General features: G+C 45.9%; 4 protein-coding genes across 6 annotated transcripts; 3 read left to right on the top strand and 1 right to left on the bottom strand.

The window, feature by feature from the left end:
- The first annotated feature begins 3,854 nt into the window (after nucleotides 1–3,854).
- On the top strand, nucleotides 3,855–4,958 carry LOC311209848 (uncharacterized protein C11orf96 homolog). The gene has a single exon (XM_084287384.1). The coding sequence runs from the start codon at nucleotides 4,193–4,195 to the stop codon at nucleotides 4,553–4,555; it is 363 nt and encodes a 120-aa protein (XP_084143510.1). The 5' UTR covers nucleotides 3,855–4,192; the 3' UTR covers nucleotides 4,556–4,958.
- A 43,670-nt stretch (nucleotides 4,959–48,628) lies between these two features.
- LOC311209499 (1-aminocyclopropane-1-carboxylate synthase-like protein 1) lies at nucleotides 48,629–63,879 on the top strand. Of its 3 annotated transcripts, none has more exons than XM_084286879.1 (15): nucleotides 48,629–49,365; nucleotides 50,533–51,140; nucleotides 52,549–52,608; nucleotides 55,359–55,429; nucleotides 55,987–56,056; nucleotides 57,176–57,242; nucleotides 57,710–57,807; nucleotides 58,391–58,468; nucleotides 59,426–59,526; nucleotides 60,233–60,322; nucleotides 61,357–61,402; nucleotides 61,552–61,693; nucleotides 62,262–62,404; nucleotides 62,788–62,941; nucleotides 63,159–63,879. In XM_084286879.1, exons 1-15 carry the CDS (start codon nucleotides 48,732–48,734, stop codon nucleotides 63,455–63,457), a joined length of 2,661 nt encoding a protein of 886 aa, XP_084143005.1. In that variant the 5' UTR covers nucleotides 48,629–48,731; the 3' UTR covers nucleotides 63,458–63,879. The 3 variants fall into 3 exon arrangements, with proteins under 3 accessions (XP_084143005.1, XP_084143007.1, XP_084143006.1); XM_084286881.1 differs by lacking the exon at nucleotides 63,159–63,879 and adding an exon at nucleotides 62,603–62,672 and having other exon boundaries at nucleotides 62,788–62,866; XM_084286880.1 differs by lacking the exon at nucleotides 63,159–63,879 and having other exon boundaries at nucleotides 62,603–62,917.
- A 5,403-nt stretch (nucleotides 63,880–69,282) lies between these two features.
- On the top strand, nucleotides 69,283–138,611 carry EXT2 (exostosin glycosyltransferase 2). The gene is made up of 14 exons (XM_084288273.1): nucleotides 69,283–69,294; nucleotides 69,507–70,102; nucleotides 70,263–70,352; nucleotides 74,302–74,418; nucleotides 77,601–77,796; nucleotides 81,150–81,289; nucleotides 82,087–82,180; nucleotides 100,332–100,463; nucleotides 109,238–109,427; nucleotides 121,281–121,447; nucleotides 128,714–128,857; nucleotides 129,420–129,548; nucleotides 130,727–130,809; nucleotides 135,923–138,611. Exons 2-14 carry the CDS (start codon nucleotides 69,564–69,566, stop codon nucleotides 136,059–136,061), a joined length of 2,160 nt encoding a protein of 719 aa, XP_084144399.1. The 5' UTR covers nucleotides 69,283–69,294; nucleotides 69,507–69,563; the 3' UTR covers nucleotides 136,062–138,611.
- Nucleotides 138,612–146,458: 7,847 nt separating this feature from the next.
- On the bottom strand, nucleotides 146,459–172,228 carry ALX4 (ALX homeobox 4; the record flags this gene model as incomplete). The annotated part of the gene is made up of 4 exons (XM_084287720.1): nucleotides 146,459–146,782; nucleotides 146,919–147,047; nucleotides 150,639–150,949; nucleotides 171,817–172,228. 4 exons carry the CDS (start codon nucleotides 172,226–172,228, stop codon nucleotides 146,459–146,461), a joined length of 1,176 nt encoding a protein of 391 aa, XP_084143846.1.
- Between the last annotated feature and the right edge of the window lie 43,631 nt (nucleotides 172,229–215,859).

Here is a 215,859-nt window from a genome sequence, read left to right as displayed (position 1 = left end):
TTGAAAGTATGTTTTCTCAGGGAAAAATATTTGTCAAGCTTTTCAATCTAAATCAGGGATGTGCTTTATGAATTGCAAGCACTGCTTAATTAGTGGCATCCCTGTAATTAGAGGTAGAAATAAGTGTACAGGTAAAGCCGTGGGAGGTCACAGCTGAACTTTGCTGTGGACTCGTGTACCAAAAGCAGCAGGGATATGCAGGTCTCTCTGTTTGCTAAAAGCACAGGCACTTTCTTTAAGCAGCTGATGTTTCTGCAATAACCGCTCGTCTGTTGTCTGAGCTGCATTCTTATCTTGTATCCTCGCAGCATCATGTCCTGATACGTCAGTAGCAGTGCTGGGAAAAGCTGCCATCCGTTCTGACGCCCGTCAGGCCAAACAAAGGAAATTTAATGCAGCAGTTTCCGTCAGGGAACATTTTGCAGCTCTTTTTGAAAACAAAGAGCTTTATTACCACATTTATTAGTGGTAGTGTGATGACAGCCAAATGCTGTTATCCTGTGACATTGCTACCGAGATGCTGGCTTCACTTCAGCTATCACTTTACAATTAAAATAATTAAAAGCAGAATAATACAATAGATTTCTGTAAGGAGCATTAATACATCCAAACGTTTTGGTCTGTACGCTGTCCAACTGCTAGAGAGCAGCTTTGTGGGATTTATTGTGGCTTGGAGCACATAAGCAGGCAAGACTGAAAGCGAGCTCTCTGAGGGGGTGGGATCTCCGAACACACTTTGTTAGCCGTGCTGCCCTTCCATCCAAGCTCCTCACACGAATTAACAAGTTTTTGCCATCATCTGCAGTCGTGCTGTGGGTGCATCCTCGCCCTGCGGCGCTGACTGCTGTGCCTGAGGGAATGGGCACGGCCCCCACTGGGTTTTGCTGTCCCAGTCATCGCCCCCAGCCCTGTCCTTCGCCCTTGTTGTTCCCCTGTCCCTCGCCCTTGTTGTTCCCCGTGTTGTTCTAGCCTTGGTGCTGCCCTTGGAGGGGCCGCGTTGCCCTCCCAGCCCCAGCAGCTGCCGGGTCCCCTGCACCCAGCCGCCCACACCGCCTTCAGCACTGCCCGCAGTGCCGGATTCATGTCCCTGATCTGTGACCACGCAGCTGAAGTGATTTGGCATTGCACGTAAGTCGGTTTTGTAAGCACACGTGTAACATAACGGAGGTGATGTGCTCAGATTTGGGGCAGCCAGCACTGCCTCGTGGCCCCGGGGAGTCCCCAGCCTGAGGGTGTGGGGCCGGCACTGAGGCGGCTGTGGCCAAGGAGGAGGTTTTTGGGACAGGCCGAGGAAAAGATGGTTGTGGGAGCTGTGAGGCTGTCTGTAGGAAGCCATGGATCGATGACCTAGCCAAATCTAATTTTCAAATGGCAAATTTGGCACTTTTTTTGTTAAAAGAAAAAATGTTACCAGGCTGCTGAAGTCCCAGCTAGAAACACTGGGAAGAAAGACAAAGGCTAAAAAAATGCATAAGGAAAGGGCGCATCTCGGACCCAGCAACGTGGGGAGCGTAGCCCTGGCAGGTAATGAGCCAAACAACTCCCTGCCCGCTGCTCTGCTCTGTTGTTGTATGGTCTACGGGAAGGAGTGATGGTTTTCCAGTTTCCATTAGGCCTTCTTGAGTAACCTGGGTTCCCCCATCAGGAAGGTACAAATTCGAGGTTAAATCATGCTTGTGCACAGCAAAAAGGGTAAGAAGATTTTTTTTTCTGCTTCCAGAAGTAGTTTGTATCAATTACCTGTTTATCCATTTTGTACTTTCATATTTGTGAGCTGGGATCTGTGAGGTTGCAGTTCTTGTCGTTGTTCTAAACCTGGTTGTTTCGGGATGTGAACTGAATGGGAGAAGAACCTGAACCCCTTCCCGTTACCTCACGTGAATTAATGCCAGGAGCAAGATCCCAAGGGCTGGTGCGTGCTGCCAGGCACAGCGTGCTGGCTCGCAGAACCCAAAGGAGGTGGATGTCGCCCTCTCTCCCGTCTTACTCTCTTTCCCCCTGTGTGGCACTCGCTGTGGTAGCCAGCAAGAGGAGTCACTAAAAGGCTGTGTCCTCTGTAATCGCATTGTCAAACGAGTGACCCCGTGCCATAAACTCATTTCCCTGATAGTGTTTCAGCCGTGTTAGCAGTTCCTTCTCTGAACCTGGCACTTGAGCGTCCCGAAGTTGGGCAGGGAGATATTTTACGTGAACCGTGTGGCACTTGACATGCTCCCAGCCTCGGGCACAGGTCCCTGCAGCCCTGGCTCACGATGTGACTTCAGCTCCGTGCTATGCAGGAAAGAAATCCCCTCGTATGATCCCCACGTCCGAGGGTTTCTGTAATCTATACGATGAGGTCACATTTCAATACTGGGAGCAACCTAGATTAAAGGCGTGATTTAAGCCCCTGGAATAAATATAGTTTTTTACATTAGCGCATTGCAGACCTGACTGGGGGGATTATGTCACAGGATATTTTTTTCTGAATTGTCTCAAACAAAAACTTAAGGTTTCCTGGTTATTGCCATGGTGATGTTGCTCCAACTCAGCGCCGAAATTTCCCAGAGCCTTTTATAGCCCTAATTGCGAGGGAATTCGGTGTTTGGCCTACCTGCAAAGGAAGCAGTTTGCCCTCACTGAACTTTTACCAAACTCGGTGGCTAGTTTGGGGATGCTCGTGTTGAATTTCAGGTAGTGAGTCAACCGGCCTTTTTTCTGCAGGGCCTTGGATCCTCTTATGCTAAGGCTGTTGCTAGAGCAGATTAAATTTACCTTGCTTCATGTGAATGTGAGATGCTTTCCTCGGCTGCCAGTTTGCTCCTGCAGGAGAGGCGAGTTCGGCCCCAGGAGTCCTCCAGGTCTCACCCCGCAGTTCCTGTCTGTGCTGAGGAAGCAGAGCTCGGTCCAGTGTGCTGCAGAGTCCAGTTCTCAGGAATAAAATCTGCTGCGAGTGGGTCCCTTGGAGAGAAAGTCCTCGTAATGCAGTCAGGGCTTCGGGGGGCTAAATTTAGCCATTAAAATCAACAGTCAAAAAAAAAAAAAAAAAAAAAAAAAAGCAGTCTTCTCCAAACGGGAATGATTCAGTTTGACCCGACAGAAAATTGTTCCCTTATTAAGTTAATTGCATCTCCCAATAAAAAGGCTTCAGACTGAGCCTGGCCCCGAAGCTGCTCCGGGGAGCCAAGGAGCTGCGAGGCTGCAGCCAGATGCTGTCTGCAGCCAAGCCCCTGAGCGATCCCTGAGCGCTGGCGACAAGCGGGGCAGCCAGCAGCCCCCCGAGGGTGCCGACCAACGCCGCCAGCCACCTTTCTCCCAGAGCAGCTCGTGTTGTTGTGGCTGGTTTGAGACGGGGCCGTGGTTATGGCTGTTTGCTGCATGGGGCCATCGGCCTCGTCCGGGGGAGCCCCGAGACGTCGGTGCTGCGTCGTACCGAAAGACAGAGCCGAGGTTTTGTGGTGGCTTCTGGACGAACCAGTTCAAGCTCTGCCTCCCTGTTCTGCTCTGTTTCACCCTAGCTCCTTTCCTACCCCTGCCGTGTGCTTTCCTCACGCTGCGGGGTTTTTCCAGCCCTGCGCCCCCCTTGGCACGCACCGGGGCATCTCCTGACCCCTCGGCGAAGCACGAACCGGAGTCACTCCGAATCAGGTACTTAACCCCGATCAAACCACGGCCGGGAGGGAGACGGGACCGACCCCAGCCCCTCACATGGGGCTGACCCGGCACCGGGGGTGGCAGCAGCTCGGGCCCGGCCCCGGCCGTGGGCAGGGGGGGCCGGGGGCGGAGCGGCGGAAGGCAAGCGGGCAGCGGGGGGGCCCCGCCGCCGTCTGAGCATGCTCGGGCGTGGGCAGCCCGGGCTATATAGGAGCCGTGCCGAGCCGTGCCGAGCCCAGCCGCTCTGCTTGGGGCAGGGGGGGACGGGAGAGGGGCTCCGCATCGCCCGGCTCGGCTCCGCACCGCTCCGATCCCATCCCACTGCCCGGCACCGCACCGCTCCCGGGGCACCGCTCGGCTCCCAGCACCCGGCTCGGCTCCGCTCCTCTTCTCTCCTCTCCTTTCCATCTCCTCGGCTCCCATCTCCCCGGCTCCTCGCCGCTTTTCCCCCCGCCGGGACCCGGCTCCCGGCACGGCCGAGGCAGCGCCCCCCGCCCCGCCGGCTCCGGCGGCGCCCCCCGGCCCGGCTCCGGCTCGGTGCCCCCCGGCGGAGGGCAGGATGGCCGCCAAGCCCTCCGAGCTGCTGGGCGTCTGCTCCAGCTACCAGGCGGTGATGCCGCACTTCGTCTGCGTGGCCGAGGAGTTTCCCCCTCCCGCCCGGCCGGCCCGAGCCCCCCGGGGCAAGCTGCGGCGGCCGCGGCAGTCGCGCTTCAAGACGCAGCCGGTGACTTTCGACGAGATCCAGGAGGTGGAGGAGGAAGGGGTGTCCCCCATGGAGGAGGAGAAGGCCAAGAAGTCCTTCCTGCAGTCCCTCGAGTGCCTGCGGCGCAGCACCCAGAACCTCAGCCTGCAGCGGGACCGCCTGGGCAGCTGCCGCCTGCGCAACAGCCTCGACTCCAGCGACTCGGACTCGGCCCTCTGAGGTTGGCACGGCTCTGCCCGGCTCGGCACGGCTCTGCCCGGCTCGGCACGGCTCGGTGGGACTGCTCCCGGCAGGGACCCGGCCGCAGGGAGGCTCGGCGGGGCGCCCGGCGGGCCGGGCTGTGCTCTGAGAAAGCGCTTCTTGTACCTGCGGCTCTGTTCGGCTGTACGAAACTCTCTCGTCTGAGACACACACACAGAAAAGAAAAAAAAAAAAAAAAGAAAAAAAAATCTTTTTCTATTCGTTAGGAGAAATACGAGCTGTTTTAGATGCATCGAGCTGCTGGACTTTATATTTATTTTTGCATTTAAACTGTTGACTGCGTTAATTTAATATGTTTCTACCTGAATGTCTGTTATTATTTCCATAAAAGAGTAATAAAATCCGATATATTTGCACAGTACCTACCGGGCTGTCCTTATTTCGGGGCCCTGCTGTCCTCTTCGGGCTCTCCTTGCCCCTCTGGACAGGGCTGCAGGCACTCGGAGGCTGCCGGCAGCCCGTGCAGAAGCAGCAGCGCTGTCCCCAGGGATGCTGCTCAGAGAGGTTTCGTGCTCTGTGCCGCCAGGTACACGCTGATGAGACAGGACACGAGCCAGGCTGATTTTAGACAACTTCATTTTCCTGTCAGAGATCTTTGTATTAAAGTAGCTTGATGTTTAAGGACTGTTTGGAAGTGCTTGTGCCCGAAAACGTTAGCACAGCGGGCAGGTGGAGTTTGTTCAGAGCTGCACGTGTGCTTTCTGCTCTCTTTCTCCTTTCCTATCTTTGCCATGTGGTTTCCTCACGCTACGGGGTTTTTCCAGCGTTTTTCTGCTCTCTGTGAGTTGCTGTTGTCCCTTCCAGCCCCCGAGCCGTGTGGTGCTGCAGCCGGAGCGAGCACAGGTCAGTTTGGCAGAGCAAAAGAGGGGATGGGACGGGCTCGTCTTGGAGCCGAAAAGCAGAGGCTTTCCTGTGTGGGGTGGGAGCAGAGTTACGTGCGGCTTCGGTGTGCGTGAGAGACCACGGTGTTTGTGCTGAGGAGTGCCTGAATCTCTCTGCAGGAGAAGCAAATCCCTGGACTGAGAATTTCTCTGTTCCCTTGTGCTGTTCCTGCGCTGACAGCCTGCTCCCAGGCACGTCCTCCCTCGGGGCACCCCTCGGGCAGCTCACACTTCCCCATTACCAGGGATTACCCCCTAGGGATTTGCAGACTCCAGCCAAAACTTCTGGGGGTAGACCCTTGGGGGGTGGGAGCTTTTCCTAAGCCTGTCCTTACAGCTGGCGAAGTGACCTGATGAACAGCATCGCGGGGGCTGTGAGGGCTGGCCCAGAGGCAGGAGGGGAAGGTGGTGGTGATGGGGTGCCCTCGGGGTGCATCTGCACCCACCGGAGTGCAGGTGTCCTCACCTCTGGGACAGCTGCGAGCTGGCAAACCAGGTGCTGTTGGAAGTACTCAGCTACCAGCGGCTGTGCTATGTCTTCATCAGTGAATTCTCCTAAAGCTGTTACAGTTCTGGGAGTTTGGGTTTCGCAAAAAGGTTTGAAACATCTCTGCGAACACTACAGCCGTCTGCCTAAATGTTGCGTAAGGCACACAGAGGGCTAATGAGCTCTGGGAGGTAGTACAGCATCCTCCCCGTACTGCAGGCTCGCTCTGCTTTTCAGTTGTGCTTTGCTTCCACCCCTGGTACAAGTCCCAGAGGTGCAGGCACTGCCTGGTCCCTTCAGGAGGCTGTGAGCATGCTGTCCTCTGCCCCCTCTCCGCCCCTGTCCAGCAGCTGGGCTTGCAGCACTGCCCTCTGCAACCATCAGCCACTGCCACCCTCCATCAGGCACAGGGGCCTCGGGCTCCAGCTTCCCGGGGGTGCCCGTGCTCACTTTTCTCTTTCAAGAGACACCCCCGAGCTGTGCTGGATGTTAACACAGAGGATAAAGAGGGTTCGAGAATCTGTGGTAGCGCAATATTTGAGAAAAAGCCATATCCCGTTGGAGAGGCTGGGTAAACAAGTTTCTCTTCAGCCGTTCTTTGTTAACATTTTTCTGCTCCCTCTCAAAGCGAGCGACACGCAAATGGGAGATGCCAGCGCTAAAGACAGGCTGTCTGTATCTTCCCAGCTGTTAGGAGCTAGGCAAAAGGGTGAAAACGCAGGGTGTTTCAGCTCTGTCCTGGAGAGCCCAGGTGGAACAGCAAACTTTGTTCCAGGTTTGAGTAGCTCTTTTGCTACTCATTTTGAAGGTTTCTCTTGCAATGTTTTTTAGCATCACGGATATCTGTCCTGTAAGGATTAAAAACCAAACAAAACCTACAACCAAACCTCATTAAATTCACTTCACCGAGGCTAATGACTGTATCAGAGGCTTTTGAGTCTGTCACCCACTACCCAGGCTTGAGACGTGGGCCGTACATTTCCCTTCAGCGGCTCATAGCTTAAAATCATCCAGCAGATGCTACTTGCGGTGATGCTCAGGGTGGCAGCGAGTAGGCACAAGCATCCTACGTCTGCAGGGAGGGGCTGGGAGCCAAAGCCTGGTGGAAAAGCAGGATGGGGCTCGGGGTGGAGGGGAGGCTGGGAAGAACAGGCAGGGCTGGAGGGAGCCCAGGGGACAAATCCTCTGATTCATAGGAAATCATAACACAGAAGTTGTTTTTTAATGTGACCCGATTTTATTCTCAGATTGCTGCACGTGCAAAGGAGCCTGTCCCGAGGAGCACCCAGCGGGGTGAGTAAAAGCTGATCTCTGGATGGGCCGAATGGTGCGGTGCCATCACTCCTGTGGCATCACGGAAGGGAAAGTATCCTCTCTGTGCACCTTACAGATCTCATTTCCTGTTTTGTTGGTGGTGGTGATTTGTTTGATTCTGTGAATCCACAAAAACCTTTTGGGAAAACATTCAGGCTGGAGAAGACCTCTGAGATCATCCAGTCCAACGTTTAGCCTAGTACTGACAAGCCCACCACCAAACCATGCTGTGAGTTCTACATCTACACCCTTCTTGAGGGCAAAATCACCAGGGATGGTGACAACCACTTCCCTGGGCAGCCTGTTCCAATACCACACTGCCCTTTCAGTAAAGACACTTCCCCTAATGCCCAACCTAGACCTCTCCTGGTTCAAATTGAGGCCATTTTATAATTATTTTATAATTATGTTGTAAACTGAGGAGGAAACTCTCCCGTGCCCAGTAAAGGCTCGTGCAAGGCCAGCTCACCTTCTCCTGGAGCAGGAGGTGGTTGCACAGTACAGTGGGGTCACCGCCTCAGCCCTGCAGCCAGCGAGCAGTTTGGGGTCTTTCACTTTCCACCTCTGTGGCTTAACGAGCTTCCTCTTAATTAATTTGCAAGCAGCATTGCATCGCATTGAACCGCATCACATCGCATTGCTGTGCCTGGGCAGCCCGGTCTGGAGGGAGTGCTGCTGTCCCATGAGCATAGAGGAAAGCACCTCCAGGTATTTAATTGGCAGAGCAATTAGTGTAACCGGTGCCAGGGGACAAGGGACCGTGCCTCCAAGCTGTGTAACCCGCAACTGTGGTGGCAGAGTCACGTAACTGCTCCTGGGGCACCGGCTTGAAGGCTATGGGACGTGTGAACTGGGTCATCGTGCACCCAGACGTAAATGTGCTGTAAATAGCAGGGGGTCAGCTCCCGATTTTGGCTGTGCTCGTGTGAGGCTGGCTTTGGTCCGGCCGTGCCAGGAACTCGTGCTATGTGCTGATGTTCCCCAGCACATGCAAGGACCAGCACGAAGCGTCCCAGCCCATGCTCCACAGCACCCAGTGCCCTCCTGGGCTTTGCACAGCCCTGCAGAGCCCTGACCTGGGGCTGGTGGCTGGGGGTGGGCAGTGGGGAGCTGAGGTCCCCACCAGAAGTCCCCACCAGAAGACTTGGCTTGCTTTGAAAGCCAGGCGAGGTCCGCTTGGGTCCGATTTCAAACAAAACCAGATCCGCCGCGATAATTTACGGCTCTGTCTCGAACAGGGATTCTTTGTTTGGTAGCATTTGCATCGAGGAGGCTGGAGTTATTTATTAGGAGCTGGTGAAAGGGAAGTCTTCTTCCTCGGCTTGATTTAAGACCCTGTTGTTGTGGAAGATTTTTTCCCTCTGCCTGTGAAGAAAATGACCTTTCTTGGGCAGGAGGGACGGGGCCTGGCGAAAAGGCAGGGAGGGAGGCAGAGAGGGAACACAGCCCGCCTGTGAAACAGCTCTTGGCTAGCATGGAGCTGCGTGAAGGATGTTTATGAGCTTGTTACTTTTCAGTCCCGGCTTCTGGCAAGTCTGTGTTTTCCCTTTGAGAAATATCTGGAGGTCCTGCCCTTGATCATTAAAGACCCATTTCAGGCTCTTTTCGCAGCAGCCTCCGATAGTTGAGGGAGCTCGGGCTCTGCTACCCCAGCCTCTTGGGGGAAAACCAGCGTTTCAGCTGCATACGGGCAGCACCAACGTGGCTGGCGTGTTTTGGCCAGGGACTTGTGTTTTGGCTGGGGACGTGTGCCAGGGGGTCCAGTGGGGCACCGGGTGACAGCACAGGGACCCGCACGGCTCCCCGGTGCTCTCAAAGGGGCAGAAACGTAGAAGGATGTGGCTCAGTGCCTTCGCTGGTGGTAGGCAGGGCAGGGCCACCGGGGATAGAGCTGCTGGAGCAGCACCGAGAGGCAGGAGGGGAAGGGAGAAGGGAATAACTCGAAAACAGGTAGCCTTGGTGTGAAGGGAGGCACGCAGCACTGCCTGCTTTCAGCCATCTTCCACCAGGAGCGCCCCTGAGGTCAGGCACCCCCGGGACCCAACCAAACGAGGTGAAATGCTGCCTGCTTATCCTCATTAAGAGATGGATCGATGTTTTTCTCTGACATATCTGTTTGTTTCCCAAAATAACCGCTAGGCTTATCAACCAGCTCCTCCTCTTCCCAGAAGACCGGCCCAAAATAACCAATCCACCACTTTTAGGGGTTTAGTTATGAGTTTTATGACCATGTCTATATGTGCATGTTTACTCCTGGCTGAAGAGTCCCCATGTATTTTTATTGTGCAGACAAGTGAACAGAGCAGGGAAATGGCAGGACTGCCCAGGTTTCTGCTTAGCTTTAGGTGCAGGATTAGCTTTAGGATTTCAGGCTGGCGAGGTTGATGAATGGTATTTAGACTTTGTCGGGCTTGCACGGGTTCTTCTCAGGGTCCCATCCCCAAGCTTAGGAACCAGAGCCTGGTGGCTCTCCTCTCCCTGCTTTGCAGGAACCTTCTGATGCTTCCACACTCAGAAAGGGCTTCTTCTGCCAGCACAGATGGGAGTCTGGACCTGGGAGGAAGGGGGCTTCACATGAAGGGACGCTCAAATTTCCTGGTTTTCTAGGGTGAAACTTCTTCCCTCTGTCCTCTACAGTAAAGAAGTAGCTTCAAAGATGAAAATTAAAAGGAAAAGAGTAAAAAAGGCTTGCAGATAGCCAGACTCTGGATATGAGGAGTCTATGATAAATTTAACCACCAGAAACACTTTTCAAAATGAATAAAAATAGCTTACATAGTTAAATAGTAGAATATTATTGGAAGTAAAATATATTCTGGGGAAAAAAAAAAAAAAAAGCATAAATCATGTCCAAAGAGGCAAAAATGGAGGCATCAAAAATGCTGGGATGCTAAATGTGAAATCATAATAAGACTGGGATGCTAAATGTGAAATCATAATAAGACATGCTTAAAAAAAGATTTTGAAGAATGGCTTGTAAAAGGCTAGAAACTTCTGATATGAACTTTTCCAAACACATAGAAAGAAAGAAGCTGACTAGAAAGTCTTTGGCTTTCCTTCTGAATGGGGATGCAAATGAACCCTCCAGGAGGAGAAGGTGGTATCAGGAAAACTAAGTGCCTTCCATAGGACACTATAACTCTGTATATTTGATTATACATTCAACACAAACTACTCTAAAGTAGCAGTTATTATTGGTAGTGAAAGAGATGCTGGAGTCATTGTGGACAGTTTCATGTCGGCTTGCTTCTCAGCAAGGATTAAGGGGTGGGGATGTTGAGCGTTATTAGGGAAGAAACCAAGAGCAAAACAACAATCCTAATCCGACAGCAATGTAAAACCGCAGTGCTCTGGTATCTCGAATTATCTGTGTAGGTCGAGTTATTTCCCAAAAAAGTATATCTAAAAGTATCTGCTGCAGGATGGAGATGCAATAGTGTAGGACCATCCAGTTCAGAAAATCCCATGAGAACAGGAGAGAGATGCAGGAGCTCATGAACACTTTGAGAGATCGATGAGGAACTTGTTAGTAATTTCTGACAATACAAGAGCTGAAGCACCATACGAGCTATCAGACAGCAGGTTTAGGACAAACAAGAAGAAATATTTTTATTGCACAATGAATAACAGAAGCACACAGTTCCCTGCCAAAGTATGCTGTGGATGTGGCCTGCTCAGAAAGCAGCCCGGCAGATTGCTCGGAGGAAGGTTTGTGTGGGTCTGCCATCCTGCAGTCCTGTGGGGATGGGGACAGGCTCCCCAGAAGCCTGGGGTGCTCCTGGGTGATGTGCAGGTTCACTACAAGGCAGTCTTTCTGTCTGTCTGTCCTGTCCATGCTGGGCAGAGCACTCATTGCATGAGTTTGTGTGTGTGCTGGCTGGTTCGGGTGCTTCTAAGAGACTGGAAATTCATCTTTACAAGCACAAGGCAGAGATTTCTCTCCTCATCCTCCCATGTCTGCGTCCCTATGGGTGCGTGCTTTATCTCCTGCCCTCTGCTTAATTCCTGCATAAACACACGAAGGCTGATCTTGAAGCGAGCATCAGCGCTGCCTCCAGAACACAGCTAAATAAAGCAGGAGAAGTCGGGTGCAGGCATATGAGTCCTTTCCAAATGTCATGTTGGTCCTGCTAGAGGAAATGGTTACAGGCCGGAGGGTTAGCTTCAGGGGGCACGGTTACAAAAATAAAGCGAGTGCCCAAACAAAAATAATTTGGCCAAATTTTGCAATGACTAAATAACTCCACTCAGTTAATGGAATTATACCGAGCGAGGGATAAATCACCACAGACTTTGGCTCTGGGTCCGTTGCTGGAACCCAGACAATAATAACAGGTAGACCGGGATTGTGCGTGAAAAGCCGGGATTGTGCTTTATTTCCCTGCTGTTACCAAATGTGCAGTGCCTATTTCTGCTGAGTACGTTTCAAGATCATGTAGAACGAGCGGGAAGCCCCTGACACGGAGCAATGCCCTCGCTGCCCACACAAACAAGCACACGCACGTCTGCAAGCTCTCAGCCGAGCCCCGTGGCCGGGCTGGACGCGGCCCGCAGGCTGTGGAGGGGTGCTGGTGTTGCTGGATGCCTTGGCCCCACCAGGGGCCCTCTTGCTCCAGGCTTTCCAGCCTCACCTGGACACGTGCCCTTGGTGTGGCTGAGTTATCCTCACACGTTGTTAGCTCTCCTGTCAGGACACCGGAGCTGCAGACACCGGAGCTGGAGGCCTCCAGCACACGCGAGGAGGGGGCTGCAGCCTGTGCAGGGGCCAGGGCCACGGGCCATGCTGGGACCAGGGCTGCTGCACACAGAAAGCTGCCTCTTTGGGTCGTGCTCCTGAAAATGAGGTTGAGATGATGTTTAGCTCGGCCTTCCCCAGGCTCGTTTTTGCTTGTGAAGATGTTGGTTGGTGTTCCCGGCTGAACAAAACCAGCAGAGCTCCCCACTGCAGCGCGCTCCACCGTCACACCCCGTCCTGCTCCTCCTTGCTGTCGTCCCGAAGTGAACAGCCTTCAGAGAGAGCCATAACTCTACTTAATGCTTGCACTGCCTGCCCCAGCCTTCCTTGCACTTACAAACCTGATTTACAGCACGCAGCCTGCTTGCCTCTGCGAGCCCAGCAGATTCACATTTTCCATTTTGCTATCTCTCCCTTGGCCTGATGCAAGCTCAAGTGGGACAGCGTGTCAGACCTGGCCTCCTCCTCAGCAGCTTGTCAAAACAAGTGTGATTTTCACCATCTCCCTCCGCTTGCTGGTAGAGCAGGTCCAAAAGCAGACCTCGCAGCTGTGTCCCGCTCACAGCAGCTGCCCAGCATCTGATGGGGTGGAAGCAGCACGTGGGCTGTCTGGGTGAGGGGCTACCAAGCTCCCAGCAGGGGCAAAGATCACGTTTTGAAATTTTGGGTTTATTTTGCCAGGAGGGGATCACTTCTGCCCCTTTTCCTGCCAAACTCCAGAAGCTGCCGCTGATTTCAGCCAGACACCGGCGGGCGAGCGCGAAGGCAGAGGGCCGGGAGGAGGCGCGTGGTGCCGCACATCAGCAGAGGCAGCTGCCGGAGGTGACCTTTTAAATTGCTCCCATAAAACCTGTTCAAGTGCCCCTGTCAGAGCCTTCAGACTTTTTATATGCTTTGCTAAGACCTTTTATTTAATGCTGTTATGCTAAGGAAGCGGTAGGGCCCCTTGTTGTGTGCAGGAGGACTAAGGATGACAGCGTGTGAGCAGGGGAGCCTGTGAGCGCTCCAGCACCATGACCCCCGTGTGCCCCATCCCTGCCTGCCCACAGGGATGCTGTAGCCTGGTCACCACCCAGGAGGAGCTCTGCCCTCTCTGTTGCTCACCTAGCACCGTCAGCACAGTCCCAGCTGCTCCCACCACACCATCTCTCTTCTGAGCACCTCCAGACCCAAAGCCCCATGTCCCAGTGGTGGCCCTGAAGCTGGGCGTGCTGCTGGGTGTGCTGTCCTCAAAGCTGAAAGCCATATTAAAAATAGCACAGACAGCCCTCAAATGAAGAGTTTGGTGTTGCTGTAAAGGTGTGTGGTGGGGTACTGGCTCTGCCCGGGGAGGATGAGGTGAGGGCAGGACCTCTGCCTGCTCCCAGAGCCTCTGGCACTGCACGGCCGTGAGCCCCAGCGTGCAGGTGGCTGCCAGCAGCCATCCTGGTCCTGGAGGGAGATTGGAGAGGTGAGTAAATGCCTTTACGGCTCTTGAGCTGGGAAGTAAAGAGCAGGAAACCCAAAGGCGTTGTTCTCAGCGTAATCACCCCATGGCTGCTCTGCTCCCCTCCTGAGGAACAAAATCAGAGCAGAATTACCGTGCGCTATTTTGGGATACTGACTGTCGGTGCTCAGATATTTAAAGCTGAAGGGGCCAAGTGAGGTAAGTGTTACTCGTCCCTCAAAAACCCGAGCATTTTGAGAAGTTTTTTTTTTGCTGGAGGGAGCACGATGGCATGATGTGTCCCATCAGGAAGGCTAGGGCAGGCAGAAAAAGCCGTCAGGTGGGAGAGCGGTGCATGTTAACCCCTTCCACGTGTCCCAGTGACCTGGCTGTGTTGTTCAGCTCCATTCCTGTGGCACCTGGCTGGGGTTTCTGCAGCAGTGGCAGCCCTGTGCCCACCCGTGTGGGGTGGCAGAAGCTTTTGGCATGGCCCCGGGCCATGTCACCTCTCAGGGTTGCTGTGGTCCAGGGAGAGCAGCTCTCTCTACCCCGGCACGAGCGGCAGGGCTGTGCCAGAGCTGCGCTGTGGGCGCGGGATGCTCCACTCTGGGCAGGCTGATTAGTCACGGCATGGCCTCGGAGAGCAGGATCCCAGAGAGAGGTGGGTCTGGGAGCTGTTGTCCAGTAATTAAGTTCATTATGCACTTTTTACGTAGCTATATTAATTTTATTTATGCATTTTTATACGTTGTCCTTTTAATTTTCATTATCCATTTTTCTGTTGAGGTTCCTGCTTAGGGCAAGCAGCAGAGTTAGTCATGCAGGATGATGAGTCTGTTGTACAGCTGGTGCTCACCCACCCCCAAGCCAGCAGTTCCTATCTTGAAGGCCTAAATCCAAAAAAAGGACCCTACTAGCCTGTAACTTACATTTAAACTTAAACTTAGAGATTCTCAGCTCTCCATGGCAGCCAAGCTTCTGGCTGTCTCAGAGGGGCTGGCCCAACCTCCTAGCTGTGAGAGCAGACAGTGGAAGTTTTACTCGTGGTTCTCAGCCTACGGAGAGCTGTGGCACGCAGCTTAGGGGCAACGTGATTTTGAGGAAAGGCACGGGTCTTTGAGGTTAGTGGTCCTGTTGACTTTTAAAAGCAGGGTGTAACAGGATCAGGCATGTGGCTGACTTCTGCACAGACGGCTCAGAGGCCAACTGAGAGGCCCCACTCCCCACTGACAGCTGAGCCACGACTTCCAGGCTGTAAGAAACACAAATTACGTGCCAAAAAAACAGTTTTGAGACTAAACAAAAAATGCGTTTTGGTTCCTTTTCCTTGTTTCCAGTTTCAGCCTGAATCCTCTTGAGTGCAAGTGGGTCAATAGTCTCAAGCACTTTCTGTACACAGGAGGACCAGAACCACAGGGCCACAGAAGAGTTGAAGCTGGCAGGGACCTCTGGTCCAGCTGGTCCAACCCCTGCCCAAGCAGGGCCACTCGGAGCAGGCTGCCCAGGGCCGTGTCCAGGCGGCTTTTGAAGATCCAAGGATGGAGACACCACAGCCTTTGGGCAACCCGTGCCTGTTCCCCGTCACCCGCACAGCACAGAAGTGCTGCCTGGTGTTTACCTGGAGCCTGCTGTGTTCCAGTTTGTGCCCAGTGCCTCTTGTCCTGTCCCTGGGCACCACTGGATAGAGCCTGGCTCCATCATTTTTGCCTCCTCCCTTCAGGTATTTACACACATTGAGGGGCCTCCTCTTTTCCAGGCTGAGCAGCCCCAGCTCTCATCCTCTCCTACAGGAGAGGTGCTCCCATCCCTTCATCATCTTGGTCGTCCTTACGTCAGGTTGCTTTCTGGTACACCCAGATCCCTCGTACTGGGGGCCCAGACCTGGACACAGTACTCCAGGTGTGGCCACACCAGTGCTGAGCTGAGCCGAAATATGTTTTCTGCTCAGAGTAGTTGCTGAGAGTCTTGTGCAAAGCCAGAGGAGAGGATTTAAGGACAGTGATGAATGCATTTTGAAATACGGTGATAAAATCCCAAGCCACACAGGGCTGGATGAAGTGCCAGTCTGCAGTGAGTGCTTTGAGGCAGCGGGACGAGAGGAAGGGGTTTGCTCTGGTGCAGCCCAGCTGCCAGCCGTGAGCCAGAAGTTGCTCCTGGGGTTTGTGCCCTGCTGCCAGGTCAGGACCACCTCGATGGGACTTTGTGCTGCCTCCTCTGCCCGTTTTGGGGCTGCCTGGCTGCTGCGCCGGGTGGTTTTGCCCTTTCAGCTCTGTCTCAGCATGGCAGGACGTCTTTGCCCATATGGTGCCTTGCAGCCAGCCAGCACACGTATAGACCTGGCTATATATAAACGAGCAGGGTCAGAGCTCTATTTATAGCCTCTCTCAGCACATTCCCCTTGCTGTGCATTTCTTGCCGCCGACTCCTCGCCCTGTCTCCTTGCCGCAGGAGCGCTCTGAGGTGAGACCTGCCAGCTGCACGGGGACATCTCTGCAGAAGGTCGGCCTCCTGCTTCTGCCAGGCTCTGTCCTCCGGTGACAGCAGCATCCCTTGGGGATGCTTTGCTCTGAAGGGCTCTGGGCTGGTGCCCTGCCCAGTCCCATGCTCGCGGTACCTCACGGCACAAGTCCCTGCCCCTACGTTTTTATTTTTTTTTAATGTCTTGGCTCCTGGAAGCCTCTGGTCTGGCAAGGACCTCTGCTTTTTGCTGTTATAACACTTTCCACGCTTCCTGTCTATGGGAAGAAAAAGCTTGGAAAAGGGATTTCAGCATTCTCTGTAGACTGGAAAAAGAGAGGGGAAATTCATCTACTATTACAAGCTAGTCATGACTTTCGAACAACCTCCTATCTGAGGGAGGCATTTGGGAGCACAGGGGCCCCACTGGAGGAGAGGCACCGTGGCTCTTTTCTCACGGTGATGGCTGCTGGTCTGAGGGCTGGGGGGAGCAGAGGGTGTGTGCCTGTTGAAGGTAAGGTGGGTATTTGTAGATGCCTTTTTTTTTTCTTTTTTTTTTTCCTAATGCATGATAATCTTGTCCTTGAGAAGCATTTCCTAGAAGCTCCATCATGAAAACTGTGCTACAATAGCAGTTCACTTTGTTTGCCTGTTGCTAGTGTTCTTATTTACCCAGCTCGTTTCTGTGCCATCTGCAATACCAGGTTTATTACTGCTGATGTGAAACCTCGGTGTCACATTCTTTGAGCCCAAGAATCAGGGGGAGCAGCAGCTGGTGCTGTCCCCCAGGGGCAGAAGACACGTAAAGAAATCACACAGCCCCAGTAGATTTGTACTTCTTCTTCTTTATACCAGGGTCATGGTGGGTGTCCAAGCAGGGAGTCTGGATGTGACACCTGCAGTTTGTCTGTGCTGTGATCCCCTGGACTTCGAGTACCCGTGTGGCAATATGGCACTTTAGCATGCACCTGCCTGTGCCCGTCCTTTAAAAAAAGAAGATTTCAAGTCAGAAGGCCCCTTTGGAGGGATTGCAGTACATCAGTCAGTGGAGCAAACAAGCACGAATTCCAGCACAGAGATCCACAAGCTGCAGATTTATGTCAGAAGGACTGTGCACAGGATCGTTTCAGAAAACATTTGTCAGAGGAAGGTGAGGATTATGATGGTGTGTGAAATGAACACACAAATATTACAAGTTCCTGACAGCAGCACATGATGCTTTCAAGGGAAAATATTCTACATTTCTTTGTGACTCATTAAATCCACAGGTACACGTTGTTAATGCCTTATTTGTAACACGAATCTCTTTTTGACCAATGCTTGTGTAAAGCAGAAATCTCACAGTGCAAAAATATAAGTACGTGGAGGTGCAAGGTATGGTGGGTCACAGGAGGCTGTGGTTATTAAGTGCTCCTAACCTTCAGTAACCTTCAGTGGTGTGGTTCCCCACAGCGAGCTGCTGCCTCCGAACCCACCTCCACACGAAGCAGACGAAGCAAGGAAGGGAAAGGGGACGAAGAGCTGGAGGAGCCTCAAGTCTGAATTTTGGCCAGGGCCTGTTTGCTGCTCCCATTGACAGTGCCCCAAGTGCTAATTATAGTCTCCTCCCTCTGCTTTGGTTAGGGCAAATGACAAAGTGGGGTGAAACCCAAAAATAAGCAGCCTTAGAATAGTTCTCTCCACCTCTTCCTGCTAATGGCATCGCTGAACATGACTGCTTGTTCCCCTTCAGACAAGCTCTCGGAGGTTATTTTAATCCATTTTTAGTTGCAAATAGCATTTATCAGAATAAGCATGGGCTGGTTGCCAGCTCCTTCAGATCTTTGACAGCCCAGAGGGGAAAGTCTGAAAAACAACTGACTGTGCTTTACTGCACGTTCCCCTGCCCAGGAGATTTTGGGGACATAATAAGGAAACATTCATCTGATGGAGCAGAGCCCAGGAAGCAGCGTGTTGCTTGCAGCCAGTGATTCCCCTGTCATCAACGCTTGTTCCCAGGAACCAGAGCTCTTGTTCCTGTCACCAGTGTTGTTGTTTTCAGATTCAATTTAGCAGTCATTAGGAGGCAAGAAGCAGGGCTGGGAAAAGGTTACAGAGCCACTCATTTCTGGGCCAGTGGTGAGAACGTGACCCTGGCTAGCTGTGCCCCAAAATCCTCGCTGACAGCCATCCCGTGGCCACTCGATGGTCTGCGGAGCCTTCACAATCTTTGCTGAGTTCACAGGCTGTTCAAAGCTGTGTTTTAGCAAATGCCCTATTGAACACTAATTGGCATTCCCAGGGAAGCACGTGTGGAGCAGGCCATGAAGATTAAATTCCCGCTTTCCCTGAAGCCATTTTGGTAATGGGAAGCATCTGGGCAACTTGCCCTACTGCTCGGTCTCAGGCTCTGGGGCTGCAATCTTTCACCAGTACAAAATTAAAGCATCTGAAGTATCGTATGCGTGGTGGCCTACTGCCTGATGTCCACGGACAGGAGGGGACAGGCAAAGGACAACAGCTGACAGGAGGATGGAGATAGCATGAGATATCCCGGTGCCCGATATGGGTTGATGAAGGAGAAATTAAGGAAAGTGTTGCCACATTTGTGATGTCTTGCTGTCCTTTGTCATTTGTTGGAGTGACTCTGAAGACCACTTGATCTGGTCTTAACCCGTTGATATCTCAGTCTTCAAGAGCAGGGCATCTGAAACTCAGATCAGGAGGGCAAGAGCAAGCTGTATGCAGAAAGTCTGCTGGCTGTGTGATATTTAAGGCAATTTTGGAGCCATGATCCTGGCTGAACAGCGTAGTAGTTAGAAATTCTTGACTATGCTGAGGGAAATTGTTGTACTCCACCAAGAACATGAAGGTAACGTTAATTCTTCTCTCTCAGCTGCCACCTGAGACCCAACTGCATGTTTTCCAACGTGCAAAACTCACCTGTTTTGCCAGTCAGGGTAAACACTTCAGGCTGATAGGGGAAATGACATCGTGCTGCTGAATTCTGCTTTCTTTGTGTCTTAAACAGGGTAAAGCCTGGCAGTAGCAGAACTGACCAGACCCGTTAACGTGTGGATGGAAACCAACCTGCAGGCAGCCAGTCGTCTCCCTGCGGTCCCTGGTTGTGAGGGAGGAAAGGACACCTGGCTGGAGGTGAGCAGCTGGCACATTTTTATTTATTACAAGTCCAAAGGCTGACCGGGACACATGCATGCCTTGTGTTGACCTCCATCGGTGTGCTGTCAGGGTCCTGTGACCTGGGCGTTTTATTGCCTGAAAAACACCAGTAATCGTGTCTCACCCGTTGTGTGACAACCCCCAACTCCAGCAGGGTGGTTGTGCTGTTCCGTGAGGCACTTTAAGACGTTTTCCTAAGGACCCAAGCAAAAGCTAAGCGTCAGCCTCACCTCCCAGCCCCTGTCAGCTCTGCTTCACTCCTTGTTTCCGCAGACACGTCTTTGGCTGTCGAGTGGGAAGCCTTCAGGCTTGGCCGCGGGAGGAGCATGGGCTGTCTCACAGCGGGGTGCTCCTGCCCAAATCCAATTCATTTAGCACGGAGCTGGAAGGGCTTTGCTCTGCCGAATGGCACCGCACTCGCTGTCCCTGCCTCTGCTCCCCCTGTTATTTCTAGACGCATCTTTAATTGAAAAGCTTGATCTGCATCCCACAAACAGCTCTGCCACGGTGCTGCAGCCCTGGGAGGGCAAGGCTGGTACTGCTTCCCCTCGCACATCCCCCAGCATGGACTGAGGGCAAGGGGGCATAGTGGGAACAGTGCCTGCAGCCCGTGGGGAGGCAGCTCCCTGCGCTGCCCTGGGGATGCTGCTGCATCTTCCTGACTCCTAAAAGCACCCCAATGCTTTTGGCCAGGGAATGAGCCTGTCTGCCTCACCCCACCCCAGCTGTGTGCTCGCACCTGTGTTTTCAGGGATGGGTGCTGCTTTCCACCCTGTGATAGGGACATGTGTGACACCGCACTTAAGTAATGCATTAAACGTTTGCAGTAGAAGGAGGTTTGTATCCTTGCACATCTGGAACTGATAGTGAGTGAATTAAAACCAAATAACACACGGGGAAACTTCGCACAGGCCAAACGAGAAGGGGATGAGCCTTGCCAGGGTTAACCCTTGGCTACAGCGTTTTCTGCAGGAGGAAAATGCTGAGAGGAGACCATGAGGAGGAAGCAGGAAGCGAGCAGGGGCTTAAGGAATCCAGGGAGAGAAAGGCCAAAAAGAGGGCAGGAGAGGGTGGAGGAAGAGTGCCAGGACTGGCACCCACAGGGATGAGGGAGAGCCATCACCTGAGCAGCCAGAGGAGTGATGGATGTGTGTTTGGGGCTGGGTATGGTGTTTGTTTTTTTTGCAAACACAAAGAATTGGTGTTGTTTTTGGACACTGTTACAAAACCAGGTGCAGAACTGCTCTTAAGAGGCTCACCTTGCAGTGTGGCAAGCACAGATCCCTCCTGGTTGTTTCCTGAAATTCCCTGGGCAGCAGGCAGCTCCCGGGGCAGTGCACATGTACTGGGGGTGGCAGCGCTGAGATGAGCAAGCAGAGGACTCCCTTTTGCCCTGAGCACTGGGATGTGCTGTCCCAGCCACAGGCACAGCGCAGAGGCTGGGGGCAAAGTTTGTTCTTTCCCCACCAGCCCCGAGCTGCTTCCCTGGGCATTTGCTTTCCCACCCCCCTCCTCCTTCCCCCTCTCCTAACAGGCACTTGGGCAGCACACTTTTCTGGATTGGCTTCAAGAGACCTTTTAAGGCTGCAGGGATTTGGCTTTATAGCTGCAATTTACTGGTAAAACTTGCCTGAATTATGCAGGCTTCTTACAGTGAAACAGGTTCAAGAGCCTCTATTTTTAGTCCATCTCAAAACAAGTGCAAGAATTACTGTCTGCTCCTCCCGATTTCCTCCGTGACCCTCTCCCTCACCACGATCACCAGCTTTCCACCCAGGTAGCCGCTCGGTGGCAGGACCTATGGCACTAAAATGGCACTATTTAGCCTCAAAGAGACCATAACCAGCTTCTGCATAGCCACACAGAGCTCATCAATTCTCCTCGTTTGTCACGAGGAGCTAATGAGCCATCTCCTCTTTGCACAGGGTGGCTGGAAGGCGCACAGGCTTTCAGAGGACGGTTGACCAGGAGAGCCAGAGGTGAGTGTAACCACATAACACACGGCTACCGAGGCACGTGTCCTGTTTGTGTAGGGCTCTGTTTGTTGCGTGATACCCTGAAGATATTTAAAACACAAATTCCTGGATGTGAAGAGCCGTACTTAAGCCGTTTGCAGTTGTAACAACAACTCCAGCTGACCTGAGGATACGTTAACCGTGGCAGAGTTCCTCGCCAAAAGGTGTTTATATAAAGCATGTACATGCTCTCCCTCTGTTTTATACACAAATTCACGTGGCCTCCATCCCAGGAAGCTTGTGAGCGAGGCTCAGCCCTGAAGGATGCTGACTGCAGAACCAGGCAATGGCTGGCAGGCCCCCAGGAGAGATGGTGCCTGAACCTGCCCTGCTGATTCCTACCTGTGCTGCCTCTCCTCATTTGACCCCAGCTCCAGCAGGTGGAAAATAACCCCCCTGGCACCCAGGAATGGTGGGCCAGGGTTCAGAGAGAGGAAGGAGAGGAGGAGGAGGTGATTGCCTCTGCAGCACAGACACAGGTGCTCCCCTCCCAGCCTCAACCCAGCTGCTGCCGCCTCTTAAAAGCTGTAGGAGACAAAGGCTCTGCTCCCACTAATTGCCCCCCTGTAAGCATCTGCGTGGAGAGAGGGGTTTGCAAGCTCTGCAACAGCCCTGAGAGGCGGTAAGTTTGTGCCTCCTGGCCAGTGCTGTGCTGCTTCCCTGAATCCTGGTCCTTCCTTCATGTGGCATCACCCTGGGGCATGGCAGCTGTCTAGGGGGGTTTTGGGGACCTGGAGGGCCTCTTGGACAGCACAGGTTGTGAGGTGGGGTGGGCTGTGGGGGGTCACTGCAGGACCTCTGCAACTGCAGAGGCTCCCAGGCCAGGAATGCTTGGCTTTGGCTGACAGGGCAGTGCCTGGTGGGCTCCTGGGGTCCCAAACTGTATTGTGGGGCATTCCCCCCTTCTGCTGGAACAGAGAGGTATAAGCCTGTGGCTCTGCATGGAGGAAGGTGCCACCTTTTCACCCACTTCCAGAGCCTACAGCCCTCAGCTGCCTTCTTTTGTGTGTTGGCCATATAAAACAGCGCTGAGCAGTTCACAGAGCTCCCATCCTGCAGCAATGCCCTGCTTCTGGCACCAGGGCAGTGCCGTGGAGGGGTAATTCAGCAGGGCTGGGTGTCCTGTGAGCCCTAACTGAGGCTGGGTAGCAGCCGTGTGAGCAGGAGGCTGCCAAAATGCTGCCAGCAGTAGCCCAAAGCCATGACCAAGGGGAGGGTGCCCCTGGCTGCTCCGATGGCTCTTCAGAGGGGTGCGAGCTCCCTGCAGACAACAGGCTCCTTGCAGCAGTGCGTGAGAGCGGGCTGGTGCAGCCTCCTCAGCCGATGGTCACCCCTCTGCTTCCCACAGAGCAGCATCCAGGCATCTGCCACTGCTTTTTGGCTGGAAATCTGCTCATCTGCAGGCTGAAATGAGAACCAGCTGGTGGTTGTTTGGGATTTATTTTAGAAAAAAAAAAAATCTTCTGCAAAGCGTTATTCTGTTTTGAGTTCCTGTTTCCTTTCCCATCTGTCTGAGGAGCCGGGTTTGTAAATCTCCCCCGTCTGCGTGTCCCCACTGATGGCACGGCTCCTCTGCCCTGTCCCAGCGGGGGCAGGCATGGGGGGCTCTCCCGCAGACCTTTTTTATTCATTGCCTGCTTTTGTTTTTGCCTGCTTATGGTTTGCCTCCTCCTGAGTTTTCTAGATCCTGAACGAACCCAGAAATCTCAAGGCAAAACACGTCTGAAACACCATCTGGTTTCACACCAGAACAGCGTGCTTCCCAGGGCTTGCTCTGCCTGCAGCTGGGAGTCAGCCCTGGCGCTGGCACAAAGCGGACACCACGGTGGCTGCTCTGGTGCTGCTCGGCACCCACAAAGCCTCTACAAAGATGGTACCACAGGGCCCAAATCCAGCTCCCCAGCACCGGGCAGGGCGTACCCAAAGGCTTTCAGCAGTCTGCACAGTGGTTTCTGTGTGTGATTTCGTGAGAAGACAAAACCATGACTTTCCTCATTAAAAGAGAGGTCAGTTGCACTAAAATAAGTATGGATTTACTTTGTTTTGGATGTATGATCAGTTTATGCAGAAAAGAAATTCTGCTCTGTGTCCCCTTTTTCATTTTCTACCAACGGTCTTTCTCTTCCCTTCAGTTGTTTGCGGCTGCACAAAGCGCTTTTTGGATTTTTCTCACTGGATTTTTCATCTTTTTTAAAGGAATCATGGTTTTTATAAATAAGATTTCACACTTTTTAACAATAACTTCTAATGATTCTGTAAACTTCTGTAGCCCAGCAGAATTTGCTCTGATGTCTTCCAGCAATTTCAGAGGTCTTCACCATTCTTCCTGGGTGCTTTTCATATTTTTAAGACCAGAGGGGACTTTATGATTATCTGTTCTGACAATGAATCTCACCCAATAATTTCTGCTTCAACGTTTCTTGAGTTAAAATGTATCTTTAAAAAAAGGCTGAGTCTTTAGTTCAAGACCTCAAATTATGGAAACTCTGTCGCATCTCTAGGTAAATTGTTCTAATGGCCTTTGTTAAATAGTGCACTCTGTATTTCATCTGAATTTGCTTAGCTTCTGTTTCCAACCACCGCATCAAATTAAATTCCTGTGTGTTTTTTTTTTTGTTTTTTTTTTTTTTTTTTTCCCTCTCTGCCTGATTAAAGAGCCCTAATATTAATCATTTCTTCTTGCACTGGTAATTGCGGACAGTGCTCAAGTCATCTTTTGACCTTCTGTTGGATAAACTTGGATTGACCTCTTTAAGTTTCTCACTAGAAATGTTTTCCAGATGCTGAATCGTTCTTGTAGCTCTTTTCTGAACCCTTTACAATTTCTGTTTTTTTGTTTTGTTTTGGTTTGTTTTTTTCTTACTGCTGACACAAAGCCTCACAGCGTTTCGATGTAATGCAGCAGTTCCTGCTGCTGTTTTGATAGCACAGTATGCCGAGGTAATACCTCCTCTCCACTATTATGGGATTGTACATCCAAGAATCACGTTTCTCCTAGCAAAAGTACCATGTTAGGGGGTCACATTTAACAGGCTGTGTACCGTGAAGTACCTTGGGGTAGAGTCAGGTCCGTAACCATCCCTTCCAAAGGTGCTGCTTTGCAAGATTCTGTGTCCTACTCTATGCCTATAACCATCGCCATCCTTTGTTACCATATGAATGGTCTGTGTTTGGGTTTGGGGATATTAAAAACCACATTGCAGAAATGAATTCATCATGCTGGAACCATCTTCTAGATGGGTCTGTACAGCTAAGCATGCTCCTTGTCTTTCCAAACCCACCAATTTTGTATCACTCTCAACAATACCTCTTCCCTATGAGCAGTACCAATTTCGTAGAATGCCCCACAAGGTAAACATTGATGTATTGATCTTCATCAAATAAACTCGAGATCTCACCAAATATGGGACCAAGTGTGTTGTAATCAGGCCTGGTTCCATTAAAAATCATGCATGTTTCCTGGGGAAAAGAGGGAATCTCTGTCTCTGGAGATGCTCAGAGCTGAACTGAATGAATCCCTGAGCAGCCCAATCTAATCAGACCTGTTTTGGGAAGGTGCTCGGATGTGATGACTTCCAGAGGTCTCTTCCAACCCAAATTATTCTGTAATTATGTAATTATGTGGCTAATTAGCTTTCTATTTTTAACACTTGTCACTGTCCTCTGTAGTCACCTTTCTGTATTTCACCCTGCTCCTGTGACAGGTTAACCGGGGTAGGCTCTGCAGGTTTAAATATTTCATTTATCAGCATCTGCTTGAAGGGCTCCATGTAAAAAGCACTTCATAATCAGATAATCCTGCCTGTGCCAAACACAAACCTGATACAAAGGATTTCTTTCTCCTGTGGGCTGGCAGTGCTGCTGAGGCTGCCTGCTGTGATGGGTTTTGTGGGGGACACGGCCCTGGGTGCCTGCAGGGATTTGCTGGGGGCTTCTCTTGTGGTCTGGCAACGTGGTCAGAGCCTGTGGCTGTGCTCCTGCAGGTGTCAGGAGCAGGACCACAGGGCTGGCAGTCTCCAGGAGAGGTCACTCCTGTCCCCAGCACCTACCAGAGCAGCTCCTGCTGGTCCCGTGCCTCTGCCGGGTGTTGGGGCCGTCGGGGAGGTCAGCTCTGCTGGCAGAGGGGCTATGTGGGTGCGACATGCATCTGTGGGTCTGGGGCCCAGCAGCTTCCCCTAAAGCTGGGACCTGACACCTGCCAGAAGGGCTGTCTGGGGGGAAAAGCACCGTGCAGCCCTTCAGCCACCTCTGCGTGGCTGCTGCGGCTTTGCCTGCCTTCCCCACGGTGGGTTAGGTTGTTTTGCATCTTTGAGGTTGAGTGGGTGGCTTGGAGGTTTCTGTACGCTCTGTTCTTTTGGTAGGCTTAGCTTAGTCTGTGTGTTTAACTGCAGGTTGTGCTTCACAAAAGGGACATTATTTTCAATGAATGGCATCATCCATTTCAATATCTGGTCCAGCGTTTACGCCAGAAAAATCTGATGAGATACAAGTTGACATCTTGTTTTCTTCATCTGGTTAGGGGAAGTCACGTTTTTTCAGAGAAATCTTTATTCTGAGATCTGAAAATGTATAAACAAGTAGAAACTTCCCCTGCTTTTCTTTGTCAGACTGTCAAAATGTTCCCAGGCCACCCTGGTTTGTGGTTTTCACTTGTTATTCCTTCTTTCGTATGACAACAGAGAGATGAGTTGACAGCCACTGGTGTCACAGGCAGGGAGTTGCTCTGGGGAGAGAAGCGCTCAGCTTTAAACAACTTGGCTGTGGTTTTGGTGAGGCTGTGTCGGTGACCCTGCCACATAGACGGTGACTTCTGCCCGAGGATATTCCTGCTGCTAGCAGGAACAAAACCACTGCCATAGCTGCTCTCTGGGACTGCTATTTGTGGCTGGAAGGTGTGCACGGGTTTCATCCAAAGGATATGGGCTACGCTCAGCCTTGGGAACTTGAGCACATACTGATTTATCCATCAAGTCAGCCTCCCTGCAATGGTACAAACAGTGTACAGCTTTCCAGGCACAGGGGTGTGGGCCCACACCTTTATTCTGCCCTCATTCATGCTTTAATTTCAGCACCGCAAGGTGTTGTTGCATCAGTAAGAGGGCAAGCCCCAGGCTGCTTTTCATTTTCTGCTCTTTGGAGCTAATTATCCAGGAGCTGGGGAAGTAATTGACCTAGGTGTAACCAGGCCCTACGGTTCAAATGCCCACGGGGAGAGGTGGAAGAGGTGCATTGCCACGCACCTTGTGGTGTGACACCCCCAGTGTCCTCTGGTGGCTGAGGTAGGAAGGAAGAGCTGTGGGGCTGCATTTGGGGGGAGGCACTGTGTGGTTTGTGGAGACCCTGTGGAGCCCTCAAAAGCACTCAGCGTGGTGCTCCCTGTGACTCTAACAGCAGGATTACGTGTGGAAGGGAATTAAAGCATGCAGACGTGAGGCCACCAGAAATGATCTGTAGGCTTCTCGGGGGGCTGTGCAGAGAGCCCGGCCTCGTGCTCGTGGGTATGGACAGCTACCAGGTAGGGGAACCTTAAAGGCTGCCCCCTGCTCCTTCAGGCCCACCATCGAGCAGCACTGACCTCCTGCAATGTCCCAAGGAGCCTCTTGGGCTTTGCTTTTTCCACACACGGAGACACCTCCGTTACAGGCTGGCAGCCTGCTGCGGCTCATGGCGTGCATCAGCCTGTTATTGTTGTGACACTGCTCATGTATTTCTTCCTCTCACCCACAGCCTTTCCAAGGGGAAGCTGTGATAATGACAGGACTTCTCGTTCTTTGTCACAGAAATCGGGTATAATTGCCCCATTTCAGCTGCTTTAAGAGGTGCAGCAAGGGAACAGGCTGGATTCTTTCTTCAGCCATCAGTCATCTGAAGCATTTGGTGGATGGCACATCAGGGCTGGGAAATGACTCAACTGTCTTTGTTAAAAGCAATCTCTGGGCTCAGGGAATAAAATCAGAGGGAGGGAGCCGGAGGGGGCGGAGAGGGGCCTCGGCAGCAGAGACAGGCTGCCTGCTCTCCCCTGAGCTGCCTCTGAATCATCCCTGCAGCCATAAAGCTGTTCACCAGCACAGCCTTGCACCCGTGTCCATGCTGCCAGGGAGCCTTTTCCCCTTGCACGGTCTGGCTGAAGCTGCACCTTGTCCTCAGCCAACACGGCGCGTATCTGGCATTGGCAGGGGAATCGCGGTGGCCTTCATGTGAGGGCCAGGAGTCTCTCCCTGCTCGCACACCGCTGAGCCACCTGGCCTGGCTTTTGTGGGTGCTGCCTCGTGCCCCTGTCACAACACAGGTAGCATCCAGCCAGAGATAATCCCCGCCACGGGCCCTTTCTCCTCCTGGCTGGGCTCGCAGAAACCTCATTGAGTTGGTCTTGCTTGGCTTGTGAGCCTTTGTGACAAAGTGCTGATGGCAAAACAGGCTGCTCCTCAGTGGGCGTAGCAGGGACTGGCTCTGTTTGTTTTTCCTGCTGCCAAGGCCTTGCTTATCTAACCTCCATTTCAGTCCTGTTCTGCGTGGAAATGTTTTTATTTATGCAGCTGGGACAGAGGCCCTTTCTCCTTTAACTCATCCGAGTTTGAACTCGTGGAAGAGAAAATCTCTCATGGCAGTCGTCTTCCTGCTGCCGAACAAAATGTGCCTGAAACGGGGCACACCGATGTGTGCAGGTAAAGCCTGCTCCTCCCCGTTCAGCAGCACACCGTGGCAGTGCTGTCAGTGCATCTGCATGTCCACTCGGACACATCTGGTGCAGCTAGCACAGGCCGTGCTGGTCCCAGAATCGCCCCCAGGTCGGTGAGCTCCAGAGGCTGCAAGCCTGACACAATCCAACAATCCCTGCTCCAAAGAGAGCTCAGAGGTGTCAGTGTCACCGCATCTGGAGGACAAGATCTCCCTGGTGTGACCTCAGGCTTGGTCTGGAGGCCATCTCCTGAGGTGCCACGTGCCCGGGCATGGCTTTCAGGCTGCTCTGCAATCAGGCCAGGGGCTGTCGGTGAGGGGCAGGTCGTGGAGCAGGCTGTGCTCGTAGCTGCTCTCGTGCCATGGGAAGATGCAGCCCTGGATCTGGGAGGCCCTACCACATCGTCCTGCTGCTCCTGCCTGTACTCTGAGTACCAGCACCCCCGACTGCCAGCAGTGGTTTAGCAATGACTGCTGTGACAGCAGGGGCCTGACTGCGTTTGCCCATTGACGTGACCCCTTTGATCGTGGGAACCACAGAGCCTGTTTTATTTCCAAGCGAGCAGAGAATTCGGTCATTGCTGAGCACATTGTGCCTCGTAGGATGCCTTCTGCAGCTGAGAGCTCCATGGCCCTGGTACTGCGGCTGCACCAGGCACTGTGCGTTCCTGGACAGAGCTGTAAAAGGAGGCAGAAATGAGGCTTCTTACGCACTGCTTCCTTTTATAGCCTCTCAGTGCACTGGTTTGTGTTTTTGTTTAAATACTCCAGGCTCCGGGCTTTGCTTTGTTCAGCACAATCTGTTCAACACAAAGGAAAATAAGTCGTTAGTGGTTAATTGGAACGTGTTTGTCTTAGCTGTCCTGTGTTTTTATGGACTGTCCAGGTGCTTTTTTTCCAAAATAAAGCTGCTCTCTGTGGCTCCCCGCTGAAAAGCACCTACCTATGCTAGGTCATGGCTCCACAGTAATTAATGAAGAGCTGCAGAGCTGGCCGGTGCTGTCTGTGTGCTGTGGCAGTGCGTTCCTAAACACTGTGACAAATCGGTTAAGGAAGCACGCGTGCACAATTTGCTGCAGCTGATGCTGCTGGTGACAGAATTAGGCTGTCCATCTGCATGCTCAAAGGATCTGCATTGATGGCATCCTAATGACAGTTCTCATGTAGTCTGTATGAAGAGAAATTATAATTTGGGGAGCGAGCAGAATTGAATAGAGCTTGTTAGGGATGTTTCAGCAAAGATGATGCAGCCAGAAAATGTGTATGTTGTGAAGCAGAAATGGTTCATGGAAATATGTAGTTTGGCTAACTTTTAACGTCAGTCTTCTGCTGGGCAACTCGTCAGTTGTATCATGCATGTGACCTGGGTGCTGCACAGAAACACAGCTTCCAAGGCTTGCCCCTGAGTTCCTGTCCTGTGGTCCTGGCATCTTCTGGCTGGCTGAGCGGGGACTTCTCTTGTCCCGTGGAAGCTGGAAGCTTGGCTCCCAAGTGGAGTTGATGGGACTCTTAAGAAATTTCCCTGTTGCTCACTCCCAAATAAATTTGCTGTCCCTATTCAGTGCTGCACAGCTGTAATATCGGGGGGAAAAAATGGTAATTGTGTTCAACAGCTACTGACATCCTGAGCTTCCTCTTATATTTTAGAAACACCACATTTGCATCAGTGTTCCTGAAATCAAATTTCACAGATTTTCTTTTTCATAGGAAACTTGCAAAACTTTCTTATGCCTACTGGGAATTGCATTTCAAGCTACTGGAAACCTACGGAAGGGAATTCCATTGTTTAGCTAGGCTGAGGTCAGACTCCCATCCCCTCGGTGCTGAGGTTTTGAGCAGCTGTGGCTGGAGCTGCTGGGACAACCACTCTGCTCCTAGATAGCAGTGGCTGCTATTGAAGAATAAATGGCAGTGCAATCTGAGCCTTGCTTCCACGTAGGCCCAGGGGGCGCGTTCAGGGGAGACTAAGTGCAGAACAAGCTTGACCATTTCTAAAACACTATGTAAAGAGAAAGAAAATTGTTTTATGGGCTCTGATAAGATATTGCTATGTTCTGTCTCTTCAGAAAGAATCTCAAAAGGGACAGAAAGCGTTAGTACTTTCTACATGCGGGAGATTTTACTTCCTTGAGAATTTGGTCACAGGTCTATTGAGTGCTTAAAAAAAAAAAACAACCACCCAAAAGAACCCAGACCTCTAGGAGTTTGTCTATTGCCTAAAGAGATCCAATGACACAGTTTTGTTTATTCTTTATCCTATTATGGAATAAAATCAAACCTGAACTATCATGACTCTAAAGCCAGGGCATGCCTCCCACCTTCATGTCCAAGTTTCTTCACAGGATATTGCAATTATACAACTGTGGGTTGCTTTGTTTTTCTGTGCTACAGTTTTGTTGCCCATACGTAAACAGAGAGCGAGATCTGGATGAGGTGAATTCCAAGAACCGCAATCCTGTAAGAGAGATGCAAAACTCGCCCACAGCCATCAGTATTTACCTTCTAGATCAAATCGCAGGCAGCTGGGAGGAGAGTGCTAAGGATTAAAGTCCTGGCCTGGGGAAGGGTTCAAGCCGGTTGCTCTGCCACTGGTTTTATGTGCTTGTCATGCAGTCGGTTCTTGGGTTGAAAGTGCAAGAAATCCACCTGTTTTCCTGCTTATACGGCTGGCAAGGCTTTTTCTGTGGCTGTGCAAGAAATGATGGACTGGTTGGTCAAGGCTGGAAATAACGTGTTCTGCTTTGGCCATCCTGCTGCCTGCTGGGCTTTGCACCTGGGTTTTGTGGGGAAGCATTCATTGCCAAAACCTGCGGTATTTGTTTGCTTGAAATGCTTGATTGGTTCGGGTAAAAATAATCTGGTTTAGGTAAAAATATTGTTTCAGCCATTATGACTGAAGTGCATACTGACTTATTCATGGTTGTCTCTGTAATAAAATGTTTCAGGTTTAGGTTGGAACCCTAAGAAGAACTGGCTGACAGTGAATGTGTCCTGCTGGAGGGCTCTGCTTTGCCTCAAAGGGCTCCTTAGGTCAGGGTAGATGTGGCTCCACAGCCAGTTTCTCAGGGGATTGTCTCCTTTTCCTTGGGAATCCAGCTATTTCTTCTGATTCCCTAGGCTTTTATAGAAAATGCCCCCGGGAAGGGAAATTATTTGTTTCCCACCTAGTAAAACCTTTCACTTACTCTGAAGCCAAACGTTTTCAGTCTGCCATAAATTCCAAAACACTTCCATCTCCGAGGGACTCACAAAAACATTTGCATTTTTATTTCCCCCTCCCCTATTCCGTGAGGGAACAAAACGAATTAATCACCCCCTTGGCCCACCTCCTTGCCTGCTGTGGGCGAGGTGAGTAGAGCTTCTCCCCAGGGAAAACAACCGGAGAGGTAAGCAGCAGGCAGGGTGAGGGCTGTCCTCCAGCGAGGGGTGAGCCTGGCCACGTCACCTGGCCTCTGTGAGCACCAAGTTAAACATAAGTTGAACAATACCAAGGATTGCAGCTCCTGCTGCCGTGGCCATCGCCTTCCTGCAGGCACTGCAGGTGTCCAAGGAAGGGCATGGCGAAGCCCTGGCCTCGGTTGCCCTCCTCCTCCCATGGCTGCTGCCTCTGGCTCTCCTGTTTCCCTGCATCCGTGATGAGTGTGTGTTGCAGGCATGCTCTCACCTCCGCTGCGAATGTCAAACCTGTGCTTTTACTCATCTGTCCTTTCTCCCCTCAGCTGTTATTCAGCCCGTGATAAAGCTTCTCTCCTCCTCGTGATGGATAGATGAGGAGGAAGGAGGAACAAGCTGTCTTCTAACAGGCGAGGCACACAAAGCTGCAGCCGCGATTGCAGTTACCAGGCGCATAAAAGGCATAATTTCTTTGCCAGCATACAGTTTCCATCCAGGGACAATGGCTCTGCAAAAGCCTGCTGGCAGGCGCCCCAGCCAGAGACATCTGCGTGGCACATCCTTACGGGGTGTAGGGAGGAGGGGACGACGCGTCTCTGCTCTGCAATTAAAGCTCTCATTTTGTCATTTTCATTCCCTTCTTGTGGAAGCTGGCGAAGTGCTTTACTCGTTCCCGTCTCCCACCCCCATGGCAGGGCTGTGTGGTGTTTGTGTGCTCCCTCCCCTGCCGGAGGGACTGCTGCTGTCCCCGTGTTGCTGGTGGGCTGGGTGACTGCCACCCTGCCTGCCTGCCTTCAGGTGGCACGGGTCTTGCCCAGCCAACGCTTCTGGGACACCTGTGCCTCCAGACCTACTCGGAGGTCTGAAGGTAGGTAGGTAGTTGCAAAGGCTTCCCTGTGTTTGTTTTCTGTGGGTTCAGTAGGGCTTTCTCCATGTATTAATTGATTAATTACCGTACTGATGAATACTCTCCTCCAACTTGCATGATTCAACACCTCCACGCTGTAACCCCTGCCCTTCCCAGCTCTCCTCCTCCTCTGCCTCGTGCCACCAGGGCAGTCCGAAGCCCAAACCTTTGGGCAGGTGGAGTTTGCTGCTGCTCAGCTCTCTGGGCACACGTGTGGGCTGATTTCTGGATGTGACTGCTCCAGTGGGATTCGCAGCTCAGCAGATTTCACAGAGATCAAAACCTAGGGAGACCCTGGAAAGAAGTCTAACTGATAAACTCGCCTATCTCGTTGCACTGATGTGCTGCAGGTTTTCTCCGTGCTTCCCTGCGATGGTGTTGCACATCCTTTTTCCCAATGTGTTTGCACACAGAGATCATCTGCAGGCAGCACTGTGCTCCTCGGCGTCCTGAACGAGGAGTCACCCGGCAGAGTGAGTCACTGCTGCAATTTGACGTGGTTTAATCTGAACTTTCAGGGCCTGATTTCGTTATTGTTGCTTACATTGAGTGCTTTCTTCCTGGATGCTGAAATCAGCAGGATTTCTTGTGTTGTTTGGTTAAAAGATTTAAAAAAAAAAAAAAAAAAAAATCACGGGTTATTGTAGGTCAGGATGCAATTACAGGAGTGAAGTGCAGGAAGAAGTGCTGGACAGGTAAACAGAGATGATGGTGAAAGATGCCTCCACGCAACCTTTCCTCTGTCACATGTGCTTCCACGTTTCTGGAGTGCTCGAGCAGCTCAGGGACTCCGTGCTGGGGGGGCTGCTGGGACTGTGGCATCTCTTGTGGAAACACACGGGGTTTTGGAGGGCAGGGAGTTGGGTGCAGCGCTGTTCTATACTTTTCTTTTCCCCATAGACCCTCGCTCACGGATAACTTCACCAGACCATCAGAGCAGAAAAAGCTGCTAGGTCTTTGAAGCTTCCCAAGCACCTGATGCCCCTTCCTCACACACCACAAAGCAGGTCTGTGGTATTGCCCCTTTTCCCTCCTGTCCCTTCTGCTAAAGCAAACCCAGGCTCTCTGCAGGATTTCTTAGCATCTTGGCCAGTCTAACTTGAAAAAATACTCTTGTATTGAAACTTTCAGAATTACTGAAATTGTGTGATTTTTCTTAGGTCCTTTCTTTCTTTCTTTCTTTTTTTTTTTTTTTTCTTTCTTTCTAGCTAGGTCCTTTTCACATGGATATATATAAAAAAAAATCTTCTGCTTATTTTTGCCATATTTGCAGGGTTACAAGCACGTCTGCTTTGTGTCTCAGCCAAGTGGCAGAGACAGCTCAGCTCTAGCTCAGAGCTCTCTCTTGTGTATTTGTTCTCTTCTCTGGATTCCCACTTCGGCAGCGTCTTCCTGGTGATGTGCTACCCATAACTGAGTGGTAGTATCCCAGAGGATATCACCCACAGACCTTAACCAGGAGGATTATCCCTTCTCTCCTCCAGGACATGATGTTTTTTGTCAGGATTGTGCTCCTCCTGCAATAACGTAGATCCAGCTTTCCCGGGAGTAGCTGAGGAAGGCTTTAACCGGACAGATCTAGGGCAAGAGACCCCTGGGGACAGCAAACTGGGTCCTGAACCCCTGCTGCACTTGCACCAGAGGACTGGCAAGGCAGGTTGGCTACTGTGTTCCCCAGCAAGCTCTGTCCTACTTCCCTTCTTTCCTTTATCCCTTTTCCCTTTTCCTTTTCTCAGGGCAAAAGCAGTTTGGTCCCTTTTTCTTGAGTAACTTTTTTTTTTTTTTTTTTAATTCTGTTCAATCTTCCCACGCTGCAGAGATTTTTTTTCCCATGCTGGCTGGGATGTCACTCGATTCAGAGACCTTTCTTTCCCTGTCGCCCCTGGAAGTTTGGGTGAAAACTATAGCATATGCAAAAATATTTTGAGAAATATTTTGAAAACCTCATGAGTGATTACCAGAGGCTTCAATGTTAATTTTTTTCAAAGCAATTAGATAATAGAGTAGGTCAATAACATGCCTGTCCCATTTTATTTTATTTTTTTATTTTCCACTTCAGTTATGTCCTATTTCTGTTGCTTTTAATCCTCATAATAGCCAATCCTTTGGGATTAAGCATGAAACCCTTTGAAACTGGTGAACTCGGAAGGCTTGGGGTAGCTTCTCTCTGCTGGCTTTACCCATCTGTGTAGTCTGTGTGAATATTCTCTCTCCGTAACCCCCAGGATCCATCAGGTGGTTGTTTGCAGAAGAGATGTTGAGCTTAAAGCCTGCACCTCAGCTTGCTGGGTTGTTCAAGTGGCCCATGCACATCTTCTCAGCTGCTTACGAGCACGGATCGACATTTGCTGTGAAGAAGCAACCCCTGGGTGGTGTCCAGAGTGGAGGAGAAATGAAGGAGAACAGAAGTTAGGAGAGGTCAGGCCGTAAGGAAGGGACTGGAGGAGGGAGAAATGTTCTCACCCCGTCCATCCCAAAGCAGAAGACGGGTGAGTGCCTCCAGGTCACCAGGCCTCCAGGTGCTCCGAGCGGAGGTGCCTGGGGCTGTGGCAGGTCCCCTGGGGACAGCAGCTGCCACTGCTTTGGCTCCCTGGGGCCTCCCAGCTGGAAAAGTCTCACGAGCTACCCAGGCTCCAGCTGCTCTCTGTTTGCACTGTGATAGGCTCTGCAGGGCCTCACGAACCCGATGAAATTTGGGGTCTCTGCAGAGCAAACAGGCCCTGTGCTGTGGTGTGAGCGTGGTGCCGCTGCTCCCCTTCAGCCCTGCCCACAAGGGGGCTTTGGGCAGGTTCCCCTCTCTCCTTCTGAGCAAGGCAAGGGACCAAGATCAAAGCACAGATTGGTCTGACAAAGTCTGTGAACCTGAGCAGAGCTGCCTTTTGCTGCAGTTTGTGAGGAAACCCCAAAGCAGCAGGGATTCAGCTTTTCCCAGGCTCTGTGCCTCTTAGCTCATGAGTTAAAAGCAGCCTGATCTGGCTGGGTTTCATTGCTGCAGACACAGCAGTCTGTGCAGGAGGACACAAAGTGTAAAACAGGCTTTTACACCCTTGTACTCCCAACACGCAAACGTGAGAGGCGGCCAGGCCTCAGAAAGGCCGGCAACTTGGATGGGAGTTGCAGGGAATTTGCGGAGGGAATTGCAATGGAGGTGGGCTTGTACAGGGGCCAAAAGCGGTCCTGCTGCAACCCCGCCAACGTCGGCTCCCCACGCCTCTTTCGCTCTCCGATCCCCATCTGTATTTCCTTCTGAGCTCACTGTGAGTTTCCATGATTCCTGGTTCCCAGAATGCATCCCCGCCAGAGCTCTGTGATGGCTCTGTTAAGCACACGCGTCCCAGGTTGGCTCCTGCTCCCCAGACGCACTCATCTGGCTAATTACCCCCTTCACTGGGGCTGGTTCATTGCGAGCGCAGAAATCTGCTCCTTACAATTTGTTCTATTCTTGTAAACCCCAATGTTGTTGAATAACAATGAACAGAGAAAGCCTTTTGTTGACTCAAATTCGGCAGCGAATAGCAGCAGCCCCTCTGATGGACCTGGCGTGTGAGCCACCAGTGCAGCATCTCACAGACATTCCCACTTTCTGGAAGAAATATGGCTACAGTGATGTTTTAGTTTCAGAGGAAAGAAGTTAAAGCTGCAATTCCCCGAAAGAACATAACATGTTGACTCAAAGGTCATGAAGGCAGTGTTACCTGAGGACACCTGTGAAAAGAAAACAGGTCCTTTTGCTTCTGGCATCTCCCTGATGACTGCTGCTTGAGGACATAGCTATCAAGTCCTCACCAGGTGCTGTTTTGTGGCAGATCTTAATCGTGTTCTTAGGAGACCTGTTCCGCCCAGAAACCACTACCCCAGCTGCCGTCTCTTGACCACATCGGAAAGAAAAGTGAAGTTTGACAGAGAGGTGGAGTTAATTCCCTTCTGATCTGTGGATGACAGGTTGCACCCTCTTCCACTTGCCTTAAGCATGCTGGTTTAAACACAGGTAACTTTACTTCTAAAGTAAATCTAATAGCTCTGGGCCTTCTCTTGGTAGGTCTCTGTTAGGTCTCTTCTCTGCTCTGTGAGAAGCAAAGTGACTCTAACTGGAAACATTTCCTGTGGTTAGTTGTAGACAGGATCTGTGAATCCAGAACCAGACAATGCTGGGGAAAAGACCAGCTAGATGTAGTCACACAGAACTGAGAGAATTCCTGCAAGTGGAATTTCCCATAAAAGGCAACACTTTTACCTGCCTGTTCTCATTTGTCTTCCTGACGGGTTTGAGATTGGGCTGGTATGAACAGCTTTTCCACGTTCTCTTCTCTGTATCATTTTCTCCTCTTCTTCCCTATCTCTAATATTTGTGTTTGAGTTAAAGCTGGACACAGCAGGAGAGATATTTGGGTTCCCCCTTCCTCCTCCCCTTTGATCTCTCATCTCCTATTTATGTCTGTAAATGTTTTGTTTTATTTGATGTACATTTGCCAGAGAAATGCTGGGCCCAGCTCCAGGCAGGCTCATTTCCCTCTTCCATCTTGAGACATTCCAGAGCTGAACAGCATGAGATTGCACAGCTAAATATTTAGGAGAAAGCAATGAAGCTGTGTCACCAAAAACCTCAGTGTATTCCTCGGAACAGAATAAGGTTACTTAGCATGTGCCAACGAAAGTCTTGGAGCGGATGTGGGAAGGCCTATACTTAAACCATGAACAGTTGTGATCAATGCATCATACCAGAGGTATGGTGCCACCATACTCAGCTCATTTCTAACCCCAGACCACGGGAATATCACTCCATGATGGTGATTTCCCAAGCCAGCAGGGTCCCAGGCCCCTCTTAGCACCATAGAGCAACTCTTTTCACTGAAGAACAGCTTCTTTATTTCTCTGACACGTTCTTCTTTCAATTTTTCAGTGCTTTCTATGATCTTGGGGAGAAGTCACAGCAAAGCACACTTCGCTCAGAGCACAGGCACTGCGGTGCTCACCCTTATTGAGCGAAATTTCTCCTACTTCTATAAGCTCTAAGTGTGGCACCAGTGACTTTGTCTGCCGAGGTTTCAGGTGTTTCTAAACCTCTCTCTAAAGCTCACCCAGAGGCTTGCTGAGCGTTACCACAACCTGCAGGAGTGGTGATCTTCAGCGGAGAGCTGGGAGCAGTAACATCTGACACTGCTGCGTATCGTTTTGGCAGAGGCTGTGAACCAGAGCACAAATCCTGAAGAAGTTGCCAGAGGTTTGGGGTAGCCTCTGAAGCCTGTTTATACGCAAATATATATTCCCACTGGATTAGAAGGAGGAAAGGGTGAGAGTGAAGCCAACAGCTTGACTGAATGCAAGTGGGAAAGAGAGCGGGCCTGCTCTGGGTTGCCAAATCTGGATTTTTGTTTCAGCCTTGTGATTGTTGTCACTCTTCTTAATGCCCTAGCTCCATGAAAATATCAGTGCTTACTTATTTACATGCAGTTAGTGCCTTCCTAGCTCTGGTGTTTGTAGTGTGAAGGTAGAAGTGGGGTGAGTCTGAAATCATCTTGATTAATAGCATCCTGGGGGAAAAAAAATATTATTTCTCAGAAAGTAGAAGTTTAAAGCGAGTCTCCTAGAAAAGAGGAGGTCAGGATGACTGTTTCTGAACATTTTCTAACTCAATATACTGATAATAAAATCATTGGTGGAAATCAGGCTGGTTTTAATTTCTGGTTTTATTAATCAGAATGGGGGATACACAGACCTCAGGGAATTACTTATTTTTGTGTGAATTAATATCCACGTTTTTCTTTTAACAGAGCAGCTGATGGAGAAAAAAGTCTATGAAAGCTGTAAGTAAAACTTGTTTCCCTCATCCCTTCATGCAAATTGTTCTGTCAATAACTATGGTTGGGTTGGGACCAGAGGTGAGACCTTGACCGTGTACCCATTGGATCACCTGTGCTTTTTCCCCAGCATCACTTGAGGAGCACCTGGTGTGTTCTCCACGTGGGACAGGCACATGGCTTGGACCTGACTTTGGGAGGGATGCAGCAGTGATTTCTCCCTCTCCCCCAGGGGCTTGGAGCACAAGCGAGTGCCTGGTCAGACAGCACGGCTGGGGGAGACTCCAGCTCGGTGCAGGAGGTTTTCCACCCCAGTGCCTTCTGCTCCTGGAGACATGTAAGTGATAGATGACACTGCCTCCTGGGTACCCAGTGACTCCTGCCGTTCATTCAGCAAAGCCCCTGCCTGAAAGGTTGGTGATGCAAATGAGGTTTGGAGTGGTTTAAAACTGGCTGCTGCTAATTAAAGCAGATTCCTGCTAGCTTAAACAGAGCCTGGTGCTTCCTGAAAACGGTGTCCTTCTGTCTGCAAGGAGGTTCAAAGTATGCTAACGATGAGAGCTGTCTTGGAAATCTGTGCTGTCTATCTGAACATAATTATACTCAGATTTCTCTCTTTTTGCATGGTTGAATTTAGCGAACTTTAAGGCATTTCATGGAGGTAGAGCGAGTAAAATCCCATCCATCAGACTGAAGCAGCATGGGCATGGCAAAACACGCTCCCATGTATGCCGCCTCTGCTTGCCAAAATGCTTTTTTGCTTCCAACTGGAAAAAGCCAGGTTTCCTTGTGGGACAAACAGTCTGTTTCAGTCACAACCTCTGGGCCAACAACAGTCTTAATGGTTTTTCTGTGCAGTATTCATCATTTCTAAATAGCTGGCTTCAAATGTAACTAATTTCCTTCACAAAAGTTACAGTAATCTTGGTCACTTCTGAACCAGAGCAGTTCCAGCCAAACTGAAACATGGGAAAACAGAGGAAAGGAAGATGGTGTAACACACACATTTCAAAGGGAAAGTCTGCATGAGTAATTCCTGTATTGATAATTACCCTATTCAGGCTGATGCAATGTACTCAAAACTGCAGAGGAGAAGGGATGAAGGGACGTGAACTGGGTCTGACCAGCAAGGTATCATTTCAAGTACTGACTTAAATTTGGGCTAAATTAAAGCAAGGTCTCTTAAGGGTGGGGAAGATACTCTTGGCATGTACAGGACAGACTGAAAGGCCGTGAAGCTGGGAATGTGATGTGAAAACTTGTTTTTCAGCCTCTAACAGGACTGCAGGTCAGACCTTGTTTCCTCTTTCCCACCCATCCCTGATTTATGAAGGATGGAGGCTGCTGTGACTGCCTTAGTTGCAGACACCTGCCTTAGGTTCAAGCCAAGCAGCTCACCTCTTCAGCACAGGTGATCTGTTTCCTCGCCTGGGTCAGCAAAGTGGTGGTCATCCTGGCTAAATCCCAGTGCTCTGGGTGGGGGATTTGGGTAGAGCTGGCCTCTGTTCTGTTTCTGCTGAGCAACTGCCATGGCACAAAAGCAGCCCCCCTTTCTGAAGCCTTGCTGAAATGAAGAAGACTGAAATGGAGACTGCAGGATGTTCTTTCACATCTCTTGCAGTCACCCAACAGCCCCGAGCTATGCAGCCATGGCAGGGCAGCAGGGGAAGGTTTCCACTTGCTGCTGTGCATGACACATCCCTCCTGGCTGTATATGGGGCATGAGGACCCTGACTCACTGGCACTACACATAAATATTGCTTTACAAAATCACTTACAAAAACAGAGCAGATTCTTTTGCTGCCATGTAACGTGTTTGAAAAATAATGTCAATGTGTCAGCAGTGGAGACTGACTTTCAGCAGACTTGAAAGTCCCTGCAAAGGGGCCTCAACTTGCCGAAGGTTAATTAGCACTGGAAAGAGGGCTCTCAAGTATTGCTTCAAGCTCTGGGATGAGAATTTGCCTTGGACAGTCTCAGGTTAGGAGGAGATATCTGTATAAACCCTCTACTCTTTGCAAATCTGAACTGAGGGGGTGGCAAGCAGAGTTTGCACTGGAATTCCTCAAGGCACCGACATCTGATTGCTGTTGACATCTGGACCGGAGTACAGCTCAACAGTCTTTCACTTGAAAATCTAGAAATATTTTCTTAAATGTTTTTAGAACCTTTTGTGAAGTTCTTCAGAATGAATCACTGCCTAAGAACAGCTCAGTAAACACCATCCAGTTAAAATGACTGAACACAGTACAGTTTGAACTGAGATGGAGTTCTTACAGAAAAGGTTTGCCAAAAAACTCAAAACAAACTCTGTTCTTTTACTTAATACAATAAAACCCCTGTCAGCCTGAGAGAAATCAGATTTTCAGAAATTTCTAACAATAGCCATAATTTCTGAATGTTTTCTGCCACCCCAGGAGGCCTGTGCTCAATGATTGATAACCCGTACACATGCTGCTCTTTTAGTATGGCAAGGCACGTGATCCTAGCCAAGGGCACAAGGACACGTCCCCTGATTGGGAAAAGCCTGCAGGGGGGGGGGTGTGATTCTCCCACATGCTTTTCTGGGAGCTCCTTGATGCAATCTGAGTCTAATGAACACACCTGACAAAGTAAACAATTATGAAAAAGAGCACTTCCTCAGCCTTTTTGCCAGAGTTATAACAGGAGCTGTGCCTAGGATTCTATGAGAAAGTCTGACTGACTGACTGACAGACAACCTATTCCTATTTCTGCTAGCAGAGTCCACAGGTAAGAGCAAAATGTCAGTATCTTACTCCAGTGTTCTGTTTCAGCTGTAAGGTATGGGGAAATATTTTTGTTCGCTTTAGAAAACAAGCCTGTCTCATTTCTGGAGTACCCTAGTTCTGGGTAACAGATGCTGCTGCAGCTGGGGCGCTGAACTTGGACAAGACAGCTAGCATCTTTTGTTGGCACTTCTTTGCACACATTATTTTTGACCTGTAGCAAGTCATTGAATTCGTTTGTGCCTCTTTTTCTGAGATGTTGACTGAGAGCAAGCTGCATGACTGGGTTGTAAGGTTATAGTCATAAGCACTCATGAAGCATTTGCAAGTAGAAATCAAGACTGGGATGGCCAGCAGCTAGGTACTTAAGAGTTATTTTTTTTTCCTCATCCAACTTTTTGGGACTGAACCAGTGCAGAGGGATGACTGTTAGTCAGCTCACCATAACTTGGCTGCTAGGGAAGAACATCCTGACTAGTTGGAGGAGCTTGCCTGCAGGATTAAACCAGCTCAGGGCCATTAAAAATGAGCTTTGTGGCAACCTCCTGGGTGGGTCTGCAGCACTGTATTGAAATATCTTTGCTTGCTAATCAGTGGGTGATGCTTCTGAGCTGCCCAGGTGAAGGTGAGGAGCGAGAAGAAACAGTGAGGTCTGGCAAAGGTGATTAAGTCAGACCCAGCGTTGCATGGACGTGGCTGCTCTGCTTTGAGGAACGGGTTGGCTTGGGAGCAGCAGTGGAGAGAACAACCTTTTAAAGACTGGAGCTTGCTTAGTTACTTTGTGTTCACTGAACTGGTGAAGCCCATTGTTTCAGGAACTGGCTGAGATGGTTATAGAAGTGTTAGAAATTGTTTCTAAGATACCAAGAAAAATGGATGAGATTTCAAAACACAGGAAAAGGGTGCACATAGTGGTGGTTTTCAGAGAAAAGAGAGAGAGAGAGGTGAAAGGAACTGGATGGGAGTCAACCTAGCTCCTGGAAAAAGTGGAACAAATAATCTCTGCATAAGCATCTCAAAGATAACAAGGCGATAAGTTGCAGACATACAGGACTGTCAGGAAGAAATCCTGTCAGAGCAGCCTGCCCTCTTTTTTTCTGGCAGAATAACCAACCAGGGGAAAAAAGTGGAGATGTCCTATATTCCCAGTACAGTAAGGTTATCCACCCTCATTCACCTGATGCTCATAAGCCAGCTATGGATATACATCCCAGGTGAAACTGGTGGAATATGGGTGCACAGTCTCATGGAAAAGCCTATTTGCAGAACAATCCTTGGGGTCCTGCACCAGATGAGAAGGGAGCAGGGAGGGGGCTGCAGGGGTCCCTCCTGGAGCAGTCAGTCTTGCTGTTAATGGCTTCGTAAGTGTAGCAGAGATGATGCTCATCAAACCTGCTGGCAGCATCATGCCAGGAGGCATGCAAACATGTGAGAGAACAGGATCAGAAGTCAAAGTGGTCTTCAGAAGCTGTGGAACCAAAGTGAAAAATATTCGGTATGGACAGGTAAAAAATAGGGATGAATAATCCACTGTAAAAATACGAGTTTGGGAACGGCTTGCAAGGTAGGGAAGGTTTTAGTGGTTATAATGGATGACAAAATGAATGTGTTTCAAATGTCATGCGACTGTTCAGAGACCAACATTATCCTAGGACTGACAGGCATGAGTATAGCCTCTGAAGCAGCCTCTTTTCTCTGATTAGTACTGGTGTGGCTTTGTCTGGAGTATTATGCCTAACTGCAGATACAGGATTTCCCAGAAGCTGTAGATTGGTTTAAGAGAGCTGAGAGAAGAAAAACAAAACTAATTATAAATCTAGGGACTATATTATATTATTTTTTGTGTGTTTTCTGAGAAGACTGCATGCTAACCTCTCAGCTTGCTGCAAAAGAAAGAAGACAAACATTTTCTCACGTTGGTGGTAGATAGGACAAGAAATCTACTGAAAACATTGTAGCAGGGGACATACATTAGGAAACTTCTCTCATGCCAAGTATAATAAAGCACTGAGTAGGTTGCTTAGGGAGGCTGGGGATTCTTTAGCTGGAGATACAAAAACTTTATATTTTTCAGGAACTGTGTAAAGGTATTGCTACCATAGGCAGAGAAGTAATTAACAAAAGTGCACAACAGAGAGCCCAGACAGTACAGTCGCAAAAACCAGACAGACATTTGGGCAAAGAGGTTTCTTTCTCAGTCTTGAGATGTTGGTAACCTGGCTTTGGAGTGGTCTTGGCTGTGTCACTGCTGGTCCGTGCCAGGCGAAGGGCAGAAGCAGGAGATGCTGCTCAAGGAAAAAAAGAAGAAAAGAGGTGCTTGGCAGCCCTTTTGGAAACAAAGATAGCAGAAGGACCTACATGCTTTTATTGACTGTTTCTCCTTAATTTTACTTTCCAAATACCAATGACAGGTTGCAAATCTGTCAGGACAGGAGGATCCTCTCCCATCATGTAATATAAGTGCTACTCTCTTTAGAGAGGTTTCAGGTCCTAGTTCTGTGTTCCATGTGGAGAACTGGGAGGGTTTACAGTCGTGAGAGAACTGACTTCTATCCCGACCAGTTCTGTGTTTCTTTCCATGACCAGTTTTTTTCATTCACACACTGCTCTAAAGGGAATACAGGCTTTTAGCAGCACTGCCAAATATCTACTTAATGGTATCAGATACTGATGCTATTCTAACTTCTAGTCGTGTCTCCTTTCCAGAGAGTGATCAATCCAGTGTGGTTATTTGAATTTAAATGATAGGCTAGCAAAAACTTTATGCTTGCTTGGAAATTTTCTTCAGGCAGCTCAAACACCTCCCTGTCAGTCACTCCCTTGCACAGCCAACCTTGCACTGATTTCCCCAACCTCTTCTTGAAAATTTTGCATTAATATCATGTTTAAAAATTGCGGTTTCTTTTCTGGGCCACCCCAAGTTCAGACAAACGTGTTTTAGCTGGATGAGCATTGTGCAGCCTGGGGCAGCTGGTGTGATGCAGTTCAGCCAGGCCGATGTAGTCTCACGGCATCTCAGGCTGTTTCCTGAGTGTTCTGGTAGTTACACAAGGACAATCAATGTTCCTGGGAAACAAAGAGCAATTAGAGACTTTTTAAGGGCAACGTCTCTGAAGCTCTTGCACAAGATGGGGAGAATTGAGAGCAGAAAGGTCTCCAGCTCTCACTGATTGACTGCAAGGAGGAGCTTTGAGACAAACAAACAGGAGGACTGTATTTGTTGTCAGTTACTAAGGATAGACAGCTCTGACAACATGTGAGGGGAACATACCCTTTTGAGGGCTGCCCTTGGTTCAGGAAGGAGGATCTGAGCTCAGCCAAGCTGGATGGGTACATGGTTGCTGCTCTGTAGCTCTCCCTGTTCAAGGTAAGCAGTGGCAGGAGTTTTGTGGCCTCAGTCTCTGACACAAAGCTACCCATAAATGCTAGCATCTTGTGTTGCTCTCAGGCCTGGCAGAGCAGAAAAGAAGGTCAGGATGAGGAGGATGATCTGTTGTCAGTGCAGGGAGGCTGGACTGGGCTAGAATAGCTGTGGGGCCCCTGCAAGCTGGGGCTGAGCTGCACTGGCAGAGCCCTGTGAAAAACAGGAACACCGATGGCAGTGGGTGCTGCAGGCCAGCATTACAGCCACGTGGGAAAGGCTTCGTGATGAACTTGGTTTCCCACTCTATAAAAATATTTAATTTCCCCTGCAATTGCAAAAATCTTTGCTGCTGGCACTTCTGACCCCCTGGATGGGAAAGCCTCGGCGTGGATGAACAGGTCTTGCTGTGGTCGTGCTACAGGAAACACAACCCCACTTACAGCTCATGTAGCTATTTCAGGCAAAAGCTATGTAAACTGCTCACTATTATAAATGAAAATACTGAAGAATTCTCACCCATGGTTTAATCTAGAAATCTAATCCTGTCAGGGCAAACAGGAAGATTGCTGTGTCTATATTTAACGTCAGATGAGGGCCAGTTAGCCAGCTCCTTTCCTTGCCTTTGGTTTTTCTCTTTTAAGGCAAATGATGACAGAACCTGAATATGCATTGCTTAAAGCTGGAGGGACAAAAAACGTGCAGAAACTGAACGGAGCAGTGCAGCCAGCCAAAGAGAGGGAGATGGGCTGATACTTGGATTTGTTGCGTCATTGCCTTTGGACTTTTATCTCTCGTTGACTTCATGCAATTTTGTTGTGAGCATGTCCCGATTTTGTAGAGCTATATAGCAACACATACATCCCTGCAGGTCGTCGCTCTGTTCCCTAAGAGGTTTGTTACCATTTTAGTACTTCTTTCAGGATAACCCTGTCAGAAAGCATGACTTTCTGTGACAAGAACTGTAAGCTTGTCCTACCAAGCTGGGATTTCTGCAGGCTTCAGCTGTGGGCCTTGAGGCCCGCAGTCAGCTGAGGGGCTCCTGGCTTGGTGTCTGCAGGTCCTGGCCTGACCATGTTGTTCTCTGGCAGCAGAGAGTGAGAAAACATTTGCATGTCTTCTTGCAAGGAACTCACAGTACAGACCAGATTCAGCCTGAGAAGAAGCGGTGGCCAAAAAGGAAAGAAACTAAACAAATAAAAATGCACGACAGGCTAATGTAAACAGTGTGTCAAGAGGGAAGCAGCTCTGAGTGCTCTTATTCCAGCAAGAGTCAGTGTTTGCACTTTTCTTCCACTCTCTTCATCGTGGTTTTCCCCGTGGTCCTCTTTGAGTGTCGGTGGCCATGAAGAAGCTGCAAGCAGGCCGCACAGCCTGTCCCTGCCTCACAGTCAGGCATCTTGGGGCTTATGGCTCTGGGAAGGGCAGTGCCAGATTTCTGCGTGTAGGGGAGCAGGAAGGGAGGCCTTTAACCAGCTCTACAATGAGATAAAAATGTACGTGTGAATCTGCAGGTGATGAGTGCCACAAGGTGCTTTCCAAGCCTGTGCTGAAGGATGCACAGGATGTACAGCACCACAAGAACTTTCTCGACACGTAGTATGAAGAGAGTCAATGTCATACGGAGAGGTAAATTTCTTTGCCTTGATGGGCACATCGAGTTTGATTTCTTGTCTGGGGCGTTGGCCACTTATTTCACTTTGAAGAAGAAAACATGGATCCTGTCACTCCCTAGTTAACTGTTGTGTGCTCTTTGGCTTATCCAAAGTGCAATCCACTCCTGTTCTGAAATTTGTCACCATTTCTGCTGTAGAAGAGACCTTCAGTTAGTCACAACCTACAGAAAGGGTGTTATGATAGAGGAACCTACATGAATCCAGGTGTATATACATAATTGGTCCCTCTTCCTTTTAATCCTGCAGTTGCCAGAAGTAGGTTTGGTCCCAGGAATTGGAATCCATTCCTTTACTTCGTTCCCTCTAACATATGAAGTTGGACACTCAGATTCACTTTATCTCTGTTTGTTATTAGTCACGGGGTCAGCCAGTACTTAAGATACACCCCCAGACCCACCACCGCTTCCTGCCCCAGGGAATCCCATTAACGAGCTGCATGGGGTGAGTAAGCAGGCCTGACTCTGACCTAAGCAACTTGCACAGAAAGATGGAAAAACACCATTCCTCTGCTCTTTGTGTGGCTGATGCACTGAGCGTGAGGGTGGACAGTGCCCAGCAGTTCCCACAGCTGCCTCTGCCTGCAGCTGGGCACGTCCCGTGCTTCTGCCCAGAACTTCTCAGGAGTGGCAGCGTGCTGTTTAATCAGCTCCAAAATTCACCCCAACCCTTCCAAAAAGTCAGTCTTAGGGAATCTACATGATTAATCATGAAATGGCTATTTTTATTTCTTTTCCTTGTCCGGCTCTGCTTTATGGAAGGTTTCTGAAGACTGCCTTACTGCCCTCTGGGGGCTTTACTGCAAAGTACCTTAACTAACCCTTTGGGGATGTGCTAAGAGCACAAGTCCCTCCAAAATTTTGGCTTCCCTTCTCATGTCCTTGTGCTGACCCTTCTTATTAAAGTGGTCAACAAACTGTACAAGGCCAAGTGCAGCCCTGCTCTGGCTGCCAATGCAATAAGAAGCCTACAAATAAGGTATCCGTAAAGGTTTTGTGAGTCTTGCTTGTGCTAAAAGTCAGTGAGATATAAACCCATCTCCAAAAACCGGGATGAGATGGAGGAATTAGTGATGAATTAGAGATGCCCTAATGGTCGCCATGAGGTCCAATGTCGTTTTTGGTTTCCATGCTTTATTTCAGTGACGCTTTGTGACTTGTCAGGGGCTGGGCTGAGGGTTTTTGCAGGGGGATTGTGTGGCTAATCGATATTACTATTAAGTTTTAAGCACCAAAAATATTTGTGCCGCTGGGCAGAGCCGGGACAGCCCAATAAATCCTCGCCGGGGCTGCAGCACCCTCTGCAGGGCTGCGGGGCCGGCAGCAGCACCCCGAGCCTCCCTCGGCTCCAGCCCCCGAAGGGAGGGACCCTTTAGTGGGAATATCACCTTTAGTGGGAATATCACCTTTATTTAATGTGAATACCACCTTTATTTAGTGGGACCCGGTGTTCTGGGGTGTGCAGGGCAAATGTTGGTGCCTAAGGTTTAGCTGGCCGCCGGCTGTTTGCGTGAAGGGCTTGGAGACCCGGAGCAAAACTGGGAAACTCAGCACTGTTTTTGAGGGGGGAATTTTCAGGATTGTGTATTATGGCTTTCTAGACAAGGAGCTGAGGGTCAGGGGAGGTTTGCCCAGGCTCTGCAGCACTCTGGTGTTATCTGCTGGGATGAGATGGAGGCAGGAAGGCTTTGGGAAGGAGGGCGCCGTGCGGCAGCGCTCGGTTTGCACGCTACAGGAGAAAGAGAAAGGCAGTGAGGGATTTCTGCCAGCCGAGCCTTCCACCTCGCATGGCAGAGATGGAAACAAGTGAGCCGTGAGCGAGAAAATAGCTCAGCATTTGTTATTGCCGATTTATGCGATGATTGAGGGCTCCATGCCTTGTGGTGCTGGGATGCTGAAGCCGCAGCTCCTGCGGCCAGGGCTAAGCGGGGAGTTTATGGGGTGTGCAATGGCCCCGGGGTGCTGCGGGCTCTCGGGCGGCTTTGAGGAGCTTTTTGAGGAGCTTTTGAAGGAGCCTGCTCCGTGCTGCCTCTGGTCTGTGTCTATCTGGTGTTAAACTTATGTCATGGATGGCCCTATTCATTGCTACCCCACTCTTGGTGTGCTCCAGCAAGCAGGGAGGGCAGGCGTCTTTGTGTAATGGAGCCAGCACACGGGTGCCTTTGCCTTGAAAAACCCTAGGAAAGGGGAAAAAAAAAAATAATAAAAATCTTAGGGAGCCACACAGAGGTGTGGAAGCAGAAAAACTGAGGAAATCCCAACTGTGATCTGAGCAGAAGTTGCTAGGCAAGGCAGTACCGCTTGAAAAGTTTTTTTTTGTTTGTTTGTTTTGTTTTTTTGCTTTTTTTTTTTTTCTCCCCGTAAAGGCACTTTTCACAGAATTCGCCAACACGGCCCCGAAGCCGGGCATTTTCGCCCCCTTTTCGCCCAGCTTTCGCGGCGGGGGGCCCCCTCCCTTCCCCTCCCGTCCCCTCCCCTCGCCGTGCTCCGTGCCGAGCCGAGCCGAGCCGTGCCTGGCACCGCCGGGCGGGGACCGGGCGAGGCGGGGCCGGGCGGGGCGGCTCTGGCACGGCTCGGCACGGCTCGGGCTGCCGCCAGCCTGACCCATCGCAGCCTAGACGAGCCGAGCCGAGCCGTGCCGAGCAAAGGGAAGGCTGAAGGGAGGCTCTGCGGCTTCCCTCTTGTCCCGGCACGGCACGGGAGCGCGGCGAGCGGCTGGCACGGGCTAAAATTATCCCGGAATAAGGGCTGCACGCATGTGCTGTCACCCCGGATGTGAACATGCCGGCACGGCTCCCCGCTAGCTCGCTCCGCCCGGCTCTAGCGGAGGGGCCGAGCCGTGCCGAGCCGTGCCCGGCCGGGACAGGGGCGCCGGCGGCCGCGCCTCGCCCGTGAGGGGCCGGGGCCGGGGCCGGGGGGGGGGGACGCGGAGCCCCCGGGCGGCCGTGAGGGACGGGGGGCGAGGGGCTCCTGCGGCCGGGGGGGCGGCCCCGGCCCCCCCCGGAGCCCCTCGGGCCGTGGGCTCGGGGGGCCGGGTGCCGGGGTGGGCAGGCTCGGAGCCCCCCGTCCCCGCTCGCCCCCGCGTGCCGCGGTCGGCGGTCGGGATGGATTTTCGGGGGAAGAAGTACGAGCGGGGCAGCAACTGGTCGGACCCCGAGGTGGTGGAGCTGCTGCAGCTGTGGGCCGACGAGGCGGTGCAGGTGGAGCTGGAGAGCTGCCTGCGCAACCAGCACGTCTTCAACCGCATCGCCGAGGTGCTGCGGGAGAAGGGCATCCACCGCACGGGCGACCAGTGCCGCGAGAAGATCAAGAAGATGAAGCTGGAGTACCGGCGGCTGAAGGACAACGCCAAGGCCCCGCGGGGCGGCCGCGGCTGGAAGTTCTTCGACGTGATGGACCGCGTGCTCAACAGCCGCCCCGCGCTGCCCTACGCGCTGGGCGGCGGCGTGATGGCCCAGCAGGTGCTGCAGGGCGCCATGGTGGAGAGCTACCACCACCGCCACCGCCGCCACCAGTTCGCCTTCGGGCACGCGCAGCACCCCGAACTGATGGAGATCAAATGTGAGGAGGTGAACTCTGATGAGCACTGCTTGACCCCCGAGCCCCCAGCCGCCTTGGCTTACCAGCAGGGCTCCCCTGAAGAAGGTGAGATGGAGAGAGCCTTCTTGGAGAGGGCCCAGGACGACTCTCCCATCTCCAGGGTGGAGGTTCCCATTGAAACCAGTGTTTCACCTTCAGGTAGGGATGGCCTTTTACATTCCAGCATAAGGTTGCTGCCTCGTTTCCCAGAAAGAGATTTTTTTTTTTTTTTTTTTCTGGTGCGGAGATGGACACCTGGTTTGGTTTTCTTTTTATGCACTGGCGTTTGGATCCAATAAGGATTCCACGTCCCAAAAAGCTTTAAAGTAGAAGGCTGGTATCCGCATTAATAGTCTTGTGGCAATTCCCGAAACGTGTTTTGCTGCAGGTAAAAAAAACACTCTACAATTACCATGCTAGGCTAAATACTGTGTATGAAATCCAAAGGACTGTCGCATCCGCTATAAACTGGGATAGGCATTCGTGCTGGATTTCTGCATATAATGCTGACAGTGCGTACATTATTCAAAAAAAATAATAAAAAATTGCATGCTTTTTGGTGTCAATTGAACGTGACCAGGGCTGTCTGCAGTCCTCATGCTGAATTGTATCAGGAGACCCTCTTCTGCCCTTGCGACACAGCAAACCTGCAGGTGAAACTCTCCTTGCGCTCTGGTTAAATGTTTTCCCTATCTAATCTTTTAGACCACTCAGCAGTGAAGAATGCTTGGGGATAATCATTGCCCGGCTTTCTAATCTGTTAATTAGGACTTGGAAAGAAGACGTGTTTGGAAGTCACTGGTAGAAACAGCTTATGTGTGTAAAGGAGACGAGAGTTGGGCGTGCAACAGACGTTACTTGGCTGCCGTGGAAGGTGGAGTCTGGAAATCACAGAGATTTCCAGCCGGCCTCGGACAGGTTGATGGAAGAACACAGCGTGCTTGGGAGGAAGAGAGGTGGTGATCAGCGTGAGCCTTATTTCCGAGATCAGGAAGAAACGCTGTGTCCTCACCGTGGTGCTTGCGTAGGCAGCCAAGGGCAGCGCTGTCGGAAGGGGTTGACTCATGAAGGTCAATTCAGAGAGCAAACGGGGAGCCAGGCCAGGGGCTGGCAGCGAAATGGGGAGCCCAGCATGTGAAGTTTAAAAAAAAATAAAAATACCACCAAACTAGCATACTCCCAGGATGTACCTGGCTGATTTTACTTTGTTTTTCCTTTATTTAGTCTGGTGTTTTCTAGGAGGGGCAGTGGAAGGTTGCAAAATGCGTCCGCACCGTTTCACTTGCTGCACGTTTCATTTTTCTTCCTACTTTCAAATATTCGCAGGTTTCAGTGAGTCCAACATGGCCAGCTCGTCACGGATGCAGAACGTGGTTCCCCGGCCTGGCTTCTCCGCCTTGCATCGCCTGAGGAAGAAGCGGAAAGGCCAGCGGGTGAAGGACCCTCTCGACGACCTCCTGCTGAAGACCCTGACGTCTCAGCGGGCCATGGAGGAGCGCTTCTTGCAGATGGAGGAGCGCCGATTTCAGCGAGACCTGGACGTGGAGGAGCGCCGGATGCAGCTGGAGCAGCGGCGCTTCGAGCTGGAGCGGGAGCACGAGTACCGCATGTTCAACGTCTTCGCCCAGATGCTCAGCATCCTGAAGCAGAGCCACAGCGGCTCCTCCTCTTCCATCACCATGCCTCGGGGCTTGGACTTCAACCAGGCGCTGTCCGAAATGACCGGCCTCGGAGGAGGTGACCTGCAAGAGCTGCGGGCTCGATCGCAGGCCGAGAGGAGCGTTGACATGCACGGCTTCTGCCACCCCGGTGACTTCCAGAGGAGCCCCTACCTCTCCGCTCGGGGCAACGTCGTCAACATTTTCCGGGGCTCCACCGAGGAGGGGTACAAAGCTTATCATGCTGACAAGTACGATGAAGACAAGAACCCCAATGTGAGTGCGAGTCTCCGAGTGTTTTCCTGGCTCACGCAGACGTGGTGGGCCAAGCTGTTTGTTCTGGGACGTGAAATAAAAAGTAACTATGCCCATCACTCCCACGTCAAAGGTGAACGTTGTGTTCAGCACAGGTTTGCATGCCCAGGTTTTCCTGTCGGGAGCCAGCCAGTGGCAGTAACAGACCTTCAAAGGCGAAAGAAACCTGCAGGAACATGCTGTTCCTCTTTTTTATCTCACCACCCCTGCTTCCCACTGAGGACAGTCACCGATTATTGCTGGTGATGGGTGGTGGACGAGATAAAACCACAGAGCAGTAGACATTTAAAACAAAAAACCTCAGAACTTTCCCTGCCCGTTTAAGCTGTGCTGCTCGGTTGTAAGTAGCTCGTCACACACCCCCTTGTGGCACAGAGGCTGAATGTTAATAATTGGTATTGAATAAGTAACAAGTGTAGTGATTATAAATAATGATTTATCCGTGGGTTACTTTTAAAGAGATCCTGCATTCAGATACTGAACTACTTGAAATTTTTTGAATGTTTTGTTCTGAGCCCTGACTTGAGTCACACACAGTGTTGGGAGTTGAAAACTAGATTTTTAAGACACAAAAACACAATCAATTTTTTGATAGAGGTGTGTTATGAGGCAGAAACTCTCACTTCTACCAACTCTTCTACTAGCTTCTACTAACAATGTAAGTAGTAGATTTTTAAAGAAATGCCTAAAATTGGGCTTGTATTTTAGAAACATCATAAATGTACAATTGTTTAGGTTGCCTGTGGTATTTTTTTTAATTTATTTATCCAACCTCTTCCAGTAGTGAAAATGTGCTAGTAGACTTGAGCTCTTCAGCATCTAATATATAATATAAAATAAGCAGGGCCAAATCCTAGACCTGGAACTGCAGGACTGTCTCTCCACAGGGGAAAATGTAATGACTGTGTTTAGGTGGTTATTTGAAAAAAACAGTGGAGTGGAATGGTAACAACTAATAAATGAGTTATTTTAGATAAAGAAATATATCAAAAACATTTCTTCAAGCTGCTGCAGAAGTGTAAACCTCAGTTTCCCCAGAATCGTTTTAGATGTGTTTGCAGTTAGATGCATAACGATGAGGGAATTGAAGAATAAGTTAAACGTGTCTTGTGAAGAAGTACAAATTGTTAGTAGCTATTCATTTTCACAAAGTTTATTGCCTAAGAAGCTAAGTGCCTGAGATATGTATGTAAACACTCAAACATACGTATACATCTCCAGTTCCATATTACATTCTATATTTCAGTGAACTGTGTTTTGACTTCCTTGATAAGCTCTTTGAGGGCACATCAGTGAAGTGACAGCGAAGGTGGTGGTATGTACATGTTTTTTTTTGTGTCCCTAAATGATAAATTCTTTTCTTTTCTAGGGTATAATTAATTTTGGCACCAGTGAGAATAAACTCTGCTTTGACCTGATGTCTAAACGGGTAAGTTCTATTCCAAAAAGAAAAGCAAATGTGCTGTGTAGTTCCTCCTCAGTGTCTCTACTTTCCTAGTATTATTGCTGCCGTTCAGGGTTCTCTAGTTAACTTTCTCCTTGTGTATTTCTTATGGTTGGAAGTCACTTTTGAATCCAGCTCTTTGTACACTTACTTATGTTATTTTAGCAGGAGGATAGGAACAGGGATATTTTTCTGTTCCTTTTCATAGTGTGTTTGTGGGAATGTACTTGGCTCATTCAAATACTTAAGACTCAGTACTTAAATGAAAATAAGATGAATTTTATTTTCTCCCACTGACCATATTTCATTTAATACAGAGGTCTCAGAACTAGTTTTGATCTCTCTTTAATTTCGAGGGTCTTCATAGCCTGGGACAGAGGAAGTTGGCTCTGTCCGTTGTAAAGTTTCACAGTTTGGACTCCTAGTTCTGAACTTCCCTAAAATTTGAGAGGGTGGCAGCAGTGAATGGGACATCTTGTGAAACCTCTTGAAATCATAGTGGATCGGCTGCTTGTCAGACGCTTTGTTCAATTGCATGAAACAAATGACATGAATCAGGAATAAACAACAAAAAAGACAAAAGAAAGTGACAGACCTGTGCCTTAAAGGAATGTTTCTTGATTTCCATTAAAATTACTGACCAGATTCAGCCTCCAAGGTGGAAAGGCTGCACTTTTCCTAGCTGAAGCTGCCTGTGGGGAGGGAAGGTGGCTGGGGTTCTGGCAGTCAGTCTCTGCGCTTTGAAGCTCACTGTTACTCCCGTTCCACCAATTCCCACCCTCAAAATGTTCCTTGTTTTATTCCTGCCTGCCACACCACTGACTCGGGGATGCTACCCCACCACTCGGCCTTCCAGCTAAAAGAACAGGTAAGGCAGAGCTGCTGCCTGGCGGCTGTGCACACAGGAGGTGCCCTCTGGGCTGTGTAGGTTGTACCTCCCTTCGTTCACTGTCCTTCCCCTACACTAACACGGCGTCTGCAGCAAGTAGTGCAGAGGGAGACAGCAATCAGCTGCATCTTCATTAGCCTTATCGTGAGAATAAGCTGTAGTGTGATGAGCCATCGTGCAAGTGGCGACAAGTAGGACAGTGTTATTGTTTCCAGCTTCTTCGTCACAGCCCAGAGTTACAGCAGGGCTTCACTGAATGCTGTGCCAGCTGGGATTGCAGGGAAAAATAATTTGTTGCTATTGGGGAAAATAAATACTGTTCCCACTGAATAAAGCAGCATATCAGATTTCTGTCTTCAACGTTTGACCCTTAAATTGGATAATTAATATTCTGTGGCTTGAGATCTCAGACAATCTTAATTTTAGATGGCCCATCTGATTTCCTTAGCCCTTAAAGCATTATCTTTAAGGGTTCTCCTCTTTATTATTGCATAGCCCTTTTTGGCCAAGTTTGCTGATACGTTTTATGTTGCATTCTCTAGACAAGTTTAGGAGAGAGATCTAAGGAGACATAGTTCTGTGCTACATAGGCTTCGAGAACATCTGCAGATGAATAAAGGAACTTTATTCCCCAAATGTCAGGTTGTAATTCTGCATGGGATGAGGACAGTGTCTTTAAACTGTCCAGTTTCCAGAGCTTGGCACAAGTTATTAAAACACCAATACAGAATGTTGTGGTTTTGTTATTCTGTGGTAGACATTCATACTGCATGTTAAATTTCCTTCCTCTTTTGCACCATCACTTACTTGTTGTGTCCACACTCCCCTGTGTTTGTTAGTATTAACTCATAGATTGGTTGCCATCAAATGTTTGGAAGTTACCTTGCACATAACATTTGTTTATCCCCTTTTTGTTCGTGTCAAATGTCCTTTTCCTTCTGCCCTGATCACCGCTGCACTTCCCCTTGCAACTTCATAGAACTGGATTTTGTGAAACCCTGATAATGACAACCTTGAAAATATTTAGATAAAAGCAGTGTGCTTATTTTATCTAAATATAAACATTAAAAAGGGCTCTAGAGCTCGCCCACAGTTCAGGTGAATCTGACTTTGAGAACAGAATAAGCTCCTAATAAAGGACAGAGTACCTGCCCTAGGGAAGACATTCAAGAAGATAATTTTATTTTTCGCTTGTCTTTTGAAGGCTCCTGTTACATTCTAATGCTTACAAGGACTTATCAGGATTGTAGGTCTGAAGTAACTTGGAACTGAGATATAAATGAAAGGTAGAATTCATTAAAAATTAATATGTTGAAAGTTTAAAAAAATAATAATAAAAGAAAACACGTATCAGATTGTGATTTTAAATCCTGTCCGTCTCTTTCCGACGATATAGACCTGAGCTTTCATGATGGTAGAGCTTCCACAATTGGTACTTAATTGCCAGCTGAAAGCCGCTGTTCTGATAACGTGGCAAAGCACTCCTTGGGACACTTGATTGCTTCATTTGTTCAGAAGGTCTTTGGCAGGCTTCTTTTTTTATGGGCATCACTTGTATTGCCTGTTTGGCATCCCTTCTGTAGATCTCTGGGCAGAGAAGCTTTGGCTGCAATCATTTAGCAAAGACCTTCCATAAACTGCAGTTATCACTGGTCAGCTTGCTGATTGTTGCCTCTCCCAGCTGCATTAATTCTGGTGGTCAGTGGCTTTCTCAATCCAGTTTTAAGGCTGTTGAAGTTTTGTGTGTATGTGTCTATGCAGGTATGTGCCTGCACGTGGATCTATCTATTTCCATGTTTCTGGTTTCCGTGACTGTGCTTTTAATGCCTCTTTCTGTTGCTCACAGCTGACGCAGACCGATATGAACCTCATGGAGCCTCCACTGCTTCAGTATCCTGACTGGAAGGGACATATGTTGTAAGTCTTCCCATGCCTGTAATGCTTTGCTTTTTGAGTACTTGTCTGATAAACAAAGGGGATGAGTACACCACTTCTGCTACACATTAGTTAAAACTTTTCTAGGTCACTTAATCATCTTTTTCTTTTCAAAAGTGTAAATTAGTCACCCAGCTAGTTAAAAACCCAGTTAAAAATCCAGTTAAAAATCCTTTTATGTAAGAGAAGATGCTGATTTTCTAAAGCCAATGCAGTTTTAACAACACGGTATACATTAACAGATCAGGTAACTCCAAAAAGTTCCTTGAGACATCATGAACACTGGGGACTTGAATCCTTCAGCTCTGTTCTCAGTTAAAGCTCTTCAGAAATGTATGCCTAGCTGTAGCCATTATCCGTGACACCTTTGCCATGTGTAACAGTCGTGTCTGTGGCACGGGCCTGAGCTATCCTGTTTTCTAGCTATCTGCATCAGACTTTACTGTGCCCTGGCTTTATTTTCCTGAGATGCGGACCTGGGGAAGCCCAGCCTCTTGGAGAATAAGCTGAATCAATATTTGCTTTTGTGTCTTTCTCAGTTTACGGGAGGAAGTGGCTCGGTTTTTGACCTATTACTGCAAGGCCCCTGCACCTCTTAAGGCAGAAAATGTGGGTAACCCACTTTCCATTGGTGTCTATTCTAATGTATTGCCATTTGTTGTCAAACAATTTCATCTTATTTTTTTTAAACAAGTGATTTTGTAAGATGACAGCCTTTTATCATGTAAATGAGGTTGAATCATAGCCATTTTAGTAGCTTTTGATGAACACTTTAGCCAAAACACTTCAGTTCTGCTGTTCATTTGCCTTATTCTTTACTTTTGTGTGCCAACTTTTCATGCCATTGCTTTCAATGTGGCTTTGTGCTTTTATCTCTGTATTCAGCTCTGGGACCTATGGTGCTTGTGTCCCTCAGGGACAAAGAGTGCCCATTGTTTCAGCTGGGTTTATTTTTTACCATTTTGCTGCTACACCTCAGGACAAAATCTGTCGTTAAGCCAAGAGTAGTTTTACCTGGCAAGAGCAAACTTTTTCAGGCTTTGCAGGACTTGCTGACCTACGAGGGATGCAGGCTGGGCTCGGTGCATGCATCAGTCCTGTTTTTGCTGGGTTGTAAAGGCAGCAGGAGCAGCCACTGCTGCTCTGGCTACTGTAGTTCAAGCAGAGGCCCCTACTTCACATACGCTGAAGTTGTGACTGATCAATTTGCTGATCATTGCCCCTCCAAGGCAGCAGATTCTACCTGATTCTTGGATTGAACTCAAGGGACCTTAAGTCTTCTAGACATCAAGGGATGTTGGTCTTCTAGAAGCAGGAGTCAAAATTGCCCCGTATAAGATGACAATTTCCACTGTTGCACAAATTTGGCAGGAGGCAGGAGCTGCTGTTACCACAAAGAGAACATAATGCGAATTAGCTGGTGACAAGGACTTTGCCTTTCTAAAGCTTCAGAACTATTTTTTTTCCCCCCAACATAAAACCTGCTATTTCTAAATACTATATTGCATATTACAATCAAGAAAGGCACCTGGACGAAGCGTCATGAAACAGAGTACAGGATTAAAGTTATTTCTGGTAGAAGTGGGAATTCAGCAGGAAAATTGTGGGAACATCCGTGCTAGAGGATTAGGGAGCAAATATATTTTGTTGATACTATTAGAAATCATTTTTTGTGGTGGTATCTTTCTATGGACTGCTTTATCACTAACCTGTCTCTTTCTTCTCTAGGTGATTGTTCTGAATGGTTGTGGCTCTTTGTTTTCTGCGTTAGCTACAGTCCTTTGTGATCCAGGAGGTAAGTGGATTGCCGGGAGATGTTTTCAATGTTTGTTTTTCTTGGGAAATAATGAGTTACTCAGTTTAAATATTGTTTGATAGAAGCAAGGTTCTAGAACTGCAAGGTTCTTGTTTCCTGCAGCATTGTGCTGTGAAATTCATCACCTTCACACTCTGCAGATCTCTGGTGCTCACACTCTGTGTTTCACCCTGTCTGCCTTCACTGTTTTGGGGTGTTCTGTTTAGCCCACTAAATGTGGGCTATGCTCAAGCTTACAAGGGCTACTGAGGATGGATGTACAGTGTCCTAGTTCTTGCAGAAGACCGAAGAATTAATACAGAAAGAAAGTAGAGAAAAAGGCAGTAACATTAAAATGTTTCCAGAGGGCATAAGTGTAGAAAAGCTTTCATGCTTAGCTGAAATATGCTAGAAGAGAGAGAAGGACTGGGGCCTGTGGCTGACAAATTTTGTTGTCTTGGTTCCAGAGGCTGTTCTGATTGCTACTCCTTTTTATGGTGGTATCACCCGGAGCGTCTTTCTGTATGGTAATGTGAAGCTGGTGTACGCCTATTTAGATAGTAAGGTAAGAATTGAGAGGAGGGAATACATGTATCAACCTCTGCAGTCAAAAAATAATTGGCACAGGAAAGTGTCAAGCTCTGGGGACCTGAGGACAAGGCTAGGCAGCAGCCTGTGGGTGTTTTCCCATTTATTGTTGGGAAACTCGACGTGTAGTTTCCCAGAAACTTGTTTGAGGGCATAAATCTGGATTCCAGTCTTCTCCTTTTCTTGCACGTTACTTCCCATAAACATTCAGTAATGGCTGTTGAGGGGGGAAGATGGCCATTTTGAACCTTAGAGACAGAAGTAGGTGCTGTCCCACTAGAGATGGTCTGGGGTCGAAGAGCACATGGAGATTTGGCATTGCTTTAGTTATTAAGAATGGCCAGAGAATTCTGTGCCTGTGGCCTGTCTATGATGAACGTTTCTTTGATTTTATTTATTTATGCTTTCTGTAGTATAAAGAGGTAAGAGTGGATACTCTTTATTGTTGGTCATTATTGTTGGGCTTTCATTTTGTTTTGGGGACGTTTCTCAGGGGAATGGCTCAAGGAGACTCTGTTGAAATAATTTGGCCTTTTTTGTATCTTTGCGATGTCTTTCAGATTACTGGAACAAGCACTCGGCCTTTTCAGCTTACAGTGGAAAAACTGGAAAAAGCCTTGCAGGATGCCCGTGCAGAGGTGAGTGTAGCTGAGCTGCTTATTATCGGTCTACAAGTATTCAAATTCTTTGTATTAAGTCAGCAGTATGTTTGAAATGGCTGGTCCCAGAAATGGCCTGAAGACCAAAACAATTTCAGAACCTAGCGCCTGGCTTTCTCACGGTCCTTACAGAAAGGCTGAGATCAGGCTTCTTGCAAATCCTGTTTGCACTTGTGGCAGAGTACTGAGCCTCACTTGCACGAGGAATCCCACCACGTCATATGTACCTGGGCATGCGCTACAATGTAGGGACTACCCAGAGTTTCTCCTTTGGGAAAGCCAGCTGAGTTCCCCCAAAAACTACTGCTATACTCAGTAGTGCAGCAGAATCAAGCAAGATGATGAAGAATATTTGCAGGAGGGGCAAATTTAGAAGGTAAATGCAGATTGTTTTTGAATATTTAGTCTGTAGGTTTTGAAATTGTCCTAAACCCAATGCAGGTTTAGCTGCATCTTTACATCGTTACTGGCTCTGACATCTCCAGCCGCATGTGCTCTAAATGTGAGCAATTTGCATCCACGTAGCTCAAATTCCTCTCTTTCTTGCCTCATTCATGGGCAAACTTCAGTAATCTGTTCCTTCCTGATTGCTGATACAGCTGAGACACAATTCTCCTCCACACTGAGAATGTGTGAGAGCATCTTTGTTATAAATTGGCTTACCAGATGGCAGCAATCATAGCAGAACTCCTCCTTCTCAAAATCGTAGACTGATTCTATAGTGTTTTCCCCAGTTCCCTTTGCAAGTGCTGTAATTATAAAAATATCTTAATTTGTGGCTAAAAGATGTCTCTTACAAATCTAACTTTTGAGGTGAAATTGTCATGGGGGAAGCTGAAGGAGAGTTTTGTGTCGCATTCAGTGCTCCAGTGGAGGAACCGAAAATCTGTCCTGTGATGAATGCTCTCTTACTACTGCATTTTTTGTGTTCTGCAGGGCATCACTGTAAGGGCCTTAATTCTACTGAATCCCCAAAATCCCCTTGGGGACATCTATTCCTTGTCAGAATTACGGGATTACCTGGAATTTGCTAAAAGGTATGTCAGTTTGGAGGCCTGAGGTATCCTGAGTCAGATACAACTTTCAGAGTCTGTCGGACTACTTGCTGTCTCCTAATTTATGTGTGAATATTTTCTCAGTCGGGCATAAAGCCTGTTCTTCACACAGCACACAGCAGGCTTAAGAGAGGAGAGAGGGCTGGCGGGGAGAAGGGAGCGTGGACCTTCCAGTCATCAGGAGTGGGAAGGAAACTTGTGTCAAGGAATAAAAGCTTTATTTCGCTGCTGTGCTGTGTGTCTTTGGTAGGAATCTGAGTTCCTTTCCTCCCAGTTTTTCTGTATCTACAGAGAAAAACGTACAGAAATATTAATAAATATTTAAATATGGCTGCCCAGCTTCCTTGCTGATGCTCTCTGAAATGTGGTCAATCCTGAGTGGGTGGTAATACATCGTACTCTAGAAGGGTGGTACCTGCAGCAGTTCATTTTCACAAGTGCATTGGAAATGACTGATTTTTCTTTCTCATTGTATGGTTGCAGTGTGTAACAATTAGCTGGATATAACTCAAAGCAATTCAGCGTACACGTAACAGACCTTCCAAGCTGTTGAAAAGTGCTTCTGTGCTACAAAATTTGGTGTCCCTCTTCTTTGCATAAAGCCAGTCTTTGCAGAATCCAGAATTTCTCTTTGCTTCTAAGCTCAGAAGCAGCATTTTTTTGTAACTTCCATTTTGTCCTTTTGCAGACATGAATTGCATGTGATAGTAGATGAGATCTACATGCTGTCAGTTTTTGATGAATCAGCCACGTTTCACAGTGTCCTGGGCATGGACAGGTAAAATCAGCTCCTACTTCCCTGGCCATCTTCCAGTGACAATTCAACATGATGCCTTGCTGAGAACTTGTGACTGGAAGTTAAGTCATGAGCTAGCAAATTCTGAATCTGCGATACACTGTTTGTTTTTGTTATTATTATTGTAATTTCTGAATGGCAAATGCATTTTTTTTCAAGTGCAAGGAAAAATCTAGCAAGGAAAAAATACTCATTTTCTGCTGTGATACCCTTTCCAGCGTGTGCTTTGGTACTTGCTTGTGCCAGTCCCCCCAGAATGGCAATGAATGTTTCATTTCTTGAGAGTGAGGCTTTTCTTTCCCGTTTAAGCATTTCTGCCTCTTTCCCATGTTTCTGTTGATGCTATAAAGACCTTCTGTTGCTGTTTACTTTCTGTTTTTTCATACAGTAGTCACGGATCACAGTGTCACTACAGATTTGAGAATGGGTTTTATTAGGTATTAATTTAATGATACAAAATGTTTTGCAAAACTCATATTTGAATATATTTATTATAATCGTTTTTTCTTTCTGGTTTTCACCAGTGGTGCTATCTTTCTTTTTGTGCTCATTTGCAAAGAAATAAAATTATACTTGGCTGTTTTCTCAGCATTGCTGAGCTTGGACGTACAGCATTGCAAAGGAAGAACCTCCTTCTGCAAAGTATTGTGGTTTGAAAGAAATAAGGAAAGAAAATTGCTTTAAATTCTTAGAAATTGAAATCAATAGAAATTGATTGGTAGCATTAAATGTACAAGCTATATACATGCAGAAAACTTGTGGTGTGTGAAGTACAGCACTTGCTGGAAGTATCAATATATCTGAAATACCTAAAAATCTCATCTAAAATTAGTTCCTGGGAGTTCCTTGCTTCCGAAGTTAGGTCAGATCGGGATTTTCCTGCCTGCCTGCTGTTCCGTGCTGCGCTGCCTGTCACTGTGTAATGCTGCCTCTCTGTTTTCACATTGCTGCACTGGTGACCCAAAAGCTTCAGCACCTATGACACTAACTGCCCATCTGCATCCTTCTACATACAGATTGCCTGATCCACAGAGGACCCATGTGATGTGGGGAATAAGCAAGGTGAGTGCTGGTTGCCACCGTGCCGTGGCTTCCTCAGCGCTGTGGTTGGCTTGCTGTCCTCAGGTTCCTTATGCAAGAAAGAACAAGGCAATGGTTGTAGGATCCCAACCTTCCTGTGCAATAAAGTAGTCTCTCTGTGTCTTCTGCAGGATTTTGCTGTCTCTGGGATTCGCTTTGGTACTTTGTACACAGAGAACCAAGATGTCGCTAACGCGGTGGCTTCTTTGTGCTACTTCCACGGGGTCTGTGGAACTGTCCAGCACAAGGTTGCGCAGCTGCTTAGAGACAGAGGTGAGTCAGCAGCTTGATGTGGGATCCTCTGCTGGCTGTGTGTCTTGGTACCTTGTGGGATTCTGCCCCCTTACTCTCCCAGATGGTCTCTGTGTGTGCAGTTGGCAGCCTTCCCTGATCCTGAAGCTGCCTGCGTAAGCCATGGCTGACAGGTCCACAGCAGAGCAACATCTCTGCAGAGCTCCCCAGCAGCAGAGTTAGAGGAGCAGCTCTGAAGAAGCTAAGTGTGTAGAAGTAGCTAGTGTTGCGCAGCACCAGCTGAGCAGAGGCAAAAGAGTACAACCTCATGGGAAGAGGGGAATGGAACTGGGATTTCTAGCTTTACCCTGCTTGGAGTGCTAACAGTCCATAGCTGTAAAAGCCATGACTGTAGGGAAATTGTGAAAAAGGTACACACAGACATGAAATTGCTAAATAGTTCCTGCCCCCGTTTCTGTTCTTTGAGGAAACAAAAAAAGGAGTCGAAAGGTGAAATGTAAAAAGGCTTTGTGAGTATTTTAGAAACCTTAACAGATCTGAATTCTTAGGCAGTTTGTAATAATTTTTTTCTTCTTCTCCCTTTGGTTAGACTGGATCAACCAGGTGTACCTGAGGGCCAACCATGCCCGCCTAAAAGCTGCCCATACGTACGTGACAGATGAGCTGAAGACACTTGGGGTTCCTTTTCTCAACCGCAACGCAGGCTTCTTTGTCTGGATTGATTTCCGAAAGGTTGGTAGGCCTAGGAAAGGATGCTTCTCCTGGGACAAGGGCAGGCACACGGTGCAGCTGCGTCCAGGGGAAAGTTCAATATTGCGATAGGCATTTTGGTAAAACCCCATCTGATGTCTGGTGAGCAGAGGGAGGGACTGCCTCGTATTTCTGTGTGTGCTTTTCCTTTCGTCTGTCTGTGCATTTCCCTCCTTGCAGGAATCTTACTGCTCTCAAGCCACTTTCCTCCCCATTTCTTCCTTTTTATCACAACTGCTGTACTTCAGAGGTAAAAGGTGTCTCCCCTGGCCTTTTTAGACCTCATGGGAATCACAAATTCATGAGGATCTCAGTGAGTTAGCCTATATGTGACTAACCTCTGGCCCTTCTGGTGACTCTCCCAGTACCTTAGGACAGGAACATTTGAGGAGGAGATGTTGCTCTGGAGGCGTTTTCTCGATAACAAGGTCCTCCTGTCCTGCGGCAAAGCCTTTGAGTGCAGTGAGCCTGGATGGTTCCGCATCATCTTTGCTGACAAGACCCACCGACTACAGCTGGGTGAGTGATGTCTTCCCTTCTTCCTCCCGCCGGAGTTCCTGCAGCACTGTTCCCTCCTCTCCTTAATCCTAAACTATCCTATTATTATTATCCTTGTCTTCTCCATGCTTCCTTCCTTTCCTTCCATTCTCCAAATTTTTCTGGATCCAACTGGGATTTGGAGACCCTTGTGGCTTAAACTAATCCACCAATGTTTCCCCTCCTTACGCCTCTGCAGGTATGCAGCGGATCCGCAAGGTTTTGGAAGAGCGAGAGCAGGAGATCCTGGCTGAGGAAAAGGAGCAGCCTTGTCAGTCAGACCAGGATGGCAAAGCAGATAGCACAGATGAAGTCATTTTTGTCTCCCGCCACCAGGAACCTACCTGTTCTGGTAGCTCCAACCTCGGTGACCTCATTGGCCTCCTGCAGCAGCAGATGCGTTCATCTGACTGGCTCCAGAAAAACACGGCAGAGCAGTTTGCACAGGAAAAGCCAGAAATCTACGACGTGTTCAGCAAACTGGTGGGGAAACAGTAGGGGTCAGCGTGCCTTCAGGGGTGTTCCTGAGCACCGAGTGACTGGCCCTGGGCCCCTAACAGCTCAGCATTGACTTCCAGCAAATAATATATTTTCTGTATAGCAAGAAAATCACTTTGTAAAACCCCTCCTCTACCCCCTGTTGGAGATCTCTGATTTGTATTATATAGGTGCTTTCCTCGGATTGGGGTGAGGGTAAGGAATGATGGGGGTCTTGTTCACCTGCTGCCCCTCGTCCTGCTGCATCACTGTATTTTGTATTTCATTTCTAATGAACATGCTCTTAACTCTCTTAGAAGGTCTTGTGGAGTCTTTTTTATGCTTCGTATTTCACTCTGTCTGGGAAGACGGAGACATGACATTGTTAACATGTGTGAAGTTTGCCTTTTCCTAAATGAGCCCAGACATAATTAATTTTTTTCAGTGCCAGAAGATGACTGCTTTCACAAAGAAATGTTTTTGGGAGATAGAACATGGTGTCAGCCCAAAGGTAGCCTCAGCTAAGATCAAATAAGCGTGCATACGTGGGGCTCTTAGAACATGATCATTTAGTTTGAGTTCTGTAAAAGCTTTTCATTTTGAGTTGTTTCCCATTCTGTTCTCAGATCAGACAGTATCTAACCCCCTTGGTTGGTGAAATGCCTCTTTTTGTTTCTGTCCTTCTTGTGTAAATAAAAAGCACCTATTGGCCTTTTTTAATGCCATTTTCAAAGACATTGAAGTGCACCTTTCTCCTCTTGTAATTTGTTGGCAGTGCCAAGTTACATCTTGGTAGCATTATGGAATCTGTTTAAGTTATGAGTTAGAGAGGTGAAAGATAAAATTCGGAGTAAATCCTGTGATATCAAAGCAGTTTGAGCTTGCTGATCACAGCTGAAGAGCAAAGGCATGTGTGCATATCATAACTTGAATCACCACGGCAAAGGGAGCAAATAATGACTGCAGATGAACTTTGGTGAGTTGTGGAGCTGTGGGGAACTGCGGGGACGATGAGGAGCAGAGTGACCAGCTGCTGAGGAGAAGGTCGAGCTGCTGCTAGAAGGAACGGGTCCGTCTCAGACACCATGGTGTGGAGGCAAGGGTGGTGAGATGATTGGTGAGATGAGTGCAAGGGACAGATAGAAACATCATATTTGCTTAGTAGTTTATTATTTTTCCATGCACAGTATTTCTAAAGACATTCTGAGGTTGCTGTAATTTTGCATGTGCTCTTGATTGTCCACAAAGAAAGCTATAGCACGAGACAGGTGAGGTTGTTGTAATTTTGCATGTGCTCTCGATTGTCCACAAAGAAAGCTATAGCACGAGACAGGTGTTCTTATGAGAGTGGGAGGTAAAATGTGCAGCCAATATACAAATGGACTTACTGGCTTGCTCCTCTTATTTATGTACCCCGAGGAGTATCTGCAACAAAAATTTAGGGAGAAAGCTCTTTGAAATGAAGAACAAAGTAAGGCTGTATAGACAGTACTTAAAACTGTATTTTAGGGGATTCTTATAGCAATTTCAAGCCATTAATTGTTCCTACTTTCGTTTGGATGTTCTAGTCATTTCTACAGCTGGAGCATGTTACTATACAACATTCACATGGTTGTAGATGTTTACTGTTCAGAAAGCATGGGTTTGGCACTGTCTGTGTGGAAGTGGCCAGTTAAATATGCCTCTCCCTAGGAAAGAGGCTGCAGTATATTTTCAAAATGCCCATAGCTAATATAATGTGGTCCAAGGTCACTTCCATCTGAGTTTATGGTGACTAAAAATAGCAGGGGAGATGCACATTTTTTTTCCATGTGTTTTCAGGTTTAGCACCTGAGGAGCTCTCCGCTGAGGCAGCTTAGCTTCATCAGGGCTAAAAAACAAACGAACAAAAACCTGGAAATGAGGGAAGAGAGAAATGTGGTATCATGGGCCTGCTATTGGAACAGTCAGCCTTCATTTTGACTGTACAAAACCTGCAAGCCTTGAAAATGGCCTTCTCTGGATGAAAAAGAATTGTTGAACATTAAGAAATTCCTGAGGCTGAGCTCAGTGGAGCCACGGTGGGGGCTTTCTGTGCCAGAGCCCCCCGGGCACGCTGTCCTCCCCAGGCTGTGCCTGTGTCAGTGTTTTGTTCCCTCTGCTGCCTCCGTGTCAGATGTTCTCTGTGCACACTATTGCTCATCATCATCATTAATGTGCCTTTTTTTTTTTTTTCCCTTCATGGCAAATCCGTACATGAGGAAAAAAAAAAAAAAAGATGCAGAAATGAGTAAGGTCTGAGTGCCCCCTGCATTTCTTTTTCCAGTCTGGCAGGCAACAGGCAAACAGAACAGTATCTGAAATGATGAAGCTGGTCAGAGATATTTTACAAAAATGCTGTGTTTTTACAAAAATATAAGAATGGCCATCAAGTTGTGTATAACACTGCTTTTGTTGCTTATGTCCACTTTATGTCCACTGTAGTTAAACAATGATAAAATCCACTTTGCTTGTAATTTTTGTTTTCAGATTATGATTCATTTGAGTACAGAAAGGATGCTAGATCTTTTTTTCCAGTCTTGTTTTTTTTTTTTTTTTTTTTTTTTTTTTTTTTTTTTTTAATTCCTCTCTCTATCCCAGGGGCACGTTCGGAGTTTTTCAGTTAGAAGAGGTAATTTCCTATATAGCACAGCTTTCTGTCATAGAAACTGCCCTAGTCTATATTTCAGGTCCAACCTTCGTGTGCCCATGTTTGTGGGAGGGGAAGATCAGTAAATCTCCGTATTATTAACCTGTGTTACACTGCGGCTAAGTGAACAGCATGGGTTGGGCCCAGTCCAGACACATATTTATGAGGAATCATGCATACTTAAGGAACAGATCTGAGAAGATGGGTGTTCCTGGCAAATACTGAGGGAAAATATTAACTAAATAATCCTCTACTGTAACTGAAGAAGGACTGCTGCTGGAATGTACTGCATGATAGATTTTTTTTTTTTTTTAAATATATTTTTTTCAGATTTAAAAAAAAACGCTAATACCTTAAATGTTCTTTCTCTATTAGAGTGCTGACGACAGAGCAGTCAGCAGAGCCAAGGGTTGCGTGCTCCCCTCGTCCCCAACCACCCAGTTTTTCAAAATGTGGGTTTTTTGAGGGGTCAAATTATTATATATATATATATATATATATATATATATATTTTTTTTTTTTTTTTTTTTTTTTTTTTTTCAATTACTTGGTTAGGGAATTCCTCTGCTCTCTTGCTGTCAGCAGGATTATGTTTAATTGGAGAGAGGGTCAGACTAATGGCTGGATAAAAAACCTTCATGGAGAAAGCCATGTGAATCCCCCCTAAACACATCTACATCTAAAATATCAGGCATGCAAAAAACCATAGCCATTTTTGCACTTCTGAGCACATGTGCAGCCATTTTAGTGAGACAGGCTCACTAAGAGAGGATCACTGTTGTTTTTTTCTCTGAAGCAAATCAGATTACATCATGAAGAACACAAGGTAACCTGCAAGGATATATGCGAAAATACACGTATTCTGATTGAGAAAATCAGAGGGGCAAGGTACATTCATTCTTCACTCCAATTTCTGCTTTATTTATTACCAGCTTACATAAAGCACTGGCAACTGACCAGTGACAAATGTACGTTAGTCAGAGATGGTTATAAATACTCTGCTTTTTGTCCTCAGCTTGCCGGGATCAGTTATTTTTAGTAACGAGCCAGTCGACCTTATCAAAGCGGAGAATCAGAAATAGTCTGGAAAAACACCGCGAGGAAATGCTGTTTTTAGCAGCTCCGTCCCCTCGCCGCTGCTGGCCAGCGAGGTGTGAGCGTGCTGCCTACGCGCCGCAGGGAGCACTCGCTTGGCGAAACACGACTGCCTCTGCACAGTGTGACGGCTGGGGGCTGTGGGGACAGGGAGAGGCACCGAGAGCATCTCAGTCTGTGTCCCTCCATCACCTTAGGGTTTCTTCGCAGGGAACGCTTGCTCAACTGCATCTCCTCACAGCTCACGTCCTTCCACAGGAGCCATAGCAGCAGATACTTACGTTTCTTTCTCCTTTCGGTTTGGGAAGGCAGTAAAGTTGTCCTCAAGTTATGAGGTCAGGCATTGTGCTTGCTGCCCAGTGCCACGGACCACGGTGCAGCACCACTGGAGGTGTGTGATGGCTTGAGAGGCTGCAGCTGGGCAGGTAGCTGCTGGATGCAGCTTATTGCTCAGCCTAGCTGTAAACTCAGTGACATAAATGAGGATATTGTTTAGTTAGATGCAAGGCAGTGCTGTATCTGGTACAATATCTTGCTTTCTCTTACACCAGAGCCAAACTGCTTCGTTCAGTCCAGTACCTGGATTAATGGCAGCAGCCATTAGCTAATGCTTCAGAAGTAAAATACGAGCTATGATTTTTACTTATGCTATGCCATGGGCTGAAAATAAGGTGGAAAAGATGTCTGCAAGTCGTTTGTTTTCCCTTTCCTATTAGCCTTTTATTATTATTATTTTAATTATTTATTATAAAGGAGTTTTGAGGATGTGCTGCTTCCAGCACTGGCTGCATCAGGTACCCCACAACCTCACCTGCAGCTGCTCTGCATGCATGCAGACCCAGCACAGCAGGGCTCTGTGGTTGTTCCTCTCTGTTCTGTGCACCGATCGTCCCAGCAGAAAATACACGATGGTGCTGCATGCGACAGCAGGCGAATGTATGGCGTGCTGGCAGGGCACTTAACAACAAATTCCCAGGTGACCTCAAAAGGGTCGAATAAGGCAAGACACGAAGGGCGAAGCGAAGTGAGGTAAAATATGCGATCTCCCTTGTACGTTTATAAAAATGGATAGCCTGTTACCCAGATGCTGATGAATATTTTTACAAGCTATAAATGGCAACCTGCAGTCCAAAAATAGCGCTGTGCTGCAGACTTGTCTGGCTCAGCAGCATCACCGGAATACCAATAGGCTCCCTGATGTGGTTTCAGGGAAATCTCTATCAAAACAGACTACCTCCTCCATTTTTTCTTGCTGTTTGGAAATAATAGAGCTGATGCCACTTGCATTTCTTTAATTTTAAGCTCTTAAAAAAATCGCACTGCCTTCCAAATTTTCCTGCAGTGATGGAGCTGCCAGCGGGACTCCTTCCATGTCCCAGCCCCAGCCACTGTGCTATGGGGCTGGGGAGGCAAGGAGGTGCCAGCAGGTGCTGTGTGGGCTGGATGTGGCACGGTGTGTGGGTGTGTGGGTGTCCGTCCTTGTCACATGCCTGGGCCACAGCAGGCACTGTGTGCAGGGACACCCGCTGCTGTTTTAAGCTGGGTTGAAAGCCAGAGCGAGCTTTTGCTGGGGGTGAGGGGGAAGGCAGGAGGTGGCTGCCAGGGCTGGTGACACAGGGGCTGGTGTGGGGATGGGACATGAATGTGTGTTCAGCTGTGTACTATGTGGTGATTGTGTGGCATGTCGACACCTGCTTTATTTTGGAGTGAAGCCGGTGCAGAGGTGGAGTTCTGTGCCGTGAATTCACCCTGCTGCCAGCAGGCACCCCCTGCGGACAGCTGGGGAAAGGTTTCACTGAATCACCGAGCCATTAAAGTTGGGAAAACCTCCGAGATCCCCCACACCAACCCCTCAGCAGCTCCCTCAGCCGCTCCCCACAGGGGCCGTGCCGAGGCGCGGCGCCCTCCGGCCGCCTGAGGGCGGCCTCGCAGCGGCTCCGCCGCCCGTCACCGAGCGGCTGCGGGGGGGGGGGCCGCACGCGTGCGCAGCCGGGGCCGGGCCGCGGCGGAGGGCGAGGGGCGGGCGGGCGGCGGGAGGCAGCGGGGACACCCCGCGGGGCGCCGGGCGCTGGGACCCGAGCGAGGGCGGGCGGAGGTGAGCGGGGACCGGGATTTAGGGTCGGGGAAGGGGTGTGGGGGCTGCTGGAGCCCGGGTGGAAGTCCCAGTGCAGTCAGCGGTTGGTATCGTTTGGTCTTGTTGCGGGGGGGTTGTGGGTGTGTGGAGGGGTTTGGGTGTCAGCCTGCTGAGGCAGAGAGCCTGTGGGTTGTTAATTGAGTTTAATAATAATAATTATGCGTCTTTTCCAGGGCTCAGCCTTCAGCTCCTTGCTTTCTGCCTCGCAGAGACCAGAGGTGGCCGGTTCCATGATGTGCGCGTCGGCCAAGTACAACACGCGGGGTCCAGCCCTCATCCCGAGGATGAAGACCAAGCACCGCGTCTACTACATCACGCTCTTCTCCATCGTGCTGCTGGGCCTGATTGCCACGGGCATGTTCCAGTTCTGGCCCCACTCCATCGAGTCGTCCAGCGACTGGGCTGTGGAAAAGCGCAGCGTCCACGACGTGCCCGTGGTCAAGCTCCCCGCCGACAGCCCCATTCCCGAGCGGGGGGACCTCAGCTGCCGCATGCACACCTGCTTTGACGTCTACCGCTGTGGCTTCAACCCCAAAAACAAAATCAAGGTCTACATCTACTCGCTGAAGAAGTACGTGGATGAGTACGGGGCGTCGGTGAGCAACACCATTTCCAGGGAGTACAACGAGCTGCTGACGGCCATCTCCGACAGCGAGTTCTACACGGACGATGTCAACCGGGCCTGCCTCTTCGTGCCCTCCATAGACGTCCTCAATCAGAACACGCTGCGCATCAAGGAGACGGCTCAGGCTTTGGCACAGTTGTCCAGGTACTTACAGAAGCTCCACTGCGGGGATCTGAAGACCCCAAGTGGAAAAAATTAAGGTTAATGGTGGATGGGAGTCAGTGCCGGAGCTAGATTTTGACAGAGCTTATCGTTTGTAGAGAGCACCTCTCTAATTATTGTCTGTTTTTTCTTTTTGCTGTAGGTGGGATCGAGGCACAAATCACTTGCTCTTCAATATGCTGCCCGGAGGGCCACCAGATTACAACACTGCACTAGATGTTCCCAGGGATAGGTATGTGTTTTGCTGTATTTGAATGCATAGATCTGAGTTTAAGTGCCATTGGAGAGGCAGCAGGCCCAGGAGTGCAGCTGATAGCAAAGGATGTACACCTTAGCCTTTACAAAACTGGAGCGTGGCTTCATCTACTCTCAAAAAAGGGAAGTAGACAAGTCCCTGTCTCATATAGGACAAGTTTTTCCTGCTGACAGATATCCTACAGCTCACTCTGTTCTTAATTTTACAAGGGATGTGATCTGTGGCATTCGTTTGTCTTACCTGTTGGGCTTGCTGTAGGAATGAAGAATTTTCAATTTAGACTTGTATCTTGTGTTACCAACCTGAAGTCTTTACAGAATGTCTCATTTGATGCAAATTAGAAGTCCTTAGTTTGGAAGATGCTATTGAATACGATTCTACTGCGCTCGTGTACGTGTTTAGTAGTGCTGAGGTGGATCCAATGTACCCAGTCCCTCTCTTTGAAGATCAGGGTTAACTTTCTTCTGCTGAATGTTTTGTCAACAAAATATTGCCTGAGATACAAGAGAGCTGCGAAGAATGTTGCATGCGTAGTGTATCTTGATTTCTGTGCACCAAAGGCATTGTAAAACATCGTTCTTCACTGCCAGAACAGAACATGTTTTTTTCTGGACATGTTCAAAGAGCCTGTTTATTCTTCCTAATTACGTCACAGATTGTGTAGTAATGCTTTAGTTTTTGACTGTATGAAATGTTAGATGGATGGGTGTTATCCTGAAGAGGGCAGTCAAGCATTGTTCTTTTTGTAACCAAACCTGTTGATCTGTTAATACATACCTGTTGTCTTAAGATTTGTATTTCTTAACAAGAATTTTTTTATTTGACAGTGTTCTGTTTAACGGAATGGACTGTTTTGGGAGTGGATAAAAAATATCAAACCCTTTTTTGGCAAACAGCAGTTGTCAGAACTTGCTGAACTGTTTTGCCCTGCGGCTGCACAATCACCAGCCGTAATACAGTGGAGAGGCAATGACAGTGAGTGCGTGGGACTGAGGAAAGGTGGAAACTCATTTCTGTAGGCAGCCAACAATTAGGCTGTACTAAGTGAAGTACAGATTCTGGTCACCGGAGCAAAGAGGCCTGAGTGCTGCAGTGTGTGGTTACAGTACGATTTTGGAGTCCTCTGGAGGTTGTAGTTCATAGCTAACAGAAGAAGTGAACCAGGTATGCTTTCTTCAGCTGAGTACGTCCACACTTTAAGTGCCCATTTTTTGTGGATGTCTGGTGAAATACACAGGTAATGTTTGAAGTTTCACAGTAGTGGATCTCGGATACGATAGAATCATGTCCTGCTGATTTGCTGCAGAATATTAATCCAGGTAAAGTAAGACCTTTTGCACAGAGGGAATTCAGTTCTATAGTGTTTTTACACCTGTGAAAGACCTTAGATAAGTTAGCTCACTGAGTGGTTGTTTGTTTATTAAGTCTTTAAATCTGATTTCCAGGAGACAGTGTAAAAGTGCTTTACTCCAATTATTTTGAAGATAGAAGTCTGCCCTGGGGGCATGGAGGCTATGTTGTTGGTACTAGCTGCCATAACATATGTAATGTTCTGCCGTAAACCTTATAAGATAAGCTCTTTGTTGTTTGTTAATAAGTGCTATTGAATGTGGTACAACAGTGTGGATGAAGGGATTTCTTTCGCTAAGCTACTCTGTAGCTGTAGGATTCAACATATGGACTAAGATACTTCTTTCTGCCTCGATTGATGAATTGGTTTCAGTGACTTGTGAGATTTGGCAGAAAACTGATGGTGATGGCAGCTGGACAGAAACACTGAGAGTGCAGAGCAGTCGGGGCACTTCCTGGAGAGAAAGAAGGATCAATACCCGAGCAGTAGTGAAAAGTTGCTTGGGAGCAGGCTTACTCCTCGTTGGTCAGTGCGATTTAAAGATTACTCATCTTGAGTACGTTAGGAGTTAATATCTCTCTTCCCTTAGTGCCCCATACAACGAAAATCTGCGAGGAGTTATTGAAATGGTGTTGGTTCCCGGTGGGTTTGTGTAAGTAATGGTCTGCACGACACACACCTGCTTTCTCAAGGCTGATGAGGTGCTGTCATGTTTTCACCGGATCCAATTAAAACAATCTGGTTGTAGTTTCCCAATTAGGGGGTTATAAAAAGAGGAGAGGGATATAAAGTGTAAGAACAGCAACACCCAAGCCAGCTTTTTTTTTTTTTCTTCCTCCCTGCTTGTAGTTGAACTGATGTGGATAACCCTGGAACACGCAACTTCAGGGGTGAGATCCAGTCATGAGAGCATTGTACACGTAACGTGCACATGCCCCCACCAAAGGGGGAGAGGCACTGGAAAGGAACCCCAAATAAGCACTTAGAGCATAAACTCTCACTCGGCACATGCTTGATTTATCATCCCTGTTCTCAGGTTGATTTCTGCTCCTACAAACAGTTTGTGCTCTGACTGGAAAGTAATAGAGCAAGTTGTTTTGGTTTTGTAGTTGTCATCGAACTGAATCGCATCTCTAATCCAATCCTGCAATTTCCAAAGAGCTTTTTAAATGACATTTAGCACTGCCTGCTTGACTGCTTGGGTGGAGTCACGTTGATGCCCCAAATGTGCTGGTGATGTTGGGATGCTGAACAACTGTGCTGCAGTTCAGGGCAGGAAGTGAAGTATCCTGCGGCACATCTGAGGGGAGTTAAAGCAGGCAAAACATACTGGCGTTTAACCAGGGTGTCATGTTCCAAGGGGAAGAAACAATCAGTCTTGGATGACAATTAAGTAGAGTAATAATCTGTTATACAACAGCAAGGGAAAAACTGCTCTAAACACTATACTGAGGAATTAATTCAGTGGTAACTGAAAAGTAGAGTATCACCTAATGGGTTGTCAGCACGTCATCTGGCCTCATTTTGACTTGCTTCACTAAAGAAGCTGAATCTGAGCTTCTTTAGGAAACAGGATGATGTGTTTGTTGTGCCACCTGCTCACTGAGGATGAAAAGGTAACTACAAAGCTGATGTCCTCTACTGGCTTATTTCAAAGAAGCTAGGTTTGGGACAGGAGATAACACATGCTTCTTCTAGGACTGTGGATGATGCATTGGTTTATTCTGTTCACATTCTCTTCTGTTTTTTAAAGCTCATTACTTCTGTGTAATAAAAGGTTGTCCTGTCTAGGAGAAGCCACCATCAGGTTTGTCCCATTGGGAGATTGAAATATGTCTTAATTTATCTATCCTTGCTTTCTAGGATCCATTCCCCTGCTTTCTAGCACAGCAACCCAAGCTGCCCCTACTCTTGGAGATCAGTTTTGGAGCATATCAAACTCGCGTTGCATTGTGTTCTACTTATAGCATTTTTTTTTGTGTGTAATATAGAAACAAAATAAGCTTTACTAGTTAGTGTGATCACCCTGAAAATACAGTACAAACAAATGGTATTTGCCTGAGAACTCCTGAGTTGTTACAGGCTCCAAAAACGCTGTATTATTTTATCTGGACTTGTACCTGGAATAGAGCTGCTCTAACACTTTGAGCTGTGCTACATGCTGTTTTAGGGTAGACGTTAAGAAATATGTTAACTAGTGCAAATAATTAAGAATGTATTTCCTTAAGTTAAAGTTGACTTGGTATGCGTAAGCTTGCAGAAATGCAGGATGGTCATAAGGACTGCAATAGATTCCATTTCCCTATAATAATGCAAGAACAGTTCCTTCCTCAGTGATCATATGCAATTGTAAACATTCCCTTGATGACTGAATCCCACCTGGCAGTAAGCCCAGTTCAGGAAAACCAAAGTGAACGTAAAAACTGCAGGGAAAATGCCACTGACAGAAGCTGAGGGAAAAAACTGTTATCTCAGATGCATCTTTTTGATGTTCTGGTAACGATGATCAGTAAATACTGCTCTGAGTTGGGATGATCTACATGCTCTGTTTGTGGTCTTTCCTGTCTTTTTCAGGGCTCTGCTAGCTGGTGGAGGCTTCTCCACGTGGACTTACCGGCAAGGCTACGATGTCAGTATTCCTGTTTACAGCCCGCTGTCTGGGGAAGTGGATCTGCCAGAAAGAGGACCAGGGTAAAGCAATCCCGAGTAGTTGGGCAAAATATATTCAATATTGTGTTTAATGTGGATGCTGATAAAATGTGAATATAGTGTTTTAGGAGACCCACTCCAGAAACTGAGGTGTGAAAGATGATGGAGTGGCAATGTTTCTTGTGGCATTAGGTTCAATATGTCTAATATATCAAGTCAGCTCACTGGAACTAAATAGAAAATATATATTTATATATATATATATTTAAACGTTTAGTTTGAGCAAGGCAGTAATTCAAAGTAATATAGATTCCCTAATAAATGATCTCTTCAGATAACCGATTTTACGATGCTTAAAAGCAAAGTAAGGGCAAGAGATGACTATAGCAATGGTAAAAGCAGCAGGCTATACCTCCATTGGGACTTTAAAGAGGTAAAGGGATCATGGGGAGCAGCATGTGTGCCTCAGATAGTGCAAACTTCCAATACGTAACAGGAGAATGGGAGCAAGGATGTGATATTTACCTCTGTGTGTCTTACTGATACATTATTTCTAAATCAGTGTAGATGTTTTTGTAGTTCTGAAGTCCTTTGAAAATGACATGGTAGAAGAGGTACTAGGAGAAGCCTGGAAATAGAGCTCTGAAGAGAGGAAGTTCTTGCAGAAAGAATCTTAAGGAGGCTCGTGTGGTTAGCTTATGAAGCAGAAGAATGAGAGCTGACTTGTTTAGGTGAATAGTTATATCCAGAGATTTTAATACTGATGTTTTATTTATTTATTTATTTTACAAAGTACTGGAGTAAGACATACAAACGAAGAAATCACCATGATACTGTATTTGGAAGTAAAGCAAGACAAGTGGGACATGAAGCACTAATTTTATCAGAGAATGTAATTAGCCATTTAAAATGAGCTACTCTGGGAAATAGCGGCTTCTCTTATCCATTCGTGTCTTCAGAACAAGAACAGGAAGAAGTCTGGAAAACATCTTAATTGATTATGAAAGGCTGCTCTTTCTGTATTTCATAAGCCTTTAATTACGCAGCTGAAAACATTTCACTGTCTTACCTGTGCTGTGCTTTAAAAGATGAGCAGACTGAGGCAGTGGCAGTAGAGACGCTCACTGATTGTGAAGATCAGGTTTGGAGGTGCGGAAGCTTTAGGTCCTTTCTTCTAACATCATTCGTTAGAGAATATGAATGATTAGAGTTGAAAACTGTGATTTGAAAGGGTGCTGCTAGTTACAGACCAAAAAAATTGTTGTACTTTGGCTCCTTGTCTTCTCCTCTGGTAAGAGCAGCGTTCCTGCTGTTGCTCTGTGCTGCTCCAAGTAAGGGACAGACATGCACAGCAGTGGTTTGCTTCAGTCACACATTTCATGATCCTGATTATGATACTCCTGGACCTGGCTGGTACAGGGGCATCTGTTTGAATCCCAGTCGATTCTTCATATATCCCTCGTATTATTTAAACACAGAGTGAGGGCATGCTTTGTATTTCTGCCTGGAAAGCATGAACATGATGATAGGCTTCAGCGTGTGTAGAATCTGCTGTAAAGAGAGATTTGGTCATCCTGTTCCTGTCCATGTAGTCAGCTAAATGCTGCAGGATATCGTGTTCCGTGGATGTGTGTAGGTTCCGTGTTCTCAAAGGCACTCAATTTTTTTGTGAGGAGCAAACTGTAGTCTCCAGAGTACCATCTAGTGGCCAGTTAGCATTAACGAATTGAAACGTGAAAGTTTGTTTGCTTTACGCAGGAAGGGTGTGACAAGGGAGCAGTGCTTGGAGTTCAGGCTTGATTGGAGTAAATGATTACTTTCCATTACACTAAAGCTTTATTTCCTGGTAGCTGCCCTGTGCTTTTTTTTTTTTTTTTTTTTTGTAACAAGATTCGATCACTACATTTGGATGTCATACGTTGACGACAGTTTAAAGGCAAAATTTGGTTTTAAACATATAAACAATCCTGTACAATTCTTAGCTGGTTGTTTTTTTATCACTCGTGTAGCAGTATTTCCTTTTTTTAAGGCAAATCTGTTCTTGTTCCTCTTACAGAGAACAGCTGAGGATTTTTGATTCATTCTCCGTTTTAGTTGAGTGGTTTAGATTATTTTACTTGCAACTCTGCTAGTAATGTGTATTCTAGAAAGCTTTTGGTAGCAAGATGGTAGCAGTTGGAGACTTAGAAAAATAGAGTGTTTAAAAAAATAGTGTGTAAATCTTATCTGTTAATTGGATCAACTAAAGTGACCAGCAGGAAAATAAGTAATAGAGGTGAGAAGAGCAGTGGGAGAGGTCTGACTTTATAAAGTGTGTGTTTGTGTGTGTTCCCAAAGCTGTAAATTAAAAATAGTATCACGTGGAGCAGAATTGGAATCCTAAGTGCAGGCCTCCTATTTCCTGTGTTCTTTTGGCTGAGTTGAGGGCAGGCTCTCACTGCGTGTTCCCTTGAATGGGAAGCAGTGGAGTAGTCTAACTTATTTTATCTGTTAAAAAAAAAAAAAATCAAAGTCAGTGAGTATGTTTATAAGGCGTGCTCTATTTCATCATTAACAAAACTCACTTGTTAAAGCTGTGAGCATCTAATTTGACTATGCATATTTCTAGGACATGGTAGGAGTTGAGAGTGAGCAGGCTACGGAGCCGCCTTCTTTGTCCTGGAGGTGTTGCCTTCAGGGTGCCCTAAAGGGACAGAGCTGAATCACAGCTAATGAGATGAGCTTGTCCTGTTGTTACTGACACCATATCAAGGTAAAATATGCGCAGGGTAGCTGAGGTGACAGTTTGGCATCTTTTTTCCATTGAAATCGATGAGAAAATATATGGGAGAAGAAACTAGTACCAGCATTCAGTGTCTACTTTGTAACAGTACACAAGCACCAAATAATAGAAAGAACAGCAGTAAGCTGTTTTATATATAGCCAAATAATGTTTATTTCAGTTTATAAAATACGTTATAAACCAAGTGCTGATTTTAATATAATAAGCACTCTTCCCACATATATTTTATTTGGGGGTGTAAATAGTGCTGAGCCACTTAATATCCAAAATTTGATTATCTCGCACCATTACACTTCTCACTCTTGTCTGAAAATATGCTCTTAGTACTGCGTCCACATTCAGCAGAATGAGATTGACTTTTCCAGGGCGGAAAGCAATGTGTTGTAGAGCATCTTGGAAGTGAACTTGCGGTGCTGCCAAGTAACCTCTCTGTGTTTTTCAGTCCCCGCAGGTATTTCATTCTGTCATCTCAGATGGCTCTGCACCCAGAGTACCGGTCTGAGTTGGAGGCTCTTCAGGCTGAGAACGGGGAATCAGTGTTAGTCTTAGACAAATGCACAAATCTGTCTGACGGGGTCCCTGCTGTTCGCAAACGCTGTCACAACAATCAAATCTTTGATTATCCTCAAGTGCTTCAGGTAAGGCTGTCTCTCCTGCAATCTTCTCTTCTCCTTGGTGCCTGTCTTGGCTGTGGAGCTGTTGCTGTTTAGTACTGATAGGAAACTTCTTGTATTTTACTTAACTTGCTATGGTGACTGTGTTTTGAAAATGCACAGTTCATTACGTTAGCTTGGATGCTATATCCTAACTTTGTTATTTATCCCAAACTTTATTTTTAAGAGGGCTGAGAATTGTGTACTCAAACTTATATAGAGGCTACTCTGCAGCCTGAAAAAACTGCTTATATATAACATCTTTGTGGGGTTGATTGTGGTGGTCTTCTAGTACCACATGATGTAAACTTAAAAAGTGATATGGAGATACCACCAAATCCAGCTGCAATGAGGGGTGAAACTTTGGAAGGTCAGACACAATTGGGGTTTCTTTAAAACTGGGGTAGAACTTCAGAATCTACGCTCTCCAGAATAACTGGCAAAATGAGCTTCAGCAGGCATGAATTTGGAATTGATATCTAAATTCTGACAGTTCAGGCCTTGTTAGATGGCGTTTAGGACAGAAGCCTGCTTTGTCATTTGGAGGTGGATGAAAATGAGCTTTACAGAGTTTATGTAGAGATTTAATTTGGGGGAGGAAATGGCGTTACGTTTAACAAGAGTTGGTTGGGTTATATCTTTTTGTTTGCAACTTAGTAGTTAAACACTAGAAAATGCTCTCTGTAGATACAACAGGCTGAGCTGGAAGACTTGTCAGCATGCAGCTATGAAAACATCTAGGTGAAATGTGTTTGATGGCCGTGGCCCAACTTCCAGAGGCCTTTTGATGTGTCAGTGAAGATAAAACCAGATAGCGTTCTCAGACCCCTGGGTCTCCTGGCAGCTCGCTGACGGAGAGGTGCTCTGGCATGCGGCGTGGTGAAGTGAGTTATGCCACAGGCCACTGTGCTCCGTCTGTGGCCACCAGCACATAATCGTCTTTGAACTTCAACAAATAATGGTAAAATAACAAACAGGCTGAAGAAAGGGAAAGTTTCCACCCCTCCTGTTATGTTTTGGAGGAAATATGTTTAAAATTCCTCGGGGAGGAGGGGGAGAGGGAGGCGCGGGTGACCGTGAGCCCGAAGCCTGCAGCCAGGAGGGGGGTGAAGAGTCTGTTTGCTTTATTTCTTTCAATACAGGCTGGATTGCTCAAGGATAGCAAATCGGGGATCTATATCTCTATCTTGCTATGTATTATTTTATAACTCTGAAGGGAGCTGGCACATGCCGAGATTGTTAAAATACTTTCCTTTGCAGAGCCCTGCATCTCCCTTTGGAATGTCTGGCTGATAACGGTGGTGATGTGAGGAGAAGTATTTATAGTAACCTTTGTCTAGACAGGAAAAATGGTTATCTGGGCAGATGAGCATGTGTGTCCACATCTGGGCTTTTCTTTTTTTTTTTTCTCCCCCTCTCCGAGACCTTACTGGGGTCTATTCCACCTGCTCCTCCGCGGTCTAGTGAGTGAATGGTTAAAATGTGTGCTCTTTCGCTCTGCTCCTTCCATTCCCCCCAAGCCTTCTTTTCCTGTCTGGTGGTGGGGGAAGGGGGGGAGCCTGAGGACTGATCACAGTTCATCCTTTCCAGCACTGCCTTTACAGATTTCCTACTAGACAGGCTCTTGGGCTTCTGGGCTGCTAATGCTTCCTGCTTGCAGTCTTCTCTTGGATGAGATTTTCATACTAATCACTGCTATGTAGATACGAACACAGGTCCCACGATTGCACTAGGAAACAAGTGAAGAGCCAGCAAACCCTGTTGTATTTCCTCGTTCCATTTTGATGTTTTGCTGCCCTGCTGTGCCTCCTGGCTCCTTTTCCTCAGGCAACAGAATGCAAGCCGAAAAGATGTTTTCTTATCTGTGGGAGCCCCTGTATCAACTTCATAATTTTTCTTTCTTAGACTTGGGAATAACACTGACTTGGGCTTTTTCTTTGTTTGTGCAGCTAAACTCTGCAAGCATGTTTGTTTTGAATCTGTAGCGAGGTTCCTCAGTGACAGTAAGAACTAAAGTCCCTATTTGCAGGATGAGCGTTTAAACTCGTGTGTTTGTTGTGGATGTGAATAAATGGATAACACTCATTTTTTTTTAGCAGTTTTTTATATCATCAAAGTTTCCTTTAGCCATCTTCCTCCTGTTGTTAGCATTTCAGAATAGGTAGTCTTGATGAAATTGGTCTTTCCTTGTAGATCATGTTCTCGAGATAAGTAATCATACATTTATTTATTCCTTGGAAGTGTACTGCCCAAGACAGGACAGGCTGCTCTGTCTGGGGTCTTAACGTTGCTGAGTAGAGCGAGTGAGTACTGCTGGTCTCTTAGGTTGTGCTTCTGTCTACATTCTAATAGCACTTCTGGGTGGGGTGGTTCATTTTTGCAACATTGATGTTGTTGCATGTGAATATCCTTCATTTTCCTGGCCTTTTGTATGAAATAACCTTTTCTGCAGAGTGTGAAACATAGCTCATTACTTCCTGCTTTATATTTGTGTGGTTGGTGATTCTTATCTAAATATTGAACCCTACATACCAGTATTTTTAGTCAATTTCTCCATATGGTGTCAAACTCTAATCTTGTTACCAGGATTAGTAACAAAAATATAAGTATTTTCACGTCTAGTAAGTATGGTCTTACTTCTGCTGCTCACTTAACCTAAGGGAGGCATTAAGTCTAGATCTAGGAGAGATTTTTTGGAACTCTTTGATCCATCACTCCGTTTTACCTGTGAACCAGTGCTAAGTGCTTTATATTTAGAGTTTTGTAACTGTAATTTATGTAATTAGAAAGCTTATGAGGGCTTTAGCAAGCCTATGATTTCTGAATTTGCTTGTGAAAATATTATCAAAGATTATGTCAAGCGCCTTTTAAAGTTGAGATATGAAACCTGTAACTTCTCTGCTGTCCATAGAGCTGGATTGCCCTATAATGGAAAGAAATTGGTTTGGCTTTGTGCAGTGTGTAGTCAATAACTTCATATTGGCTGTTGCTCATCTTGTTATGCCAAACTCGGAAAATGTTGCTTTTCTCCCTGAATTTTCTCAGTTAGAATTCTAAATTAGGCCACTATGACAAAGCATAGAATAGTCCTATTAGCTGATTTCTTAACTCTACGCTTGGTATTTATAAGTCACTAGTAGATAAAGATCTGTAATTATTTTGAATTTGCTGATAACTCAGAATATGTTAATAGTACAGAGCAAGCCTGTTTTCCTTTTGACTTGTTTTTAAAAAGTTTTTTTACTCCTTTTTTTACAAGGCAGGAGTGCATAATACATACCTACACATGTAATACAGCTATAAAATTTCTTTATTTTTTATTTATCATTTGTTGACAGGAAGCTACATTCTGTGTCGTTCTCCGTGGAGCCCGCCTGGGTCAGGCTGTGCTAAGTGACGTTCTTCAAGCTGGCTGTGTCCCGGTCATCATTGCTGACTCCTACATTTTACCTTTCTCTGAGGTTTTGGACTGGAAGAGGTCTGTACGCTAATTATTGTACATCCAACACGTGCATAAGAGATATCCAGATTACATTCAGTGATTTGAGTGGAATCACTATAATAAGTCAAATGTACTGGCAGGGTACAGTGAACAGAATACTTGGTAAGACAGATGTCCTTGATGTGTTTATGCATCAAAAACAGGAGTGGAAAACAAAGGAGGTAGAGATGACTGAGCTTTTGGTTATCCTGTAGCCAGTGATACCTGTTCTAAAACAGACTTCTGTTGTCTTCCGCTTGCGCTGTGTGATGACGGATCTGCATTCAGATCCCCAAGTATGTGCCAAAAAGGGAATCATATAAACACTGAATTTATTATATTGTATCAGAATTCCTAGGTTAGTTTGAAACTGAAAAGTATAATTATTTTGCAGCTGAGCATACTGTGAGTTTAGATTTTTTTGCCATGCATAAACAATGCCCAGTTATGTTATCTTAGAGTAATACATACAAAAATTACTAATTTTTATGCCTATATGCTATCACTTGTCACTCCAAGAGATCTAAGATATCAGCAAGTCAGTGGCAGTCTGGGAATGGGAATTCAGGAAGTTTGAGTCCGTCCTTTACACATTCAGTCATTTGTCTCCACTGCTCAGTCGGTAAAATAATTAACTACACAAAATAATTAACTACACTGAGAGGAGACTGCTTATTTCTGCTAACATCTTCTGAGCACATCATATTGGAATAGGACAAGGTTCTGGGTTGACCTTTTTTAACATGGAACTTCTGTTTTCTCACCTTACTGTTGTCCTGGTTGTTTGCTTATAGGGCCTCTGTTGTCATCCCTGAAGAAAAGATGCCAGAAATGTACAGTATTCTGCAAAGTGTTCCCCAGCGACAGATTGAAGAGATGCAAAGACAGGTAAAATAATGTACTGTATTTAAATTATCCTTTATTTGCAGGTCATGTGGGTTCATATGCCTACATTGCAGTGGAATTTGTTAGAATGCAGTATCAGTCATACTTCCATGCTAGTATTTTGATTAGTCTATCTTCTCCTTTCTTTATGTTTAGCATATGCATTCACCATTACTTTCCAATATTTTATCTTTAACCATCAGTGGTACAGCTAAATCTGTTAAACAGCAGCTGTTGAGCAGTACTACATTACCCTTTAGGTCAGGAAGTTAAGAATACTGCATATGATTGCAATTGCAGAATACTTGAGTTGGCAGGGTTCAGTTATTCAGAATGGAATTTCTCCAACCCCTCTATTTTAACTTACATGCTATTGTGAAACGTATTATAGGATCCTTAGCATCCACAGTGATCAAAGGCTCCCCATCCAGATCTGAAATGTGAAATTGAGGTTTTGACCCCCTGCTTTTTCATGTAAAGATCATATTGTATTTGCCATGAGTGGAGACTACTGGTTCCTACCAAGGTAGTCAAACTTTGCTTTCATGAGCTTTTTTCTTGCATCCACTCTGCTTTCTTAATGCACACAGCGATGGAAACTCTTGCTGAAGGCAAGTTTACTGCCTGCTCTTACATATTAACATGTTTCTGGTGAAATTGCAGAGCATATTTGTTTTCTTCTTTCTACACGGTAGCTGAATTGATTGATATCTGAAAGAAAAAGTTTGAGTCTATCCCAAGAGAAACTTTGGCTTGTTGATAAATTTTAATCCCTCAAAATGTGAGGGAAACATGAATTGAAAAATGTTTTAAATATTTTAGCTAAGTTGATGATTCCTCAGAGAGGGAGATCTTACTTATTTTGCAATTGGAAGAGCCAAGATCATAAATCGTCCAAACTTGTGAACAAAGTCTGTTTGGTTGGGTAGAGTCAAAAGGAAGTATTATGTAGTTAACTCCAGTTGATGCTGATTCCTGTTTGTAACAGCAGCAAGGCTTTGCTGCTGTGGGCAAAGCCATCATAGATTGCTTTAATTCAAGAGCTCATGCTTACAGCACTAGCTGAACAGATCAGCACTGATAGCAGTGTGAAGAGATTTGTTGCCTAATTACATGTAGGGCAGGATTCACGTTATTCCATGCTGTTGAACCATGTTTTATTTGGTGGTTGGACTGTATGGATGACATTTTTGGGCCAGAGATGAATGAAGATGTTAGCATATATTATAAATTTATAACCAGGATCTGTAATCCTTCTCATCTTTTTGTACCGAACATATATTGTTATAAGGTAGGGAGATATTGTTAATGTTTTTCCTGATGAGGAACCCAGGCATAGAGAAATTAAGTGCTAAATACATAATGAAAAAGTAAACTATCTGAGCTCAGGTGACTTGTGGAGGTGTGTAGGATTTCTGTGGTGAGGTTTCTCCAATGGTTGTGAAGATACTTCTGAAATTTCTTTGCACAACCTCAGTGACGAAGTCATCTTTTGTGTGGTACTTGTAAAAAGTAACCCAAGCCATGGTTTCTACAGCACTCTAGTTCAATTATTTCTACCTAGACAGTGCTAAAATCTGCATTGTGTTTAATAATGCTGGATATGTGTGGATAAAATAGGCTCTCAAAGGTAGCAGTACGTATCTTTCATGCCTGAATTATTTTGTCAGCTTCACTTTGCTGCAAATATCACAGTAGCCATCAGAGGTCTCCTTTCTCTTTAGTCCCTACACACAAATGATATATTTTGGAAGGGCCCAGTGGCAGCACCAAATTGCCATGGGCAATAGCAGAAGGAGAAATAGCTTCACTGTTACAATGCCTAGAAACATAATTTTGCTTGATTTTTCTTATTTTTCACTGACATGAATGTAGATATACTAACACGAGGATGTTAAGTGTAGTAAAGCTTTAGAACTGACATTGATAGTCTGTTGAAGTGTGCAGTGATTTTCTTGTTCATTTTACTAATATTATAAAATAATCATTTAGGGTAGTGTTCTTCTACAGAGGAAGTGCTTTACATCATGGACAGCTTAAATAGTGATTTTAAAGTATGAAATGAGGAAACCACACTGGTTTGTGTATTTTTGCTTTTACTTTTCCCCTTTACATTTACAATGTATTTCTTGGATACTTTGCAATAAAACAACCCTAAGTCAGATGATCTGTAAGCTATGTTATAGGTAACTCTCTACAAAATTAAGCTAAAATAGAAAATATTTAAATACATAGAATGCAGTTTTAGTCTGTGTCTGGTGAGAATTTTTGGATTATAGATGGTTTGCAGTAGTCATTGGGTCCAAAGCATCACTGAACACGTTGGAAACACCAATTCTATTGACTGGAGGTGAGAATCATCTCTTTCTAAAGCTCTGTCTCACACATTGTTTTGTTGTTAATATAGTTTTGTCTTTTGGTGGTGAGAATACTGGAATGAAGTTATAAGGTCTGTCTTTCTCTTGTCTTCCTGAATTTATTTCTGTCTGCATATTGAGGATACTTGAACGTGTTATCCATATGTTTCGTGTACTGTCAGCTGTATTTACAAGGTGGAGTCCAAGTGTAAGCATCTGTGAAATTCCCTTGCTGTTACACGGTTCTGTGTCCTAGAAATCTCATATGGTGAAAAACTACTTACTGACATTGTGCTGACTACCAATAACTTGATTGCTTTTCCTTATTGATAAATGTGCAGTAATATTCCACCTGTGCTACAGATTTGTTTCCTTCCTCCTCCTCAGTCTCACAGTCGGGAGCAGTTACATGCTTTACTTTCTTTCAATTTGAATGTTTCTGGAAAAAAAAATCTTAGGACTTTTTGGCTGGCCAAAATTTCCTCCCATGTTTTTTTCAGTGTCTTGGCTTATTGACAACGTACAATGATAAATGAATAAAGATTCACAATATAAAGCTGAAGTGATGCTAGGAGAAGAGAGAATTTCAAGTTGGAATGCATCTTCTGAGGAGGCTGGTGCTCATGGTAGTTGCTCAAAAGCAAAGTGAATTTGTGATGAGCATTCAATTTAGTTTCTTAGGAAGGAACTACTGAAGTGAAACTCATCTGATACGTGTTTGTGGAATAAAACTGCAAGCGAACTGGAGAGATTTATGCGTGCTTTCAGATGTGATCAGTAGCAGGCATTAATACATTTTATACATTTTATTCTGCCTAGCCATGGTAGAGCAACAAAACTTCAAAATACTGTTTTTGCTAGTAACTCATGTTTCTTGGTAATACTTAAACCACTTCAAGAGCTAATAACAGTTTATATGCAACAGTTTGATTTTTTTTTTTGTCAAGTGGAAGAAAGTTGACTAAAACTGGCCTTGTAGCCTTTTTTTTTTTCTGACAATTCTATTTTTTTTTTTTTTTTACTAAGAATTGTTCTTGCCTAGATTGAAACAAATTCATTTAGATAACAAAAATCATGTTGTTTCTTCTATTTATATTGTGAAATGCCTGGAGTTTGCTCTAACAGTTACAAAAAAGGTGGTCAATATCTGATATTAAAATGAAGAAAAAGTGACCTTTGCAAAGAGCTTTGACTAAAATTGATGCAAAAACTGTTTTACACCACCGCACAGTTTCCTTTACAGGTGGGTTGTGTTTAGGTTTTAATTTAAAAACTTGGTTTTATATCCACATGAATTACTAGAATTCCATTAAGGGAAACCATATATTTTTGATAAAGACTTGTGAAATATGCTTTGCTTTTACCTGCCGATTAACATATTTTCTCAGTAAATTAAGAAATCAATTGACATGAGTATGGCTGAGACCATCCTCTCTTTAGCCAAACAGAACAAATCCTTGCTCTAAATTTGTCCTGGTTTTTAGTAGGATGAAGCATACTTTCATCATAAATATCAGACTCTGGATGTTATAATCATTGTGGTAGGGAAGTCTTGCTATCTGACTGCTTTGGTTTCAGTGGCTCTCTTGATAATGAAGTAGTTGTTATTCGTATGTGGAAAACCTCATAATTAAAAAAACACCTTTGTATTAATTTGCCAGGTCTCTTAGTTGATTAGGTACTACTTGTGCAGTATTTTATTGCATTTGATTCTCTGGAGATGACATGTCAATGTTTATGTGTATACAAAGATTTTTTTTCCCAAGTTGACGTAGATTGTCTGCTTTTAGGAAGTGAACTTCTATCTATGCTTAATTTCTGTTTTGTTTCTAGAAGCACTTTTAGTCATAGAACTGCTGAAGAAAAGAGGATCTTAAAGAGAAGTACTACACTTACAATATAGAAGAAATTGTATTTGAAAAGATTTTCTGAGATTTAATACACTGGTCATAAGCATCACACACTGCTGTCATGAGAAGGGTAAAATACAGGTGCCTTATATTGCTGGTTCAGCCTATAATTTCCTATTTCCTATACTACAGCTTTATTTTGCCTAGTTTTGTAAGACAGTATGTGGTATGAGCTGAGAAAGAGGGGCATTAGTACTTAGTCATGTGAGCAGAGTCTAGCGTGTGGGAAATCTGAATGAATTCCTACTGCCCTGCAATTATACCTGATCGTTGAGATCTCTAGGGATGAGCTATATTAATGTATACTTTTATTAATCAAGCTTGCAGAACTTCTTGCCCTCAACGATTCCTGGTTCAGTTTCCTGCCTTTCCTCACAAACAGAATAGTTATTCAATGCTGTGCTCATACCCTGGCCTATGCTGTTGTGAAAAATTGTTATGTATTTTCAGTATTACATGCAAGGACCATGCCTGTGAGAACTGGAGGCTGGCATGTTGTAGTTCTTAAAATCTCCCATGTATTGATCATCAAAAAAGCCTCTGCTAGTTGAGCTGACAAAGTTAATAGCCGCCTTATGCATCTTTGGGCCTGCTGTCTTGTCTGTTCTGTACAGTAAGGTTGTCATTCTCATTTTCTTTGAAGCTTCCTTGAACCATCCCCCTCTCACAAATAGTTCCATATGGAGTCTGAAACACTGGCAGAAGTGCCCAGAGGCAAGTTGATAAGTAGTTCAGCTGCACGGCTACTAACCCAGCAGACTTGATGCTATATCCTTATGCTTCGTTTTCTCTGCACCACAAACCAGCACCTAGTTAGTAGCAAAGTTCTAGAAGTGGAGGGGCAAGAAGTAGAAGTAAATGTAGTACATATATGTGATGAAGAGGGAGATCAGATTTTTTTATTTTTTTGCTCCTGAAGAAGAAGAGTGAAATAGGGGAAGAAAAAAGGCAAAAGAAAACATTGCTACAAACATTGCTAGTATCTTCTTATCCCGTGTCTTGTATAGTTTCCCTTCCAACTAAGTTTTTTCTAGTGTTTTGCTTTTAGTCTGTTAATCTATAGAAACATACTTCTGTAGTTGATACAGAAATGTATGCTTTGACTTGCTTGACAGTTTTCTACAACTTAAATTTTAGCTTCTGTGCCTTTTTCCCCTTCTTTTTTTTTTTTTTGTGAGCTGAATCTATTTGAAAATATGGACATATTGTAAATGTTTTTCCTCACTAATTTTCAGCATACTTGGAAGTCCCCTAACAGAGAGAGGCTCATTAAGGCATAGAATCAGAATGTGAAAGTGATCAAGAGATGGGAATGAAAGAGCTATTCCTTCATTTATTTAGGCATTCTTTTTCACAGAATGGATTTTAGGTAAGGAGATTGATTTTCACAAGAAGGCTTAGCGTATGAACCTGTTCCTTTTTGACTATATAACACTTTCCACCTTCCAAAAATAAAACTTTTCAATTAGTATCTAGTCTGTAAGACAGGATGGCTTCGTGTGTTCTCTTTGAGCTGCCATGAGCAGTTAATGAAAAGACAAGTTCCGTGGTCAGTCGCGGTCAAAAGCAGTAATATAAAGAATTTTTAGAAAAGAAGTAGAGAACAAAATAGAGACCACTACACTGCTGTGCAAGTCTGTTGTGTATCTGCACTGTTAATACAATCCATAGTTACAGTTCTCTAATCGTAAAGATAATATAGTAGGGAAAGGGTGATGAGAGATTTCATGAGAGGAGTGATTAAGCAGCCTAAGACTCTTCATCTTGAAAATGAATGACTGGGGATAAGATAAGGAGCTGGAATATAATACAGCACTACAAAACAAGATCATGAGTAAAATGAATGGACATGGCTATACGCTGTCTGGTACGATTTCATTTGATGTGCTCTAGGACTTCATTGTTGGGAATCTGTTCTATAAAAACATAAAAGGAAATGACCTTGTCACAGAACTTAAATTTAGTCTGTGGGACTCACTGCTTTAGGATTTTGTGAGTGAAGGGTTTGAATCTGCTTAAAGGGCGAATGAGGAAATCCAGGGAAGGAAGATCTGTCAGAGATGAATGAAAAGGTATGCCCTCTGGCTTAGGAAGTTCCTGAGTTGCAAACTTATGGGAGCTAGAGCATATTTTAGAGACGTGGTGGCTTGTGCTTGTGATGTCTGTGTGTAGGAGTTCCTAAGGTGTTTGCTGTGGGCTGTTGTCAGAATATAGGAGCAGCTGGGTGCGTTGCAGTCTTGGTGACTTGGGACTCGGATTTGCAGAAGACCTTGATAGTATGATGCCTTGTGGAATAGCCTTGGCAGATTTTCAAATATATCTCGACTTCAATGAATGCCAGACAATTCAGTGAGAGAATTTTTATTATGATGTATAGCTTCCTTCTTTGTGTGAATCTGTAATTCAGATTCCTGAAGCCCCACAAAGTGTTTTCCTCAAATAGCGACAATGTGGCATTCCTGATTTTGTTACCGAAAGCTTTATTTGGTCACAGCCTCTTGTCTTTTCAGACTGGATAGACAATCGAAAGCTTAAAAAATATACAAATCCAGTTTGAAAATGTGCAACAACAACAAAAAAAAGTGGATAGTAAAATGTGTGTTTTGCAGTGTTTGTTCCCACAGTCAGAGTACCTGGACAAGCTGTTAGGTTTTTTCTAGTGCACGTCCCATGTGCCTCAGCCCTGACCTGAAGGAAAGTTCAGGCTCCAGGTCAAACGGAGCTGAAGACACATGCATAAATCAATGACTTGTTTTAGTGCCACGTTAAGACAACATGAGTGGCTGGCTTTTCTGACCCCTCCTCCCTCTCATTTAATGTGCTTCTTTGGCTCTTCTTTAAAGAGGGCTCTGCAGAGTAATTTCAGCTCTTATCAGCTTGCTGACAGCTATATGAGCCTCTCTGCTGGCTCCAGGCAAGGAGTGCAGGCGTGTGAAACTTCCCATTCCTCAAGCGAAACGGTCCTGGATGGAGTTAAGGCAAATGGATGGTGGGTGGTGCGGCTCACCTAAAGGAGGTGGGATTTAGTTCTTGTTAATCAATTAAGCAGAGCTTCATTTCAGTGTCTGGACGCTGGATGCTCTTTGGGTACAGTTAGATTTTACAACTCCCTTTCAGTGAGAATACTCAACTTCCAGCTGCAGCTGGAATACTCAACTTCCAGTCTTCCCCTGACAGGGGACAGCTTCTGTCTCGGGGTGCTTTGGACTCATCATTATCAAATTTAAACGAACTTTCATCTGTCTACCATTTGTAGCATTTTAAGGAGTGCGATCGGAGAGGCTAACCCTGCTTTAATCCTCCCAGAGTGCTTCAATGGAGCTCTGGGTCCCCCATAAATGTCAGGCCTGGACAATTTGCCGTCTTATCAGATGCACTGAAGTTAGCTGCAGCTCTCTCACCCTTCCCCCAGAGGAAAGATTTGTTGCTGCAAACAGCAGAGGAAAGAGAAAACTTTTTCCTGGCTTATTGCCAGGGTCACCAGGGGAGTTGTAGAATCCTTGGCATTTGTATATGAGGCTTTCATTGCTCCTCCTCTCCTCCTCTTTGTTGTGGCGAGTATTCTTATCCTAGATTTTTTTTTTTCCTATTGTCTCTCCAGCCATTGCTTTCCTGACTGAAGAAGGCTGTTTTTATGCTTGCTGCATTATAGGGTGGTCTTCATGGCATCTCTGAGCAAGGGCTCACAAAACTGAGAGCAATCAGCACCCCATTGAGTCATTTTTTGGGGGATGCAGTTGTGCTGCCTTAGTATCCAGGTTTGCAGCTTCTGAACCCGAAAAGGTTAAACTTGAACTGTAGGAGGGAAATTGTGTTATTTTAAGACTTTTTAAAATCAATCTGTATGTTGTTGTAAAGTGAACTTCTGGTGCTTATCCCTTGCAGATTGCTATACACAGCTTGAATATGCTACAGATAAACCCACATGATCCAAAAATTGGAAAAGCATGAACTTCTTTTAAAAGAATACTTGAGAATCTTCATGTCATGCCCGTGAAGCAGCTAGCTGCAGATAAATGGATGATCAAACCTCTCTCCTGGTGTTCCACGAATTCTCCATTGCTCTCTGTTCTCCCTCTGCTGCTGCTTAGTCTGTAAACATCAAATTTATTTGTCAAATTTACTTGTTCCGCTTACCCCTTCCTTCATTATTGGAACTGTTACAACATTAGCAGTTATCCATAAGCACACTGCATTTCTGCAGGAATTGCATTTGAGTGTGTTGTAGTAAATACAGCTTTGTCTTGGATCCATTTTTCCGGTGAGTGGATAGAGATATAACTTCTCCAAGGCCAAATCACAGTATTAATAATGCAGTTTAAAAGTCCTGGATCCTGTTTAATAACTAAATCAAACGTATCTTGCAACACGGTAGGGATGTTTGGCTTTAAGTTACAAAGACTTTACGTGTTCAGTAGAAACAGCCTGATGCTGGATAATCTTTGGATGCCTTTCCTTTAGTCTTCCTAAGTTGTGCAGAGATATCTAACAATTTCTTAGATGCTTGTGTGTAGGAAAACTCTATCTTTGTTAGGACTGGACATGCGGGCTGTGCTAGGAATATGCTCTAATGCCCTTTGGCTCACAAGCAGTGTAGCTTGTGTTTTTGGGTTAGTTTCTTCCCCTTGTTCGATTATTGTTAAACTTAAGGAATAGTTTCCTGCAACTGGACTCAGCGGGGTAATGCATTCTTGTCCTGCAGGGCCCACAGAATACTTTGTCTCTGTGTCTTCCTCACACAGCATGGTCTACCACAAAGTGCTTCCCAACGCTGTAGCAAACAAAAGCAAAAAATATCAATGGTCCCTGTTGAGTTATGGGGAAAAACTCTTTCCCAATTCTGAATTTGGTGATTATTCATGCCTGAGCATGAATATAACAGCCATTAACCAACTGTCTGGGGCACTTCAGTAAGCTAGCAGCACCAAACCCAGGCTTTGCATTCTTCCTTTCACCACTTGTTTGTTTCTAGTCTGTTGTTACCTGTGTTTAGTAATCAGTGCTTCGGGGAATCCGCTGGGAATCGAGCTGCCTCTACTGTAGAGGCCGTGTTACATGAGTATCAAGGGGAGAGGAAAAACAACTCCTTCCTGACATTCTTAATTGTTCAGGTGAAGCAAAAGATCAAACCAGAATAAATATGCAAACACAGGTCAGTGCTGTACTTTTTTTTTTTTTTTTTTTTTTTGAGATAGCAGCGACTTCTCTGAGAAGACTTTTCTTTGATTACTTCTATTTTTGCAAAACCTGGCTTCATGCAGTAAAGAACACTCCTGTATAGCACACTATTTCGGATGTATTTCAAGAAGAAATAAGACATCAAGTAGAGTTATTTATAAATCATTTTGTCCATGTAAAATTATTTTCAATGCTGTTCCTTTGCAGTGTGACCATCTCACAATGTGAACACAACTGGCAATTATTAATGACCTTACCTATTTAATCAGACAGTCACACAGCCATACACAGCTCAAGTAATGAGGGATGAGATGCGTTTCCATAATATGAGCTAATGTCACTTGTTTTTAAGATGTGGAGGAAAAAAAGCAGCACCATGTTCTAAACCAAATTTGTACTGTAGATACGGAGGAGAAAACCACGGCTGCCAGTCCTTCAGCTTTTGTCTTCACAGGTATTGAAGTAATGCCTGTGGATAAAAATTGTCCAATGTTGAGCACTGCATATGGGTAGAGTATGTATATGTTTATGCTTATTTAAAATAGAACTATATAGCTTACAGGAAGCACGAAAACATGTCTTCATCAAAAGGACAAGTTTGTCCTGGTACAGAGCTTAAGCTCCGAAATGAGGTATGTGCTGATTTTTGAATGCTATAATATGGTGGTAACCCTACCTAGATTTTTTTTTTCTTGCTTCAAAAAGCTGTCCTTTCATGTGTGTGATTGGCATTGGGCTTGCTTTGTGTTTAACTTCTCTAATCAAGGGAATTTAAGCTTCTATTCTCCCAGCATTAGTACAGCAGTCATGGGAAATCTCAAACAAGACAGATCTTGTTGCAGCAGTTGACACAAATAAAAGCAGTTGTGCTTTTATTTATTTATTTTTGATGCTGGATGCTGATTAAAAGTTTCCAAGCATCCTTTAGCCATGTTATAAAGCCAACCAGCAGAGAGCAGGGCAGCTGCTGAGGAGGGGAGATGCTAGTGGACAGAGGACAAGATCGCAGTGGGAAGCATCAGTGTGTGTAACTCAGAAAGCTGGGAAAGGTGTAAACAGATCTTCAATTTATCTGTAGAGTGGGCTCTCCAAACACTGTTTTATTGGCCAGTGGCTCCTGCTTTACTAACCTCTAACCTCTGCAATACTCAGAGGTGCTGCCCACCAGCCAGCCTTGTCTTTGAACCCCCCTTGGCTCCTGCCACCTCAAAGGCTCGCAGTCAGATTCCTGTGTTTTGCTTGGGACCTCACCCCTCAGCAGGATGCCTGCAGCAGGGAAAACTGATCTACCCTGAGAACATAGACATATTTGAAGGCAATACCCTTGGGACTAGAAACCTATTGCTTTCAGTTTCAGGAGCTGTCCATCATTTGTCAAGAAATGTGGCTAAAACCTGCCCCCAGCCCCCAGCTCGTGGTCATGTTGTAGTTGAACATCCTCCACCATTGCACACACATATTTGTTTTCCATTCTTTTCTGGACCACTGTTGAATCAATGATAGCATAACCCCAGCTTATCATTGGTTTGGTTTCATGCAGTTAATGGGGATTGTGCAAAGGCCAAACTATTGCAAAAAGGATGATGCGCACCCAAGTCGTTGTGACTGCTCCTCAGGTTGGGTCCGCCTGCTCCTTCACAGTCATAGCCTGATGAAATTGGAGTGCTCAGGAACAAACTCCTGGAAACGAGGGGAAAGAACAGGCTATTTATTTTTGTCTTTGTCATTATCAATGATGGTTATGAAGATATGGCTGTCTGGAAGCCAGATGAGAATTTGTGTTACTCTCAGCTGTGTTTTTTTGTGGTGCCAACATATGGATTTGCCTGCAAATAGCAGGACAGAGCTGAATGTTCTTTGGGAGCAAAGGGAATGCAGGAAATAGTGGCCATTTCTGCATGACAGTTTCGAAGCTCTATGTGCTCTGTGAAACTACACTTGTTTCATTCTGCTCCTTTCTTTACTGACTGTCTTCATGCTTTGCAGCAGTATTCACAGCTGAGAAGGGGCAGGTTCTGTGCTGCTCCTAGCGTTGGTATCTATTTGTTGGCTCTGTAACTGAGATATATTTTGGCAATGGATTTGGAGGGTGCCAGCACGCTAAGTCAGGTTTCCTGACTGATGCAGCATTGCCTTCTGCAGCAGAGTTGTCATGTTGACGTACTCCTTAACCAAAGAAGCAAGTTTGAGCTCCAGAAATCTGCTGGAAATCACCAGTGTTTAGTGGTGTATCTGTTCAGGTCTTGTGTTCTTGCTATCGTAAAAACAGAGTAACTATTTCTAGGATCAAAAGTAGTGCAAATCTCTTCTAGGAGGTCAGGATAATGTAGGATTTCAAAACAATATAAAACATTACCATGTCATTCTAATAAAAATAGCTACTTTGTGTATTTGAGCAGGATATTAAGCAGTGCAGGTTATTGTTTGTAACAAGATGACAACCTTAAAAAAATACTCAAGCTACAAATTATCTGAGAGTATGGAAGAAAGACTTAAATTTTTAACTTAATATCTGTTCTTGCACTAACATTTTCCTTTACCCTGAGCTCTGGTATGAGTCAGCATTTGCCAGGCAGTGTACAGCAATAAAACCGAGAGCCAGCAGAAGTGAGTTACTCCCAAGTGGCTGGTATCTGAAGGGTAAGACTAGCATTTTGAACTCTGACCTCTGTTCCTTTTATGAATTGGCAGCTTCAAAAGAAAAAGAGCAAAAAATGGATAGTGGAAAGGCTTATTTTCTGCTCTTTGTTTTGTATCTGAGGTAGGCAAATATGCTTGTTTAATGACTGAAATTACTATAGCGGACTATATTAACATTCACCTTCTGTTTTACTTCTTGAAGAACTATTTTTTGGAGATTGCATTATGATAGATAAACAGCACCACAAAATGTCCATCTAGAATCTGTTTTGTAAAGCGTAGGACTGTAATAATCTAAATACTTTGCTTGCTCAGCCTGGAGAAATGTCTTCTAGTAAAGAAATATTTCTCCATATGCCAGTCATATAGATTCTTTGAGTTAAAGCCCCCAAAATTTTTAATTGACCTATTTACTTGGGAATCAAGTGTTCAAGACAGAAGACTAGAAAGTTCCCTTCATGGAATGTTTTTCCTCTTGATCTAAACATTACAGAAAGTATTCATTTCCTTTCACTTTCAGACTTATCTAGAGAGCTTACTTCTAGTTTTATAACTGAGTAGTTATACTGGCACCCCAAAAGAGAGCAGGCTTTTCAGAGTGTGACTTTATTTTTTTCCCATAGCCTGAGACATATATATTATGTTTGACAAGTGTATTCTACGTTCCTGTTTTTGCTCATTTGAAATCTTTGTGCCCTTCTGGAAAAATGAGAGCCCTCAGGGCTTTGAGGGGAGTATCCTGGCCCAAAGCTGGTCACTTACTCTGTCCTCCTCTGATGCTCCCTTACTAAGAGGAGCACAGATTGTTCAGGAGGTATTTGAAATCACCATCGCTCTCACTTTCTCTCTGAAGTACCCCATTTTTTCCTCACTGATCAGCAAGAAAAGAGGGAGCCAGCCAACCTTAGATATGTTGAATTTGATTGTGTGGTATTGCTCCCAAGGGTCCGAAATCAAACAAGCACTTTTTTAAAAAATCCAAATTTTTATCACTTTATAGAAACAAACTGCCATCTTGTTCTTAATTGTATAAAGTCTTCTGAGGGTTTTTCATAAGCCTGCTAAGAAAGCAAAGATGGCCCTGTTTTTAGCTGACCCAGCTGCTATCAGTTTTGCTGAAGAACTGCATGCTAAAAGTGATGGATATGATCAGCAAGAAGGTTGTTGGGATAGGGAACCAGCTGCAGACACGTTACATTGCTCCAGAAGGAGGAGTCAAATTATAAATTTTTGGCAGAAAAAATGTGTGAATTTGGTGTTTTTGGGTTTTCCATCTAAACTGAAGATTTGTTTTGGAAAATTATGTATAAAATGTTTGTTCTTCCAAAAGATGAACTTATGTTCCCTCTTCAGTCCCATTTTACCTTAAGGGGATAGACTGGAGGGGAAGAGAGCTCAAGTTTGCTATCTGATTATTATATTTCATCAGTTATCCTCGTATGTATCTTTAGCGTGGAGTAAATACATGATAATTCAGTTTATCTTGAACCTCAGTAGCCTGCCTAATCTTACTGCGCAACAGAAAGGTTATAGGGTGAATGTGACTGATTATAATAGCTTACTTAATGGACAATAACTTGTTAGATCTCAGTAACTAGGAAAGCATTTGATTATACTGCAGTATCTTGTGTAACTTGGGAGCCTGAAGGTCTTTGTGGATGACCTTCCATGACTAGAGCTGGTATGTATACACAGCAGAGCTAGGTCGTGCTCTTCTCCTCAGCCAGACTTCCCTAACTCGATTGATCAGGGAGTAAGAAATCAGAAACACTGAGAGCCATTGAAAAGGGAAAACACTGAAGTAGTCACCTCAGCCAGTGCGAAAATGGTTACCTTTCGAGGCCTCATAAATCTTTTCAAGGCATTTTGGAAACACTGAAGTCCTGCCGTGGGGCAAGATCTTACAGCATCATGGCGCCTGACCCAGAAGCTGAGAGAAATGATGGTTTATGGACAATTAACTTTTACTGCTCTTCTGCGAATCTTGTCTTTTCCCTTTTGCTAACTTGACAAACTCTCACCAAATTGTGGGGTGGTGAAAAGACAGGAGACTAGAAAGTTCCCTTCATGGAATATTTTTCCTCTTGATCTAAACGTTACAGAAAGCATTCCTTTCCTTGCCTCATGCCTAGTGTTTTTCTTTTCACAAACTAATCACAAGATTTACATTGATCTGTCTTGAGCTCTGTGCTGGAGCACCATTAGTGGCATTAACACTAGAACCTATAAACATTATATGAATGGACTCTGTAACCTGATGCTATGCTGGCTTATAAAGAGATGCTAGGCCCCCGAGTGTATTTATTTCTAAGGAAAATAACACCTTACCTAAATAAATGTTACTTTTTGTGAGTAGGCTACCCTTCTGCTGCGTACTGTTGCCTGTTACAGCTATGAAAATAGCTGCAAATGCTTCTGTCCCATGCTCTTGCCAGGTAAGCCATACACCCAGAACAAAATCCAGTAGGTGAACATGTGTTCATCTGTGCTGTTTTGGCAGTTGTACAAACTACACGTTTGATCTCTGGTTATAATTTAGATTGCCTGTGACCAAAGCAATACTTGGGTGTACACACATTTAGCATTCGCTACAAATCTGTGGTCCACACCGTGTGTGTTTCCTCAGAAAATTCCGAAGTCTAATCAAGCAGGCTTCTAGAGTACTAGAAATGAATTTCAGTTCAAGTTGAAAGGAATGGTATCCTGACCATATCTTAATCGTAGCCCTTGTATAATTAATGCTGTGTGGAAGACAAGATCTATAAATGTGGATCATTTATTTCAAGGTCCTCTAAGCCTTTCAGGTCAGCTCTTATTAGTATGTTGTAATTGCAATCTCTTACAACCATTACCTAGTGTATTAAAGCTACTCTTGAGCTACATAACCATTGGTCTCCTAAATTCACAGATAAGGGAAAGAGAAATGGATAGCTTGGAAAAAATTACACAAGAATACTAAAAGTTGGCATAAGAGTCAGGAATATATCTCGGGGCTGGTTTTCTTGTTTTTCTCTCCTGTATCCCTGTATGTGTTCATGGGATTTTTATTCCCCCTAGGTATTCGTTACATTCCAACATAAGCTTTTCAACCACACCAAGTAGAGCAGAAAATACATTTCAAATGGAATTGACACACATCTTCCCAATAGAAAACTTTCCCAAAATGTTTAGCAACTCACCATGCTGAGTAGCGGAGACTAGCAAACCATGTTAATCAGTTCTGCTTTATAAAAGCAAACAAGGTGGGGAGGAAGTAATGAGACCCTGAAACATCTGTTTGGAGACTTAGAATCCCCTTAGAAGGTTTTGAGTTCTGTCTTAAAGAAACACAACTCCAAAAAATTACAACCAACTGTGGGAACATTTTCTAGCTCCTTACAAAAAACTAATTATATAAATATTAGTCTATAAAAAGTAAATTCCCCCTGCCCTCCTCTACACTTCTGCTTCTGGTATAAAGGTGTAGTTTTGCCTGACGTTGCAAACCTTCTTTCAGCAAAGAGATGCTAGATCAGATCCATCCCAGTTTTACTGAAGGAGGAAAAAGAGTTGATTGGTACCAAGGTAGTCGGTTACAATTATTACAACACAAATAATCTTAGAATTAGAACAGGTTAAGAAAGCGGTCATTTAGCAAGAATGAAATACGCAGTCCCATGCTACTCAATTCCTATTTAAAGTTATCTGTTAAAAGGCTACATAAAATTATTTCTTTTTCCCAGTTACTGCTGCATATAGCAGTGATTATCTCAAACTGACGTCCAATATGACAATGAAATTTGGAGTCTGTGTTCTTACTCTTGTTCAGTTAGGACACCTGAATAGAGAGGTGGTTCATTTTGCTGCTCTGGTCACTTCTAATTCTTAATCTACTTCTGTTTTTCTTTTCCAGTCACTTGCTGCTGAATTCTGGATAATACATTTTTCTTAAGAAAAGGGACAAGGAAAAAAGAATATATCTTTTCTTAGAACATGGTGTTTATTTAGTGCCTTTTGGGTATTTTAGGAAGTCAGACAATATTTATTCTTACCTGTTCATGTAATTCTTCTGCTTTTACAGTTGGGCATAATATTTGTTTTGTACTATGTTCTTGGTAATACTCTTTCAGACTGTTATCCAGCTGTTAAGTCCACCAGGGAGAGGGCTATGGAGAGAGAGAAGTGATTCTGTTCTAGAGTGAAATTGCTTTGCATTTTCTCTGGATGACAGGCTTCAGAGAAGTGTAATATTTTGGACACACTCATCTGTCTCCTTAATAAAATATTGAACTATTCTGTACCAGTAAGTCTTATGTTATTGTTTTCTCACGATAAAAATAGTGCTCCAGAGAGCACTTTTGTTAGTTTTTTTAATTGGAACGTGATTTTTTTTTTTCTTTCTTCTTCAATATTTAACAAAACTATTCTGAAGAACAGGTTTTAGAGACTATCCACGGAGCAGGGTTTTGGGGCCAGTGTTTTGGCAATGGATTCTCAGTTCTGAATCCCACAGCTTATACTCAGAGTAACATACAGGGTAACAAATGCATGATTTTGTGCAAGTTTGCACATGAATTTGCATTTTCCCTTTTTCCCTGTTCCTTTCCTTTACATTGTGCTTTAGCTGAGGAACACTACAGCGCGCAGTATCCAAGTAGGAATCACTCCATCTTCTGTGAAAAAGCTGTTAACTGCATTTGGAGATACACTAGCAACTTAACGTTACAGCTAAAGAAAAATTAGTTTTTGTTCGTCTGAAAGTCTGTATCTCCAAAAGCTACAGTGTTCCTTCAGTAACTTAATATTCTAAATAACGTTAGTTATTATTCTCATAACACATAGCTAAAAGGGGTCATTCTGTAGATACTTTTTGCTGTTTAAAAACTACATAACAAAAATAAAATAATGTTTGTCCAAATTTGTGATGTTTTCTTCAGTTGCATTCTGGTGTGAGAGCTTCTAAGCTTAGGAAAAAAAGTTCTTCTGTTTTACCACCAAGATACAAACACATACTCTTACAGTTCATACTGAACCACGAGGAGATTTTAAATTAAATTACCTTCTGGACACTTCAGGTGCTGGAGTTCCCTCAAGAAAAAGCAGGTTGAAAAAATTTACATTTTTTGGCCAAAACACTTGAACTATATTTATTGGCATAATATGTTTCCTTATGAGTTGGATGAAATCCTACAGGATCATTTGATGATTCTAGGTATTTTTAAAAAATGTTTTTATATCTAACAGGATATCAGATAACTCAGCATTTTCATTTCCAACTCCCTGTTTTTCTTCCAGCATTTCTGTCTTACATAGAAACCAGGGTGAGATTAAAACTTGCCATACAGGACCTGAGATTGACTTGTCTGTGAAGTTCAGTGTACCTCTGCACAAGAAAATCACAGGCTTTGTTTCAGCATTGTTTTACACTTCCCATGTTGCAAATTAGACCCGATGAATGCTTTTTAACTAATTCGTATATGCATGTATGTACTTTTATGTAAAAATCTTAATATTAACTTGTATAAATAACAGTGTTGAGGTTTTTCTTGACAGACTTGGAAGTTACTAGTTTGATAGAGTTTAGGAGTACTAAAATTCTCTAGTTGATCGGCTGTCTCTAACATTGATGTTAAAAAATGACTTAAGTTCCATGTTTTAGGCTGCATGCCCTCTAATGAAGCTTCCTAGCTGCACTGTGGATCCCTCTGCCTTGGAAAAACAGTACAATGGTAACTTCTGTTCTGTGGTCAAACTGCTTTTGACATTTCTGAAGAGCAAAAATAATGATAAAAGTATGGAAGGAACTGATTTCTTTAAGTATCTGCAAGGTTTTTCCATTCTACTTAGTCACTTGCGAACTAATGCTGCTGCTTCACTTTATGGGCTGTAAGTCATCTTTTTCTTGAGAGCGGGACGGAGTTTGAAGTCTTCTGGCTCTATGAAAATATTCTTGTTACAAAAAACATGCCTCCTGATTTAATTTCCACCTGACTTGTAGAGTGCATTGAACAGATTGTATAAGTCAAGACAAAACCGATTATTAAGCACTGCATCTGTTCAATGTGAAAGTGAATTTTGTTCTCTTTACAGGCAAGGTGGTTCTGGGAAGCATACTTCCGATCAATGAAAGCAATCGCTCTTGCTACTCTTCAGATTATCAATGATAGAATTTACCCATATGCTGCCATTTCTTACGAAGATTGGAATGATCCCCCAGCTGTGGTAAGTAAATTCGTTTGATTCACTCATAAAACAAATTGCTTTTTTTTTTCCTTGTATAAAAGGTATGTGGTATGAAACTTGGTAATAATTCTGTGTGTTTGTGTGTGTGTTTGTGCATGCATTGTGTTGGTAACTTGCGCAGATGAAGTTAATATATTTTATGACAGCTGGCAAAATACCTAGCAGTTCATTTTATGTCCTGGCTGTGAAATGCAAACTTCTAACTTCTGCTATTGCATGCTCCAAATTGCTTGCTCATTTATATATTTATTTATTTTTCATGCGTGCATCCACACATTTATTTCTGTTGAATTTAGTATGAGTTTAGTGCTCTTAAAAATTAATTACTGCAATGGAAATGGTGGAAATACTGAAGATGTTAATCTGCAAGGGTCTTTAATGTAATTCTGCTGAAATAGCTAATCAGTCCTATGCCTGCAATTTCCTCCATGTTACTTCTACGTTTCTCTACTGCAGAAACTGATGATCAGAGTTTTGCTGGGTTGTTTTTTCTTTCCCTTAAAGAAATGTTTCACCAGTTAAACCTGCCTCTGTTAAGAAAAAAAAATGCTGGAGAATTAATTAACCTTGTGCACCAGGCAGCTGGTTCTGATTTTTTTACTATATAAAAGCCTGCAGATGATTTTCACTCATAATCAGTTAATTTTCTCTGTGTCAAAATATAAAAAATAGTTTTGTTTTACTAATAAAAGCAAACTTGTTAACTGTCTCACTTTATGATGGGTTAGAGAGAGTCTCTCTGGAAGCTGGGCAGGAGTGCTAGGGAGGAGCGTGCTTGACTTTGAACTCCTCAGACTGACAGAGTGTGAACAGTTGCTACAAGGGGTGAGAAGCTCATGGCTGTGTTTCAGAGGACAAATTTCTGTTGTTTAACCAAAGGCATTGGTCTACTGTTGTCATTGTCTAGAGAGGAAGTGTAACACGTGTATTTAAGGAACAAAGCAAGCTGCAGAAGTATGTATTCTACAATTAGGGGGTCAGGGCATCTTAACACCTTTAGATTATGCTAGCAAATCAAGCATCTTGAGCATCTGGAAGCACCTAGTAAAATGAAGAAAATGTCCTTAAAGGGGCTCTAAAGGGAATTAAAAAAACACTATTTATGGTTCTCTCCTGTAATGGAAACTCATCAGTTTCTGGGGAAGCAATTCTTACTGCGAGCAACAAGCAGGCTTCTCTTTTTTTTTTTTTTTTTTTTTTTAATATATATTCTTGGAAAAAAATATTTATACTAGTTTTTCAACCTAGAGGTTTTCAGGCAGGTTTATTGCCACTGACTGAGCAACATGTCAAACAGAGCACTGAAGCTGTGCTGGAACACATAGCAGCTGTGCCACGCTAGGGCAGCACGAGGAGTAAACAGGAATGTTGTATCGATGTGCAACTGCTAAGAGAAGTTAGCAGGCTGACTGCAATTAGACAGGCTGGAATCTGTCCAGGATGTTGGAGTTAACACCTCGTATCATGACTCTCTCGTGCCACGAATGGTCAGTTCCTTGGTGGTTTTATGTCTCGGTTGAAAGAATTTGATGTTTACCCTAGTCTATGGATATTGCTTAATATGTGCATGAATTCATTTCTTGCTTTAGTGTGGAACAGAAACATCATAAAAAAGCTCCTTTATGGGCTGTATAAGCTCCATATTAGCCAGCAATACAGAGTGCCTGTGACCTCTTCTCACAGGGTCAGTTAAAGAAAATAGAATTCAGATCGGGAAGTGTTCAAGAGCAGTTAAATTTGTAGAACAGAAGTACACAATTCTGTGATATCTTTAACTACAGCTTTTAATAGCTACTCTGAGCATGCATGAAAAGTTCATCCCATCAAGCTCTTTCTTCTTATTTTTTAACTATCTAATTCTGCTGGGCTTTGAACAGTGTTCTTTCCTTGGAAGTGAATTACTGGAGCCTTCTCCAACTTACCTTTTAGATTATTTTTTCCCTGGATATATTATATATTATCTCTTTGAGGTGAGAGCACATTACAGTTGTGATCTATAGGGGGCCATATTCTCCAGGACTCAGCTAATATCTAGCTAAAGACAATTTAGAAGGGGATGATATATACCGTACCTGCTAAGTCATGGGGTTCTTTTAAAAAGATTTTTAAAAAAATAGTGGTATTTGTCAGAATTCTGCCTGTTGCAAAATAAATGTTTCTTACCTAAGTTTGTGCCTAACGTGCACTCATAGCACTGTTACGATTGCTAGTTAGTTGAAAAATGATAGCTGGAAAGCAGGTACACGTGTGTATTTGAGGTAGCAGAAGATGCCAAGTGTATTCTTGAACTCTGATAAGACAAAGTAACTAAAGGTGACTTGAATGTGTTCCTCATTTGCAGCAGAACTGCTGTATTAGTCTCTAACTAAACTCCAATACTGAAGCATTTAAAGAAAATTATTTCAGATTGGCCTGAGGGCCAGGACCCAGGTAACTGTTGAAGTGGAGCACCTGTGAGTTAACATTAATGCCACAGTGAGATGTGTGAGTAACTCAGCAGCATAAATTCTCGTGTTACTGGCCAGAACGGGACCTCCAGAACTTGTCGTATGCATTCTCCCATGGAACTAGGCTGGCTCAGCATCCAGTTCCTCCGTCTCTCCTTGCTGTTTGCTGTGCCGTTGTGGATGGTAAGGATCAAATGCAGTGCTCGTCCGTATGCTCTTGTTCCCATTACACAGCTCAGATAGGAACAGAGAGCAGAAAGAGTACGTAAAAGTCGTAGTCAGGTTAGCAGAAGGTGCAGAGAGCGCAATAACCGTTTTAATTGAAGAAGCTTACTGCAGTGTTTTTTGGCATTAGTTTGGCTTACATTGGCTCATACCATCAGTGAGACTGTTGCCTGGGTATCTTCACCACAGCGTGGGCACAGCAGCAGTGCATCAGGATGTTTTTCCAGCAGGAGGGGGTGTAAGGTACATGGAAGATAAATGCATATGCAGTTAATTCCATACTTAATACATTATTTGATTCAAACATTTGTACGTGTTTGTATCATTTGACTGGAGGCTGTTGGCCTTTTCCAAAGGAAAAAATGTAGCGTAGGTAATTTGCTGGTAGTGCTGATATGTAACTTTCAATAAAAATGTCCTTTGTTTCCCCCTTTTAATGGGAAGGGGACAAATGATGTTTTGGGGGCCTCAAATTCATTCCTAGGCTACTTGACTCCCTTGTTGTCTCAGTTAGTCTTTGGCTGCCAGCATGTGAATTCAATGCCTTTTGGATTTGTTGGTCCAGCCACTATCCGTGAGGTAGAGGCAGTCATGTTCAAGAAAGCCAGAAAATGATGACTTGGATGGTGTGCAGTCTGCTTGTTACCAGTTTGGGCTGCAGTAGAGTTAAGGACCTTGATCTGTCACCTTAGTTAAGTATTTAGTTATGCTTTAATAGAGGAAAATCACTTTCTCACTTGCAGTTGATTGTGATTATTTAAATTCTCCTTTTACTTTGCCTGGTATCTTCCTAACATATATGGGTTGCTGAAAAATGCGGATGTTTTCTTTTTTCCGTTTTTTCTTTAATTGTTTTTGTTGAAATTCTTTTAAGCCTGTTCCTAACTTAGACCTGTAAAACATTAGGATTTGTTTGCCAGTAGCTGCATTTGAGTTTTGACCTTGGGAGATAGAAGCTGTACTTTAATAACCACTTGAGAATATGACTATGCTGAGCAATAAGCATACCAGATGTTGTTTCTCCCAGTGAGGCGTCGTTTGGTTTAAACTAAAATGAATAGCCAAATTAACAGTGCAAAAAGTGCCATTCAAACGGTGATGCCTAAGCTACATGTTCATTCGTGGGCTTCGTCCAATTACCAGACAATTGACACTTGTTAAATGATTAAACTGATTTTAAGGCCTTTGACTAATTTTTTTACACCTCATGGTCCCCAGATTATGCCAATTGTTATAGTTGCACTTCCATCCTCTTATCACTCGTCATCCTCAGAACATTAACCAATCATTAATATACTTTTTTTTTTTTTTTTTAATTTTACCTGTAAATGAAAACAAGTTAACACTCTTTTTGGCAATGCACATCTGGATTTTTTTTCCACTGAACGATACTATATCTGTTCCTGCTCTATTTCCAGCTACCTTGTGTGATAGTTTGAGTCAGCTGGGTGAAATTTTGCTTTATTTACCATGTTAGAAGATACATATTCTTTCTTCAAATAAATAAATTTCAGTTTAATTATATGCTTTTTGCAGTGTTGATGTTACAGACAAATAGACTGTACCACAGATATTTAGTTATAAATATTGATTGTTTAAAATTATTATTATTATTATTTATTTATTTATTTTTATTATTATTATTTGGAAACATGATTGGACAGTTGATTCTTTAACTTACCTGCCTTATGGAAACCTTAAATATGAACTTTATTCTAGCTAATTCTGTTATCACTGAAAATCGCTTCCTTTGGCATATTACTAAAAATAAGAGTTGAAGAGGTAAACCTGAAATTGAGTTTTCCTATCAAAAAATATATTCAATCTGTGTTCAGTCTATAGATGCCAGAAGGGCTGGCTAAATCTAAGCAGCTAAAGAAAAAAAAAAAAAAAAAGCTGAATAACAGTGTTTTAGTTGCATGATACATTTTGGCAATCAAAATCTGTGATATCAGATTTCATTACTCAAGTAGGAATTCCTGCGTGCCTTTATGGCTTACATGTTGTTGAGGAAGTTTTATAATCTTGACCAGAATGTGAAATGTTGACCTCTGCAACTTGACTTGTGATTCTGCGGAGTGTGAGTGCTGTGGTTGGCTCCGGAGAAGGAGAGGGGGTTAATTCCTTTGGTTCTGCCCTATGACCACTTGAGGATGGGAAGCACGATGAAATACTTTCTCAAAGTATTCAATAAAAACTTATCACGAATAATTGGAGCAAAATAGAATAAATCAAGGCGTTTTTGGTCTGATAATTCATGATTGAAACCACATTGAGGTTAGGATTGATACTCTGAACTACCCAGCTGAAAAAGCCTTACCCACAGAGGCAGGGATGCATCTTTGCTTTGCTTTATGAATTTATGAATGCTTTTTTGATGTATGGATGAGCTGCTTAGCTGCTGCATTAAGTTCAGCACTGTTGGCCTTACCTCTGTGGTTTTAATTGAGAATTGTTGTCATTCAAACTGAGCGGTTTCACTGCAGTTGGTTATAACAAGCACTAAGACTGGTTGTTGAACATAAAATACATAGGGAGGAAAACCCTCCGCCTTGTTCGTGGGAACAGTGGGATTTTATTCTAAAGTGCTTTTGCTGAATTTTCCCACTAAATGATAGCTTGGGGAGTTCTTGACTCTTTTGTGTAATATGGAACAGCATCATACAGCCTTGTTTTCGTAGAGATCATTTTGTGTTGCAGTTTGTAATCTGGCTGCTGTGTGTTTCTTCGAGTCTCTTTTGGTGACACCCAGAGTACACTCAAATATGAAATTTGTGTCCTGAGAACAGCCTGTTTAAAACTTCTCAGCTAACTTGAAACTGAAGGCTCCACATCAAGTCCAACCCTAAGCATCTCACCCGAGAATTCAAATCCCTTAATATTGTATCCTCAATGCATTGACTTCTCCTAAAATAGAATAAAGTTGTTATTAATGACCGAGAGGGAGAACAACTTTTAATGATTCTACAGTAAAGGTAAGTGCTTATTTCTAAGGGCATTATTACACACGCACAATTGTGGAAAGCATGCGTGACAGCGGCAGTAGTCTGAATCCTTCCCTATACACATACCCATTCCTGAAATCTCCTCTCTCCCCAGCTTCATGCCACCTGTGAGTTCTTGCTGTCATTCAGGTCCCACTACTTTGTCTTTTCGTGTGATCTGCAAGAGTTGTCAGACATCTGAGACTGCAAGATTTAAGTGACACGAGAGATTATTCCTAGGAAATGGGCATTTGAAGTTGATCCTTTTTGCCCATAAAAATAATTCACAGCAAGCAACCTATTAATCCTAGATTAATTATCCTGGTTCCTGTAATAATATTAGCTGGGAGGGCAAGGCTGAAGGATTGTCTTATTGATAGCTGAATGTCAGCACTTTGTCAGGGAGGGGTGATGGATGATCAGTCCACTGTTGCTGCTTGCTCCTCTTTCTGAGAGTGAAAGTTGCTGTGAATTCCATCACGAATGTTAATAAAGATGGGGCTGGAGCAAATGTTCCTTCAGCACTTGGTTTCTTGAGCAATGACTGGGAGAACCCATCCCTGTATCGTTCCCCATTTCATGCTTTGCTGCCATAATGGAGATTTAATTAGGGTGTTGTTGAATTAATCGCCTGTATGGCTTGCTTTTCCGAAGGAGAAATCTGGAAGACTTCAGTAAATTATGGAGGCTTGAATTTGCCCGATTTCCTGCAGAAAGTGGGGTCAATAGGTCTCAGACTGTAGACACACTCTTGAGGCAGGCAGCAGGGGGTTGGCTCTTAATGGCACTTGAGAGATGCTTAATTGCCTTTTTGAAATGTTGTTCTCAAATGAGAGGCTTGGTTCTCCCGTCCATTAGTGTGGGTCCACAGGCTTTTCCCTCCCTCTGTCATCCTTTAGTAGATGCAGGAGCAAAAACACCTTAAAAGTTGTCTTATTTTTCCTAAGTTATAACCAGCAAGGCCGGTTATAACTTTTTATAGACGCATATGCATGTGCTCACAGTCATGCATCTGCGTTTTTTCTGTGGGTACCTAAAATCACCTTAAAATGATATAAAGATAATCCTTTTCCAGGGATATCTAGCAAGTTAGGAAATGCTGTGGCCAGAGAAGAAGTTGCTAAATAAACTAAACTTCAGGGAGGGGCTATTAATTTAGGTGGCAATACTTGCCCATAAGTCATGAGTACAGAATTGCCTATAGATTATTTTGCCGGTTACTATTACTTGCAGGACAGAAACATCAGATTTTCTCGGCAGCCTGCTGGGTATGAAATTAAATCTTTGCTACAAGTATTAATGAAAAGAGTTTTCTGGAAGTTGTTTTAAAGAGCTTCTCAACGTTACAAGGATCATTTGGGTAACAGCAGTCTTGGGGTGGGGTTTGTGTGGAAATGAGTCTGTAAAGCTTTAATGGGGTGGATTGTGCCCTGTTAACGCTTAGGGTGTGATTTGCTGTAGGAATTACTGAAGCTGGAACAAAATCAGAGGGCTGACCTCTTCTGCCACCAGTTGTCTTGTAAAAATTAGCAAAAGTGTGTACATAAACCTTAATTTTAGAAATTGTAATAATCTGAAAGCAGATTTGTATCCATCCATAAAGTAATGGATGTATATTTTCTGAATTACTGAGCGTAGTCCTCCTCTATCACAGGTAGCCATGTCCTTTTCATGAACTGAAGTTCCGTGGTGTGCTATTACTATTATTATGTTACCCTGTTACTCCTGGTGGGTAAAAGCTGTGTGTTTTCCATTGGGAACCTCTATGACAGTTTATATCAAATGCTACTTGTACCAGGCCTGATAAAGGACACGTGTAGCTGGAGACCAGCCTGTCTTTCCAGCTATTTTGGGAAGTCTAATAAAAGACATTACTCCTGCTGCCAGATTCTTGCCTGGAACATATCGTTAGAGCATCACGGATAAAACAGTGTGCTAACGTTGTGCTTAAATTTAATCACATTTACCCCCATGTCAGTGTTGATGTGCTTGTAGAAGGCGATAATATTCACCTATTTTTTTCTCCTTTGCCAAACTGGTAAAAAAAATAGTATGATTTCTTTTAGGCTATCTGTTCTCCTTGTCCTAGTAGTTACAAAACAAGACTTCTTGCAAAACAGCATCGCTGAGTTTTGGCTTTCCCATCTCGGCTTTTCACCTCGTCCCAAAAGGTCTTGTTTTTCCTTTTGCTTCTCTGTCTGACCCTTGGTATCTGCTTGGAATGTCAGCTGGGATGGAAAGGCTGGGACCAAAACACCTTTGATTCCTGTCGAGTGATCCCTTCACTGCTTCCTCCTCGTCGCTGTCGGTTCCAAGCAGGGTTGGCACACGCAGTGAGAATTTAGCTGTCTGCCTTGCCTCCTGCCAGTTGAGCTGGCCTCTTATGCTGGCAGTGTATTGAAACAAGGCCTTTAAAGTCTTAAAAGGGATGCCCTAGTTAAAATTCAGGAGGGGTAGATAACTCTCTGAAATTCATCTTTGCATCTCGTGCTTTTTTTTTTTTAACACAATATTTTTTCTCACTCCATTGAACAAATGCAGTTTTGTGGGAGCTAGTATGTTATTCCTCGGAGTGCCTGCTTTTTTTTTTTTTTTTTTTTTTTTTTTTGCTCGGATGCCCATTTTATGACAGGTTTATGGTTTTTGCTATTCTGATGTTTTTAATATTTTTTCATTTCTGAAGTTGTAATACTGATAAAGTTCGTTTGTTCGCTAAGTCCTGTCTGTAAACATAAATGTATTGAAATAGTAATTAGTGAATGAAAACTGAGTTATGGTAGCTGAGCTCAAAATTCACTGTAACTTTCCTTCTCCACAAATCTGTTTGCCTACTCCAATTTATTTTTTCTCTGAAAATCCTTTTACATGTATCGTTACAGCCAGGTAAAACTAAAAATTGAATTAATAGATTGGAATGAAAATTATGAAAAAAATATGGAAGTTACGGAAAAAATTGCTGAAATTAGAGAATCATTCTGCCTGATCTGAGCACATTCCAAATATGATGGTTAAATCCTGTCTACATGAATTACTCCTTGCCATAATAATTCCTCTGTACTGTAATAATTCCCTTTATTTGAATTGTTTTCTTTCACAGAAATGGAGCAGTGTGAGCAACCCGCTCTTCCTTCCGCTGATTCCACCACAGTCCCAAGGATTCACAGCTATCGTTCTGACCTACGACCGGGTGGAGAGCCTTTTCCGAGTCATCACTGAGGTGTCCAAAGTGCCTAGTCTGTCCAAATTGTTAGTTGTCTGGAACAATCAGAACAAGAATCCACCAGAAGGTAAGACCTCATGGTAGGTGTGATGGAAGAGGGTGAACCTGGGGTAGCGTGTCTACTTGCACCAGTTTACAAAATAACCTGTATTCTGGTTGATTAATGTGTCTTCAAAAAATATTTCATAGCTTCTTTCAAAATAACGAATTAGGATTTTTGTGGCAATGTTTTTGAAAGTGAAATGAGAGGCCAAAGTAGATGAAAAGAAAAAAAAAAAAAAAAACAACACATGAATGGTTCTGCACAAACTTTAGGATCAAAGGTAACATACAGGAGTTGCAGAAACATTGTCTGCCCTTCACCGTATTTTGGGGAGTGGTATGGAGGGAGACCTTTTTTTTTGTTTTGACCTTGCTTGGGTTTATTTTTCTGTAGACACTTTGTCATTGCTGTAACTTTTATTCTGCTGGGATGTTTTCTGGGGCAAACACAGTTCAGAGCAGCAAAGTAGTATGAGTGTTTGAGACTATAAAATGAGTGAGTAGTTTGACTGATTAAATGAAAACTTGAGATGTTTTGGGTATCTAAAGAAAAGTTACTACATCACCAGGATATATTGTGAAAACACTAAGGCTAGACAAATAAAGCAAGCCATACATACCTTTATTTAAATGTTTTGGTTCCCAACACATATTCTACTATGTTCTTTACATGAGTGAGTCTGAAGAGTTCAGGATGTGTTAAGTTTTTGAATTCATGGTTATTGTAAAGTGAGAGCATATTCAGAGACCTTTCCCCAAATGATTTATATCTGAAGACTTTTTTTGAAGATTTGGCTTCAGAAGCATGTTAATTGCTCATGCGTGGACTTGGTGATATAAATCTGAATTGTTTAATCTTCAGTATCCAAGGTGTGCTTCATTGCCATGAGTATTTGCTGGCCTGGTATGCTGCTGTACTGTATTAACAAAGTGGTTTTAGTTCAGATGTAACTTCAAGTAGCAAAACTTCCTTTATAAGCTTGTCCACACTGCAGTGTACATGTGGAAGTGTAGTTTTGCTGTTATGTATGGCAGTGAGGATTGATCTGCTCTACCTCCACCAGTCTGTCAACAACAGCAGAGGGGTTACATATGTTCTTGCCCTAGGCCTTGACTCAGGCATTCTGCTTCACTTGCTGTGCCTCCTTCAGGTGAGGACTTCAAGCTTTATTGTCCCAGGTCTGTGATCCTCCAGATTCTCTCCTGTCATATATTAACCCTTGTGCCAGGACCTCCATCTCAGGTTGCCCAGACCTCACATCTTGCTGCCTGTTTTCAAGTCCCAGATCCTAATCCTGTGTTTCTCTGTCCTCTTCCATGTAATACCATGACTCTGTGTGCCATCAGCTCCCATTTTTCCTGATACTATAGTATAGTTCCTGAGACTATAGATATAACAGGAAATAAACTCATTTACAACTGCATGTCATATGTATGTATTGGTCATTCTCATCGGAAAATGTTTTTGTCTGAGAAGCAATGTTTCCTTCTAGGACTGTGTATTCAAAAATGCTAAATTTGGTGATACAGAGCGTTGTGTATTCGTCTATCTTCTGTATCAAATCATGCTTGTGGTTAGGACTCCTCGCTTTGTAGCTCAGCTTCAGCTGCTGCTGTTTTCCACTCTTCGAAGTTAGCTATTTGGCACAGCAGTAAGATGCAGTGCAAAAATTAATCCCTTGCCATTTGTCTCAATTTACCATCTTCTGACAGCTTCTCGGGAGCCAAGCTATTACAACTATTCACTTGGCTCATTTGCCATTTTGGCAACTTGTTGCAGTTCAAAGCAGAGTAGCTTTATTGTTTGCTTTGAAAAGTGTTCAGTAATACTGCTGCGCTAAACACCTCAAATTCAGTGGTTTATGAAATGTTTGCAGTCTTTTGAAGTGAGAAGTGTTGCATATAAATTGATGATACTGGAATTTTTGCAGTAAGAAGTTTGTCTGAAAGCAAAAACGCTTAGTGTAACGTTCATTCAGTTATGTAAGCTGTGAGGACATGTATCCTCTGAATGCAGGTGGACTTGACCCAAAGGGATTGCTTCCATGTTTTCCTTTGAGTGGAGGAAAAAAAAAAAAGTTGAAGCAAATAAAACATTGCATAACTTTTCTGTTAAATCATTCATATTAATTTTGTATTTAAAAGTTCTTGAATATTAATGTTTTATTTTTTTCTGCCTCATTTACTGAGAAGACAAACTAGTGTCAGAAAAAAAAAAATGCTGTTGTCTGTAGAGTTTCAAACCCTTCTCTCAAGTGTTTTGAGAGCATAGTTAAATGCCCAGGCACTTTTGCCCTTACATTAGACTAAGCATTGCAATGAAGTAAATAACTATTTGTTTCCAGCGTTCCTCGTCTCTTTATTGCTGTTATAACCATTGTAATCTCTTGGGCCATGGCCAAAGAGAGGTCAGTTTGATTAAATTAACTTGTTTTATTTCAGATCCATGCAGGGCATTCCACTTGGCTCTTCAGCCAGTCTCTCCTTCGGTCTGTCTATTAGCGATCCTAATCTGTGGACTTCAAAGCTTCTGCTGTTTATAGCCTGTTAAAGCCAGGAAGTTTCTGATGGATTAGGGCAAGGAATGAGTTTGAAGTTTGTAATGTGCACCACTGTCACTGATAAAGTCAAGTTTATTACCCTACAGTAGTATCTGCACTTTTATGGCTATTTTCTTTTAATTGGTTGTAGCAAAGCTGAGGCGCTTGACCTCCTCGAGCATCAAGTGCTATGTTTCCTGGGTGTTTCCATATACAGGACACATTTCTGTATAGAAACAGGTCTTGGCTTTTGTCATTGCAAAAATGTGGTTTTGTTTGGTGGGTGTAAGTGGGAGGGCTGGGTGGAGGGCATCGAAGTTGTCTTCCATACTGATTATGCACACTAAATTGAGAATTGGATTTGGGCCTCCTGAGGTGGAGCTGGCATAGTGCTGCATGAATGTGACATGAGAATAGTACCATAATTGAAAATGACACCAATTACACCTGATGCTGTTATCGGAGAAGTGTTTATTGTAAACAGAGAGAATGAGAAGCCAGTTGATGTAATCTTTTTGGATTTCAGAAAGGTTTCAGTACCATTTCTCACAGTATTCTTCTGGACAAGATGTCCAGCATATGGATAGATAAAAAACATGATACAATGGGGGAACAGTTGGCTGATGGGTTGGGCTCAAAGGGTTATAGAAAATGGGGCTATATCAGGCTGGCAGCCAGTTGCTGGTGGGGTTCAGCAGGGCTCCATTTTAGGGCCAGTTCTCCTCACTATTTGCATAAATGACTTGAATATGGGACCAGAAGGCGTTTCGAGTAAGTTGGCAGATGATATTAAATTGGGACGAGATATTGACTCCCTCAAGAGTAGAGATGCCTTGCTTGCGGAGAGACCTTGATGAATTAGAGGGCTATCAACAATATGAAGTTTAACAAGAGCAAGTGGCCGTGCCTGAGAAGGGGCATTGCTGGCTGTACGTACAGACTGGGGGACAAGAGGCTGAGAGCAGCCCCGCAGAAAGGGACCTGGGGGCTCTGGTTGATAGCAAGCCAAGTATGAGCCAGCAGTGTGCCCTGGGGTGCATCAGGATGAGAAAGCTGCAGCAGAGGAATGTAAGAGAAACACAGAAGTCTCATGCAGACATTTCAAAGTTTTCAGAGAGCTTATGGTAAAAACGTTGGATCTGGTGTGCAACAGCAGAGAGGAAATATGTATGATAATGACTTTAATCTGGAACGTCAACACTTTGCAGAATCATTTTGCTGATCTTAAGCATTCTGTAAATGTAGGGGATGCGATCTCTGCGTCTTTGTCTGAGTTTTCCATTTATACTCAGCCATATGGGGCATGCAAGAAGCTTGTCAACCCAGCCGTAACGTCAGCAGGCCCATGACTACATGTATAGTATTAATAAAAAGGTTAAAAGCTTTGAAATACTATAGGAAAAAATATTTTTTTCTCACTCGCTCTGCATCCAATAAAATAAACATTGTGGTCCAACTGTCTGCTGCTGGGAATATTTGCGTAGACAGGATGTTTTTTTATTTTCTCTGTTCAGCCAAATACTTTTGCCCTTTCATTTAAATTTGTCTAAATTGCTAGTTCTGAAGTTCAAGAAAACAGTCTGTGATAGTAATTTCCACTAACATTTCATCATGTGTGTTTTAGTTGAAGAAATCATCTTGTCTACCACATACATGGTATAAAAACACTTAAGTCCGTTACTTTTAGTAAATGTGCAATGTGTAAGGAATCACATGTGATAGTTTGATTCCTTTTTAGGTTCAGTTTTATGAAAAAAAAAATTGATTTAAAAAAACTGTGTAGTATTTTCTCCGTAGTTCTTTAAGCAGTGTTTCCTGGAGCTAAATTGCTGATAATTTCAGAATAAGGTACAGATTGCTAGGTTTATAGATATTACTGCAACAACCACATTTTTGTTTGTTTAATACTATTAATTGACCACATTGATATAAAACATTGAGGATAATGAACCTGGGTGTCCTCTGGGTTACTGTGTGTTAAGAAAAAAAGCTTTCAGTGGCAGATTTTTTTTTCCTACTTTACTGGCACTGGTAAGAATGTTTTGTTGAACTACTTTTCAAGTTTTGAATTAATTTGGTTTCTTCACAATGTGCTTACTGCCATTTTCCTTGATAGCTAGAGAGCTGATTGAAGACTGTTTCAGTCTTCCATGAATCATCTAATGTTACTTCTGAAGGAAGTCTACAAATCTAGTTTAACACACCCAGCTGAGGCTCTAAATCATGTCCTATAAACCAGTAATCTGTTTCCTTATATCTAGGAGGAATTCCAATATTACAATATTTTTACAATATTGTATTTTACAATATTACAATAGACCTGTACAAAAATTGCAGTGCAGGTAGAAAACTTTTTTGGACAGATAGTTTTAAGTGTAAGCAGGTCAAATACCCGAACAGACTTCTTCAGTAATTTCAGCCATTACTGAAGGAGTGCTAGTAATAAATGCTAAACATGCTTGATGTTGCTTTTTCTGACAAATTTTTGAAACTTCAGATATGAGCTGAGTTCTGTCTTTCAGTCAAAGACTACAGAAAGTCCTCATTAGGCTTTCATCATGCACTTCCATTAGTTGAATTCATACAGGCTGCTATAGGCTGATTAGAATGAGTATCAACTCATCAGGTAGGAGTTGAGCATCTGAGCAATTACAGATACATACAAAGAGGCATGTTTAGTGATTTTTATTTTTTTTTAATTCATCTTAGTCTACTTTGCACACCTTTTGGAAAAGTTTTTCCTTTTTGCACTTCCAAGTAGACTTCTGAGGAGTTGTGGAAAATCGGAGCTGAATAAGAGCACTGGTGCCACGTAATCAGCAGCCGTGAGATTCCCCTAGTTTTTCTTACTGAGAAAGTAGAATAGAATAAGCATATTTGTATGAACATGTTTGTGTGAGTAGCTTCATGTGAGTCATCAAAATGCCATTAGTGTACCAGTGAGTGGATCTTTTTTTAAATTTAATTTATCGTATTGCCCTTAATATGCAAACATTCAGCTTTTGCCATCAGGAGTATACATCATATTTCCAGCTCCTCCTCATTATCCTTATCTGCTGCTTCCAACTCTAAATTCAATAAACCATCTGCATTCAAATACCACTTTCTATTTTTGAACTTGTTACTAAGAATGGGTGTCCCAAGGTTATTGTTTGGCTCTGCACAGCAGCTGTATTGATTCTCTCTTTCCCAATGTTGAATGCTGAAACTAGAAATGGATGATGAATAATTAGAGCAAGTAATTTCCTATAAAAACACACTTCTGTTTGTGGACAAGTTAGAAAATAATGCTTCTACTGCTGGAGGACCCTTTCAGATGTTTGTAATTTACCAGTTTCTCAGAAGTGAGTGATCAGTGAATGATGCTATATAACAAAATGATGATGCTGTTTCTGACAAAAAGAGGTAATATGCTCCACAGAAATATCACTCTGCTATTTTTAATTCTCTCTCTCATGTATTGATTAACAGTTCCCTCATACCTGAGAAGCAGGTATGGATTTGAAAGCAAGAATTCATTATTATATATAACCATTTTGCAAGCTTGTGTTACTTATATTTTGGTACAAACATCTGATGCCAACCAAGATAGAAAGCCTAGGGATTTATGGGGTATGGAGATGGAAACTTTTTTAGGCAGGGGAAGGGGAGTCCTTCAGATTATAACAAAATTGCCTCTCATGACTATCATCCCTTCTCTTCATTATGACTTTCATTTAATTCACTGAGAGTTGTAGCTGAGAAATACATATTTAGAAGATTTTTATCTTTTTGCCATTCTCCTATTTGAAATGCTCAGTTATTAATGAAATGTAATTGCAACACTTTTTTTTCTTTTTTTTTTTTTCTTTTTTTTTTTTTTCTTTTCTTGGGATAGAGGATGTTAGCACTGATTTTAATCCTGAAGTTCATGGAAATCATCTTGAAATCATGCTTGAAAAATTTGCTGTGAGATGTGGAGTTGCAGGACTTAATGGCAGGATTGTGGGCTGGCCAGAAGTGCAGACATGTATGTGGTTGTTACAGACTGTAAGCCCATTAGAAATGGAAGCCGCATTTGGGAAAGTTTGGAAACTGCTGATTTTGTTTTTAGAAGACCACATACTGTTTTCTGTGGTAGCTTCTGCAATCAGTGGATCAGTAGTCCTGAACAGCAAAGTGTCAAGAATGCCTGGAGTCTTGTTGCCAAAGAGCAAGTGTATGTATTATCCAAACGCTAGCTAGTCTCTCGTAATTATTTCAGTATGATACAACAGGAAGGGCCTGTCTTTCTCCTCAGGCTCCATGCATAGATAGAGACTTTGTATACTTCAGGGAGCTCTGTTTTAATATTTTACCTTGGTCTTCTGCTGCATCACAGAAAGCCCTCACCAAGTTTAAAAGAAGTGATTCCTAGCGCAAACATGCGTATTGACTTCTGTATGCTTCAAGGTCCTCATGACATCTTGTTAGACTTCATCTGCCTTGTCCATCACTTCTTATCTTGGGCTTCTTTTGCCCTTGTCATACTTTGTTAAATGATGCAAATGCCCCTTTACTGTAAGAATTAAGGCATGGGCTTTTGCCTTGGTTATAATAAAGTCTACTAAAATGAGGATTACCTCCATATATGTTTTGCCAGTGCTCAGGCTTCTCAGAACATTATTTTCCCTAGCAGTATATGAAAACTCAGAGTGTGATATTAGATAAGTGGCAGAACTTGTCTTAGACTTCTCTTTATGCCTCGTTCCTCCTATGTGTAGAAAGGAAAAGTGCTGTCTTCTTTTGTCTTTAGAATATATATTTTTTTATTTTAAAGGACAATTTTAAGGAAGGACAATGTTAACCTTCCTGATGGATTCTGAGACTTTGGATTCTGAAGTAGTTGTTGTCTTTGATTGTGTACTTCTGTTGGAGTCTTGTAGCAGAGCTAATTTTGAACCAGCAATGTTTAGGATCTCTGAATGGAGTCTGCTGTCCTCTGTGACGGTCATTTTTGCTCAGGTCGTCAGTCTGGTGGCAACCCAAGTTAGTTTGTGTCATTATGTCTTTCACGTGCTCCCCTCTCTGTCGGTAAAGCAACGCTTAGCGTCCGAGGCAGTAAGTAGGCTTAGTCTGCAGTATGCAAAATGAAAGAAGGGGTAACTGATAGCCCAATACATTATTCAGAGTGTCTCCAAAACGCTTATTTTCCATTCATTTCTTTAACATAAGTCCAAACTCTAACAGTTTGTATTACGTTTCTCAAAGCACAAATATTTTAGAGTAACTTATCTCTTTTTGAGAATTGGTCATTTTGAGAGACTTTCCAAGACCTTAGTAAATCATGTGGGTTTAACAGGATTTGCTGACATCTGAGATGCATGCCAATTATGATTAGATTACACCTTCATTTTTCATACACTTTTCATTACTTTTTCTTCTGTTACCATAATTTAATGCAAGTGGCATGTCTGTAAGTAAACCATCAAATGGTTGATTTTTTTTAAGAGCTAGAAGTTTAAAGTGTCTTTGTTTGATTGATTTTATTCTGAATTATTATTTCACAATCCTAGTGGCTTTTCGGTTTTAATTTTTGTTTTATGGTATTATTGTACTGAAATAAAATTTTTGTTGCCATATTGTTCTCATTTTTCATACATATAGCAGGCAAAAGTCAAAGAAAAGCCCAAATAAAAAAGTACTTAGCATGTATAAATTATAAAGTTTGTTGATATTTATAAATGCAAATTTACAAGTACATACATACTTATGGCAATTTTCCTTGCCTCAAACACTTGTGACAGTGGAATCTCTTGGGGATCCAGCAGGCTACTTAAAATTCTTTTATACCAATGCACAGCTTATAATTGGGTAATTCTAGACAATTAGCCCAAGGTCTTTAAGTAGCTTGCAAATGTTAAACAATCTGCAGCCTTTGGAGGCTGTGATGTATGTCCCCGTGGAGTGGCTGTAACTGTCTTACAAATACGGTGCTTGCATGTTGTATGGTAAACCAGTGAGAAAGCAATGAGTAGGCTTGATAGTACAAATTTGCAGTGAACTGTTCTCTCATCCAGTGTTACTGCCTCCTGAGGTTAGGATGACTAATAAGATGGAAATCTTGGAGTTAATTCAGTATTGTCTTACTGGAGTTGTCATTTCAGGTTATGGCTGAGGCAGGGAATTTCAAAGCCCTTGCATTTGATTAGCAATGTGGAGAATAAAACGCACTCATTTCATTATAATTAGAATCCCTGGCTCTTCAACATTTTTGTTTTGGCCCCTGGTGACTTGCTGTGTCCCCCCAGCTGCTGGCTGACTTCCATTGGAGACCATCAGTAGCATGATTTAATCCTTCAGACTGACTACTGATTGTTATTACAGGCCACTTCAGTGATGTAGCGTCACATCACTTGGGGTGATGCCTCTTGCTTTCTGCTAGAAGGAGAAGAAGTGAGTAAAATTGAACAAGAATCTGCATACATGTCAAATACAAGCCATGGTCTACAGGACCACCCAGATAAAGGTAGATTTTATAGTCACTTTTTTAGTCTCACAGGAATAACCTCAGGGTAGGAAACTAAATAAAAATATTGCCAGTAAATATCGGTTTATTTCTTCTCCTTTCTTTTGGCCACCCATGTATGCCAATCCTTCTTTCTAAACTAAAGCTCCAAGAAAAATTGCCCTTTGAAGACTTCTGGTGTGGTTTGGAAAGAGGATTTTGTTTTCCCAGTGAAGTAGTGCTTGGGCTCTGGTATCTGTAAGGAGCATGTAGCTCTGTGTTTTATTTAAGAGCATTATTTGAGCTGTTAAATCTGAGAGGCCCAGTGGCAATGAGGATGTGGACACTTGCTCCTGGGAGCAAGTTTTACTTGTATGTGTTGGATTGAGGCAGCTTTTGTTCTTCTCTAGTGCTAATTCTGTCTTCCTAGTTACAGTGGAAAGAGGGTAGAACTGTTTTTAAAGGAGATCTGATTCTGAATTATTATGGAATGAGAAGTGTGTGTGCGTAATTGTATCACCTTGCAACTCATTTACGTATGGTTTTGCCTGAACTCCAGCATTCTTCAGATCCTTCTGCTGAGAACGCTTCCAGAAGCTGACCTTTTGTTTGTTTACAAACTAAAAGCATTTCCTAGGGTTAGAGTTTCCCTTATTTCGGCCTTTTATGGGCACTCATGTTGCCTTCTTCCTTTCGATCTTAAAACACAGAAGCAAGGGTCTTGTTTCCCTGTGCTGTTTTCTGAATTTCTGTATTAATCCTCATGTCCTAGGAATTTACGTTCAAGCTTTCTATTCTCATCCTGACAATGGCCAACGATCTCCGTAGTGTTTGGGGCAGAAGGGACAGTAAGATCATCTGGGTTGACCTGCAGTCATCAGTCACCACATTACTTTTCAACCCAGTGACTTCGACTTAGCTTGAGCGCATTTTCTATAAAAATACCTAGCCTTGTTCAAAGGCAAGATGTACAGAATCAGCTACTGTCTTCTTCCAGAGGTTAACCCCTGTTACTATTAAAGACGACAACTACATTATCTATACTATGAATTTTTGTTCTTGCTTCTATTAAGCTAAGCAGGTTGATCAAGTTCCACCATAACGCGTTCTCCTTCCCTCAGGTAACTTACATGGTTCTTTCTGCTATCGTTTCCAGTCTTCTGACCGGCTTTGGAACAAACAAAAAGCACCACAAACAGTATTTTGTCATCTATCTGACTGTCTGCGTACAAAAAAATTGTCCTCCACTTCCTTCCCAACATTTCTTACTGTTTACCCATCTACGTACTGAAGACCTACATCAATCTATTTTGCTGAAGCAGCATGCAGAGAGACAATGTCTACTCTGACCTCTTAATTTTTGTCAGTAGCTGCTTTTGAGAAAAAGTTGCCTTTCCTGCTGTTTAATGCTCTGTCGGTCTGCTTTTTGTTCAAATGTACCTAAGTTCACTAAACAGTCCGGAATGCTCTGTATGACCTTGTTGTCCACACTATTTTTCATGTCTCCAAGCTTTATATTTATTTCAGATCACTTTATATTTATTTCAATGGCCTCAGACTTTGTGTCAGTTCTTACACACTATGCTTATACATTTCCATTTGATACAGAGAGCAACTTACAAAATGTCTTAGTAGTCACTTTGTAGTTGATTTAGTGTATTTTCTCTTTTTTTCTTTTTACATATCATTCTGTCAGCCCCTTCATTTCACCAGTGTAAGAAACTTGTCTTAATTTTGTGTGCTGTCTACAACCTTGCCGTTTAGAATGCATACTCATCTTACAATGCTCTCTTTTCTTTCAAGCTCTTGTTAAAATAAATGTTTACTGTGAAAGCTGGAAGAAATCAACACACCACATTTGTAGTTTAATAAATAGACAAGCATCAACTACACCTTGATGATTTAGTGCTTTAAAGATGCATCAAACTGTAATAATGTCTGCTGTTTTGTGCTGGAAAGTGGTTAAAAGTGCATGCAGAATTAATGTTTAATGTACAGTTCTTAGTTCTGCTGTGTTAGTTTTAGCTTGGTGCTTCAAAGCTTAAGCCTCCGGTTATGCTTTTGTAGGAATAGAATATGACTTTCAAAATTTTCAGTGTGTAAAAGCTTGCGGAAACTGTTAATGCACCACTTAAAGTGCTACATTTTAAACACAGCAAGAAATGAAAATGTAACCTCATTCGAGACTGAATTGGGTCCTATTTTCTATCTACAGTTTCTTGTTACTAATTAGAGCATCATTTGATTTGAGATTTTGCATTGTTCTGTACTCTAGTGCTTTGTTCTACTTGTAAAGAGGGTGTAAGGTATGACTGGAATCCTTTTGCATTTATGCAGATTAATGTATTACTGTCACTCAGGACTTTGAAGGTGAAAGAAATGATTCAAATATACTCACACAGAATCTACTCCTTAATTATTAATGGCCAATTGTGAAGTGATTAACAATTTAGGTATATCTAGGTCATTAATTGTTAAAATAAACTTTGTTTTTTTTTTTCTCAGCAATTAATAGAGTTGCCATTATTTTCAAATTCTTTATGACCGTAGACTTGCAGTCATCATGTATTTCATCAAATTCTTTTAAATTGCTTTGAGTCCTAAATCAGAACAGTATCACTGATCCTTGTTGTGTGGTTATCCCAGCCTGCAGTTTCGGGCAGGCTAATCCCCTGTATAGTTTATCTGTGAAGCTCTCTATAGAGAGCAAAAGACAAAAATATAACTGAACTTCTCTGCCTCTTGTCTTCACATTTGCTTTGAGTGAATGGAAATCAGGTTATATTGTAAAAAGAAGCTAAGGTCAAAGTGCAGACTTTTTCAGAAGCAAAGTAACATATTGAATTAAATTTCTTTGAATATTCTGCTCTAGATTCCCTCTGGCCAAAGATTCGTGTTCCACTGAAAGTTGTTAGGACTGCAGAAAACAAACTTAGTAACCGCTTCTTCCCCTATGACGAAATTGAAACAGAAGCAGTGTTGGCTATTGATGATGATATCATTATGCTAACCTCAGATGAACTTCAGTTTGGCTACGAGGTAAGAGAACAGCCTTTTTTCCCCTCTTACACAATTTGACATTGTATGTGTATTTGAAATGGAGGAAGCACTGTGCAGTCTGCTGATTATTTTGCATCTCTGTTTATTGTGGCAGTTCAATGCTTTCCAAAGTATTTTTACAGATTGTCATTACTTTATAGAAAACACTGCTAGCTAACAGAAAGCTTTCCATAACTGGCAGAGTGATGCCAAGAGACTCCAGAAAATGTTGTGTAGATGTGTAATGGAAACAGTCTGGAGCCTGTGAATAGGATTAATTTGATCAGTTTCAAAAAGGTTTCCAAGCATGACAACTCAATTGCTATACAATTTAGTATTTCAGATATTTCTGCAATTAATCCCCTCATTAAGCGGGGATTACAAGGATTGCAGTTCCATATCTTTGCATGCTCTTCATCTGATCGGACTGGTTGCTATGATGTGTTCTCTTCAAGTAAAATTGTTTGTTTAGATGTCCCACTATTAATCTGTTAGCATTCATGCACCTTAGAATAAAAAAAAAGAAACATAACAAATGTTAATTGGTCTCTTAGCCTGTAGAACAATGTTTTCCCTGTTGGCGGGGGCATATTGCCATCAGATTCTTCCTGTACAGATTGATGGACAAGACAAGTTTTAGAGATTAAATGCTGGGAACAGAGGAGGCCTCCTGAGGACATGCCAAAGTAAGGTGGGGTGCAGTGAAAAGAGGAACTGAAGAATGTCAGAGAGGGGACACATGTATCATATGCTTTAAATGGCAAAGCTTCAACAGCTGCTGTTGTAATGAGGGTATCAACAAAAAGAAAGCTTGTCCAAATCAGTTACCCATGGCAGTACAAAGAGGTGAAGGTCTTTATAGGCGTTTTTGAGTTGTTTGTCCAAAAGCGCACTTAAAGCCACTGTTGTTTTCCTTCCAAAACTTTGGCTTGAGTGAGTTAATTTTGTCTTCCATTTGTATCTGAGTATATGACGCAGTCCATAACCTGACATTACTGTTCTGTGAGTGTATTTAAGACAAACATATGCTCTATGTGTAAATAAATCAGAAACTTTACAAAATGTAAGAGTAGATGTAAGAAAGGTGTGAATCATTTATTCACATCTGTACCTGCAATATCAATGACAAAACAACACTAGGCTGCTTACACAAGAGCTAGAAAATAAGACTGTTATCTAAATTGAGTGAAATAACAAAAATCACTATTCAAAAGTCCAGAAAGCAAACTAAATATGATAGTTGTATCATTTTTAATACTCAAGTGCAGTTGCTAACACAAGATGATGTTTTTTGAAAGATTTTGGAAGTATTTATTTAGTCTGAATACATAAGTGGTAAAATAAGTCTTTCTTCCTCTGAAGTCAAAGAGACTCTTAGCAAGCAACAAATTTTTGGCCTCAAGAAGTTGCATGTGGTAATGTAGGTATACTGATGCCATAACGAAGATGTTAAGTACTGGAGACAGAGGTTTAATCTATCGTGTATCTCTAGAAAGGAAATACTTGCCTTGCCAGGTTAAGAGTAACAGGTTAGTACATGGAATGTGAACAACAGTGAAGAGAAGACAACCAAAGGAAGGTGATTTTTTTTTTTTTTTTGTGGCCACGTATGCCTCTTTTCTATACCATGGTGACTACACTGAGTGCTTTAAGCACTATGTTACAGCAGCAGAGCAATGAAATGTTGGCAGTTCTGCAAGCCAACTTTTGTCTGCGTTGGTGCTTCTAACTACTGGTTTTGAGGGTGAGCTGATGTGATGAAAAATAGTAAATCCATAATGTGCATGCTGTGTAAATTCTGGCTCCATTTCCAGTTAGATTTTCATAGAGCTGGCTCAAGTAAATCTAAGTGACTGTGTAAGTAGTTCCAAATGAATCTCTGCTACTGGGAAAGCAGGCGTGGAGGGCTTCGAAGCAGAGGCTCGAACTGCAGCGCTGCAGTTGGGTGTCAGATCTGTCAGCCAGCAGTTGTGAGAATAGAGCTGCAAAGCTCGTGTGTCTGAGGCATTAACTTAAACACCCATGGCTGAGAGCATCTGTAACGTCATGTATATTGAGACGAGTTGCCCAGGAAAGCGTTATCCTCTTGGAAAAAGCTGAGGCCAGGTGGTGGTTGTGCTGCCTGGTTTGTCGGCCCTCTGTGGACCGCATGTGCTGGTGGCAGGGGCTGCCCGAGTAACAGCCCTTATATGCAGTGTGTGTGTGTAACCATTTGGACTTGGGATTGTTTTGTCTGGAAGACTGAAACTTACGGCTTTTGCAGTTCTTTGTGACTATAAATCCTACTCGTTTTTAATTCTGAGAATCCAGCTTAGCACACAGCCGCCTAGATGGAAAACTAAAATGCCTTACTGAGCAGATAGTTGAGACAGACCCATGGGTCGTTTGAACCCTTATATTCTCGGATTGCTTTTTTTTTTTTTTTTAAAACTTGTAAAATAAATGAGTAAGAATGTCTTTGAATACAGAAGCACAGCGAATTATTTTATAAATATACATTTTTCCTCTTAAGGAGGGTGAGTGATGTAGTTCCTACTCTCTGGCACAGAAATCAGGGGTTGAAGATTGATCTTTCCTGTCCCTGAGTGTCTGTGACTTGCTTGACAGGCCTGAGCTGGCTCCCAGATGTTTAAATTGTCCTCAGCCTGTGATAATTTATTTATCTGTTTATGTGTGTTACCAGAAAAGTATCTCTCAAACTCTTGACTCATTTGCAGGGGAATCCAGAGGGAACAGTAGCAGAATATAATGTTACTAGAAAGTTTTTATTTTAAAAGTACGTCTGCTTCTGCTTTGGTCATAAGAAGGGTTGGAAACGTGACATTCGGTAATTTTCTTTTCTCCTCCTGACATCCTTGAGACTTTACATTTAAACATGTGGCAAAATCTCCTCTGTCACAGACTTGTCTGAATGTATAGAGCAAGCCTAAAAAAAAACTGAAAACTTTGATCTCAGTACACTTTCAGCCATAAAAAATTATAGTAACACTCAAAGTGTCAGACGTTTTTTACTTGTTAAAAGTGAGCTATTATGGTACAGTGATTTATTGCGTTGCGTAAATCTATTGGAGCAAGCAGAAAAATAGTCCCTGTGTGCTGCTGCATTAAGGTAGCATAAGAATGCCTGTGACATTCTGACTTACGAAAAAAAAAAAAGACTATTTCTGTAAATTACATGGTGAAATCACAGGTATGACTTGAGGCCCTGGAAATAAACTGCTAGGGCTAGACAACTTTTCCCACTTACCAATCATTGTTGTTCACAGAGGGAATATCAGAGAGCAAGGAAAGGAGCGAGTATTTAGAATATCATAATCTTAAAAAATTAAAGCAGAACCATTGGCTGCTTCCAAAGAGTTTGGTGTTTGAATGAGAAACTGAGGGCATGCATTCTTGTATTCCCACCTCTGAGGCTCTGCTGGCAGGGCAGATTGCTAGCATTTCTATCAATCTGAAAAGCGGGGATAACTCCAAGTATGAAGTTCATGAAGATTTCTTATAAAGTACTCACACAGCACTTTGTCCTTACAAAGTATTACGGCAGTATTAAAAATAATCCAAATTTGGATCATTGCTCAGAGTTGTGCGTTCTTTGTTTGTAGGCAGAATAGTTTGGTGCCTTGCTAAGTTTATTTTTTCTGTTGGAAACTTCTCGCCTACTGCTAGTGGATGGTGGTCTCAGAGCTCAGTTTTTCAGTGCTTCATTGCTGTGGCATTCTTTAAAAGTTTTTTTTTTTGTTGTTGTTGTTTTTTTTAAAAATAGAAAAATACAATAACACCTCTCTGATGAATCATGTATTTACTCGACTAAGCTAAGATCATCGTAAAACTTTGCCTTCTTTAGAACAATTTTTGCATGCCCATTTTGACTATTAAAAATGTATTTTTTGGATTCCCTTATAAGAGGGGTAATATACCGAAATAAGATATCCATGGGTAACTGTTGGCCACATTCAAATATCTTTAAATTGAAAAGTTATTTTACAGATTATGTGCATGTGAAACATCACTTATTTTTTAATAAACTTTATGCTTACATTCTGCTTTTTTTAATAATAGCATAAGCTATCCCTTTGAGGACTGAGGGAGATCTGAGAGTGAAAGGGGCTCTGGGAAGAGAGAAGAAATGCTGATTGATTGTATTTTCTTTAATTTGTAGAAGATGGTCAGTGTTTCATTCTTATGATATTGCCATTGTAGCTTTGGAAACACTGGTTGTTTTTCAGTTTATACAACTAGAATATTTTTAAATTTCAATTAGCTCCTGAAGTTGCATGTAACCACTAATATAATATAATACATTTTATGCATAAGTGTTGGAGTATATTCTGGAGAATGAAGCACTTTTCCTTCCTTTTGGCTACATGTAGCTCTTTGTAGCTGTTTTGATGGTATAGAGAAATAGAGCAGAATAGTTCTGGTTAGGAAGTAGAGAGACTTGTAGGCAAGTGAGGGTGAAGGCTATTTTAGCTAGGCTGAATTTCCATGTCTCTTGGGGAATTTGACTTGAAAATAAAAATCATCATTTTCTCTTGGTGTCTTTCAAAAGATTTTTAGTAAAGCTGCCGAGTCAGAGCTTTTATCTGATTTTTCATCTGGGAGATCGTTTGTCCAAAAATATTTATATTCAGTGTTGTCTAGCAGAGTCATTGGAATAGCGTTGTCTGCAAAGAAGCATACCTCCTCTTCACTTGGCAATATGTTTTTCCCTGGATGTGTCCCTTAGCAGTATTAACTCAGGCCATCCTTCTTTAGTCTGTGAAAGCTAATAAGATCACTGTCTAAGATGGAATGTATTCCTAACAGACTAATAAATTACAGGCAGCCATCAAACAAGAAAATGGACTGTAGTACAAAACAGAGAGTAGTATAAAAATCATTACCACAATTTCTATTCTGAAAGCTTCCTTATAAGCAGTAGCTGTACATAATAATTTTGGCACAAAACATTTGTATGGATTTGGGCAATGAGCTGGATGCAGCTATTTGGAGCCTTTCCCGGAGTTACCATTGAATGAGCTAGTGATGAACGGTAAGAAGAAGCCAAGCTTTTCCTCTGACTTCGATAGCATTACTTTTAAAAGGAATCTTTGTTTAATACAACTAAGTTATTTTTTAGATGCAGCAAACTGACAATTTTCAGAGGCCAGAGTCAGGGTAGTGTTGAGCTTTACCGTGATACAAAGAAATCTGCATTGGTAACATGCATTAGAGTTGGCTTTTATTTTGTTTGGACTCTTTAAGATGACACTGACAGCAAAAAGTAGAAAGAATATGAAGCTGCCGATGAGTGTTGGGAAGGCACTGAGGTCCCTTGGGAAGCAGTAGCTGAGCTTAATCTTTCCTTCAGCTGCGTTTAATATGCGTGTTGTTCTCTTTACAAGAATTCTTAGCCCAGTATGGTACAGATCCGAACTGCTCTGTCAAATTCTTTGCTGAGCCTCAGTAGCTCAGGTGCTGCTGCATTCCAACAGCTGGGAATTGGGAATTTTGAGAGTCAAATATAAATATATATAAAATCATTACTTTTCGAGTCCCAGAAAGTGAGGAATCGAATTTTGGGAGTGGCTATGCCTCTGTCCTTTTGTTCTTTATTAGTGTTTTTAACATCGTGTCAAAATAGGTATCTGAATTCTCTCACTAGCTTGTCTTGAAAACAATTGTGTTTTTTTTTAATAATTAGTTGGTGACACCAGTTTGTAACACATCCAATGGATCCTATTTCTTGAGCTCCAAATCATCTTTGCTTTCAAGAGCCCTCTGCTAGATGGTTGTCCTGTCTATATACTATCCAAGTACCTGTACCTTAGAACTGTCTAGAAAGATTGATTTCTGGATAAAGTACAAGTCAGAGAGTCAGAAGATCTGGTTCCCATTCTTGTTTCCTGTCTGATTTTTGGCAGGCTTCCTCATCTGTACGTTTGAAATAATAACTGCTCTCATCATGGGATTTTGAAGCTATGTTAACTGACAGCAATAAAATGTGTTGAGATGGATAGATGAAAAAAGGTATATCGTAATGCAAAATCACAGAAATGTAGATAGAGAAGCAGTAAATTAATGCTGATTGTTTTATCGTACTACTTTGGCCATATACTTGCATAGAGTCCTTATAACCCAGGCCTCCCACCTGAAACGTGCTGGCACCTGGAAGGTGCCCTAAGCAAACTGCTGGCAAAGTGAGGTTTGCTGTATTGTGGAATTACAGATAACACTTTCTATACTGTAAATTCAGCTGTAGGGTTCCTTTGTTTTTGTTCAGGGAAGAAAAGGTTTGCTTGGAAATTGCCCCTTGGGGATTTTTTGCTGTTGTTGATCATGCATGCACGATGAAATTTGGGTATGTGTTGGAACTCTTGTGACTTAACATTGTGTGTTAGAGAGTCAAGACTTAGTTTTCCAACAAATCTAGCAGTTACTTGAATCAAAATAAAGGATAAATTCTGAATTTTCAAGTAGAATAGATAAATACTAACTTCATTATTGATCAGTTAAAGGCATATGGTGTATTTAGCAAGCAAATAGCATCCAGACACCTTTTAATAATTATAATCCTTTCTCTATTTTTTCCTAATGCAAAAATTGTCCATTATTTAATGTGGCCAGCAGTGTGGAGAACTGAGGTTGCGTTAATGATGCCCTTCTCCTTGTTCTTGTCTACTGTGTTTGATCCTGTAGTCAGCTACAAAATAATGTATGGAGTGACAAGGATGGTATCTTGATTGCATCCAGCTGTCTGGAACAAGTCAAGGGCAAAGAGGCCTTCCATGTAGCAGCAGATCCATACAAGCACCCACTAAAGAATACCAGAAATATTAAAATATAAGCCTGTTTTAAGCCTATTTCTATCAAAAGAAGCAGGTTGGTTAGGTCCGAAGCCAGCTGTGAAAGTAGTTAGGTTGTAGCCATATAGTTAACATCAGAAGTTGCATTTTAATCGTGCTTTGTTTTAATTAGCGTTAAAATCTTCTTGAATAGCCAGTTGTATTTCTCCACAAGAAGGAAGTTAGCATGGCTTAGTGGCTGTTTACTCTGGAATGTGGCATCCTTGAGCTGTAGGGTCCTTCCAAAGCTAACTTTTTTTTTTTTTTTTTCATACTTCTTCAAGACAGCCACTGATTTCAGAAATTAGGACTCAATGAAGATTGAAATGGTCTTTGCCCCACTGTATTTCTGCCTTCCCATAGCAGAGGTTGCATCTGCACATTCGTGTTTGCTTGGAGTGCAAGCCTGGTTAGCACAATGTCATGTCTTCGTTCTCTTCAGGTTTGGCGTGAGTTCCCGGACAGGTTGGTTGGATATCCAGGTCGCCTGCATCTTTGGGACCATGAGATGAACAAATGGAAATACGAATCAGAATGGACCAATGAAGTCTCAATGGTGCTCACTGGGGCTGCATTTTATCACAAGGTATCTGTAATAGACAACTTGTAGTATACGACTAGTATACATTATGAACGACTCTCTTCAGGAGCTTTATGTGTTTTTGTCATTCTGTGAGTGTTTTGTGGTGCCATAATTTTCTACAACAATCTGAGAACTAACTGCAAACTTTCCCTAAGCTTCTTTCTCTTTCTGTTGCTGTGGAAACAAGCAAAATAACTTACCTTCAGGAACTTACAGAAGAACTCTTGTCAGTTTGCATGACCACAAAGTACATAGTGTGTTTTGCAATTAATGTGGCTATGGAGCTAGGCATTTAGGAAACAAACAAACAAAACCCACAACAATTGTAAAGAGATCCATGTGCTGGTCAGGAATGGAATAATTTTGCACTTAAGCACCCAAAAATGATTCTCTTGTCAGCTAGAGCAGACCATCTGAAGGCAGTGTCAGTTGGCCTGTAATCCGTCCTTAGCTGCCTGCTGTTCAGTGACTGAAACATTTAAAAGTCTTAAAATTACTGTATCTGTATTTAAAAATTATCTGTATCTGTATTTAAAAATTCTCTTCTTCTCCATCTGTCATGCAGTATTTCAACTATCTTTACACATACAAAATGCCTGGAGACATCAAGAATTGGGTGGATGCTCATATGAACTGTGAAGATATTGCCATGAATTTCCTAGTGGCAAATGTCACCGGCAAATCAGTCATTAAGGTAGGACTTCTCTGCAGTTTAGCTTTATAAAGTTTAAAAACACTTGCGTGTTCACGTAAATTCAGTAGTCTTGAATATATTATTTAATCTTTTCTCTTCTCTCATGTACCTCTGGTATGGTGTCTCATTCTTCCATAGTAGCAAATCCCTTTTATAGTAAAACTTCTGTGCTAACTAGGAACACAGAATTTTTTTATGCCATTTGCTTCTGGTGGTTATTTTAAACAACTAGATGAAGTATGAAGAAGGTAATTTAAATGATAGCCACACCAACATACATGTATTTTAACTATTTGAGATGACTTAAGGAAAGAAATAGCCAACTGTCTACAGCTCTCTCTGTCGTGGACTGGCAACAGCTGATTTATAGGAATGTTAATTGCAAGAATGTTAATTGCAAGATCAGCTTTAAATGAACTTTTTATCCCTGAATTAATTTCCTGACATGTTTCGACACGTTTTCAAGTCTGGACATTCACTCTGTACATTCATTTCAAAATGTGTCAACTTGGAATGAGATTTAGAGGCCACCAGGCGTTACTTCAATTAGCAGGGTCCACTTTCCCATCTGTCCATCATCATTTACTGGGACTGGTGGCTGCACTTCCTAAAAAAGTCTTTAGAAGATAAAGTGTGTGTTTTTGCTGAAAAAGGTTTTGAGCTGTACGAGGGCACAGGCAGAGTAATTTGGCACCTCTGTGCGATTCGGAGAGCCTTGCAGAGTTTGCCAGTCAGCTATTAACTGGAGTGAGCAAAAGAGCGCCTGTTGGATTAACGTTACGGTGAAGTATGGGAAGCTATATTTCATCGCTGTTATGGCTGCAAGAACAAATGGTGTTTATACAGGGACCTTGGCAGTGAGAAAACAGTCATTAAACAGGAATTAAGGAGCTTGTCATCGCCACTTCTTTTCAGTTACAGAAGGAAAAACCCCTCCAAGCCGTTTTTATTGGGCCCCTGTGAATTTTGCAGTCAGCCGGGCCAGATGGAGCTGAATGGAGGAATGAAGTGGCTTTTTTTTTTTTTTTTTTTTTTTAAACAGCCCCCCCACCCCCCCCTTGGTGAGACAGCTCAGTTTACACTGCAGGCATGTTCAGAGGTATTGTGCTGCTCTCTGTGCAAGGAGATTAATGTCCCTTCTGTTGATATTTGATGGTATCTGGCGTGCCTTTGTGCAGGTGACCCCACGAAAGAAGTTCAAATGTCCAGAATGCACAGCAATCGATGGGTTATCACTGGACCAGACACACATGGTAGAAAGGTGAGTGACCACCCTTTATTTCTCTGATTGCCTTTTTCTGAGTGCTAGAATTTTATTCTGTGTCTCATTAAATTAGGATCAAAATGTTCACTTAAATATAAATGCTCATAAAATAAAATGCTTATTATTTTTTTTTAATGCTCTTGAATAAAAATGCTCATTTAAACATAAGTGATTATATTTCTCTAAAATAGTAATTTTGAAAGAATGTCTCATGGATTTGATCATTTAATCAACATAAGTCATTCCCACAAAGGATGATGTGACAACAAAAAGTGGACTACTACAAGAAAGGACTTGAGGAGGGTACCATTTTTAGCAGATTTTGCTGTAAAGCTTATAGGATGTTTGTGAAATTCAGGTGGTTGGCATTATTTTCAATACTGCCACATTTCTGTTCCATGATGGAACTTCAGCTGTAATGAATATGAGATTTATTTATTTTTTAGTCCAGACGGTTGTTAGCTTACCAAAAACTGATTGACTAATAAGGATATTAATAATGCTAGTTGAATGGATGTTTGTACATTGTCATTCTGAATCACTTTGTTTCCATTACTAAAGGGCATTTGCCTGCACAATTGCTTGTGGCACTTCCTAATAATGGCAGCAATACTTTTATGAGAAATTAATTTTGAAATGAAGTATGTATTTGCAAAGAAAGAGTTCAGTGAAATACTGAAAGTCGGTTAACCAGAAGTGTTTCATTCCCTGCTTTACAGTTTAATGGCTTGCTAACATTGACCAAGCACTCAGCTTCCTTCTTCCTTGGCTTCTGAATACATAAAGTGAAGGAAAGTTTGTTCGCTTTCATAAAGCTGTTGGAAACCCTTGTTTGAGAACCCTGAAAATAAGTGTACATAGTAATTATTGGTTGAAATTAACCTAGAACCAATAAAGGCATTTCCCCTTAGGCTTCTTTAGGCTGTAGCATCTCCCCTGCAATCTATGGGAAAAATCATTTGCAGCCATAGAATTGATGGGGTAGGTAAGCAAAGGTAGCTTCCATAGTGCTGTAATGTACCAGCAGAAGAGGTGACGAAGTAAAAACAAACCTGCTGTGCATTTAAAATAGACTGGTTTAATTCTGAACTGAGAGAAATAACATGGATATCTTACCAATTAACGTAGTTATGTCTTACCAATGAGCTTTTTTTTCTCTCCATCTCTGCAGTACTCAGCAAATTTAAAGTGTTGTATTTATCTCCTGGCCTTTTGCTACAAAAAGGATATTTATGTATTGAAATTTTGTCCAGGGGCTTATTTGTAAGAAGAGTATATATAGCTCTATCTGATGTGTAGACACATTAAACAATACACACAAATACATGGTTTGTCAGGTTGATTTTTTAACTGAGCATCATGCCAGGCATTGAAGAGCATAACCACCAAGGTCAGTGACAAAGTGTTTGAACTGGATGTATAATGAGGCTAGATTAAAAAAAATAATAATAAAAAAAATAAGTTGGATGTAAAAATGTACCCCATGAAGATGGTAAAAATTTCTCTGCAGAAAACTTCTTAAGGAAGGGGCTGGAAGCTCTGTAGATCTTAAATGTTAGCTGAAGGAAGCCCAGGAGGATATTGTTTATCTAGCAATTCAGCACTGGCTTACAGGATGGGCTCCCTGAACCCAGTCGAGCTTTCCGATGATCGTAGTAGTAGCATTACAACACCACGTAGGAATTTCAGTCACGAACTAGGTTCTCATTAAGGTTAGCACTGTAAAAACAGAAGATGAAAAAGTGGTCTTTGCTCCAGAGTGCATTATGATGCGGGGTAAAGGTCATGCTTCCGTGTCTCCAGCAATTCTCGTATCCTCGAAGTAAAATATCATTGACAGTTTATTGAGAACACGTTTAAACTGTTGCTTTGCTTCTCCTCTGCAGTTTCTAACAGTGGACATAACTGAGGTGCAAGAAATGCTAGGTAGACTGTGAATCCACGTACTTTTTTGTATCCAGCCAAAGCTGTAAATACTGCAGTGGAGTCTGGGTGCAGGAGCTAAATCTGTGGGCATATACAAGTCAGGTGTTTTCAGGCTTCATTTTGAAGATTGATAATATAAAACCTTCTCATCCCTCTTGTGTTAATTATCTACCACTCAACTATTATCTACCTTCAGCATTTTGACACTCAGCAGAGACAACGGTGGAAAGGTGGTGCAGTGGTATGGTTGAATTGTGTCTCTTATTTTAAGGGATTTTTTTTTTTTTTTGACCAGTAGTGAAGATATTTACAGCCAGTCATGGGAAAGCCAACCCTGCTATTTGTCCTGCTGTGCAATTTTTCCGAGATAAATAAAAGACTTAAGCCCTCAGGGTTATCGAGCTCCATCATTAAAATACATTAACTAAAGGAAGCTTTGAACCAAGAATCCCCTTCTTGCCCTGGGTTAGCCTTTACATCAGGTCTCAGAAAAATAACTTTAGAAGGATCTCATAATCCATGTATTTACAGGTGTTGTTTAAGTAGCAACAAGTTTTCTGCCTTTAGCAACTTTGCATCTGGCTCTCAAAAAAATTGAGAACTTTATAAGATGCAGCCTAGAGGGCAGCTGTCTATACAGTAAATGTGGCAAGAGGCTGAGCTGCTTCTGCAGCTACACTAACACAGCGTCTTATTTAGGACATGTAAATAAATAGTTGTTGAAGTCAAAATAGGAAGACTTTCCCTTAAGAGGCAAACTGGCCGGGTAACGGTTGACCAGAGGCTGTAGGTGCAGAGTTACCCTCCCCAAAAATATTTGAAGGGAGAGGAAGCTGCTTGAGAGACCTTAACAAGAACAAGGCTGATCCAGTCTGTCATGGGCAACAGGGCTCCCAGTTTCCCAGTTCACACCATCTTAATTCCTTGTTGAGCACAACCGTGTATTGTTAGCAAAGCAAGGAAAAGATGAATAATTTGGGGAAGCAAAGATGCCTCTCTCGGTATGAATTTGCAAAATATCAGCACAACAAAGACAAATACCTACCCTTCTTATATGATGATATGTTTTCTTTTCTTGGCGTCCTACCTCTGCATGTTTAATGTGCTGGATGGCCCTTCTGTTTTATGTGGTCCAGAAGTGGCAAATGCTTTGGCATTTGAGTGATTTAGTTCAGTGCAGGAAATGAAATTTTTGGAAAGGGGCAGCTTTCCTTCGAACACACTTTGTGGTTTATCTGTGACATTTCTTTCATCCAAAAAGCTGCTTCTGATATTTGAATTTGACGTTTCCTGAGGACCAGCTTTTCCAATTCAGCCAGAATGCTTAGAACGTGCTTTTTTTCCATTTTTTTAACATTATTTCTTTAACAGCAAAGTGGTTTGTTGATGGTTGAAGGTACTGTACTGGTATGCTTGAATGGTTTTACCACCAGAATACTTTTAGCTGTAGAGGGATCCCGTCTTGATATTTTCTCCTGAGACCTCGCCTTTGGTTTAGCAGTGCAGCCTGTGGAGGGAGGAGGTCAGTTGTCTCCTCTCTCCATCCAGCTTTGCCTTTTGCTCTGAGGTGCCGCTGGGTTCGGGCAGCAGGCTGAGACAACGAATTCATTTCGCGCAGGCAGCCCAGCAGCTGTGACATTACAATGCCTTTCAGTCATTACTGGCAGAGGCAGGATTTGAAGCAGTGGAGGAGAAGCCAAATCTTTGTGTTTACCTCCATTAAATATTTTATTCAAATATCGCCCATGAAGTCAATTTCTGACTCCCTTCTCAGGCCAGGAAAGGGCTTGAAATATGACCATTATAGCTTGAAACAGCTAGGTAGGGATGTGCCATTCTACAGCTTGGGCTCTGTGTTTTTCAGTCATTTACTCCAGTTAAGCAGGGAGCCATAGGATGCTGAGAGGCTGAGGAATTAATTTTGAAAACCAGTTTTGCTGTCCCATCTACTTCAAACGAGTGTTCGGGCCAGCGTTGAGCAGTCCCCATCACAAAACTGTCACACTCGGTTGCTGTGATTGACTGGCTCTGCTCAGGAAAATTATCCTGGAGCCGCAGTGACCCCCTAACCCTTCGAAGGGGTCGGGGAGGGAGTGCAGTGGTTGTGGGGCGAGAGACCTGCTCCGGGACCGCCTGCAGCACAGCAGCCTCTCTAGCCGAGTCAAAGCACTCGTCTCTGTTTTGTTTTCTCTTTTAGTTTCTAAACAGTGGAAGAAACGTGACCCTTTTTCTTGTACCTGTCTCTGGTGTGTTACATCTAAGAGACTGTCATCATGATTCTCGGTGTCTGAAAGCTTTAAGAGCTGCATTATGAAGTAGGGAGTGATTGTGAGCTGAGTGCTGGCCAGGGTGAGATTAGGCACGTTCTGCTTGCCTTGCTTCCACAGGTAGCATGTCTTTCAGTGAAAGAGTTAAAGGAGCACTGGAAGGTTAAACATCTGCTTGCTTACTTCTTGGAGCACACGGCTGCTCCCTTCCACAGCACTGCTGACACCCGGGATTATTAAAACTGAAAGAATCGTCAGCGGTCTCATCTTTATGCTAATGGGAGGCCTTACTGCCCAGTATCTCATGATTTAGACAAAATAAGCTAGTTGGTTTTGTTTTATAGTTTTTTATTCAGCTTCACCTTTAAGTTAGAGTATAATCAGTGCTACCTATACATTAAGGCATGATTATTTTTGTGGGAAAAGGCAGAGCTTCTGAAGAGGTGTAGGGGAAAAAAAAAAAAAAAAGAGACTTTTTGTAGAACTTCACTTTCACAAAGGCTTGCATTTTGCAGAGCTGTGGTTATGAGCCAAACTGACCCAAGAGCGGCCCTTTAAGAGACATGTTGGCAGTTAATCTGTTCTGGTTTACAGCATGTACATCGCTCTAAGAATGACTGGAATTCTAGGGGGAGGGAGAGGAGCAGCTTTGACCTCCGTGTGCACATGTGCTGCTGCCGGCATCCCCTTGCTCTTCTCCGTGATTAAACGGATAAATCAAAGAACACCAGCTCCTTTTCAGTTCTCTCTGCAATGAGGCTCTCTTTTTTATTGAGTAGTAGCCAGCATGGCTGAAATACCTCCAAGCACACGAGGGGAGGTTACTGCGTTGTTTTCCTACCAGTTGTGTTGGTGTGGGAGCTGGTAGCCAGCCTGGTTGTTGTGGTTCTTAATCACGCTGCTTTCCCTCTCACCAGATCTGAATGCATCAATAAGTTTGCCTCTGTCTTCGGGACCATGCCCCTGAAAGTGGTGGAGCACCGAGCCGACCCCGTCCTGTACAAAGATGACTTTCCTGAGAAACTGAAGAGCTTTCCCAATATCGGCAGCTTGTAACGGCAGCTGTGACACAAACCTGAGTGCTGAAAACACCGGTGGAAAAGGTGCTAAGAGGAACATGAGGCCCTGAAGAAAAAAAAAAAAAAAACAAAAACGCTAGGGTGGGTTACACCCACGGGAAACAGGAACTAATGTTGTATTTTAGTATATTGTCTTACCTTTATATTGCACAAAGGTGGAATGGAAAGCTGAACAACTGACTCTCTGTTGCTCACAGAGGATTGATTATATTCATGCGTCCTACCAGAAATGTCAGACACTTCTCCCCAAAGGAGGCTGTGCGCCTGGGAGAATAAGACTGAATATTGCTCTCTGTGGCATGAGCGACCTCTTCTATCGAATGTGCTGCAGTCCTCTGATTCTCTAAGCATCCATACATTTGAAACAACTGCCTGGATTGTGTAGGTGCTCTCTTTCAGGAGGAGCTTATTTCCTGGGTTATTGGTGGGCCTGCAACTTTTGAGCTTAATTGTAGGCTTAATTGAATACCAAACCTGTTTTTCTGCATAGTGGGACAAATATTAATTTTTTAATACAAAATCTGTGTTTATCACGTGGTTTAAAGGGCAAACCATTTTGTGTTACTTATTTTTTATGTGAATTGAGACAGACGGCAGCTGGGAGGATGGTCTTCTTAATGCAGAGAGACCTGCAGGATGCAGCTCCAAATGCTGCAGCCCTTCTCTCCGCGTAAATCTCAGGTTTTCTGCTGCGTCCATGCAAGAGACCAGGACTGTGTTAAAGCGAGTATTTCACAGAGAAGTATCTTTCATGTTTGCTTTTCATTAGCAAAACAGAACAGCCAGGTAACAACTCTACATCATAGCCATACATTGGAACGGCAGCTGTGAAGGCAAGTTTTAACATCTGAATCCTCTTCAGCAAGCAGCGTGTTGTAGTACTGACTTGTAAAAACCTTCAATTTACAGAAACTCCCAGTTAAAGCTTTGATGTGCAGGGATATGTGTACACACAAGACACTAACACACACTTGCAAACTCCTGTAAATTACTGTTGGAAAAACTGCTGGGTCTTAGCTTGTGATTTAGCTAAGGAACCCATTGCTACGGACTGCCACTGAAACATGCTGCTTAGGAAAGCTTTTGGAGAAGCTTTACATTTCTGAAAAGCATTGGAATTGTTTCTCAATACTGAAATTAACCTGAATTAGAAAATTAAATGCAGCAATAACAGAAATAAAATTGCTTGGACCATTACCTCTTGTCCTTTGATATTAAAGATGATTCCACGTTGGGCTGAGAAAAGAATCTCTTTTTCAGCTCCACTGATAAAACGTCTGTTACCAGATAAGGGTGATTTGGCTGTCTTTTGAAACCTCCCTTGCTGCCAGTTACAGGGATATCCTCCTCGATGGGCTGTTTTTCTGCTCTGCTATGAGCAGCCTTATTCCTCAGATTTTGCCAAACCCCAAACAATAGGACAAGTGTTAGGCATCACAGTTCACCCCCTCTCCTAAGCTGGATAGGCAGCAATGACAGAAACCAAATGAAAGTCAGGCTAGAAACAGGAAACATCTGCTCCTATTTGTCTCACCCCCACTAAGACTTATCTTACTGCCCAACGCAGTGGATGTGCTGTGAATGAAAATCATATTGGAACAATAGCTCTGAGGGGATGCTTCACTTCATAACTCCCCTGGGATGTGCCTGTAAACTGTATCGTCCAAAACTCTGGGAACGTTTAATTACTAGTAAATGCTTTTCACTGTAGTCTTTGTTTCATTCCGAATTTGCTGTGGGAGGGGGTGTAAGGGAGCTAGGAGGACAGCTTTTGCAGTGACAAAAACTGCTTCAGCACAGTGGGTGTGACAAGATCGAGGAAGGTTTGTTGCTTGCTATTTCTCCTTTGCAGTATCATTTGTTCATTCACGTGAATCTTCCAAATCTTTCTGTTGCTTTATGCCCTGGTGCTTGGGCATCAAGAGAAGCTCAGCACATTTATTCTATGAAAGTGTAGCGGTCACTTGAATTTTAGCCTTTCTTTTGGGGCTGATATATTTTGGCAATATAACTGAGCCGTAGCATCTTCCTTACACAAAGTTGTGAAGCTGCTCTGATTTCTTGCTTTTTTCTCAGTAAAGCCAGAAATCCACATTTTGCCTGGCATCTTAAAAGACTTGGAGGATTTCAAATGGTTGGTGGATTATTTTCAGGTGGGGACAGCCTAACCAGCCCTCCTAAACCGGTCTATGGTCTCCAGTCAGTAAAAGGCACCAGGTCCTTGTGTCTGCATCCCGGAGTATCTGAGTGGGTTCCCCTTCCTCAAAATGCCAAGTGACCAGTATCAGTCGTGTTTTACCTTTTAGCACTTTACTTTCATAGCCCTGTCTCACTTACATGGTAATTTTTCTCTGTGCCATAGAGAAAAATGGGCAGTTGACTGGTTTAAAAATAAATAAATAAATAAAATAAAATGGCCTGCTTCCCCACTACATTTATATTTGTTTTGGTTTTGTTGGTTCAAAATCTGTAAAGGTAAGATGTATCTGTATGACTGATTTGGAATGGTTTTGTTGTCAGTCGCTAAATTAAGACCATTGTTAACTTTTCATTGTATATATGTTATCAAAAGAGTTTAACATTGGTATATTAAAAGGTAAATCCAAGGATCATTTGTTGTATTTCACTTTCTGAGCTGCGCTGGTATATGGAAAAGCATCAGGAAAGACAACTGCATTTACAAGGAGAATTGCAATGACAGGCTGTTTTGCTACATAAATCTCTGTTAAACTCAAATATCCACAATGTACTTCAGCAAGACCTGTCCATATTTTGTCTTGCCTACTCATTCTTCCCTACACTGAAAGCTCCATAACAAGTGTCTGGCACCTTGCGTACTTACCACAGGTAGAGAGAGCATCTTTGCATCAGGAAAGATCTCAAAAGGGTTAATTTGTACTACAGAGATCTCCTGTCCATCCCTTTCATGTGGAAGCTACTGCCACAACTCTTCAGCACAACACGGGAAAGAAACTGAAACTGACAGTGCTGATGAGAAAGTGGATTTTAAATGCCTTACTGAGAGAGAAGACAGAGCAAGTATGATTATTTTCATCACTCTTAAAGAGTTGCAAGTTTAATTTTTGCTAAGACTGCTGCAAAGTATGTTTATAAACTAATATATAGCTCCAAATGTGCCGTACAGGGAGTTCTTGCAATCATGGAGAGTTTCTTCCACATACTTAAAGCAAAAAAATATTTTGCAAAGTCATCTTAGATGACTACTATAAACTGAGCTGGCCCACTTGCTAACTTCAGGCTGTTCTGGAACAGTTGAGCACAATAAAAACTAGAGAAATGTTCCACCTATATTGACTTTTAAAAAAATTTTAGGACCCAAAACTTTGTTCCTGTCAAAACCAACCAGAAACCTTGAACGCAGAGTTTGGATCTTTCTGTAGCACCTGAAAGGTATCCAATTAGCAGGTGGGCACTTCCACCCTCCTGAAAAAAAAATATATATATATTTATGTTTATATATATATAGAGAGAGAGAGAGAGAGAGCATTTGTTCAGCAGAACAATCATCTGGAACGCTTTTGCTTTGCTGTTGAGTTGTGGATCTGTTGTTTGTGTGTCGTGCTGTGTGATCAAATATATGTAGGATAGCCTAACTTCTTTTTCTGACGCTTGCCACTGCTGTGCCTGAGCAGGGCAACAAACTGAGCACCCCAGTCGTCCTGCTTGGATAAGACCAGCATCGTACCTGTTGCTGCAGATGAGCAAATGGAGAGGAGCTGTGTGGGTGAAAACAGGATTGAACAGCAGCATCCTAAGCCCGTGTTTTGGCAGAACAGCCACGCTTTGGAGTCTTGGGTAGCTCAGTACCAGGGCAGAGGACTGCTGGCCTTGACTTTCAGTGCCGGCGTGCTGCAGCCTGTCCTGGCTTGAAGCCATTTAGAGACATTCCTGGTGCACTCTGTGTAATTTCAGCCTGATGGAAATGGCTGTAATGCAGTCCCACCTCTGCTGATCTTCAGGATTGCCCTGTCTGCAGCTTCTTGTGGTCGCTTTGAAAGCGAGTTATGTTTCCCATTAAAGGATAACAGCGACAATTGATGCAATTAAGTGGAGTGGCATGGAGCTCGCAGCACGCAGGGAGTTTTCCGACTGAAAGCAGGCAGCACGGCTCAAAGGTATTCCCTGCAAGGTTGCCTGTTTGCTGTCTTCATTTGTCTGGAAAAGGATCCAGTAATTCTTCTTCAGATTTCCTTTCCTCATGCTAAACGCCTGCTTACTTGCATCAGTAGGAAATGTTCCTGTCCAGCCGAGAGCGACAGCTCTGCAATAGCTGGGAGCCAAGATCAATGCGACTTGGCCGTGGTCTCGTGAGGTCTCTGAACTTGGATCAGGGCTCGGTGCTAGGTTGTCTGAGTGGGGAAGGAGAGGATGAGGTGGGCAGGAGGAGGACGAAGGTCATATAAAGAGAACTAACAGAAAGTGGGCCTGATTGTGAAGTGCTGCTTATGGGCATCCACCCTCCCAGTGTGACCATCTCCCATCAGCAGGAGCAGAGTACCTACCAGCATTACCTTTGGTAAGATACCCAAGGGCTTCAGGGCCAAACGCTGTTTCTTACCTGATGGCCTGGCCGCCTGAAAATGTATCAGGCCTTCTTTTGTGAAACCTGCCTTCGGAAGAGAGGGCCAAGTCCCAGCTGCCTGCTAGGCACAGGCAGTGCTGGGTGCCTCTGGCTGAGGGCCGGTGGGGAACAATCCCCCATTTGCCACACTTCATACAAAGGCAGGCGGGGGAGAAGGCTGGGAGCAGAAAGCGCTGTAAAATGAGATCCAGGAATTCGGCAGGGCCGCAGCAAAAGGAGCAGATCGCTAACTCGGAGCATCTGTCCCTGCCCCGCGAGTAAGTTACGAACTGAAAAGCAGGAGAAAGTGGAAGATCCTTTCACAAATAATAAACACTTGTTTGTCTCAGATTAAATGCAACACCTTTACATGTGGCCTCCATCTGGCCGTAAGCAGATGCACCTTGCGTGGCTGTTACCTTTCTTGCCAGCAAGAAGATTACTGTACATCCATCTGCTTAAAGGTTAATAACCTGCCTTTAAAAAGAGGAAGAAAAAAAAGGCAAATCTGTTTAGTTTACAGGAGGAAAAAATTGTTTTTCATTAAAACTGCCTGAACTTTGCCCTGCCTGCAGGTCGCATTTGCCAGCGGAGAAGGAAGATGTTAACCTAGGTGCTGTAGGCACATCTCCCAGTGAGAAACGTTTCCGTCTGCTCTAAACAACTCCTGTAATACTGATGGGAAAGCGTAGCTGTGACAGAAGTGGCACGTTTCTCATCTGGGTCCTGCTGCTAGCTGGAGTTTAGAGAGAGGCTGTTCAGCTCTTTGGCAATGCTCGGGCCAGGAGCGATTTCTGATGTAAACCCATACCACCGGGATGTTACCGACGCTGGCTTCAGGCTCTCAATAGTCAGAGCTTTGCCAACATCTGGAGAATCTGGCTCCGAGTGCTTGGAGAGGGAAGGAATTTTTCTTCTGCAAGTGAGAGGAATGGATAAGCTCGCAACAGCACCTGCATTCTCCTTTTCTCTGCGAGATGGAAAACAGCCACGCTGCAGCTGAAGCGAGCTGGTGCTGCCGGCCAAGCCACGGGAAGGTGAGGGACACGGGGAGGGAAAGGACGTGCACAGGGAGCCCTGGGGTTCAGCCAAGCCCTCGCCTTGGCGTTGGGGGAAGCAAAACCCAAAGGGCTCAGCCCCACGGCCCCGCGTGTCCCCGTGCTGGCTGCGGGGCTGCTGGCCGTCTCTGTAGGGGCAGAGGCAGCGGGCCCGTGAGCTGCCACCTGTTGTTAATCTACCCCCGGCTAATCCATTCTGCACTGTGTCAGCAGTTCAAAAGGGCACTGTTAGTATTTTTTGCCAACTTCAATTAACGTGAGATTTTGGAGGCCCCTCTGATCGCATTTCATCTGTCATGAGTCAGGAACAAAACAGACAGATCCCAGTTGAGAGCGGAGAAGAGAAGGAGTTTATTGCAAACCAAAACAACAACAACAGTGTTTGTATCTCCTCAGCCAGGGGGCCTTGGAAGCGGGGGCTTTCCCAGCAATTTCACTGCTTTAAAAAAAAAAAAAAAAAAAAGGAAAAAATAAAAATTGGTGCCCAGAAATTCCAGCCCTCACCCCCCCCCCAAAAAAAAAAAAAGCTGCTGCAAGTGCAATAACTTACTTTGAAAAAACATGGAAAGGACCAAGCTGCAAGGCTGTTTCTTCTTTTTTTTTTAATATTCCACTGTAATTAACTGGTGATACATGGCTGCATAGGCATTAACATCGCATGGCACAAACCTCACAATGGCAACAGTTTTAATGATTTTTTTTATTCTTTTTTTTCCTGAACTTTTTCAACCTTTTTTATTTTTTTAATATGTTCTACCCCAGGCCTTTAAGCTAAAGAAAAAAAAAAAAAAAGTTTGCGTTTATACAAGGTTACAATATTTTACAACGAAAAACAATAATATTGATTGAGGTTTGTTTTCTTCCTTTCTCCCAGTCTCTCTTTCAAACACTGCACACCTAAACCGATATATTATTACACATTGAAAACTGTCCTTCAAAATCAGTAGTACAAAAGTCCTAGCTCTACCTACCTACCTAGCTATGTGGGGGAGCGGGGCGTCGCGTTACCAGCAAGGAGCGAGCAGGGAGCCAGGCTGCGCCCTGCCTCCTCCCAGGACCCTTCCCCGAGCCGAAAAGGGCTGGGGACGACTTCCAGCTCGATTCGGCCCCCGTTCCCATTTGGGTTTAATTTCTAATTTGGTCTGTTTGCTTTTTGCTGTGTCAGTCAGAGCAGCAAAATAAACACGGGGCTCTGCATCTGCCTGATTATTTTTCAAACCCTTTTTTTTTTCTTTTTTTTTTCTTTTTTTCCAGGAAACTACCTTTTTGGCTTTGTTTGTTTAGAGAGTGTTTTACGACACGCTGCCGAGCCTGGGTGTGCTCCGTGGAGCAGGGGAACCGGCCTCCCCTCCCCAAAACACCCTCACCACCAGAGGAACCCCTCGCCTCCCCGTGTGCAGGGGACACTACGTGTCCAGCAGCTCTGCTGTGTCACAAGTGCTGGTGGCCTTGCCACGCTACCTGTGCCTTGGGCCAGATGTGCCCCAGTACAGATGAGAGCAGCACTGGGCCATGCTGGTGGTGGGAAATGTCCCCGGGGGGACGGCCCGGCCACTGCCTTGCCCCACCGCTCTTGGACTCGTGGTGACAGCAGCCCTCGGAGCTGGGGCACTGCGGCACCCAGCACCCTGCCTGGGCAGCAGGAGGTGTTTGGGGAAGCAAAGGGCTTTGTGGGGATGGGGATTGGGGTAGAGGGAGCTATGGCAAACTAAATGATGCTCTGGGTGCTTGGCAGCTGGCAGCACCTGGCTGGGAACCCGCGGTGCTCTCCCCACTTGCCTACTCCTCGTCTCCAACCTCTAGGACATCCCTTGCATTTCTAAACCCAGGCAGCCCCCTCGCAGGGAGACTGCTGCGTGGCTGGGGCCACTCAGAAGAGTGCTTTGCTACCTCTGTAAGGCTGGAGAGGGTGCCCAGACAGGAGCCTGGTCCAGGCTGCAGGCACTGCACCCGCAGAGGATGCCACCACGGGGCGGCCGGGGACTTGTGGGGCATTTTGGTGGTGGCTGGGGACGAAGCTCGCAGCTTCCAAGGCATTTAAATCCAAGCCAGGGGACTGTGTGTGGACAGGAGTAAAATACTAAATAAGAAATAAATAGAGAAGAAAGTCATAAATAGAGTCGAAAGGCATTAAAATAATAATAATAAAAAAGGCATCATCGTGGTAGCTTGGAGATTGCAAGAACAGCACTGACCCTGTGACCCTTAGGAAATGCAGTAGCCGCAGGCTGGCTAGGTTAAGATACATACATATATATATATATAAGTATATATATATATATTTATACAGCTTTTCTTGTTAATTTAACAGCTATATTAAAAAAAAAAATTAAAAAAAAAAAAACTTTTAAATTAATTAAAAAATGTGTGTAAATACAGATGCACGCAGCTCAAAAACTGCTGCCCGAGGCTTTTGCTGCTCGAGCCGCCCGGGCTGACCCGTGGGCAGAGGGGGGCCGTGCTGGCACGCCGGGCAGTGGTGCTCCCTGCTCCTGGAGCACCCTGCCAAGCTCAGGGCTGGGCACAGGTGGCAGTGCTCAGGATAGATGGAAGACAATGTGGTTTTTAAGGTAAGAAAGCAGGGGTTCTGTTAAGGCCAGCAGTGCTGCCAGGAGGCTGCCCTCTCCAAGGAGACAAGGGATGCAGCACTCTGTCCCGTGAGCTGCTACAGGTGAAATGCTGGCCCTGCGAAGCCGAGGAAGAAGAAATACCCCCAGACTTCAGCAGAGAGTGCAGCTAAGCCCTGGGATAGCCACGGGTCTCCAGCAGGGCAGCCATCAGTACCCGTGGGTCCTGCAGCATCCGTGCCCACCCAACCTGCTGCGTGCTCCTCGGCTCCGCTGCTCCTCCAGGGGCTGAGCACTGCGGTGGAAAATACACCACAGGAAAGGGTTCTTTTCTAACACAAGGAGGTCTGGGGTGTCCGTGGATGGAAGGAGAAAGTTGGTACACAATGCAGTTTCTAAACTGTAGTGGTGCCAGTGCATGCAGGAGAAAAGAGATTTCGGCAGCGATCCCATGCGATCAGCATCATTTTTAGCACCTGAAACACTTTTTTAGCCTGATTACTTAGCTGAATGTTTAGGCTGGGACATAAGTCTTGTTTGCTTCTGATGGGAAAAGCCCAGGTCATAGGCGTAGTCTGCTTAACTTCGTGGTGGTTCCTGGTGAGTACCAAGCCAGGCATCTCTTAGCATTTTTAGAGAGAAAAGAAACAGCACTGCCGGACTTTTTGTATTCCAATAAATACGTGTTACATTTGATCTAGCACTGCTGTATCATTTATGTGGTGTACAACAACGCCTAGGCACTGTAGAAATATTTTTATATGGTATGCAGTTAACCTGAGCCCTGACATTTGGTTGTAGCATATTTGGAGCCCTTTCCAGGACCACTAAGTACCCCTGGACACAGAGCCACGAGATCCCCCAGTACCGAGCACAGGGAGGGAGGACAAGGGGACAAATGTCAGTATGGGAGCAAAACCCTACAGTTCCTTTGCTGATTAAGCTCAGGCTCTGAGTGCACAGCCATACGGTGTGGGTGCTGCTGTCTGGGTGACATTCAGCGAGGCAAATTATTCCTGGCACTGCGAGACCACTGGGCAGCTGGGGAACAATTTAGCCTTGCAAAGGAGACCTTGCTTAACTGGTGGGAGCACTCGGGGAGAAAACCGAGGGCGGGATAGCGGGAGGGATGGTGGCTGGGACAAACTGGGCGAGCTGCGGTGTCTCCCCACGGGCTGGTGCTGGGGCCCTGGGTGTGGGGGCAATGGGAAGGGCGGCTGTCACACGTGGCTGGCCCCGGGACTGGGTGGACAAGGATTTTGATGCCCTCACTGCCCTGTGTACTGCTGCTTGAGCTGTTCCTCAGTGGGGTCTCTGGGGACCTGATGTCGCTGCCAGAGGGCGGCGGTTCCTGACCCAGTAAAAGCCAGGGGAAAGGTTTTGCTGCCCCACCGTGCACCACAATGGCCACGACCATCACAGAGCAAACCCCGGGTGCCCGTGGGGGTGTCACCTTCTGCAGGGCCGCCGGCGGTGCCAGGCAGCTGTCACCTCCTGGGCACTTCTCCTGCTGGGTGGCCAGAGAGCCGGCAAGGACTGGTGGTGTGGTGGCACCGTGCCTGCTGGCAGGGGGCATCCCCTTCACGTGCCTCCATGGCTCCTCGCTAGCCCTTGGTGTTCTCCCAGCCCTGTTCGGCTGTGGGAAGTCGTGGCTCCCGCGAGGAGGACGGGAGCAGCCTGAGAAGTGTCTCTTTGCTGGTGCCAGAGCCCCGTCCTGTCCCCTGCCCGGGGCAGACAAGATCTGAGCCTCGCTGCTGGCAGATCAGGAGGGGAAGGGGTGTGTGTGTGGGGCGGGATGGGGCAAGCCGCTGGGGATGCCGGCGGGCTCTTGCTCTCCAGAAAGGCAGAGAAAGGAGCGGGGAGAAGAGGCGCCCAGGTTCCTGGGGAGGTGGCGGTGGCAGGGGACACCCCCAGACTGGGTGGCGGCGGGCGCGGTGCCCCCCACCTTTCCCCAGCCTGACCGCCGGGAGCTGCCCGTGTCCGTGCTGGGAACACGCCACTTACGTTCACACACACGTCCTTTATACACCTAGGGTAGCTAAAAGTGCTGCGTTCACATCCCCGAGGAGGCAAGGGCGGGCTGGAGGAGTCCCGGCGGGCGGCTCGGCTCTGTCCGGCTGTCCCCGCCGGCTCTGGCGGTGTCCCGAGGCGCTGGGCCGCAGCCCTGTCATGTCGCCCAGGAGATCGCGGCGCTGTGCTCCTTCGCCTTCATCCGCAGGGCAGCAATGCTGGAGGTCTTGCGGTCGGGCTCGCTGTTCAGCTCGTAGCCATTGAGGCCGGGGCCGATGCCGGCCGTGCCGAAGAGGCCGCCCACGTGCGTCTGGCCCACGTGGCCGCCGGCGCCGGAGACGCCGAGGAAGTCGGAGACGCCGCCGGCCGCGTGGGGATGAGCGTGGGGGGACATGCAGGAGGGCACCGGCTCGCAGGGGACGACGCAGGCGGGCACGGGGGAGGCGGCGCCGTTGTTGCCGATCCAGGAGGGGTTCTGGATCTGCGGGGAGGGGAGGAAAGGAGCGTCAGGGCCTGGGGACAGAGCGCCGCGTGTCCCCCGGGTGAGCGAAGTGTGGCTTGGAGCAGAGCAGCGATGGACAGATGGACAGAGGGAGCAGGGTAGGGCACGCACTCACCTGGGCGTAGTTCTCAGCGCGGGTGAGCAGGGGCAGCTCGTAGGCGGTGGAGAAGTGGGTCCGGACCTGCTGCATCTGGCCAAACCGCTCCCGCTTGCGCCATTTCGCTCGCCGGTTCTGGAACCACACCTGGGTGAGAGGGGGACATGGGGCTATGAGCAAGGGGACACCCGGAGCTTCCCCGGCAGGGCTGGGACTGTCCTGTGCTCCAGCCTGGGAGCACCCAGGCAAAATTTGGAGCCCAGCTTTGGACACTGGGTCCTGGCTGGTGCCACCAATGGCTCCTCCATCCCGCAGCCTGCTTTTCCCCACGTCTGGCTGCTGCCAGCAGTGCTCACGGTGCCAGCCAGTCCCAGACAAGAAGTGCAAATTCATCTGGGTGTGCTGGTGCCAGGCTGGAACTGGCAGTGCTGGGGCTTTCCCCAGGCTCAGCCCTGGCTGTGACGATGCCGTCGGCTAAGACCTTGTATTTCCCACTGAGCTCTCTATCTTGCTTTTCTTAATATTTTTTTTATTTTATTTTATTATTATTTTTTTAAAGGTGCAGCATCCCTTCTCTTCTTGGCGCTGGAAAATGACAAGTGCACTTCTACAGCGTTTCATGTGCCCTGCTTTGCACCTAATTTGCTTTGTGGGGTTTGTAGCTCTCTGCTTCGCGGTGCTGCTCAGATGCCTTCGAGGCAGCAGAAAGACCAAAACGCTGTTTCTGCTCTTATTTTTACTGGCTTGACATCAGTGTGGATTATTGCACTGTTGTCAGCAGCATTGCTCCTGATTTGCATCAGCATAAGAGAGATCAGAGCCTGGCCCAGTGTCTTCAAAGCCTCTTGAAGCCTGTGAGTCAGGGAAACACATCAATCACGCGCTGCTTTGAAGGCACTGAGCGATGCGTGCGATCACCAGGGGCTGGGTTGTGCAGGTCACGCCAGCGCATGAAAGGAGCGGTCCGGGAGCTTCTGCTTCCAGTTTTGCACGGTGACCGGGGGGCAGAGGGGGGCCCTGCGAGCCGCAGCTCAGCGTGGTGATGCCAGTGCTCAGCCAGGGCTTCACGGGCTGCTGCAGAAACGGGAGCCCCTTTTGGGATGCCCCTGTCCTCAGAGGGCAGTGGGGCAAGCCAGAAACTTGTCTGGGAAGAAATCAGCACAAGGATTAGTGCTACATGAGGCTTTCTTATGGCACAACTTCCATCCTACGAGGATTTCCAGAGGGTGCAGTGAAACCAGCAGAAGGCTCCCAGCATCATCCCACGCCGCGCATGAGAAGCGTCCGACTGGAGCAGGCCGGGTGCCCCAGGCGTCCGTCTGCTTTTCTTCTCCCTCCTCTTGGCACGGCCACTCCAGCCCAGCTGCAGGCCAGTCCCAGGGCTGGCCGGGCTCACGCTGCTTTGATCTGCAGATTCAAAGCCCGCGGTGCTGACCCGGCTCCGCGCGGGGCGGCGGAGGCCCCGCTGTGCTCAGAGGGGCGCGGAGCAGGTAGGGAGCTGCCGGGCGCCGTGCCGGGGCACACATATGCCGGGCACATGCCGCCGTCCCTGCCTGGCGAGCCGCTCACCTGCACTGCCCTGCATCCCCCCGGCCCCTGCCTTTTTGCCTTGGGTGTTCTGGTGGTGGCAGAGCAAAGTGGCCTAAGCTGGCAGGCCCAAGCATCTTCGGTGGAGGTGCTGGTGGCTGTGGCACTGAGAGGTGGTGCTTCGAGGGAAACGGTGAGCAGGGCAGTGGGTGATGCACAGACATCCACTGAGACCTAGAGATGTGTTCCTGGCTCCCTCGCTCTCAGAAGACACCTGCTTTTTTTTTTTAAAGGACATCTGAAGGAGCAACAAGTGTGCATTTTCTGTTACCTTCAGCTGAGGTGCCACCTGTGTGGGATGTGCCCATTGAGGTTGTGGCACGTGGGGCAGCCAGGCAGGGATTCTCATTTTGGGGACTGTGGGCTTTCCCCCCGCTGACGATTAGGGCGGCAGCGCAGGCGAATGGCGTGGATCTGACTCCTGCAGACAGGGCTTTGATAAGCGCCGATGTACCAAATCGGCCCTATAAAAACCTACAGAACTAAGAATGTTTCATGTCTCCATAAACAGGTGGCCATATGCTGGTGCCTACATCCATATGCATGCGCCTCCGACGTGCTGCGGGGGGCAGTGGGGCTGGGGAGGGCGTGAAACAAATTTCACAGCTCCTGCCCCCTGTCCCCCTGCCCTTGTCCCCCACTGCCCCGCTGGCAAGGTACAGGTGAGGGTGCTGAGGCCTCAGCACCCCTGGCCATCGCTGGGGACCACTCAGGGGCTGCACCATCACTTCGGTCCTTCCCCAGGATGAAAACAAGCTCCCCTCCCTCCTGGCTGCTCGCCCCCTTGCAGAGCCATCTCTCCCCATCCCTGCTTCCTCCTCCCTCCGCTGGGTCTGTCTGTCTGTCTGTCTGTCTGTCTGCCTCCAGGACCGTCCCCCTGCTGACGGCCAGGCCGTCTCCCCTCTTCCTGGAGATGGCCACCAGCCCTTTGCAAGAACAGAGCCAGAATTCATCCTTGAGCGCTGAAACTGGACACCATTTTATCAGTGGCCTGGAATGGGAAATTGGAGCCTGGGATGAGAGAATTGAATAACTTGAGCTTGTTTTCATTTCATGTTTAATTTCCTGCAGGCTTAGCTCAGTCTTTCCGCTCCTTCCACCAGCCTCCCAGGGTTTTATGGGGGAAAAGGGATCAAGATATATTACTTCTTGCTTTGCTTTGCTTTTTTTTTTCTTTTCTTTTTTTTCTTTTTTCTTTTTTTTTTTTCCAAGGCAGTGATTTCACTACAGCCAAGTTTGACATTTCCCTCTCACTTTCAAACCCCTGCCGCATCACAGGGGCACCGCTGACAAGATTTCATTAAGAGACCCAGCAATCATAAGGCCGGCTCTGAAGGGGGCTGGATGAGGGGTTGGGTTCCCTGGCTGTGAAGCCTCATGCCATGCCATGCCATGCCATGCCATGCCATGCCATCCCACCCCATCCCATCCCATCCCTCCCCTACCCAGGGCTCTGAAGCTGATGCTGGTGAGGGACAGCGCTGCCTGGACACAGAAGGACGCCCACAAGGCTTCCTCATGCCTTCCCCTTTCCTTTGCCAGCCTCAGCCATCCTTGTCTCCCTGCCCTGGCTTAACCACCACCAAGAAAAGCTGTGGCAGCCCTGGCTGGACTCGAAAAGCTCAGGCTGCCAAGCAGGAGCCCTTACTGGGTCTCTGCAGCCCAAAACATTGAAAAGGAGGAGAAAGACACAGGATAAGTGCACTATGTGGGAGCTACGTGAAAGCAATGCCCACTGCACACCTCTGCAGGTTGGTTTCAGCATCCTAGCAGCAGCATGCATAGCAGGGGTCTCTCCTGGGGGCAGAGAGGGCAGGCAGGATGCCACCACCCCATTCACACGTGGCATGGCCATGCTGTGCCCGCTGCTGGCACGCACACTGCTCCGGGCATTGCCAGCTGCTATTTCACCACTTCTGATGGACAAACCCAGAGCTGCCACTTCCCTGCCTGGGCTCTGTGCCTGATCTTGCCCATAACTCCTGAGGGAGACCAGGCTGGGCGAGGAGGACAGCCTGCTCTGGCTCAGCTCGGTCCTTACAGTAGGAGTTGGTATCCCGTGCTGTCACCCCATGCCCTTGTGATGTGTCCCCGGGAAATGCAGGGCTGCACCCAGCAGCCGAAGTAAATAGCTGACTGCATCCCCGTTACCTGCACTCGAGCCTCGGTGAGGTCTGTCCTCATGGCTAGCTGCTCCCTGGCATAGACGTCTGGGTAGTGGGTCTTCTGGAAGACCTTCTCCAGCTCCTCCAGCTGGTAGCTGGTGAAGGTGGTGCGGTTCCTCCGCTTTTTGCCCTTGTTGCTCTCCGAGTCCGCCTTGTCCATGGGGCTGGGGAGGTCCGTGCTGGCCCTGTCCTGGGGGACTTTCACCCCGGCCTCCTTCACGCTGAGGTAGCTGCTGTCCATGCCCGAAGGGTCGGCGCTCGGCTGCAAGTCGGCCTCGCCCAAGCCACTCTCTTTACCTGTTTGGGGGAGGGAGAGAGAAAGAAGGAGATGGGCGTAAATCTTATGGTCAGTTGTTTGGTTCAACCAGGAGCTTCTACAGCTCAACAGGCCTTTAAGAGAGACAGCCAGGTGGTGACAGTCAGGAGGAACAGGGAAAACAGGAGCCTTTTTTTTTTCTTTTACATTTATTTCACATTAGTCTATTTTCAAATGCTCTAAGTCCAGGATCAGCCTTTCTAAGAAACAGCCCCACCATCTAATGATAGCCCGACAGGGAACTTTCCCTTGGGAGTCTTCTGTGCTGTCATCTCCAAGGTCATTCATGCTAACCCGGACATCTTTGCCAATATCTTTGGAAATCCCCGTTTTTTCCAGCACTCATCCCCAGTTATGACATTGGGGATAAATAATTCATTATTTACATGTAGTTTTGCTGAACAGCTCTGTCACAGCTTTACAAAGGAGTGGATCTAAGAGGAGGGTTGTGTGCCCGTGCCTTCGCCCCATCCTCACTCTCACAGCTGAAAGGCTGCATCGAGGCAATTTGACAGAAAGGGGAAGGATGAAACGTGGCCGTCACTCAGGCACAAGGGCAGGGAGGCACAAAGTTAAACATGGGAGGATAAGATATGAAGGATTTGAGAAAGAAATTGCCTAGTTAGTGCAGAGGAGTCCCGGCCAGGGCTCAGACTGACACTAGAGATGAGGAGGGCGATATTTGCCACTACTACTCCACTGTGTTTTCAGAAGTACTTGTGCTTTCTAACCCTGGTCTCTCAGACTTTTGAGGAGCTCAAGCAAGCCTTATCCCGTCTATCTCAACTCTCTGCATTGGTCCCTAGGAGGTTTTGTCACAATTTATGCACCCTGGGCACTGGGACCTGGGTAAGTCACCTGCTACGGCAATGAAATTTATTATTTTACACAGCAATCGTAAGACAATCATAAGACAGCTCCAGAAAGTCTGTAGCAACTGCCTATGAGAGACAACAGAGATGGAGTAATAAAGTATTCCATTAAATTTTCCCTGTTCTCCTTTCCTTTCCTTTCCTTTCCTTTCCTTTCCTTTCCTTTCCTTTCCTTTCCTTTCCTTTCCTTTCCTTTCCTTTCCTTTCCTTTCCTTTCCTTTCCTTTCCTTTCCTTTCCTTTCCTTTCCTTTCCTTTCCTTTCCTTTCCTTTCCTTTCCTTTCCTTTCCTTTCCTTTCCTTTTCCTTTTCCTTTTCCTTTTCCTTTTCTTCTTTTTTCTTTTTTTCCTTTTCCTTTTCCTTTTCCTTTTCCTTTTCCTTTTCCTTTTCCTTTTCCTTTTCCTTTTCCCTTTCCTTTTCCTTTTTTCCTTTTCCTTTTTTTCCTTTTTCTTTCCCTTTCCCTTTCCCTTTCCCATTCCCTTTTCTTTTCCCTTTTCCTATCCAGCCTCCTACCACACCATGAGCTCTGTGTGTAGAAAATCACAGGAGGAAAATCATCTCAAAAAAAAGGGGGGAAAAAAACAACACAGGTCCACGGAAGGCCCCTGGGAGATCCTGCCCAAATCCCAGCCAGACTCAGCAGGCAGCAGGGCAGCACCTCGTCCTTGAGGTGGTCATGGCAGAGCTGCAAACCACCTTCCACATGTACCTGTGTGCACAGCAAAGCTCTGGGCCTGCTCTGCTCTGCACTGGGATGAAGGAGGAGGCCACGAGCATGGATGGTGGCACAGGGCGGGGATGGTGTGCATCCACCCTCGGCTGAGCGTCCCGAGGAGTAAGGCTCATTCCCCAGGAACGGGATCCCTGACCTCCAAACAGTCATGCTAAACGCTGAAGTGAAACAAATTGCATACATCTGCATATGGATATGCCCAGACTTCCTGTAACTGGAGATGGCCTCAAAGTTTCAATGCAAAGTTTGGGGTGTCTGTTTCCAATCAAACCTGGAGAGACCTTGAGTTACATATTGTGAAGAGCTCCATGACAAGGAGGTAATGTGAGCATCGTTACACCCTTACGAGCCCGACCGGGCTGCTTGGTGCCTCCTTCGCTGCTGACGGCCGCTTCCTTCTCCCTCGTGGTGGTGGAAGGAGGACATTTGCTGGCTGCTCACCTCTGCCGTCTGCCAGACCTCTGGCACTGCTGAGCCCTTCCCAAGTCACCCCACAGCAGGTGCCAATGGGCAGGGACAGCTTGGGGCAGCTGGGCACGTGGGTCCCCAGCATGGGGCTGCTCTGCCACGGCTCCTTTTTGGATCCTTGCAAGAGGGGAAATGCCTTTCTGGTGCCACCACATCTGTGCTGGGAACCACAGGGAGGACAGCTGAGAAACCCAGACCATGCTGATCACTTGGGTGCTGTGGTGGACAGGTGCCCGCCGAGGTGGCTGGGCAGCACCCCACTGTCCTGCAGGGACTGGGCTTTCAACCACATCATCACCACATTCAGACTCAGCGTGTATCTAAAGGGTGCTGTCTTGGGAGGGTGAGGATGTAAACCCTTCTCTGTGTACGGCCCTATCCGTGAAATTTAATTTAGAGTGAATTCAGCTTGGCGCATCCACATGGCAGGGGAGAGTGGGACGTTTCGAGTACACAAAGCAGCATCAGGCTCAGCTTGGCACAACATCTTTGCACAACACATGCCGTGACTCCTGCAAGCCGAGGCCGATCCCGTGCCGGCAGCCCCGTGCTCTGCGAGGATGCACGAGAGCTGCGTGGCCAGCATGAGACCCACAGGCACAGGGCTGCTTCCCGCTGTGCTGCCTTGGCAGCCTCTTTTTCCATGCCTAAATACCAACACTGAAGCTTTCCCTAGGTATGGCTTGGACAGCGTTCACCGCAGTTCTTACCAAGGAGGACTTGCACCACCCGTCCCGCCAGCACACCTCCAGGACCTGGCCAGCCGCAGTAACCCTACCCAGCCCTTGGATCGTGCTTGAACACATGCTGAAGCTATTATGCTTTTCCCCCGAGTTGTCTGTTGCAGCCTTCTGCCTCCTGTCTGTCATTGCAGTCTAGAAGGCAGCACAGGGCCATCATTTGAAAAAATAAAAAAATTAAAAAAAAAAAATCCACATTTTGGGTTACATAGGATAAAAAGGAGCGGCTGGATTTTAGACATAAGGAGGAATTAATCTTTAGGTTTATTCCCACTCAGGGACTGAGCACTCTTGTGGTCTGCAGATAGAAAGAAGAGTTAAAGATGGAGAGAAGACCCAGGACTTTGCGGCTGACTCTGGCATTGCTGATTTTATTAGCAATGATCAGATAATTAATCAAACCTTCTCGCTTGGGCCCAGGCGTAACAGTGAGCAACATTCATCTCTTCAATGCAAGAGGTATAAGGCTATGTAAGAAACCATTGTTCTGGCAGCTGCAGCCAGCCTTGCTGCTCAGTGGAAACTGCTTGGAGCATCTCCATTTCCCCTCTGGATGAGGATGAACACAGATCCTTGTGACCAGCCTGCCCGCAGTTCCCTTGAGCTTGCCCGAAACAGAGGTGATCCCTGTATGCGAGTCCATTTATCCCCGCCGAGGAGCTCATTTGGTTGATCCTGCAGAACCTGACGGGAGGCTGGAACGTACTCTGGCAGCTCTTCTGCTGGTGGCACGGCACGCACTGGCTCCCCTTGTGTCAAGGAGACCACTGGGTGAACGCAGACGTGTGCATGGCCACCATCCATCTCCGCTGACCCGACCAAAGCTGCTGGAGCTGCTGCTCTGCTGCCTCCTGAGGCTCCACAGCCTGCATGCATCATGACATGCTGCTGGAGGATAAAACCCGCAGATCCAAAAGCTGTGAAATGCCTGGCGACCTCGAGGACATAGTGACAGAGACAGCAAATTGCCACAGAAAAGCCGACTTGTAGAAGGAAGGGTGGGAGAGAAGGCCACTTCTTACTGCGATGCTCCTGACTGCAGAGCAGGAGCAACGCTAAAGCAGAAAGGCTTCTAACCCACTTCCTATTCCTGAAAGGCAGTTTTGGGACAGTGTCGAAAGCGCCACACAGCTCAGATGGGTCTGCATCCTCCTGGTGGCCACGCAGCCAACATGTGACTTCAGCCCCAGGCTCTGTCTGCACCCTGCATGCCTCAGGGATGCTTCCCGGGGAGACAAAACTGCCTCAGCCCTGGCTGTGCTTGGGTCCCCTTGGCTGGCTGCCTGCCTGATGCTGTGTAAATCACTGCGAGGACTTGGGGACAGACAGCCTGATAAACATCAGCCCTAACGCTGCTGAGGAGTTTACATCACGCCAGTCCTTGGGAATGCTTGTGTGTGTGTTATTTGTTTGTGGAAGTTGCTGTTCCTTTCGCTTTTATTTTTTTTTTTTTAATTTCCCCCTACAAACATCTGCTTTTGAGGGCGTGCATTGCTTTATTCTCTGATTAGCTGAATTCACACAGCCTGTGGCTACTTGGGGAGAGCTCAGCATCAACTACAAATGCACTGTATGCTGCTCACTCCCCTTTCATGCTATTTAAAGGACACTAACAAAACTGGCTTTTATATAAACAAATCAGTTCTGCAGGCTCTGAATGGAAGCTGTGGCGAGAGCAAAAAGGCACAGCTTATACCTCAAATCCTTCTTCATGTGGCACGTTCATCTGAACACCAGGAAAGAGCTGACCAGCAAATTCTGAAGGCACAAAAAAGCCTCTGCCATAACTGCAGCTCACCTCCTGGCTGCCAGAAAGCAGCACAGAAAAAGAGCAAGAACAGAAAAATGCCCAGCCATTGCCTCCACAGGGAGCAAATGAAGCTGCTTGGTTGGGTGCCACAGCTCCTCACCACCGAAGGTGAGCAGAGATTACTGTTTATGCCAAGTATTGTGGAGCTGGAGGTCTCGCCTCTCCCTGATGGACCCGTGAATTTCATAGTGACCTGGCTCTCTCCTCTCTGACACCTGACAGTCCTCAGCAGCTGCAGTGGTAACGCAGTGCTCTGGGGATGTGCTCTGCCACGCACACAGGACGTTTTTTCAGGTGGCAGCAGCGGGAGGTGACAGTCACCCCCGTGTGGCTCAGTGGAAGCCAGACCCCAGTAGGTCCCACAGAGGTAGCTCCACGCTTTGGATGCTGATGGTCTTCATTGTGCAGGGCCACGTGCAAAGTCCTGCTTGAAGGTCTCACAGCCAAAGTGGGTCAGCTATTGCATTTTGAAGCGTATTTTTAGATTTTTTAAAACTTTTATTGCCCACTGTGGGCAATAAATGTCTGGGAAATAATTGTGCTACATCCTACTTGCCTCTCCAACCAAAACAAAAGCCACCTAGCCTGCATCTCGGGTCTGGCTACGGCATGGTTTAAGGTGATTCACCCCATCAGGTGTGCCTGCACCTGCCTGGACAGCTCTCACGTCATCACCCACTCCATCAGTCTGTGCCTTTGTGTCCTTCTGTCTGTCTGCTTTGTGAAAGTGACCCTGCAGCGGTGGCAGCCACGCACTGCTGAAGCTCAGCTGCCTCCCAGAGGTGGCCTCCAGTTGCCTGTTTGGTGCTGCTGTGACCGACACCACGTGGCAGAGCCCAGGGGCAGGAGATGAGCTCCTCTCCGTCACGAGCTGAGCAAGATCTGAGCTGTGTCTGCACCAGGGAGTCCCAGTTCAGGACAGACTCCAGCAGCTTGCAGGCACCCTCTGGAGAGGCTGCTTTTCCTTGTGTTCCCCATTTGTGCATCTGAGCACCCCGCTGGGGATGAGCTGAGGCCCCTGAGCCTGGGCAAGATGCTGGGGCAGGACAGCCCTGGCTCCCCCTGAGCATGGTGTGTCACTGGGGGACTCGGGTGCTGACGCTTTCACTTGGAAATTGGGAAGCAGGAGTGATGGGAAAGCTGAAATCAAAACAGAAAACACCCAAAGCTGGCTGAACCTCACCAAACCGCAGAAAGGGTTGAGCTTAAACGTTGGGCCAAAGTGTGAGCCAGGCTCTTTAGCAAAACAGTTCTGCCGTTCTTCAGCTTTATACAGCTGATTAGTAAAGAAAGGCACAGACGAGGGAAGAAAAACATTCAGCCTTTACCAAGTGTGCCTGTTCTTGGAAGCACGGCTAGGACTTATTTCCATTCTGATTGCACATCGCAAAACTCGGGGCCAGCCAGGTCTGGGAACTGCTAATGTTGCTGCGAGCACCAGGCTTTTGTAAGCAGTCCAGGAAGAAATTAGGATTCTGGCTACCAAACCCACCGGTTCAGAGTCAGCGGGGCTGGGAGGCGGGCGGGCATCTGCTCGGCTGGCAGAGAGGAACAGGGCAGCAAAATCACAACCTGAAGTGAAAAGCAGCGTGTAACCAGAACGGGAACGTGCTGACCAAGGACGAAGACAAAATAACAGCAAGGCTGGCAGCAGCAGGCTGGTCGCCTCCAGAGCTCTCCTCACCTGCTGCCAAACACCTCCTGGCTGGGGGCTCAGGGGATGGGGACGGTGCTGCAGGCACCCCCTGCAGGCTGGGGGGTGGCCCCGGTCATAAAGGAAATAAAGGAAAACCCATCGATGTCTGACCTGCCTGGAAACTCCAATTGCTCCTTACACAGTCTAAACAAATATTTGGTTAAATTACTCTGAAAGTCACGGTCTTTTTATATGCATCCCAAAAGAGTGTCATAAAACATCTACAAAAAGGACTCCATTAACCTCTGCTGCCCGGCGCTAGAGGAACATATTTCAGCTCCGGTTGAAGTGAAGTTTAATAAACCCTTGGCCTCTGCAGGATCCCTCCAGCCGCTCCTCCCCTGCCCCAGCCTGGCGCCGGGCTCTCCGTGCCATATTGGCATTCACCACTGAGAGCTTGTGCCACGGCCGAGGCACATCGGCGATGCTCCAGCAGTGCAGTTTGGGGTTTTGGGGTAGAGGAGAGAAGGGGAAGGATGGTTGAAACTCCCCCGTTTCTCCTCTGCTTCCTTCACAGTTCAAGTGCAATGCCTTCTCATCCATATATATGTATACATATGTGTGTGCAGCTCTGTAATCTCTTTGCAATGAAGCTTTGCCAGCTGATCAAGGAGTAGAAACAACACTGCATGACTTGGCCAATGGCTCCCAGGAGACCCTTGTGCAAAAGCCCAAGCACTTGGCTCGCAAAGGAAAGGGATGAAAATGATTTACAGAAGCAGCGAGGCAAAGGTTTATTGATAATGAGGCACTCAGAGGAAATGGGATGAATGTGCCTGAGATTCCTTTGGTAAATGAATAATGAAATAGTATTTGCAGCCGGCAACTGACATTTTTCATTTTCAGTTGAGAATAGCAAGACGCAGGGCAAATGACAGTTATTAAGGAAAAAAATCCATTAGGTAATGCTGAACAAGGAAAGCCTCAACAAAAGTGAGCTCTCACTTGTGAAAGGGGAGCCGCCAATTGCTCAGAGGGTAAACTGCTCATGTCAAGGCATTCAGAACACTGCGTGCCCCAGGCCCCGGGAGGGGGGATTTCATTTCACTTGAGGACTACTTCACGTCTTTAATTGTCACCAGGAAAAAAAAAAATAATAAAAAGAGGTTTGCATGAGCCAAGAGAATTGTTGGGCAGGGGACAGCTTTTGTCTGGGGCTGGTAAAAGCAAGCAAATCAGAGCAGAAGCTCTGCTCCACCCAGTGAACAGCTCTGTGCTTTCTCCTCATCGTCCAGCCTGTGGAGGCAACTCTTACTGCACGGCACCCACACCCTGCCCAGCAATGCCACAGAGTCACAGAAAAGCCGAATTTGCTGTGCATTTAGGTGTGAAAATCAAAGCTGCCACTACTGAGCAAGTGAGAGCAACGGCTCCTTCAAGCTTGTTCTTGGACTGTTTTTCAGAGGAAAGGCAGGAAGCACATTTCCTACCCAAAACCCAGCTCCACAACAAGTTTGACACTCGCTACACAGCACTGAGCACCAGAACTTTTGAAAAAAGACATTGTCAGATTTTTCTGACAGAGGAAAAACAAAAATGTGCTTGGTTTTAGCTACGTTTTTGGAAACAGCTTAATTGGTTCAGATGAACTTAAAAACAAAAACACACAACAAAATAACAACAACTGTTCTACTACTATTATAAAAACAGCCACAGGCAAACAACAGCTATGGGAGTTTTTTAGCCCAAATTGTGAAGTTTTGATTAAGTTAGAAGCAACTGGAGGCAGGATTTTGGTAGGAAGTGTCAGACAGTAGACACAAACAAGAGGGACTCTGGTAACACACTTCTGAATGGAGAACAAAAAGTCATGAATCTCAAAAACAGTGAAACTCCTGGAGCACCGCTAATTCTCAGCAGAAGCGGGTGATTACGTGAAAGACGATGACCATGAAAAATCAGCCTAAATTAAAAACGGTACTCACATCAGTGGTGCTCGTGCCCACTTCTGTGTTTGTTTCCAGTTAACATTCCAGGGTAGGATCATACTGACATGAGTGACTGCAAATGTCAAGTAAACATTAGCAAATATTTACAGAAATTGTTTTTAGGAAGTCGTGAAAAGGAGAACTTGCCCCAGAAACCTATTTCTGCCAGGGATGCTCGCACAGTCAGGGGCAGGAAGGACTCCATGTGTCCACCATGTACCTACCTTCAGCTCAGCAGGGCAGATCACCTTTTGGCTTCCTGACCCTTGTACACATCGACATGCACGTGCAAAGAGCTGACCAAAGATGACTCACAAGCACCATCCTGAGCACAGCCCTACATACTGGGTGGACTGGGATTCCCTCAGTTTCCAGCAGGACCAACTGGCCTCTGCTTCCCAGAGCATCCTCGGCTCTCTGGCTGGGCGAGGAGCTGATGTCTGCAAGGAGAGCTGCTGGGGTTGCAGGGGGTTGCTTTCTCCTTCCCTCCCCTCTCAAACCCAGCTTCCCACACAACGTCTCCTTGGCTATCTGACCGGACTTTTTCATCATAATTTTGCAGCATTCATAAGCAACAAGCACGCCTGTACAGGAACGTGTGATTGCTGCAGCTACTGATTTTGTTCATAAGCCTTGCATACACACAGTCAGACACAAATAGGGGTTCTCCAAACTACAAAATTCCTGCAGTGACTACACTTATGAGGCTGCAGATTGCAACAAACCAGGGCTTTTTAGAGCCAAGGCTTTAGTGGAAATAGTGGAAACCCTCTGTCTCAAAGAAGGGGTCAGCGAGCCCCTTCGCTGGGCCTGCCAGCACCCGGGGGCTTGTCTGGGTCTGGGGACACGTGAGCGGAGGTAGCTCACATCCTCTCTTTTCCAAAGTGAAGATGCAGCTTTCTGAATCGGCTCACGTCAAACCCCACAGGCACTTCTAACAGCAGATGAAGCTGCGTCTTATACACAGGGATCACACAAGTGCTGTGCAGTACAATTCGCTCAGACTGCAGGACATACCGAAATAAATAACCCTCCCCTGTAATAACTCCCATGTAAAATAACTAACAGCTGAGAGAGATAACGTGCATGAGGGTAATTTGTCAGGAACATGATTTGAGCTAAACTGTAAAGAAAACCTCAGTGCTCCATCATTTCTCATCAGCAAAGGGGCTAGGATATTCGGGTACTATGGTAGGAAGCTCTACAGATGATCACCAGCTGGGGACATTGGGAATCCAGCATCTTTTCTACTTATTTAATGGCCCTTGCCCCCGGGAGACTGCTGTGCCAGCAGAGCAGCGGCTGGAGCAGGGCTGATGCCCAGGGAAGGGGTGGCCTGGCACAGATGCGCAGGGATGAAGAGCATCAGAGAGATCAGTTTAACTGTTTACATACTTGTGCCACATTTTCCTGCTGGGCCATTTTCATAGGGCCAATTTCAGATGCCGTGAGATGCTGTTGTGGGCCTTTAGCTGCAGCTAAAGCAGTGCAGCTTCCTCTGGAGCCCCTGAGAGGGAGATCTCAGCAAAGCTTTTGGTCTTAGTGAAATCTGTGAGCTGAACAGGGCCATTCCCTGTTTTCCCCAAGCAGGGAAATTATTTCTGTCAGACTCAACACTCATGGTTGTGTTCTCACTGTCGGGGCCCCTCTGGTCCCTCATCCTGGGCTGGGAGCCCACTCGCCTCTCACGCACTGGCGCGTGTGCATGGTCACTGCGACGCACCGTGCCTTATCTGCCTCGGGCTCCTCATCCCTCCATCTCCACAGGATGTGGGATCAGCCAGGTTTCCACATGTGAGCCTACCTCAGAGAGCATGCATTTTGCCTCAGGCCACACTCGCAGTTGTTTTTCTCAAGAAAAGTCTGACCCACTCCACATGGAGACTCTTGCAGCGTCCCAATAGACCCAACTGGTGCGTAACAAATGGCCCGAGTTCAGGAACTGCTCCCGGGAGCCTGCTGTGGCTCCTGCCTGATGCCTGAAGAGAAGAGCTGGAGTCAGACTGTGCTTTCCCCTTGTACTTTTCTAAAAGTCGCTAAAATAAACAGAAGAGACCAAGGGCTGGATTAGCCCCGGTCCTTTTGTCATTCTCCTGTAAGGTATCTGGGGGATCCACTCCCAGGTTTCTGGTGCTGTGCAAGATGCACTGAGGTACCTAAACCTTTAGGAGCAGCACCAGGAGACCAGATGGTACAAAAAGGGACATCTACACCAGCACGAGACACTTGCAGATGGCCCAGTACCTCTCCCAGCACCATCCAAGCTTTCCCTGCTCTTCCAGCTGGAGAAAGCTGGGCAGCTCCTATTGCATTTATTAGCATCTGACAAACCTGCCGAAATACTTTGGCCTCAAAGCCTTTGCCATGCTGCATGTTCCTTGTGTCTAGGCCCCCAAATATGGTGAAAAATTCATGCCTTAGAAGCTCAGTTGCTATCATAGCCTCTTGGTTCCTTTTTGGGTAAGATTCAGGTCATTTTCTAAAGAAATCCATAGCTACCAGCAAATATTGTCTGGCACGGTCCATCTCAGGCAAAGGCCCAACAACATCAGCAGCAATGAATGGCAGTGAGGTCCCCAGGAGACAGTGCTCAGTAGGGTTTCTCCCCATCTTTGGGGACCCACTTTTGAAATGTAGCCCACACAAGAAATGCATCACATTTCCTGTAGTAATTCTCCACCCTCTGTCTGCATTTTCCTCAAAACCAGTTCTCTCTTGCCCTGACTAAGAAAGAACGCAACCTCAAGATGCTCAATGGTTTTGACATCATAGCAAAACCTCAGAAACTCATATTTTTTTAGTATTTCTGGTATAATGGACTCCTATGAATACTCATCACCCATTGTTTTATTTCCCCATTTCCTATACAATATTTCGCCTTTAAATTCCAGCTTTCCCACCATGACCAGAGAGCTTTTCCCCTGCTACTCTGAAGGGAATCTACACTCCGAAGCAGACGTTTGCCAAATGACTCGTCTTTCCATCATGCTCTGTGTTGAGACCAGGAGCCTTTCTGAGGTATGCTGTTAGCTACTTGAACCCTGCTCTTGTACATGTGCATCTACTGGCTGAGGCAGAACCATTTTCATTTCTGCAGACTGTGAAAGAAAGGAGAAAATAAGCACAAAGAAAGGAGAAAGGAAGGAGAAAATAAGGATGGGAGAAAGGAAGGAGAAAATAAGGATGCTGCACGTTTGCATGCAATGCCAGGACCACGAGCTTACCTCCACACTAAACAGCTGGGTGGAAGTATCTAGGGACTGAATCGCTACAGGATCACACATATACATCACTAGCAAGTTTTGCAGCATCGAGTCAGCCTGTGGTCAAGTTCCCTTTGGTTTCGTGTCAGCACCGTGCCTGTTCCCAGCTGTGTACAGCAGAAACTGCCTCAGCTCTGAGGCCACTCAGCCACCCTCCTCCAGCAGCTTTCCCCTCTCACAAGAAGCACTTTGCAAGCCCACAGATAAGACCCTGACAGTAGGGTTGGTGCCATGAGGGCTGTGAATGCCAGGAGACCAGCCGGCTGCTCTCTTTCCTCACTCTTGGGACTTCCCCAGAGAGGTTCACCGCGTGCAGGGATGTTCTCAGCTGTCACAGAGGGACAGACACGCAGCTCCTGCTCTGTTCAACTCTCGAGTGTACACTGGCATTGGGAGACCCATGTGATCGTTTGCTATGGACTTGTCCTAACATGAAAGCCATTTTCACCTCCAGATATCCATGGTGGAAACCAAAATGAACCTAGTACAGCACATCCCAGATATTATCTATTAATGGCAAGGCACAAGCATCCTTTGATTAACATAATTTCCCATATTACACAGCACAGCCTTTCTTCTAACCAGGACAAGAAATGAGGTCCAGGAGCTGGCTGCAAGCTCAAAGAGACAGCTCAGGGACCTGCCTGAGGGAAGCACTACAAACATTGCCCAAACCTTCTTCTTTCACATGAGCCACATCTGTAAGGGTTGAAAGGCCCTGGTGCTCACTGACCAGGCACCAGCCTCAGCAATCTGCACACAAAGCCTTGCTGAGATCACTCCTGATCCCAGAGGCTCAGTCTCCTGCTGGCATTTCTCCTCCATGAGGCCATTTTCCCCAGTCGCTGCCTCCCCTCTCACCCTGCTCTGGTTTGGGTTCCCCTGTTGTCTACGGCTAGTTTCAATTAATTACTGCATAACCTCAACGAGCACCTGTGATGCCTGTACATTGCACGGACATGCAGTGACCTCTCTCTTGCTACAGCACCATGGATCCCTCCCTCTGAAGTGACCACTGCCAAATGGAGACAAGTGGGACGTTCAACCAAGAGCACCACTTTTTGCCAGCAAGGTCAAGGAAACGAGGATTTTCCCCAGAATCAGCCACACAAGCACCCTTCCCAAAAGCAAGTTATTTAAAGGCTACAGAGAGGAGAGGATTGCTCTGAACACCAACTTAATATCTCCCCCTGGGCACCACAAAGCCTTGCTGCAGCCTTAACACCAGCATCACCCTGCTTACCACGTGCAGCTCCAAACAGCCCTGCTTCCTGAGCTGAGTATGGGCCTTTCAGCAGGTCTGTACGAGGCTCTGTCCTGACTAGCTGTGTATTTATGGCAAGCCTCTCTGTGGACATCTCCCCTCCCCACCAGAGCCACTCTTAGCCCAGCCGCAGTACTCGCGTTTGATGTTGTAGCCAATCCCCCGTTGCTCTCTGCCCTGCAAAATCTCCTTTTTCTAACAGCTTGAAGTGGTATGAGCTGGGTGAAAATACTCTTCTCTCTAGCACAGGACTCTGTAAGACTTAAAGCATCCAGCTTCCCTCTCTTCCAGTAGCAGCTTTCTGACTCCCGCTGAAGGGCTGAAACGCAGTATTTAAGTTTCTGGCCTCCTCTTACTCCGCAATCTGCCTAAACGTCTAGCAATTGGTCCATCGGCTATTTATCTTGGAAGTCCTCACTGGCATCTGGAGACGTGAGGAACACCAAATGTCTGCAGGTCCTCTGCCAATTTAGGTGGGTCTCTTCTTCCTCTTGCCTCCTAGCATTTGGCTGTGTCCTGTCTAGCTCAGACTGATATCTGGCTCCAATCTGCTTACGAAGGTTGAGACCAAATCTTGATAAGCCAGGTTATGTCTATAACAGAGTGCTTCTCAGCTCTCAGGTATGGGTCCTTGCCACAGCTGTGCTCCTGACTGCTCCAGGCTGAGGTCTGGGCATGCACCATCCCAGGGGAGGCTGGAGGAGAACCACGCGGTGCTCCAAAAGGTCTCGTGGCATCCTGACCCAGACACCAGCACCACAGTCCAGGCCACGACACATCTCCCTGCCCCAGGGTTCGGCCTCAGCCTCTCCTCGCGGATAAGAGCCGCAGAGCTGGGCTCCACCTGGCTCCTCTTCCCTGTGGGAATGGACGTGTGCTGGCCTCCCTGGGGGTCCTTTCTCAAGTGTCATTGCTGGGGCTGGAAAAAAACGATGCTTGCCTGTGTTATGGAGCACACGTGCTGCAAACAGACAGTCCTATGTGTGACCAAGTCTTGTGTGACTGCCCCGACAGCCTTGGACCAACTCCACACCCAGCAGGCTGGTACCCTGGTGATCCTTTGGTTTGCTTTTTGAGATGGTTTTCTATTCTTTCAGAAACCCTTGTTGTGGCTCAGGCATCCTACTAAGTTTCAGGCTGAACAACACCTTCCTGTTTCCCCTGATTTGTGACAACATCTTCTGTCCTGAGGTTCCCAGCACGTCAAGACCCCTCAGACCCCTCTGGGCACCATCCTTGCAGAGAGCCATTTCCAGGTTGCTTTTGACCACTTCTGAGGAAAGTCCCCGCATTGCCCTTCACTTACTGAAGCGTACAACTTTGTTTGATTTTCATTTTTGGGTGAATTCCTTTCACTTTCTAGTGCTTCTGAGGAGCTTAGCTGTCTGTAAGCACCGTTGTTATCTGATCCTTCTTGCACCAGGAGAATATGCAGCTCCCTGCTTCCCTCTTTGGAAACTGAACCCTACCCTTGACACCAGCATGAATGCTCCTGACCAAAGCAGACAGTATCTGAGGCCCCGAGGAGGCAGTTTCCACTGCAGGGAGGAACTGGTGAGGTACTTCTTTAACGCAGTGGTGTTTGCACACAAAGCCCTATCTATCTCCCTGAACACAACAGCAATCGACAGCAAGTCATTTCTAGACTTGATATTACAAGTTTCTTTGATTTTCCCCAGGCAGATGCCTGCCCAAATTGTTTGTTCTGTCTCTTCCCCAGGTTCCTCATTTCCCATTGAATAGCTCCTCTGACTGGCCTTGACTTGCTATTGACTTCCCCTATTTGTTTTTGCAGCGGTTTTGGTTACGATTCCTCTGCCCCACATGCACACATATATCTCACCACCAAACCCGTGTGGAAGATTTGCACTGAGTTTGGTTGTGCCTACTTAGCTCAGGGCCTGTGCAGCCCTGCCAGTGGCTCATGCCTCACGTGGTGCCTCCAGTTGCTTCGTCTCTCTCTCCCTCCCTCAGCCACATCCCTGCTTTTCAGACTTTACAGAAAAAGGCAGTTGCTATCTTTAAACAAGCACTAAGGTTTCATGCTACCTCAGCATACAGTGTGCTTATCAGTGACTGAAACAGCTTACCTTTCAGGCTGCATCACCTGCTGGAGAACTCACTTGCCTCACAGCTGATGAATAATAAAGAATATGCTTAGGAATAGTACTGATTCAACCAGCCCCTTCCAGCAAGCAGATGAACTGCAACAGGGTAAAGCCTCAAATCACATCTTCTCAAAACAAACAAACAAACAAACAAGCACATAAATAACTATCAGATTCTACAGACATTTAACTGCTGAGTGAGGTGATGCATAGCTCGTGACATATCAGCTTGTCATGGTTAAATCCTGCTGGGACCTGAGGACTGCAGCTACAACATGTTGAATCATAGCTATTCCTGGTGGAGAGATGAAGAATGCGATGCTGGCGGATTCGTATCATCCATAAAATCGGTCACAGACCACCTTCCATAACAGTGCTAAGCCTGCCACTGCTCATCACTCCTCCGAGCTTTCTCAGGTCCTGCTCCCCCTGCCTCCTGTCTTCTGTCTCTGCTCCTTTCTCCCTCCACCCTCCTCTACTCCCCACTGAGACTTCTCTCTTCGATAGAAAAATGTCCCTAGAAGTATTGTGCTGATTCAAATTGTGTCTACTTATGTGACAGTCAAAATATGAGGATTGTGTGTGAACACGAATAAAAACACAGCCGAGCAGAATCAGCAGCGTGTATAATAACATTGATTCAGCCGAACTTACACAGAAAATAAAGTGGAGGTCATTTATTTAATGTATGTAAGTAGCCTTCCTCCTTTACTTAAGAACTCTCATTTACAAGTTGGGGCAGCTGAGAGACATGTAACTGTTGGAAATTACTCTAATGCTTTATTCATGGGAAACGTTCCCATCCGTCTCTTAGTAAACGATTCTCACATCACAGGGGTCCTGTATTAGCTGGGTTACGCTTGCGCTTCTCCTAATCCAGAACTATTTATTTTTTCTTTTTGAAAACATATCTATATTAATATTATTACCAATTATTATTATATATGAATACATAGGACCTCTGCTTTCCAAACTGATTAATGGTTAGGATATGATTTATTTTTTTTTTTCCATATGTGTAGGAGGAATACCTTAGAAACACATGACTTTCAGGGCAGCAATTTCTCAGCCTTTTCTGAAAAGCAGTGACGAGACCAACCCGTCTCTTGTTTTGACCAGCACGGGTTGCCCAAGGTGATGGAGCTGCTTTTGAAAGGTGAGCCCATTAACGTGGGCTGGCAGGTTAAGCCTGTGTTCTGTACCGAGAGATGTGAGCATACGAGGACACACCGATTTCTACAGCTTCTTGCCCCCAACGAGGGCCTGGCCATATGGAAACGGTGCCTCAGCCCTCTCCAAACCCGAGCTGGGGCCCTCTGCTCAGGGACCTTTCCCCCCGACCCCACCAGCGGCTGCTGGGGGCCTCCTGCTGCAGCAGGCCCGGGGACGATCGCACTGGTGCCGCTGCGTGGCGACAGCTTGCCCTTGCACAAGCCGCTGGCGGGCTCCGGGTCTCAGTTTTTCCAGCTGCGAAATGGGACGAAAAACCTCTTGCTGCCACGGGGCGCATCGCGCCTCGCAGCCGAGAATTGCTACAGCTACCCCAACGCCCTGAACAGGCTCCAGGGCGAAAAGCGGCTAAAGAGCAGGGACCGGTGCCACCGAAGGGACAGGGACAGGGCTGGAGATGTCCTTCAGCGGCAGACCTTGGCTCCGAGCCTCCCAGACACCACCTCCCTCTTACAAGGGAAACTCATCATGGCTTTGAATGCAGGGCTTGGAAAGGGAATAAATCTTCAAGATCTGAGGGATTGAAGTCTGCACATTAGCTCCCCTTAAACCCTGAGTGCATTTAACATGGGAGGTTGGAAACCACAGCCAAAGAAATCTCTTTTGATTCACAACTTGTTTTGAGCAGTCACCCATAAAGCAGCCAGTGAATCACTCCCGCCGGTTAGTCATGCAACCACACTGGATGTACACTCAAAGGGAGCACAAAATAAACAGCCTGCAGCTCCAGATAACACACACACAGCTCATTTGCGCTATCTGGCATCAGCATATATTGTTAATAGCACTCCTACATCAAACCCTTAGGAAAAGACGCACTCAGTAAGCATCTCCAAATCTCTCTCCCCATCGGTATTTTCCCCGTCTGCTTCGCGCCGCGTTGCTTTCAAAACAATTCGGACTAGTAAAAGTTTAAGACTTTTTTTTTTTTTTTTTTTTTCTTCCCTGTCTCTCTCTCTCTGCACCCTTCTCGTTGCTGGTAACGTCCTGCCGGAGCCGCAGCGTGCGATGCAAGGCTCCGGCGGAGTTAATCCCAGTCGGCAGCGGGCAAGTGGCAAATAAACAGCTCTAGTGCGAAAAGAGATCGTCGGCGAGGAGCGAGCGGCGCAAGCACAGGGGGAGGGAGGCTCCCGGTCCTTTGACACATGAGTGTTATAAACAGCTCGGGTCGGGAATCCTATAAAAGTCTCCAGCCAGCTCTACCGGCCGAGCCAAGGGAAGGGCAAGGCATCTTTGGGAAGAGCCGCGAGCGAGTCCTCCTGCGCAGGCAGGGCAGCGAGCGGGAGCCCTACCTTGGCGTCCTGCTGCCGAGGAAATCCCGCAGCTCTCCGCGGAGGAGATCCCGCACCTCCGAGCGCCGGGGCGAACAGAGCCCGAGCCAAACTCCTGGCGAGAGCTCCCTCCCCTCCCTGGGAGGGTGCCGGCGCCCTTGAATGGCAGATCTGGTGGCCCTATTGAGGGAAGGAGCGGCCGACTGCGGGCGCGGCGTCAGCGGTGCGGAGCACGGGCGGCCGAGGCGGCCCCGCTCCCCTCCAGCTCGCCCCCAGCCCTCGCCCCTTAACCCCGGGGGGGTCTGGTCTGGTCTGGTCTGGTCTGGTCCCGTGCCGTGCCCCCTTCCCCGGAGGCTCGCCTTTATACCTGCCCGCTGCTCCCCGCGGGGATGGGGGCAGCACCTCCCCACCCCTTCCCCGGCCCCCCCCGGGCCGAGGGCACCCGCTCTCTCCCCTCCCGCCTCCCTTCGTCGGCGGGGAAGGAGCCCGGCAGGGAGCCGTGAGCCCACGGCAGAGCTGCGGGATCCCCCCGCCCCAAAATCCCTCCGAGCCTCCCCGTCCCCCCCACACCGGGGCGGGTGGATGCCCAGGGGGGTCCGCAGCGCTGCCGGAGTCTGGGGCGGGGGCTCGGCATCGGCCCTGCCTGGGACCGAGCGCCCCCGGAGCAGGACGAGCTCCGAAAACCCCAAAGGGCTCCGAAAACCGGCGGGGGCCCTGCGAGCCCCAGCCCCGGCAGCCAGCGGTGTCCCCCGGGAGGCGGGGGGGCCGCCAGCAGGCTCGTCCTGCCGCGCCTGCCGTTTACATTACGTTAGGAGGAGGAGGAGGAAGAGAAATGCGTTAAAAGTGTCATTAAAAAAATAAAAATGATAAAAAAAAAGAAAGAAAGAAAAAAAAAATCCAGCAGCGAACCTCCGATTCCTACGGCCGTCGCTTTCCGCGCTTCTGCTAACAGCGCGCTCCAGCCTGCGCTTTTGGTTTGCTCTCTAAATAAAAGACACGGTCGTTATTTGCATAACACGGCGCTCCGAGAATTTCCTCCGCAAGAAAAAGCCCCTTTTTCCTTTCTCCTGCCTCCCTCGAGCAAACATCCCCAGCGCATTCGCGGTCTTCCCCAAGCTTTCCTCCTCTCCTAAGCCAGGATATATAACCTGCTCCGAGCGGGGTTATTTAAGATTTCGGCTTTAATTGCGGGACGAGCCGTGGCCCGCTGGTTACAGGCAGGATGAGGGGAGCCGAGCTGGCAGCGGGACCCCTCCCGAGCCCCCCGGGGGGCTGCGGGGAGCCAGCCCCCGAGCTGGGGCCGCCGCAGCCGGGCCGGGAGCGCCTCGGCGAGTGCCGCTGGTTTTTGGCCGGGTAATTACGAGCGCAGCTCTCCCCTGCCTGTATTTCCCCGTACAGTGCAACGGAAGGGGTCTAGGAATAGAAGCCGGCAGCAATAGATGGCAGGCATGGGCTTTTTATAACTCGCAACGACTTGTTTATTAAAGAGTTAAAATTAAAAACCCAAAACCCCTCCGGCCGGCTGCGGAGACGCGCACGGGCAAAGCGCCCCCAGCAAAAAAGGGGCGCAGCACAGCAAGGAAGCGGGCTGCTGGGGTACAGCCCGGCGGGAGAGGCTTCGCCGTGCTCGCCCTCGTGTGCTTCTCTTTAATTTATTATTATTTTTTTTTGGTGTGTGCGATTGAAATCGCAGGGCAAAACCGGGCACAGCATCCCACCGCGAGCTGGGGGGAGCCGGGGCAGCCACCGGCCTCCCGAGAGAGATCGCCCCTCGTTTGCCCCGGTGGAAGGGGATCGGGTCTGAAGGGATCGGGGCTGAAGGGATCGGGGCTGAAGGGATCGGGGCTGCCGCTGCCCCCGCCTCAGCGCCGCCCGGCCCCGGCTGCGAGGAGGCGGAGAGGCGCCTGCGGGTGTCCCCGCCGCAGTCACCCTGCGAAAGCCCAATGTGGCTGTTATTAGCGAGACTCGCTCTTTAATCGTTAGCCCTTATTATTATTATTGCTATTAATTATCCTCGCGGATCCATGTGGCTCTTATTACAGCCCCAGCGGTCCCTAGCCACATCACACGGGGCTCGCAAACGTGCTGGGGCTCCGGGCCGGGCCATCGGCTGCCGATGCGGGGCTCCCACTCGAGGTCCAGCCCGGAGCCCCCCTTGAAAATAACCCGGGGGGGACCCCCGGCGGCGTTACGGCCGCTGAGAGATTCGGGTGGCTCTACCCGGGGCTGTACCGTGTCGTCTCGGGCTAAGCCGGTGCCCTGGGTTTTTTAACCTACGAAGACAAGAGAGCCGGTTAGCAGAGCGGGGACGGCACCGGGGCCTCCCCCCGCATCGCCCCGCAGCCCCCGGAGGCTCCGCGGGTGCGGGGGGGCTTCGGCTGCGCGCAGGGGCAGCGATGGAGGGATGGGGATGGGGAGCTGGGGAGGGGGAAAGGCTCCTCTGCCTGCTTCCGAGTCTAAAAGGGGGAAAGGGAATGTGCGGGGGAGAAAGAGAAAGTAAAGAGGGCACTACAAGGAGTGCGGGGATACCCCAAAAGACGGCGAGAGACGGGGATGTGAGCGGTGAGACGGCCGGGCCTCTCCCGGCGGCTCCTGGCCCTTGTCCCTTGTCCCTGTCCCTGCCCGGGGTCACGGCGGCCCCGGCAGCGCACTGAGCTCGGGCCGGAGCAGCCCTGATTTCCCCGCATCGTGGGGGAAAGGAAGAGACGTTGTTTCCACTTTCCCTTCCAAAAAAAAAAAAAAAAAAAAAAAAAGTATATATAATTGTTTTATCTTCCTGTTCTTTTTTTTTCTTTTTTTAATTTTTTTAATTTTTGCCTTTTTCCCCGAATCGCCCAGGTTTAGCAGCAGCCTCCCCCCGCGCCCTGCCTTTTATAACCGCACGCCGGGGAAGGCGAGGAGGAGAAGCGGGCCCGGCCGGGCACACGGCAGCGTCTTTAATTACCGCTAATGACCCGCCGAGAGGATGCGAGCGGGTTATCTGCAGCGGCCCGGCAGAAATCAATTAGGGGAGTGGCAATTAGGGGAGAAAGTGAGAGGCAGGAAAGCGGAGAGCCGGGGGGACACTCCCCAGCACGGCTCCCGCTGGCACCGCGTCCCCGGAGCGAGCGTTTTGCGCGGAGCTGCGGCCCGTCCCGCTCGTCCTTTCCCTTTCCGTCTCTCTCCCCGCTCGCTGCGGGTGCCCCCAAACCGGGGACAATCCCCGGGGCTGGGGATGCATCGGCTGTGCTCGGAAACGACGCTAAAATCACGGCGAAGCGGGACTAGGGGGGGATCCACCGCTTCCCCCGGGACCTGCGGGCTCCGGAGCACGGCGCAGCCCCTGGAGCCGGGAGGGGGGACCCTGGAGGAGGGAATTTTGGGGGGGGCTCGTTGTGCCGGGCAGCCGTCCCCGGGACCCTTTGCAGCACCGGGAGCCTCTCTCCGGGCTGGTCCCGCTGCTTGCCCCGCCGCACGCCCGCCACTCACCGTAGCAGGGGACCTGCAGAGCTCCGTTGTGGCCGCTGCTCTCCTGCAGCTTGAGGTTGCTCTCCGGGGGGGTCTTGCAGGGGCCTCGCTGCATGTAGAGGTGCTGCTGCTGCTGCTGCTGCTGCTGCTGCTGCGGAGGGTATTTGTTAAAGGAGGCCGGAGCCCCGGCGGAGCTGGGAGCCTGCACGCTGCCATCCAGGGACTGACATTCCTGCTGGCTGTAGCGGCTCCGGCACTTAGCGCTGCTGTCACCAAAGCCTTGTCCTTTGCTGGCCAGGAAAGTAGGGCTGAACTTGTCACTTGCTTGAAATGCCCTAAAAGGCGAGGAGCCTTCTGTGCCCTGGGAGGCTGCGTTGTAGTAGGAATCCATGGCAGCCGGATCACAATAAGAAACACAAGTATCAGCATTCATTCCTAAAATTAAAAGGCCCGAGTGTCCTTAATGCGCTTGGAGGGGCACCAGGAACCTCTTTTTCTCTCTCCCTCTCGCATACACACACACACCCACAGCTGGGCCGGGGAGCTCTAAGAGGATTCAGATGTTCTTGAAAGCTGACCAGATCTCCAAGCCCCCTTAAGATCTCGCACAGTAAAAGGGGGCTTTTTCTTTCCCTCCCTCTCCCTCTCTCTCACACACACACTCACTTGCTCTCCGTCTCTCCCTCCAAACTATCTACAGCCTAAAGAGAGGCTTCTCAGGGCTTCCCCCCCACACATAGAAAAAAAAAAAGGAAAAAAAAAAAAAAAGGAGAGAGAGAGAGAGAGAGAGAGACCTCTCCCCCAATTAATATGTAGATGATGACAGTGGAGGGGAGGGGGCCCGGGGAGGGTTGTGCGTGTGTGTGTATGGGGGTGTGTGGAAGCAGACAGGGGTGGAGGTCATATCTTTTGCGTTAAAAAAAAAAAAATAAATAAAAAAAATAAAATAAAAAGCAGAAAATCGGACACACGACGTGCGCGCAGCACGGGGATGAGCGCGGGGAGAAGCGGGGCCGGGGCCGTGCCCGTGCCCCCCCTTCCCGGGCCGTCCCGGACCCCCGGCTCCTTGCCCCCTTCCCTGTTCCCCAGGTGTAAAGGTGGGGATCAAAGGCCGGGGGGGCTGCAGGGAGGGATTTTAGCAGGGGCGCCGAGCACACGAAATCGGCCCCGGCTCCTGGGAGCGGCGGAGGTGAACTTGCAAAGGGACGGAGGCTGCAAGGAGCCCTTTTTGGTTTGAAGGGTCAATTGCGACCCAAAAGGGGCTTAAAAATAAATCAATACTCACCTTCCGTCGCCCCCCCCCCCCCTCCACCCGCCATTCAACCTGATTCCCCTCCTCCCCCGTTTAACTCCTGCTACCCCTTCCACTCGCTCCTACCCTGCCTTCCTCCCATCCCCACATCTGGTTCCTATTGCTCGCTTACCTTGAAGTTCTCAGTAATAAAGATATTACGCAAACTACATCCACGGTTCTTCGGTCAAAAAAAAAAAATTAAAAACAAAATAATAAGAAAAAAAAAAAAAAGGAAAAATAGAAAGAAAGAAAGAAAAAGAAAGGAAAAGAAAGGGAAAGAAAGGAAGAGAGGCAAGACGAGGGAAGAAGGCCCTTAACCCCTTGGCGGTGCCGGCTGCGGGCTGGGAGCGTGGGGCTCCCCCCGGCCGGGCCGTGTGTCCTCCCCTCTCCCCCCGGCTTCCCCCCCCCGGCGCGGAGCAGGGGGGAGCCTGGGGGCTTCCCTCTATTTGTACGGCTTTGGGGGCGCGGGGGGGAGCGGGATGCGGCCGGGGGGAGCGGGGTGCGGCGGGGAGGGGGCGCGGAGCGGGATGGGGGGGGTTCGTGGCTGCCCCCCAGTTTCCCCTGGGGGGTTCTCAGCGGTCGGGGGCACAGAAGGAGCCGCCACGGCTTCGTCGGCTCGGCCTTAGCGCATTTCCCCGGCAAGAGCGGGGGCTCCCCCCGCGCCCCCCCGGTGCAGAAGGATTTCAGGCGAGGTCCCCGCTAAACCGGCCGGCGGTGGATCCATTTCCTAGGTTTCAAACCATTTGCAAGCCTCCCTCCGAGCAGTGCGGCACGCTGGGCTCCTTCGGGTTTCTGGTCCAAGAAAGCTTTCAGCGGATTTTCCTTCCTTACTCTCTTTATTACCTGCCTAATTCTTTCCTCGTTTTTTTTTTTTTTTTTTCTTTCTTTTTTTTTTTTTTTTCAGTTTCTCCCTCTACCCCCGGCTCCCCCCACCGCAGCCCCCTCTCGCTCACCCTCTCTCCCTCTCCACGACTTAATAAAAAGCAAACCCAACGCAAGGCAGGCGAGCTTTTCCCTAAAATCCCCTTCTGGGCGGCCGCCGGGGAGCCCTCAACCAGCTCGCAGCCGGGGGAGCAGCCGGGACGCTCCCCGGCACCCCGGTGCCCGGAGCCTCAGGGGCGCATCCCGGGCAGCATTTGCCCCAAGGCCGGGGCCGCAGCCCCTCTCCTCACCCCAAAAAAACCCGTGCCCACGACCGAAACGAGGCGAGGCTGCAGCGTTGCGCTCGGCCTCCCCGGCTTTCCTCTCGGCAAAACGACGCGAAAATAACGGCAACGAAACCAGACCGCGAGGCAGAGATTCCCCGACCGGGCAGGATTTTTTTTTCCCCTTTTCTTTTTTTTTTTTTCTTATTTATTTATTTTTTTTTTCCGGCGGCACCGCGGCTCGCCGAGGCACTCCGGCTTGGCCGAGCCGGAGGAGGGCTGCGGGGTCTGCCGCGGCCCCTCCTTGCATTAAAAACTGCAACGAAAAGTCGATCAGTTCCCAATCAGGGCTAATCCGCGGCCCCGCGGAAAGGACCACAATAAACCCCTCTCCCTAATGGCCAATTTGGGGCACTGGAAGAGAGAGGTTAAGTCGGGAATCGTTACCGAGAGAAAGGGTGCTCGCAAATACCTGCCCGTATGGCGGAGGGCGAGGGGGGGCAATAACCGGGGAACCGCTTTCCCCGATGATTTTCCTTTGCCGGGGTTGGGTTTCCCTTGAAGTCCTCTGGGCAGATTTGAGGGGGCTCCCCCATTCCCCGTTAGCCGGAGAGAACAGGAAAGCAAAAGGGGAGCCTGAGCTCCCCGTTCCCCGTCGGACGGGGCTGGGCGCTGCCGGTGACCGTCCCGGGGGGTCCAGCCGCGGGGGTCCCGGTCCCGGGGAGCCCCCCCGGAGGGCAGGGAGGGCTCCCGGAGCCGGGGCCGGGCAGCATCCCTTGCCGCGGGAGCGAGCATCGGCGGAGCGGGGGCAGAAAGGGACACGAAGCGCTCGAAACCCGATCTCAGCATTTTTATATATATATATATATATTTTTCCTCCGAGTGCCCCCAAATCTGCCCTGCCTCTACAACAAATGCGGCCGAAAAAGTGGCCGAGAAGTGCGTGTCTGTAGGTGCTAAATCTGTACCGAGACCGCTCCCAGGTGCAACCGCTGCCTGTTTGGGAAGGTGTCACCACCCCGAGGGTCCCTTGGTGCGCTGGGGAGCCCAGGGGAGAGCCGGCCCCTGGTTTAGGGCAGCAAATCGCTGCTGGGGGGGGGACACATCTGAGTCCTCGGGGTGTCCTCCCCCGGAGACACCCCGGGAGAAGCGGGCAGCCCGGCGGGCTGGCAGCCGAGGAGCCGCTTGGTGTCCGCCGGGCATCACCGGGAGGGTGGCTCCGGAGCCTCCTGAAAGAGCGGGTGGGGGGCAGAGAAAATACCCGGCCGTGGGCTCGTCCCGGCGGGGAGGGGGGCTGCAGGGCCAGGGGCATCTTTCACACCGCTGCCTCCCGGCTCTCGGGCAGAGCCTCGCTTCTGGAAGCTGTCCCCGGTTTGTTTCCTCACCGGCTTGGTTTGTGTGGTCACTCGTGGGCTCCTTTTGTACCGGGCCGGGGTCTGAAGGCGACCTATTTATAACAGCACTGCTGGGGGGGCTGGAGGGGGAGGGAGAAGGGAAAAAAAGTATTTGTGTTAATCTCCCCCAAGATATTTATTTATTTTTTCCCCTCCCCAGCAGGACCACGGTTGCATCTTTATTTCGGGAGCGGAGTTTGCCCAGCAACAGCCCCGCTGGTACCTCCTGGCTCCTGCCGCACTCCCGGGGCCGGGGCTTTGCTCTCCTGCCCTCCGCCTCTTTCCTCGGAGCTATATGTGTGCTCACACACACACATATATATGCATATATGCCATGCCGATCGTTATTAAAGCACGTTCCTGGTGTCACGAAGCAGCTCGCAGAGAAACGGAGCTGACCCGCTCCTCTCCTTCCCAGGGGGAGCAAAGCAGGAGGCTCTGAGTCGGGCCAAGCTGGCCCCTGCCCCTCGTGTGCTGGCGAACCTCATCTCCTCCCTTCTCCAAAGGCCCTCTCTGCCATAAAGCTTGGGGATTTGTTTATTGGGCTTTATTTTTTCCCCCTCCTTCTACTTTTTTATTTTATTTTTTTTTCTTTCCCGGGACGCGTTTTGCTCGCTGCAAGCCGCGGGGGGCGTTCATCCACCCGCGGGATGCCGCGTCCCCTCCTGTCCCCTCCGTCGTCCCCGGAAAAACAACGGGGCCGAAAATCGGGGACTTTGGCACCAGATTCCCGGGGGCCCCCCCTGATGACGCCATCAGGCGGCAGCCAATAGGAAAGCCGAGCGGGGGCGGCCCCGGAGCCCCCCGCTCTGCGCCCCGCCGGGCTCCGGGCAGGGGGCTCCGGGCAGCCGGGGAGGGGGGCTCGGGGCCGCCGCCTCCCCGCGCCCCTTCCCCGGGCTCGGGGGGATGCTGGGGGCCGGGGGGAAGCCCCCCGGGGCGCGCCTGTCCCGCTCCCCAGCACCGGTGGGGTGCGAGGGGCTGGGGCCGTCCCCTTCGCCCCCCGGCACGAAACAAAGGGGCTGGGGGAGGAGGGGGGCTCCGAGCCGAAGGCATCCTGCGGCTTTTGGTGCACCTGCCAGCGGCCCCCCCCGACCTTCCCAGCCGGGCACAGCCGGGACAGCCCTCGGGGCAGGCGGGGGGGAGCAGCGGGGAGACCCCAGGGGGGTGCCTCTCACCGCCAGGCCGTCGGGTTTCGTTTGTTCCTTTCCTTGCTCGCCCCTCTAGCAGATATTTCCCTCCCGGGTCGTTTGCAAAAATAAATAAATAAAAGAAAAACATCCGCCGTTCTTGCCGTAGTCGCCAAGCATCTCCCGCAAACCACCCCGAAAGCAAACAGGACCAGAGCCCCCCAGACGCAGCAGCTCCCCATCCGCTGCACCGCGCACAAACTTCTCTTCCCTGCCGTTTGCGCGTTTTTTTTTTTTTTTAATTATTAATTAATTATTTTTTTTTTATCCCTCTCAAAAAAAAAAAAAAAAAAAGGTCAGGCGAGGCGTCGCAAAGTCCCTTCCAAAAACTGTCTGAAAAGAGCGCGGAGCAGCGCCAGGACGCGCAGGAGAAGGAGGGTGTGCGAATAACGCGCCCGGCTCCTTCGCACGGCTTCCCCCGGGACATTTCGCAGCTCGGCTGCCGCCCTCTCCCCGGCCCCCTACAGCCCCCTCCGGCTCCCTCCGGCTCTCCCCAGCCCCCTCCGGTCCCCCCCGGTCCCCCCGGCCCCGCAGCTGCGGGCTGCCCGGCCGCCGGAGCGCCCCGCTGGGCTCCGCCGGGCACTGCCACCCCGCTGCGGCGGCACCTCCGAGCAGATGTCGTTCCTAGCAGGGGCTTAATGCTGCTCTTTGAGGCCCCTGGACCATAGCCGTGACCTCTTCTTTTCTGTTACTCGTTTGCTTTTTTTTTTTTTTTTTTTTTTTTTTTTTTTTAAGCCTTCCAGGAACGCTGCTTTTATTATTGGTATTATTTTTAGGGTGTCCTGTAAAAAAATCCGTGATGAATTAAGGGGTATCCAGATTCAAGGATTCCCAGACCCCTCCGCAGGATGCTCCAGCATTTCTTTTTCTTACAGAAAGCACTCGAGCAAGTTTGCAGGCAGCGGAGCAGGCAGGGGGGTTGCCTGGATGTGCCTGTCCTGAGGATGCCACTTACTCTAAAGCCACACACCCAGAGAAACACCCTTGTTCTGAGGCAGGGAAAATGAGGCTCAGACACGTGACTGCTCCAACTCAGACAAAGTCACAAACTTTACTGGCTGCTGGTAGCTGGAAAAGAGCTCAAGAGGCCTGCAGGTCTCTGTTCCCCTTCCCAGCGAGCAGCTCAGCAGCAGCAGCCATCCTTCCAGGTGAGCCCCATCCACCGACAGGCATGGGACACAGGCAGCTGGGATTTCCCCAGGTCCTGAGCTGCTCCTTCCCCTGGAGCCAGAAGAAGCTGGAGCAGCTCAGACAGCAACCAGGCCACAATGATTCAGACCAGAGAGTCAAAAACCCTGATGATGTGCACCCAGTCTCCAGACTGCATGGCCCAAAATTTCACTCAGCCATGCTGAATGGCATTAGGCATCACCCACTTTAGGCATCCCCCTCCTATGAGACCTCCTCATCAGGACACGACTGCAGCCAGGGCAGGAGAGAAGGGCACCAAGAAAGCCCAGAGAGAGCAAGACTCTAAGAAGCATCACTAGGAGACCCACTGTCGAGGCAGGACTCAGTCTGAGATGTTTTTGGTGGTTCAAAACCCAGCAGGATGGAAAAGAGGGAGCACAGCAGAGAGCAACAACAACAACACCAATGAAAGAAGAGAGAGCCCGTGGCTGTGCCAGTGGTGGGATGGGGCAGGGGGACAATCAGACAGACCTTCCCCGTGTCAGCAGTGACAGTCCGCTCAGCTGAGCCCCAGGGCCACCTGTGTCCTCCCTGCTGCTCAGATTTATAGAGTGTAACATTTTAATAAAAAACACACACACCTCTCCACTTTGGTGCATTAAGAGATTTCTAGCAAAACACAGTAATGTTGCTATAAATTTCCCTCCCAGCACCCTCACAAGTAATAACTCAAGCCCCAGCATTTTGTATTTAATGTTTATTTTGATGGCTGCATTCCAGAAAGAAAAGGGAAAAAGAGGCAAAACCTACTCAACCACTCTCCCCATTGCTATTAGCCTGATGTTTTCAATAAAATTTAGTGCAAACTGGGAAACAAACACTTGGAAAAATAAAGGAGGAAAACAAGCACACTTGGGCAAAATTCTCCTAGCCATCTGCCAAGGCCTGGGTTCTGATCCTGGCTTAAATTACAGATGTCCTGCCGTGGGTGCTCATTATGTCCTCTTCCCATGGCACGTTTAAACAGCACCCCAGGGAGCCGTACCTGTGTTAAGCAAGGCTCCATGGTGGGATGCTCTGAAGGACAGAGAGCTGTGGAGATTGAGGCTGAAAAAGCGAAGCCTTGGAGTTGAAGGCTGAGTCTCGGCCAAATAATACAGGACCAGAATACCGGGGGTGCTGCCAGTCAGGTTTGAAGCACGTGGCAGAGCTACCTCAAGCTTTCAGAGCACTTGCTGACCTGTGAAGCCACCAGTCCTTCACTGTCACCAGCACTACGCCCACACTTTCCACTGAGGAAGGAAGAAACCAGGAGGATAGATGGTGCCACGTCCAGAGGAGACACAGCATTGCCTGGCTGGAGTGCACACTCCAAGAGATGTCTCTTGACTGGTAAGAGCAGCCTAAACCCTCATACAACGGTGAGTAGTTACACAGATGTGAGTTAAACTCCTGATTGCTTACCCAGAAGTAGCATTCCTTGAATGGGACTTGACTCAGATGTGGTTAAAAAAATGTGCCGAGGGCAGGCACTACACAGCCAGGTTGCCAGCTGGAGGGAGACGTGCCCCATCTGCCCAGGGTGTGCGAAGGGTGCACAGGCTGAGCCTGGAGAGCTGCACATTCAGAGCGTGAGAAGCTCATCTCTGTATGGCAGTCCAGAAGAATAGGTTTAAAGAGTAACCAGGTTCAAACATCGCAGAAGCTTTTGGGTTTCCCTTTCTGCAAGGCACACCTCACCTCGCATCCCCTGTCCCACAGCCTGGGCATACACTGGTAGGACTGTGTCTCTAACACGAAGTCAGTTAGAATAGAGCTGGGTTTTCCAGTTTTTCTCCTCTCCCCAGATCACTGCAGGCCCCACACAGGTTCACAGACTGACCACTTTGTTCTTGTGATGTTTCACTGAGCCTTCAGTGCCAGCACAACCTCACATAGGCCAAACACCGCTGGTCCCTGAAGGCTCAGCTGGCTCTCTCATGGGATATCTATGGTCTCTGAATACCTACATATAGTCTTCACATCTCACTTTTCAGCAGGGCAATCAGAAACATTTGCTGCTCTGGGCCAGGAGCACTGAATCATCACCATGCAATCATGCCATGGTGGCACAGGTGTGATTTCACCCCCTGCTTGAAGGCAGGCCGACCTTACTCTTAAATTCACATCCAATGCTAGGCTAAAACTACCAAGGCATGGAGAAAATCGCTCTGTAGATTCAACCTCTGCTATGTTGCTTAGCTCAAGACATCAGGTCCATTGGGCAAGTGGTATCTCATAAATTAGATGTTATGGTCACGACTTTCACAAGTGGAGGAATCTATCAGCTCATATCAATTCTTGTATTCTGACATAAATTACAGAAGGTATCCACAGCACACGGTAAAGCTAATGATAGTTTTACACCTAGACCCTGGTCCTTCACTTTTTCACTCTTCTCTTCAAGAGAAATTTAGTTAGCAGACTAACTCTGTAGGGACAGGCTGTTAAATATGCTGGCAAAACAGTATTAATCAAACATGTCTTTACCGTGAGCTGGAGAACATCTGCCCAGTGAATAGTATTTGGGACTTTTTTGACTCGTTTTTAAAAAGTGCACCAGCCTGTGATCCCATGGGCTTGAAATGTGAACCTGCTGTATCTAGACGGGTTAAGCCACATCTTTTTGTCTGGTATATATTTTCCCATCTTCCTTCCCAGCAGAATTTCCTACAGTAGGCTTAGTGCACTGAATACCCAGGCTGGATTTTTTACCTAATATAAGCTGACATGGCCTCATCGTGGTGGTTTATACAAGGTATTTGACTCTGCAGTATTTGCCTCAGTTCAGAAAAGGAGAAATTGAAAAATTGAATGACACTTAAAATGGGCAGTGCTGATCAGAAGGAGGGATGCACGGGCTTAGGTTGGCCATGTTTCAACACTGAGAATCAACAAAACTCGCACAAGAGGAGACAGTCCAGGGATATGTCCACCTGATTTCTTTTTCTTTTCTTTTTTTTTTTTTTTTTATATATACAACACGTGGCACTGCAAAATGTTGGAAGGTGTATAGTGGTTCCTCTTCAAGGCCTCAAGCAACATGAAGGAAATACATTCTCTAAAAACCTTAAATTGACCCAGCGGACTGACAGTCAGTTCCAAGAAACTCAGCATTTTATTCTGTATTATTATTATATATTTTTTTTACTAGGTTAATATGCTTTTTATAAGGAGAATGGGAATAACAGTTCACTTTGGATGACCGGCATGATTTACTTCAACTGCATCAGCACTCCTTCAGCTCATGTTCAAGGCAGCTCTTGGGTGATATTTCCATGAAGGCAATGGAGTTGCGTGATGCCATTTAAACAAAACAGAAAGCTGAAATAAGTTTTTTTTATATTTCTTGAGGGACAAGAAGAGATTTGTTTTAAAAACCTTGAGTCGCCTTAAATCCATAAATGTATTCTACCTCGGGACAAGCAGTGAGGATGAGATCATTGAGCTGCACAGATTAACGGAGACCTCACAGATACCCTGGAAACCAGGGTATCCAATTCCCCAGGATCACCACTTTGGGGTTACATGGGGTGCAGCCCTGGCAGGCTGAGGCAGTGCCCAGGAAACCTGCTGCCAGGAGCAGCAGGGACCATTTGGTAGCGTCCTCTCAGATGCTCAGCCCTGACAGCCACTGCACATCTGGACACAGCAGCTGCTGGGCCTGCCAGGCACTGCTTGTTTTGTTAGCAGAAGCTGGCCTGAGCTTGCTAAGCTGATCCTTTAGATTGTCCTCCTTTGAGATCCCTAAATAATCACAGTAGCAGAAAAAAAAAAAAAAAAAGGTATGTTTTTGACTGGGGCTGCAAGACTGTGTCCCTGCACCCTGAGTTGCAGATGTGTCAGAGAACTCTTGTCATGGAGAACTCTTGTCACTGAAGTTATCTAGAAATTATTTTTTTTTCCACTGGAAAACAAAAATCTCCAGCAAAGCTAAATTCAGCACCATTGCTATTCGGATCTACTGAGGATACACCAAGCAGACTCCTTACAGAATCACAGGTCAATTTGAGGTCTTTGTAGTGATTTTTAACATTCTGGAGAGATTCTTCTAGTTAAGAGAGCAAAACGCCACATTGAGCTGGGACGTCTCTCTACAGCAATGGCTGCTCATGGCATTAAATTAGCGCAGTGCAAAGAGGTATCTGAAGGGTGCAAGAATATGCAACAGTTCTGACAAATGTTCAGAAAACTCATTTCTCCAGCCCATATTTCTAGTAAAAGAACTCATGCACATACATGCTACCAATACTGGCACATAGACCTTAAATACATTTTTCTACCTGCTAAAAGGGTATATGCATATATACATATATTTGGAGCTGTCCAGGAAACATGCTTCCAGGTCTGTGAGGAAAGATGAGTTTTGGGAATTGCCTCCTTCACTTATTCATGTGAAACTCCAGTATTTCATACGTTTGGGAGGGTATGTTTCCAACGGGAAATATTCTCCCTGGCCTCCTAAGCCCACATTATGTTGGCTCATACAATACAGACAGCAACTTGTCCTAATTTTTGTGTGCATGGGCCCAGTCTGGCCTGCACTAAAGTCAATAAAAGTTTTGCTGTTCAGCTCATTGGCAGCAGGATTAGACTTTCTGTTTATATTACTTTTTTTATCTGTGATTTAGTTTTTCTGCCAAGGTCTATAACCATTGATGTCAAGTGGTGATAGGGAAGGCAAGAGGAGAGGGAGACACAAGCTTTTTTTTTTTTTTTTTTTTTTTACATGAAATATTATATATCGAACAGTTGTGTACAAAATGTATGGTTCATTATATGAATGCCTACCTTCCCAGATTAGAATACCTCAATGAAGTTACTCTGTACTTCAATCTTGTACAGGAGCTCTTAAAGGTATTTGTACACCTTGAACTCTTCAGGTAATATTCAAATGCCTGAAGAGCCAAGAGCAGGAATATGCACATCAGCTGATCTTAGAAAACTCGGTAAGGAATAGGCTAAAGTCAAAGTTAACTTTCTTTTCTCTCTCTCTCTCAGTCTGTGCCTCATATAGGCCATAAACCAATATCCTCTATTCTCCAGAAGGAGCAGTGGCTAGTAGCATAAACATGCAGATATAAAAATTTGAGCTCATTCAGGCATAACTGACCTAAAAGAAAATGAAGCGAGAACAAAAAACTTAGTTACGCAGCTAAGAAACAAATAATGCCTTTCCCTAACAACTAAGGGCACCTTTCTTTCTCTCTGATTAGAAATCCTCGGGAGATTCAGGTTTCAAGTGGGGTTAAAAGCTTTATGACTTGTTTAAGCCAACGCATGTGAACCCAAAGGCTATTTTTGTCTGGGAGTGTATCCTTGGCACACAGAGCATCTGTAAACAGGCAGCTACACTGTCCCCTCTGTGCTGCTGCCCAGATGGTACGTGAGCATCCTTTCTGTGCCGCGCTGGAGAGGGTGGCCAGAAGGGCATCTTGGCACTGCATGTGAGTGGCACAGGCAAAGACCACCATGGCCAAGGGCTCCAGATGGCACTGTGAGGACGCTGTGGCCTGGCGGGGGCAACCGAGCTCCCCCTGTGCTGTGCTCTGCTGCAGGGGAAGGAAGGCAAGCTGCCTAAGGGTGGCCTCTGGCTCTCAGTCCAAGTGGGAAAACATCACGGCTGGTACTGGGCTGGAGCACAGACACGTCTCGCCTCCCCAGATCATTGACAGACAGATGCTCTTACTGAAAAATCGAGGGACAATCCCAATTTTCTCTAACAAAGTAAGAGACTTGCAGGCACAGGAATTTCTTGTGGGTTTGGATCATTGATGCAGAATATTATGGGGAAAGTATCCTTGCTATGTCCCTTCTCCAGCACGTACGGTTACACAGAGCTGCTCCCAGTTGCCCAGACTGGGCTCTCAGTTACACAGAGGTAAATCTAGGGTAAATCCGCAAGACTCCAAGAATAAACAATACGAAGCCTGGGACTGAAAGAGAAGATTCAGGGAGCTATAGACTGGGTAGTCTGATATCAGTCATGGATTAAACACTGCAACAGCTATGGCGAATTGCATGGACAGAAGTCTATTGCTGGTACATGGCTTCACAGGAATCGCCTTGTAAGAGGAACTGCTTGTCTTTTCCAAACACAAATACAGGCCTACTTGACAAATGTAAATTACAACCAATCTGGCTACTAGTATTCCTTTACGGTGTCTCTTTTAACACTTCTGGGCTAAAAAATTCATACTACGTGGATTTATTATTATTTTTTTTTTTACAAAAATAATTTTGTGCATGTATTTTAAGGCAAAAGTAACACCAGTAGCAACACTGCATATTTCTGAGGATGGATATTACAAAACTCTCGGTAAGACCACTGCCCAAACGTCGCCCCCAGCTCTGCTTTCCTCTGGCTGCAGCATTGCCGAAGGAATTTGCAGACAATTTTGTCAAGGTGAGGGGTCAGCAAGGAAATCTTAGAGCAGGAGGCTGTACACGACTCAGTCATCATCTTGGAGAGAAAATTTGGGGATCCCCAGCTGCAGATTTTTGCAAACAGAAATGTCTGTGCCCATGCAGCTTCTCCACCCTGCAACCAAAAATGCGTCGTAAGGTGCAGTGGTTGGGAGCTGGAGCTAAACAAACTCAACCCTGGAGCAAGGTGTCCTTTCGTAGCTGCTGAAGGCAGCCCTGCCTCTCATGGGGGAAGAGGGCTGTCCTGTCACTTGGAGACTAAGCCCAGCCGGGGCAGCTTTCTGAAGCACAGGCTCTATCCCAGCTCCGGGGAAGCCCTGCTGCCTGTGTAATGCAGGAAGCCGGCAGGAGGATCGCAGCCGTCCCCTCTGGTCTCGGAGCCTGTGAATAAAGGAGTGGAGGCGCTTTGCTTTCGCAGTGGCATGTGGTGATACGAAAGCTCCTTGGTCATTTAAGCATTTTGGGGTCTTTATTTTATAGGCAGGGATAATGTCTAAATACACATTATTTTTTTAACACCACCACCCCCTCTTGTGCTTTGTAGAGTCCCAAGCTACAGTTGCAGAGCTGTGGTCAGGATAAAAGCCGGCAGACCAGCCATAAATCAGCCAGAACCGAGTTCCTTAACCTTTCATATTAACCTCTTGCATTGACTTGAGTTAGGTGCTACGCTCTGCTGTTATAAATCATCCTGCAGTGAATTTATGAGCTTCAGCACAATAAAGGGTTTTTTCTTTATCCCCCCCCCCCCCCAACCCCTTTCTCTTAGTGCATTTTAGAAATTACGCAGGAAAGGCCTAATGACTGGGATCTGTGAATATTGCTAACTCTCTTTCCCTACCAAAGGGATCTGGCAGGAAGATGTGGGGGTTGGGAGTGGGGGGAGCGACTCTTTATTTTACTGACTGGTGACACGATCAGGAAAGCCTGTTCTAAAAACTCCAAGAAACCATTAGCCGCTCCTTCGAATAGAAAAAGAAAAAAAAAAAAAAAAAAAGGAAAAAGGAAAAAAAAAAGAATCTATTAATGAAACCCATTTGGGGGTTAAGACAGCAATCTATTCCCTTGGATTCAGTCATCACCCCACTGATTTTCCCAAACTCTTTGGCGAGTAAGGACAGTGGGTTTCGCCCCACGGCCCCCGGGCCTGCATGTCAGAGCCCTCCAGAGGTCTGGGAATATTTTGAGGTGCTTACACAGCGCTGAGGTATGCGGCTCACACCTGTGTCCTGGCACCTTTCGGTCTGTTTGCATGCCGCATTTCCATCGTGCTGGTGGCTGCAGCCTCTGACCGAACACTAAGAAGTTCAGTGTCACTACCACCGAGCAAGCCCCTTCCTCCAGCTCTGACAAGGCAATTAGCGCTGATGAGCGTCTCATCTCCGGCATGGCCAAGACCTGCTTGGCCTTGCCAAAAGGGGCTCTGTGACCCCCTGGCCGAAGGCAGCTGCTCTCCCATGCAGTCCTGTTGCCACAGGGCCTACAGCATGGCCGGGAGGCCTGGAGCACCGTGGGCCCTCTTGGTGCTACCTCAGTGACATCTGACACAGCTGCCAAAGACAAAATGGCCACTTCACTTAAACACAACCGCCGTTTTTTATTATATTATATTTATATTATATTATATTATATTATATTATATTATATTATATTATATTATATTATATTATATTTATTATTATTATTATTTGTATTTATTAGTGCAGCTGGTGCTCCCAAATATCGGGGCTGGGGACCAGCAGGCAGTGCAGGGTGGCAGCGGGGTGGCTCCTGGTGGCCGTGCTCCCTGGGGCTTTGTTCCCCCTGCCTGGCAGCAGTGCAGCTGTTCCCCGTCTAACCCAGCCAGCCTTAGGGAGCAAAGCAAACCCTCTACAGCAAAAATTAAAAAGAGCAGGTTTTCTGGGGTGAGGATCTGCATAGTTTTGTGCCTTTTTTTTTTTTTTTTAATGGTATGCACAAAATAAAAAAACCTAAAGAGGTTTTGGCTGAAAGTTTTTCTGGTGTTTTCTCTCTCTCCTGCCCCTCGACCCATCTCCCCGGGTCTGTCCATGAACTTGCTGCTGTCTGTCGCAGGCACTGAGGGAGCACTCACAGCATGTGCCCTCTCGCTCCTTGTGGGACGTGTGGCATGGCCATGGCCAGCTGTGTCCCAGCCCCTTGCCCCCCGTGGGGCTCCGCATGCCTCTGTGGGCTCCATCAAATCCAGCGGGTAGGGATAGACTGGTAAGGGTGGATAAACATCCCCACTGCCCCGCTGTACGGAGGCGGTGGGTATTATCTCCCTTCAAGGAGCATCCACCACCCTGCATCTCCTCCTGCCCATCTTGCCCCCTTTTTCCTCCCAGTTTTCCCACAGCTCTCAGACTCCTCTCAGAGAAGATCTGTGAGGATGGGGCTGTGCAGGGTAGCGATACTGCAGTGCCTCCCCAGCACCCATGGCTCAGCAGCCTCGCAGGGATTTCATCTGGCTTCACGTTCGCTCGGTGCAGAAGAGCGACCATCCCCAAGGACACTAAGCCTGCAGGGGCACCCCCGGATCCCTCCCCGGCAATGCGGAAAATGGCTGTCGCGTCCCAGGGAAGCAGGCAGCAGACAAAAGGCCTGGCTGCGCCGGCCAGACAATGTGAGGGGATATTTCCAGTTACGAGTTTGTTTACCTTATAGAAAAGTTAATTGGCTCCTTTTGATCTTCCAGTGAAAACCACAAAGGAAATTTTGTTAAAGCAGGAGTAAACTCAAGCCTGCAAGTCACTTTCCCAACTCTAGATATTCATTAAAACAATTGTTTGATTCTTAATTTAAAGAAAACATTAATTTCTCCCCCCCTCGCTTATTATTAAGAGCCCTCTATGTCCTTAGGCTAAAGTGCTCTCTCCACAAATAATCTTCCTGCCAGCTGCCAGCTTGGTGCAGTTTCTAACCTGTCTTTAGAATATACACATATATATATGCGTGTGTGTGTGTGTGTATGGCAAGAGCTGTGTTTATAGTTCTGTTGTTTTTAAAAACTGACAAATAGGTCATTCAAAATTAATAGAAATCCCGTCAGTCTGAAGAAAAATCAGGGTAAGTTTAGAGAATGCTACCTAATTTTTAAAATTATGAGTTTTCACATTATGCTGAAATTAAAACAACTTTTAATTCCAATTTTGATACAATTAAGATGAAGATGTCATAAGAAAATATTTATTTTTTTTTAAAGTTGATTTAATTAGCAGAGCTATATTAGGAAAGTAAGCAATGCAATCTATTTATGGATAGATATATCTCTGTATAATAATAGATAATAAAAATAAAGAGAATCACAAGGCAAAAATAGATGTTTCTTTTTCTCAAGCCTCTTCTAGTAATTTCTCGGGGGCAGTAGACAGCAGATCTTTGCTGCTGGTATTATTTTTGTTTCAAACAAAAGTATTCCCTCCTCCTCCTTTTTATGAATTTTCTGTCTATTTTTATGAAGAGAGTAGAGGACAAAAAAAAAAAAAAAAAGTCACCCAGTGGCACCCCCTCCACATACACGCATTTTGAACAATATTGCAGAGCAGCAAAATGTAGTGATTTAGGATTTAGTGAAAATATGGCTTGTGACAAACAATGGCACAACACAAACAAACAAATAAGATCTGACCTCATGCTCAGAAGAATTAAAAAAAAAATATTAAAACAGATAAAAATCTGAAGGGACGATCTTAGAGAAAGCTTGTGTGCTGAACTCACAAGCCCTGACTGTGAACCAGCACGGCTCCAAGGCAGGGAGTTAATGGGGAAGGTCCCTGAACTATTTTCTTGTTCTCATTGCAAAACTGAGCTATACCTGGTGCCCAGCGATCTTTTTCTGCTTGTATATACATGGGGACAGAGCAACATGCATTTGGTTCTCCTTGTCTATATACAAATTTTCATACAAACACAAACTCTTGCTAGAGCATAAATACTCAGAAGACAAAAAAATAAATTAACATGCAGCAAAGAGATTACCCGGTGATTATCAGAGCAGAATAAAGCAGACTCATTCTGCAATGAGAATGAATGCTGCGCGTAATTACAACATTATGGTTGAGACATTTAATTTTAATTTTAAAAGGCTACATAATTATTGACCAAAATGTGACAAGTAAGCGCAGCACTAATATGTACCATATTAAACAGAGTTTTATAGTTTTCTTGTTATGTTTTTCAGTGGTAATTTTTGAATCAACAAATGGGACATATCAGCCATTCAAAAATAAATTACAATATTTCTTTTCCTTGTTTCAGCCTACATTTGTAAGAAATAAAGTGCAGCCAAAATCTAGCTTTAAATTATTAAGACAACTAAAACAGATCTAACTTTGATATTTTTTGTAGCAGAAACAGACTCTTTAGAAAACATCCTGGAAGATGTTACAATTCTTATAAAAATTTTTATACTGTGCTTGGCATTTCCAGTTGCCTTACATTAGTGTCTTTTTCCAACCATGAATATTTCTCTTTTTCAGTCACCATAAAGATACTCACAAACTATTATGTTGTGTAAAATAAAGACAATGCGATGTTTTTGACTGGCAAAATGGGAAGGTATTTTTTTTTTTTTTTTAAGCAAAGAAATCATAATAAGAATGCATAAATGCGAATGCTGTCTAATAAGAAACAAAGCCTACTAGACTGTTGTTCTGTTTAAAATGAAAGGCAAATAAAACCAGTTGGAGCTCTCCAGTTTTATCCTTTCCAGAATACTATTCTAAACAGCATAATTTTTCACATTTTCCCCACCAGAGACAAATCTCTAGAATTACTGAGAAATAAAATAACCTTTTTTTTTTTTTTTTTTTTGGTAACAGCAGAAGAAACAAGCAAACTATTTTTTTTTTTTTTCTGCAGGTTGGTGACTAAAATGATATAATTCTTACGAGGGTGGGGAGGAGAAAGGGAATGAGAGAGTGTTGAAAAGCGCAATCAGGCAGCAAAACGCAAGTGCCTTGCTGCCAAATCCAGCTCGGTGTTAAAGCAAATAAGTTACTCAGCAAAGAAAGAAAAGTTCGGACCCTACCTTTGTCAGCTGGAAAGTAATGGGAACGCGTTCCAAAAGTAGGTATGACCTGCACTGCCTACCCGGTACGCCTTACCTTAAAATCTATACATTTCTAACCAAAACAGCTTGGAGCAATTCACATAAAACAGACCCAAATGTTACCCATTCCATGTAAAAGATCAGGTTTCTGTCTCAGCTCAGCCTGTGATATCAGGCTGGTGTTTTTTTTAAAATATGTATTCTTATGTTTCCAATCCTCCAACACACTTTTTTCATCTTGGTAAAGTTCTCTTTTTCGGCAAGGGTGTGCGGGAAGGATTTCAAACTTGTCAGGGCTCTCTCTTTTCAGTACAATTAAGCTTTCACTTGATCATTTTGAAGGCCGGAATGATTTGCTGTGGTCACTGGCTCTTTATTATTAATATTGTTGCAGATACATAAAGTTTACTGCGAGCTGTAAATATGTCAGGTTTTGCCGTGGGGTTTGCTAATAAAGAACTCTTAGAGGGGGATTATTGATGGGAAAGATAATCTTTTCAATAAGGGTTCCTGCTTTTTTTCCCAGGGCGGGCGCAGTGCGGGGCACTCCGCACCCAGGGAAGCGCCGGATCTCTGCACTCGTTGCTGCAGGGAACATCGGGCACGGCGCTTCTGCTCCTGCCTTCCTCCCGACCAAGTGCGACTGTCTTTCAGCACGATTTTAAATGCCCTATTAGTTTTATTAATATCCTCGGTGTTATAGTTGTTGCTGTTGCGTTTTTTTTTTTTTTTTTTTTTTTCTTTCTTGTTGTTGCTGTTGTTTTTAACAGTTTGCGACCATAAGGAATTGATTGATCATCAAGTGACACTTCCAAGTTATTTCTGTAGGTGTCACCTTGGGTTAGCGCAGCTGTATTAAACATAGCAAATACTTTCATTTATTTCATATTCTGGCCACATAATTTGGCTAATTAGTTCTTTTAAAAATAGTTTTATTATTATTATTATTAAAAAAAGAGGCAAATATATTTGAACTTCTGCCAGCATTTTTCTTTCTTCTGAAAAATCTTGTTATTGACTATGTATATATTTGGTTGAGTCACAATAAGTGTCCGATCAGTCATTCTTAATTCACTTTGGTATTCACTGTAATAACAATAAACAATTTTGGGCTCATGTGGTGTTAATGTGGCTGTCGTACAGTTGCCCAGAAAAATTCTATGCACATTTACTATTAATTAAATGCATCACTGTGAAGAGAAGAGAAGAGAAGAGAAGAGAAGAGAAGAGAAGAGAAGAGAAGAGAAGAGAAGAGAAGAGAAGAGAAGAGAAGAGAAGAGAAGAGAAGAGAAGAGAAGAGAAGAGAAGAGAAGAGAAGAGAAGAGAAGAGAAGAGAAGAGAAGAGAAGAGAAGAGAGCACACGTGGAGCCTCGTCTAGTCAAGAGTGCTTTCCTAGTAGACTTACACAGTATTTGGAAGGAGGGGAAATTAATAGTGAAATGTCTGTATCGCTTCAGCAGTTGCGTCAAATCCAAAGCTTAAATTTTACTGTCATCCAGATAAAACGTAGGCAGCACAAGTACCTCTGGATTCTGCAAGCGTATGTTTGAAGAACCTCTCTATAAATATAAAAAATAATGCCTTCTTTAGGAGAGCAAAGGCTTTGGGGTCCCAGATGTGTACATGCAGTGCCCTGTGCTGGTGGTGTCCACAGCCCAGTGAGCAGGGAGGGAGCCCTGGGTCTCTGTGGTGGGGCAGGAGAGGACAGGGTGGCTCAGAAGCACTTGGTGCACCTGCGACCTGTGGTGCCTCTTGCTGCCTCTCTGTCCTGGCAGTCTGTGCCCTTCTCCTTCATGGAGTGCTTGTGGTGTTGGCGACTGCCCAGGGGTACGTGGAGAGGGTGTGGAGGCAGGAGGTGTGTTGGGCACGCTGGGTGGGATGAATTATGCAGGAAGGGACAGCACGGCTGAGCTTGCCCTGATGGAGAGGGGATGGGGGACTGGAAATGCAGGGAGGGAGGGAGCTCTGCCGGCAAAAAACCCCAAACCTCAGCTGTCATCGGGATAAAATAATGAACGGCTGAAACCTAGGCTGGGTAAAACAACCGTGTTCAGGAAAGCCTGTAAACTTGTGCTTGCTTTTAAGCCATGCTGGTGTCAAATCAGTGCTGTCCGGAGGAGCGGCAGATTTAAGCACATACTTAAGAGTTTCCTGGCTTCGTGGCCCAGGACGGAGGAGGCTGGCCGGGTGGCTGCAAGCTGTAGGCAGGGGTTTTCTGCACATGGTCACAGCCACAGCGGAGCAGAGCCAAGCCTGCTCAGAGTCAGATCTTAGTTTTGATGTATAATTGCTAGCAATTCCCATCGAGGTCCAGGAAAGCTGAACAGGGGCCTTGTTTACTTTACCCTTCTTATTTTTTCCCCCGAAGGCAAGCAGCCAGGGTTAGGTTTCAGCTTGGTGGCTGCTTGGGCCAATGACGCAAAGGAACAAGGACTCGTTTGCTCCATTCTGCTGAGCCTGTGATAGTCTCTGGGTACTACAACTTACTCGTAATGTTAATGAAGTCCCTTAACATAAACACTGCTTTTCTAACACACTCCTTGGGGACATGGAAAAATCCCTTGGCTTCAGCTCAGGAAAAGGCTGGGGCAAACAGAGACACATAGTGGGTATAATCCATCAGAGAGAAAAAAAAAAAAAAAAAAAAGCGTATTTCCAACTGGTGTAGGTAGTTTTTTAAACATGATCTTTGTCTTGCCCCCTCTCCTCCTTGCTGCCAGTGTCAACCCTTGCAGGCAGCAATGCATTAAGCTGATGCAACAGGTTGGCTTCTTCCCACTGCCTGCCTTCTTCTGGTGGTGGCTTTGGCTGCTGAAGCAGTGCAGCGCTGGGATGCCAACTGCTTTGACAGACAGAAATTGTCTGCTGTTGTCTCAGAGCACATGCTGTTTTTAGTGGAGTGAACCTGAACTGCTTCTTCGAATGGTAAATTGCACAGAAAAGAGAGTTCTGAAAGGACCAGATTGACTAGTGGGTTGTTTCAGATGAAAGAACTGGATGGAAAAAAAAATAAAAACAGGATTTTTTTAACCTGTTTTTGCAGTTATATATTTCAGTTTAGAAGTGTAAAACTAGAACGTAGTTAAACAAAAAGACACAAGTTAAAAAATGAAAGTGGGTGAAAAATAAATTAAATAGCTCCCAGTCACTTTGACTTTGAGGAAGCCTTTGGAGCTGGAATGTAACAAAAGATAGTCAGCTTTTCCATTGTTCCCTCAAAATCTAAAAAAAAAATAAATAAAATTAACTTGACACCAAGTGATCAATTCTAGCTTAGCCCAAATTTCAGTTTGGCATCTGAACTAAAAATCCCGTTACTTGAGCAGTGCTAGTGCTGAGCTAAATGGTTTGGCCAGACCTAGTCAGACCTGGGATTCACTCCTCCAAACAAAACTCTTCCTGACATTTGGTGTGTCAGACTTATTTCTCATGCTCATGAATAACAGCCTGGTCCAGCTACTGGCATCCGTCAAAGCAGAAAATACCTCTTCTTCTGCACATCAGCCATGGCTGAGGCTTGTGTTCCACAGGACACCTCCAGAAGTGTCTGCTTCTCTCCATCAACCAGACAGGGAGTGTGCAGGGGGCACCCAGAATCACAAAATCACCGAATGGCTGAGGCTGGCAGGAATCTCTGGTCCATCTGGTCCAGCCCCTGCTCAAGCAGGGCCACCCGGAGCAGGCTGCCCAGGGCCGTGCCTACAGTCTGTAAAGGCTGCAGTCTGTGGTGTTCTGTGAATTTGGCTATCACTTTCAACCTGAACGACTGCCTCTTCAGAAAGCATCTCTAATGCAGCAGTGGTAGAGCGCTGCTTTCTTCACGACAGTGACAAGTTTCGTGCCTCTTGGGAAGACGAGTTGTGAAATTTATCCTTTCACCAGAATCTGCATGAAATTGGTGCATTTTCCCCCCGAGAAAGCCCCTGGAACTGATAGCCACGGACCAAAGAGGCCATGAAATTCTCAAGTTTGCTGCAGTGTGTTGGTCTTCCCCTTCAGAGCCAGTGTGCACAGTGCTTCTCTGTGTGGTTTGCAGCCTGGCACCAAGGAAAATAGACATATTCTGATCAGCCTGAGCTGTGTGCTTCTAGTACATTTGGCAAGAGAATTACAAATGACTTATTTTTGAAACAATAGGATCGGGCAGATAGCTGTTGAAGAAAGTTAGTGAAGAAAGATGCACTGAACTGCTGCAAAACTCGATGGGTCTACAATCAATCACCTTCTACTCAGTTTCGTTCACTGGAGAAAGAATTAAAATAAATAAATAAATAAATAAATAAATAAATAAATAAATAAAAAAAAAAAGAAGATGGTAATTCAGAAAGAGAAAATAGAGGTTAAAGGACCAAATAATAGTTTTAATGTTTTTTCTCTTCCCCTTTAGGAGAGATGAGAGAGAGGACAAAGGAGGAAAGGTTTAACTGGAATTCAGGTACAGTTTTGATATCTGTTCCTTTTTTCCTTATAAACATTTCTTAATAAATTCAGGGATAATTAATTATCCTTCTTGCATCCTTCCAAAGATCTGATTTTGAATTCCTCCTGTGGTGAAAGCCCTCAAGCTGACACTGAGTGCTTTCTGGAGGCAATGATAAGCATCAGAGTGAAGCAGGGTACCAGTCTGTTTTTTTTCCGTGGGCTCTGAGGTGCTTCTACTTGTTTGCCTGCTTTGTGACTGTAGGAATCCTCGTGCTAGATCTAATGAACTAGCTGGATGAACAGACTGGGTGGTGGCCAATGCCCACTGCTTCATAAGAAACTGGGAAAAAGTAATTTATGGACAATTTTTGGGCTAACTTTCTGAAGAGATTTTTTTTTTTTTTCCTCCAGACCTCAGGCAATTGCAATTTGGCCTGTCTTGAAGCATGCTGTCCCTTATTGTTAATTACCTTAGAGCCATCTGGATATTCTTATTATGAATTTAAATCTCCTCTTTCGAAGGGTGTAGATAATACTAGGCATTGGAACGGGCAGCAGGATCCCACCAAAGTGTCCAAAATGTACTTATCTGAAGAGAACACTTTATCAGAGGTAAAAACAGGAGCCATTATAATTTCAAACAAAAGCTGATTGATCTACCTACAGTGTACTTGAATTTCAAGCCTTGTGCAGCTCCAAGTGGAAGGCATTGCTTAATGTTGGTATTTCACAAATTCCCTCACTTTGAGCTGAAGAAGCCACCTCTTCACCCTTTGATGGAAGAACACAGCTGTATTTTTTAAAGCCTCAGTTGACTAGAGAAAGCCAGATCATGGCACGAGGGATCACAAGCCAAGCACACTGGAACATTTTGTTCTCAGAACACCGCGTAGGTTTCCACGGTCATATTTGCTGCCCTGCAGTGTTGGCTGCAACGCATTCTCCCACATGGGGAGGCCAGCACTTGAAAATCAGTAACCTTGGTTTTCCTTGCCACTCTGACCATGGATCTGTCTGACAGCAAAACTTCTTGCTTCAGTCACGGGCTCTGTATCCACAGTGGTCACCAGGCCAGCTCTGCTGCTGGTAGTCTAATGCAACTGCTTCCCTGCACGTACCTAGGAAATAAATGGTTATGCTTGAGGTATGCAGTGAATGCATAGGGATGTACGCAGACAAGTAGCCTGGAAGAGCAGAACACAAGCCAGCTGAGTGTAAGTAAGGTAGTGCTGAAACTCCCAAACCTGGCAAAGGATGGCTCTTTGCATCAGCACCCAAGCAACACACCCCTGACACGGGATGACCTTCCCCTCTGTAGGTCTTTGGAGAAGATGCCAGGGAAAAAGGCAGAAACTGCTGGTATTTGAGACAGTCATGCTTTTTTTCTGCACTTGGGCCTCACTCCCACGCTGATGTCTCTACAGACCTTAGCCCAGCATCTTTGGGCAAACCTTCTATCATCTGCTGGATTTTCAGCTGTTTGAGCTTCCTTATGATGTGGGTGATTGTTTTTCAGATAAGACACATAGTGTAGGATGGGTATATTATTACTGTGTCATTTCACCTCTGATCATTTCATTAAAAAGCTTTTACAGCTCCATCACAAGCTTTTAGGTCATGGGTTAAAACAGGAGGATAATACGTCCTGGCTTGTGGAACATAATTTGTTTACAGGGTAAGGGGAAAGGCAGGTGCACAATGGGGAGGCAGCAGCCAGATGAAGGAGAACATCTGGAAGCTGTGCAACTTTGGCTTGGAGACTGCGCACAGAAATAACTTTGTTGGTCTTGTAAGAGCTTTAATGTGTTTTGAGGTGCTTTGTTACCATTCTGCTTTTAAAAGAAAGAGCATTGCTCTACGTCTCATTCTGGGGGAAGTAGCATGAACTTGGGTCTTGACTGCCTTCACTAATCAATTTCTATCCTGGATGGTGGAAGGGTTTGAGCATTTGAAATTGCACCTGTGCTTTCCTGAGGGATGAGATGAGGCTGTGGTACAGCACTGGTCTCTTGCTGACTTTTTACCTGTTTCGTGTGACATTGGCCATGTTGCTCGAGATATTCACATCTCAGACAGCCTATCTCCCAGATGAACAGGACACTTTTGTGACCCACCTTCCAGCAGAGCTGTGACTCTTGAGGTGATGTGGGAGAAGGCACAGTAGGAATGAAAAAAGTGGAAAACAAGACAGTACTGGGGTATCGTCTGTAAGTCTTTTGCCACAAAATTCAGCTTTCAGCACCAATCTAAACCTGCCACCTAATATTTTCATGTTTTATTCTTTTATTTTAATATCTATATAATATTTATATTCTAAAATTATAATTTAAAACCTAACCAACCTCTCAACCCCGTTCTTTAAATCTTGGATGTGGATGAATCACTTGCCTCTTTACTTGGGCTGTGCTTTAAATGTTCTGTTTCATAGTAGGCAATTGGCCATAAAAGACGAACTGTTACAAGACAGACAGCCGTGGGCTCTATTTCAGGCAGTCTTCAAGCTACTTAGAGCTGTTTAACACACCGTAGCATGAACTATGAATCGACATGTTTGTTCTGCCACTTAACCACCAGCTCCCCCAAGAGCTTTCAGCCCCTCCTAGCCCAATAGCTCAGAAAACCAGACAACGGTCAATGCTCCTATGTTCAACAGAAATGATTCCTGACACAGGGGATTATTTTCTCTTTTTACAAGATACCTATCTCCTTTTTTTTTCTGCACTCTGCTAGCCTCCATCTACAGAATCTAAAAGCTGTAACATAATTTCTCCCAAACGCCATAGGAAGACACACAGTCTCAGTGTGTCTGGTCTTCTCCCCTTTCCTCCACGTTCCTTGGACCTTCTGAAAGTGAGATAAATGACTGAAACATAGTGGTTAATTCCAGAGGGAAGAGTTTACTTAACAACACTGCCCACTTTGTGTCTAAGTAGTTTGTGCTTTTTATATTTTTATTATATTGAATTTGAAGTTTCACAAAAAAATTTCACAGGCAGATACCTTCTCAGTAACCTGCCCTTGCAGTTACCATGATATTGCTTTTTTCCTTCCTTCCTTCCTTCCTTCCTTCCTTCCTTCCTTCCTTCCTTCCTTCCTTCCTTCCTTCCTTCCTTCCTTCCTTCCTTCCTTCCTTCCTTCCTTCCTTCCGACAGGTCCCTCCTTCCCTCCTCCTTCACCTCCTGCCTTCGCGGTGCACAACCTTTGTTCTCCCTCTGCAGCCAAGAAGAGGGGCAGAAAAGGAGCTTACGGCATAGTTTAACTATGTTGATTTTTTCTGCTAACTCGTACAACATGTTCAAAGCTTTGACTTTGTGTAAGCAGAGGAAAAGAGATGTTAGGAAAAAAACAATTGTGAAAGATAAAGGAGTCACTTGAAAGTGATCCAGCCATGGTGTGTCATTGCCGTAACCAAGCAAAGGAGAATCTTTCCGGGTCTGGAGAAAGTTAGCAAAGTGCAACACTGCATTGCGGGAAGCAGATGCAGAGCCACATATGTTGATATCTGCTCCTAACTGAGTGTTGACCTGAGTGGCAATATTCATATGTGGATCAGAATCATCACTGAGACGTGGTGTTTTAAGAGACATCAGTTTGATTTAAGAGTGCCTCTGATGAAAGAAATCACATTTAAACTTCAGCTGCGAACTCAGAAGCTCTGTTAAACATATCTGGGGTTACGTTTCAGCGAGCATCCACGAATTTGACAGAAGTTCACCAAAAGGTGCCCAGAGGTTCACAAGCCTTTTTGTCGGAGCTGGCTGCATGAAACCTGGAGAACTGGAAAATTTTAAACAACTTAATCTTTGAATACTGTGGCTCAGCCAAATCCCTTCACCGAGTGAAATGGCGAAGGCTGGAAGTTGCGCAGCTTGGTTGCATACACAATAAAGATGCCATCTCTGCCCCGGGGATCTTATGGTCTAGGCTGACAGTCAGGGCCCCTCAGCTGCCTGCATTTCAGAGTACTTACTCATGGATAACTATGAATGACAACATTAATTTACCACCCAGGGGTTGTGAAGACAGATCCGATAGTGCTGCGGGAGGGTGGGCCTCTATGTTACAGGAGGCATAATGTCAAATAAGGGAAAGAAGCTAATCTCATCAACACCTAACACAGTGTCTCCGTTTACCAGAAGTCCAGAGAGGTGAGGAGCTCATTAGGGAACAACTAATACTAGTGAGCCTATTACGTAGTATTGATCAGCCTGACAATTGTCAATGGTGTTCATGAAATGCTAAGGGCAGCTAAAGAAGCTGCAAGGGAGGAAAGCACAATGATAAGAGGGAATTCTGTGCACAAACGTTTCATGAGAGTGTCATGGGGACATTACTTTGTCAGACCCCACAAATGCCTGTATCCTGGCACAGCAGAACCCTTATGTTTAGCTGTGGGCACTTCTCACAGCAGACCCAGTTCTTATACTGCATAAAGTGGAGACACTACCTCAAATGGGAGCACCAGGAAAAGAGGAGTTAGAAGTGAGGAGCTGGCATCCACAGCAGAGGCTGAGAAGAGCTCAAATAGGAGCACTGATGTGAAGGGTATCCCAATGCTTGCATCGGCCCCTGAAAGTCGCAAATGTGATGCTGCCCTTTAGGGAAAGTTCTGGGTAGATTTTTGTAGTCAATAATTGCAATTAATATGTCTAAGTATAGTAAAATGAGCCACATGGCTCGTGCCAAAGGAAATCAAGTCTCCCAAATCTAAGAGTTCTTTAAAGAGTTATTAAACACATGCAGGAAGGTAATCTAACAGCCGTAAACCACTTGAATTTCCAAAAGAGCATTTGCAAAGGCTAACTAATGAAAATAAACTCTCTTGCGGCAATAGGGAAAGAAACAGAGAAAAAGAATAGGCTCGAATAGTCTGCTTTCACAATAGAGGGAGGCTACCCGCAGGGTCCTCTGAGAATCCTTCTGGGACTGTTTGTGTTCAGAAATGATCTTCCAGAAGAAGGCATGAACAGTGAGGTGATAAAATGCAGATGATACAGCACTGATCTGGGTAGTCAAACCAAAAACTAAATGGAAAGGGTTGCAAAATAACTCCAAATGACTAACTGCAAAATAGGAAATCAAATGTTGCAAAAGTAATGTATACAGAAAAAAAAAAAAAAGTCTTGACAAGACAGACCTGACAGGCTTTAACTGGATTATGTCCGCAGAGGGAAGTCAGACACCAGGGCTACCTGAAAACAAGAGCAGCAATCAGGAAACAAAGTGACCATTGTGTGGATCACCCTGTAGGGCATCTCCAGCCTACTGCTTTGAGGGAAAGCTGTTGGACAGCTGGGCTAGAGAGAGGGCATGGAGTGGGAGGAGATGCTGTGTGCAACAGTCAGATCTGGGGCTCTCAGCCATGCTGGATCTGATACAGCTGAGCATGCACAGCAGGGATATAGAAATAGTTACTACTGATCATGTCTCCCCTTATGGAGTGAGTATTACTGTCCTCGTCCTACATACATCAGGAGAACTACGGAAAATGAAGTGACTTGACCAAGACCTTGGAGGGAGGCAGGGATGCAGTGCAGTGGAAATGCTGCACTCTACACCTCCCAGTTACGGAGCCAGAGCACTGTATTTCTTTAGCCTTGTGGCTCTTCAACTTTTCTTCTTCAAGGCCAGAAAATGTGGCAATTGGTTGGCAGGAGAATTAACTCAGCTGCAAGATGTCAGCTGTGCAGGAGCCTTGGTATCACCCATGGTTTCCAGTCCTTCAAACAGCTGTGCCAGCCTGAGGGACCTGGAGCTACAGATGCATTTTCTGCTCTGCGTGCACAAGTCCTGGGAGCTGTGCCCAGGCTCCATGGCTGCAGACACGAAGGAGAAGAACTTGGTCCATTTAATACATGAAAATAAAACCCAGTGATGTCCATTGCTGTGACACCTGCTTTTGTCAGATTAGAAGTGTCACCTTCTGGGACTTTCTCTCTGAGCTATAGTCCTGGCCACACCTGGTGCTAGCAAGGTATGGGAGAGTTGTGCACAGGGTGGGTGCCAGGCTTAGGCAAAGCTGGAAGCTGCCCTCGGCAGCACACTGACTGCATTTTCTTTGCCTGTACCACGGCTTTGGAGAGCCAAAGACGCAGTTGCTTTCACTTATCAAAGGAGCTGCACTGCATGTTTATTGTAGGAGTGGCGATGATCCCAGCACCAGCAATTTGTGCCAAGCCCCTCACTTCTCTCCTTCCTGTGGCAGCAAAGCAGCCAGCCAGCCCTGCCCTCCAAGGCATATCTACTCCAGCTCCACTCTCTACCAACAGAGAAGCCAGGTTTAGCTTCAGGGCAGGAACATCCACTTTGCTCTACGCTGCCAAGAAGCCTTGAGCTGCTCTGTTACAGCTGAGAGGACCATCGCTGCAGCTTGGATGTGCTGCAGCACTGTGGGGTCAGTGTGGGCTACCCACTAACACACACACAGCCTTCCTTTGCACCCCAGACAAGCTCCAGATGGTTGCAGCTACACTTATACACGAGTGGCAGCCTCAGCAGCAGCGTGACATAGATGGGGAGCAGGGAGGTAATGACTGATCCGTATGGAGGGTCCCCAGGAGATGCTGTATGGCCAGGAGCTCGAGGGCCACTCTAGGCAGTGGCAATACCACCTCCACACCAGGTCCCTAGAGTAGGTGTAGCTTCTGTACCCACAGGTGACATTAAATAAAATGCACAGCATCCAAGACCTCCCGTTCACATCACCAGGTTTGTAAATCTCCGTAAGGGAATGCTGAGGATGCTGTGAGCTCTTTCAGGTGTCTGGAAATCAGGTCAGTTCCCGAAGGGCTGTGTTATAGCACCTCTGGACAGCTGAGCTGCTGCTGTTGTTGTTTTCTGAAAAATTGAGCCTACTGTGTCCAGCTCACCTACCTGAAGTGAAGCAGAGCGGTGGGAAGAGGCACACCTCTCCCCAAACTTGTCTAGGCAACATGAGACAGGCATTTTTCTCATGATGTCATTGTCCTGGAAACTTTTAAAAGCACATTGCGAAGGAGGAAGCCTTGTGGGTCTGAACTCCCCATGAGCCTCTCCAAATGGGCCAAGCTTTGATGAAACCAACTCATTATCAAAAGCGGGGAAAAACATGTTGGACGTTGTTTACCACTGAGATCACCCTGGTGGTTCTTCCAGCTGCCTGAGGATATTGGTGAAGACAGAAAGAGGGGGAGATGGAAAGAGAGAAAATGCCTGTTTTGAAGTTTCCATCCTCAAGGTGACATGTTTTCTTTCACTTCTTTGCTTTTGAAAACCTCTTGAGAACACATCTACCCAAGGCCTCTACAGCGCGGGTTCTGGGTCAGATCCAGAGTCTGAAGTTGCTTCTGGGGGAACTTTGTTTACCTTTGAACCTTTTTTTAAACCTTGGTTTCCCTGTTTCTCTTGGCATTGAAGTGGATAACACCGACTATAAGAAAGTGGATATAATGATCCTCACACAATCAGGTTTCAGCTTTCTTGACACTACGGTTCAGGCTCAGGAGTCTGAGCTCTGCGTTGCTAGCAGTTGCCACATTCACATGTTGAAACTCTGGAGGATTTCACAATCTATGACATACATCCCATCGCAACAGAGTGAGAAGTTGTTTCCTGATGTACTCACTGAAATTATGAGAAACTCAAGCTACAGGTCTCCAGTCATCATGTAGTTAGCAGTTTTTTGTTGTCTTTGAGTTGGTTAGAGAACAAGAGCACAACGAGGCTTTTCCAATTTTTATGCCAACGGTGAAGTGAATCGCAAGGTGGCTCAAAATGGGCTGCAACATGGCTTGGTACTCAGAGCAAATCTACAGACACAAGTGGACTTACTGAGTCTGTTCTGTGTCTGAACTCACAATCTGTATCCAAACCTCCTTTGGGCTGAGGGCTTTCAGGCTGACCTCACTACACCAAAGTCAGAGATATCTCCAGTGGGGACCAGAAGGGTGAGCACTGGAAGAGTGTTGATAGAGAATGGAAAATCTAATTAGCATCCAAAACGTGGTCCTTGAAAAATGGTGAAAAAAGCAAATGCTTTCTTTGGGAGTGGTCTAAAAACCTGCATAACAAAGAGGCAGTGAAGGTCCAGGGTTTGCTTATGATTTTTAATTCTCATTTTCTTGCCCACGTCAGGATCAAAAAGACACAAGCTTGGTTCTAGTTATTCCTCATCAGCATCAGCCTGAGAAGCATCAAACTTCCAGTGCCCAGAATATAACCCCACTACTTTATTGGTAGAACAAGTAGCAAGTTTCAGTAGTGAAATTTTAAAACTTTCAGGAGACATAGGGTGGATGACTATGTTTGCTTGCATTAAGGAAGGTACTTGCCCAAGTGGAACACCAGCCCAACTCCTTTTGATGGCCTGACATCTGGCCACCTGGGGTCAGCTGAAATGGGAGGCACCAAACCTTCACCCTTTTGATGGGCTCACAGGGATCTCACGACAGCTCTGACAGAAGGAATCTGGTGACAGATGGAACCTGCTGCTTTGGATGTCCATTTTTATGCTCTATGACCATAGAAGATTACCGATGAACCTTTAATTTAAAAATGAGCCAAGAAATGCTACAATAGCATAGTAATGTATCTATTTTTATTATTATTTTTAATTAATTAATTTATTGACAGGTTCATTCCTTATACTTTTGGATATACCAATAATGCTACATGAACAACATTTCTCCCGGTATCATGTCCTCTTCCCACATGGCTAGGGAATCAAGATATATTTTCTGCTTCTCTTTCTCTGTAAATGTATTTTCCAACTATGATTTTTGGACTGCTGAACTACATCCTTTTAGAACTGTGTTTACTTAATACTTATTTTACTTCAATTTGCATTGGTGACTATTCAATATTTTTTCAAATGTGATAAGTAGCATGGCAAGATTTTGAGTCCTTTTGTGCTAAGTGCTGTACAGACACGTGGGAAGAAGACATGAAGTAGTCGTGGTCTAAGTGGACAACATTCAGAGAAACAGCTGGATTTGTGCTGATTATGAAACACTATCATCAGAAAGAGAAAAGATTTTTCAGTATACTGACCCATGGAGTAGATAATTGATTCCAGGGGAAACCCAGCACAAGAGCAATAGGGTAGGCTGAGAAACTGAAAATCCTCACTTATACAGTAGAGGCACCATAATAAGGCAAAATAAATAGCATATATGTTCTCTGAACAGATAATCTGTATTTAAATTGACCATTATTTTTACAATAAAGTTATCTGAGGAGTCCACAGTTTGATGGTGAGCTTAGAAGGTAGACATCACCAGAAAAAGTAATCCAAATGGCAAAAACTTATCACGATCAATGATTTGATAGGGCAAGTCTTGATGTCACCCTCCTGCTCCAACACCCTTTCTTCTGCCCCTTACAAACTAGGCTGAGAGCATATCAAGCTATTAGCTTGTCTGAGGGAGTTAGAGCACATGACAAAAGGTATACAAAGAGAGAGATGAAAAAAGCAGGAGTTGCTTCATTCGCCAAAAAGCTGTCTGAATTATTTTACTTCATTTTCTTGAGACAAAAAAATGTCAAGGGAGAAATATCTGTAGCTTTTCTGCTTTGCAATAACTGCAGCATTTTTGCTTATAAGGCAGAATGTGTCTTGATAGACAAAATGATTCCTATATGCACCAGTACAATATGAAAGGGCAATCCTTCCCTTTTTCCCTTTTCCTTTCTCTTCTTCTTCCCCTTTTCCTTTCCCTCTCCTCTCCTCCCCCCTGCATTTTTATAAAAGGAGTTAACTTAATTTTCAGAGCTTGTGTGTTTCTCATTAGTATCACAGTCTTTTGAAATGTCAGAAGAACGCCCAGCAGAAAATGAAGTTGATATAAAAGAGTTGACTCAGATCAGCCTTTGCACACTGCTATCTTGCTTCAGCTTGATTGCTTTTGGGTTGGTAAGAGGGAGTGTCAAATATTGGGGGAAGAAAAGAAAGGAGAGAAAGGAAAGGGAATGAAAGGGAGATGTAAACAAGTTTTCTCCAGTCTTCATTCTCTGTCTGACCAAGCACAATTAGAACTTAGTGCTGTGAAGAGTATAGCACCACTTTGCTGATCTTTGAGGAAGAGTATTCCGAATGAAGACTCTCTGGGTAATGAGGATATATCATGCAGGAAAGCAATGTAGTACTGCAGCCAAGGGTATGCAGCAGGGACATAACCTGACAGCATGGATCTTGATGGAACTAAATTACCCTGAGCAAAGCCTTTCACCAAATCATCAAAGATACCTAGAATTTCTTTCCCCAGTTTGGCTGGGAACTGGGTACATAGTGTGACTGGTCTGGTGGGGGTGTTTATGTGAGCATATATATGGACACATGTATGCATGTGCACACACATCTCTTCAACTGTTGTATAAGCTGTCACATAGCTGTTTCTTCTGGGGAAAAAAAAAAAAAAAGTCTTGGTTTTGGGCATTGCCATTTTTTTAGACCTTTTGAGACAAATTCCAATCCACAGACAAAACCCGCATGATGACATTATGCTACCTTCATAGTGTGCCCTGGCCTTTATACTAGAGATGTGCCGTCACCTCTGGGCCCATTCTCTTGGATCTCTTCAGAGTTCATGTCTTGAGATTGATGGTTACGTTGACTTCCTCTGTGAAATTGGAACCTAATCTCCATGTACTCAGCCATGCCAACAATCAGAAGGCAATGCTTTGTTCTTCCCATTTGCACCTTGGAACCTAGCTTTGATACACCATTTCTACTCTTAGACCTAAGGCCATCTCATCCCAATGCCTCCTAGTAACAGGAGGGCAGTGCACCTTCATAAGCAGGAGAAACTAGAAAGAAAGACCTTCAGGAATGCACTCTCAAGAAGGGGTGACATCTTCCTTAAAGTAACATACAAAGTCTCGCCTTCGCTGAAGTCAGTGAGAATCTTTGGAGGGCCCAAGGTTTCACACACCAAGAAAGATGGGTCTCCTACTGGGGAAGTGTGCTGGGGATGGGTTTGAGAAATACAGGGTTTATTTGTTTTTATTCCCACAGCTGATGGTCAACAGTGAGTTTTTATCACCCTTGTGAATGGTGTTTGGGTAACAGGAGCAGAAGCATATGTTTGCATGCAGAGAGGCAGAAGCTGACTCTACACAAAAACCTGGAAGTAGCGTGGCCACATCAGCCCAGGGGTGACATGGCACAGACATTGCTCTGCTTCTTCAGAAGCTATGCTCTGTTCCAGCTCCATGCTGCACCGTGCATGTGTGCACACCACCAGGGATTGGGGCAGGCTGGGGGTCTCTGTGCCATGCTCTGTTGCACATGAAAGCCACAGTCTTGGATGCCTCTTCTCTCAACTGGCTGAATTTCAGAGAGAAATTTGCACCCTTAATAAAAACTTGCTTCACCGAACATTTGGTCTGGCCTTAGAAGGATACTGAAGCTGCCTGTTTTCATCTTCCAGGGTTACAGATCCAGTCATTTCCACAGTGGAAAAAGTCATTTGAGATGGCACGTTGCTCCTTCCAAACTCTGTTAGTCATGGGGAGCAGGATGCATGCTACCCGGAGATCCCAGGGCCTGTTAAGGCAGAGAAAGAACAAAGTAGTCCTTCTCTCCAGAACACACAAAGAAACATTTACTCAACATTTGCCTCTAATGCAGCAAAGGCACAAAAAAAAAAAAAGAGAGACACGTGGAGGGAGGACAGAAAATGTAGGAAACAGACCAAATGTCAAGACAAAAAAGGGGAAATGAGATTCCTAAAAACAACCTCCATCTTCTGTACGAAGCTGAAGGCCCCTCTGACAGGGCATTCTCTTCTGGGGTAGTCATGGTCCCTCAGCTCTTCAGACCTCCAGGCAACTGCTCAGATGGCCTTCCCAATTACAGCTTGTCCAGTGATAAATTGTCACTTACCTTTTCTTTGAGGCCTCCTGATGGAGCCACGATCTATAAATCCTCAGGGTGAACAAAAACAAGCACCTCAGAAAAGAGGATTTAGGAATCTGCGCTAGAGGGCATGGCACTATTATCTGCTGGGTTTTCTCTCAGTAGAGATTGGACAAGCCTGTGTTGACAGTGAGATGCTGTGATACAGAGACCTACACCACACAGTGGGTCTGTGGGAGAGAAATGCAGAAGAGAGGCTTTGAAAAGCTAGTTAATTCTAGGGTCTTGTGTCTAGCCAGCAGAGGAGGTTGGATGGGCTGTAACAGCGCCAAGAAGGCTGCTATCTGGCATGAGAGTTAGAGCTTAAACAGAAGCGTCCCATGGCATTTATCATTCATTTGCCCGTGTTCATTCCTGCAAACCACAGCAGGGCTAAATGTGCTCCCTGCAGCACCTCTCCACCAGCTGCAGGCAACTCTGGGCCACCACAAAGGGCACCCTGCTCTGTGCCATGACACCAGCCAGGTTCATGCTCCGTTGTGAGCCTACGAGGCCAGGAGCTATCCCATTCAGCAAACAGCCGTGGCCTGAGGAATTCGGGATGCGCCAGTGGTTTTGATTATGTTTGAACTTCCTCTTTTACAATTGACAATTGCCATAGTCTGGAAATGTTTCTTCCTAGCTGTGCACTAGGGGAAAAAAAAAAAAGGAAGAAGATAAATAAACTATTTTTGTGGTTTGTTTTAGTTGCTGCTGGCATCTTAGGGGTCTTGAAGCAGGGGACACAGGACACAATAGGGAAGAGAACAGACCAGCTTTCAGGGACTGGCTGACCTTTTAGACCTCTTGAGCCTCCGCAAAAACCTTGCCAGTTACAAACCAGCTGTGGAATCAGGAACTCCTTTTGACGTCACTGCTGAAAAGTCCTAATTAGATAATTTCCCAAACCATGCGGGTCTCAAGTGCCTCAGCTTCACCTTTAGCCCTGAACCAACTCACCCAATTTAGTGATTAAAGGTTCAATTCTGTGTCAGGTCAAAGGCGTTCTTGAGAAGACACCTATTGTTGCCAAATGGATTTTGCCATCTGATACTATTTCAGGATACCTCTTTCCTTTTGTCTTTCCAGTGTCTTAGCATTTGGACTAGCTGCTTGAAGGTGAACTGCGGCAACCCCAAACTGTCTCTCACCTTAACCATCCAAGCAGCCTTCTTTCCCTAAGCAGACATGAATACAATCAAGCTCCCCAGAAGGCATTTGGAAATGCTATAGTATATTTATACATATATGCCATGGCAAGGAACCTGGTAATAGCAAATAATGAAAGCAATAACTGTGTCTCTTGGCAGAAAGTCTAGCATTGTGCTTTAGGAACAGTACCTGTTTAACTATAAACTTCCGGATGCACTTAACTCATGTGCCTCTGAAACAGAGCTGTTGCTCTGGGATGGAAAATGCAGCTATACCTCTTGAGACACTGAAGTTTATGGCACGAAGGAAAGAAGAATGCCCTAAATATTAATTATAGCACAGCGATCGTGCTTCTTGTGAAACAACATGTAACAGCATAGAAAGAAACAAAGACTTTCCCTTCCTTCTCTCTTAGTGTAGCTATTTTTAATATTTCTATTCTTATCACCTGGTAGATTAAGTCCAATCTTATCAACTTAATTTTAATTTATTTCTTTACTCTAGCTTAATATTAATTCCATGAAATGATTAATTTTACTTGCCTCCCAAAACAACCCAGTCCAAGACCTATGCTTTTAATACACTGCCTTGGTTACAATAGCAGTCTGAGAGGTGAGCTGTAGTCTGTCTGCTGCAGCGCTAAATTAATTTAAACTCAAGCCTCAGTGAGCCGCAAGACAAAGAGGAAAAGTAAAAGCATTGTGATCGCAGAGAAAGCCCTGGGCCTCTGTGTGGCAAAGGAGTAAAAAGGGAATTATGTGATGGCACCATCACCATGTTTATTTGGGGATTTTCTCTTTAGTGAAAATGAGAAGGGCCTGCCAGACCTCTGTGCTTCAGGTTAAACATATTTCTGATGTTTATTCTTGTCTGCATTCCACTCATTTTTTTCTCTACGCCCTAAAATATCATTTGAAGTTTATTACAGTCACTCTAAGAAAGGTCACGTGGTAAGTTTGGCCTGATGTCTGATTTTTCCTGTTCCCCCAAACTACAATATTCTGTGGTTGACAAGCCTCCTGTGAACCTTTGCTTCATGGTATTTGGCTGAGTTCTTGCAGATAGGCAATTTGTTGTTGTTGTTGTTTTAATATGACACTCATTCCCATTGTCCAGGAATGGATAAAGAGCACGAGGCTCTATTATATTGCTTTAAAATAACATCTCTCTGCTTAATGATTTTCTCTAGATACTAATCAAATAAAGTCAGAGTCAGCATGTATATTTTAGCAGATTTTTAAATTTGGGCTTTGGAATCAGAAATGCTGCACTTAAAGTGAAGCCTCTAGAGGGGCCCCTGACTTGTGCAGGAAGATTTCTTAATTTTACATCACTGGGTTTGGAGATACCTGAATTTGTTCCCTGTGGTATGATACTTCAGAACTGACTTGTTCTGTCATGGACAGATGCACCACAGACTCACTTGGGCTCACTGGTTTGAAGCAGCACCCTCAGACGTATCTCAGCATGGGCTCTTATTGCCCAGGACTGAGGGGCTGAGCTGCTTCTACCATGGGAAAGGGAAGGGGGAAGGCAGAGCCCTGTGGAGAGTTTACAATGGCAATTTCTGCAGGTTCCTGGGAAGCAGTAGCCACTCTACATAAGCGAACCCCCACCCAGCATCTGACCTAGCTGTTCTAGGGCTGTTTTGCCACAGCCGGCAGCCTGTGGTGAAAGGCAGTTTCCCCCCTTTGCCTTGGCTTAGAGCCCATCCCTAGACTGGCGGTTCGGTTTATATCTTAAAGAGCCCTTAAAATACAGTTTTAAAAGAAAGAGGGGTAGTAGAGAGGATCAGACACCGAGTCCTAAACGAGGGATGTGGTGGGGCAGAACCAGGGGAAGGTACAAGCCATGGCTCTGCAGAAACCCCTGTGAGAAGGGTTCAACATTGCTGCTGCATCATCTGAGGGGAGTCTTGTTATTCAAAGACACAGGAGGCTGCACTGCAGCTCTTCCCCAGGATCCCTCAAGGCAAGCAATTTCTAAGAAAGTCTGAGTAAGCATGTGGATTTTTGAAGCAGTTAGAAAAACTGGCTGTTAAACAGTGAATCTCGATCTTTAATTACAGTGGTGCTATTCCCTCATTATAGCTAGCGGGGTGTGCGTGGGAGGAAGATTCTTCAATCACCTCTGTCTACCTGAACCTTAAAATAGAGAAATACAGGAATAAACAGATACAGACATAACTACACAGAAATGTAAAAGTGTTTGCATGTGTGTGTGTGTATATATGCATATTCTGACTTGCATTACTAACACTTTTCTTTATTCTCCAGAGAAGACAGTCTTCTCTTCCAGGCCCCAACTGTAAATTTCCTAAGGCAGTGACTTAATCTTCCCTCGATCTGTCCTCATTGCTAGGATCACTGGGACGGAGGCCTGGAAGCGAAGCATCCAGGACCTCACAGCCAAAGCAAAACAATGGCTCCTTTCCCCAGCCTCCTAATAAGTTCAAGAAGTTATGCGAAAACAAACAAAGCGGTGGCCTGGTCACATAACTGAGCGCTCCAGCTCCAGCGCCGCGCCGCCGGGGCTGGCGGGCCCTCGCCAACCTGCGGGACATGACGGCTGCAGCGCTCTCCCTCAAGGGCTGGAGGTATCTGGGGGGGCTTCTGGTGCCAGCAGCTGCCACCAGTGCCAGCAGTGGTGGAGGAGGATGGGGCCTCCTCGCCTCTGCTGCTCCTCTCCGTGACTCCCTCCAGCCGGGCTGTGGTTGAGCCTGTGCACGTTGTGCTGCCGGGCCGCGGGTGCCTTGAAAGTGCAAAAACATTTTCTTGAGGCAGGCTGGTATTGGTCTGGTGACATAACGAGCTTTCCAGAGCTGGGAACATTGCTTTGCTTTATTTTTCCATAAGGTTTATTTAATTTACAGCACTCTGAGGTTACTTAGTCACAAGAACTCAAATGCATCGCATGTACATGGCAAACCAGAAAAGATGTATTACCATACGGGATGGTTTTTGGAGCACACAGATGTTTTCTTGAAATTGTGTAAGTCATCACAACCCAGATAAGAAATTAGAGTTACTTGAACTAAATATTTTCTGTTAATATTATACGCTCTGGTTTTCTCTGTGTGGTTTGGAGGAGAACTGGTATCTGTAGAAGAAAATCCTTTTAAACAGACTTTGTGTGACATCTCCAGACCCTAAAAATCACAAATCTCACCAGAGGAACCCACTGAACAATGCTGTCATGGGGAACAGACCCATTTGCCTCAAACCTGCACATCTCTCTGTGGGGTTACAGCTGCTATTCCCAGTAAGTCAGTGTGTCAAGGACACGGCACCACTGAGGGCAGTGTTGGAATTTTTCTCTTCCATTCAGCAGAACTATGATCGAAGAATCTGTCATTTTTTAGTGTTTGTTTTGACAATAAATAAATAAATAAATAAACACCACACTTTAAGGAGCTGTCTTTCCCTGAAATGATAGTACCGATGTTCAAGGCTCTGTCCTGGCTGCTCTGACCTGCTGGTAAGTCAAAAATTTAATGTTAGCAAAATGTAGCTACACTGAGAGCCAGACAAGAGTACAACAAGACAGGACCAGGCCTTCCAGCTTCAAAGCAGAAGCCATGGTGTGGTGTGAGTTGAGACAGCCTCAGTGTGCTGGGCTGCTGTGGAAACACGTGGGCTCAGGATCCGCGTGGAAACCAAGGACCTCTCAGAAATGTCCCCTTGTGCACTTTTAAAATGTGTCTGACCCCAGGGCCTGAGCTCAAGGCAGGACTACATGGGGCAGCCAAGCACTGGGCAGCCCCTGGCCCTGCCGCCCGCCAGGCCTGCTGGCGCGGGCCCCATGCCCCTGCGTGAGAGCGGCCCCGCCGCAGAAAGCGCTGACTGGTGAGACGGGGCTTACATTAAAAAAGTCGTTTGTGCCTGGAGGAATGAGTCCCACATTGTTTTTTCACTTTCCTGCTGCGCTGCTATTTTTTTCATCTTGTCCCTCATTAAGCGTCTCACTGCCGCAGTCTGGGCAGCCCTTTATTCCCTGGTTACCAGCTACGCCGTGTGCTTTATAGCTTTTCTCAACTACTAGATGAGGACTTCCAGATGAATTTTAGGAGTGAACTCTGTCTTCAAAAGTGCCTATGAGATTAATTAATCTTTCCAGTAACCTCCGTAGGTGGGTCAATACCACCACTCCTGATCTGCAGAGGACAAGAGCTAGCTGTGGGAGGCCAGAGCAGTCTGCCCAAAGTCGTGACAGAAGTCGCGACTCCTGGTCACCAGGGCTGAGCAGGCTCAGCAGGACACATCTCACTTTCTTGTTCTTGGATTTGTTCTGGAAAGTCCTGCTTTCTCCAGCCACCTCTCTTCTGAAATGTCTCCAGACTGGTGTGAGAGAGCCCAGGGGTTCCTGAAACCAGGAGACTCATTTTCCTGGGGGTCTTCATACTTCAACCTTACTCCCGTTTGATATTTGCCTATCATGCAACCTCAGCTTTCTGGGGACAACAGTGGTTTTGTTATTCATTAAATGACTTAAATTGACTGAAAAAAAATATTCAGGCTCTTCCTTAAGAAGCTTATAATTTAATAGGTGAAATGTTAGGGAAAATCAATGCAAGTCTGTTTCCTTTCTGCTTCATTATGCACTCCATTAAACAGCTTTTATGTTCTGTTTATAGGTTGGTTGTGTGTTTCTTCTTTTTTTCTTCACTTTTTATTTTTATAAAAGAAACATTTTTACATTTATGATGTAAAGCAAGCTGGGCTGAGAACCAGCATTACAAGAAACGCGCTTGGCTTGAGCAAGGAATCTGCGAGACCACAAACATCAAGATGTCCCTAGCAAGAGGCTCCATGGTGGGACACTGTGGAGGGGAGGCGAGTGAGGAAATCAAACGTGTTCCAGGCAATTTGCTGATTGTGAATCTTCAGAGGTATAAAATGTCCTTAAATTGCTATGCCCCCCCTGGGGTGTTAAGAGAGGTCCTATCGCCCAACCTGGAAAGAGAAAACCACAAGCAAATTGTTAATGTTTCTGTTTCACCCCTACAGTGAGGAGCAAGAGAACGCCTTTTCCAGTTCGTAAACACCGCCTGGTTGACTGGAGAGATGTTCTCACCCGGATGTGGCAAATTTTATAGGCGTGTGAATAAGAAACAGAGCACGCAAAGGAAAGTATTACAGTTTAGGGGGTGATAAAATGTAATGCCACCCTGCTCCATTCTCCCCCTCCATGCTTTCTCAAAATGTCCAGTAGAGATGTCATTCAAGATAATGCATTTATTTTTCTTGAGCAATAGAAGATAATAGCTCATAACTCGATCATGAGGTTGAGAGCAAAGGTTTTCTTCTCTTCTTCTCTTCTCTTCTCTTCTTTTCTTTTCTCTCTCTCTCTCTTTTTTTTTTTAATTTTTTTTATTTTTTTTTTATATTTTTTTCCTTTTTCCTGTAATTTACCACAAGATTGCTCAGTAAAGTTATTTTGTTTTTGGATGTCTCAGCTTTTCCAAATTTACTGTGGGGGACAAATCTTACCCAGCTTGGACCAAGGCTATGAAGGTTAATTCACCATTATTTGTGAAGTGCTTTATTTCACCAAAGGCAAAGACTCTAAGAGGTGTCCAAGGGGAGAACTTCCACTGATAAGAGTACTGCAGATATGCTACTAAGCCACCTCCCACACTGCAGGACCAGCCTCTGCATTTTCACTACACTTCTCTTCATTTACACACATTGAGCATCTGACAACAGTGGCAAAGTTTTCTACCTTGGGAGGAGAAGTGAAGAGCACTGTTCAGGCAGCTCAAGGTGAGGGAAGTAGATGGTTGGCACTCCCTGACAAACAGATTTCTGGCTAAGCAGAAGAAAAGACACTGGACATTAGTGGGTGTTACGGTAATTTCTGCAAGAAAAGTAGTTCATTTGGATAGCTGGTGTCTATTTAAGCTTGGAGAATTCAAGTATTTCATGTATAGCTCCAGCGGATACTTTCAACATTTTTTCCAGCAATTTTGGTCTGTTTCTGTTGTTTTTGTTTGTTTGTTTGTTTGTTTGTTTTGTTTCTCTCACACATCTGTTATTCCAAATATCTCAGACTCATCCTGTAATACTTCATTCTCCAGCTTCTTATCTAGCCTAGTTTCTTGTGTTAGGGATGTATCTGCTCATGCTGTTCCAGAAACAGTAATAATCTGCTCTAATATGTATCTATGGCTACACAACTTCAATGGTCCTACCTCTCAGGTGCCTACTATGCAAATAACCAACAGCAGCTTCCCAAAGTGGCAGTATGTATGAGAACTGGAAAGGCCTTTTAAGAGCTTTTAAGAGATAATTTGGGTGACAAAAATTGAATTCACATAATATCCTGGGGCATTTTCACGGTTTGATGGGATTGCTCCTACAGATTGTGGTTCTTGCACTGTGTCCACATCATTTTCACAGATGGCCTGGGTGCTCATCTTCCATTTCTTTCTCAGAAAAAAAAAGACTTCTGCCAGATTGACTGAAAAACAGAAGTGAATCAACTGGAGCGGTTGAGAGGAAAGATAGGCGACCCTTGTGGCTGGGTCTTGTAGGACATGAGGGCTGAAGCCAGCTGCTGACATAGGTCCTGTGAATCTCTTATTGGTCTCCTCACCACTAGCTATTGGCATAGGAAAGAGATGTCATTTAAAATTGCCAGCAGTCAAAAAAAAACCCATACTTTTTTAAAGGAGTGAAGTTTGGATCATCAGGGACCAATGAACATCCTTCTGATAGATAAGAAGATAGAAAAATATACAAAGAACACATACTAAACTATATTTTACAAGGCATACACTCATTGGAACTTATACAGATTTTCTAAGGATTTCCACCAAATAATTGAGGCATGTCTCATTAGTATGATTTATTAGTATGCTTTAGTATGATTTATTAGTATGCTTTCATCATGTTTTCACTTTTGATTCTCTGCTAGGGAAAGGATTCAGATATGTTGATGAACAGAATATGCATTAGAAAGCCGCTCAGGATTAATTAAGCAAATGCAATGGAAGTAGGTCATACTCTGACTTCTGTCTCCTGGACCACATACAAAGAAGTTCACCTCTGCCAAAGAAGAGACGGTTAAATTGGTAATCACAGAAAATATTCATTAGGAATTCATGCCTTTGGTCAGCTAGGTAATTGGATGCAAATTCATGTTCTTCAAGAACATTCACCAATAATATTTAGTATACTTTCTTTGTTTCCTTACCAAAAAAAAAAAAAAAAAGTGAAAGGCTACAAAATGAATCATTTTTATTTTGCTGCAAATTGCAGCTAGAACTTTGATTCAAATCAGCATATAATAGCTTTGAGTCACAACAACTTTATTTGAAATATTTTTTTTTTGAACTAAAAGACCTTCCAAATTCAACAAACAAACAAACAAACAAACAAAAAACCCTGCACATTTTTATTTTAAATCATTCTTTTGTCCTCAGTGATTCTTCCTCTTCCTTCCTCTTGAGCAGCAAGACTAAGAGTAGGTAGATATGCCTTTTGACATTAAAGCAGAAACAAACCCCAAAACCTGAAGGGCAACCCTGCCCTGAGAACTATGGGACAAGAGCTCATTTTCCATTAGAGCCATTCATTTTCCATGATCCTTTCTATTTTTAAGCTTGAAAACCTAAGTCTACACATCCTTGTATTCTTGTTTTCTTAATACCTACTAGCAACCTCAGGCTGTAACATCTTCCCATGCATGTTGGCTGTAGGAATACTACAAAACCATCCTGCAGCTGGTTGTTCTGAAGGGCATTGCTAAGGACCAGTGGAGTGAGGGAACCATTCTTCCTCCTGGACAAGGTCCAAAAATCCAAAAGCCTGGTTACATGATCTGACAGGCAAGGTACAGTCCAAATCTAAACAACTTCTCTAATGCCTGAAGTGGCCTTGCTCTTACACCCGAGAAATATGGAAACACTGGAAAGAAAGTTAATTGAATTTGCCCTCCTCCTCCCTTCATCCTCAAACTCCACTGCATTAAAAAAAAAAAAAAAAATCAAAAAAAAAAATCCCTTTTTAAAAATAACTATCAGAGCTGGAAATTAAGTTCACATGAAGCGAGTTAGGGATGAGAGCAAACTCCTGATTAAATTTACTCAGGGAAAAAAAAAAAAAAAAGTACAGCTGAAAATGGGAGGCCAGACTTGTCTAAGTCAGCATGGGGAGAGCATGGGCTGAGCAGCTGGTGGGTGCTGAGCATCACCCCAGCGTCGCCTATATCTCTCTCTGAATAATAGGGTGGGTCTTCATCTCTTCTTGCAGTACCAGAGCCTACATGGAGGCCTGGCTTTCTGTGGGGAATGGGTTTCCCTCTGCCACAGGATGCCTGCTTTCACTGGCGTGAGAACCAGCTTCCTGTCTTTTGATAACCAACACTAGCTAAGGCAAAATTTCTGCTTAGTGTGCATTTCTTAGTGCTTTGTCGCTGTGATTGAAGCAATACTCTTTCCACTGCTTCTCCTGAGAGACTTTCCAGTGCCTGATACATCTGACTGTTGAAGTGTTGCCTTCAGCATCCTTTAATTACAATTTGAAATTCAGCTATTTTTTTTCCACCCTGGCTTCTGCTGGTCTGCTGCTGGGACGACGTTTTCTGGAGTAATTCACAGTAAATGAGTTTCAGAAGGGCAATGACTAGATAGAGGAGGGTGGCAGACCTAGCCTGCTCTGAACAGACACTTTCCATTTGGGGATTTTCTACGTTTCCTTTAAAATGAAAGCAGAGCCTCTGTTCCAGCGTCTCACGGGCAACATACTCTTCCCCTGGGTTGTGGACAACTATGAGGGCTGGAGCTCTGCGTCTGTGTGTAACTTGGAGCATAACCGCATCTTTCTGACACCCCTGCAGGACCGATGTTTCCCAGCTGCCCTATCCCTTCCTTTTCGCTAATCCTGGCCTCTGTGCAGGGCTCCATCTCAAGCTCCTGAAATCACTAAACCTGCTTTCCCCACAGTGTTTGAG

This window comes from Netta rufina, assembly GCF_964035555.1.
Source record: "Netta rufina genome assembly, chromosome: 5".
Taxonomy (NCBI): Eukaryota; Metazoa; Chordata; class Aves; order Anseriformes; family Anatidae; genus Netta; species Netta rufina.
Note: the sequence above shows the minus strand (reverse complement) of the source record. Positions and strands in the feature narration are given on the sequence as shown.

Bases quoted from the DNA above. Each gene is read 5' to 3' on its own strand.
- LOC311209848 (XM_084287384.1), top strand. From the start codon at position 4,193: ATGGCCGCCAAGCCCTCCGAGCTGCTGGGCGTCTGCTCCAGCTACCAG.
- EXT2 (XM_084288273.1), top strand. From the start codon at position 69,564: ATGATGTGCGCGTCGGCCAAGTACAACACGCGGGGTCCAGCCCTCATC. The intron at 70,103-70,262 runs GTACTTACAGAA...TTTTTGCTGTAG, and splicing joins GCTTTGGCACAGTTGTCCAG to GTGGGATCGAGGCACAAATC. The intron at 70,353-74,301 runs GTATGTGTTTTG...TGTCTTTTTCAG, and splicing joins CTAGATGTTCCCAGGGATAG to GGCTCTGCTAGCTGGTGGAG.
- LOC311209499 (XM_084286879.1), top strand. From the start codon at position 48,732: ATGGATTTTCGGGGGAAGAAGTACGAGCGGGGCAGCAACTGGTCGGAC. The intron at 57,808-58,390 runs GTAAGAATTGAG...GATGTCTTTCAG, and splicing joins ACGCCTATTTAGATAGTAAG to ATTACTGGAACAAGCACTCG. The intron at 61,403-61,551 runs GTGAGTGCTGGT...TGTCTTCTGCAG, and splicing joins TGATGTGGGGAATAAGCAAG to GATTTTGCTGTCTCTGGGAT.